General features: G+C 48.7%; 13 protein-coding genes and 2 non-coding genes across 96 annotated transcripts in view; 8 read left to right on the forward strand and 7 right to left on the reverse strand.

Moving 5' to 3' along the window:
• The window catches only part of ABCC10 (ATP binding cassette subfamily C member 10), a 21,021-nt gene extending 20,212 nt beyond the window's left edge, over positions 1–809 (forward strand). For both annotated transcript variants that reach the window (XM_081518817.1, XM_081518819.1), the window contains 2 exons: positions 1–65; positions 386–809. The exon at positions 1–65 is cut by the window's left edge and continues 48 nt beyond it. In XM_081518817.1, the coding sequence (XP_081374943.1) occupies positions 1–65; positions 386–539 (219 nt within the window). In that variant the 3' untranslated portion in view covers positions 540–809. The remainder of the gene's footprint in view (positions 66–385) is intronic.
• Positions 737–6,369, reverse strand: DLK2 (delta like non-canonical Notch ligand 2). 16 transcript variants are annotated; one of them, XM_081518832.1, is made up of 7 exons: positions 6,082–6,143; positions 4,831–4,961; positions 4,490–4,553; positions 3,050–3,180; positions 2,318–2,462; positions 1,559–1,658; positions 737–1,468 (listed from the first exon to the last, which is right to left on the reverse strand). In XM_081518832.1, exons 2-7 carry the CDS (start codon positions 4,904–4,906, stop codon positions 923–925), a joined length of 1,062 nt encoding a protein of 353 aa, XP_081374958.1. In that variant the 5' UTR covers positions 4,907–4,961; positions 6,082–6,143; the 3' UTR covers positions 737–922. The 16 variants fall into 16 exon arrangements, with proteins under 16 accessions (XP_081374958.1, XP_081374960.1, XP_081374957.1 ...); XM_081518834.1 differs by lacking the exon at positions 6,082–6,143 and adding an exon at positions 5,809–5,962 and having other exon boundaries at positions 3,068–3,180; XM_081518831.1 differs by lacking the exon at positions 6,082–6,143 and adding an exon at positions 5,809–5,962.
• Positions 6,370–19,496: 13,127 nt separating this feature from the next.
• On the forward strand, positions 19,497–43,599 carry TJAP1 (tight junction associated protein 1). 17 transcript variants are annotated; one of them, XM_081518874.1, is made up of 13 exons: positions 19,497–19,538; positions 20,048–20,143; positions 29,094–29,223; positions 33,379–33,462; positions 36,317–36,414; positions 37,088–37,210; positions 38,769–38,797; positions 39,494–39,655; positions 39,863–39,929; positions 40,160–40,189; positions 40,958–41,065; positions 41,158–41,241; positions 41,853–43,599. In XM_081518874.1, the coding sequence occupies exons 6-13, from the start codon at positions 37,112–37,114 to the stop codon at positions 42,951–42,953; spliced, it is 1,680 nt and encodes a 559-aa protein (XP_081375000.1). In that variant the 5' UTR covers positions 19,497–19,538; positions 20,048–20,143; positions 29,094–29,223; positions 33,379–33,462; positions 36,317–36,414; positions 37,088–37,111; the 3' UTR covers positions 42,954–43,599. The 17 variants fall into 17 exon arrangements, with proteins under 17 accessions (XP_081375000.1, XP_081374998.1, XP_081374999.1 ...); XM_081518872.1 differs by lacking the exon at positions 33,379–33,462 and having other exon boundaries at positions 37,085–37,210; XM_081518873.1 differs by lacking the exon at positions 33,379–33,462.
• A 440-nt stretch (positions 43,600–44,039) lies between these two features.
• Positions 44,040–47,468, reverse strand: LRRC73 (leucine rich repeat containing 73). Its single transcript, XM_081518891.1, has 6 exons — positions 46,595–47,468; positions 45,816–45,976; positions 45,342–45,464; positions 44,856–44,956; positions 44,493–44,715; positions 44,040–44,362 (listed from the first exon to the last, which is right to left on the reverse strand). The coding sequence occupies exons 1-6, from the start codon at positions 46,864–46,866 to the stop codon at positions 44,292–44,294; spliced, it is 951 nt and encodes a 316-aa protein (XP_081375017.1). The 5' UTR covers positions 46,867–47,468; the 3' UTR covers positions 44,040–44,291.
• A 1,617-nt stretch (positions 47,469–49,085) lies between these two features.
• YIPF3 (Yip1 domain family member 3) lies at positions 49,086–54,640 on the reverse strand. The gene is made up of 9 exons (XM_081518890.1): positions 54,416–54,640; positions 53,613–53,810; positions 53,313–53,419; positions 50,770–50,815; positions 50,537–50,629; positions 50,247–50,378; positions 49,947–50,060; positions 49,656–49,779; positions 49,086–49,557 (listed from the first exon to the last, which is right to left on the reverse strand). The coding sequence occupies exons 1-9, from the start codon at positions 54,494–54,496 to the stop codon at positions 49,409–49,411; spliced, it is 1,044 nt and encodes a 347-aa protein (XP_081375016.1). The 5' UTR covers positions 54,497–54,640; the 3' UTR covers positions 49,086–49,408.
• Positions 54,641–54,787: 147 nt separating this feature from the next.
• Positions 54,788–61,596, forward strand: POLR1C (RNA polymerase I and III subunit C). The gene is made up of 9 exons (XM_081518889.1): positions 54,788–54,877; positions 54,997–55,068; positions 59,493–59,600; positions 59,813–59,945; positions 60,232–60,351; positions 60,437–60,589; positions 60,744–60,893; positions 61,010–61,126; positions 61,240–61,596. The coding sequence occupies exons 1-9, from the start codon at positions 54,809–54,811 to the stop codon at positions 61,356–61,358; spliced, it is 1,041 nt and encodes a 346-aa protein (XP_081375015.1). The 5' UTR covers positions 54,788–54,808; the 3' UTR covers positions 61,359–61,596.
• XPO5 (exportin 5) lies at positions 61,477–104,953 on the reverse strand. Of its 6 annotated transcripts, none has more exons than XR_014061853.1 (32): positions 104,670–104,953; positions 103,206–103,327; positions 102,113–102,185; positions 100,928–101,065; positions 100,537–100,719; positions 98,338–98,364; positions 97,626–97,811; positions 96,885–96,961; positions 92,250–92,349; positions 91,064–91,147; positions 90,315–90,440; positions 89,244–89,334; positions 87,596–87,724; positions 86,105–86,223; positions 85,000–85,155; positions 83,614–83,655; positions 83,196–83,285; positions 80,125–80,324; positions 79,383–79,482; positions 78,069–78,250; positions 71,473–71,573; positions 69,628–69,724; positions 68,844–68,980; positions 68,231–68,328; positions 67,377–67,423; positions 66,635–66,695; positions 65,922–65,984; positions 65,018–65,100; positions 64,478–64,585; positions 64,207–64,344; positions 63,895–64,059; positions 61,477–63,746 (listed from the first exon to the last, which is right to left on the reverse strand). XR_014061853.1 is itself a non-coding variant. In XM_081518838.1 (32 exons), exons 1-32 carry the CDS (start codon positions 104,772–104,774, stop codon positions 63,612–63,614), a joined length of 3,600 nt encoding a protein of 1,199 aa, XP_081374964.1. In that variant the 5' UTR covers positions 104,775–104,953; the 3' UTR covers positions 63,585–63,611. The 6 variants fall into 6 exon arrangements, 4 of the variants coding, with proteins under 4 accessions (XP_081374967.1, XP_081374964.1, XP_081374963.1 ...); XR_014061852.1 differs by having other exon boundaries at positions 68,231–68,314; positions 68,830–68,980; XM_081518838.1 differs by having other exon boundaries at positions 63,585–63,746; positions 66,598–66,695.
• A 107-nt stretch (positions 104,954–105,060) lies between these two features.
• POLH (DNA polymerase eta) lies at positions 105,061–132,837 on the forward strand. 18 transcript variants are annotated; one of them, XM_081518845.1, is made up of 12 exons: positions 105,061–105,349; positions 107,539–107,662; positions 108,304–108,444; positions 108,963–109,097; positions 110,567–110,784; positions 120,426–120,595; positions 122,420–122,523; positions 123,693–123,812; positions 124,411–124,534; positions 125,271–125,336; positions 129,152–129,321; positions 130,996–132,837. In XM_081518845.1, exons 3-12 carry the CDS (start codon positions 108,308–108,310, stop codon positions 131,879–131,881), a joined length of 2,130 nt encoding a protein of 709 aa, XP_081374971.1. In that variant the 5' UTR covers positions 105,061–105,349; positions 107,539–107,662; positions 108,304–108,307; the 3' UTR covers positions 131,882–132,837. The 18 variants fall into 18 exon arrangements, with proteins under 18 accessions (XP_081374971.1, XP_081374975.1, XP_081374970.1 ...); XM_081518849.1 differs by having other exon boundaries at positions 108,304–108,440; XM_081518844.1 differs by having other exon boundaries at positions 107,539–107,651.
• A 2,733-nt stretch (positions 132,838–135,570) lies between these two features.
• GTPBP2 (GTP binding protein 2) lies at positions 135,571–144,425 on the reverse strand. 7 transcript variants are annotated; one of them, XM_081518863.1, is made up of 13 exons: positions 144,361–144,425; positions 143,806–143,929; positions 140,451–140,477; positions 139,983–140,167; positions 139,580–139,688; positions 138,919–139,116; positions 138,445–138,619; positions 138,090–138,309; positions 137,554–137,689; positions 137,376–137,434; positions 136,655–136,826; positions 136,048–136,212; positions 135,571–135,818 (listed from the first exon to the last, which is right to left on the reverse strand). In XM_081518863.1, exons 2-13 carry the CDS (start codon positions 143,845–143,847, stop codon positions 135,642–135,644), a joined length of 1,665 nt encoding a protein of 554 aa, XP_081374989.1. In that variant the 5' UTR covers positions 143,848–143,929; positions 144,361–144,425; the 3' UTR covers positions 135,571–135,641. The 7 variants fall into 7 exon arrangements, with proteins under 7 accessions (XP_081374989.1, XP_081374990.1, XP_081374988.1 ...); XM_081518864.1 differs by lacking the exons at positions 143,806–143,929; positions 144,361–144,425 and adding an exon at positions 142,896–143,079; XM_081518862.1 differs by lacking the exons at positions 143,806–143,929; positions 144,361–144,425 and adding an exon at positions 142,293–143,079.
• On the forward strand, positions 142,590–152,188 carry MAD2L1BP (MAD2L1 binding protein). 6 transcript variants are annotated; one of them, XR_014061855.1, is made up of 4 exons: positions 142,590–143,060; positions 147,661–147,926; positions 150,146–150,751; positions 151,924–152,188. XR_014061855.1 is itself a non-coding variant. In XM_081518896.1 (3 exons), exons 1-3 carry the CDS (start codon positions 142,955–142,957, stop codon positions 150,656–150,658), a joined length of 885 nt encoding a protein of 294 aa, XP_081375022.1. In that variant the 5' UTR covers positions 142,596–142,954; the 3' UTR covers positions 150,659–152,188. The 6 variants fall into 6 exon arrangements, 4 of the variants coding, with proteins under 4 accessions (XP_081375022.1, XP_081375018.1, XP_081375019.1 ...); XR_014061854.1 differs by lacking the exon at positions 142,590–143,060 and adding an exon at positions 146,962–147,043; XM_081518896.1 differs by having other exon boundaries at positions 142,596–143,060; positions 150,146–152,188.
• Positions 144,887–144,958, forward strand: TRNAC-ACA (transfer RNA cysteine (anticodon ACA)). Its single transcript has one exon. It is a non-coding gene; the product is annotated as a tRNA-Cys (tRNA).
• A 1,424-nt stretch (positions 152,189–153,612) lies between the features above and the next one.
• Positions 153,613–190,728, forward strand: RSPH9 (radial spoke head component 9). Of its 9 annotated transcripts, none has more exons than XR_014061859.1 (9): positions 153,613–153,854; positions 157,155–157,320; positions 159,327–159,456; positions 159,873–160,019; positions 173,650–173,731; positions 174,536–174,593; positions 176,417–176,527; positions 176,654–176,726; positions 190,445–190,728. XR_014061859.1 is itself a non-coding variant. In XM_081518898.1 (5 exons), exons 1-5 carry the CDS (start codon positions 153,628–153,630, stop codon positions 166,717–166,719), a joined length of 831 nt encoding a protein of 276 aa, XP_081375024.1. In that variant the 5' UTR covers positions 153,613–153,627; the 3' UTR covers positions 166,720–166,780. The 9 variants fall into 9 exon arrangements, 3 of the variants coding, with proteins under 3 accessions (XP_081375024.1, XP_081375025.1, XP_081375023.1); XR_014061860.1 differs by lacking the exon at positions 190,445–190,728 and adding an exon at positions 180,620–180,796; XR_014061857.1 differs by lacking the exon at positions 176,417–176,527.
• On the reverse strand, positions 159,856–183,317 carry MRPS18A (mitochondrial ribosomal protein S18A). Of its 9 annotated transcripts, none has more exons than XM_081518904.1 (7): positions 183,196–183,317; positions 175,683–175,714; positions 173,177–173,284; positions 170,652–170,775; positions 170,365–170,434; positions 167,517–167,583; positions 159,856–160,425 (listed from the first exon to the last, which is right to left on the reverse strand). In XM_081518904.1, the coding sequence occupies exons 1-7, from the start codon at positions 183,305–183,307 to the stop codon at positions 160,372–160,374; spliced, it is 567 nt and encodes a 188-aa protein (XP_081375030.1). In that variant the 5' UTR covers positions 183,308–183,317; the 3' UTR covers positions 159,856–160,371. The 9 variants fall into 9 exon arrangements, 7 of the variants coding, with proteins under 7 accessions (XP_081375030.1, XP_081375026.1, XP_081375029.1 ...); XM_081518900.1 differs by having other exon boundaries at positions 159,856–160,439; XM_081518903.1 differs by having other exon boundaries at positions 159,856–160,721.
• On the reverse strand, positions 188,121–188,193 carry TRNAS-GGA (transfer RNA serine (anticodon GGA)). The gene has a single exon. It is a non-coding gene; the product is annotated as a tRNA-Ser (tRNA).
• Positions 190,729–268,000: 77,272 nt separating the features above from the next.
• The window catches only part of VEGFA (vascular endothelial growth factor A), a 16,112-nt gene continuing 5,895 nt past the window's right edge, over positions 268,001–278,217 (forward strand). The window contains 5 exon segments of the mRNA XM_081517986.1: positions 268,001–269,126; positions 272,113–272,161; positions 275,353–275,549; positions 276,364–276,440; positions 276,764–276,793. Coding sequence (XP_081374112.1) covers positions 269,061–269,126; positions 272,113–272,161; positions 275,353–275,549; positions 276,364–276,440; positions 276,764–276,793 — 419 coding nt within the window. The 5' untranslated portion in view covers positions 268,001–269,060.

Raw genomic sequence — 278,217 nt, forward strand, 5'->3', positions numbered from 1 at the left:
CAGCTGCTCCAGCAAACCATCACCAAACGATTTGCCAAGAAGACAGTGCTGACCATCGCCCACAGGTGTGTAGGCATCCAGAGTGAGAATCTAAATCAGGGGTGTCATGGACCCAGAGCCTCGCTTCCTTTCAGGGACCCCGGGAGTCAGGGCTCTGGAAATTCCACCCCCTGTGAATCTCAGCTCCTCATTCTCTAGGCTCCCACCAGTCCCCTTATATCACTCGGTCTCAGGGAACGTGCAGCCCCTCCCCTAGCACAGAGCCCGGGGGCTGAAGTCTGTGGGGCAGGCGGGTACTATCCAGCGGGGAAGAGGAGGGAAAGGAGGTCAGCCTTCTCTAGGGTGCGGGCCTCCATCCCCGCGCTGAGCACCCCCTCCCATGCAGGCTCAACACGATCCTGAACTCCGACCGGGTGCTGGTGCTGCACGCGGGGAGGGTGGCAGAGCTGGGCTCCCCTGCCGCCCTGCGCAGCCAGCCCCACTCGCTGTTCCAGCAGCTGCTGCAGAGCAGCCCGCAGGGGGCGCGCTCCTCCCCGTGAGGGCCCGGGCCCCCCCACTGCCGAAAGTTTCCACTCCTCTGTGTCTCTACCTCTCCCTCACCTCCACAGAGGGGAAAGGGTGCCCTGGGCTCCTCTTCACAAGGCAGAGTCCCATGGCTTCCCCAGAGGCAGGCCTCTGCTCTGGCCCTCTGGCATCTGGGACTCTAGGCGGACTTTTTCTGGCAAAGGAGCCCACGTGCATGTCCATAGTTTTATTTGATAAAATTCCCATTTTACATTCTGTGTATTAAAAAAATAATATTTGTGGTATGAGGCTGAGGTCCCTCAGTGTGTGTACCCCAGCTGAGGGGTGGCGAGAAAGGACCACTCCAGTCCAAGTGCCCTAGGAGGTGAAGGAGGGGCCCACAAAGCCCCCACCTCCATCACAGAGCGGTGGTCTTCCCAGGCTCAGGGGGCAGGTCAGGCGGCAGAGGGAACCCTGCTGGCAGCATGCTAACCTGACATTCCTGGTCCTGGCGTGCTGGGGCATAGTGTGGGGCAGGGTAGCAGCAGGGTCCAGGGGGGCAGAAACCCCGGCGCCAGGCCCTCAGGGTCAGCAACACCGTGGACAGGACCAGGACGGCAGTGATGGCCCCAAATACCACCACGGCCACCAGGCTGGGCTCGCCCAGCCCGGCCTCTTGCCGCCGCACCACCTCCTTCACGGAGATGCGCAGCAGGCCGGCGCCCGCGCTGTGAGGGATGGGCCCCGTGGCAGGTACCAGCACAGCCAAGGTGGGCCCTGGGGGGGTGTCCGCTGTGGTGGCAGGACCCGGGACGGGTAAGACTAGCTCACAGGTCTTGCCACCGTAGCCGCTGGGGCAGAGACAGTCAAAGTCGTGGACCCGGTCCCGACAGCGGGCCCCTCTCTGGCAGGGGCGGCTGGCACAGTCGTCCAGATTGATGGTGCAGAAGCGCCCAGCGAAGCCCTTGGGGCAGAGGCAGGAGAAGCGGTTGATGCCATCCAGGCATGTGGCGCCGTTAGCACAAGGCCGCATCAGACAGTCGTCCACATTTACCTCGCAGCGGGCACCCACGAAGCCTGCCAGGCAGCGGCAGGTGAAGTTGAGGGCAAAGCCCTGGTTGTCCTGGCACTGCCCGCCATTCCGGCACGGGGAGCTGGTGGGGGAGGTGGGGAGGGTGTTTTATCAACTGCCACCTGCAGGGTAGACCAGGTCGACATCTAGATCCCTGCTACTACCAGCCCTCGCTAGCTCTGTCCCCTTGAGCCACTCTCTCTGAGCATCAAATGCCTCCTTTAAAAATGGGATCAGAGCAGTACCCGGCTTCCCAGGTTGTGAGGGTTAAATGAGATAATCAAGGTCAAGCAGGTAACAGAGGGCCTGGCCCAGAGACAAGGCCAAGGCAAGTGTACTGTTCGCGTCTCAGACTCAGACCTGAGGCAGGAATGAGGACAGACTGTCTCCTCATTCACCATGAGGCCTAGGCTGCCGCATGGGACAACTTCAGGGGCTGCACACCAGCTTTCCTGGGAGGATGAGGGGGGTCCTAGGCCCATAGCCTCCCTAACCAGGGAAGTCACACAGTGATGTGTTATACCTCCAGCCCCTGTCAATTTTTGTCGTTGGAAAAATGGTTCAGATGGTATCAAAAAAGCTGAGAAGCCCTTGGGATACTCCAGCAGACTGGGGTTTTATCCTTGAGCGTCCCCATGTGGGACTTTAGACCCTCAGCCCTAACACTGCCCCCCCTCCCCCCTCCACAGTCCTCTCTCCTCCGTCGCCAGATTCTCACCTAACCGGGGGGCCAGAACTCACCCTGCCTGCTCACAGGGTCCGGCCTTGCGCTCACAATCACGCCCGTGGAATCCTGGTGGGCACACACAGTGGTACTCACCGCCCCCGTCATACACACACTGGCCTCCGTTCCGGCAGGGGGACTGCATGGTACAGATGTGTTCATCTGCAGAGGAGACCGGGAGGGCTCTGGGACAGCCCCTCGCGCGTGGCACCCAGACCTGCCCAGGCCCCACCCAGAGCTCTGTGGGGGTGGCTCATACTACAGTCCCAACCTGGGCGGGAAACAACACTGAATTTGGAGTCAGCCTAGCCCTAGCCCTGTCAGTCTGCCTTTGGGTAAATTGTATCTCATTTGTGGATCTCAGTTTCCTCATCTGCGATATGAGGACAGTTTCCCGCAGGTGTCTTTCTTACCATAGAGGGTTGTGTTGAGGACTATTTCAGATAACAGGTAGGTATAAAGTCTACAACTATAAAATACTACGGCCTTCCCTTGTGGCTCAGCTGGTAAAGAATCCGCCTGCAATTGTGGGAGACCTGGGTTCGATCCCTGGGTTGGGAAGATCCCCTGGAGATGGGAAAGGCTACCCACTCCAGTATTCTGACCTGGAGAATTCCATGGACTGTATATAAAATACTACATATTTGAGGATTTGAGCCAGACACAATTGGATAAATAAATAAGGATGGATGTTTCTCCCAAGACACATGGGGCCCCCAGTGCAACAGCTACCCTCTCTACTCCCCTACCTTTGTCACAGAACTTGCCTGCCCAGCCATTGTGACAGATGCACTGCCAGGGCTGGTGGCAGGTACCGTGCTGGCAGCCGGGCATCCTCACACAGCGCTCACAGTGCAGCCCCTCCCAGCCTGGGTCACACCTGAGCGGGGGAAGCACAGGGTCAGGGCTCTGGGTAGAAGGAGGTGAAGACAGGGAGGAGGCAAGCTCAGAGCTTCCAGGAAACAGGAGACAAACATGACAGCCCCTAAGGGAAAGCAGGCCTATCCCGATGGATATAGAGCTGCACAGGGTCACCAGATACATATATCAGGCCACCAGGCACCAGCATTGGAGTTCTGGTTCTGCGCTCTGTCTAACCTTTCCAAGTCTCAGTTTTCTCATCTGTAACCTGGGGTGACACCTGGCAGGGATGTGTTGAGGAAGAAATTAAGATGAGGGACTTCCCTTGTGGTCCAGTGGTTAAGATTCCACCTGCCAATGAAGGGGACAAAGGTTCAATCCCTGGCCCAGGACGATCCCACATGATGAGGAGCAACTAAGTGCATATGCCGCAAACTGAGCCCGCGCATCCTAGAGCCCGTGCTCCCCAGCAAGAGAAGACACCTCAAAGAGAAGCCTGAGGACCGCAATGAAGAGTAGCCCCCACTTGAGGCAACTAGAGAAAGTCCATGTGCAGCGTGAAGGCCCAGCACAGCCAACAACAACAAAAAATAAAATAATTTTAAAAAATAAAAGACATTACAATGATGTCTGTTAAATGCCCCAGCACCATTTCTGGCATATCTGAGGTGCTTAGAAACATTTATGAAAGAAGAGTGACCTTGAAAAGTCATCAGGACTATCTTCCCACCCTGACTCCAGAGCAAGGCCTGCTTCAGAGAGTCCCCAACACCCCCAGCCCCTCCAGCAGCTTGCCCTGTCAGCTCATGTTTTTACGTCCAGACACACTTTCCTCCTGCTGCAGAATTTACCCGACCCCTACCCCGTGTCAGTTACTTAAATTCATCAAAGAAAGACCCCCTTGAACAAGTGCATCTCCCCAGCAACCCTGGCAAAGCCTTTCTTTTCCAGGCTAAACCAATTCTCCTGTCTTATCTTTATCTCCTCCCCCTTGCTTCATGGCTCCCACTCTCCACACTCCCTTAAGCTTCAGGTCTTTCTCCTGGTATCTCCACGAGGAAGATTTTAGAGTTCCTGGATCAGTCTTGAGAGAGTAAAGTGGGGAGCCGTAGTTAAAAGAAGCAAAGGAGAGGCAAGGCAAAGGGGGAAGGGGAAGGGACGGGCATGGTGCTGGGCTGCCCATCTGCCCTGTGTGCCACGGACTTGAGGGGATGGGGAGGGCCCTAGACGTTCTGGGTCAAGCCTGGGGCTTGACTCGGTTGTGGGTATGGAGGCCTGGGAAATGCGGAGCAAAGGGTTTGGGAGCACCGTGCTCCATGGAGAGGTACCTGCAGGAGCCGTCAGGCGCGCAGCAGCCGTGAGCCAGGTCACAGTGGGAGCTGCAGTCATCGCCTGCAAGAGATTGATGTGTAGGAGTGAGCGCGGGGTCAGGGTTCGGCTGCCTGAGATGCCGGGCCAGGGAAAGGACGCAGGGTCCCGGTAACTGGAGGGGCCCAGCTCTAGGGCAAGGTAGAACAGAGACTAATCGCATTCCAAAGGGAAGTCCTGGGTGTCGCCAAGCCCGCGGTCGGACCGGCTTGCAGTGCCATCTCTGGCCGGCAGAGGGCAACGTGCGAGAGAAGGACGGCCGGACAGGGCCGCGACCACAGCCCCCCGGGGGAGCGCTCACCTCGGGCAGGCTTTACGGGTGCCCCCAGGATGCACAACAGGCACACGAGATGTAGGCAGCCGCAGCCGCTGGGCATGGTCAGCGGCGGCCCCGGGACGGACAGACGGATGGATCGCCGGACGTGCGGACACCTGTGGGATGGCATGGGCTGAGAGGCGGCCGGACGTGGCGATAGCGGCAAGGATCCCGGTTCGGTTCCGAGTGACAGGAGCCCAGGGGGAGAGGGGCGTCCAGACGGGGGAAAAAAGAAGGGGAAGTGGTGCAGCGGGAGGGCGGGGGCGAGGAAGGTGTGAGCAGGCGAGGGGATTGGAGACAGAAACGCGGAGCCGGCTACGTGGGAAGGAGGTGAAGGATGGGCAGCGCGAGCGAGGTCCGGACGCGGGAAGCGCCGGGGCTGGGAACGCAATCGGGACGGAGGGGCGCTGAGATACCGCCGAGAGGCGACACGGGGACCCAGCAGCGCGCAGTCTCTGCCCCCGCCACTGACTCCCCACGTCCCCCTCCTGTCTCCGCCGCGCTGGGCTCGGCCGCGGCGCGGGGCCTCGGATACCCAGCTCGCCCCCAGCCCGGCTCGTCCCGCGGTCCTCACCTCGGGCTGGGAGGCTGCGCGCCTCGGGGCGCAGAGCGAGGCGGGATCCGACGGACTCCGCCGAAGGGCCGGACCGGGGCGCGGGGCCGCCCCTAGCGGGTCGCGGGACCGGGCGCCCAGGCGGCTGCCATGCGAGCCGAGCGCTGGGGAATCTGGGCCTCGAGGCGACCCCGAGCGGCTGCGGCGGCTCCTCGCACGCGCTCAGGCCGCCTGCCAGGGGCGGCGTGTGCCGGCGGAGCCCGCCTCCCCCCTCCGCTCCCAGGCTGCCGCCGCCGGCCCGCCCCCAACCCGCCCGCGCCCGGCGCCCCCACCCCCAGCGGTGACCCCTTCCTCTGGGCCTCGCACTCCCCGGGGCCCCAGCCCTCGGCAGTCACCCGACCTCTCCGAACCTCGCCCTCTCCGCTGAAAGGAGGAAATTACTGGAGGCTAAATGGGAGCCGACTGTAAAGGGTCGGCCAAGTGTGCGCAGCCGTTATTCTCCATCTCGCATCTCCGCCTTCGCGACCAGAGCAGCTCACCCCGCGCCCCACCTCTGCTCTCTCCAGTCCGCCGCCCATCACGCCTCTCAGATAAATCTTGCGCACGCTCAGGGCACACTTGACGCTCCCGGCCCTCCTCCTGTCACCAGCCCACGCCTCCTCCATTTGTAAATCCTACATCACCTGCTTAATCTGTCTGCTACTCTCCTCTTCCCCGCCGTCCGCTTCTTTCTCCCCTCGTGGCCATCAACAGCCTTCCAAGGTCGATCCCTGCCTAGGTATGAGCGTGGCCCACTCACCCACCCCTCCACCCCTCCTCCCGCCAGGTCTGTCTTTCCTATCTCTTTGCTTTCCGCTACCACTACTGGGAAGGTTCCGTGCACTGGGAACGCCACCGACTCTGTAAATGTGCAACCCAAGTTCCCTCCTCTGTACCCCGGATCACCTCCATTCTTGACCGCAGGCTGATCGTCGACTGCCCAAACCCAGAGCTAGACTGAGTGTTCTGTAGAAGGAGTGAGGAAGCTCTGTGACTCCAGGCTAACGGCTCAGAGACCTCTGTCCCAGGAAAGGACAGGAAACCGTTTCTCGTTTGCCCAAGGCAAGAGGGCAGAGATCAGGACCACCTGTCCCCATCTCTAGTCCTTCAAATCAAGATTTGATTTCACCATCCGTAAATTCGTGGTAAGAAGTAGTCTCTAGCCCGTGCAGAGTAGCTTTCTACAGACAACCCCCACAGGTCGGAGCCCCTGAACTAATTTTTCTTGCATTCTTCATTGAACGTAGCCACACCCACCCCATCTGCCTAGCCATCTTTCCCGAAACTCTGATCACCTCTTTCCTCCAGAGCTTTCTAAATTTGAGTTGAACAATGCCATAGCTCTGACCATATGTTTTACTTTTTTTTTTTTTTTTACTGAAAAATTGCAAACAACCTATACTGTCCAAAATGATTGTAAACAGATTATGGTATACCAACACACTATGTGACTATTGAAAGTCACCTTTGAGAAGTCTAAAGATTTTTTTTTAAGCTAAGAATAGATTAGGTGGAGGGAAAAAAGTAAGAAACAGAATGTGTCTCAATGTTGGCAGTGATTTTTTTCCCCAGATGATGGAATTACAGGTAATTTTTTCTTATTGATGCTTTTCAACATTTCTCTTTTTCCCACAATGAGCATGTTCAGCTTTCTCTTATTGTAAAAGAAATTCAGTAACGTTAAAGAACTTTTAGAATAAAGCAAAAATTTGGGAAATTCCCTGGCAGTCCAGTGGTTAGGACTCGGCACTTTCATTGTCCTGTCCCCAGTTCAATCCCTGGTTGAGGAACTAAGATTCCACAAGCTTCTCTGTGCATCCAAAAAATAAATGAATAAAATAAAAATTTAAAAATCACCCATGATCCTATCTGCTTCATAAAACCACTGTTGTTGTTTGACTCCTTTTCCTATCCAGCTGTTTTTACCCAGAACCTATAACATTATATCCTGTTTTTTTTTCACTCCACCATATGTTGATAGTTTTCAAAAGCGTACACTATTGATACAATGTATAAAAACACAACTAATGAGGACCTACTGTATAGTACAGGTAACTACTCAGTGCTCTCTGGTGACCTAAATGGAAAGGAAATCCAAAAAAGAGGGAATATATGTATATGTATAGCTGATTCACTTTGCTGTACAGTAGAAACAAACACAACATTTTAAGGCAACTATACTCCAATAAAAATTTTTAAAATAAATTAATTAAAAGCATAATTTTTATGGCTGCATGATAGCCCATTAAATAGATACACCCTAATTTATTTAACCTGGGATTCCCAGGTGGCACAGTGGTAAAGAATCTGCCTGCCAATGCAGGAGGCACAAGAGACACAGGTTCAATCCCTTGGTCAGGAAGATCCCCTGGAGTAGGAAATGGCAACCTGCTCCAGTATTCTTGCCTGGAAAATTCCATGGACAGAGGAGCTTGGTGGGCTACAGTCCCATGAGGTCACAAAGAGTCAGACTCAACTGAGTGACTGAGCACACACAATTTATTTAACCTAGCTTTCATTACTAGGTACTGAGGTTGTATTTACTTTTCACCATTATAAATTCATTCAACAAATATTTACTGAGCACCTATCTGCTACTAGAGAATCCCATGGACAGAGGAGCCTGGCGGGCTACAGTCCATAAGGTCGCAAAGAGTCGGACACAACTGAACGACTTAGCACACAGCACTCATGCAGCTTGTGTGTGCTACTACTCCATGCCAGACACCATCCTAGACACTGAGCTACAGCTCCAGGATAAATAGTAGTGCTACAAATTTTCATATAGTTTTTTTCCATCTTTTAGATTCCTTCCCTAAGATGGAGTCTGAATTGATGAGTTGAATTGATGAGTGACTGAGTCAAAGAATTTGTGAAAAATAAATAGTTGCTTTCCATGAATGAAATTCACTGGCAATCACTGATGAAACAATAAAGATACTTGAAGCTTTGGAAGTTGATGGCATCAGATTGTATCACTTACTACATGTTTTGAAGATTTTAGCACCTGGCATGTCACTCTCTTCACCCTTCCTTCTGCCAAATTCTTGGTGATTTTTTTAAAGATTTTCTTTTATGTGGATCATATTTAAAGTCTTTATTGAATTTGTTATAATACTGCTTCTGTTTTATGTTTTGGTTTTTGGCCTTGAGGCATGTGGGATCTTGGGTCCCTAACCAGGGATCGAGCCTGTACTCCCTGCACTGGAAGACGAAGTCTTAACCACTGGACCACTAGGGAAGTCCCTCTTGGTGATTCTTGATTCAGTACCACATAGACAAATTTTCCAATAAGTGTGATAGTCTGTTTGCAAAGATGGCCACTCCACTTCCTCCTGTCCCACATGACCTTCAGCAATGATTTTGCTCCTCCTCCCAGCAAAAGGTGGAAGCCTATTTCTCAGCCTCTTGAATCTGGACTGGTCTTAGGACTTGTTTTGACTAATAGAATATGGTGGAAGTGACATTGTATGAGTCCCCCGAGTCTGGGTCCCAAAAACAGTTGCAGCTTCTGTTTGCTCCCTTAGAAAACTTCCAACATCTTGTAAAGAAGTTCAGGCTGGCATGCTGGAAGACAAGAAGCCCCATGAAGGAGACCTGAGATGCCCTGGTCAATATCTACAATATAGGAGGTCCTGTTAACTGCCTCAGTCAAGCTTCCAGATGACTCTAGCTCACGAATGAGCCCTGGCAAGACTAATAAGAACTGCTCAGCAGAGTCCAGCCATATTACCAGATAAACAGTGGATGAGCAGTTAAATGGTGGGTGTTTTAAGTCACTCTGTTTTGGGATGTTGTTACTATAGCAATGCTGTTGTTCAGTCGCTCAGTCATGTCCAATTCTTTGTGACCCCCATGGACTGCAGCATGCCAGGCTTCCCTGTCTTTCACCATTTCCCAGAGCTTGCTCAAACTCATGTCCATTGAGTCAGTGATGCCATCCAACCATCTCATCCTCTGTCGTCCCCTTCTCCTCCTGCCTTCAATCTTTCCCAGCATCAGGGTCTTTTCTAATGAGTCGACTCTTCACAACAGGTGGCCAAACTGATAAAACCAGCTTTCCATTTCCTTGGTTTCTTCCTCTCCACCAATGAGAAGGATGTTCCCACCCAAACCTTGTTACTACCGATTGTTTCACACAGTCCATAATTTTAAGTATTACACTTTCCTATAACCAGATCCTCTCTTTTCAGCCCATAGTACCTGGACTCAAACAGGTACTTTTGATACTTAGGTTGTGTCTACTTTTTTTGTCATTATAAATGCATTCAACAGGAATTTCCCTAGTGGTCCAATGGTTAAGAATCCACCTGCCAATGCAGGGAACATGGGTTCAGTCCCTGGTCTAGGAAGATTCCACATGCCCGAAGGGGAACTAAGCCCATGTGCCACAACTACTGAAGACTTCGTGCTCTAGAGCCTGTGCTCTGCAACAAGAGAAGCCACTGCCATGAGAAGTTTGAGCACCACAATGAAGAGTACCCCCACTCGCTGCAACTAGAGAAAGCCCACTCACAGCAACAAAGACCCAGTGCAGCCCCAAATAAATAAATTAATATTTAAAAAATACATGCATTCAACAAATATTGAATTTGGATCTACAGGGATCACTCATAAGGGCTACATTACAACTTTAGTGGGCCCTAGACACTTTGCCTGCGTGGGCCTCTTCCTCCATGAAAGAATATTAAACATTATATTTTATGATTGCCTTGGTATCAAGATACCTGGGTGTTCATTGGAAGGTCTGATGTTGAAGCTGAAACTCCAATACTTTGGCCACCTCATGCGAAGGGTTGACTCATTGGAAAAGACCCTAATGCTGGGTAGGATTGGGGGCGGGAGGAGAAGGGGATGACAGAGAATGAGATGGTTGGATGGCATCACCGACTCGATGGACATGGGTTTGGTTAGACTCCGGGAGTTGGTGATGGACAGAGAGGCCTGGCGTGCTGCAATTCATGGGGTCGCAGAGAGTCGGACACGACTGAGCGACTGAACTGAACTGAACTGGTATCAAGATATATTTAATCCAGGCTGGATTCATTATTATATATTCATTTTTATTATATCCACTTTTTTCTTCTGATTTTACAGAAGAAAAATTAAATTAAAATATTTTGTGGGCCCCTAAAAGTATTGTAGGCCTTTGGCACTGTACCTCCTGTGGATAAGCTGGCCCTGTCTCATCCATTTATCTCACCTTCTTTTCAGCAGCCCCTACCCCCATCACATCCACCCTTTCCTCTTTACCCAGCTTTGACTCCATGATCTATCATGATAATCAGCGCCTTGTGTATACCAACTCCCTGGCCCCTCTCTCCCATCATATTCATCTGGTAAAATCCCACCATGGTACGTTCCACGGCCAACACCCAAGCAGCTGAATGTGGCTGGAAATAACACATATCAAGGCTGTCTGGTGTCATTTAATTTCATATCCTCAAGCACTCTTTGTGCTGAACACTCGTGCTTCTGCTTTTCCCCAGTGCTGTGCACTCTCAGCCTCCTCGACGGTTATTTTTACTTTCTCCTTTCTCCTCCAACCGCCAACCCCTTGGTTCCTCCTCCCCCTGCTGGTGGTCTCGCTTCCAACTTCACAAAGAAAATAGAAGCAGCCTGAAGAGAATTTCCATTTGCTTCCTCCGCCTACCTGCATCTGTCTCCATACACTCGCATCTGTTACCATTGATGCGATGCCAGTTCTCTTACACAGGTGAACCCCTCCCTCCACCTGAGCACTAGTTCCCATCCCTTCTTACCTGTGTCCCTCAGGGGCCCCAGCAATTCTCCTCACCCCTTATGCATCATCAGTCTGCCCTCTGTGAGATCATTTTCATCATGCTGTCTCCCATCTTAAAATAAATGTTGTTGTTCAGTGACCAAGTCATGTCCTACTCTTTTCGACCCCATGGACTGCAGCACTCCAGGCTTCCCTGTCCCTCACCATCTCCTGAAGTTTGGCCAAGTTCACGTCCCTTGAATCGGTGATGCCATCCAGCCACCTCATGCTCTGTCTCCCTCTTTTCCTTCTGTTTTCTATCTTTCCCAGCATCAGGGTCTTTTTCAAAGAGTCAGCAACCTCCCTCCATTTCATATTCTCTTCCAGCTATGTTTTTTGGCTCCTCTTTACTAAAAATTCTTCAAAAACATTTGTCAACACCTGCAGTCTTCACCTCATCTCCTTCATTTTCTCTTGGACCCACTCTTGCCCCACCACTCCACCAGAATTCCCCTTGTCAAGGTTACCGATTCTCTCGCCATTGCCAAACCCAACAGTTGTTACTCAGTCCTCATCTCGGTGGCTCTGTGAGCTGCATTGGACATGGTGGTTCCCCAGGCCTCTAAGGTCGATCTCACGAGCTTTTCTACCTACCGCAATGGCTGCCCCTCCTCAATCTCCTTTGCTTCATCTTTCTAATTTCTTCCACAGCCCCAGGGCTCCATCCTCCGACCTCTTCTCTTTTCCAGCTGCACCCACTCCTTTCATGATCTCATCCAGCCTAATGACTTTAAATACTAGCTGTAAGCTAATGACTCCCAAGTTTATATTTCCAACTTAAGATGTATCCTTGAAATCCAGACTCATGTATCCAGCTGCCTACTCGATCAACATCTCCAGCTGGGATTCTCCAATAGGCGACTCAGAGTTAGCATGTCCAAAGATGGAGTCCTGATTTCAGCCCCAGATGTCTTCCTATGTCAGTCTCACCTGTATCAGTGAATGGCCAAGTGTTTTAGGCTAAAATCCTTGGCATCATACTTAACTCTTCTCTTTCTCTCACATCCCATGTCCTGCAAATCCTGTTGACTCTGCCTTCAACCGAGAATTTGTTCACTTTCCACAATCTGACCTCTAACACTTGGGTCAAGCACCACTATTTACCGCTTGGATGACCGCAACAGCTTCCTAATGGGTCTTCTATTATCATGTAGCAGCGTTGGTGATCCTGATAAAGTGAAAGCCCGCTAAATGCCATGTGGTTTCTAAATTGAATCTTGAAATAGAAAAACAAATCATTAGTGGAAAAACTGGTGAAGTCTGGATAAAGTCTGGAGTTTAGTTTGCACAAAGTACCAGTGCTGGCTTCATAATTTTTAAAAAATAATTTTATTTATTTATTTTGGGCTGTCCTGGGTCTGCATTGCTGCACAGGCTTTTCACTTGTTGCAGCCAGTGGGGGCTATTCTCTAGCTGTGGTGAGCAGGCTTCTCATTGTTGTGACTTCTTTTGTTTCAGAGCACAGGCTGTAGAGGTTGCAGGCTTCAGTAGCTGGGGCACGTGGGCTCAGTAGTTGTGGCTCCTAGGCTCTCGAGCACGGGCTCAATAGCTGTGATGCACAGGCTTAGTTGCCCTGCAGCTTGTGGGATCTTCCGGGACCAGGGATCAAACCCGTGCTTCCTGCACTGGCAGGGGGATTGTTTACCACTGAGCCACTGGGGAAGCCCTGACTTCATAGTTTTGACAAATGTACCACAGTAATGTATAATGTTAATACTAGAATAAACTGGGTGAATGTTATATGGGAACTTGCTTTACAATTGTCCTGTAAATTGAAAATTACTCAAAATAAAAAGTTTGGGGTTTTTTGGTCCTGTCCTGAAGTATGTGGGATCTTAGTTCCCCAACCAGAGATTGAACCCACATCCCCTGCATTGGAAGTGTGGAGTCTTAACCACTGGACTGCCAGGGAAGTCCCCAAAAAGTTTATTTAAAAGGTAGAGGTCAGATTGGCACATCTCTGCTCAAACCCTTCCAGTGGATCCCGTCTGACCTTGCCCCCTACGTTCCCCTTCATTACTCTGCTCCAGCTAAATTGGCCTCTGTGTTGATCTTTGAACACATCAAGCATGTCTCTGCCTCAGGACCTTTGCACTAGCTGTTCCTTCTGCCTGGAATGCTCTTACTCAGATATTTTTGTAGTTTACTCCCTCATTTCATTGAGTCCTCTGTTCAAATTTCATTTTAGTAAAGAGGCCCTAGCCAGTTACACTATAGAATAAGCCCGTTTCTACCCCAGGCATATTTCCATTCCCCTACTTTATTTTTCCCCATAATTCTTATCCCCACCTGGCCTACAATCTATTAGCATATTTATATATTGGCTGGCTCCTTCCACTAGATTATAAACTCTGTAAGGGCGAGGACTTTGATTTTCTTTTTTCTTTTTTGGCTGCACCTTGTGACATGCGGATCTTAGCTCCCCAACCAGGGATCGAACCTGTGCTCCCTGCAGTGGAAGCATGGAGTCCTAACCATTGGACCACCAAGGAAGTCCATCACAGTCCTGCTCTTATCCTTGTGAAAACTGACTGGTATGGGCTATCTGGGCTTTGATTTCTGCTTCACAATACAACTTTGTGGCTACTCTTTGGAAGACTTGGGGAACAGTTAGGCTAAAAACATGATGACTTTGGGGTTCTCCTAAGCCTGCCTGATTAGTGAGTGGCCTGTTTTAGAGGGGTGCCAATAGACATTTGAGGTTCATTTCTGGCTTTGATCCCAGACCCTACCAGTAACTATTGCTTCAGAACACCCCAGTCTTCCAACCTTCTGGATTCCCCACTTTCCTGAGCATTTCCTTTCTGAATACTAGCCAGTCAACCTCTCCTCCAGGGCCCCAACCATGTGGATTCATCTTTCTTGGCCTTCCCACCTATCACCTTGGGGGCACGTCCCCAAATCCCCTTCCTCTCTCCCTAACCTCCTTTCAAACCAAAACTTTTGTATATTACCAACACCAAATGAGGGTGCAGAGACAAGAGAATGGGGAACAAGAGGAGAGCCTCATTTATTTGCACATTCATGGACCCACCCACAGATATTTCTCTTTCTCCCTGTCAGAGCCTAGCATGTGGTCAGGAGCTGGCAAAGGACCCCACACACTCAGTAAGCATCAGTCAAATGTGTGCATGAATTAATGTGAATGAAAACAGATACTGGGCCTTGACCTCAAGCAGCTGACAGTCTAGTAGGGCAGGCACACCCACTCACCACCCACATACTCCATGTAAACAGGGGTCCAGGTGCACCTGTGGGGTTAAGACCTCATGGAGACCCAGGGGTATGCAAGCCTGACCCTTGTCCTCACCAGGTAAGGGACAATCATCTGCCTGCTTGTTTTGTCCTGCCACTGCTTCCCAAAGCCAGTTCTGGCCAGTCCACTGAGTGGGGGCTGCAAGTGGAAGCTGAGTTGGTGCAGGCAGGGAGTCAGGCATGTCTGTGTAGTTGTGTGGTCCCACCCTTCGCTGGGGCTTTCTGCCAGCCTAGGGCCCTGCACAAATCCCCTCCCCCTCTGGTTGTTTCCTGTCTTCCACCCCTACCTCTCCCTCAGAGCAGGAGTGGAGGCAGCTGCTCAAGGCCTGAAAACTAAACCAGCTATTGTACCCCTCCTTTTGGCTTTGTTTGACTGTGGGGGAGGGGGAGGGGGGCCTTATTATGTGCCTCAGGGGCTGGAGTGCCAAGACTCAGGCCCCAGATGCCATGCTTGGGGTATCCAGGATACCTGTTCAGGGAAAGGGAGGAAGCTGGACTAGGGTTGATGCTGACTATGGGCCTTGGGGTTAGTTGAGAAGTGGCAGAGGGGGATGTTTTGCCCGCTGTGCCAGATCTCAGTTGCAACACACAGGACCTTTTCTTGTGCGTGTGAGCTCTTAGTTATGGCATGTGGGATCTGTTCCCTGACCAGGCATTGAACCCGGGCCCCTTGCATTGGGAGCTCAGAGTCTTAGCCACCGGACCACCAGGGAGGTCCCTTTAGCTAATTTTAAGAGTACAGTTACAGTGGCATTAACAGATTGCCAACATTCACCTTGTTTTACAATCACCACTATCCAGCTCCAGAATTTTTCATCTTACCAAACTGAAACTCTATATCCATTAAACACAAACTCCCCACTCCCCATTCCCCAGCACCTGGCAACCACTGTTCTATTTTCTGTCTCTAAGAACCTGAATACTCTAGGCCTCTCATGTAAGTGGATCATGGAGTATTTATCCTTTTGTGACTGGTTTATTATACATATTGCAGTGTCTTCAAGGTGCATCCATGTTGTAGCATGTGTTAGAGTTTCCTTTTTATGGCTGAAAAATATTCCATTGTATGTATATGCTACATTTTGTTAATCCATTTGTCCTTTACAATTGGGTTGCTTCCACCTTTTGGCTGTTGTAATAATCCTGCCATGCATAGCATTATTCTGTATATTGGTACAGAAATATTTGTTTGAGTTCCTGCCTTCATTATCCTTAATAGTTAAGAGGCTTTAAGAATATTAAAGAATGCAAGATCCTAAGTTTCAAGGTCTTTAAAATTACATTTCTTAGACTTACATCAAATTCAACATCCAGAGATAGGAAAAAAGACATTTGAACGTAATAAAAGCTTATCTACCAGGGTGGCAGCTGTGGTATTCTATTAATAGATAGAAGAATTATGAAATGTGTATAACTTAAATCTAGGGAAGCAGACTAAGTTATCAGCTCTTGAGGTTTTGAAAGCATTGTCAGAAAAAACATGTAAATGGAGTTCAGCATGTCTAATCAGGTCACAAACAAGAAGACAGCCTCCTAAACTATTAGTAGATAAAGTCAGTTGCAACTCATATGACTGAATATGGTTTAAGGCCCTGCAAGATAATATAATAGGACTTCCCATGATGGTGGCCCAGGGGCTAAGACCCCATGCCCCCAATGCAGGGGGCCTGGGTTCGAACCTTGGTCAGGGGAGCAGATCCCACATACCCCAGCTAAGAGTTTGCATGCCACAGCGAAGATGGAAGATCTTGCATGCCGCAACTAAGACTCGGTGCAGCCAAATAAATAAACATTTTTTAAAAAGCCACACACATTTGTACATTTGCACATCCACAAAGAGAGGAGTGATGATGTCAACCAGCTCCTTCATAGTAAAAATAATTTTATCTTGCATATGCTAAAAGTTAAAAACTCTGGAGGACTGTGACTTCCTTTCTTTTCAAAGATATGTTTATGTTTACTGCCACTTTCCCTGCTTACAAAATATAAACTTAAATAGTTTTTCAGATTTATTTACACTAAATTTGTTTACCTGACAGTTCATGAACTTTCCTCTCCCTATGGATCCCAAGACAATTTCGGGAAAGGTAGAGAGACGATCTTTCTTTTGTCTTTCTTCCTTCAGGCAGAGTCCTTTCAGAAAATAGTAAAAGTCATTTCAAAATAATCTGTTGTGGTCTCATATTACAACAAATGTCCCATTTTGAAAGTATTGTATGGGTAATTTAAAAATTATTTTTAAAGAAATACTAAAAAAAAAAAAAAGAAATATTTATCTATTTGGCTGTGCTGGGTCTTAGTTGTGGCCTGTGGGATCTTCCATCTTTCCTGTGGCATGCAAACTCTTAGTTGTGGCATGTGGGATTTAGGTCCTTGATCAGGGATCAAACCCGGGCCCCCTGAATTGGGAGCACTGAACCACAAGGAAGTCCCTGTATGGGCAATTTAAAGGGAAACATGCAGAAATGTGGCTTCCCAGGTGGCTTAGTGGTAAAGAATCTACCTGCATTGCAGGAGATGCAGGTTCAAACCCTGGGTCAGGAAGATCCCCTGGAGAAGAAAATGGCAACCCACTCCAGTATTCTTGCCTGGAAAATCCCGTGGACAGAGGAGCCTGGAGAGCTATGGTCCATAGGGTCTCACAGAGTCAGACAAGACTGAGTGACTGAGCACACACACATGCAGAAATGTACAATGATGTGTGGCAAAAACCACCACAATATTGCAAAGTAATTAGCCTGCAATTAAAATAAATTTTTTAAAAAAGAAATGTACAATGATTGGGAACTCTTATTTGAAAAGCTCTGCAAGAACCAATATAATTGATTCATTTAGTATAAGTTTATCAAATTAATAACAATGCAAAGTTGCATGGGATTGAAAAACATAGGATGAGAAATGAAGATGGCTGACCTCTCCTTCCAGGGGCCTGGGAATCTCTGCTGTTTTATTTGTTGTGTTGTTTGAGGAGTGAGTGCTTGAGGCCAGTTCCACTAAGGGACAAACCCGACTCCAAACCCTCGAGCCCAGGGAAAGGGGACACCTCTCCACTCTAAAATGTTGATGAGCTATGGAGGGGAGAAGGACAGGGGAGCAGATGGAATTCCTGGACAATTGTTCCGGCTGTCACCAGAGAAGACAGGCAGGAGGCAGCACGGATAATTTACAGAGGAACAGATGCCTAGGCTCCTCCAGCACCATCTGGCCAAAAGAGGCCTGGGCTTGGGGTGGATATTATCTTTAGATCTGAGTAAACTCCTCAGCCTCTGGCCCATCCTATTTCCTTGACCTAAACTAGAGCTTTCCCAGGAGGGCTCTGCTCCCTGAGGACCTTGCTCCGGAGTTCTACCTGGCTCTCATCCTGCTCCCTCTCTTCCTTCCTGAGTCTGGATTCTGTCTTCACTCCCATACCTGATGTGGCCAAGTCTGGCCTTGGGGACTTGTACCTTCAATTTATGCATTTCTCTATTTTACAGTATTTTCAACCTCTTCTCCCCATCACTACATCCCAAAATTCCTCCATCACTTCTTTCCATGCTATTTATGCATTCCACAAACATTTATTGTGAGGAGTTTCCTGGTGGTCCAGTGGTTAGGACTCCGTAGTTGCAATGTAGGGGGCACAGGTTCGATCCCTGGTCAGGGAATTAAGATTCTGCATGTCATGCAGTGCAGCCAAATAAAATAAATAAAATAGACATTTATTGAGTATCTACTATGCCAGGCATTATTTTACATCCTGGGGATACAGTAATGAATGAGAGAAAGTCCTAGAGCTCTGGAGTTTGCAGTATAGTGGGAGATGATCAACAAAGAAAAACACGTCAGGTAATAGTAAGCAGGGTAAGGGAGAGTGATTAGCAGTAGTAGTGTGGTGTAGTGTTAGTCACTCAATTATGTCTGACTCTTTGCAACCCCATGGACTGTAGCCTGCCAGGCTCCTCTGTCCATGGGATTCTCCAGGCAAGAATACTGGAGTGGGTTGCCATGCTCTTCTCCAGGGGATCTTCCCAACCCACGGATTGAACCCCGGTCTCTTGCATTGCAGGCAGATTCTTTACCATCTGAGCTACAGGGAAGCCCCAAGGGGGGAGTGATTGGGGATGTTGTCTTAGACAGAGTGGCCAGGGAAGGCTTCTCTGAAGTGGTAGAGACACACTCTACCACAAGTGCTCACACATTTGAGCAGCGACACAAATGGGTGGGACTGTCTGGAAGTAGCCCATCACAGGCACAGGGAACAGTAAATCTAAAAGTCCTGAGGCAGATATATGCTTAGCGAATGGGAAATGTTATGCTATTTATTTGCTACACATTTATTGTGAGCCACACACTTGCTAGGGTATGAAGATATAATCAGATTCAGGCTTTGCCCTGAAGGAGCAGCAAGTTTAGCAAGGGACACAAAGTGCAAATAAATAATTACAGCATAGGGTAGCTACAGTGAAGTGTAAGTGGCTAGAGATAACCAGCAAAAGAGCATCAAATCCAATCTAGGAAATTGAGGGAGGCTTCCTGGAGGAGGTGATAATCTGATTTGAGGGCTGAAGGAGGAGCAGGAATTCATAATGCAAGGGGAGGTGAGGACTTGCGATGGGGAACATGAAGTCCCCGGCAGAGGTGGAAGATGAGGCTGGTGAAGGGGCGAAGAAGCCAGGTCTTGCCGATTTCCACGTGACAAGCTGAGAAGCTGCCTTTTACCCTTTGAGTGATGGGGAACCATTGCTACAACTCTCTTTACATTTTTGTGCTGTTTTCCTCCCATTCTTTTTTTGTTTTTCTTTTTGAATACCAGAATCTTTCCCCACCATTCTCGCTATCTCCCTGCTCCTGACACGACACCGCCTTCCTTCTTCTGCAGCCAGCCCACAAAATCCTGCTTTTACAAGATCTGCGGCTTTCCGCCGGGTCCGCGCCCCAGTGCCCCAGTCGGAGGCCACACCCCATGGCCACGCCCCCGATGACGCGCAGCGCCTGGTGCGTGGGGATTCCCGCGGCCGTGGCCACTACCCGGCCTGCCCCGCGGCAAGATGGCGGTCTGAAGGCAGTGGGCAGCGGCAGAAAGTTTGTTGTGGGATTGGATTAGTCGGGCTGGGAGTCTATACTTGTAGGGGATCGTGGAGATGCCAACCGGGAGTTGGGGCGGAGGGAGTAGCTCTGGGGTTCAGAAGAGAAAGTGGAGTGGTGGGAGGTTGGAGGCAGAGAGAAAAATGAGATAGGGATGGAGGGGAGGGGGCCTAGATTCCAGTGGTAGCCTTGGGGGAGGGGATTCCAGGCGGGGAGCCAGAAGTAGGTGTGCAGGGAGGGAGAAGCCGAGTCACGAATTGGAGCCGAACTTCTTAGCCAAGAGTAAAAAGCCCGAAGCGTGGAGTGGAGGCCCTAGCGCAGGCTGGTGGGAGAGGAAGAGGGGTCTTTTCCGTGGAGGAGAAGGGTAGTAGGAAACCAGGGAAGAGAGACCTGAAGGATGCTGGGCAGGTTTGATAAAGAGGGAACTGAAGCCAAACACATGACCCTCTTCTAGACTTAGATCAGCCTTTCCACAGTTCTTATAGCAGCATCTGCCCCAATTTCAGCTGAAGACTCAGGGGCCCCAGGGATTGGAAGAAATCACAGTGCCTGCTTGGAAAGAAGAAGAGGTAGCGACTTGCCCCAGCTCAACCCCAGAGCGGGTAAGGTGGCCTCCGTTGACAGGCTGGCATGCTCCCTGGAAGCAGGATGCATGGGCTCCGAGTGATGCTGAAAATCATTTATTCTGAGAAGGGCGCTCTTCTCTAGAGGCTGCCTTTTGCCTGTGGTCCCTAAGTTAGTCTTCTGCTTAGATCTCACGCTGATTTGTTGAGAGTTGGGTGTAGTACGGAGCCTTGTATGCCTTCACCTGTGCAGGCGAACGTGGGCAAGAGCCTAGAGATCAGACTGAAAATGTTTTAACACATCCCTGTCACAAGCAGTTTCCTTCATGGTCACTGTATTTTCTTTGATCTCCCCATCACATCTTCAGTTTGGTCTCCTGCCCAAAGTGGAGATTTGTGGATGACAGATGGTGGGCAGCCGTAAGAAAACAAACTTCTGGTTGGTGTCCATTAACCATTTAGGCACCTGCTGTCACCGATTCCTGAATTCATTCTTGCCACATGTCTGCCTCTTTTGATCTTTTCTTTTGGTAAGAAGGGCTCATTTATTTGGGCCTGTGTTATTTGGGGATGTAGATTTGGTGCCTAGGTGGGGTCAGAGGAGTGAGGCAGGCAGGTTGGGATTAGGGAGGAGAAACCCAGATCAGTTTATGGTAAGAGGTCAGGCTGACTGGTGAAAAGCTCTGCACATGTTTTTCACATCATTCTGTCCCTGAGACCCCTGGTACTGGAGAGTTGCTTTACAACCTGGAGCAGTGTGATGCAAGGAAAGGCTTGTAGAACTTGCCTTTTTCTCTTGTGGTAGTTTTTTCCTCTTCCTTTATATCTTCCACGTTAAAAAAAAATTTTTTTTTTCCCCTAAGTTTTGGGGACTTCCCTGGTGATGCAGTGGTTAAGATTCTGTGCTTCCAATGCAGGGGTCATGGTTTCGATCCCTGGTCGGGGAACTTAGGTCCCACAGGCTATGTGGTGTGGCAAAAAAAAAAAAAACAGTTTTATTAGCAAAACTAAGCATGGCTTGAGAGCTAGTGGACTTGGGTTTGGAGGAAAGAGGAGAGGTTTGGAGGCACAGAGCACAGTGAATATGGTTCCCACTTCTTTGATGCTCTTTGGTTATGCCTAAGCCAGAGTTAGGAGCATGCTTCTTACTGGAACCTGTTTCAGGGCCAGCATCTGCTCCATGGTTGGATCATCAAGTCTGATTTGATCTAGGACTCCTTACTAGCCATCTTCTGCTCCCTACTCTCAACCCATTCGTGCCCCCAAAAGTCTTACTCCAGGCAGACCAGCCTAAGTCACTGTCACTAGACTAGCTTCAGTACCTTCAGGTATCTGAAGAAGTGGTGTTGTTATTGAGCTATGACTTCATTTCTAGAAGGCTGAAAAACTTCTCTTTCTGAGAACAATTTGTGGATGCCTCTAGGAGATTGTGACCAGCAAGGACAGTGTGGTGAGCCATCATAGAGATTAAGAGCACTGACTCTGGAGCCAGATTGCCTGTCCAAATTTAGACCTTGCCATTTGTGACTCTGTGACCTTTAGATATTGCACAGCTCTCTGCCTCAGCTTTCTCATCAATCGAATGGGGATGGTTGGAGTACCTATCTCATGGAGTTGTGCGAAGGTCAAATAAGTTAGTACATTAGTGTATTTAGAACAGTGCCTGACATTCAGTATATATGTTTGTTGTTATTATGCTAGTCAGATATCAGCCCTAATTTCTGCTTCATGATTGACCTTGGTGTCTTCTCTGTGGCAGACCTGTACTGGTTTGAGCTTCTCTCCTGATGTGAGAAGAGGATAGTATAGATTTTACATATAGTGAGAATATCCTCATTAAGCTATTTAAAGTGATATTAAAATGCCAGTGATTTCCTGTTTGAAACTGTGAAGCTGTAGAATTATCAATTTACCATCAAGTGATGAAGATAATAATAATAGTGCTTACTGAGCACGTTCTGTATGCTTGGCACTTTTGTAAATGCCTTATGTGGATTAGTAGTTTAATACTGTTAGTATCCCCATCTTACAGAAGAGTAAATAGAGGTGCAGCATTGTTAAGTAATTTGCTCAGTATCACCCAGATAGTAAGTGGCAGAGCTGGGATTTGAAGCTAGGCAATCAGGCTTAAGCAGTTGAGCTTTTTTTTTTTTGCTTTTGGTATGAAGTTAACTTTTAAATATGCCTACTGGCAATTTGTGTCTCTTGTTTGCCTGTCATGATGGTTAGATGTGAACACATATTGTAGTAAACATTTTTTTGATTGTTTAAAAAAATGTTTTAGGAGTTGAACTCTTATCTCAGCTCTCCCCTTCCTCTTAAGAGTTAGTAATCCGTGCAGGCACTGGTGGGACTTCCCTGGTGGCTCAGTGGTAAAGAATCTATCTGCAACGGAAGAGACCTGGGTTCGATCCCTGGGTCGGGAAGAACCCTGGAGGAGGGCATGGCAACCCACTCCAGTATTCTTGTCTGGAGAATCCCATGGACAGAGGAGCCTGGCAGGCTACAGTCCATAGGGTCGAAAAAAGTCAGACACGACTCAAGTGACTTAGCACACACACAGGGACTGGTGTGGGAGTGCCCTGTGCCATGTTCACCAAATCTAAACTCTCTTCATGATTCAACTTGGTGACTGCTCTTTGGAAAACTTTGAGCTGGCTGGGGTGAGCAGACAGAATGACATAGAGATTCATTCTTAGCATGCATTGAATGTGTCGGTGTTTGTGTTAGTTAATGTAGATGTAAATATAGGCTCATTTCTGACTATGGTTACTGACATGAACCATTGAAGAAATCATAGTGTTAAACTCATAGACAGTCTATATGCATCTTTTTTTAAAAAACAGCAAACTACAAAAGGGGAAAAACTGTGGTATTAACGTGAGAGGAAGTTGGAAAATAAATGTGCTTCTGCTGAAGCTTGTGTTGTAGAGGAAGGCCCTGGTGCCACGCCCAGGTCTCTTTCCTTTAAGCCAGGCAGGAGGCAGAGTATGTGCAAGGATTGATTGACTGACTTTCCTTTGCCCAGTATTTAAGACTCACCCTTCCCCTCCTTCTGAGTCATGCCCTGTCTATTTAACACACGCCCTCAGGGCCCATCTTTTTCTTTAGTAAATGACTCTTCACTCTGCCATCAGGGCAGGCACACGCCTGGGCTCATGGTGTCGGGGGGCTCAGGACCTAGGACTTGCCCTGTGATGAAATTTTCTGTCTGTTGTAGCATAGCACATGTGATGAGAGCATCTATCAGTCTCTGCTCCCCTCCATCAACAGAGGAGCCACAGGCCTCAGGATGGTGTGCTTTATCTTGACTTGTGCTGCAGTCAGCATGCTGAAACGTGTTATCTTCATAGGATACATGTTTGTGTTTTGGTAGTTCTCTGACTTCCCAGATTCAGGTCACATTTTAACAAACGATTGAACTTCAGGGTGAAGGCTGATGGATTTTGAGCTAGTTCTCCCCTGTTACCATTGTCTTTTTGTTGTTGTCTAAATCAGTTTGTTCTCATAACACCCTGTATTCATTTATTATCTTTGAATTAAATTCCTTCACCTCCTTTTTGCCATCATATTTTCAGTGCCAAGTCCTATGAGTAAACTGGGCCTTCATTTCTCCAGTAGGATTCAGCCTCTTAACAGCTCTTTAAAAAAAAAAAAATTAGTTTTAAATTTTGTTATTAGTTTTGGTTGCACTGGCTCTTTGTTGCTTTGCAAGGGCTTTCTCTAGTTGTGGGGGCAGGGTTACTCTTTGTTTTGGTGCATGGGCTTCTCATTGCAGTGGCTTCTGTTGTTGTGGGACACGGGCTTAGCTGCCCTGTGGCATGTGGAATCTTCTCAGATCAGGGATTGAACCCATGTCCCCTGCATTGGCAGGCAGATTCTTATCCACTGTACCACCAGGGAAGTCCCTTAACAGCTCTTTAAACTTATCTCGTTCTCTAGCTTCTGGGCCTTTGTACACGCTGGTTGTGCTGTCTGAAATGTCTGCATTCCAGACTCCCTTCACCTTCTTTATTGCTTTTGTGGTCCCATTTTAAATGTCGCTTCCTTTGGGATCCCACTGCCCTTTACTGTCCTTCTGTGCTTGCTTCTGTTTTAACACTTGGGCTATATTGTAATTGCCTGCTTATTTGTCTGACTCTCACAAGACTGTAGGTGCCCTGAGAACAGACTCTGTGTCTTACCCACTATTGTATTCTAGCATTTGGGATAGTGCAGGGTGCAAAAGAGGTGCTTCATAATGCTGTGGTGCATATAGAATGAAAGAAATGTGATGGGCAGTCTCTCCCTACTCTATCTTCCATGCTGCTGTAAAAATTAACTTTCTATAAAAAAAAAAAAAATTGTCTCTTCCCTTTAGGCCATGGTTTCTCTCTTGTTTGGGAGAGTCCACAGCCTGGTGTGCCAGAAGGCCCAAACTCGACTCTCTAGCCTGAGTTACTGCCACTGTTTCATCTGTCCTGTGTTTCCTTGCTCCTGAGTTTCCTACTGCTCCGGAACCTTTTCTGAACATTTGTTTACTTTTTTCTTATTTGTGCATTTCACTCTCTGCATCATGTTCACCTCTGTCTCTGAAACTCTGCTCACTTCCTGAGACCCAGCTTCTCTGTCACCCCGGATGAGAAGACTTCTCTGTTTTCCTTTCTTCCTCTTGGTCCCTCCAGCACTTTGAACCTCTGTCCTGACACTTACCATGTTGTTAACCTGTTTACCTGTCTGTCTCTTTCACTGAGCAACAAAAAAAAAAGGTGAGACTGGGGAACAGTGTCCGTGTGCAAGGGAAGTTTGTTGATGCTTCTTCCCATCTGTTATGTTGAAATGACTCCTTCGATGGATTGTGACAAGCATGTGAAATTAGCAGTGACTTTGGTGGATACAGGTGGGGGTGAGTAGGTGGCGGATTTGTTATGTAGTTAAGGCCGGAGATGACTAAATGGGGTGGGTTTTTCTTGTTCTTTTATTAAACTTTTATTTTGTATTGGAGTATGGCCAGTTAAAATATTATGATAGTTTCATGTGAACAGCAAAGGGACTCAGCCATACATGTGCATGTATTGGATGGGGTGTTTGGGGATCCACGTTCCCCAGTGTTTTGTGGGCTGAAAAATGTTGGGTGAAGCTGGTGGGCTAGGCTTTGAGAAAGCCAGACTTCTTGTCCCAGTTTTTTTTTGGGGGGGTGGGCTTCGATGATCTTGTGCCACAGAACAGGCTTATCATAAGCTGCTCAGATGCTCCCCAGAAATGGGGTGGGAGGCCGAGGGTCGCTGTCCATTTTTTGACTTTTTGTTTTCAGTATAGTTGATGGGAATAATTCTTCACCACCAGTTCTGAACAAGCACCAGAGAAGTTTGCTTCCAGAAGTCTAGACCTCTTAATTGTATAATGCCGGGCTGCACTCCAGTGGGAGTTTGCAATCACAGGAAGATTCGTCTGGGTTCTTGAGAGGGCAACCTTTCTGTCTGGTGTTTTAACTCCCTGCCCCAGCCAGATGCCTCTCCTGTTTGTTCTCAGAGCACTCATCAAACCGTGATGCAGGGGGGCTGTTAACCTGTCTCTCCCCACCTAGAGGTCTTTCTTTGAAGCTTCTTAGGGGCAAGGTCATTTAATGAAGGGTGAGCGTTTAGTTAGCCCCTACATAGGAGGTGCTGAGCAGTCCTGTTCCCAATCTAGTCCTTTCTTAGACTAAAGCAGATAAAATCTATCTGGTGAAACTCTTTGAACTCTCAGGAAGGAAGGTCCTGCATAAACAAAAGATGATAGTATTAACAATCGCATTACTAATTATTTTCCAGGGTTGAGTTAATGTGGTTAAATGATCTAGGTGCTTGGCTTCAGCTGTCTCCCTCTTCAGCCTTATATGCTAACCACACATTGCTAAGTCAGCCAAAAGGAGTTAAAAGGGGAACTGAAGTACACACAGGTGTATTTTCTTAATTAGCATCTTCTTAAAAAGGCTTTGGCTGCAGCATCCTATTTGTTATTCATTGAGCTCCTTTTAGTGCCTGCAGTCACCTGCTGGCTTTTCTGTGGTATTGCTGGTCCTACCTTGGTGCTCCACGCTCACAGCCAAGACATCTTGGTACAGCTTTGTTCACATCTTGGTACAGCCTTGTTCACGCCTAGAAGAACCACAGGGATGAAACCAGTAGTTAGAGGTGGATTGAAGGAGTTTTCCCTGGGCTCTGCCCCTCATCGCGTGGTGTGGGGTGCGCACTGCAATGTGGCATGTCTTCCTGATGGCATCTTGGCAGGAGTGATAAGCTTCGTTGTACATTAAGCAGATTTGAGAGGAGATCGGATGAGCCAGCTGGACTGGATTGTGTTGTGTGCTGTTAGGCTTCAGAGGGACTGAGTCTGGTGAGTGTCCGTGAGTAGAAGAGTGAGACTTTCTTTGTTTGGTCTATCTTGTAAGTGCCAGCTGTCTGCTAGGTGACATTTGGGATCTATGAAGGACACCGCCCCCTATTTGTGAAGCGCTTTTATGTTCTCATAGTAAACTGGCAGAGAACTCCCTGAGGGAGGGTACTGCCTTGCGGAGAGTCAGCCTAGTCCCGAAAGCCCTGGGCTTCCAGTAAGCTAACCAGTGGGATGGAACTCTGCACTTATCACCTTGGGTACTGAGCAGTGGCCTCTTTGCCCCTTTCCAGGTAAGCCAGATGGGGAATTCAGTTGCAGATGTCTTTGAGGATCTTTACATCAGGGCAGAATTGTCATCGCTTTCCTTGGCTCCCGGGAGAAGACAGCTTTCCAGGCTTTGCACTGGAATTGGAAATGGAGGGTTCTGTCCCTGTGTGTCTGTGGCCTCGGGCAAGTCTCTTGTCCTCTGTGTCACTTCAGAATGGGAGAACTCCACCTGTTCCGTGCGCCTCACTAGGCTACAAGGATCAAAGGAAATACAGCTGAAGGGAAAGCACTTCCGGAAGGGTACAGCACAGTTCAGATGGAATGATTTTGTCCATTTGTCAAGGAACAGTGTGTTTTCATCATAAACATGGTGTATCACCTCATTGAAAATACCAACCATATAGAAAAATATACAAAATTAAAAATAAAGTAAAAAGACCTTCCCTTTCTTCCCCCACTGCTCCTGTCTAAGCCCTTTTCCAAAGACAGGGAATACTGTTAACCATTCATCATGTATCCTTCTAACCATTCTAATGTATTAATACTTCCAGACATTCCCCATCATGTATTGCCTGTAAAATAAACACAACTCAATAGTAATACATATTGTTCTTCAGCTTGTTCTGCGCTCCCGACAATTAACCCGGGGTGGGGTGGGGAGGAGGAATTAGTCCCTGCTGGAGCCTTTGAGGAGCCTGGCCGCAGCCTCCCTGCCAGCTTGGTATGTTCCTGGGGGGCTGGCTGGCTCCTTGGGAGGGTTGGAGCAGCTTTCCCGGAGGTTCTTGCCGCAGCAGACACCCTGCGTATCTCTGAGGGATTGTCTTTTATGCTGGGATGAAATTTTCTAGTAGGAGTGCCCTAGAGTGGGAGTCAGGATGGGTGCGGGCGTGATGTGGGCACCTATGCCCCTGGTTCACATGTGTCTCTCTCCTTCACTCTTCTTTCATCTCTGGCTGGAAAGGGAGGAGACTTACCTGATTTCTCAACCCCTGCTGTCTGAAACCTTGGATTAACCAGGTCACTTGCTGCTCCCCATTTGAAAAACAAACCAGACCCACTGGTGCGTGTTTATTTATTTGTGTGTCTGTGTCAAGGATTCCAGAAGGTAGTCTGCCCATAGACACGCTTCCTTGCCAGTCCAGGGAAGAGGTCAGAGCCCACAGGAAGAGTTGGCGTCTTCTCTGCTAGATGGCTAGCTCACCCTTCCTGGTCATGCCTTGGCCTTTTGACCTCCAGGGCTGTCAGAGCAAGGTGGGGAGCCCAGCAAAGGGGCAGTTGGGAAGCCTGTTGGAGGCTTCTCTTGTTTGTGCTCATTGTTGGCCTGGGCTCAGGAGAAGCCAGGTGTATGTGTGGGGCCAGGGTGGTCTCTTTTCCCCTTCCTAGCCCGAGTCATCTCATCATCAAACTGAATGAGGGTCGTTCTGCTTTTTCCCTGCCAGCCCTTCTCCATGAATCACAGGCAGTATTTGCTGATATCTGTGCTATAACTTTCCTGTCCTACCTCCCCAGGGGTCACATCTTGGCCAGGGCAGGGGGTCTCTGGGACTCCACTGCTGTGGCACATTTGCCTTGAGATCTCCAAGCCAAGGTGTGTCACTTTCCCTGGTGATTCTGGAGGCTTCAGGGAAGAGTGTTCCCTGGGCTAGCTGTGTGAGAACCTTAGCCTTTCTGGGCTTTGTCATTGTGAGGGTGTGGGAGAGTCCCTGTCAGGGTCTGGGGAGCCTGACTGTGGCCTAGCCCTTACCCTTGCCCCGTGGGTTCCTTTGGGGCCAGCTCCCTGGGAAATGCCATCCCCTGGCCCTTTCTGAAGCTGAAAGGTGGCAGTGTGTCACCCGTTCCCTGGGCTGGCGTGGCTCTGGGCCCAGGCACACACTGCCCCATTGTGCTGTGCTTTCCATGCAGCTCTTGTTGCAACCTCCGGTCCCCGGGCCAGTTTTCTCCCAGCGCCTTTCCTCGGAGCCCGTGGGAGGGGGTGGGGTGGGCTCTGCTGGCACAGGCTTGGGTGAGGTGGCAGCTGCAGCTGTGGTGGCTTTGTTCTTAGAAGCAGCTTTCAGGGCTGTGGTCCAGCCTGGCAGCGGTGTTCTGGGAATAGGTGAGACAGGAGAGCTGCCACCTGGTAGCAGTGCCACCTTCAACGGTGATGCTCTCATTCTGTTGACAGCCAGAGAGCCTTGCTCCCTGGGGTCACCAGCTGGGCTCACTGCTTTGCAGAGCAGGTGCTGTAGTTCCATGTGGCCTGCCTTCCAGAGGGGAGAGGCCCCAGAGGGTCTGGCGGTAAGTCCGGAGGAGCGTCCCTGTCAGGAGAGGGCAGTGTGTACCCTCGGGCATCCTGCAGCCTGGCATTCCTTCTGCTCTCTCTTTGCAGCTCCGGAGTTGGGCTGCTCACAGACCAAGCTGTCTGTTTGTATGGAGTGCCTGGAGGGCGTCTGCCACGAGTCTGTTGCTAACGGTGCTAACCAGGAGAGCTGGCTGGTTGGGGAGAAGACACTAACCCTGTGAGTCTGACCCGGGCCAGCTAACCCACTCTGAAGGTGCCTCCAGCCATGCCTCTCTTCTTCCTTCCTGCCCCTGGCCGCCTCCCCTTTGCTTACACCATGCCATGCCCTCTGCTCGCTTGTCCTTACCACTGGGTTCCCTCGGTTTGCCCAGTCTCCTTGCCATAGGTGGGTCTGTGCACAGGCACCTGTCTACCTGCCAGCCGGCTGCTGGACTCTGCCCCTTCTTCCCTCAGTCAGTACTGTGCCTCTCAGTTCTCCCTTAAAACAGAACAGCATGTCTCTTTAATCTGCTTTTAGCACCATGGAGTTTGAGAACATCCCTCAGTTACCATGCTGTTGGTTTCATGCCTCAGAGACAGATGGAAGGAGAGTAGGAAGGGAATTTTCTGCTAGACTGGATAGTTTCCTCCCTTTATCAAGAGGGGAAGATGATGGAAATTCCCTTGGCAGTCCAGTGGTTAGGACTCAGTGCTTTCACTGCCGAGAGCCTGGGTTCAGTCCCTGGTCAGGGAACTAAGATCCCTCGTGGGCATGGCCAGAAGAAAAAAGAAGATGATGTCCCCCATTATTCTTATCCCAGGGTAAGATTTGAAACTGCAGGTTCTTCTTGGGGACTGGGAGGTTGAGGAAAACCTTGGCCTGGCTGTGAGAAATGGCCTGGGCAGAGGAGTAAAGCTATGTCTGAAAGCTGGAGCCCAGAACCGGATACCCATCTGAGATGTAGCTCCAGTTGGCGACCGTTGCTCTGGGAGGTGGAGTGGGAGGAGTTAGTCCCCCCACCGCCTTCTGTGTCTGGAACTTCAGGTGGACTTTAACCGAAAAGAGCTGGGAAGGGCACCTTAGCCAGAGGGGGCAGGACCTCGCTTTGGACTCCACAGTGGGCCTGAGAGAGGCGTTGGCCTCAGCTTGCCATGGAGAAGCTCCCAAGCTCCCTCCTCCCTCCAGGCTTGGAAAGGAGAAGGGGGGTCCAGAGTTTGCAGGAAGGCTGACCACGTGGGGCTCCCTGGTGGTCTGCACAGGTAACTGTAGACAGACCCTGTCTGCTGCCTCTGGGGGCAGTGCCCGGCGAGGGGGCGCAGAGTGTGGTGCGCTGGATGGGGGACCTGAGACCTGGAGGCTCTCTAAGCTGCTTCTGTTTCTCTTGAGCCAGGAGGCAGAGGGCAGGAAGCTGCCAGCGCCCACGGGGTGGGAGTGTGTAAACGAGAGAGGGTGTAGGAGCTCTGTGGATGGTGTGGACCCTGAATAGGGAGTTAGCAAGCTGGAGGGAAAGGTTGAGGGCAAGAGGAGAAGGGGACAACAGAGGATGAGATGGTTGGATGGCATCACCGACTCAATGGACATGAGTTTGAGCAAACTCTGGGAGATGGTGAAGGACAGGGAAGCCTGGTGTGCTGCAGTCCATGGGGTTGCAAAGAGTCGGACACGACTGAGCGACTGAGCAGCAGCACCCTGGAGGGGCCTCTGGCTTGGTTCTGACCAGGAGAGCAGAAGGGGTGAGGAGTGGAGGGTTGGTTCTTCCTGAGGGGAGGGCATGGGGACGAAGGTCAAGTGCTGCTTCTGATCTGGGGACTTTTGAGCCCTCCCTTTGGGTGGGGGTTGGTTTGCTTGGATCATCATCATTAGTAGTCTTCAACCCCTTTGTTTCTGTCAAGTGTTGGCTTGAACAAGAGGCCAGGTGGATAGACTGGAGGTGTTTGCTCTGGTGGGGAGCCAGGTAAGCTCTCACAGGTCACCAGCACTAGTTCTGAGACCTCAGGATGACTCTGGGGAAGAATATTCCCACCCACTCTGGTTTTTAAATACCTGTAGTCTGTTCTGCTTAGAGTGGGCAGGGGGCCAGGTTAAGGCCGCAGGCAGCATATCCCTAAAGGGTGAGGTTGTGCTTTTCCAGAGGGGTGGCAGGCCTGCCTGGGGGAGGGGCAGTGGGGCTGGTCTGGGCACAGACTGGCATCTTCCAGCCTTGTCATCGGCCCAGAGGAGAGCCTGCCCGGGCCCCACCCGTGTTCTGCTGGCTGCCTGCCTGCCACGCGCCCAGGATCGCTCAGGGCTTTGCTCGGGTATCTCGGGAACAGCTGCGCCGGAAACTGGGGGCCGGCGCTGGGAGGACTGAACCCAGGCTGCTTCAGTAGCCTCGACTCTCCGTGCGGCTGCTCGCTGCCAGTCAAGGGGGAGAGGAGCCATCCTGATTAGGGGTGGGCGTGGGAGGGGTCCTTATGGGCAGGCTCCGAACCCCCTGCTGGCTCACCTGGTTAGGGGGCTGGCCCTTGCAAGGTGGAGCTTTGTGTTTCTTGGTCCTTAGTTGGAGCCAGAGCCCGGATTTCAGAGGCCTGAGAAGCAGTTGGACTTGCACTGTAGGAGTGTGTCTTGCCCCCCACCCCACTCCACCCTGTGAGGCGCAGCTTCCTCCAGGCCTACGGGGTTCAGAGACCACTTCACAGCTGAGGACCATTCCCACAGGGGAGGCGCTTGTCCCTGTGGTCACATGCTCCTGTTTAGTGGTTCACCGGGGCTTTAGAAGGGCCCATATTTGGTTTTATTATTAATTTATATCCTGCTGGGGTAGGGCAGCATACAACACAGCTGGGGTATTCTGAAAAGGGGCCAGCTTTCCTTTCATTTTAAAAACAGCAGTGATTGCTACCTTCCATTTGACTTTCTTTGCTTGAATTATGAAAGAAGAGCTTTAGTTAATGATTTTTGTGATGTGTGTGCCTTCCCTGATTCAGAAGATTGGGTTCATTGGCCCCTCAGGGTCCTTCACTTGCTTGGTTTCAGTGACAGCTGGGGCCAGAGACATCAGTAAGTACGGAAATGCTGAGCCCAGATAAACTGCTGGGGTCATCGTTTCTTAAAGAGAATGTGGGCGATGGACGTAGCGGAGGCAGGTGGTTTCTTTGGGTAGGCAGCTGAACTGGGTAGGGGGCAGGGGTGTAGTACAGAACTTGGGGGCTAGAAGAGACCTGGGGGGTGGGGGAGGGCAGAGTTTGAGCCACACCCATTTTGGATTCAGTCGTCTCCCTCCGCTGGGCCAGTGTTGAGGGGGTAACCTCTGAGTCCTGAGCAGAGAGAAAGCTGGATGCTGGGAGCTCCCTTCCTCTCCTGCACCTTTGACTTTGCCCTGGGCCTTGGGCAGACCCACAGAAGGGACGACAGAGGGAAGAGGGTGTCCTTGGCTCTTGGAATCGAACCTTTCACTGTTGCCTCTGTGGGTGTTTGCAGGGAGGAGGAGAAAGGATAGCAGTTTGGAGAGAATCAGATTCTGAAGAGGGCTGCTCCTCATCCTGCTCTGTCTCCAGCAGCGTCATGACTGACCTCGGTGGGGGCCCCTGGTCACATGTGCACACGCTCCATGTCCACAAAGGGGAGCGAGTCGAGAGAGGAGCTCGGCAGATTTTTTGTCCTTTGACTTACAGGACACTGCTCAGCCGGCTCCTGGCATATATTGCTCCTTATATCTGTCTCTGATACACACTCTGCTCAGCTGTTCAGTGGGTTCAGAGCACAGGTTCACTGTGCGTGCCGAGTCCCATTTCTAATGAAAGTAGACTTTGTTCTCTGGAGGCAGCTAATCGTGCCCGTGGGCTGTAATCAGGGAGAAGGTATTTAATACAGGGCAGGCGGCAACAGGGGCCTGCGCAGACTGGCAGATTGCAACATGGCAATTACAAGGCTATCACCCCCTCCCTCCGCCCAGCAGATACAGGTTGAGTCCTCTGAACTGCTCCTGAGTAAGTGAAGAATGAATACTATGTGGGAGAGGAAGGAGGAGGCGGGGTTAGGTGGGGTGGGGGCTGTGAGGAGAGCTGCTTTCCTTTCTCACCTCGCCTCCATGACACGGATGGGGTGTCTCCCTCAACAGTGCCTGTGGGTGCAGCCCTGAGAGCCCCAGGCCAGGTCAGCCGGGGGGATTGACTCAGGTCTCAGCCTTTCTCCCAGAACGGCTTCCCTCATAGCTCAGTTGGTAAAGAATCTGCCTGCAATGCAGGAGACCCCGGTTTGATTCCCCGGTTTGGTTGGGAAGATCCCCTGGAGAAGGGATAGCGTACCCACTCCAGTATTCTGGCCTAGAGAATGCCACGGACTGTATAGTCCATGGGGGTCGCAAAGAGTCAGACACTGACTGAGCGGCTTTCACTTTCACTTTTCTCCCAGCTCACGGCTGTTGTCATATGAACCCAGCCTGAGATGTGGTAGCCCACGTCCTGAGTCCTCTGCTTCTAGTTCCTTGAAGCTCAGGTAGATTGTGGTGAGGGGTGGGAGTGGGATTCTTCCTCATCAATTTCTAGACTTTCTAGAAGACCCTTCTCGTGGAGGTGCCCTTAGCCAGTGCAGCATCCAGAGGCTAAGAGACCTCAAGGGCTGTCTGCCCGCTCCTCATGGCCTGAGTCCCATTTGGACTTGTCTGGCCTTCCCTGGGGGCCTCTTTTTCTTGATGTGGGATTAGGAGTCGACCTCGGGTTGAAACACTCCAAAGCAGCTTGGAGATCTTTGGGTGAAGGCTCTGTGGCCGGGGAGGCGGCCTCTAGGAGCTGGGTCTTCCTGGAGGGGCCGCTCTGCTGCTTTGTAACCTGCCCCTCCTCTTCTCCCAGCTGTGACCCTGCTGCCCAGCTGCTGTTTCCGTGTTCTCCAGTAGGCCTGGCATCGCGCTCACCCCTGGGGCTGACCTTCCCTGCAGTGCCAGTGGCTGCCAGGCCCGTGTGTGCCTGTTCAGTGCTGGAAGTGGGGTCCCCTCCAGGCTGGATCTGGGGCCCTTAGCAGACCTCAGGAGTTGGAACCAGGGCCCCACCGTGCACTGGAATTTAGGGATGTGGGGCCGGGAGTGGCACAGAGTCTTCCTCATGGACTTGTGTGGGGATCACTGCCGCTCCCTGGTGGACTGTCCTCCCTAGCAGGGTGTGGTCTTCTGCTTCCCCAGTCGGGAGTCATGTTCCTCCCTGTGACTCCGATATGTATGAAGAGAGCGGGCTCTGGCTGGGGGAGAGAACCTCCCAAAACCACTGTCATTCATCTGAGAGTCCTAGCCTGTACTGTGACCCGTCTCATTGCTAGCCACATCCACGCTATCTGTCCCTTCAGCAGGCCAGATTATCTGGCCTTGAAAGCCCCAGGAATATGTGCCATGGGGCCGTGAGGTTGAGACGGGGCAGCATGCACTCGTAGGACACGTGACAGCTTGAGCTGGGGCAGCAGGACATGGAGTGAGGCCACTGCGTCTCCTCACGGGAAGAATGATTAGATGCCTGGGCACGTCGGTGTCCTCTGCTCACCGCCCAGACCAGTGTCCCAGGGCCTGGAGGACAGTGTGGGCGCTGGCAGGAATAGGGGAGAAAAGAGGCTGAGGATAGACAGGCTGTATATAGGGGCCTGAAAGCAGAAGGGGCTACTCGGCTGGGGAGCAGATAGGGAGGGGAGCAGGGACCTGGCTTCTCTGTGGAGAAGGAGTGGGGAGGCAGAGGCCAGCTCTGGAGCTCCTCTGGACTTCATGGGCGCTCCTGGCTACCAGTATCTCCCACTCCTGTGGTCTGGCTCTTTGTCTTTTTCTAACATATACACCCCACCACCCACTTAGACCCCCTGAGAATCAGAACCCAGGTGCCCAGGCTGGCTTGGCACTTTTTGGGCCTGTTCCCCGGGCCAGAGGAGCTTCCACCCAGGGCCCCACTGAAGGGGTAGCCGCAGGGAACTGTGGGGGTGACTTGTTTGCTCCCCCGCACCTCAGGAATGTACTGTCCCTTCAGGCCTGCCCGGATTCCTGTACAGGGAGTCAGCCCGACACAGCCTGCTGCGTGTGCCCTGTGGGGACACGCTCTACCTCGCCATCAAAGGGCTGGAGGTTGGCGGCTCGTGCCTGCTGCCACACCCCAGAACCCCATGCCAGAGGCCAGGCTGCCCAGACAGAGGGGGCAGCCACTCTTTTCCCACCCTCTCCACCCCCTCACCGTGCCTCCTGCCTCAGGCCCTGTTGGAATGTGACAGGAGTTGTGGCCAGGGCATGTCCTGACAGTGGGAACACATGCTTTAGCCCGCAAGGCTTCCCTCAGCCCCCAGCTCTGGTGAGGTGGATGGTGGAGGCAGAATTGTTGATGCCTGGAAGGCCACCTGAGGTTGCTGCCTCCGCTGGTCCCTGTGGTGGCTGCTGCCCCCGTGCTGCAGCCCAGCTCATTACAGGTGGGGGAGAGGTCGGAACCCCAAGAACTTGGAGGGGACCTCACAGGCCACTCATTCCAGCCACCTCTGTGCAGATGAGAGACAAGCTTATCCAGTGAGGCAGGGACTTACCCAGGGCCACATCGTGTGTCAGAAGCAGCACTGAGCCTGGAAGCCAGGTGTCTCAGCTCCCAGCCTGGGGCTTCCTACACAGGCTTTCCCAGCCCGGGCACTGTCAACACTGTGTGCCAATAGTTCCTTGTCGTGGGAGACTGCACTGTGCTTTATAGGATGTTTAACAGCATGCCTGGCCTCTACGCACTAGATGCCAGTACCACCCACCCCTGGTGTGACAAGCAAAAATGCCTTCAGATATTTGCCAGATACCAGGGGCGGGGAAAGGAGGGGGCCAGGAAGACCAAAATCACTCTGGTTGAGAACCGTCATTGCTCTAAAATGCTGCCTTTTCCAGTTTTCTCTCCTGGACCTACCCCTCCTCCTCGCACAGTCTGTTCACCACTGTTGTCCATAGAACTAGTGTTTGGGCTCCTCTGGAATCATTGCTTGGAGCTTTTTCTTTTTTTCCCCAGCATCTTCTTGGGCCTCTCCTAGGCTTTTTCCTGGTGTTTTCTTCTGCAAGCCATGTCTCCCAAATCTCTGAGTTGTTTCTAGACTCTGAGAGGCCCTGGAGATGAACAGGACAGATATGGGGTAGGATAGGGACAAGACAGGACCAGGCCTGTTCTGGAATCAGGCATGTGGTAAGCCAAGACCATGGTCACACAGATATAGCTGTCTTCCTGGGCCTGTGACACCGTTCATGGGGAGCCCAGTGCTTCCACTCCTGTCCAGCCTCCACGGCTCTCCTGCCCAGCTCTCCTGGGGGCACTGACAGACAGGCGCTGACACCTGGTTTCTGTTTTCTTCCCGTCTCCGGTTTCAGGAGCTGTTGGCCAGAGGAAGTGGCCGGGCCGTGGGATGCGGAGAGCTGCAGGCTGACTCTCGGACAGCGGAACAGAGAGTGCTGCCGACAGACAGACGGTATGTTCGTGATGAGGCCTACGCCCCCACTGGGCTCCCTCCTGGGGAGGCTGGCAGGTGAGGGGGCAGCAGGTGGCCCCTCTTGGTGGGGGATGGTGAAGAGAATGGTGGAGGCCAGAGAGGCTTGACCTTCAGGGCCCCCAAACCTGGTGATGCCGCGCCCCGAGGGGTCCAGGCTGGGCGTACATCTCAAGCCCTTACTTTCTGCTTACAATTTGCTTTAAAGCTAACATTAGTCGAGAATCTGAGTTCCAGCTTCTGTTGTTGGTGCTTTCCATAATCATTACAACAACTCTATGAAATTGGTGCCATTCTCAACCCGGTTTAGAATTGAGGAAACTGGTGTTTGGAGAGTCGCTCTTCCCTCTGAGGCGGCCCGCTCATGCCCGCAGGGGCCAGGGGTGGGTCACTCCTCTAGCCCAACCCACGCTCCCTGCGCGCAGGCCCTGGGCCCTGCCTTTCCCCTCATGTGTTCCCACTGGCCCTGGACCCCTCTCCTGTTCACCATTGACCCACAGGCAGTGACACACCAGAGTTTAGCACTTCAAATGACCCTGGGAGTGGCCCAGGCCTGTCTGCCTGCCTGGTGGCTCCTATGTGTCCTCTTTTTCCCTCAGTTCAGAGGCCTCTTGCCACGTCTCTGAGCCTCCTCTCTCCTTATTTCCCTCAGCAGGTTGAAGAGCTCTTGCCTCCCAGAATGACCAGTGCAGCCCCTGCTAAGAAACCCTATCGTAAGGCACCACCCGAGCATCGTGAGCTGCGACTGGAAAGTCCTGGCTCCCGGCTCGAGCAGGAGGTCAGCAAGAGCAGTCCCCCTGCCCCAGCTGGCAGCTGCAGGTTCCTGAGGCGGGGCCTGGCTGTCCTGAGGGGCCATCTGGTTCCCCCAGTTGGGGTGAGGGTGTGGCGTTGTTGGTACCCGCTTGGGCTCTCAGCTGCCGCCATGCTCGTGGGGGGCCATGCAGACTAATGGGGGATGGCTGTGACACGTCCACATGTCCAGGAGCCCCAGAGTCTGCAGCTCAGCCTAAGTGATCTGTGCAGTATTATTCTTGGTGTGAGAGGCCACGCACCCAACAGAAGTGTCTGACCTGCCCGGAGCCTGGGACTCTGGTCCTCCCCTGGTGGAGCAGAGCTGTTCAACCTGCAGCCCCTCTGGGCGCCTTTAGGAAGCTCCAGCTGCTTGCCCTCAGCTTAGCTGTTCTTCACTGTCCCTGAAAGGCTGACCTTCGTCCATCTTTGCTTTGTTTTACTGACATTTATCAAATATGTGCTCCGGGCTAGGAACCTCATTAGATTCTTAGGAGGCCTTCTTCAGGCAACTGCCAAACATTCTCCAGATCGGTTTTCCTCCCTTGTTAAGCTCCTTCAGGAGGAGAGTTTATTCTCCTTGATACTGTGTCGCTACCCTGTTGAAGTTCATGGAGCACATTTAGAGAACTTGAGAGATGGCCAGCATGTGCCAAGCGCCCAAGGCAGAAGTGCCATCCATGACTTGCCCATTTTCAGTTCAGGAAACATTAAAAGACCAGATATTGTGCGAGGTGCCGCCCTCTGGGCACTCCTCCAGTTTTGTAGATGTGGTCTCTAGGGTTCAGCAAGATTCATGTAACCAGTCCAGGTGTCAGTGGCTCCCAAGTCCATAGTCTGGGTCACACACCTCATTGTCCTGTCTGTGATGAGCGTCCTGAAGCTGTGAGGCCAATCAAATGCCACTCGACATTTCCCAACCCCATAGGGCTGGCTCTGCCTTGTGGTTGGCTGAGTTCTGGCCCTTGTGCTCGTGACCTGCATGGGGGCTTGAGGGGGATGCTGCAGGAGGGAGAAAGCAGCACGAGACGCTTCACTCCTCTCTGTCTCGGTTACCCCAGAGGCTCTCTTGCACTTGTGCCTCCTGAGCCTCTGTGAGGGCCTGATGCTGCCCAGGGGGGCCAGAGGGCTTTATCAGAGCTCAGGACCCTACTCCATCCCACCTGGCTTTGTCACTTCTCTGGAAAGTCTTCAGCCTTGCCTGCAGGGTCTGATAGGAGCCCAGTGAACAGCTGAGAGGTTCTCTAGCCCAGGGAGAGGTGGCATGGGTACCAGGACTCATTTGTGGTTGGCTCTAGGATTCAGAGGGTTTGGAGCTGGTGTGGGGAAGGGGAAGGATTGGAGTCTGGGTGGCATGGGCGAGAGTAGTCTCAGCTGGTCCAGAAGTTACTAGATGGCTTCCATCTCTGTGAGGCCCTGCAGCCCACTTGTGCCAGACATGTCTGCTGCAGACATGACCCTCTCTGGGGCTGTTTGGAGGAGGCAGGAGCGAGCCGGAGGCAAGTGTTCCAGAGCGGAGCCTCACGCTTCTGGTCTTTTGTGCACAGGAGCCGCTGACTGACGCAGAGAGGATGAAGTGAGTACCTGCTGCCCAAGAGCCTTCCCTGCCTCAGCTCTGTTCCCTTGGCCCCAGGCTATTGGGCTTTTCCTTGGATTAGGTAGAGGTAAAGGTTGGGGAATTTTAGGGACTCTGGAAGGCAGCTTGAAGTTTTGGATATTCCTTCTGGAAAAAGATTTGTTTCATGAGAACTTGGCATCAGAGAGGTGAATGGCTCTGAGGGGCCTGCTCTTGCCAGAGTCCTTCCCCGGCTCCTGGCCGTCCTGTGCCACCTGTCTGCTCACAGCCCCTTTCCGTCAGCTCTGTGAGGCCTCTGGAGAGCAGGGCCCTCCTGGGCTGGGTTTCCATGAGTTGAATAATGGAGCAGCTTGACTGTGCAGTGGAGAAACTGGAGCTGGGGGCTGGCTGGCTTGGGCTGTAACCAGAGACAGATGGCAACTGTGGCCCCTGCAATTCTGTCTTCTCCAGTGAGGGGGGCCGACTGTCCCCCTCCATCCCCTCTGCCTCCCCGACCCTCCAGGCCAAGCTGTGTTCTCAGGGCCAACAGGCCTATGGGATACACTTGCCCGGACTCAGGCTAAGTCTCAGGGAGTCCCCTGCCCGCAGCTGCCTGTCCTCCTGTCACCCCTACTTCCTTCCTGAATCCAGCCTGGGACTCCAGGGTGGCCCTTCCAACTCTGATGCCCCTCTGCCCTTTACCCCTCATCCTCCCAGGCTTTTGCAGCAGGAAAACGAGGAGCTTCGCCGGCGCCTGGCCTCGGCTACCAGGCGTACTGAGGCCCTGGAGCGCGAGCTGGAGATCGGGCAGGACTGCCTGGAGCTGGAGTTGGGCCAGAGCCGGGAGGAGCTGGACAAGTTTAAGGACAAGTTCCGCAGGTGTGGGACCAAGGGCTGGGACATGCACGCGTGCATCTACCCATTCACAGGGGGTTGTTAGCCAGGAGTGGCCTCAGAGGTGATCCAATTCTGATGTGAAAACTGAAGTTCTGGGAGGGGCACCTGCTCAAGATCCCACATCAAGGGGCTGAGCAGGGTCTGAAGAACGGCGTCTTGACCTGGGGGTCTGCCTTGTGTTCTCTACAGGCTGCAGAACAGCTACACAGCTTCCCAGAGGACCAACCAGGAGCTGGAGGACAAGCTGCACACGCTGGTAATCTGTCCAGGAGAGCAGCTTGGCTGGCGCTGCACTCACGCACAGCATGGGGCTGGGACTCGCCAGGGGGCCCCAGTCCTGCCCTGGGCTTGGGAGGGGGTGGCCGTGGTGGGGAGGGGCCCACCATGTGCTATGCGAGTCAGGATTGTCTTAACGCTCACACTGTTTCTCTTCTCTCCTCGTCTTTCCCTCATGCTGCCACCGTTGCTGCTGTACTCTTCTCTCAGGCCTCTCTTAGCCACAGCTGGATTTTTGCAGTTGCGTCTGAGTTTGTGTGTTTTCTCCCTTGTCCTTGCCTCCTCCTCGGCTGAGATCTGGGATGGCTGGGGCCTGGCCCTTGCCCTCTGCCCACTCCTCTCCTCTTCCTCATGGGAGGCCTGGTCAGCAGTCAGTGCCTCACTCCCGGGGGAACAGCTGGGGAGCCTGTTCTTGGCTTGGGCAGAGGTACTGATTGATGTCACCACTGAACACTCACAGCCTCTCAGCTGCAGTGGCTGCCAGCCCTGGCCACTTGGAGGAAGGGGGCCTGTGGATCCAGTCCCTGAGCTGAAGATCAGAAGACTGCAGCTCCTTCCCTACTCAACTAGATAATCTCACAGGCGCCCTCAGTTGCCACCCAGCCCTGCTCCGTGCCCAGCCTCCTCCCCCCACCCAATAGCCTGATCCTGGAAACAGCTACATGCAGCATAGGCCTGAGCCCCTGGGTTGGCAGTTCTTGCCTCTCAGAGTAGAAGCTCCCTCCCCTGGTGTGTCGAGCCCTTTGAGCGCCCTCCAAGGCTGGGCAGCTCTTAGACTGCTCTGCTCTGGGCACGGGCAGCTGTCAGTCATGCTCAGAAAGCCCCTGCCCTACAGCCAGCCTGCACTGCAGAAGTGTCCGGTCTCCTTCTGTCTGTCTGTCATCTGTCTCTACTCCATGTGCCTTGGCTGCCCTAGCACTTGTGGCTTCCTGTGTCTCTGGGCTGGGAGGAGGGGAGGAGGGGCTGGCTGGGGCCTGGGCTGGGTTCACTGGGAGTCTTGTGCCCCAGATCAAGAAGGCTGAGATGGACAGGAAGACGCTGGACTGGGAGATTGTGGAGCTGACCAACAAGCTGCTGGACGCCAAGAACACCATCAACAAGCTGGAGGAGCTCAATGTACGGGCATCTGGGGGCCTCCCTGCCTGTGCCACTGTGTCCCCACCCTGCTCCCCGGGCGGGGCCAGGCTCTGAACCAAGTCTGTCTGCAGGAGCGGTACCGGCTGGACTGCAACCTGGCCGTGCAGCTGCTCAAGTGCAACAAGTCCCACTTCCGTAACCACAAGTTTGCTGATGTGAGTAGCGTGCCCGTCCACCCTTTCTAGGACCCCTCCAGCTCCAGTTTCTATGCCTGTCCATCCTGTCCTTGCGCCTCTGGCTCCCCTGTTTCTGCTTTGCCTTCCCCTCGCCTCCCTGTTTCCCCTCAAGCCAGGCAGCTCAGCCTCTGGTTGGTGTCCTGCATGCTCTCAAGGGCCCATCACTAGGGGCAGGGTGAGGACTGGCCCTGTGGGTATTTCTGGAACAGAGACGGGGAGAGGGTCTCAGTTACCAGATCTGAGGCAGGAAGGAGAGGGGATGCCAGAAGTATGGGCCATAAGATAATTGAGAGAGCCCCTTGCTCCAAGGGGAAGCTCTGGCCTAGGGCTGACAGGGTCGACAGAAGGAATGGGCTTTAGCACCAGTTCTGGGGTCAGATCCTGGCTGTGTTGATCAAAAGCTTCAAGTCATTTCACTGCAAAATGAGGATATACCTCAGTGTGCTGTGAGAACAGGTGATAGCAAAGTGCCCAGCACACTGTGAGGAGGGAGCCTTGGACATGGCAGCCTTTATTTTTGCCCTGAAGCAAGCTGTCTTCGGCTGGAATCCTTCACGTCTCTTTTTCCTTCTCTCGTTCCTGTACCCCAGCTGCCCTGTGAGCTACAGGACATGGTTCGGAAACACCTGCACAGTGGTCAGGAGGCTGCCAGCCCGGGGCCTGCCCCCAGCCTGGCCCCTGGGGCTGTGGTGCCCACCTCGGTCATTGCCCGCGTGCTTGAGAAGCCGGAGTCTCTCCTGCTCAATTCGGCCCAGTCGGGCAGTGCCGGGCACCCCTTGGCTGAGGATGTCTTCGTGCATGTGGATATGAGCGGGGGTGACCCGGGTGACTCAGCTAGCCCCCAAGCCCCGAGCAGCCCCAGCCCCCAACCCAATGGGGAGTGCCACTCCCTGGGCACCGTGTGGGGCTCCCCGGAGGAGGAGCTGCCCCTGCCGGCCTTTGAGAAACTGAGCCCCTACCCAACCCCATCTCCGCCACACCCACTGTATCCTGGCCGCAGAGTGATCGAGTTCTCTGAGGATAAGGTGCGGATCCCCCGCAATAGCCCTCTGCCCAACTGCACATATGCCACCCGCCAGGCCATCTCCCTGAGCCTGGTGGAGGAGGGCAGTGAGCGGGCCCGCCCTAGCTCGGTGCCTAGCAGCCCTGCCTCGGCCCAGGCCTCCCCCCAGCACCAGCCCCGCCCCACCCCGCCGGCGCTCAGTGCCCCGGCCAGCTCTGCCAGCTCCGAGGAGGACCTGCTGGCGAGCTGGCAGCGGGCGTTTGTGGACCGCGCTCCGCCCCCGGCTGCTGTGGCCCAGCGCACAGCCTTTGGCCGGGATGCCCTCCCTGAGCTGCAGCGCCACTTCGCCCTTGGGCCTGCTGGCGGAGATGAAGAGGTGCAGGCACCGTCGTCCCCACCTGGTGAAAGCGGGCTTCTGCTGCTGCCTGAAGCTGACCCTGGCTCTCCCAGGGAGGAGGACGAGGAAGAGCTGAATCTGCCCATCAGCCCGGAGGAGGAGCGCCAGAGCCTGCTGCCCAGTGATTCTGGCACTGAGGAGGGACCCGGCACGCCTCGCGCTGAGGGCAGGGTGTGGGCACTGCCCAGCTCCAGCCGCCCCCAGCGTAGCCCCAAGAGGATGGGGGTGCACCACCTGCACCGCAAGGACAGCCTGACCCAGGCCCAGGAGCAGGGCACCCTGCTCCACTAGGGCCCGGCTTGCCTTCCTGCCACTGCGGCACTGGGACTGCAGCTCAGGGTCTCCACCCAGCCCAAGCCCTTGACCTCTGCTCCCTGCGCGAACAGGGTCAGGCCACACCAGGCCTTTCAGCTGCATTGACTGTAACTGGTACCAGCTGGCCTTGTGGTTTTTCCCTCATGGAATATTTATTCTCCAATGGTAATGTGCAGCTGGGGCTCATGACCTTTCTTCCAGTCAGCCCAACTCGGTCTGTTCTGGGGAGCTGAGGCGTTTATTACATCAGTGTTTATCCTCCATCCTCCTTTCATAGCCACCAGTTTTTTTTTTCCCCCAGAGTGGAGGGGGTCATTGGGATTATTAACCTCTAAGTTCTAATTTTTGACCTGTTTCCCTCCAATCCTCTGCACGAGCTGTTGCCTTCAAGGGGCCTAGCACAGCAGGCCCTCCAGGTGCGGGAGAGGACTGACTCAGGGCTCCTCAGATGTTTCCTCCTCCCTCTGGAAGGGAGTAGAGGGTGGGATTTAGGGGCCTTAAACTGGGCTCTAGGTGAAGCCTGGCCCCACTCCCAACCTTGGCTCTAGACTGTTACTCCCAGCATTGGGAAATTTTCACATTGGTAACTATTTTAAAATTAAAGAAAACTATTTTACTGGAATGGCCTCATTTGTATTAATGACCTTCCTTCTACCAGTCTTCTCCCCATTCTTGAGTGTCCCTAGTCCTAGTCTTTGCTCCTGACTCCCCCTACCTTCACTCGGCTTGGGGCTTCCTTGGGCACAGAGCATCAGGCAGTGGGAGAGAGTGTCCCTCAATTAACCTTGGCAGGGCTCCTGAGTCTCCTTGGGGTAGGGTCCAGCCAAGTTTTGGGGGCGCTTTACCTCACTTATGATCCTTACAGGGCCTGTGTAAGGTGTCACCCCAAAAACCCAGGTTCTAGAAGTCAGAGACCCGAGCCAGACCTGTTTGAGACATTTGAGGCCAGTGGATACTACCTGGGGCTTGGGCCATAGGCCAGCACTGCCACCTAGTGATGTCTAGAGGTATTTCCAGTTCCTCCCCTACTGCCACCCCCAGTGACCAGAGCCACACACCAGGTTACAGAGTTCATAAAATCTCTTCCGAGCCAGCGGGCTGCAGCCAGAGCTGCCAACAAGTCCAGAGGCATTGCCTTGGGTTCCATTGCCCCCGAGGATTTTGTTGAGTCACAGCCTCCAGAGCCTCCCACCACACCGCCAGGAGCTGCCAGAGCCCCAGGCACCAACCCCATCCCCAAGCCCCAGGGTCTGACCCTGACATCTGGGGCAAAGTGCTGGAGACACAAATGTGATGATGCACAGAAACGGAGAGTCACATCTCAGTCTCAGCCAACAGACTGTCCCCTAGTCCTGATGTCATTAGCACCATCTGAGAGCTGGGATCTGTGGAAAGGCGGAGAGGTGTTCAGACCACCATGCATCCTTCCTCTGGGGACCACAAACAGAAGTGGCCTGTTTCCCACACCCCGTCTCCCTGGTCTCAAGCCTCTGATCAACCCCTGGGGGCTCTTACCACTGGGGCCCGTCCAGGAGCTGCTGCCCCTCTGGTGGGCAGCAGGCTCCCGTGCTCGCTCTCGTTCCTGGGTGTCGCCGGGCCCTCCTGCCACCTCCTCCTCCTCCTCCCCCTCAGAGAGGAGGTCACAGATCTGCTGCTGCAGCTCCGGGCTAATGCTGTTCTCGGCCAACACCAGGCTCCGCAGAGCTGTAGGGTAATTTTCTACCATGTCCAGCAGGGTCTGCGGTGGGGAAGAATATGGAAAAGGATGAATGCAGTTAAGGCGGCTCCTCCGACTCCAAGCTGCCACCCCTTCGGTATGTCCACGGGATGTATGTTGAGGCTAACCTCAACCCCTGGTCCAACGTGAAGACTTCTCACCTGAGCTGACTGGTTGGTGAGCCCTGTGCCCTCCAAGTCTAGGACCTCTAAGGTGCGGCTGGAGGCCACAGCTACAGCCAGCATCCCTGCCACGTGGTCACCTGGGGAGACAGCACACACACACCCTCACCTGCAGTCATTTGCGGGCCTGCTAACTCTTCCCCACAGCCTCCCCATCACCCTAAACACCTGAGATTCCACCCCAGGCCAGGAAAGGCTGGCAATTGGTAGATGGCCAGGAGGGGAGCATTGTGACTGGCCACTGAATGGATGAAGCCAGCCAGGCCCCGGGGGTGGTGATGGACGCTCTGATCTAACTGTTGGTCATCTGGTCCTCCACACCGGTGGCTCCTGTACTTCCATCCACAACCCCCTTTTCCTTTCCTTCTCCAGTGTGGTGGTTACCATGGCAACTGATGATCCCAGGTTCTTGGAGGTGGGGTGAGGGGGGTGGTGAGAATCAAAAGGGACTTTTGTGAGCCTCACCCAGGGGGTTGTAGTCCAGATTGAGGACGCGGACCTGGGAGCTGTGGGCCACTGCAATGGCGAGGCGGCTCCAGCCCTTAGGGGTGATGCCGGGGTTAGCGCTCAGTGTCAGCTCCTTCAAGCCTGGGCAGCGTCATAGTGAGAAGCCAGGATGGGGAAGGTCAGGCCTTTCTCCAATCCCTTCCCGACCTGGGGCTCTTTGGGGTGTCCCTACTGACTGAGAGCCAGGCCACCCCCTCCACAGAGCTTCAGGGACATTAGAGCCACATGCCCTTCCTGCCCGCTGTAGCCTGGATTCCTGTGTCTCCATCCTGCTCAGCCCCAACCCTTCCTCCTTGAGAGGATCTGAAAAACATTCTCACCCACACAGTCAGACCCCTCTTCTCTGGGCCAGGCCCCCTCCCCTCTGCACTTAGTTTTTCGCTTTTCATCAAGGCCACATCAGCCCTTGCCCTCAGCAGGGCGCCTGCTCACCAGACTTGGCCCCATCAGGCGGGAGGAGGCCACATATGAGGTTGATGGCTTCATCACCCAGCATGCAGTCCCCCAGGTCCAGTGCCACGAGGGCAGGGTGGAGGGCCAGGGCTGGATTCAACAAGGCCAGCCCTGCGTCTGTCAGAGGGCTCCCATGCAGGCTAGGGGGTAAGAGCAGAGAGCAAAGGTTATTGCCATCATCAGCCCTGTCTGTAGGGGAAAGGTGCAGCCTCCCTGAGGGTGAGCCCTAGAGGGGAGGAGGACACTCGGTCACAGCACATGGAAGAGGCCCTGGGAAGGAAGAAAGTTCTAGATTCTGAAAGAATGCAGTTAGAAGAGCAATGTTGTTTCTTTTCAGGGGCAGGGACTAGGCTCCAGATCAGAACACAGAGAAGGGGCGTGTGGGGTGGTACTTTGGACAGAATGTATGGGTAGGGATCTAGTCCTCAGGGGAGGATTCCTTCTTTGGGAATGGGCCAGCTGCCCTGGAGAAGCCTTTGGGGTGATCGGGTTGGGAGGTACGAGGACCCTGCCAGGAAGCGGGTGGGTACCCTATCTCACTTGGGGTGGGGCTGGTGTTCACAGTCTGGAGATGAGGCAGGAGCTTGGAGGGTGTGGTGGAGGTATGGTCAGAGAGAAGAGGTGCGTGAATAAGGGGTGAGAAGGTAGGTCAAGTGCAAAGACAGGTACAAGGAGGTGTGGGAAGGAACAGGAGGTGGCAAGAGGAGTGGGAGGAGGGGTATGGTGCCCAGGATCCCCTTTCGAGAGAGCACACTCACAAGAGGGACTGGATAGAGCGGTTGGTCCTCAGCGCCTCCGCCAGCTGCTTGATGCGGCTGGGGCTGGACACGACGCCCAGGTTAAGGTTGAGCTGCGCCAGGGACGTGGCCCCTGCCAGGGCCCGGCAGATTCGGCCGAAGTCGCGGTCGCAGAGACGGCAGCCGCGCAGTGAGAGCAGGCGCACGGCGTTGTCGCGCAGGCCGCGGCAGATGTCCCGCACTTCGGCGCCTGACAGCGGCTCCCCCGAAATCTGGATGGAGCTGGGCAGCATCGTACCCACAGCTGGGCCGCCGGGGCCGGGGCCCGGGCCGTGGCCGAGGTTGGCGGGGCCGCGGGCGGGGTCGGGGCTGGGGTCGGGGCCCGGGCTGGGGTCGCGGACGCAGAGGGGGTAGCGGGGGCGGCAGAGGGGCAGGAGGCGGCGGCGGCAGCGGGGGTGGCGGCGGCGGCGGCGGCGACGGCGGCGGAGAGGAGCGCCGGGGCCGGGGCCGGCCGGGATTGGGGAGCCGCCGAGGTCGCCGGCCGGGCTGGGACCGCACGGCGCTGGAGCTGGGACGGACCGTGCGGTCCGTGTCTGGGCGACGGGCCGGGGGGCGCGTTCCGGGGACGGGCAGGCGCTGCTCCGCGCTGGTTCTCGTCCCTCGCGGTTGTGGCGGCGGCTCAGGGACCTCAGCTTAGGACGCGCGGAACCAGTCTCCCCTCGGAGGTCGCATCTGCTCTCTCCCTTCCTCCAGCCCCGCTCCCCCTACCGCCTCGCAGGGAGACCCCGAGGCGGGCAGGCCGGCGGGCCGGCAGGCGGGCAGCGGGCGGCGGGCTGCAGCTCCGGCTGAAGCTGCTGAGCCGGAGCGGGCGGCGGGTTCCCATGGCAACGACTGCGTCACCACCGCTCGCCCCGCCCCCTGCCCGGCCTAGGCCACGCGGGCCCGCGAGGTTTGCGCACACCCGGCGTTCAGGTGGGGACGCCCTTCCCCTGGGTGTGGGGCCATTCGACAGGTGGAGAGTAGGTAGGCGGGTGGAAACCTGGGTCGGGCAGGGGATGGGGAGGGGAGAATAGAGGCACGTCACGTGGAGATGGCGTTTGGGACTATTAGTGTACTGGGTCCTTTTGCTCATTTTTTCGTCGTGCCTTCGCCCGGATCCAAGGCACGCCTCTCTCCCCGTCGCCTATCGGCTCCACCATCCAGTTTCGAGGTCCCTAGGGCTCTTTAATTTGCGCCTCGCCCCGCCCGCGCGAGGAGAGGCGCCGCCTGCGTGGAGATTCCAGCCGCGTGCCCCTTGCCATGATGGCTGCGTCGCAGCGGCGGCTCCCGGGGTCCCGTCCCAGCTGAGACGGCCTGAGTTGACAGGCCCAGTGGAACCTCAAAGGGTCCTTGGAGCAGGTGAGCCGCAGGTAGATGCAAGGTGCTGGTGCAGCTCCTTTTCCAGGTGATCAGGGCGCTGCTGATGCCCCGACGTTCTCAGTACCCCTGGAGACTGGAGTGGCCAAAATGAAAGGGATGCCAGGATGGCGGCCTGGAGTAGTTTTGCGGCCATGGATGGTGGCTGGAGCTTTCAGTAAGGGCACACAGCTTAACACAGGCAGTGCACTTACAACTTGGTCCACTGGTAAGTATAGGGACCTTCCCATACAGTCATAATAGGGCAAACCCTAAGCATGTGTTTCTTAGTTCCCTTATTAGAAAGGAGAAATGCTGACCCAGATTTACTAGGGTAATGAATTTTTACAAAATGAATCATACAAAGTAGTGAAGGGAGGCCAACGATCCTGTTCCTTCCATTAACCACCCTAAGTAACTCCTTAGGTGGAACAGATTAAACGGCTAGTGGAGGTGCATGTGCTGTGCTTGGGATGGTTATTGCTTTTAAGAAACACTGAGAGAACTGAAGAAAGCTTTGTTGCTCTGGCCCCAGTATAACCAGAGCAAAGCCAACTTTGACTTCAGATGTGAGCTTCCACAGGGAGATTATCCTTACACAAAGACCCAAGTGCTGAAGGACCTTGTTATGACATGGGGTTGCATCTGGAAAGTTGTGTACAATCGTCACTGCTCCATAGGCATCCCAAGAGTGAGACGGAGCCCAGAGTCAAGTTGGGTGCACTGTTCCATCAGATTCATGGTTCTTGAGCTAAGGCCTCCGTGATGCTGCATGGATTCTAACTCCCTCTGCCTCGGGGACAGGCAGTCTTCAATGTAGTCAATCTACTCTGGACTGTCCCACTTTATTATTAATATTTTTGGCTATGCCATGTGGCCTGTGGGATCTTAGTTCCCTGACCAGGGACTGAACCCATGCCCCCTGGAGTGGAAGTGCAGAGTCTTAACCACTGGTCTGCTAGGGGAAGTCCCTGGGCTGTCTGACTTTCATTCTGTTTGCATAGGGGTATACTTAAGGGAGGAACATGTGACATGACCACCACTGACAGAACAGGGAAGTGCACAGGAAGTAGGATGCCAGGGAGGACCACTGGAATGGGTAGCTGCAGTCCCAGACTTCAATCAATATTTTAATTACCAAGTCTATATTTAGCAAGACAATGTGGGAGAGATAAAGAGGAAGGAAGGGGTAGGTGGTGAGTGGGCCTCCAAGGAGCTGACCCACTTTCTGCACTGGCTGCAGAGCCCTGCAGTCCTGGCCAGGAGTTCCTAGCCTTGTGCCCCCAGAAGCCCGACAGGCATCGAGGAGATACTTAAGTGGCTACAGCTCTGTGGCAGCTGCAGATCCCATCAAAGAGACACATGTCATCAGTACTGTCCTTTAATCTTCCTCTGCTTCACCGCTGGGGGAAAGGGGCCGGCCAGGGATTTCAGGTGGGGTCAGTGTGACTGCAGGGTCACGGCGACAGCCCTGGCTGTGGCGTTGAGCACGGTGGTGGGAAGCCTGGCAGCAGGGAGTGCGGCGGGGATGTCTCTGGGGACCCTCTGTATGGGTGGGATGTTGGGGCCCTCCAGCGTGTCCAGGATCCCTGAAAGGAGGAGGATGGAAAGTGAGCGAGGGTTGGCAGGGCCCTGCCCTAGGCAGCTGTCCTTCCCCTCCCCGCAGCCAGGCCCTCCTGTCACTTACCCTCTACCACCTTGTGGTAGGCAAAATGCAGGTAGAGCAGGAAGAGCATGTGCAGGGTAGCCAGGGTGCCACAGAGGAGCAGCCGCTGTGTGGGACCCACGGTCCGTGACACCAACACGGCCACCTTGGGAAACAGGAATACAGCTCAGAGGCCTGCTCCAAGCGAGTGGTGTGAGGAAGCCACTCTTACCCAGAGCAGAAACTCTCTGTGGGATTGCACTTGAGCTTTGAGCTGTTTTCCCAACTCCCTGGTAGGGCAGCCCACCCCTAGAAACCTCCTGCCCAGCTTACCATGCGCAGGGTGGACAACCCACCCACCAGCAGCCAGAAGAGGTAGAAGAGGGCATGGAGGTGGATGTTATAGGTGATGAACAGGACAATGCAGTGTCCGAAGAGGCCGTAGCCCTAGGAAGGAGGATGGTGGAGAGGAAAGTCGCTCAGACTGAGCTGGCCTCGTGGGGACCTTGAAAAATAAATGGTCCACTGGCCAACTCACCCCATTCCAGGCCCTGGGGCCCTAGGACAGGTGCAGACCAGAGCCTGGTTACTCTTTTAGCTCACACTTGCCCAACACTGTGCTGGACTCCTTACCAGCAGTGCCAGCATCTGGAGCATGGTGATCTGCGCGTTGCACAGGTAGGCGAGGAAGTAAATGAAGGACGAGACGCCTAGCCAGTAGCCGAAGCAGGTGCCAATGGCTGTGCCCATCAGGGTGCCCTCCCGCTGTTGGGTGAAGGCTCTAATTAGTCCTGTGAGGCCTCTGGTCTCAGTCTCACCCAAGGCCTCCTCTCTCAGGGGCTGCTTCTATCCACCATGTCTCTGTGGGCAGCTTTCAACTCATTTCAGTCACCGCCACCCCCAAGGTCCTCTGTCCTGCTTACGATAATGGTGTCAGACGTCTTCATCCCATGGAGGAGGATGGCCACCAGCGTGAAGACAAGCATGAGAGGTCCGTAGAGCTCACCTGCAATTTTCTGTCAATATACCAACTCATTCAGGCTGGGGGGTACAATGGCTCTTCTGTTGATGTCTTCCGGGGCTTCGCCTGGTGGCCCCACCCTCTGCCCCAGTTCCTCCCCCGGCACTTCCAGACATGCTACGTCCCCCTACTCACCTGAGGGAAGCTGACCATCTTGATAGGGATCATGGATTCCAGGAGCCTGGGAGGGGAGAGGAGAGAGGAGAGCAGGTAAGAGCAGACACGGCACTAGGCTAAGAGGTTCTGGAAAGCCTGAATCTTACTCATCTCGCTAACTGAAGAGAACATGCTAGATGGGAAGGAAAAAGAGGGTAGTAAAGACAGATGGTCGAGGAAATCACTACCCTGCGCCGACAATGCTTCCAGGAAAAACAGCCCTGACGCTGTGCCGACTGATGCAGCAGCAACATGGAGAATCCAGAGAGCCCCCTGGGCCTTTGGGAGGGCTTGGCCATTTACCTATGTGACCTGTTCCCCTTTAAAAGACACGCAAACCTCAGCAGAGATGTAAAGATAAACCCCCGGGAAATGATTAGAAGGAAAGTTGTCACTTGAGAGAACCAGGGTGCCCCCTGCCTCTTCCTACTTATCATCCCTCCAGATACCACTGAGCATTTTCTTGAGAAATATATTTGAAGTGGTATTAAAATTCCAGGCAAGACAAACAGAAGTACCAAAAACTCCCCCACTTCTTAAGTGAGTAGCTCCTAATAGTACCTTAGATCTTGACTGGATTTTACTTCTGAGAAAGCTACCCTGTCCAACCCTCCAGCCAACCCTGGGTCAGGGGTCCCGCCTGGGTGTGTCCCTTGACGGCAAATGAGTGCTTGAGGGCTGCCCTTGAGGGTAAGGCATTCCATCTTGTGTCTAAGGCTCCCAGACACAACTACACTGCTTGATGCACAGCCAAAGCTTAGTAAATACTTGCTAAGTGGTAGTGGGTATTTGATAAGTACTATTCTCCAAGCCAGGCTTCAGCAATACGTGAACTGTGAACTTCCAGATGTCCAAGCTGGTTTTAGAAAAGGCAGAGGAACCAGAGATCAAATTGCCAACATCTGCTGGATCATCGAAAAAGCAAGCGAGTTCCAGAAAAACATCTATTTCTGCTTTATTGACTATGCCAAAGCCTTTGACTGTGTGGATCACAATAAACTGTGGAAAATTCTGAAAGAGATGGGAATATCAGACCACCCAACCTGCCTTTTGAGAAACCTGTATGCAGGTCAGGAAGCAACAGTTAGAACTAGACATGGAACAACAGACTGGTTCCAAATAGGAAAAGGAGTATGTCAAGGCTGTATATTGTCACCCTGCTTATTTAACTTATATGCAGAGTACATCATGAGAAACGCTGGGCTGGAGGAAGCACAAGCTGGAATCAAGATTGCCAGGAGAAATATCAATAACCTCAGATATGCAGATGATACCACCCTTATGGCAGAAAGTGAAGAGGAACTAAAAAGCCTCTTGATGAAAGTGAGAGAGGAGAGTGAAAAAGTTGGCTTAAAGCTCAACATTCAGAAAACTAAGATCATGGCATCTGGTCCCATCACTTCATGGCAAATAAATGGGAAAACAGTGGAAACAGTGTCAGATTTTATTTTTTTGGGCTCCAAAATCACTGCAGATGGTGACTGCAGCCATGAAATTAAAAGACGCTTACTCCTTGGAAGGAAGGTTATGGCCAACCTAGATAGCATATTAAAAAGCAGAGACGTTACTTTGTCAACAAAGGTCCGTCTAGTCAAGGCTATGGTTTTTCCAGTAGTCATGTATGGATGTGAGAGTTGGACTGTGAAGAAAGCTCAGCACCGAAGAATTGATGCTTTTGAACTGTGGTGCTGGAGAAGACTCCTGAGAGTCCCTTCGACTGCAAGGAGAACCAACCAGTCCATCCTAAAGGAGATCAGCCCTGGGTGTTCACTGGAAGGACTGATACTGAAACTGAAACTCCAATACTTTGGCCACCTCATGGGAAGAGTTGACTCACTGGAAAAGACCCTGATGCTGGGAAGGATTGGGGGCAGGAGGAGAAGGGGATGACAGAGGATGAGATGGTTGGATGGCATCACCGACTCGACGGACATGAGTTTGGGTAAACTCCGGGAGTTGGTGATGGACAGGGAGGCCTGGTGTGCTGTGATTCATGGGGTCTCAAAGAATCGGACACAACTGAGCTACTGAACTGAACTGAGTTGAATTAAAGGTTGAACAAAGAACCAAGCCAAGGTTAAATCCAGTTCTTAAGTCATTCAACAACTATGTACTGATTTTCAGATTCAGAGACTGTTCTGGTCCTGAGAATAGAAAAGTAAACAAAACAGAGCCTGCTTCTGAGGAAGTCTTTGGAAAGAGAGACCCAGGAATAAGGAAGTACAGCACTGCTGAAATGTTACCTGTTAGAAGTGCAGGGCCCTAGTGGAGCACCAGGAAAGGACAAACTGGGGACGGGGAGCAAAGGAAGTGACATTTGAGCCAAGCTTTGAGGGAAGGTGAGTAGTTTATTAGACGGAGAAGAGGAGGAAGGCAGTGTGTTATCACCATGCCCTGTTCCATGATAAGAGGTATGGGGTGGCTGGGTCATGACGAGGGCAGTCTAAGGGTCTGATGTCTAGTTGTAGTTTGGATGAAGGACTAGGTGTTAGGAGGGCAGTTTCTGTCAAGAGGATCCTCACCTGCTTCGCACCTGGGCCGGCTCCACATCAAAGTAGGGTCTCAGGATGTCGATGTTGGCATACAAGCTGAAGGCTCTGGAGGCTTGTCTCTTCCCTGCCTGCCACATCTATAGCAAGGAAGATGGGTGGGGTGGAAGGGTACTGTCAAACTCTTGGCTCTATGCTCTGTTACTTATTTTTTATCTGATTTCAACATGGTTTGAAGTGGACAACCTGGGGTGAACTTCACCAACACCAACTCCAGAACCAGAGGCCTCCTGGGTATACTTTTCCACATGTCAGGGAGCCAATTTTGCTTACCTGATCAGCCACCTGCCGGCTCAGCTGTCCCTTAAAGCCCTTCATCCCCAGAAACTCCCCATCCTCTTCTTCAGCGGCAGCTGCATCAGCATCCACTTCTTCCTCACGCAGGCGCTGATGCAGCTCACCCATATCCTCGAAGCTGGAGCCTGAGGTATCATCCATGTTCTCCATGTCAATCACTGCTGAGCCCCCACCCTGTGAAGACAACAGATCCTAGAGTACAGGACCTTTCTGCTTTATCCAGTTAAGTCCTCCTCTGTTCACCACAAGGTTTGGGGCTAGGGGATAGGACTTGAAATCACCACAGATCATGCCACTTTCTTCCCCTCATTTGGTCTCAGAACCCCTGGTTGTTTGGTTCTCTGTTCGTCTGGGGAACCTAGTCCCTGTCTTCCATACACGGCTTTTTCCTACCTTCCCTACCAAGGCCCCAAAGGGCTGCAAAGTGCCCATTTCCTTTATCTCTCCCAACCCCAAAACAAGGCTATGCGCACCAAGTGTGGCTTTGGCTAGTGAATCCCATCCACCCCAAGGCCACTCCCGCCTCCCGCTATGCCTGACTCCGACTGACTTTCTTTAACTTGTGGAAAGCAAGAGCAACTGGGCTCAGATACCTAAGGCCCCCTGGCTGGAGTAACAATCTGGACCTTTAAGATCAGCACTAGTCCCACTGCCTTTCTTGTGCACGAAGACTCAAAGAAGAGAAATAGTGTTGCAAATAGACCAGACTTCCAGGCTCTGAGGGAGAGTCCCCACGACACTTCAGGACGGCTACCGGCCCTGGGGCTGCGGGCCATTACCTGGATGTTTTCTTCGAACCCTCCCCATTCCGAGCCGGCCCCGTTTCGGGCGCCGCCAGCCGGCGCCGCCGGAGTTGCCATGTCCCTCGAGGGCTCCCGTCGCTGAAGCCCGCGCTTCTCCCGCGCGCGGAGGAGGAGTGGGAGAGACGTAGGCCTGAGAGAGGGACAGGTCTAGGGACGAGAAAGAAAGGTACGAGGGGCCGGAACGCAAAAAAAAAGAAACCCGGATGTTTGGCTCAGCCTGACTTCCGGTAGCTGGGGACGTGGACGGAGGCAAGGCACAGTCTCGCGATATTTAAGATTCTAGGAGGTGGTGCGTTGCTACGGAAACGGAGGCGGATGACTAGTGCGCACGCATCAGTTAGGTACTCTGGTCACGTGGAGGAGTTGAAGATGGCGGCGGCCCAGGCTGTGGAGGAAATGAGGACTCGCGTGGTTCTAGGGGAGTTCGGGGTTCGCAATGTAAGTCTTGCGGCCTTCAGCTCGGGAGCAGAGTGAATCAGGAATGAGCTGGGGTCAGAGTGGGGACGGGCTTGGCCTCGCTGCCCCTTCGCGGACATTCTCGTCTCTCTTTGCTCTAGGTTCATACCACTGACTTTCCCGGTAACTATTCCGGCTACGATGATGCCTGGGACCAGGACCGCTTTGAGAAGGTAGGTGGAGCTGGAACTGTGGGATCGGACTTTGTGATATGAGCAACCTGTGCTTTAGAAGCTGTCCTTGTAATTTCCAAGGCGCAGCAGAAAAGGGCAGCTTGCAGCAAGCAGCAGAGGGCGGTAGCTGGAAGCAGGTTCTTAGTTTCCCCCACCGGGAGTCCTAACCACGACCACAGAACCAGCAGTTAGGGCTAGAGTCCCTAGTCCTTGTCTGCTTAGTCAAGAACGAATTCAGGCGAGGAGGCAGAAGGTACAGAGTAAAGTACGAAGTCTGTTGAAAAGAAAAGTACATGTAGAAAGGCACACGGGCAGGACCCTCCTATGGGGTGCACACTCACCCCTTAGCCAAGATGGATCTGGACGTGAAAGCTTTTGGGAAGAGAAGACTCATTATGGCCTGGAATTACCCTCTGACTTTTGACCCCAAGTAACCTTTCTGCAGTTGTGATGTACCTTCCTTATCCTAAAAAGGGGGAAGCGGAGATCCCTTAATCCTTGCTCAGACGAGGGATTTTGCCTTGCTCTGACGAGGGATTTTGCCTTGCTCTGTCCTTATTTCTTCAAGATGTTTACAAGAGACAAAGACTGTCTGTTGACTCTGTTTCTGTTTTTTCTTCCGTTTTCGGAGGGCAAACAGGAGGCTGATAGTAAATTCCTCAACTGGAGCCCGTCTATCTCCTACCACACTTGTGATGTGGGACAGGCTAAATTAAAGGTCCAGGTTCTTATTCTACTTGTCCAAAAGAATTTGGACAGGGAGTGTAAAAAAAAGTCACACACAGAAATTGAGGTGTAGAGAGAACAACGAAGCAATTTGTTAAGGAGAAAGGAAAGTAGGCACTCACAGAATGTGGGTGTCCACACGAGTGAGGAGCCCACCTGAGGGTCTTTCTAGCCCCCCTCCTTTATTTTAATTCCTTGAATGGGTGCAGGTTTCTTTGTTGTTGTTGTTCAGTTTCTCAGTGGTGTCTGACTCTTTGTGACCCCAGGGACTGCAGCACGCCAAGCTTCCCTGTCCTTCAGTATCTCCCGTAGTTTGCTCAAACTCATGTCCGTTGAGTCAGTGATACCATCCAACCATCTCATCCTCTGTCACCCCCTTCTCCTCTTACCCTCAGTCTTTCCCAGCATCACTCGTTTGCAGTGAGTCAGCTCTTGGCATTATGTGGCCAAAGTATTGGAGCTTCAGCTTCAGCCTCAGTCCTTCAATGAATATTCAGGGTTGATTTCTTTTAGGATTGACTGGTTTGATCATTTGATCTCCTTGTTGTCTAAGGGACTCTCAAGAGTTTTCTCCAGCACCACAATTTGAAGGCATCAGTTCTTTGGCACTCACCCTTCTCTCACATCCTTGCACGACTACTGGAAAAACCATAGCTGTGACTATATGGACCTTTGTCAGCAAAGTGATGTCTCTGCTTTTTAATATGCTGTCTAGCTTTGTCATAGCTTTTCTTCCAAAGAGCAAGTGTCTTTCAAGGCTGCAGTCACCATTCGCAGTGACTTTGGAGCCCAAGAAAATGAAGTCTGTCACTGTTTCCATTTTTTCCCCCATTTGTTTGTTATGAAATGATGGGATCAAATGCCATGATCTTAGTTTTTTGAATGTTGAGTTTTAAGCCAGCTTTTTCACTCTCTGCTTTCACCTTCATCAAGTGGCTCTTTAGTTCCTCTTCAGTTTCTGTGGTTAAGATGGTGTCACCTACACATCTGAGGTTGTTGATATTTCTCCAGGCAATTTTGACTGCAGCTTGTGCTTCATCCAGTGCTCTGCATATAAGTTAAATAAGCAGGGTGACAATACACAGCCTTGACATACTCCTTCCCCAATTTTGAACCAGTCTGTTGTTCCATCTGCAGTTCTGACTATTGCTTCTTGATCTGCATACAGGTTTTTCAGGAGGCAGGTAATGTGGTCTGGTGTTTCTCATCTCTTTAATTTTTCAGTTGTGATCCACACAGTCAAAGGCTTTAGCTTAGTCATTGAAGCAGAAGTAAATGTTTTTCTGGACTTCCTTGCTTTTTTTATGATCCAGAGGATGTTGGCAATTTGATCTCTGGTTCCTCTGCCTTTTCTAAATCCAGCTTGAACATCTGGAAGTTCTCGGTTCACATACTGTTGAAGCCTAGCTTGGGGAATTTTAAGCATAATCTTGCTAGCATGTGAAATGAGTGCAGTTGTGGGGTAGTTTGGACATTCTTTGGTATTGTTCTTTTTTGGGATTGGAATGAAAACTGACCTTTTCCAGTCCTGTGGTCACTGCTTAGTTTTCCAAATTTGCTGGCATATTGAGTGCTGCACTTTAACAGCATCATCTTTTAGGATTTTAAATAGTTCAACTGGAATTCCATCACCTCCACCAGCTTTGTTCATAGTAATGCTTCCTAAGGCCCACTTGACTTCTTTGGTTAGGGATGGTCTATTTATTGTTGGGAGGATGGGTGGGATCTTGATCACACTTGGTTATAACAGCTTCTCTTGTGCATCTGTCTCCTAAAGCCACCACACTAAGAGCCTTTTTCCCCTTAATTTTCCCTTAGAGTGAAGCACAAGGTGTGGAAGGTTGTATAGAAGCCTGGGCCTCCTCATTGCGCATGCTTGGCCAAGCTCTGTTGGGTTTCTAAGTCAGGGTTTCCTATACAGGTGTCACAAAGTTTAATCAAGGTTTAATTCCTATTCCTAATGCCATTCCTCCATGCTTCATCATCTCATTCAGTGCAAAACAAGGAGAGGTGGCTTTGCCTTTTGCCTAATGTCTGTGTATGATGAGGCTAACATAAACAAATAACTCTAGTGTAATGCAGTAAAGGCAGCTGAAAGCAAAAAGGGATGATGGGAGTGGGGTGGAGGTCGGGATTGTTTTGGAGGGGAGTATCCCACACAGACACTTAATCCAGAATGGGAATGGGGAGCAGAGGTATGGAAGATTTCCTGAAGGAGATGACATCTAAGTTCAGCCTTGAACAAGGAGCCGAGGCTGAGGAGTGTCCAAGCAGTTCAGTGATAGGCAAGATTGTAGGCACCAGAGGTGATAGGGAGCTCTGGAAGAATTCTTAAGCAAGTATGATCATATCTGCAAGCTTAGAGGTAGAGAGAGAATGGATTTGAGGCTTGTCCTGTGGGGTGTGCACAATTTGTGACAGTTGCATAGGGAAGTTGAGGCTGAAGGCAGAAATGAAGATTGTGATGATGAAAATAGAGCACAGGGGAGACGAAAGGTAAATTTGGTGGTTGTTTGGATATAGGCTGTTAGCAGGGAGTGTAAAATTACTCCTCTGATGGGTGGTGGTCATTTAGTGATGAGAAATCATTCTAGGGAAGGGGAATGTTAAGGCGTTCAGCTTCCTGTGAGTGAAGTCCAGCAAACTGTTTATATATATATATATATATATATATATATACACACACATATAAAAGAGTTGTTCATATAGATAATTGCTGAAACCACGAGCAGGATTGAGGTCACCCCGGAGAGAGACAAAAACTTGGGAAACAGTAACATTTATATGGTAGGTAGAAGACGCTAGGAGTCGGACATGACTGAGCGACTTCCCTTTCACTTTTCACTTTCATGCATTGGAGAAGGAAATGGCAACCCACTCCAGTGTTCTTGCCTGGAGAATCCCAGGGATGGTAGAGCCTGGTGGGCTTCTGTCTGTGGGGTCGCACAGAGTCGGACATGACTGAAGCGACTTAGCAGCAGAAGACTGTGAATTTAGAAGGATTGATCAGACGAGGAGGAGAAGATTGGCGCTCTGAAATCAAGGCAGCCGAATTTGGAAACAGGCTTCTCTCAACAATGCCAGGTGTAGCAGAGGTGTATAGTAAGATAAAAGTTGAGTAGTGTCAAATGGGTGAGCAGTATATGAGCCTGTTCTTAGTAACATAGCCTCTGTGAATGTGGCTGGAAGCCATATTGCAGAGGGTTTTATTTATTTTTTTACTTTTTAAGGAATTTGTAAGAAAACTTTATTTTTGGTTGTGCTTGGTCTTTGATTAATGTGCCTGGGCTTTCTCTAGTTGCAGTGAGCGGGGGCTGCTCTCTAGCTGCAGTGGGAAGGCTTCTTATTGCAGGGGCTTCTCTTGCTGTGGAGCATGGGCTCTAGAGTGCTGGCTCAGTAGTTGTGGTTCATGGGCTTAGTTGCTCCATGGTGCGTGGGATCTTCCTGGACCAGGGATCGAACCTATGTGCCTGCTACATCAACCACTGGACCACCAGGGAAGTCCCTGCAGAGGGTTTTAAATGAAGGGAAGATAAAAAATGAAAGTTTTTCCAAAATTTAATGAAGGATTGGGGGAGAAAGTGAGGTCTAATGAGGGACATCTGGGCAAAGGGAGGTTTTTGAGGGGAATATCAGGTGAGGGAGGTATTGAGTATACAGAGAACAGGCTTCATTTAGTGTTTCTCCTGTCCGTTTAGAATTTCCGCGTGGATGTGGTACACATGGATGAAAACTCGTTGGAGTTTGACATGGTGGGAATCGACGCAGCCATTGCCAATGCGTTTCGGCGCATTCTGTTAGCTGAGGTATTGGTGGGCACAGTGGCAAAGGTGGGGTTGTGGGGGGGACCTCACTTGGAGAATTGTCTCAAGCGGTGTTCTTGCAGTGTTGCCGACCATTCCTCCTGCTCATTCTTTGCAAACTTTTCATCAAGTGTTCTAGGATGAGGTCTCTCTCTCCCTGTATCTGGAGACGGGGGAGTTGATGGGGGGACTGCAGGGTCTCTCCCCTTGGGCAGGTGCCGACCATGGCTGTGGAGAAGGTCCTGGTGTACAACAACACGTCCATCGTCCAGGATGAGATCCTCGCCCACCGCCTGGGCCTCATCCCCATTCATGCCGACCCCCGTCTTTTTGAATATCGGAACCAAGGTGAGGGTTTGAAAAAATGAATTTGGGGAAAAGGGGGGCCGTGCTCCTCTGAAGGGGATTCTGGAATCAGACTGCCTGTGTTTGAATCCTCTATTATCTACCTTGGGACCCTAGTCCCGTTACCAATGTTGGGGTGCATCTGTGCTCTTCTCTGTGAGAACACTTGCCCTCGCCCTTCCTGTTTGCCCAGAGAATGAGAGAGATGTATGGCAGGCAGTCGGCGTAGTGCCCGGTGCTGATGTCCCCATTAGCTCTGTAAGAGCCCCCACCTTCTCCCTCTGTGCAGGAGATGAAGAAGGCACGGAGATAGATACCCTGCAGTTTCGGCTGCAGGTCAGGTGCACTCGGAACCCCCACGCTGCTAAAGACTCCTCTGACCCCAATGAGCTCTATGTCAACCACAAAGGTGAGCACCGGGGGAGAGGAAGAGGGCTCGCTCCTTGGTGGGCGCTAGTTTTAGGGACTTGGGTGTGATGTGCTTCCTCCCACAGTGTACACCAGGCACATGACATGGGTGCCCCTGGGGAACCAGGCTGACCTCTTCCCGGAGGGCACCATCCGCCCGGTACACGACGACATCCTCATTGCTCAGCTGCGGCCTGGTCAGGAGATTGACCTGCTCATGCACTGTGTCAAGGGCATTGGTGAGACCTTTTGATTACCCTGTCGGTGAGATATGACCAAGGAACTCGGCTGAGATGTTCCCCACAGGCAGAAGGCCGATGGACCTTTGCTCAGTAGCTTAGGGAATGTGAAGAAGGGTCTCCTCCCAGGCTCTGAGTGCCCTCTTTCCTCCAGGCAAAGATCATGCCAAGTTTTCACCTGTGGCAACAGCCAGTTACAGGCTCCTGCCAGCCATTACCCTGCTGGAGCCTGTGGAAGGGGAGGCGGCGGAAGAGCTGAGCCGCTGCTTCTCACCTGGTGTTATTGAGGTGCAGGAAGTCCAAGGTACGGGATTTGGGATGCTGCGTAAGCCCAGCCCTTAAGTGTATTTCCTTTGAAGGTAGCAGAGAGAAATTCAAGCTGTGGGCTCATGTATTTATAATATGGTTTGTTTTCATTAGGTAAAAAGGTGGCCAGAGTTGCCAATCCCCGGCTAGATACCTTCAGCAGGGAAGTCTTCCGGAATGAGAAGCTGAAGAAGGTTGTACGGCTTGCACGTGTTCGAGACCATTATATCTGTGAGTTTCACGTTGAGGGTGGGGCGGCGGTGGTTCTCTGGTGCCGCAGTTTCCTGGAGGTCAGATGTGGAATCGAGCAGAATGTGTAAGGCACGTTTCTCTCTGCTCCCCAGTTTCTGTTGAGTCCACAGGGGTGTTGCCACCAGACGTGCTGGTGAGTGAAGCCATCAAGGTGCTGATGGGCAAGTGCCGGCGGTTCTTGGACGAACTGGATGCGGTTCAGATGGACTAAGGCTGCGCTGGACTTGGTATGGCCGGCATCGGAGATTCCTGAGGCAAGCTGGAGACTAGGTTCTCCCCTGCCCCCACAGGACTGCTACAGAGAGCCCAGAGAGACTCGGGGGCCTGGGTTTCCTGGGGACAATTCCAGCTTTATTTTCAGTCAATACATTTTGTTAAATGTGCCACAAAGTGTGACTTTTATGCCTTTGTAAGGCCTTGGTGTAAATAAATTCACATCCAGACAAAAACCCTTTTCTTCAGTTTCCATCCAGAAACAGGGGGCCCCACCTCAGAAGAATCTGGCATTATTTAGCAGTTAGGAATTCTGGGCTCAGATGTGACTGCAGGTCAGGGCCAAGTATGTCTGAAGCCCCGTGAGAATGCCAAATGGGGGGAAAATACTGTGTGCTGCTCACCTATTTCCTGGATATGAGGATGTTCCTGAGAGAAAAGAGGGTGTGCCATGGCAGTCAAGTCACAGGCAGGAAGAACAGTTCTCTTTGGACAGCCCCTCGGGGTCAGGTCTAGTGGCCACCAGTGACACTCCGAGAGGACGCGAGGACTACCTGGTCTCCGTGTCAGGGAGAGAAATCCTCTAGCTGGCATGCTGTTCTTAGTTCAGAGGGCCTAATGGAGCAGGTCTACTAGTCAGTTGCCCCTGTCCAGCCCCCTTGGCAAGATGCTCGTGAGGAACCGCGACCCTGGAGTGTGTCACTGGTTTGAAAAAGGCAGATGGGGCCCTTTCTGTATGAAACTGAGATTTTTACTGACATGCAGATGTGCTTCAGTTAAATGTTTCTACAAAAAGGTTATATAAACAATAGAAAACTTCTAGCATGAAGTCACTGGATGTTAAAAATATTACAACACAATAAATACAACTATACCCTCCACAGCCCCACCACAAAGAGTAGGCAGCTGATAAATCTGGAGGGAAACATGCGGAGATGGCCTTCACAGTGGACAGGAAGCCCAAAGCACCACCCAGGAAGAGGGGACCCAGCCTGTGCCACAGAGGGTGCCACACGGACTCCCGAGTCTCTCCAGCTTCACCTCTTCCTGCCCCCGCCTGGCCTGCGGCCACACCAGCTAAGAGCTGCAGCTTCAGTCCATGCTGTCTCACTTGCTCTCACTGAAAAGCCTGGTCAGTGGACTGGATTGATGCCAGGCCTCTGTGGGGAGCACGTGAACACTGAAAATGGTTTCCGTGTAGATTAACTTGATTCCCACACCCACGTCCCCTCTGCTTATAGGGCCATCCAGTGATGTCTAGAACAGACTGGAGACTCACAATATAGGCTCTGATGGGAAGGCATGTTTTTTTCTTCTGGAAATGGCCCGAGGGAAGTGACCAGGACCCGAAAGACCATGAGATTTTTGAAGGCACCTGGACTCAGCTAGTCCTAGGAGAGACCAGTGGCTTAGCTAGCTGCTTGTCACAGATACAGCCTAGTTGGTCTGGATTTATCCTTAAATGCCAGTGACATCACATGACACTAGGTAGGGTACTGTGGCTCTTGTGTCTGAGTGGACCCTGGGGGCTGGGAAAACAACACTTGAGTTCATGGCGGGACAAACTGAGCTCTAAGGGATGTTAGCACTATAGACCCTGGCCCAGCCCTGGTCCCTGAAGGTACTAATGTTTGATACTGTACCAGAGCTTAGCAGTGGCTCATACCACGGATCCCCTCAGGTGACCAGATTCTTGCTCAAAACAAAGTGGGAACTGGCCAAATTCAGTTCAGCACCTGACCCAAATATGCCCCTGGAGAATGGGGAAAGTTCTTGTCAGCCCAGCAGCAAGGGGGCTCAGTGGAACACTCAATGACCCAGGAGAAACTCTGGCACAAGTAGTTCAGGGCTGAGCCCTCGCCACAAGCCTGGCTGGTCACAGCGTTGGGTGTAGCGCCCGTAGTTACCACTCTGCACAGGTGTATGGCTGCCTGGGCATGGGAGGGCTTGGGGAGAAGGGCCCCTCTGCTCTAGCTTTTCTCTCTGGGAAAAGGCAAAACTCCAAAGAGGATGGGAGATACCTGGGAAATCTAGACAGAATGGTGTAAGCCCTGACTCCCGCTCTTGATACTTGAGCACAATGACTTCCGGCCCTAAACAGGGCCTGCTCTCTCCAGCTCCAGCCCTGGATCTCTCTCCAGGCTGACGACGGTGGAAAGTGAGGTGGCAGTGGAGAGGGGCCTAGAGATCAGCTACACAGGGGAAGAAGAGATGACAATAAAGGTCGAGGAAGGATGCGCAACAGCTTGATTTAGGGTTCAAAGATGGTGGCCAGGCCGCCCTCCTCGTCCAGCGCTTCTGTTTCTGGCATTGGCTTTGGTTTTTTGAAAAGTGAGGGAAGATTCTTAATGTGAACTTCTTTCCGGAATTGCTCGCCCAGGGGTTTCTGTGGAAGACAAAGAGAAAGAACTAATGCTGGGGCTCGAGTAGTGGGTTATTCTAAGGATTATCTTACCAAAATGGGCATGACCACAGCTGGTTTCTGAGGCGACTGCAAAGGTGGTTGGGAGTACTATGGAAAATGCGAGACCTACCCCAATGCACCCAGCAATGAGGCGCTTGAATTGGTCCTTCCGGCGCTTGTCAGCCACTTTCTGCAGAGAGGGGTTCAACAGCTTGCAGTCAAACTGGTCCAGACAGTCCTTCTGAATTTCCGGAATCTGCTCCATCACAGCTCTTATCTCCAGGTACCTGGGCCGCTGAGAAGTAGGGATAAACCCACTCAATGGCATGGTCTGGGCCCTGCCACACCCACGTCTCAGAGGCAGCACAAGGCCCAAGTGACTGGAAGCGGCCTGTGAGGGATCAAGCTGCAGCCATCCTGCCCGCAGGCTTTCTCCACTCACCAGTGCCTCATATATCTGGAAGGCCAGGTGGACCAGGGAAGCCATGCAGCCGTCGTGCTGCCCATGTGTCTGTAAGCCCTTCAGCACGCTGGTGAACAGCCATGTAACAGCATCTGCGAGCAGTGTCCCTGACAGCACCTGGGGAGACAGCTATGCTCAGGGCCGAAGGGAGACTCTCTGAAGGCCCCAGCACCCCAGTTCGTCCAACTGATTCAATCCCCATGACCCCAGCATTTCATAAGGGGTGAGAAGGAGGGATGAGGAACCATACTTGTTTGAGCAGAGGCCAGCAGAGCTGTGTGGTCGTCCTCTGGCAGGACAGAGTGTCCTTCCAGGCCAGGGAGTTGAAGGCCGTAATTAACAGGGCTGTACAAACATCCTAAGGGAAAAGGATGAAGGGATACAATGAGAACTCAAGCACAATGTTCTCTGTATTATGCATCAGGAGCTAGCATTTCAATAGGTAAGCAAGAAAATGATAAAAGCAGCTACTGAAGAGATGTGAGTTTATTTCTGCTATGTCTTATCAGGCCATCAAAAACAGGAACCAACCAGTATAGAAAAGAAAACCTGTGCAGGAAAGAGACAGAACCCAGGCTCGGGGAAGCTGAACACTGGGGCCTGGTGGCGATGTGCCTGGGTGTTTATCTGAGCCTTGACCCACGCCAGCATGGGAACACCAGGGCCTTGTGCCTTTCCCATATGAAGAAATATTACCAAAATACCCTCCTGATGGTACCAGAAAGTGAGTAAAGTGGATGCGGGCTATGCAGCAGGGCAAGGAGAGAACCTCACCTGCCCCTCCACCCACCTCATGCTTCATCAGGCATTTCCCCAGGTCTGTAAGCTCCGCCATGGCCGAGGGGGCTACCTCCGTGGCCATCATCTCTTCATCTGTAAGCAGAGAGCAGAATGTTAAGGTTCATCCTTTCAGAACACAGGCTGTCCTTTCTGACAGAAGCCTGGAGTAAAGTGGAGTGAGGATCCTGGGCTGACTGGTGGTTATAGGTACTGGGACAGCCCGTTAGGCTCATGAGAGGGTATAGAAGCCCTGGCCCATGGCAGATACATCTAACTGTATACTTGCAAGACAATTTTTTTCTGGACAGTTACATAAAAAGCCACAAATGCTGAGGCTCTTTTATCATTGAATCAATACTTAAGCACCCACTGCAGCAGACACTGATTTACTTACTGGGGATATAATAGGAATAGGACAAAATCCCTTCCTTGTTGACAGTTAAGTTCTAGTGAGGGAGAGATGTAAGTGATAAAATATAAGTAAAACATGATGTCAGGTAGTGATCAGTGCTGGTCAGACAGAGCAGAGGAGGAGATCAGAGGCTGGCGTTGCTGTTTTTGATAAGATAGTTGAAGACACCCCTCGGAGGTGACATCTGAACAGAGACCTGAATAAAAGCAACAATATACTGGGATGGTCCAGCATATAGCTGGGAGAACAATAATTCTGGATAGACTGATCCAGAATCTGGATAGAGCGATCACCAAGTGCAGAGGCTCTTTGGGGGGATGGTGCTGGGAGAACACAGCAAGGGGCCAGTACGGGAAAGCTACATGTACGTGTACAAAGTCTCCTCCACACCAGCCTGCTAGGAACATGGTTTCTATGGGAACTGACCTGGTTACAGAAGTAACCATATTTAGGAGTAGGAGCTTAACGGCTGACCTCCAAGGGCTGCAACAGCCTCACTTACCATCTCCATCTGCAGGGGGAGCAGTAGTATGGTCAGCACCTTTCTTTGAAACACAGCACACGGCTAAAGCAAGAAAGCAGGGTTACTGGGCTGATTATCACCAGACAACAGCCATCTCAGGCCAATGGATCCCAAACTGTCTCTGGGCAGGTGAGGACAGGGGAAGGTAGAGGACTGTCCAGGCACAAAGTCAGCTTCACCAACAGAAACCAAAGCATTTGACCAGACTGTGTTCTGGTCCCTCTTCAAGTTCAATCAACTGGAGGGAAATTACAAAATGACCTAAGAGTAACTGGGAGTGGAGGTCTCATAGGTATAATTGGTCTACTTTGGATGTCAAACAAATGAACCAAAAAATAAAAAAGAAATACAGCCACCTTCATGTCCAAGAATTAAGCTTCCCCATTTGACAAAGCTAGGAAGTTACTCCTGTTATTAATCCAAATTCCTCCTGCTATTTGAACCATTTCTTCATGTATTGGCCTTAGTATGAACAACTACAATTCAGTTCACAATTCATAACGTGTCTTTAAGTTGACTTAAGGGTTACCTAGTTTCTATTTAGTTCATTATTTCTTATCAGTCTGTCAGTGTTGCTGCAAACATGTTAGGTGAGTGACGAGCTGTTTTTCCAGAAAAAGGCTTGTCTTCTACCCCTGGTTCCCATGCCACTTACTGATCAGGTCCATGACTTCTCGGGTTAACATCCTCACCAGTTGTTCCTCCAGCATCTCTTGAGACTCTGGGTTTTCATCTGTTGTCTCATCTTCTCCACTGCAGAAAACCACGGACACAAAGTCTCATGGGAATGCAAAAGAAGCAGTGACCCTAGCCAGGCCCTCTGTGCCTACTTCCTTCTCCCAACTTCCCTGGTCTACATTCCACTCGGACGTTAGGAATGGGCAGCAGTGGACTTACCTGGTGGTCCAGTGGTTAAGAATCCACCTGCCAACCCAGGGGACATGGGTTCGCTCCCTGGTCTGGGAAGACCCCACATGCCACAGGGCAACTAAGCCCATGTGTCACAACTACTAAGCCTACACACCCTAGAGCCCATGCTCCACAAGAGAAGCCACTGCAATGAGAAGCCCATGCACCGTAACAAAGGGTGACCCCTGCTCTCCACACTGCAAAAAGCCTGTATGCAGCAGCAGTGATCACTGAGGGGCATTGTTATAATACTGCGACTATCGAGTTGGCTTGAGGGGACTAGATCAAAATCCTAAGTGGTAAGAATGTCTCAGCATTTACCTAAGGCAGCTGAAGGTACCCCCGACGAAAGCTTGAGCCGAGTCTGCCTGTCACAGAAAGGCCATCTACCATTTCGGCTGAGCATGACTATAACCCACTATTCTAGCCCTGGGATGGTAGCATCCTTCCTACCCCATGGCTGCCTTCTCTCACCCCAAACCTGGCTGCCAGCTCATCTATCAAGGAGAAGAGATACTCCCTTACCAAAGCAGGCTCCTCTGGTTGATGACTTGCCATTTTTGGGAAAGCCTCTGGGAAAACAAAACAGAAATAAGCGCTACACTGAGAGGAAGGCTGGAAAAGATAATATCTAAGGGCCACTTTGTGGTTAGAATTAGCTGAGGATGAGTCCAGGTAACAACTGCAGAGCCTTAGGAAATCCCACAAGGTTAAAAAACCAGGTATGGTTTCTGTAACCTCTCCCAAGGTGGCTCAGTGGTAAAGAATCCATCTGACAATGCAGGAAACACATTTGATACCCAGTCTGGGAAGATCCCCTGGAGAAGGAAATGGCAGCCCACTCCAGTATTCTTGCCTGGAAAATCCCATGGACAGAGGAGCCTGGCGGGCTACAGTACATGGGGTTGAAGAGTGTTAGACATGACTCAGCAATGGGAACAACATCCTCTCCCAAACCCGAGGCAAGGGCAGCATATCAAACATTTCTTTGCTTGGCAAAGATCAAAAGCATTTTAGAATTCCTGAGTCTCTTCTGGACACACCTAATTCTCTGCCCAGCTGGTCTCCCTGCTTAATTCCAGAGTTGGGGAAATAGAACTCCGAGGCACACTCCGCTGACCACCTCTCCTCAGTTAACAGGAGGACAGGAGCAGAACCCGAGTCTGCATGTGCTCGGTGGGCAACGGAACCAGTTTAGTTCTTGGGTGAGCTGCTCTATCCAGTGCAGGGTCGGGGTGGGGGGTAGGGTGGGGCGGATGTGCAGCTGTCCTGGCAGGGCGAGGAGACAACACTTCTGGGAGCTCTTAGCTTGTGAGACTCACAAGAGGCCACTCACTCTAAGAGGTCTCTGTGCTACCCTTTCCTGACTGATCTCTTACCACATGGAGGTAGGTGAAAAGAGGTCCAAGGATGGGAGACACCAGGGCTTCATAGTGCTCCGGGGGACAGAAGAGCACCAGAGGCTTCACAAAGACCCATGCCGCGGCAGGTTAAGGAGCGTCAGCGTACGAGTGCACACCCTGTTGTTCTAAAGCGCCGCTCCCCCGTGAGGCTGGAACTACAGTAAGCTCTCCTTCACCACTCTCCTTATATTGTAACTCCAGGGAAGAAGGACACTCCCCAAAACAAACAAACAAAAACAAAGAATCTGAATGAAAATGCAGTATGAGAGTGTGTCTCCAAAGAGAGGTACTTGACAAAGTACAGAAAAGGGCTAAAAGCTTCATCTTCCATCTTTCCAAGAAGTGGGAGGGTAAAGATACCCATCTCTAAGGAGAAAGAGCTTTTGAGACCCCCTGAACTGCTTTCAGGTTTTCGCTGCTGTTTACCTCAATCTTCTTGTCTTCTTAATGTAGTTACTGTATACTGAATAGAAATGACTCCATCTGTTTCACGCAGCTCAGGTCTGTGAACCTCCCCTAGTGCCTGTGAACTGTTCCTGTCTTAACCTTCTGGCCCTTTGGGGGTTTTCCGGGACTTTCGAAAGGATATGAAGCATGGGTCTGAGTCGGTAGTCAGGAATATTGTTCAAGTTGACAAAGGCAGAGCTGAGGAGCTGGGTGGCCAGGTGCTCCACAGTGTAGAAGTCCTGCTGCATGGAAGGGCCTGCCTTCCCGAGGATATGGAAACTGCAAGGGAAAATCATAGACAACGTCAAATCCATGATCTGTCACCACCGTCCCTGACTCCCCTGGGAATTTCTTGTCTACCAGAAGACTTCTCAGCTAGAAAAGCAATTAATTGTAGTTCCTTCTTAAGAGAACTTCAGTTTAATAAGCATACTTTGAAGATGTGGACTTAATCTTCTATCAGAAGTGAAAATACCAGCCCCCACCACTTTTAAGGAAACTTGTTGACAGCAGACCAGTTACCCCCCGCCCCTGATGCCATAACCAGGACCCCAGGACACCAAATACAGCCGGCCGCCTTCCAGTATCCCATGAAAAGTGGGCTATGAGTAGTGAGGGGTCTGAGAACATGCATCCCGATCACTGTATCTTCTACTCTGATCTCATCATTATATGCACTGGAAATAGACAAGGTGGGCATTAAAATATCAAGTCACAGCTAGGATTAAAGGCACATGTGACAATTAAAAAAAAGAAAAAGGAGGAAATCAGCTTGTTCATTTTGATTTGACACTAGAATCATCAGTCAAATTCTGTCCTAACATTACCTGTACACTAGAATGCTGGATCAGATGTAAAACCCAAGGCCATTCCTATACAGTGCATGTCTAGGAGAAGAATATGAAACGGCAGCATTGGTCCCTTACCAGTTTTCATAGAGGGTGCAGAAGAAACGCTGCATTCTTTCCAAGACCGTTTTGTAGACAGGAGAGTCATTCAGTTCCAGGAGAGGCTGAGGTAATCCTACAGACAAAGATGGGTCAGGAACCTGCTGCTCCACTGCAGCAGTGGTAGGGCTCTCAACCTACCAGCACCCTCCTGCAGGCAGAGGTGGTTTGGGGAGTGGGGGGTGGGGTGGGGTGCGATAAATGCAAAGCAGCTGACCAAGTCTTCTCCCAGCAGGAGACGCTAACAGCTTCCCTGAAGGGACTGCTACACTGCCTTTGCAGGGAAAGGTGAAAGCCATTTCAGTGTCCAGGTCTGAGGACTCCAACTTTTGCCTGGGTTTCTCCGGATGGAACTTGTACCGAAACACACAATGACAGCCCCAAATGATCTCTCCATAAAGCACTGGGAATGTACCCCTTCCCTTTTAAGTCACAGAATCTCTTTTTCAAGCACAATTTTATGCAAATTGCCGAGATGTATAGCAGATCAAAATGAAGCCCATTTATCTCAGTATAACAGCTGCTGTCAAAGATCTGTACTTCTAATCAGAGGCAATTTTGTTTCCAGCCTTGCTTCTGGTTGGCAGCTGCCAGAGGGAATTGTTTACCCATTCTACTATGTTTTGGTTGGTCATACATTTCTACAGCATGAGTTCCTGGCTTAATTTGAATAACTGAAGGGGGATGGGAGAGGAATAGGTGGTGAAATAAAACCTACTTTTTATAATAATAGTAAGACATTTCTTGGATGTTCTATCTTTACTGGTGTCTGAAACAGGGAGCTTAAGTAGTGCTGCCAAAGGAAATGGCCCAGGGTCATTTAGGTCAAGACAGATGGGCCCTGGAAAGGGAAACTGACAATCTTCTTGTCATTAAGTCATAGCTGAGGCATGCTCATTAGATTGCTTAATCATGGCCAGGCCCAGGCAGAGGTGATAGCTGGGGCAAGAAGCACTGAGGGGGCTGTGATGGAGAGCCAGCCTGAACTTTCAGAGACCAGCACACAGTTCAGACACCTCTGTTGTCTCCAGCTCCGCTTCTAACCAATCACCCTGCTCTCTGTGCTCCAGCCACATGAGTCGCCTCCTCTTCCCGGGATATACTGAGGCTTCTGCCTCATGCCTGGGGATCTGGCATCTGCCACTCTTGTCTGCTTAGAATGCTCAGCATCTCCTTTTGCCCCCCAGTCTGGTTGGTTCCTGTGCATCCTAAGTCTCCACTCAGAGGCAATCTTGTGACTCCTCTCCACGACTGGGTTGGGTCTTCCAGTAAACCCTCTCTCCCAGTCACTTTCCTACACAGCACGTATCACGATTATGATTTTAAAGTTATTTGCTAATGGGAAATATGAGTTAAAGCAAAGGTCTGATAAAGGCAAAGCTTGAGAAACTTGACTTAGAAACTACTCCTTTAAAAATTTAATAATAAATATAATATTTTACTGATTAAAGCTATTTAAGCTTAATTGTTTGATTACTTTCCCCCTTCCCCCTGCACAAAAGACAGGAACGTAAGCTAATATCCTTCAGGTCAAAAAACCATGGTTTATTTACAATCTAAATGCTCTAACATGTACCACCAGCTGGTAGCTAAAGTGGAGGAGGGGTTAACGTGGGATGTGTATGCTTCTGGAGACCTCTGCATGCTAAGATAATGAAGTGAACACGTTTGTTTCAAGAGACCCCGCGGGAATTCCATATGTGCAGTTCTGAACAAACTAGTGGTCAAGGCACTGCCAGGTGGGGCAAAAGAGACACAAGGCACAATGCCCTGCATTAGGATAAGGTGAGCGTCAAGAAAAAAAAAAAAGGTTAGATTTCTTACCCAAAATAGCAGATTTTTCCACTTCAAGCATATCCAGAGCCCTTGTGAAAGGTTCTGCCATTTTGGCTAGCATTTCTGGTGCATATAATGTATTGTGAGTTCTGAAAAAATAAGAATGCTGTGTGAACTTTCTTAGCTTGCTGGCAGAAGGAAAGAGTGGATTTCACCTTATAATTCAATGATATTTCCACACAGACATCTTCCTGTCAGCACTATTCCTGGCAGGAGAATTTACATGTTTCCCTGGAGAAGGGGTTAGACTTGAAGCTATTAAGTTTATTTGTATGGTATACAACACCTAACAGCAATCAACCACAACAACCGAATTCTGAGAGAGCTGGACAACATCTCAGTCTAAAGCTGGAAAGCAAAATTCTTTCAAATCTGAGACAGTGCCTGGGCACTCTGTTTTCTGACTGCCAGTGACTAAGGATGAAATGTCAGAGGCGTTGTGCTGCAGGAACACAGGCAGGAACAGACAGCAGGTAGTAATATACCCCCATTTTTAGGACTTTTTTGTCTCTGATCCAGCAGGGTGGACCCAACAATGTTCTGACAGTTGTTTAGCCTCCGAGAGGCACATCTACAATTCCTAACGTGAGCATTTCTTCCTCACCAAAAATGACTCGCTTGAATAGTTATCAGCTTTGTTAAGCGTATGGACCTGATCTGCCTTTCTTCCACATCAATGGCACCCCTGAACATGATAGCCAGAGAGCATAGCTAGCTATTTTTCTTTTAAAGGTTAAAAAAATTTCAAGTGTACAGAAAATTCTAGAATATAAAATGGACAGGCAGATTAAATATTTAAGATGAACACTGAGGGACTTCCCTGGGGGTCCAGTGGTTAGGAATCCGTTGTGCGTTGCAGAGGACTCGGGTTCGATCCCTGGTTGGGGAACTAATCCCATATGTGATGGAGCAACTTAGCCCGAGCGTGACTAGTCTGTGCGCTGCAACCGAGAATCTACAGGCTGCGACTAGGACCCGACACAGCCAAATAGATCGATAAATAGCTTTTAAAAAGATGGACACGGATTGGATTATTTTAGACCATGCTTATTTTTTGAAAACCTTCAATAACTTTTAGAACAACCTAACCATGTGCATTCATCACTACACTCCTTTAAACTGCGTTTCTGTGACTGGCTTATTCCACTTAGCATAAAGTCAAGGTCTACCCATACTGTAGCATGTTGCAAAAACTCCCTCCTTTTTAAGGCTGAATGATATTCCGTTGTACAGATCACATTTTGCTTATCTAGTCATCCACTGATGAACACTCTGGTTGCTTCCATGTTTTACATAGCTATTGTGAGTAATGCTGCTATGAACATGGGTGTATAAATAGTTCTTTAAGACCCACTTTTAATTCTTTTGAGTATATACCTTGAGCTGGAATTGCTGCTTAATATGGTAATTCTGTTTTCAATTTTCAATTGTTTAATTAAATTTTTTTTGGGGGGTGTGTGCTGCACTGCAGGATCTTAGTTCTCTGATCAGGGATTGAAACTGGGCCCCCTGCAGTGGAAGCAGAGAGTCTTAACCAGCAGACCACCAGGGAGTCCCACTATTTTTAATTTTTGAGGAACTGCCAAGCTGTTTTCCACAGCAGCTGTACTATTTTACATTCCTACCAACAGTGTATAAGAGTCCCAATTTCTCCACATCCTTCCTAACACTTATTTTCTGATTTTTGGATAGTTGCCATCCTAATGGGTGTGAGGTTTCTTTATTTTAGTTTTGATTTGCATTTCCCTAATGACTAAAGACATTCAGCATCTTTTCATAGCCATATTGGCCATTTGTATGTCTTCTTTAGAGACATGTCTATTTAATCCTTTTGTGCATTTTGATGAGATTATCTGTTTCTATATGTCTACCCTTTGACAGAAGATGAGATGGTTGGATGACATCACCGACTCAATGGAAATGGGTTTGGGTGGACTCTGGGAGTTGGTGATGGACAGGGACACTTGGCGTGTTGCGTTTCATGGGGTCACAGAGAGTGGGACACGACTGAACTGAACTGAACTGAACTGACCCTTCTCAGTGGGTTTCTCAGGTGGCTCAATGGTAAAGAATAGGCCTGCCAAGCAGGAGATGCGGGTTAAATCTCTGTATTGGGAAGATCCCCTGGAGAAGGAAATGGCAACCCACTCCAGTATTCTTGCCTGGAAAATCCCATGGACAGGGGAGCCTGGCGGGCTACAGTCCATAGCATCACAAAGAGTCAGCCAGACACAACGTAGTGACTAACATCACTATCCTTCTCAGTTACAAACTATTTTGACTTCTCTAGCTCTGCAATAAGTTTTGAAATTGAGACATCTGGGTCTCTCAATTTGGTGCTTCTTTTTCAAAACTGTTTTGGCTTTTGGGGGCTCTTTGCAATTCCATATGAATCTGAGGATCAGCTTTCTGCAAAACAAAACATTGTTGGAAATTTGTTTGTTTGCCGCTCAGCCTGGGGGACCTTATTTCCCTGACCAGAGATCAAACCTGTGCCCCCTGCAGTAGAGGGGGTGCAGTCCTCACCACTGGACTGCCAGGGAATCCCCACTGCTGGAATTTCAATAGGGATTGCATTCAACATTCAGATTGCTTTGGGTAATATTCCATCTTAATGAACTTGAGTCTTCCAATCCATGAATACAGGAGGCCTTTTCCTTTAGGTCATCTTTAATTCCAGGAATGGTTTTTAGTTTTCAGAATACGTCTTTCATATATATCCCTTGGTTAAATTTATTCCTAGATACTTTATTCTTCCTAATGCTATTACAAATGTAATTACGTTCTTAATTTCCTTTGGGGATCACTCATTGCTGGTGTATAAAAACACAACTGATTTTTGTATGTTGATCTTGTATTCTATAACTTTGCTGAATTTATTTATTAGCAGTAGTAGTTTTTGGTTTTTTTGGTGCTTTTTTGGGGGATCTTCCATGAAATGGGAGGATCATCATTTGTGCATAGAGATAGTTTTGCTTCTTTTCTAATTTGGACACCTTTATTTCTATTTCTTATCTAATTGCTGTGTATGGGACTTCTAGTACACAATGTTCAACAACAGTGGTGAAAGTGCATATCCTTCTCATGTTCCTGATGACAGAGGAAAAGCTTTATATCTTTCACTGAGTATTAATGTAAGCTATGGATTTTTTATAAAAATCATTTTCATGTTGATAAAGTTTCCTTCTAGTCCTAGTTTGCTGTTGCAAAACAAGACTGTTGAGAGGGTGTTGGATTTTGTCAAATGCCTTTTCTGTGTCAATTAAGATGATCACCTGGGTCGCCCCCTTTTTCTATTAATATGGTATACTATGCTGATATATTTTTTTAAATTGAACGACTACTCACTAAGGAGGTGGTACCACGGTCACGGCACTTCTCACATGCAGTGGAAGAAGGACTCAGTACATACTGCTCTGGTATCTCTGACTCCAGATCAGGCGTTCATAAGTAGGGTGTCCAACGAGCCCTAGTAATATTCAGATTCCTAAAATATCGCCTTTCCTGACACATTTGCAAGTTAGAGTACTACGCTTCCACTATCAAGAGGAACTAGTTATTGCTTGGCAAAGAAAAAGACAAGCAAGTGATAAAAGTTTTAAGTTGTGCATGATCTGTAACTTATCTGAAACATTCTTATTATCATCAGCTAAGAATGTAACCATCATACACACAGGTCTATATTATTCAGCCACATTAGAGGAGAAAATCTTGCTCTCTGTAACATGATGGACCTTGAGGGCATTATGTACATGAAATACATCAGACACTGAAAGACAAATACAGTATGATCTTACATATGGAATCAAAAAACCCAAACTCATAGAAATAGAACCAGTTTGATGGCTGCCAGATGAAGAAATGGGGGTGAGGAAAATGGGTGAAGGTGGTCAGAGGTACACACTTCCATTAAAAAGATAAGTATGTTCTGGAGAGGTAATATATACAACACAGTGACTATAGTTAACAATACTGTATTATGCGTTTGAAAGAGAGATCTTAAACAAGAGATCACAGGGGAAAAAAATGTGCAACTATGTGAGGTGATGATGGCAACTAAATCTACTGTGGTAACATTTCAAAATGTATACATATATCAAACAAACAAAAAAGTATAATCACTAGGCTAACCAAGGCTTCCCACATACAAAGATTTCAATAAAACATCTCAAATATATGGAAACAACGTAACAAACTTCAAGTTTATCAGAAAAGTTGTTATTCTAATAGATAGCGAATGATAATGAACCTTTTGAGAACCAGAGAATTCTATCCCCCATATCTATCTTCCATCCAACCTACGAAGAACAACACTGTCTGGTGGAAATAAAATGTAAGCCACGTAAGCCATTTAAAATTTGAAAAGTGAAAAGAAACAGGTTAAATTAATTATATTGTTATTTAACCTGACACATAAAAAGATCATCATTTCAGTGTTAGCAATATAAAAATTAATGAGGTATTTTAAACTTTTTGTACTAAATTTTTGAAATGTGGTGTGTATTTCACACCTACAGTTTATCTCAATTCAGACAAGCCATATTTTAAGTGCTCAGTTGCCAGCTATGTGGCTAATGGCTACCACACTAGACAGCGCAGCTCTAATACCTTCGATTATCAGTTGATAAGGAATTAAAACAGGAATTTTATAACAAGGAGTTAATATAGAAACTGGCAGAAATGTAAATTAGTACAACTTTTGAAAACTATTTGATTCAATCTATGAAAGGTGAAAATACACACACCTTATAAACCAGGAACTCCATTCCTATATGTAGGATTCTATTCCTACCCAACACAAAAAGACATTTGTAAGAAGAACATTAATAGTACCACTCTTTGTAATAAAAAAAAAAAATGCTGGAAACTACCCAAAAGTCCATCAGCACTAAGTGGATCAATGAGTTAGAGCATATTCACACAATGGAGGGCCACACCAACCACGAAAATGAACAAGCCGCAACTACATGCAGTAACACAGATGACCCCACAAACATTAACACTAAGCAAGAGAAGCCAAGACACAAAAGACTGCATGCTTCCGACTCCATTGATTAAAGCTCCCCAAACCAGATAAAGTGTTAGTTAGAAGTCGGAACAGTGGTCACCCTCGAGGGGCAGGTAAGGACTGAGAGGTAAGGCTGTTTATTGATGTAGGTGCTGATTACACGGAGGTGTCCACTTTGTCAAAATTCATCTGCCTGCACTCACAATTCATGTCCTTTTCTTATGTGTATCTGTGCCCTTAACATTATACTTCAAGATAAAGTTTGTAATAAATCAGGCAAAACTTTTAACAGCTCCAGCTGCACACTTCTCAAGGAATCTAACTACTTCGTAACTATAGTCAATATTTTTCAAAATACCTTCTGACTGACTTTGGGATTTTCCAAAAGGATTGAACTCTCTGACAACTGTCTTGTCTCCTTGCCCGACCAGCGGTGCACCGTTTTCAGGTCTAGGTTCCTACCACAGGGACTCTGGCCACAGGCCTAAAACGTCAGTGAGTCTCTTGCCGCCTGACCTCATCACTTTCTCATTTCTCTAAGCCATGGAAGATCCTTCTGGTCTTAAAAACATACACATGGTAACAAACCTTTCCTTGACTAAATATTCTACTACCCTCTCAACATGCAAGCCACACTTCTTTGAAATCTCTTTTCTCCTTTTGAGATCAGAACAAAATATTGTCTATTTCCACAGACATGTCCACAATGACAACTTGTTCAGACACCTTGGATTCTGTTGCCAGCAGAGCATCCCTGAGACATGAGTAATTTAGTCTGCCCAGTTGCCATGATGGTGGTCTTACACCACAGAGTAAGAGGTCAAAACGCAGTGGAACAGAGCTCTCACCTGAACTCAAACACTATAAGATGTAAAAAGCAATCAAATTTTGCTTTGGTCAGTAAGAACTGCTTCTCTCCAGAAGCTCTCTTGCACTGCAGAGACTATCTATTCCTGGATCATCAAACATGTATCGAGTAATCAGTAAGTCTAGATTTAGTGTGTCTGGGGTGAAGCCCTAATTCTACATTTTAACCAAGCTCTCAGGTGACTGCTGATGCTGCTGGTCTGAGGACTCAACTTTGAGAAATAAAAACCTAGGACCCTGCCGGGGAAGAGATGCCATGCCTTCCTTTGGCGTGTTTGGTCCATTTGAGAGCATAGTCACTACTAATAAATCCAGATGAGCTCATTTGAACATCTAACCCAGAAAAGCACCACCACAGAAAGCAACTGCCCTGCTCCCAATGAACAATTTCCCTAGCAGCAACATTTCAGACTAAAGAAAACTTAGTAGCGAATGAAGTTTAAAGAAGTAACAGAACTCAGGGGACACTCAAAATGAGAAAAGCCATTTTGAGATTAGCACCCATGGATGTGTTCACTTGTAATGCAGGACTTAAGACACGGGACAGCCGATGTTATTTTTAAAAAGAAGAGCCCGTCTAGAAAGAACCAAGACCTAATCTCTCATTTATCACCAAATGGTCTGAAGAAATATAAACAAATTAAGCTTTGGAGATTTGTCAGGTAAAATGTCTTAAATACAACAGAGAAAAACCCTTAGTCTGACTCACCTTATAAGGGCAAGCAAATTGTCAAGAAGCTTCAGGATCTGTTCTGTGCAGGGGTTACGGAATATTGGGTTCCCAGTGGGCGTATAAGCCACCACAAATCCCCCAGCTTTGGCCTCTTCTAGGTCAGTGGGCCAGCAAGTTCGTTTCATAACACCCAAGATGCTATAAACACAAAAGCTCATCTATAGAAAAACAGAACAGGAGAAGTAAACATAAAAGGGGAAGAAAAGACCACAGTGCTATTAGATCTTTGCAAGATTATGGTGAAAGTGATACAAAAGTTGGAGAGAAGGAAAAGACGCTCCCCACCCCCCACCCCTGCCATTCTTGTTTCTTTCATTAAGGTCAAGTCCAAAAGGGACCCATTCAATGCCATCTTCAAGACCAGTGGTAGGTTCCAGAAGCGTTCCTTTCATGAGGATGTCCTAGAGGCTGTGACCCTCCTGCAGGACCCAATCAAAGGTGGCTTGGACATGCTTCAGACGAGACTGGGCATGTTCAGGGTGGAATGGTGGTAGACTGGACATGCTTCAAAACAGTGTTTACCCTAACAACATTTCATATTGGTTTTGAGTTGGTCTTGCACCCTCCAGTTTAGGCCTTCATAGGTGTGCCTTAATCCTCACTCATAGTACTTTCTACCAACTGACAACTTGCCAGGTTAATTAATAAGACTTTTTGCCATAATGGAGCCAGGAACAATGCTCATTTGAATAGCAAAGAACTGGAAAATCTCAGGTTTGCAAGTCAGGCCACCATTTAGGACTTTATGCTGTGTTGTGTTTCTGTGCTCAGTCATGTCCAATTCTTTGCAACCCCATGGACTATAGCCCGCCAGGCTTCTCTGTCCAAAGAACTTTTCAGGCAAGAATACTGGAATGGGTTTCCATTTCCTTCTCCAAGGGATCTTCCCGACCCAAGGACCAAACTTGTGTCTCCTGCACTGGCAGGCAGATTCTGTACCACTGTACCACCTGGGAAGCCCAGGACTTTACATGCCAGAGAGTAAAGGCAGGGAGAACCCACCCTGCTGATGAAGTTCTGACCTGCTTCCTCATTACACCTTTAGTCCTCTGAGTTACTTAGATATCCTTAAAATCAAAATAATGGCTTCATAAAAAGACTACCAGCTCTGCTGTGAGAACTAACTCAGGAATTTAAGAACAAAGAAAAGAAAGGAGACACTCAAGGAAGTGGAGGCTCCCAGATTTTTCACTTGTATACAAAAAATCTCCACAAACCTGGATGAATAACAATACCCTACTTCTATCCAAGGATAACACACCTTCCCATTCCCGGGAGAAGCTTACTTACTCGTGCTCGGTTTAAGCCACAGGGATCCTCCAGGCCCGGGTCACAGTTTTTCCGATCAGCACCCACATAGGCAATAAAAGCATCAACATCTGAGAGCACTCTACAGGGTGGAAGGGGAAAGACAAGTTACACCATGATTTTAACCAAGGACAGTTACTTCCTCAAGAGATATTAAGCTGTGATATTACTTGAACCCCAAAGAGTAGTTGTTACAGTGACAGGAGTCTAATCATATTCATTGTCAGCTGTCATAAGAGGACTTATTAAACTTCTCTTCCCCCTTCTAAATGTTACTGGTGACACTTTAAGAATCAAAGAGGATGCAAACTTGAAAATGCTATGTGGGCAGAGGGGTATCGGTGCAGCTCCTACTCGCATGGCCCCCACCAGCTGTTCCCACTTCTTTACATGTGCTGGGGCTGTAGTCTGACACCACAGCAGACCTCCCTCTGTGGCCTCCTGCCCCACCCTATCTGTCTTTATTCATTTCTTCTCTGTTCCTCTGCCTCTGCAGAGCAAGGTGGTATTTTCAGCACTTCACTCCAAGAATGCCTTTAGACACCTTCAGGTGTCACTGAGAGCAAGGAGGATAAACAAGCCACATTCTCAGGCCGCTGACACACATCAAAGCGTACTGCTGCCATGACGCCTCCATATCCTTATGCCCCGACCCAGGCCCAGCTCTTGGAAGAGCTTGGGTGCTCACATGCAGTGAAGGTCAAGAGCAAAGGCTCTCCTCTACCTGTGCATGTTTTCAGAAAGCCAGATGCTGGCTACGGGTGCCATCAGCTCCTCGAGGAACACCTTCTGACGCTCGTAGTTCTTGAACTGGTTGCTGATGAGAACCAGGGCTTCCATGAGGGCACATTTCTCCATCTGTGTCAGGAGCAGCTCGTTGGAGAGGAGCTGCTTCACATGGTTGTATAGCATGTCAAAACTGGGCTGTGTATCACAGAGAGAAAAACCCAGAGGTGGTGAAGGTCTGATCTTCAGGGAGTGTGGGTCACTCAAGGAAGGTAAAATGAGGACGAAGACATTCCCAGAATAGTCAGGCCAATGAGACTGTCACTTGATAACTTAATTACAACACTCTTCTTTTGCCTCAACAGGCAAGGCAATTTAGGCTTGAGCATTTGAGGAACTGCGTTTTCCTTGTCTATAACTATGAAAACCATCTGTCTTTTTTTTTTCCATATTAACTTTTATAGTATCTTTATGGACAAAGAAAAAGGAAAAATATACCCATTTGAATGCAGAGTTCCAAAGAATAGCAAGGAGAGATAAGAAAGCCTTCCTCAGTGATCAATGCAAAGAAACAGAGGAAAACAATAGAATGGGAAAGACTAGAGATCTCTTCAAGAAAATTAGAGATGACGAGGGAACATTTCACGCAAAGATGGGCTCAATAAAGGACAGAAATGGTATGGACCTAACAGAAGCAGAAGATATTAAGAAGAGGTGGCAAGAATACACAGAAAAACTGTACAAAAAAGACTTTCACGACCCAGATAATCATGATGGTGTGATCACTCACCTAGAACCAGACATCTTGGAATGTGAAGTCCAGTGGGCCTTACAAAGCATCACTATGAACAAAGCTAATGGAGGTGATGGAACTCCAGTTGAGCTATTTCAAATCCTGAAAGATGATGCTTTGACAGTGCTGCACTCAATATGCCAGCAAATTTGGAAAACTCAGCAGTGGCCACAGGACTAGAAAAGGTCAGTTTTCATTCCAATCCCAAAGAAAGGCAATGCCAGAGAATGCTCGAACTACTGCACAGTTGCACTCATCTCACTTGCTAGTAAAGTAATGCTCAAAATTCTCCAAGCCAGGCTTCAACAATACATGAACTGTGAACTTCCAGATGTTCAAGCTGGTTTTAGAAAAGGCAGAGGAACCAGAGATCAAATTGCCAACATCCGCTGGATCATCGAAAAAGCAAGAGAGTTCCAGAAAAACATCTATTTCTGCATTATTGACTATGCCAAAGCCTTTGACTGTGTGGATCACAATAAACTGTGGAAAATTCTGAAAGAGACAGGAATACCAGACCGCCTGATCTGCCTCTTGAGAAACCTGTATGCAGGTCAGGAAGCAACAGTTAGTAGTGGACATGGAACAACAGACTGGTTCCAAATAGGAAACGGAGTATTTCAAGGCTGTATATTGTAACCCTGCTTATTTAACTTACATGCAGAGTACATCATGAGAAACGCTGGGCTGGAAGAAACACAAGCTGGAATCAAGATTGCTGGAAGAAATATCAATAACCTCAGATATGCAGATGACACCACCCTTATGGCAGAAGGTGAAGAAGAACTAAAGAGCCTCTTGATGAAAGTGAAAGAGGAGAGTGAAAAAGTTGGCTTAAAGCTCAACATTCAGAAAACTAAGATCATGGCATCTGGTCCCATCACTTCATGGCAAATAGATGGGGAAACAGTGGAAACAGGGAGAGACTTTATTTTTTGGGGCTCCAAAATCACTACAGATGGTGATTGCAGCCATGAAATTAAAAGATGCTTACTCCTTGGAAGGAAAGTTATGACCAACCTAGATAGCATATTAAAAAGCATATTAAAAAGCAAAGACGTTACTTTGTCAACAAAGGTCTGTCTAGTCAAGGCTATGGTTTTTCCAGTAGTTGTGTATGGATGTGAGAATTGGACTATAAAGAAAGCTGAGCACTGAAGAATTGATGCTTTTGAACTGTGGTGTTGGAGAAGACTCTTGAGAGTCCCTTGGACTGCAAGGAGATCCAACCAGTCCATCCTAAAGGATATCAGTCCTGGGTGTTCATTGGAAGGACTGATGTTGAAGCTGAAACTCCAATACTTTGGCCACCTGATGCGAAGAGTTGCTTCATCTGAAAAGACCTTGATGCTGGGAAAGATTGAAGGCAGGAGGAGAAGGGGACGACAAAGGATGAGATGGTTGGATGGCATCACCAACTCAATGGACATGAGTTTGGGTAAACTCCGGGAGTTGGTGATGGACAGGGAGGCCTGGCGTGCTGCAGTTCGTGGGGTCATAAGGAGTCGGACACAAGTAAATAACTGAACTATGGGCAAAGATCAGTTTGTTTTATATATATACATATTTATATACTTTATAAGTACATAAAGCAAATAAAAAGGTGGGGGGAGAGGGAAAGAAAGAGATAGACATAACCACGGTGTATTCAGAGAAGAAATTTTTGGTTAATTGTTATCTGAAGTAGTGCCAAACTTCTTAAGAGAAACCCTCCGAAAAAGGTTAGGGTTTGCACCTGGCGTCTCTCAAGACTTGCATATTACTTGACAGTGATGGTTAAGAACATCACATACTATAGTCAAGAGGTGTACAATGACAGGGACACTCCCATATGGAAGACAACTATTCATTTTGAAATAATGTTTGCATATTTAACTCCACTAAGGAGAGGGGCCCTCCCAGGTGGTGCAGTGGTAAAGAATCTGCCTGCCATGCAGTAGACGTGGGTTCAATCCCTGGGTCGGGAAGATGCCCTGGAGAAGGAAATGGCAACCCACTCCAGTATTCTTGCCTGGGAAATCCCATGGACAGAGGAGCCTGGTGGTCTATAGTCCACACAGTTGCAAAGTGTTGGACACAACTCAGTGACTAAACATCACCACCACCACAAGCAAGAGAGGAAGACGACACCAACCCCAGAACATGTATACTAATACTTTTTCTTAGCAAAACTAAAGTTCCTAGTTTTCCTCTTACGTGAGGTATAATTAGGGTTGGATTAAATATATGCAAACTGGGCATGTCTCAGTGGCTCCTTGACCAGAGTCAGGGCTTACCAACACGAGCTGGGGGTAGTCACGACACATCTTGATGATGGAGGAACACGCGTGTCTCCTCACATTCCTCACCGCCCGGGTCCTGGGAGCCTGGGAAGAGATATTCAATCAACTTAGAGCCACTTTAAATATGATTTACAGAGGCTGCAGAGAATCATGTTAAGTGTCTCCTTCAGAGGCGGACATACCTTTCACAGCTACAGGAGCATAATGAAGTGACCATCTACACTCACCATGAATGAACCCGCACGTTAACTGCCTGCCCTAGAGTGTGTCTAGTGCCCAACACTGCATCACATGACTGTCTTCTGCCTTTATTTACCCTTTTTGCTTACAGAAAAAAGCTAGACCAAGTGTTGGGTATTTACATTTTTGTTCTTAAGAAGTTATAATTTGTGGGTTGAATGAATGGTCTTACCTTACTTTCTTCAACAATTTCAAAAGTGACAGATGAAAACAGCTAAGGGAAAGAAAAAAGGTCATTCATCAGTACCAGATGCATAAAGTATTTTAAAATAATAGTTACAAAATTTTCAACAAAATCCCCAAAGTGTGAGTAATAAGGCAGCAAAAGGGTTTTCAACTGGCTTTACAAAGTTTCAGGTGTTCCCTTCCTCACATAACTGGAAGAGGCTCGATAGTTGTAATTTTACCATCAAACATTTTACAAATAACAAGTTCACAGAACCCCAGAACAATCCAGGCCATCACCCAAACACTCAGCCAGGGTAACATCGCTCCACTTCTTATTAAAAGTTGAGTGGTCTACTCTCCCTGAATCCATTTCACAACTTCCCACTTAATCCAGTGTGGTGGAACTGCTGCCCTAGTCACTGTAATGGAGTAATACTCTAACAAAGGTCTGATCGAGGAACTCAGTGGACATTTTCCACATCTTAGAGAATTTTCATAGCAACAAATGAGTCTGTTTTGAAGTCTAAAGTTCTCCTGGACTTGGTAACACATTTTCTCTCTGGTTATCCCTTTCTTCTTCTTTGAGGGCTCCTCCCTCAATGATGGTGATCACCAGGATTCTCTGCTTAAGCCCATGTCCAGCTCCACATCCATCTCCTTTGCTAAGGCTTTGTCTCCACTGTGGAGGAGGGCATGGCAACATGCTCCAATATTCTTGCCTGGAGAAGCCCCATGTACAGAGGAGCCTGATGGGCTGCAGTCCATGGGGTCGCAAAGAGTCAGACACAATTGAGTGACTAAGCACACACACTATACTGGTGGCATTTCTATCACGGCTATGCCTTAATTTTATCTCATTAATTTGCTGAGTCTAGACTTAATCTCAGATAGCCAATTCAGTGTGACACATCTCCACCTAGAAACTGTATGTACACTTCAAACGTAGTCTTGCAAAACAGAGCTCACCCCTTCTTCTCCTTACTCCTACCCTCCTCCTGGGCCAATACTCTCACTCAGGTGGGACTCCAACTCTCACTAATCACCTAAACTGGACCCTGGAAACTTCCCTCTTACAAATCTCCGCCCAACCTGCCAGCACACATTGACACCTCCTCCTTCAGGTACTCTTCCATTGCTCAGTGTATACGTCTACTAACTGCAATGCCACGGAGGTACCACACCTGTCTATATGTGTTTTCTCTCCAGAGAGGTGCTTATGGACAAGGCTTTCCTCCTAGCATGGTTCTTGCTCCACCGTAAGTACAGAGTAAAGATTTGATAATTGAATAAACAACTGTTTATTAGCTTATCTCATATATTTATACAAAGTTACAAAAAATAATTAGCTTAGAAATTCCAAAATAAAGTTTACAAAGGAGGGGGAGTTTACCTTAGAGAAGACCTGGGGCAGGAACTCTGGTCTGTAGGTGACAAATGGAAACAGTGCTGAGACGTTAGTGAGGACACAGGACAGGATGAGGGGATCCTTGGTGTCAAAGTTCAGGACCATCTGCAATAGCTCTACTCCATCATTAACAGGAATTTCCTGTGATGCAGACATTAAAAGGAGGTTGCCAGAACTGAAAACTGCTTCTGTTAAATTTCCTTCAGACTCTATAATTATGGCAGCCAAATATGGTTTTATATACTGCTTCTTAACCCTTAAAACAATCTAAGCATTACCCCATGTTATTAAAATTTTCATAAATGATGTCACCATTACTAGGGCTGCAGCATCACCCACTACTGGAAACTGAACAAACTCAGAATGCCATCATTTCTAACTGAAGTGATGTAAAAGCAGATGAAGTCAATGATCCTAACATCTATTTGTTAACATGCCATTTATTTGAAAAAGCAATAAATCTCACTTATTGTCAAGGGACTCAGATTCTTCTGACACCTAACCTAATGCACTAAGATGATTACCCCCTAAACAAGTGATCCAGTTATTTTAATCTAATTAACAGTTAATACAGTATATGCTGTTATCCAGATAATTACATAATTACCTTTAACAATATAAGAGATGGGTGATAGGTGACATGAAGTATAGAAAAGCAAGATCTACTTAATCAGATTACTTAGCAAAGAGGGACACAGATCAGCCATCATGAATATTCTGGCCGATCTGCCATAAACTGAAAAGGTAATTACCATAAATCCTAATGGTAATGATCTCTCCAGATTTTCTGATTCAAGGTTTCCATCACTGTCCTCCCTGTAATCGTTATCCTGCTTGTGGTTCACTGTACTATCAGGCTCATCCTATTATGTAAAAATGAATACTAAACCCTGCAGGGCTTAGAGTCAGAGAGACCTACCTGGGTCCCAACTCTGCTATTTATTAACTATTTGACCTTGAATGTTATTCACCTTCTCTGAATCTCAGTTTCCTCTTCTGTGAGATGCACATTCACACATTTTCCTATCTCCCTACCAGCTTTAAAAAGATCAAAATTATTATGCAACCAGCATGGGAAACAAGCACTTACTTCTTTGTCCAGCGTTCGAAACATCTGGTTGATCACACTTTCCAAAAAAAACGTCATGGCTTCCCACTGCACAAATGAAGGTGAGAATATGGAGCAGAGGCTGCTTTCTCCAGTTCCAGCTGTGGGAGAACAGGATTTTAAAGACACACAAACACAAATACTATAGGATCACAGAAGACACCGAGCCAGTGGGGCCTCAGAAACCACTAGGTAATTTCACAGTTGAAGGAACAGGATAATCTAACCCTGCTCAGCCAGGGAAGAGAAAACAATGAAAAGCAGAAAGGGGTCCTTATCCTGCCTCCACCTTTAAAAACGAGCTATCTGGATTCACCTCTGTGAGCCTTGTCTGCAAAACCAGTTTGACTATTGAATGAGAATACACACGTAATCATCAAAACCAGTGCCTGGCCAATTAGACAATTGAGAAATATTAATTTCCCCTTCCTTCCCCTTTATAATCTGTCCATGGCAATCTAAATAAAGACATTTAAGACCATAAAGAATCCCTCCAACAAGGAACTGACATGAAGATACAAAACGCTGCTTCACATCCAACAGTCTCATGACAACTACAAGGGCTGCGTGCAGAGAATGGTGCCACCCTCCAAATTTACAAGTATCATTGAAGCACATCACTCAAACAGCAAGGCACAGGCCAAAGGAATCACAAATTACTTTTGTTGCTACTTACTGTATAGTGCTCCCATTTACTAGCTTCATCTTGGTACACAACCTATTTGGGCCTCCATCAATATTCAAGCTACTAATAGATACCAGGGACCTTCAGAATAAATTGTGAATACACAAAACTGAATGTCAAGTAACTAGTGTACTTGCTAACTGATCATAGTGTGGAGCTTTTCCAAGGCAGTGACTTAAACCCTTCCCTTAAAATCCTCTCACCTGCCCATGCATTCATAAGATGACAGACATAAGATACAAAGAAGTTACCTGGCCTACGCTTTTGGGTAGAGGGAGCTTATTTTGATTTTACATAAAGTGACATTTCCCAAAGACGTGGAGGGGAGCTGAGCAATATGGGAAACCCCTGCACTGCTCCTGCTGTATATAAGAAGCCATTCTTTTCCAGTTTAAGAGAAATGCTATGCAAGAATTTGGTTGAAAAGCTTTAAAAAGTTAGGTTGAGACATATAATTTGTTAAGATGGTGCCTGAGGTGAAGTAGTAAAATAAACAATAAATAACTGGTTGACTCTGTTAGAAAAGAAAAATGAAGGCTACACTGATACGGTCATGGTTTTACCCTAATTAAAACAGAATTAAAATCTGGCATTACATCTGTCGTCTCTGCCTGTGTTTTCCAATGAAAAGGCTCCCTCTCTAGGATGGAAGTGGGCAGTGAGCAAAGCTATTTCTGAACACTACTATCATAATGTATTGATATGGAGCTCAGAGGTTTATTTCTATGCACAGTTTTGATGAAATTCTTCACCAATGTTCAGGGGGGAAAAAACAAAAAAATTCTTACAGTTCATGGAGCCAGGGTCAATAGAAGTTGAGAGCTGATACTTCAGCCACTCCCCAGCCATCTGGAAGCTAGTCTTGGGATCCAAACGACATGCTAACCTTATTACCTCTCCTTGTTGGGCCCGAGAGGCTGCCAAAGAGAAAGACATGAATCAAGGATCAGCGTATCGTTGATATTTAGGCAATGTTTATTTATTTATCCACCCCAAGAGAAAAATATTCCAAAAGATTCTGTTTTGAAGAAAGAATCTAACAAATGTTCACTAAAGCTTTGTTAACAAATCTAGAAATTTTCCAAAATAAATTCTAAGAAGCCATCACACCAGCTAAATCCTCTAAGCGGCAAACCAAACAGAAACTCCCCTTTCTGCTGGAATTAAAAGATCAAGTTGGTACAGACGTAAAATGGTATGGCTGCTGAAGAAAATGGTCTGGCAATTCTGCAAAACATTAAACATGGGATTACCATATGATCTAGTAATTCCCTTCCTAGGCATATACCCTAGAAAAATAAAAATACACATTAACTTAAAAACTTGTACAAATGTCACAACATGATTCTTAAAGCCAAGAAGTGAAAACAACTCAAGTATCTATCAACCTATCAACAGATGAGTAAAATGTGTTATATTCATACAATGAAATATTATTGGCAATAAAAGAAATGATAAATATTACATGATAAAAGTACTGATAAACATTACAACATAGATTATTAAAATATTACACTAAGAGAAAGACAGCAGCTATCAAGACAATACACTGTATGATTCCATTTATATCAGATGTTCAGAATATGTTAAATAAAGAAAAGTAAATGAGTAGTTTTCCAGAGGGATAAGAGGGTTGGGAGATGACTGCTAATGGTTACAGGGTTTCGTGAGATCAAAAAATGTCTTAACATGGACTGTGGTTGTAAAACTTTGAAAATACACAAAAAAACCTCCACTGCATTGTATACTATAAACAGGTGAACTGTACGATAAATGAATTATCTCAGAAAAGTTGTTATTGAAAAAAGCTGGGGGGAGGGGGTGTGGAACCAAGCTATAGAAAACCTAGAACAGAATTAGGAATCATGCGCTTTTCTTTTCTTTTTTACAAAAAGAGACCTACAAAGTAACATGGTATTTAATTCTAATATATTTAAAAACTCAAAGTGCCTTACACATGGCTACCATCTCTCAACATCAATGTCCAAAGGCAGTGTGCATGTGCGTGTTTTAAGAGAGGACACCAAGCCTGGAATGAGTGCAATCCCAGCGCCCTCTGCAATGTGCAACTGGAGATTCAGCACACTGCTGTCCACACTTGGGGAGGGGGCACTTCCCAGGTGGCTAAGCGGTCAAGAATCCACCTGCCAAGCAGGAGACAGGGGTTCGATCCCTGGGTCAGGGAAGATCCCCTGGAGAAGGAAATGGCAACCCACTCCAGTATTCTTGCCTGGGAAATCCCACGGACAGAGGAGCCTGGCGGGCCACAGTCCACGTGGTCTCAAGAGTCAGACACACGATTTGGTGACTAAACAACAATGACAACAACATCCAGACGTGGGGCTCTATAATATAGAACCCCAGCTCATGCACCATGCCTCAACGCTAGATGCCATGCTGAGACTGCTGGGAGAAATTTCAGGCCAGTTCACTCACAGTTGAAGAAAGCATTGAAGTCCTCATCGCTATCAAAATCAAATCGAGAGTATTCACAGCTAGGGCTGTCAGTTTTAGAAGGAAAGCCCATCTGGAAAGAGAAAGATAATTGGGGGAGGGAATGAAAATGGACCCACTGAAAGAGTCTTCAATTTCAGGAGCTCAGACACCTTTTATTTAAGAACAGCTAAGGGTTTACATGAATTAAGGGTTTATGATAAATAACTGCTTCTGGTCTACATCAAGTCCACAATTTGCTCCCAGCTGGAACAGTCCTGGGAGTTGCAGAAAGAGAACATTTTTATTTGATACTCTCTTCCAAGTTCCTCATGGAAAATTAAATTCTGAAATCAGTTTAAGGTCTTTGAGTATAAAGACGTCTCAAAATAAAGTGCTAATACAGCAAACAATAAGTAGAATTAAGACTATTTGTCTTCTTAAACGTTGAACCCTGGGAATAAGCATGGGACTTTGTATGTTTCATTCAAAAAGTACCGAAGACCACGACGGCAGAGATCTAGAACACGGTGTGCTATGCGAATCCTTTGAGGAAATAAGAGAATCCTTGAATGGGTCCCATTCTCTGATTTTATAAATCAAGAATAAGTATCGGTCAGTTGCCAAGAGCCTTGAGGAGACCTCCGAGTATTCATAAGCAACTCTCGACTGAGGTAGTGAGCAATCCGCTTCCACTCTCCCTTTCCTCTCATTCACGTTCCTGACTCTCATGTGGCCTTCAGAAAGTCAGATATTAACTTCCTCTTGGCATCTCCCTGACTCCACCTTCCGTTCTGCTTTTAGCTTCTGAAAGGCAATGATCACATTTTATGGTCATAGTCACTGCTCTCATCCTATCACTTCTTTTTCCTAGCACTTAGCTCAACACTTGGCACATAAGTGCTTGCAAATATGAAAGAGGAGACATAGTAATGAGTTCTTTCTTTTTAAGGAATAAAAGACTAATATGCCTAAGGAAAGGATCTCAGTGACCAACACAGGGCTGTCAATGGTGCCATCTAAGTCTTAAGATGTGTATTCACCTACATTCCACTTTAGGGTCCCACTGCATACCTTGACCAAGTTAGTCATAGAAGCACGCAGATATTTTGGTATTATTGCTAATAGTAAAGGGTCTCGGGATAGGATCTCGTGTCGAAAGAGGGCTCCCCAAGTCATCTGAGTTGAAGAACGCAAAAACTAAAGGAAAAAAAGAAAAATACTCGGTTTAAGGATTTAAGTTTTATACAGCCAAGACTATTACTTAGCTCAGCAATTATCCACTATAGTTTTCCATGGAAATAAAGCTCTGTAATAATTTGACTGAAACTGCCCATACTGGAGTACATCAGCAATGACTGGTCACTATGGACCATACAGTAAAAGTCAGACGGACTGTGGGTCACATGCAATACCCAGACAATGAGCTGAAACTCTACCACTTTCTTTTATGCAAGAAAGCATACAGACACCTCAGGATGATACAAGGAAAATCTTGGATTGGATGAAATTAATTTTATAATAACAATTAATCAGACTTTTTTATTTAAAGTATGTTTAGTAGCAAATTACCTGAGAAACCACCTCATATCTGACTGAGCATTATCAGAATGATATTACCTGAGGGGGTAATTGCTGATCTAGACTGCAATAGCTAACTTGGGAAGAAGATGCAGCAATTCTCTTAATGAAATGCCACTAGAGTAATTCCCCAGGATCTTGACAGTCACATTTTATACGTGAGCTGCTCATTATTTCAGGTCATAGCACTTGATTTTAATTTACTAACTAAAATTTTGATTAGTTATCTCCATAAAGTTTACCTGACTTGGATGAGTTGTGAAAGCAAGAAAAGATTCCAGGTATTTTCCAAAGTTTGCTGGTATTTCTACATCAGAATCCACACCCTGTAGGACAAAAAGGCCGCTATGTTAATAATGCTGATGGGGAGGTCAGGGTGGAGAGTGGAGTAAGACAACTTATATCCTCAAAACTGAAAGTTTTGAAAGGACTTTATTATACTTCCTTGTGGCCTAAGGAAGACCTCATTTCAAGGCCAAAAACTCAGAAAAGCTGCTTTACCTCAATCATCACTAAAATCTATTCTGTGAGCAAACAGTAAAACAAAAGAGCATTCATGGACTTCCTGGTGGTTCAGTGGTTAAGAATCCACCTGCCAGTGCAGGGGACAGGTTCAACCTCTCGTCCAGGAAGATTCTACATGCCTCGGGGCAACTAAACCCCGTGCACCACAACTACTGAGCCCACTTGCCTGGAGCCTACGTTCTGCAACAAGAGGAACCACCGCCGTGAAGAGCAGCCCTGCTCATCACAACTACCCTTGCACAGCAATGAAGACTCAGCACAGCCACAAGTAAATGAATACAAATTTTTTTCTTAAAAAAATATTCATTTCAGAAATCAACTATTTCTTCGGACCTGGTCTAGTCACATTTCTGTGACTCAACCTATTAAATAATCCTTCGATGGTACACATCTTATGCCTGAAGTTCTATCCCCTCAAGCCATTCAAGCCACCAAAAAAAGGCACTGACATCAAGTACAAAAGTGTGTACTAACATTCTATCTTTTAACATGTTATTTTCAGGTCAATCAGACTAAATATTTTTTTTTAATGATTAAATAATATATCCTTTAATTTGGGAAAAGCGTTCTTTATCCGAATCCATGTTTCATGACCTAAAAGGACTTTAAAGGGTAAGGCATCAGGTAGACTGAAGTTTTACAAGTACCAAAATGAAGAGAAGCAACACTGATTTTATGGAATAACAGATGTGAAAGTTTACTATAGGTATTAATAACTGACATTAAATAAATTTATATCATTCAAATTCAATTAAGATAATTTAATCTACAGAATTATAAGAAATAATCTGTAGGGCAATGTTCCCTCAGGCTAAAGTCAAGGGCATGTGTTACCCTTTACACAAATACAACTTTCTAAATCCTCTCCTCAGATGGCCCTGAAACTCTCCAGAAAGTGCTCACCAACAATGCACACAGCTGATTGCCCAGAGCACGCAACACCTGACAGAGTCTCTTCAGGAAGACATAGTGTTTTTCAACTAAGCCTCCTCCATCAGCAGTCCTGTAAGACGAGAAAACAGTGCAATCAGCAGCACATCAAGAGCACCAAAGATAGTCCCCTGGAATGGACTGCATGTGGTCTGTGCTCCAATATTCAAATTTCAGGTGATTGTTACTGTTGAAAAGAAAAAACAAAAAAAAAAATCAACCCCCACACCTCCAACCAAACACTGAAAGATCGATGAGGAAGAGGGTTCAATGCAATCTCATCCTTTAACAGGCACCCTAATTTGGGGTATTATATGGTAGTGGGGTATTTTGGAATAGTAATGTAAACTCGAAGCATGACTCCACAGAACAATGCATATATGTATAAGAAACTGCATGAAAAGACAGTGATACCTAGGAAGGACTTGGATCCCTAGGGGAGCATGTAGTAATTCCTTAAAATTACTGACAAAATCAAAAGGACTCTAATCAAGAGAATGAGGGACTTCCCTGGTGCTACAGTAGACGGGAATCCACCTGCCAATGCAGAGGATAAAGGTTCAATCCCTGGTCTGGGAAGATTCCACGTGCCACAAAGCAACAAGAGAAACCACTGCAATGAGAAGCCTGTGCATTGCAATGAAGAGTAGCCCCTGCTTGCCACAACCAGAGAAAGCCCACACACAGCAATGAAGGTCCAAGTACAGCCAAGAATAAATAAATAATGTATAATTATTAAAGAGAGAATGAAAAGATAAGTGATAGACTGGAAGAAAATATTTACAAAACACACATTTGATAAAGACTATTATACAATATACACAAGAACTCTTCAAACCCAGTAAGAAAAAAAATCTGATTAAAAAATGGGTCAACAGACACCTGATCAAAGAAGATACTCAGATGGGAAATAAACATAACATATGAAAAGAAGCTCCCCATCAAATTGCTATCAGGGAATTGCAAATACAAAAACGAGACAGCACTACACACCTATCAGAATGGCCAAAATTTGTAACTGTGAGAACACCAAATGCTGGGGAGGATAAAGAGCAACAGGAACTCTCATTCATTGCTGGTGGGAATGCAAAATAGTTCAGCTACTTTGGAAGATAGTTTGACAATTTCTCATAAAATTAAACATACTCTTACCATATGATTCAGTAATCACACTCCTTGGTAACTACCCAAAGGAGCTGAAAACATCTCTATACAAAAATCTACATATAGATATTCACAGAAGCCTTATTCATAACTGCAAAAACTTGGAAGCGACCAAGAAGCTCTTCAGTAGGAGAATAGATAAACTTTGGTACATCCACACAATAGAATATTATTCAGTGGTAAAAAGGAATAAGCTGACAAGTCATCAAAGACATGGAGGAACTCTAAATACATGATCCCGAGTGAAAAAAACAACTTGCAAAGGCAACACACAAGATTTTTGAGAGTCCCTTGGACTGCAAGGAGATCAAATCAGTCAATCCTAAAGGAAATCAACCCCGAATATACGTTGGACGGCCTGATGCTGAAGCTGAAACTCCAATACTTGGGCCACCTGGTGCAAAGAGCTGACTCATTAGAAAAGACCCAGATGCTGGGAAAGACTGAAGGCAGGAGGAAAAGGGGACGACAGAGGATAAGATGGTTGGATGGCATCAATGACTCAACGGACATAAGTTGGAGCAAGCTCTGGGAGTTGGTAAAGGACAGGGAAGCCTGGTGTGCTGCAGTCCATGGGGTCGCAAAGAGTCAGACATGACTCAGCGACTGAACAACAATACAACATCCTAGAAAAGGCAAAATTATGGAGAAAGTAAAAAGATCAGTGGTTGCCAGGGATTTGGGTGGGAGAGGGAAGAACAGGCAGAGCATAGAAGATTTTAAGGGCAGTGAAGAAACTCTGTAGGATACTATAATTATAACGCTGAAACCCACAGCATGTACCCATAAAAGGTAGAACATAATATATGTAACATAATGTATAACACATTGTGTGTCATTTTAAGTTCCTCATCCGTTGTAATATCCATCAGATCATAGAATAAGAGAGTTCCAGAAAAACATCTACTTCTGCTTTATTGACTACGCCAGAGCCCTTGACTGTGTGGATCACAAGAAACCATGGAAAATTCCTCAAGAGATGGGAATACCAGACTACCTTACCTGCCTCCTGAGAAACCTGTATGCAGGTCAAGAAGCAACAGTTAGAACCGGACATGGAACAAACAGACTGGTTCCAAATTGGGAAAGGAGTACATCAAGGCTATATATTGTCACCTTGCTTATTTAACTTATATGCAGAGTACATCAAGTGAAATGTTGGGCTGGATGAAGCATAAGCTGGAGTCAAGACTACCGGGAAAAATATCAATAACCTCAGAAATGCAGATGACACCACCCTTATGGCAGAAAGCAAAGAGGAACTAAAGAGCTTCTTGATGAAGGTGAAAGAGGAGAGTGAAAAAGCTGGCTTAAAACTCAACATTCAGAAAACTAAGATCATGGCATCCGGTCCCATCACTTCATGGTAAATAGATGGGGAAACAATGGAAACAGTGATAGATTTTATTTTCTTGGGCTCCAAAATCACTGCAGATGGTGACTGCAGCCATGAAAATTAAAAGACGCTTGCTCCTCAGAAGAAAAGCTATGACCAACCTAGACAGCATATTAAAAAGCAGGACATTACTTTGCCGACAAAGGTCCATCTAATCCAAGCTATGTATGGATGTGAGAGTTGGACTATAAAGCAATCTGAGCGCTGAAGAATTGATGCTTTTGAACTGTGGTGTTGAAGAAGACTCTTGAGAGTCCCTTGGACTGCAAGGAGATCCAACCAGTCAATCCTGAAGGAAATCAGTCCTGAATATTCATTTCAAGGACTGATGCTGAAGCTTAAACTCCAATACTTTGGCCACCTGATGCGAAGAACTGAATCATTTGAAAAGACCCTGATGCTAGGAAAGACTGAGGGCAGGAGGAGAAGGGGACAACAGAGGATGAGACAGTTGGGTGGCATCACTGACTCAATGGACGAGTTTGAGCAAGCTCCAGGAGTTGGTGATGGACAGGGAAGCCTGGTGTGCTGCAATCCATGGGGTTGCAAAGAGTTGGACATGACTGAAAGACTGAACTGAAGTTCATCAACTCTTAACAAATGTATCACTGCTGTGGGGGGAGGTCTATAATGGAGAGGCTGTGCATGTATGGGGGCAGGGAGTATACGGGAAATCTCTGTACCTTCCCCTGAAGTTTTCTGTGAACCTTAAACTGCTCAAAAGACATAAAATCTTTTTTTAAAAGACTGTATTGAAAACATTAACTTGGTGTCTCATTTCTCCAAGTCATTTAGTTCAGATGAATAATCACTTAGGTGCTATTTTAGAGTGCAAATATCTCTTTAAATTAAAATGAGAATTCTTATTTAATGGCAAAACCTGACCTAAAATGATGTAGCACAATTCACACTAACAAGAATTAATCAGGACTGGTGTGGACAGCAGCCACGGAGGCAGTACACTATAACACAAGAAGCATGGGCTTCGGGGTAAGTAAGACCTTGGTGCTAGTGATGCTGAAAGGCAGTGTGGCGCCATGGTTTCTGCTGCTGGCTCTGAAGTCTGACCATCTGGTGTGAATTACAGCTTTACTAACCAGTACCAGTGGCACTAATGGAAATGGGATACTTCAGTGGGAATGTCATAATCTTTAGGGAACTAAGAAATGAGACTTGGAAACAGTAACTAAAGTGGCCACCCAAAAGACACATTACTCATTCAATTAACAAGCCTCCTTAAAAACAGACCTGTAGTATCCATAGGAAAGAAAGCCATCATAAAATCTGTGTAGAATGGACAGTGAGAGAGTTCAAGTAATACATATGTGTCTTGCATCTACCTTTTCATTTGTCCTTGGCACCAAAAATGAAGAGTATGGAAGAAAAGTGGGTGTTTTGCCAGTTTCAACTACTTATAATACACAGTTCTATCTGAATCCTGGGTGAGAAACACATATCAGGAAATGCTTTTATATTTTCCAGAGCAATTAGAAGAAAATAAGCACAAACCATTATTCCAGGACCTAGAATGTGTTTACAGGTTGATGGAATATGAGTGGGTGCTAAATCAACAGCCACAACTTATTTCCAGCAGAAAGTCTTCAAAAAGGTGAAACAGTCCCTTTAAGAGTGCATGATTTTTTTTTATTAAAAACACAGGGAATTCCTGGTGGTCCCATGATTAAGAATCGGCCTTCCAATGCAGGGGACATGGGTTCCATTCCTGGTTGAGGAACTAAGAACCCACATACAACTAAGCCTGCGTACCTTGACTAGAGAGCCCACATACATTGCAGCTAGAGAAGCCTGCACGCTGCAATGAAGACACAGCATAGCCAACACACACACACACAGACACAGACACACACCCACAGCAAAATAAACCATAAGAACTTCACACTGTCCTCAGAATAAAGCTCAAACTTAAAATAAAAACCAAAAAAACAGTTAACTGACTGCCAACAGTCAGACAGGAACTTTGGATATATCCAAATAAGATACAAAAATGACAAAGAAATTAGAAATCACATAGCAAAGTAGACACTCACTGTGCAGCGGAGAGAATATAATGCATGGCAACATCTCCAAATAAGACCATCAAGGGCTTCCGGTCTTCCAACTTGCCCTAGACCCAATTTTAGGGAAACACAGGTAATACAAACTATGTTACTAAAGACTTCTAAGTACTAACAACTTCTATGCCTATACAATCAAATATATTGACTTCCTAATTTTCACATAGCCCTGGGGCTAACTGAACACTGGAAAAAGGTCAACTCTTTAAATTGACATCTGGATAAGACACATTTTAAAATGTGTTGGTACTCCAATTAAATAAATGAATAAAAATTAAATATGCTGGGTAATAATGATGATATGAAAGCAAATTACATCTAAACATAACATTCTTGATGGAGAAAAGTCATGATCTCATTTGTTAGCCAAATTAGCTATAAAGTCAGTTCAGTCACCTTCTATGATTCTTTGACATAATACTATGTGAGTTTTAACATGACACTTATATAGTTTTTTAAATGTGAAGCACCAAAACCCACAAATGTTTCAAGACCCATGTAGCCCTACACATCTCTGTATATCCTGCCAGTGGATTCCTAGAATACCGGCAAACTGTTGTCCAAAAGGTTGGAGACAGGTAGGTTGGTGTCAAGTAAAACAAACAAAACAAAACACTCAAACCTTTAAATGTCTTTCACCACAACATGGAATGGAACACACATATGCATCCCTCAGAGGCTGAGGATCAAAGTCAGCCTAAAGTGGTAACTTACTTTCCTGCTGACCGCGATGAGAAGACACTCAGCTGCTCCCAGCTGAAGTTCCTGTTCGTTCAGGAGCAGGCACAGCACCTCCAGGAGTTTGCAGTTCTCAGCAGTAATGTGGCTCATGGGCACCCAGTCAATGTAGCCTGCCAGCGTGTTCAGTGCCGCAACTCCTACTCGACAGTTTGCTTGGGCCTGCATGAAAAGAAGTAACTTTTAACCATCAAGTCCTCGCTCACAGATAAGAAAGCTGTGGTTACACCCAACCTCCTTCTGTTTTCTAATTCTAAACAGAAAACGATGAAAAAAAAGTGCTTGTGCAACAGTCATTGATAGGCAACTCAAAGGTTTTTTTCTGATACACAATCACTTCTCAAACAACGGCACCTCAATGTCCGTCAGTAAGACCACATTGGCGTGTGTGATCATTTTAGGTCCTTCAAGAAATCTATAGATATTATAATTTTAACTCCCTTCCACCACAGCTCAGTGATCAAATAAACCAAGGCTGAGGGAATTCCCTGGCGATCCAGTGGTTAAGACTCTGTGGGTTCACTGCTGAGGGCATGGGCTCGATCCCTGGTAGGGGAACTGAAGCTCCTAACAGCCGCACAGCGTGGCAAAAGCAGAACAAAACAAAACAAGGCTGAGGCCACCCTCCACCAGGTGTGTGCATCCTCGTACCCAAAAGCCTCCTTCCAGCTCCACAGAGAGCTCTTACCTTTGACTCCTGAGAATTGTCTGCCTTCTGAAAGAAAAGAAGTATAAGGATCTAATGTTTTTAATGAACAAAAGGCTGTGTAATAACTTTCCACCCCCATAATCTAGGCCCTCAAACAATGATTTTCAAATAGACTCAACTTTGGAACAGAAGACAACTTTACTAAGAACACATAACTGATATTCTCCAGAGGAGGACAGGTTATTTTAGTTTTAGTAATACGACAGAAGGTTAATATTTAAAGAGCTTACATAAATTTATTAGAACATTAAGATCCAAAAAGAGTTTCAGAGCGCGGTTTACAAAGAAATACAACTAACAAATGAACAATGCAAGCAGGCTCAACACTGCTATTGATGAAAAGAAACAGTCAAAATTCAAGTATTAACAATTTTTCCATATTAAAATAGAGACAAATTATAACTGGCAAAGGTAAACTGAAATAATGTTAGTGGAAAAAAGCAAGAAGTAAAATTAAAATGAGTACAATTTATGACCATGTACATATGGACATATCTGTAGGAAAACCACACACACAAAGAATATTAAATGCTAAATAGACCAAAATAATGTCTGTTCAGTAAATTAAACAATTTATAATTTTATAAGCAGGAGTAGCAACTCCTAAAGTACTTGAAAACTTACCACCATTAGCACCACAAAGGATTTTTTATAATTCTTTTTTTTTCAACTTTCAAAAGGTATTTTTCTAACAAAGAACAAGTATTAAGCCTTCACCAGTGGTGATCAAGGAGGGGTGTTAATGGTACCGAGAGGAGTAGAACCCTTTCACCAGTAACTACTGATGCTGCCCAAGAAGGAAAAGGGATCCAGGCAACAACAGCCCAGTCCAGTCTTGACCCTCTACTCCAACAAGCCTGCATTCCCATTCGGATCCTATTCTTCTGCCCCTGGGACCAGTGCAGGAGCCAGGGGATAGGACAGGGAGAGTAAGCCTACACATCCCATCCTCGTTTACCATTCAGCCTACTGCCCACGGAAGGGGAAAGGATGGAAGCAGAGAAGGAACTACGAGCAAACTAAGAAGTTGCAGGTACAAGAAACGTCCCTTGGTGTGCTCTGGTCCTGGAAGCCTGGTTGAACAGATGGAGAAAACAGGAACTGAGGCTAAAGAAAAACATCAGTGGATGCTTTTCTAACTTGTGTCACCAATCAATCCTGCTCTAGCATGTTGGTTAGATGTCTAGGGCATCGAAGCATTCATAATTTGTTCGTTTCTTTTAGGGATTAAATCTCCTAGGGGAAAATAAAAAGAATACCTCTTTCACCCTCAATATACATGGGTATTTTTTCAATTAAAATACTTTGATATTTTCTTTTGAAAAATCCTGGAGAGGTATTCTGGGGGAAAGTCCATTCTTGTAAAAAGGATGGGGCTTGAATTCCCCACAATCATTAATCGGGATCTTCAATAATTACTCTCTGAAACTTGGTTTCTTCAACCGTAATATGGAGACAATAGTTTTTGACTTAGGGTTGTTTTGAGGATTAAATAATGCGTAAAGCATGAAAAAGTATACAGCATAATATTAGGTACTCATTGTTATCTCCTTACCCTGACAGCTAACAATACTTTGTCTTATCATTTGTGTTAGTATTCTCGAGCTCTCAAAATAAACTTAAGGAAGCTGCTGAGGGCAGAAAAAATAATGAATCTTAATGAACACTATTTGTGTGAAATAAACATGTATGAGGATTCTAGGTTAGGGTTCTGAAACCTCAATCCTATTGACATTTTGGGTCAGATAACTCTTTATTGTGGAAAACTGTTCTGGGCACTACAGGATGTCCAGCAGCATGCCTGGCCTCCACCCACTAGATGTCAGTAGCAACCCCTAGGTGTGACAACCTAGATGGCAAAATTGCCCTCCCACTGAGAACTGCTGTACTAAATTTTAAAAAATTAAGCTTCATTTTTACACTATCTCAGGAATTTTCTTACTAAAAAGGGAATTATTTTTTCTAATATGTTTGGAACTCATTGAATCGAACCTCCTAGAAAATTAATTCCAGTTTTTCCTGTCATCTTTCTGTTTTGCTTATAAAATAGCCTTTCCTTTTACTGAGATGAACACCCTAGTTCCTTGCTGGAGGATTGACTTCAAAACACACACAAACCAACTCATATCAGAAAATAGAACTTGGCGAAAGGTGGGGGGTATAATCGGTATCCCTTACCACTTGCTGGTACTTGTTTACATTTTCTTGAAGTGTGTTAAGGAGAAAACTGAAGATTCTTTCCATGTTCTGGGTTAACGTTTGCTGGATATCCCTTCGTCTTTGAGGGGGTAGTGTCTGAAAGGTCACTACATCCTCTGCCAGCCGCAAAAGAATGAACATCACCAATTCAGTCTGTGTTTCCTACACCAATAGAAAGAAGGTAGTTAAATATGTTTTTGTTTTTTAAATTGGGGTATGTATAGTTGATTTACAATATTGTGAAAACATGTTTTGCATTATAAATATGACCAAAGGCTCTTTTCTGCTGACAGGACAGACAAACAAACCAGAAAAACTCGGAAGAGCAAACAAAAACAAAACCCTGAATTGACACAGCTGTACTGCATACCCCTTGTTTGGAAAGAGTGTCCAATTCTACTAGCATGTCAGGCCAGTGCTGTGGCCACTCCCGCTTGATCATTTCTACTACAATTCGAGACAGAACATCTTTAATATGGTTCTCCTCTTCCAAAATGTTCAGTGTTCCCTGCAAAAGAAAAGTGACATCAAGAGGTTTGCAAGACTGAATTCAAGGGGAAAAACTGGGCTGTAAGAGTGTAGAAAACTTAGGAGCAGGCCTACTTTCAAATTAAACAAATCAACCTGTTCTCCATGTCTGAGTCATCTGTCCTGCATTCTCTCTAATCATTCTTCCCTCTTAAAGCTTAACAGAGGGATGCATCAGCTAATAAAATGGCCTGTCACACGGAGCAAGGAAGACATCACTGTTCTTCTTTACAAACTGAAGAGATTTTCATATTGATTGTTTCATTTTGTATGAGGGCCAGAGTAGAAGAGTATGGAAATAAAGAATACAGTGAAAGGCTGATAAAGCAACTGAATATTTTCCTAATAGTTCTAGCTTTAGAAGACATAGGAAAACCATTATTGGGACTCTCTTCTCAAGTCTGGTATCAAGTTTAATGGATTAAGATTTCTATCACATCTCCCCAGAACTAACAAAATGTAAATCCTAGCTAGCTAAGTTAATAATTTTGAAGGGAATTTTTTTTTTTCTATCAAAGACACTAGACTTTGGGGATGAAAAGGGGCATGAATTCCCCTTTTCATGTCCTTTATAAAAAAGAACATAAAGGCTGTGGATTCTAAATGTGTTTAAAGTTACATTCTAACTCCCCAAACAAACTCATTTAGCCTATGTTTTTATTGCTAGTGACATAAAATAATTCACTTTAAAATAAAGGGAAACAAACAGCAAAGTGCAATCTAATTTAGAACTGGTTAATCTAAGACACTTATTCATTTGTTAAAAATGTTTACCATCGCTACCCTGTTTTCATGATTTTAAAAATAGAAGTCAACACATAAAGGATTAATTGAACTGAGTAAATGGGATGAACTGTGATGTCTAGTGATGGTGGTTCTTTTTAACTTGAAGGTAACATTTAATATTATATAAAGTTGTTTGACCTATGTAGAACCAGTGAATTTTTACACAAATGCTACATTGGAAAAGTCACACTTTGTCTAAACTACCTCATAAATGCAAGTCTTCTAATCAACCATTCCTTACATTTGCGATCAGCTCCATGACACTGTTCTTCAGATAGACCTTCTCCAATCGAGACATGTTGTTCCAACGAAACCTGGCCACCAAAATGCATAAAGTCAACAGAACGACATTAGAAGCCTTCTCTTCAGAAGAGATTAGCTTTGATTCCTATGTTAAAATTATGCTGGTGATTTTATTCAGAAATTATACTCTGGATTTTGTATCCTTCAAAAAATGGACAGAAACAGTCCACATTTAATCAAAATGCTAAAAGCAAAAAAAGAGTTTAATATAGACAGTGACTCATTAATTAGAATCCAGGTAGGATTTGTGCACAGATGAGCTTTCCCCCTTGATTTTATTGACAGACCATAAGCAAATACACACCTGGGACAACTACAACTATGTAGCTGGTTTTCAGAAACTAGAATCTGATAGGACTAACTCCCTTTCTATACTTGCTTTGTTCAGTCACTAAGTTGTATCTGACTCTTTATGACCCCATGGACTGCAGCACATCAGGTTTCCCTGTCCTTCACCTCCTGGAGTTTGCTCAAATTCATGTCCATTGAGTCAGTGATGCCATCTAACCATCTTAGACTTAGAAGGTAATAACAGCACAATTTCAGAAAAACTGTGAGTAAATCTTAGAAGCTGATGGATTCTTCAGATAGGCAGTAGGGGCAGGAGACTCAAATTAGAATGGATTTTTAGTTATTCTCATATAATCCTGCTTAGAATCCTGCCATGCACAGTCAAAACTTGAGGAAAAAGAAAAAAAATTAAAGGCAGTGTCTTTCTGGTGTCTAATCAGATATTTACCTACACACTGCATTATTCTAAAAAGACTCTGAGGTCAGTGGGCATATATTAGGAGCTCAATAAATGCTAGCTAAGTGACTGTGAGCTAATATTTGCAGAGTGCTTAGTATGTACCATGCACTTTACACGGATGAAGAAACTAGGGAAAGGTTAAGTTCTGAATGAGAGCTCCCGTGAGGCTGTGATGACCTCTAGGAAACATTCCTTTCTGCCTGGGGATTGCTCTTTTCTACTCACCTAAAGACTATCTCTAAGAGTTATATAAGAAATAAAGATTTGCTCTCTCACATACTTGACAACGTGTTCCAGGATCTGAAGGCCAAAATGTCTGACGATGGCAATTTGTGTTTTCTCAGCCAACCGCAAACCACAGGGGACACAGACAGGGCACTTTTCTTTAAACTCCTCACAAAACTGAAAAAAAAAAAAGCTAGTGTTTCCCTTAGGAGCCAGGAGAAAGCAGGACTAGGAAAAAAACAAAACTCCAACCTGAGCTACTGTTTTAAGTGGCAACATTTAGATAAATATTATATAAAGGATTATTTTCACTTTGATAGTTCCAGATTTCCCATGCAATGGCCAATTAGTGCTGGAAAAAATAATGTGACCTAAATGAGTAAAAAACTGTTATATAAACCCCTGAAGCACATAGGGGTGAAATGACAATTACTAGGACTAAAAACCTCTGGTTGGGGGAGGAATAAAGCAAATGTGGAAAAGTCTTTACAACTGTTGAGTTTAGGTAATAGGTATACACAAGATCATTACAGCATTCTACTTATGCTATTTCACAGTAAAACAACAAACAGAACCCAAATATTTCTGATTCCAAATCCTATGGCATACATCTATACATTGTAAAACTTCTTCCAAGTGATGCTCACTCTACTTTATGAAGTTATGTTTCTTAAAACACACACAGTACTGTTCCAGCGGTCATTTCTCGTTGCCCACATACATTGTTTGATGGGGGAATAAACTCAGATCTTATTAGCATTCCCATTTGTTTTGTATTAGCTTTCCCAATTTACACAAGAATCAGTCTCAGTAGCAGAGAATCTAGCAGTCAAGAAAACTACTTTCAGGAAACCAAAAAGCCCTTGCTAAAATGCAAAGTAAGTGGTAGAAGTTCACCTTTGCGCAAAATAGTCTAAGAATATCACACAGTAAAAAACAGGGGGTGGGGGGATGAGAATTAAGCCAGAAATACCCAAGACACATAAGTGGGTTAGGGAGAAGTGTAGGGATGTAAGTAAAAGGGCAGTAGAGAGGCTGGAGCTCGGTTAGGGCGAGTCAGGAAGAGTGTGTCAGCAGGGAAACGTTTAGTGTAGGGAGACTATAAAGAATGTGGCCGATATTGGGGACGGGTTGGACACGTGCTCCACGGGAAGGAGATGGGATGCAGGAATGTGGGGGTTAGGGGAATAAAGTGGGTTCAGCTGGCTGTGGAGGGGATCGTGGTGCGGAGAAGAGTAAACAGAAGCGGGGAGAGGGGGAGGAGAGGGCAGTGGGGAGAAGAGATGGCCACAGTGAGGCAGGGACCAGAGCGTCCCGGGAAAAGGGTAGGCGCGGCGAGCAAAGAAGGCGGGGAGTGGGAAGAGGCGCGGAGAGCTGCAAGGGGGAGGGCCCCCCAGGGTTGGAGACCGAGGTCCAGGGGCCGCGTGGGCGGGAGACGGCCAGCGTCGTGGGCTGCGCCGGGACGGCTGAGGCTAGGGGAGGGTCTCGGGGCAGGCCCGGGTCGCCAGAACTCAGATACCTTGAGGGCTTCTAGCCGGTAACGCTGGGTGGAGCTGGGGTCCATCATGATCGTCACCGCTTTCACCAGCTGCTCGCACAGCGCGTTCACTCGATCCATCGCCATGAGTAGTGCCACGCACCACAAGCGCGCAGCACCACAGTCCTGGGAGCACGAGGCACGGACGGCTCGGTTGGCGGGACCACACGCTGGTACCGGGCCGCGGCGGGGCGGTGAGGAGCAGAAGGAGGAGCGTGAGCCGCCGAAGATCCAGCCGGGAAAGAGCCGGCGCTGCGCACGCGCCCGACGCGCCAGTGCGCATGCGCCCGCGGAAGTGGCGGCTCCCTATGACGGTTGCTCCTTGGTGGGCGGAGCGAGAGACTTTGGGGCCGCGGTACGCAGGCGCGTCAACGGTCCCCGGCGGCGCGCGCGCTGTGTGAGTGTCAGGAAGGCTGTGTGCCGGTCGCGCTGGCCAAGGCTGGACCCGCCCGACTGTGCTGGCAGCTGCCTAGGCGAGGGCCGTTTGCGACCCTCGGTTCTTTTCTCCGTCGTTCCGGGGAACAAATCTGTCTCGAAACCGACTGATCCGTTCCCAAAAAGGGGACAGATATTCAAGACCGCTTTAACGTCCTTCCAGTGGACACCTAGCCCAGTCTCGGCGGCGTCCGCGGGTGGAGGTTTTGCCAAGTGTCGTCACATTGGTAAGAGAATTTAGAACCGTTCGGTATCTCTGTTTTTAGACTTTTCATGTTGCCTTGGCTATTGGTTGTATAATATAGCAGTGACTGAGGACAACACTGGACCGAAATTAGAATGAAGTAGAAATCCTTGCTTACAGAAAAGGCCCTCGTATTGCCTTTTAAGAGAATTTTCCTTGTGGGGAAAAATGGTAGCTCTTAAACTTCCCTCTTCACTTGTACTTGTTTTCCTTGGCTGTGTTATCACCTGATAGGCACTAAATGTGTTTTGTACAGATCTTGGTAAATCGAGATCGTTAAAGATGAGGAATTGCAAATACCGAAGGTTTGTACAGTTTTGGTCATTTGAGGTGTAGCCTAATCCTTACTAGGGTTAGGAGAATCCCATGGATGGAGGAGCCTGATGGGCTACAGTCCATGGTGTCAAAAGAGTTGGACACGACCGAGCGACTTCACTTTCACTTTCTAATCCTTATTCCCAAAGGAAGGTTTTAATATAGAGAGTGTTTCACTTTTTATCTTTAAAAAGCTGTTGCTCTCTCCAGCAAAATAGGTAAACTGAAAACTAAGACAGTTAAAATCTAAATATCCGTTTTTGGTGTTTGAATATTTAGGAAATGTTTGCTCTACTTAAATCACTGCTCCTTGTTCCTACTCCATTTCTAGTATTTGTATCTAATATGGTACTTAGGGGTGTGTGTGAGACAATGCATTTACTATTTTTAATTCTATGTAAATCTGTGTGTGTGTGAGACAATGCATTTACTATTTTTTAATCCAATAATAATCTGTTTGAAGATTACATAAAAGCCACTTCAGGGCAAAGTGATTTCTGGTATGTTATGGTTTACAGTATTACATTCTGCCTGTTTTTGGTGAGTGGAATTTGTAAGGAATTAATGCCTTGACTACTCTGATTTTTTGAAGTCATCATTTTCCCCCCCTCAATCTTCCATCTTTGTAGTAGCATGACACTTTTTTCAAGGTGAATGTTAATTTTTGACACTTAAAAAAAAAAAATACAGTTGAGTGCTTACTCAACTGTAAAACCTGTGTTCTCTCACATTTAAATCATGAATTACTGGTATCTCCACAAATATCTTGTTTACGTTAGGTCAGTGGTTTCCAATCTTTGCTGCGCATTAGAGAGGACTTTTAAAAATTGCGAAGCCCAGGTCACACCCATACTGATTAAGTTAGATGTCTGGTAGTAGAAGCCAGAAATCAATAGTGTTTAAAGGTTCCTAGGTTATTCCAATCTGTAGCAAAGCCACTGCTTTCGTTGACTAAAGCCTTTCAGATTTCTAATAATGTTAAATGAAAACATTAGCCTCTATCAACTGTTTCTAAGGTTTGTTCTTTCAATCTAGCATCCATACCTTTACGTTTGTCTGTCTACAAATAGTGTGTAGTATTTTCTTTTCTTTTTTTTATTTTCTTTTTGTCTTCAAAAGTTGAACATCAACAGATAGAAAATCAGTATTAGAGCACTACAAAGTAATTGTTACAGGCCAGATCCACTGATGGGTGCTCAGAAGTTCAAAATTTGAAGAGAAACGGGATATTTGCATAGTCTCAAAGTATCTCTTCTAAGAAAGGGAAAAATAGTAACTTTACAGTGAGAAACCTAGCAAACACTGTCACTATTCAATGATATGTTTACCATCACTAGTATTAAGACATAGTGACATCATGTACCTCCAAACATGATACATGACCGGAGAAAAGCAGAACACTTCCACAATGTTCTTGCCTGGAATGCATAACCTCAGTCTTACCAAGACAAAACATCAGAGCTTCCCTGATGGCTCAGTTGTAAGGAAGCTACCTGCCAATGCAGGAAACCCAGGTTTGATCCCTGACCCAGGAAGATCCCACATGGCCTCAGAGCAATTAGGCTGGTGCTCTAAAGCCCAGGAGTCGCAGCTTCTAAAGTCCATGCACCTAAAGGCTGTTCTCTGCAACAAGAGAAGCCACTGAAGTGCAAAGCCTGCGCATTGCAACTAGACAGTAGCTCCCACTCACAACAGCTAGAGAAAAGTGCAAGCAACAATGAAGACCTAGCACAGCCAAAAATAAATAAAATTATTTTTTTAAAGAATTTATTTAAAAAAAAGAGGGAGAATGTCAGACAAACCTAAATTGAGAGATGTTCTCAAAGCAACTGAGTAGTTCCCTTTGAAACTGTCAAGGTCATGAGAAACATGAAGTGGCACTAATTGGAGAAGACTAAGAGATGTGATGACTAAGACTGGATCCTAAGCTGGATTCTGGAACCAAAAATGGACAACAATGGGAGCAACTGGTAAAATTCAAGTAAAGTTTGTAGTGTGAATATTATACTACTGTTCATTTTTTAGTTTTGATACTTGTGCTGTGTAAAATGTAGCATTAGGGGAAACTGGGTATGGGAGAACCCTACTATGTTTGCAACTTTTCTAAGTCTAAAAGCTTTTCAAAATAAAGTTTTAAAATTCACATGAATGCTTTGATATTATATATTATTTTGTGCTTCTCTTTACCCTAAACTTATATTTGAAATTTGTCTGTCCATTAGATTAACTGTTGGCTTTATCCCACCATTGATGTACACTGTAATTTGCATTTGTACATGCAATTTGCATTGATGTACATGTAATTTGCATTTCCTTATGCCTAATGACATTGAGCCCATTTTCATGTGCCTGTAGACTATCTGAATATCTTTTGTAAAGTGTTCAGTTCTTTGGGGGGAAATGGGTATTTTTTTTTATAAAGCTTTTAATATCATTATCCTTCTAAAGTTGTATCAATTTGTTATTCTCCTGCCAGCAGTATATGAAAATGCCTGTTTCATTCTTGTTAGTTCCCATGCTCCCATGCTTATGGTAATTCGACAGTGAAAGAATGGAAATACAGTTTTCTTTGGTGATTTAGATTCAATCCTTTCCAACTGTTCATAATATATTGTCTTACAGAAAAATGACTAATGGAAGAGACCGAGTAGTTGCTCTAGTGGACATGGACTGTTTTTTTGTTCAAGTGGAACAGCGGCAAAATCCTCATTTGAGGAATAAACCTTGCGCAGTTGTACAGTACACATCATGGAAGGGTGGTGGGTATGTATCATAGTTATTCTTATAACCCTGAACTACTGTTTTAATCTCTGAGAATACATGGCACTATGCTAGGTCCTATTTTTGAGAGTTCTGAACTGCTGTATTTGAGAATAAACAGTAGTATCAATGGGACTTCCCTGGCAGTCCAGAGGTTAAGACTTCACTCCAGGGGGTATGGGTTCAATCCCTGGTCAGGGAACTAAGATCCCATATACTATGGTGTGGCCAAAAAGTTTTAAAAAAATAGTAGTAGCATCAGTGGCCAAAAAGTTTCTACTATTATGTTTATAACCAGGTTGTCATGTGAAATTTTATAATCATGTGAAATTTTATGATCACATGAAATTTTTATCATCATGTAATATTTTTGTTCCATGGCCAAAAAGTTAAGGGAAAAAAATAGCATCTGTGATCGAAAAGTTTCTGTTATGTTTATAACCTATTCATCATGCTAAATTTTAATTACTTTTGCTTATGATCATGTAATGTTTTTGCTCCCCTTTTTTTCCTAACCTTAGAATAGTTGCAGTAAGTTATGAAGCTCGTGCATTTGGGGTCACTAGAAACATGTGGGCAGAAGATGCTAAGAAGTTATGTCCAGATCTTCTTCTGGCACAAATTCGTGAGCTCCATGGAAAAGCTAACCTCACCAAGTAAGAAGAGAAGATGGTTTAAGGGGAGTGGAGGAGTTGGAAGCATTTCATGAGGCTAGGAACTGAGGTTTTCTAATTTGTTTTGTGTAAATGACATCTGAAAAGGTTCCCTTCAGTCAGCCAACTTTTCAGTGTGAAATGAAAACAGATTTTAATATTGTGTTTTAGGAACAGTTGAGAATCATTATTACCTATAATAATATCTACCCTTAATACCTTTTCAGTTCCTTAAATGTTTACAAATTGGTTATTGTAATTAAAACTTAATACCAGCTCCCATGTTCTCAAGCCAAAAGTCTGAAGTGTTTGAAGTTATTAACTTGATTGTGAAACTTAAAAGAGTTTTCCCAGAGAAAGTTGAGTCAGATTCACATTCTAGTGCAATATCTAGAATTATTTGCCAGAATTGAACAGATTCAAAGGTGCTGACCTTCTCTGTTTTGAACTGAGCTCTCTCCCCCCAGATTTTAGAAAGTTAGCCTCAGAATAGAAGACATTAGTATAGGCATAGCCAAGTTAGAGGTAGATACAAGCCCCCACCATTATAATAATCCTAATAGCTAGTGTATATTGAATATATGTCATATGCCAGGCACTGTGTGAAATCTTTCATTGGCAGTGTCTCTTAAATCTCATATCGTTATAAGGTAAGTTCTAGTATTATCCACCCCACCCCCTCCCCACTCATTCCTATACACACACACACACACACACACACACACAGATGAGGGGCAAGTTTAAAGAGGTTAAATAATTTAAGTTCACACAGCTAAGAAGTAGAAGACTGAGGATTCAACTTTTTTTTTCAGATCCCCACATTCTCACAGTACACTATACTGTGTGTGGTGGTGTGTGTAGGGATCATGCTTTGACTTGGGACTTGAGATATTCCTGAATTCACCTATCAGAAGTCTAAAAGTGGAGTGTCATAGCCAACCTCACATTGGAATTATTGCCAGAAAAGAAGACAGATTTAACTGAAGATTAATACTGTTACTCGAAAGTAGAATTAATTTAGCTAATGGACATATGTTACATTGCATTGAATAGAATATTATGCTGGCTGGGAAAGACAGTGTCATGTCCCAGAAATATAGTTGACTTCAGAGTGTGATTTTGAAAAGCCACGTGCCACCAACTTTATACTGGATCATTTATTTTACCCTTAAAATCTTCATCAAGTAACCAACAAAGGCAGTTTTAAAAAATTTAGGAATATGTTTATAGACGAGAAAGTTATTAAGACCTGGATAATTTAAAATTATTTTAATAGTTAACTTGAGATGCCACATTATAAAAATAAAAATATGATTTGCAGAAACATATATATACACTAAGTTTTTTCAAGTATTTGTAAAAATACCTTGGAATAATTTACTCAAGTCTATGAAGGAACACCAGCTACTGCAAAAGAGCGTCCTTTCCTTGGTCTGTATGTATGTGAGTATACTATGCTATCATGCTCTTAGGTACCGGGAAGCCAGTATGGAAGTGATGGAGGTAATGTCTCGTTTTGCTGTAATGGAACGTGGCAGCATTGATGAGGCTTATCTAGACCTGACCAGTGCTGTGCAAGAAAGACTACAAAAGCTTCAAAATCAGCCTATTTCAGCAGACTTGTTGCCAACCACCTGCATTGAAGGGTTTCCCCAAGGGCCTACAACAACAGAAGGGACTGTTGAGAAAGGTACTTCCATAGCATCAGTATTGCTTCTGCTTCCTGCCTTTGGAACCTGCTTTGCTTGGTCACACTGCTCCTTCTTGGATTCAGTGAAAGGAAACGTAACCTACAACGTGAATGAATCTCAAGGACTCACATGGAAGGATATACAAATTCTCTTATCTTTCTGGTATATGGATATTGAGAAGCTGTGAAATCTGTAAAATCAAGTTTCTCCTTAAGCATAACTAGGGCAGGTTAAAGTTATCAGTAGAAGGCTGACTGAGCACTTCCATTATTTGTAGGTTAATTTATATTATTATAACTTGGTTCATAAGAAGGGTGAGCTTTTTTAAGGGGACCTCAAAAACAGGGAATTGAGTTACTCACAAGATGATGTCATCGGTGAGCTACTCAAGGCCTCTCATTTTATTTGATTTATTTTACTCCTTTTCCCCTTCATAGTGATTCCCCTCACTCCCTTCCTACCCCACAAACCCTCTGGCACTCACTGACATAGATCTTAAATATGTATATGTCTTTACAAATTGTACAGTGTTGCTTTGTATGTGTGCTTTTAATTATTTTTGTTTCTTTAGTTATTTTATTTGATAATTTGTTATCATTTTTCATTTATTTTTTTAAAGTGTAGTCAATTTACTATTAGTTTCAGGTGTACAACATAGTGATTCAATATTTTTATAGATTATATTCCATTTAAAGTTATAAAATAATGACTGTATTTCCCTGTGCTGTATCATTTATTTATTTTATACACAATAGTTTGCAACTCTGAAGCCTCTACCCCTAACTTGCCTCTTCCCCTTCCCTTTCCTCATGGTAACCACTAGTTTGTTCTCTATATCTGTGAGTCTGTTTCAGTTTTGTTGATTCATTTGTTTATATTTTAGATTCCACATATAAGTGATAACATACAGTATTTGTCTTTCTCTGACTTAATGTGTCCTTTTAAAACTTGTGCTAGAGTTTTAAAAGCACACATTATATAAGTGAAAAGATGTTCAACACCAATAATTAGTAGAGAAATGCAAATCAAAAATACAATGAGGTATCACCTTACACTGGTCAGAAGGGCCATCATCCAAAAAATCTCCAAATAAAAATGCTGGAGAGGGGAGGGAGGTGGGTGGGGGGTTCGGGAAGGGGAACACATGTAAACCCATGGCTGATTCTTGTCAATGTATGGCAAAAACTATTACAATATTGTAAAGTAATTAGCCCCCAACTAAAATAAATAAATTTATAAAAAAAAAAAAAATGCTGGAGAGGATGTGGAAAAAAGGGAACCCTTGTACACTGTTGGTGGGAATGTAAATTGGTACAGCCACTATGGAAAACAGTATGGAGGTTCCTTAAAAAACTAAAAACAGAACTACCATATAACCCGTCAATCCCACTTCTGGGGTATATACCCAGAGAAAACTAATTCAAAAAGATACATGCACCCTAGCATTCATTGCAGCACTATTTACAGTAGCCAGGACATGGAAGCAACTTAAATGCCCATCAATAGAGGAATGGATAAAGAAGATGTGGTACATATATATACAATGGAGTATTACTCAGCCATAAAAAAAACAAAATAATGCCGTTTGTCACAGCATAGATGGACCTAGAGATTGTCATACTGAGTGAAGTAAGTCAGACAGACAAATACATGATATGTGAAATTTTAAAAAAATTGATTTTTTTGTGTGTGAAATTAAAAAAAAGGGTACAAATGAACTTATCTACAAAACAGAAGTAGAGTCACAGATGTAGAAAACAAACTTGTGGTTACCAGGGGATAAGGAAGGGAGGAATAAACTGGGAGATTGTAACTGACATATACACTACTATATATAAAATAGATGACAAGAACGTGCTGTGTAGCACTGGGAACTCTACTCAGTACTCTGTTATGGCCTATATGGAAAAAAAAAATCTAAAAAAAAGAGAGTGGATATAGGTATTGGTACATGTATAACTGATTCACTGTGCTGTATACCTGAAACTAATACAACTTTGTAAATCACCTATACGCCAATAAAATTTTTTTAAAAAGATGCAGTTGATAAACCTGCATTAATTTGCTGTGAAACAATGTTAAAGAACAATGCTTCTTAATTACAAGATAGTGTTATGGTATTATAGATCTCATTCTTTTTAATTTTCTTTCATTGTTGGTTTTATAGATCTATCCATGTAGCTGTATTTATGTGTAATTGATTGCTTTTTAAAAAATTATTTATTTTTTGGGGGGGTGCTGGGTCTTCATTGCTGCACGGGCTTTTCTCTAGTTGCAGCGAGTGGGGGCTGCTCTCTAGTTGTGCACGAGCTTCTCAGTGAAGAAGCTTCTCCTGTTGTGGAGAATGGGCTCTAGGGTGCACAGGCTTCAGTAGTTGGGGCATGTGAGCTCAGTAGTTGCGGCTTCCTGGCTCCAGAGCACAGGCTTAGTAGTTGTGGCGCATGGGGTTAGTTGCTCTGCAGCATGTGGGATCTTCCTGGACCAGGGATCAAACCCGTGTCCCCTGCATTGGCAGGCAGATTCTTGGCCACTGAGCCACCAGGGAAGCCCAATTGATTGCTTTTAATTGCAGCATAATTTATGGTATGGATCTACTATGTTTACAGACCCTTCTGTTTATACGATGAATGTCCTTATTAATCTTCTTTTGGACCTATGCAAGAGTTTCTCTGAGTATTTTCAGGAGTGGACTGCTAGATCATAGCGTATACACATACACTTAGTTTCACTAAATATTGCCAAATTGGTTTCCAGAATTGCTGTAACAATTTGCCTGACCCCTGACAGTACACAAGAGTTCCCATTTCCTCCCTATCCTCACCAACAATTGGTATTATCTAATATTTTTAAATGTAATGGCTATAAAGGTGTACTTTATATTTTGGGGCTTGTTTTAACTTACATTTCTCTATTTACTAATTGAAGTTGAGCTTTTTTTCATATACTTGTTAGCCAGTTGAGTTTCTACTTTTATGAGTTTGCTTATTTATAATCACCCAATTTTCCATTGGATTTCCTGCCCTTTTTTGTTGGGGGAGAAGTCTTCTGTATCCTAATTGTTGGTTCCTTGTCTGTTTTTGACACCTCAAACATCTTTTCCCAGGTCTGTCATCCATTAACTTTATTTATACTGTACTTTGTTGAACAAGTTCTTTTAGTCCTTCCATTTTTAACCTTATGGTTTGTGCATTTTAAATCTCATTTTAGCCATTCATTTCTACCAGATGTTCCTAAAGACATTTTTCTACATTTTCTTCAATTTGCCTTATAGCTTATTTTTAGGTATTTCAATTATTTGGAGTTTACCATTTTATTTGATTTAAAGTAGGGAGCCACCTTAATTATTATTCTTACAGTGAGTTTTCCCAACAGTTATTTATTAATAATCCACTTTTCTCAACTTCTTATGTATCAGTGAGTCTGTTTCTATAATAGCTTATTAGTGTCTCCTTTTGCTTCAGAAACACATTATTTTTATTAGTTTGTGGTATGTTATAATATTTGATAAGGATTCCCCTCGACTTTTGTTTTTCAAAACTGTCTTGGCTATTTATGGGCCTTTATTGTTTGATATATATTTTAGAATGCATTAGTTGAATTCCTCAAGAAATTCTGGAAGTTACATTGAATTCACATTTTTATTTTATTTTTTAAAAATATTTATTTGTTTATTTAGCTGCACTGGGTCTTAGTTGCGACATGTACGATCTAGTTCCCTGACCAGGGATCAAACCTGGGTCCCCTGAATTGGGAGCTCAGAGTCTTAGCCACTGGACCACCTGGGAAGCCCCTGAATTCACATTTTTAGAAAGGATAGTATCTTAGTGTCAAATTATCCCATCTATAAACATTTCACCAGCTTTTTAGGTCTTCATTTATGTACCTTTTAGTGATTTTTATTTATTTTTTAAAATGCATTTTGTTGAAATGGAATTTTTAAAAATTTTTGGCCATGCTGGGTCTTCATTACTGTGTGGGCTTTCTTTAGTTGCAGCCAGTGGGGGCTACTCTACAAGTTGCGGTACACAGGCTTCTTATTGCGGTAGCTTCTCTTGTTACAGAGCACAGGATCTAAGACGTCCGCACGCCTTCAGTAGCTGTGGCTCCTAGACTCTAGAGCACAGGCTCAGTAGTTGTGGCGCATGGGCCTAGCTGCTTCTGACCAACCAGGGATTGAACCTGTGTCTCCCACAGTGGCAGGTGGATTCTTCACCACTGAGCTACCAGGGAAGCCCTGTGGAAGTATAGTTGATTTACAATGTGTTAATTTCAGCCATACGGCAAAGTAATTCTTTAAGACATATATATATAATTATTTTTCATATGTTTCCATCATAGTTTATCACAGGATATTGATAAAGTTCTCTGTGCTATACAGAAGGACCGTGTTGTTTATCCATTCCATGTATTGTAATAGTTTGTATCTGCTAATTGCAAACTCCCAATCCATCCCTCCCCCCTGCCCTTGGCAACCACAGGTCTGTTCTCTGTTTCTAAACTTTGATATAATATACATAAAGTGTGTAAACGTAAGTGTACATTTGACTGATTTTCACAAAGTAAACCCACTTGTATAAACAGAACCCAGATCAAAAAACATCAGAACTCTAGAAGCCACATTTGCTTGCCCTCCCAGTCATTCTCTGTCCCTCTCCCCTCTCTCCTATATAACAACTGTCCTGATTTCTATTTAACTTATTTTTTAAGTTTATAAAATTGAAATTATGCAGTATATACTTGAGTCTGGCTTCATTCACTCAATATTGTCTTTGTGAGATTCATCCATTCTGTTGTATATAGTTGGGTTTGTGTAGTATTACATTGTATGAATATACCACAATTTACCCATGGATATTTTGTGTGTGTGTGTGTTTTGTTTTTTTTTTCCCAGTTTTGGACCACTAAGAGTTGCTATGAACATTTTTGTAAATATCTTTTGGTGGATAAACATATGCATTCTGTTGAGCATGTGACTGACGTGCCCAAATACTGGGTTTGCCTGTATTCAGCTTTAGTTTGTCTATACTCAATGTTAGTTGATACCCCCAAAAGTTTTCCAGAATGGTTGTACTGATTTATAATTCCACTAGCAGTGTATGAGAGTTCTAGTTGTGCCACATCTTTATCAACCCTTGCTTTTTTCTCTTTTGTGTTTTAACCATTTTGATGATTGTGATATCATATATGGTGATATCATGTTATGGTTTTAGTTTGCATGTTCCTGGTGTTAATGAAATTGAGCACCTTTTTGTAAGTGATGACCATTCTTTCATGAAGTGTCGGTTTAAGCACTTGCCCATTTTTCTTGATTGTCTTATCTCATTCATCTATAGGACTTCTTTATGTATGCTGGATGTGAATCATTATCAAATATATATATTGCAACATCTTATGGTTTGTGGCTTTTCTCTTTTAAAAAATTTTTTGGCCATGCCAAGTGACATGCAGGATCTTAGTTCCCTGCCCAGGGATTGAATCTGTGCCCCCTGTAGGGAAAGCCCAGAATCTTAACTACTGGACTGCCAGGGAAGTCTCGAGATTTTTCTTCTTTTTTTGAGGAAGACCTGTATTGCTATGAACTTCCTTCTTGGGACTCCTTTTGCTGTATCTCAGATTTTGTGTGGTTGTGTTTTGTTTTTATAATACTTAAAATAATCTGTTTAAGTTTTTTTTTTTTTTTTTGAAGACTGTATGCCCTTTTGAAAACCTGTTGAAAGCCATGGACCCTTGCTTGTCTCAGAAAAATAGATACCTACATATAAGACAATTTTGCATGCAGTTTTCAGGAGATTTGCAGACCCTCTCAAAACCTACATAGTTCAGAATAAGAACTATTTATTACACATTACATTGGTTTTGTGAGGGGCAACTCATTGTTGAAGAGCTCTCTGGTGAAGATGATGGTACATACCTTTGTTTGTGGTCAAATGTTACTTCAACTCAAATGGTTGTTCTATACCTATCTTTATTACGTTTTTCTATAAAATGCCAGTGTTTTAAAGAAGTCTTATTTCTGTATGAGGAAATAAAAGGTATTTGTATATGAAGGAACAAGTTGCTTTATTGTGTCTAGTTTAAATATTAAGCTTCCAGATGCAGTGATAACATCTTATTATTTAGAGTGTTCAGAATAATACAATGTCTAGGAAATGATTTATGGTGATATTTCATATCATACTCCTGAGTCTTCATATGATGTGTGCAGCCAGAAAAAATCTGATAACAGAAATTAGCTGATCTAAGTGTATATATTCTCCCAGAAATTATTTTTCATGAATGTGACATATATTACAAAGCTAGGAAAAGAATCCAGGTATCTGTGATGTTTTGATACTAAAGTTCCCATTCAACTTTACCATCCTGCCTCTTAATGGGTCCTATTCACTGATTTGCAACTTTGGGTTTTCTGTTTCTGAAATAGTTGTGTGTGTGTGAAGTTTAAGTAGTATGATTACTTAAAAATAATACTCAAAAATTGCCAGAGTGAAAACTTTCCCTTTGGGGGGCCTCTTTGTTTTTTTTAATTTATTTATTTTTTTACTTTACACGCGGCCTCTTTGTAACTCGTTTGTGTTAGCTAAAGAACTTCTTTGTTTTCTCCTTTGCTTCCTCTTAATTCATTTCTTTCTAAGCAAATATTGAACATGTGAATGTGTAACAAGAAACAGTTGTGTAGTTGTATTAATACAAAAAAATTATAAATCAACTGTCAGGGACTTCCCTGGCAGTCCAATGGTTAACACTCCACGCTTACACTGCAGGGGCCATGGGTTCTATCCCCTGGCCCACATGCTGCCCAGCTCAGCCAAAAACAAAAAGGAGATAAAAATAAATTAATATTTAAAAACTTTAAAAAAATCAGCTCCCAAAGTTGAGAGCTATAGGAGTTGGGATAGACTCCTTGCAGGCTTTGAAGAAGGAAGCTGCCATATTGCAAGAGGGCCTTTGGAGAAGCCCCCATGTCTATGCTCTGAGAGGTGCCCTCTGCTGACAGCCAGCAAGAAAGGAGGACCTCAGTCCTGCAGCCACAAGATGATAAATTCTGTGAACAACCAGAGGGAGCTTGAAAGTGAAAGTGTTAGTTGCTCAGTCACGTCCAACTTTTTGCGACCCCATGAACTGTAGCCCTCCAGGCTCCTCTGTCCACGGAATTCTCCAGGCCAGAATACTGGCCTGGGTAGCCATTCCCTCCTCCAGGACATCTTCCCGACCCAGGGATCGAACCGGTCTCCTGCATTGTAGGCAGATTCTTTACCATCTGAGCCACCAGAGCTTGGAAGGCACTAATCAGCTCATGGCACAGAAGAAGGTACACCAGTTATCAGTAGAGGGACTTCTCTTTTGTATTAATAGTTATGAATCCTAGAGTTGTGGACCATAGCTAGAGTTTATCAGTTTAATCCTGAAGTTCTGGCACAAATTACCAGTGCTCACTCTTATGACAGTTCTAGTCAACACTGTACTAGAAGTTCAAGATGATGCAGTCAGTACAGAAGAAGAAATAAAAGATGTGAAGGAAGAAGGAAATAGACATGGCCATGTTTATAGAAAATCCTAAGGAATCTCCCTTCCCCTGCCCCCACTAAAAGAACCTAGAATAATTGAGTTTAGCAGGGTTTCAGGGGACAAAGTCAATGTGCAAAAATTTATAATATTTCTATATATTAAAATCTAAAATGGGAAGTTGAAATTTAAAAAGCAATGGCATTTGCAATAGCATTAAAACCATGAAATTATTAGAAATATATCTAACAATATATGTGGAAAAAACAGTTCAACATATATGCAGGTCAAGCCCCAAGCTGACCTACAGATTCAATGCATTTTCACCAAAATCCCAGCAGGATTTTATAGAAATTGACAAATTGATTCTAAAATATATATGGAAATGCAAAGGATATGGAATAGTCAAACAATTTTAGAAAAAACTAATTTGTAAAACTTAACACTACCTGATTTTAAGAGCTAACTATAAATTTATGGGTACTTCCTAGTGATCCAGTGGTTGAGACTTTGTGCTTCCACAGCAGGGGGTATGGGTTTGATCCCTGGTGTGGCCAAAAACAAAAGTTAAGGTGGCACAGGCAAGAATGGAAGAAATATGAATAAAATAGGGTGAGTAGCAATGGATATGTGAAATATGCTGAAGTGGCCTTGGTAACTAGATAACTACAATTGTGTTAGTTGCTCAGTCGTGTCTGATTCTTTGCGACCCCATGGACTGCAGTCCACCAGGCTCCTCTGTCCTTGGGATTCTCCAGGCAAGAACACTGGAGTGGGTTGCCATTTCCTTCTCCATAGATAACTACAATGAAGGGGAGTAAAAGAAAAGCAGTATTAGATTTTAAACCTTTAAGAGAAACAGGAAGTTGTTTGGGGAAGAGAACCTTTGGGGAGGAAGATATAAAGATTGATTTTAGTAGCAATTTGTTTGATACTTTAATGAAAAATTCAAGAGGACTTTTTTTGTAGGGAGGTAGAAATAAGGGATTAAAGTTTAAGAATTTGGGGAAGGAGCTTAAGATTTGCAGGTACTCAGCATAAGCAAATTGAAGTGTAAGCCAGTACCAGTTCACGGAGAGAAAAGGTATCTACACAGAGAAGAATGCTGCTCAGTATCCACAGTTAGGGCATTAGAGGAGGAAGACAGGCTAGCAAAGGAGAGAAACAGCAGTTGGAAAATAGTTGGAAAGTACTTCCTTCTATATGCTCATCTTCCTCCTCATCTCATATGTATGAACCTTCACTCTACCTCTTCAAGATACTCTGTATTTTCTTGCCTTGTTCATAGCTCATTTGTGTGTGTGTGTGCTCAGTCGTGTCCGACTCTTTGCAACCCTTTGGACTGCAGCCTGCCAGGCTTCTCTGTCCGTGAGATTTTTCAGGCAAGAATATTGGAGTGAGTTGCCATTTTGTCCTCCAGAGGATCTTCCCGACTCAGGGACCAAACCCACATTTCCCACATCTCCTGCGTCTCCTGCATTGCAGGCAGATTCTTTAACACTGAGCCATCAGGGAAGTCCTCACTTCAGCCTCTTTAAACCAGCGTGTATATTTCTTAACTTTCTTGTTATGTAATGCTTTTAAAATGCTTTTCCAAAACTGACTAGTCCTAAATTGGATAATAAGATATTTTCAAGGCCCTAAGTACAAAGCTACATCTAATTAAAATACTTTTTCAAGAGAATAAATCTTCTAGCAGCTCTGATTAGATTTAAGCTATTCAACTGGAATCAGCCTCTAAAAATACAGAAATGCGAACTTAAGTTTATACTGAAATGTGAGATAATTCTGAATAATTTCTAATTGAGTAACTTAATAGAATTCTTGGTGGCATGCAAGGGAAATTGGAGGAAGAGAGTTCAAAACTGGAGAGAGAAAACAGAAGTGCTTTAAAATCATTGCTCATAAAAGACAATCCAAAATATTTGTTGGTTATTGGACCTTATAAGGTTCAGCCTAGGCTGGAAATTAAGGCTGCTGGACTTGGTATGAGAAATTGATCTCTGTTGTGATACTGAGTAGTCTTCTAAAAACATATGTAAAGTACCTGAAATCTAAGCATTTCTGCATTAGATAACAATTAAATAAAACCCTGATTTTAAAAAAATATCTACCTGTGACCTCTCAACTTTTTCAGAGGAAAGGCGAAAACAAGGCTTATTGCAATGGCTTGATTCTCTTCAGACTGAAAGCACTAGCTCTCCAGACCTACAGCTCACTATGGGAGCAGTGATTGTGGAAGAAATGCGAGCAGCCATCGAGAGGCAGACTGGTTTTCAGTGTTCTGCAGGGATTTCACACAATAAGGTGAAGACTAATAGTAGATTTCAAAGAAACGTAGATATATCTATAGTTAAACACAGGGATAGAAACAAACACAAACTTAAAAAAACAGCAACAATAAAACATAGTCGGGATAGATATGAGTGGGGCATTTTTTTAAAGATTTTTTTGATGTGGACTATTTAATAGTCTTTATTGAATATCTTATAATATTGTTTCTGTTTTATGTTTTGCTTTTTTTGACTTTGAGGCGTGTAGGATCTTAGCTCCCTGACCAGGGATCAAACCCACATCCCCTGTGTTGGAAGGAGAAGTCATAACCACTGGACCTCCAGGGGAAGTCCCTGAGTGGGGCATTTAAACCATTACACGTTTGAAATGGGTTCCTCTTTAAACTTCACATTGAAGACAAAAACTTAAGTAATTCTTCAACATGAGAATTGACAGTGCACATGTACTTTCCTAAGAAACAGGCTGAAAATTTTGCTGGAAATGGTTATTTACATAGTTGTAGCCACAATATTTCCTTAATGATTGAACTATCCAAAGAAAGGAGGAGGCAGGAATTCCTTGGTGATCCAGTGGTTAGAACTTGGCACTTCACTGTCCAGGGCCTGGGTTCAATCCCTGGTTGGGGGAACTAAGATCCTACAAGCCAGGCAGCGTGGCCAAAAAAAAAAAGAGAGGCTAGTCTTTTTATTTTATATATGAACCTATTCCTTTTCTTTTCACTTGCTGAATATTCTAGTAGTATCTCACTTCTTCTGTGGTGTTACCTAGGTATTCTCTGCTTTTTTCTATTCTTTCTAATTAAAGTACAATTTGGCCTTGGGATCTTCATCCCCTTTGGTCTAGGCTTAGTCACTGGGTGGTAGCTGATTTTCCCTGGTTACTACCTTCTCTCCCTTTCTCAAGAAGAGGAAACTTGGGCACTGTGCGGTTTTGTGGGAACTTAGTTCCCTGACCAGGAATTGAACCCAGGCCCCCAGCAGTGAAAGCACTGAGTCTAAAACAATGAGTCTTAACCACTGGACCACCAGGGAATTTCCAAGAAGAGGAAAGTTGCCAAATTACCCAGTAGAGTTTTGGGAGGTTTTTTCCTGGTTAGGTGGAGGGAGAGGAAACAAAAATCTCAGTGTAGTAATTTAAACTAAATATGACCTTGTAGAAGTTTCAGAGAATCTCTCCCATGAATGTGAAGTGATTATATTTTTTCCTACCAATTATAATTTGTGAAATGATACCACTGAAGTACCTTATTCTTTGAAAAGACTTCTCATGGGTGTTTTTCATTTTGAAGTCTTATTTAGTATAAGAAGATGTTTGCTAATGGATGATGACTTTGAGCCCAGTCTTTCTCACACATACTAAATGATGGGGTAATCTGTATTAAACTGGGACTTAAAATGGACTGACCATTAATCAAGAAATGTCTATAAGTGGGGTAGGGCAAAATGAGTTTGTTTTAGCATTTTCATATGGACACACTAAGAAATGCCTCTTAAGTCTCTTCTGTAGCTTCTTTGTTCTTTACCCTCTTGAAGTAGGAGAACCTTAGGGAACAGATGAGGGTGGAAAAAAACTACTAAAGGAAAACTGAGAATGGAAGATGTGGGAAGAACAATGAGGATAATGACAGTGGGTCATGTTTTCCACTGTGGATGTTGTTGAACACCCAGGTTTGGAGATGTCTCGAGTTTATGGTTCTGTTTTTGTTTTTAATGTGGAAACCACTAGTTACAGCCCTTAAGCTGTGCCTTGTGTGTGAATGTGGGTATGTGTGTATATGAATATTCACCGTGTGTGGGTGTTGACAGTAATGAGGTTTTTACGCTTTCCATGCTCTAGGTTCTGGCAAAACTGGCCTGTGGATTAAACAAGCCCAACCGGCAGACTCTGGTCTCACACGGGTCAGTCTCACAACTCTTCAACCAAGTGCCTATTAGCAAAATGTAAGTATTCAGGGAGCACCTGAGATTTCACTCCTCTATCTACTTGAAGGCTCTCTCTGGTTGTAGTTTCTTCTGTTCCTTAAGAATTGGAGCCAAGGAAAACAGGTACCATGGAGACAGGAGGGAGATGACACAAAAAATTTTGCAAACACACTGAGATTTCTTTTCTTAATGAACCTTCAATTCCAGATTATCTGTGGAAGATACTTAATCCTGAATTTTAAAAAATGAACTGATTTTTAGCCATATGTTTAACTTCCTTCTAGGTTTTTTATTAAAACCTATTACTAAATAACAAATAGGAATTTTAATTCTTTCCTTTTTTCTAATATCGTAGCAAGCCATTCAGGGCTACTGAATTGTTCCCAAATGAAATTAATAACTAGGCTCTGCATACCAATTGTGTGTCCTTGACAAGGGCTTATAATACTGTTGAAGGGACAAGATATAACTGTTCAAAGCAATAGTGAAAGTTCCATAATCAAGACTGTATGGAACTGCTATATGAATTGTACAGGGAGTCACCAAAGTTCATAAAAGTCATCTGAGAAGGACTTATAAAAAGGGCATGGGATTTTGTTTTCAAATTTGGCACAATTTGGAGTCAGATGAGAATATAAGAGAAATACCAATTTGGAGAATGTTTTGAACACAAAAAGCGAGAGAGTATAAGGTATTTTCAGTGAACGGGACATGACCTAGGACCATATTGAGGAAAATAAGTAATGGAAAAAGTACTGAACAGATAGGTTAAGGACAGATTATTAGACATCACAAAGGCAAGGCTGAAGAATTACTATATTCTTAAATACAAAAGGTTTAAGCTATTGAAGGGGTTTGTTTTGGGAGGTGGAATTTGAATCCATAAATGGGACAGTAGATCCTATAATTGAAAATTTTATATAGTTGATTTGATAACCACTTAATGACTTTACCCTTGTGTATATGCTGTGGTTACTCTTCTTCCTAGTCCCTAACTCCCAGAGTATTGAATTCCCAGTCATCTAGTCTTATCCTAGAAAATCAATAATTTACAGGACCAATGTGTGTTGTCATTTCCCTGAATATTCTAGAGACTTGCTTACACAGACAAAATGTTTTGTATCTACTGGTAACTAGATATTGATAATGTTACTTACATATGTATTGTCTTTTGTTGTTGTTGTTAGCCGTAAACTTGGAGGAAAACTAGGGGCCTCTGTCATTGAAATCCTGGGGATAGAATACATGGGAGAGCTGACCCAGTTCTCTGAATCCCAGCTCCAGAGTCATTTTGGGGAGAGGAACGGGTAAGCGATTCCCGATACTGTTCAGTCATAACTTTTATGTATATGCTAAATTCAAATGTAGACAAAAGCATCAGGTAAAATCTAGACCTATTAGGTTAACATTCACTCCTTGAGGTAACTGCATTGATCCTTTTGCTTTAAAATATTAGATCACTACAGCCTATCAGTCTAGTTTTTTTTTTTTTCATGTACCTACTAATTAACTAGGTTGGTAGAAGGAACTCTTACTTTGAAGCTTGGTTATATATGTGTACAACATATACGTGTGCTAAGATGCTGTTATTCCTTTAAGATCCTTGTATTTAGGCTTAGTTTGTAAGTACCAAAAAAGCTTGGGGATGTGAAATCCTGTAGCTTGGTTGGTACTTTTCCAAAAATATAAATGATGACCTTAGAAAGCATAATCAGTATTCTTCTCCTGAGCAGTTTGTCGTACTGGAATTCATGGGGAAGAGCAAAGATTCTGCGATGTACTTAATTTTGAATAGATTTTTCCTTTTTCATGAAAGGGCTAAAAGGTTTAGTATTATATAGGTACTTTGTTTTAACAGGAATAGTCATTTGCTTTCACCTTAAACTTTTGTGTTGGTTTTATTAGATCTTGGCTATATACCATGTGCCGGGGGATTGAACATGATCCAGTTAAACCCAGGCCAATAACCAAAACCATTGGCTGCGGCAAGAACTTCCCAGGAAAAACAGCTCTGTTTACTCGGGATCAGGTGGGTAGACATTCCTGACTAACATTGTCTCTTTTAAGGGAACTGGTGGGTAGGTTTTGGTAGCTGTGGAAACTTCGATGGAACCTTTATGCTGTAAAATATGCAGGAAACAGAAGGGGTTTTGTGTTGAAAACTGATGAGTTTCACTTGGGATTTTTTTTTTTTCCTTTCTTCTTCATCTAAAAAGAAATAGAATGGAACTGATTGAAGTTTGAAATGGAATTACTCATTTTTTGGTAGATGAAAATTTAGGAAGCCGGGATATTGTGCCTCAAGTTTGTGTCTTTTTTCTCAGAGCTGGAACATGCCTGAAGTTCACCTGAAAGCATGCCAGCAAGAAAAGAAAGTGAAAACTCTTAGATTAGGGCAGGTCAGAGTTCTGAAGATTTCTATCATCTGGTGATCCTTATGGGGGAGACTTTGTTGCACATTTCTATTTTGGGGAGAACTGAACAAAACGACCATTTGTGTGTGCTAAGTCAGTTCAGTCATGTCTGACTCTTTGCGACCCTATGGACTGTAGCCGGCCAGGCTCCTCTGTCCAAGGGATTCTCCAGGCAAAAATACTGGAGAGGGTTGCCATGCCTCCAGTATCTTCCCAACCCAGGGATCAAACCCATGTCTCTTACGTCTCCTGCATTGGCAAGCGGGTTCTTTACCACTAGCGCCACCTGAGAGTTCTGTAATAAACCTAGAATCTTTAAATGAAAGATTAAAATCTCAATACTTTTTTTAGGTACAATGGTGGCTTTTGCAATTATCCCAGGAACTAGAGGAGAGACTCACCAAGGACCGAAATGCTGTAAGATTTTCTTTATTGCTTGGGTGAGCTTTGGGATATAAATATCAGTATGGAGTAGAAAGAAAATACAAAAAGATACCAGCTAGAAAATGTTAAGAAATCTTTTATCTTTTCCCATAAAACTGCTGTAAAACTCAATATGATTTTCAAAAACCTAGATCTGTGAACTACTGACTACTAGATCTGTGAAGACCTGACTACTCCTGTCTCCCTCATTACCATTTGCTTTTACATTTTTGTATATTATCTAAATCCTACTGCAACTCTGAATATACAGTGGATCTTCATCAGAGTACAGAACTATTAAGCAGGACATTTAGGGATCGGACTGTAAATTATTCAGCTTTAACACAGTCCACGTGACAAAGAAGTATTCAGTTTTAGAGACAGTCTTAAGGCAAAGATTAAACATATGATTAGTTTATCTTCTCTAAGAAAAAAAAAAACTGTTGATACATATATATTTACACACCATAAAATTCACCCATTTACAGTATAAAGTTCAGTAGTTTTTGTATATTTCGGAGTTCAACTATTCCATAATCAATTTAAGGATATTTCCATAACCCAAAAAGAAATCCTGTACCCACTAATTGTTATTCCATAAGCCCCAGGCAATTCCAGTCTGCTTTCTGTGTGAATCGATTTACTATTCTGGTCATTTCATATCTGTGCAATCATCTTATATGTGGCCTTTTGTGACTGGCTTGAAATCTCTAACATGTTTTCAAGGTTTACTCACATTGTAGCATCTATCAGTCCTTTATTCCTTTTTATGACAATAATATTCTACTGAATGGGTGTATCACATTTTATTTATCAGTTCATCAGTGAATGGATATTTGAGTTGTTTCCACTTTTTGGCTATTGTAAGTTAATGTTGCTGTGAACATTCATGTACAGATTTCTGTGTAGACATGTTTTCACTTCCCTTGTATATATACCTAGGAGTAGAATACTGAGTCACATGGTAACTCGGTGTTAGCACATCAGGCTGTCGCTGCACCATTTTATTCTCCCAGCAATGTAAGAGGCTTCTAATTTCTCTATATCTTTGTTGTTTAGTCACTAGGTATAAAGTGGTTTTCAGGTGCATATTGACTCTTTTCTGATTTTATTTGGAGAAATACCTGTTGAGATCCTTTGCCCATTTTTGAAATGAGTTGTCTCTTTGTATTGAGTTTTAAAACTTATGTGTTCTGGATACAAATCCCTTGTCAAATATATAATGTACAAATATTTTCTCCCATTCTGTGGATTTTCATTTTCCTGATGGTATTGCTTGATGTGTCCTCTCCTATTGAAATATCAACTCTATACTGTCAGGAATCATCTGTAATTAACTGTCTGCCCCTTTTTAGCGGAAGTGGTGGTAAATGTTTGTTCTTTGGTTGTTTTTGTTTAGTCACTAAGTCATGTCCGACTTTGCAACACACGGACTGTAACATGCCAGGCTCCTCTGTCCTCCACTACCTCCCAGAGTTTGCTCAAATTCATCTCCATTGAGTCAGTGATGCTACCTAACCATCTCATCCTCTGCCACCTCTCCTTTTTCCCTTCAAGCTTTTCCAGCATCAGGGTCTTTTCCAATGAGTCAGCTCTTTGTGTCAGGTGGCCAAAGTATTAGAGCTTCAGCTTTAGCATCAGTACTTCCAATGAATATTCAGGATTGATTTCCTTTAGGATTGACTGGTTTGATCTCCTTGTTGTCCAAGGGACTCTCAAGAGTCTTCTCCAGCACCACAATTCAAAAGTATCAATTCGGAACACATGTAAACCCATGGCTGATTCATGTCAATGTATGGCAAAAACTATTACAATACTGTAAAGTAATTAGCCCCCAACTAAAATAAATAAATTTATTTTTAAAAAAAGTATCAATTCTTCAGTGCTTAGCCTTCTTTACGGTCCAGCTCTCACATCCCTGCATGACTACTGGAAAAACCATAGCCTTGACTATACAGATCTTTGTTGGCAAAGTCATGTCTCTGCTTTTTAATATGCTGTCTAGGTTGGTCATAACTTTCCTTCCAGGAAGTAAGCATCTTTGAATTTCACGGCAGCAGTCACCATCTGCAGTGATTTTGGAGCCCAAGAAAATAAAATCTATCACTGCTTCCACTTTTTCCCCATCTTTTTGCCATGAAGTGATGGGACCAGATGCCATGATTTTAGTTTTTTGAATGTTGAGTTTTAAGCCAGCTTTTTCACTCTCCTCTTTCACCCTCATCAAGAGGCTCTTTAGTTCCTCTTCACTTTCTGCCATTAGAGTGGTATCATCTGCATATGTTGTTGATATTTCTCCCGGCAATCTTGATTCCAGCTTGTGCTTCATCCAACCTGGCATTTCACATGATGTACTTTGCATAGAAGTTAAATAAGCAGGGTGACAATATACAGCCTTGATGTACTCCTTCCCCATGTCTGGTTCTAACTGTTGCTTCTTGACCTGCATACAGATTTCACAGGAGGCAGGTAAGGTGGTCTGGTATTCCCATTTCTGGAAGAATTTTCCACAGTTTGTTGTGATCTACACAGTCTCAGCTTTAGCGTAGTCAGTGAAGCAGAAGTAGATGTTTTTTCTGGAATTCCCTTGCTTTCTCTGATCTAACAAAGGTTGGCAATTTGGTCTTTGTTCTTCGGTAGGTAACATAAAATAGGTTGTGCTATGGGGCTATTTGATGTTGCCCACTAGGTGTCGCTCCGTTCTCATCTCTTTATCCTCTGATAGTCTGACAGCATGTCCTGTCATCTCCCCCTCACATACTCCACTAACAGCCTCCACTCTGCTGGCCTCTTCCCCATTTATTTAACACACCAAGTAAATTTCCCCTTCACTTCCTCCCTAGTTCTCTATCATATCAGCAGCCTCCGTCACTCTCTGCCTTACTCTGCTTTTTTCCACTGTACTTTGTAGTCATTTCTATCATAAGGCTACTTGTTTATTATATGTAGCTCCTACTACAAGATAAGATCCTCCAGAGCCTGGACTTTATTTTATTCTCTCCTTTATCTCTAGATAGTGCCTGATACAGTTATAGTTAACTGGTTTTAGTCAACAAGGACTTCTTTGTAGTTGCGAATTTGTATTCTCTCGAGATATATACAAACCTGAATAAGCTGTATTTAAAAAATGCACAAAAATACAGAATGTATTTTTACCTAAAAATTAGTTGCTACTCTTGGTTTATTTGTCTTAAGTATATTTCTTCTCACTGGAATCTTTTGATTTTGAGGGGTCCCTGTGTATACTTGTCATCTTATTGCCTCTTGGCCTTACTTTCTTAGTTTGCTTAGCATCAACAGGATTCATATACTTCGATTTCACTGAAAAGTGAGTCAGTGATCTTGCTTTCTAGTGGCAAGCTCACTACCTGTGTCTCTTCTATAGATGGGCTGTAAGGAGGTGCTAGGAGAAACTTCTCCTCTTCTTGAGCATGAGAGCATCAGAGAGGTTAAGAAGAGATCCACTACTCAATCCTGACCCCCTTTCAATGACTTACGTGAACTCTTCCTTCAGTCACAGAATATAGTACTGTAGATCTTTGTATAATCTTTCTGCATGGATACCACAAAAGAACATTTAGGAGAAACCATTTTCATTTATTCTGTCAAAATATCCTAGATATTCTAATACTCCATCACCCAAATTATGTCTTCTCCAGTTACTTATACTCAAAAACAGCACAAATATTTTAAAAATTAAACCCTATTTCCAAACCATTCTGCCACCCTGATTCTTTTCTCTCACACAGTATTAAAATCCAGCTGCTCAAGGTAACTTTAGTCCTGTCTCAATCCTCTTACACCCACAGAATGACAGGGTGGCCACTCAGCTGGTCGTGAGCATGCGTGTACAAGGAGACAGGCGTTTCACCAGCTTACGCCGCTGCTGTGCCCTCACCCACTATGATGCTCACAAGATGAGCCATGATGCATTTGCTACCATCAGGAACTGTAACACTTCAGGAACCCAGACTGAATGGTGAGTTTCCTTCTAGCTCATCTTCATTTGAGACTCATACCCTGTCTTTATTTAAAATTAGTGAGTATATAAGCTTTCCAGTTAGGGTAGGTTCTTTGTAGCAGGACCTGTTACAGAGAGGGGTGGTCATGCGTCCAGGGAGAGAACACAGTAGAAATACCAGAAGCATGGTGCAGCCTCTTTGTCTACATTTGGTGCCTTGCAGTGCCCAGGGGTAGGTTTGAGAGGCAGACTGAACCAATACTACCCTTTCTGATGCTTATTTGTTATAGTCAGGGCAACGACCAGTTGTACCTGGGAGTGCAGAACTCCAAGTTTCAGAGAACTTCTCTCTCAACTGTCTGATTAGTGTATTTTAAAATCATCCTTTTTAATAATGAAAATGACCTGTATTCACCAGTAATCTCTATCTCACATCCCAACTCAGTTACAAGCTCCACTGGTGTAATACCAAATGTCATAATAAATTTCACTTCAGCTGGCCATTAAAAATAATCAGCTGTATATGAGAGTGTGTTCACTTACTGTTCAGATAATGATTTTTAGTATTGGAATCCTATCATTATTTAACATAGCCTCTTAAATTGTAAAAGTATTCCAAATTCACAAGGTAAATATATTAATAATATGTGAGAAAGATAAACTGGTTGTTCATTATAGATCTACATTAGAAATTATAAAAAGAAATCTTAGTTAGCCATCTTAAGTTATTGCTTATCTGAACATATTACTCTCTAAAATTAGAGTCTTTGTAATACTTAAAAGACTTACTTACTTGAAGAATACTTACTTCTTGGTATACTTGTTATTTACAAAGACTTTAAAAAGAAGTAAATTATTCTAAGTAAAGAATGAAGACTGTATTTATTTTCAAATATTGAGTGATTTTACTGAATCAAATGATAATTGTGATATTATGTTCACATTAAACCTTATAAACTGACAGATTTTAACAAATTTCACCAACAGTATAAAATATTATATTGGCAGGGAAGCGTAATAGTATCTAAGACTGTCCCAAAGCATGAAAGAGAATAGTGAGATACTGTCATAATAATCTTAAAATAGCTTTACTCTTTACCTCATCGAGGGACTAAATCTGTTTATAAAAGCACATTTTCATCTTCTGAAATTCAACTTATGTGAAAATTTATTTGGGTTACGAGACAGGAGGAACTATGACAGAAATTTCATCCTCTAGATAAATTCCCGAGTTGAAAATCTATCAGAGTTCAGGTTCTGTTTAAAAACAGAAGAATGCATAGAGCATTTTTTTTCAAGTCTTTCCAGTCTAAATATTTAAAACTTTTTTGTAGCTCTAGATGGTGTCTTGCCTCAACCCTGAATTTCAGCAGCTGTGCAGCAGTATCATGAAAACAGTAAACCCATCTGTCAGGGGAGCCAACTTACACATCCAACTTGCTAGGTGTTGACCAAAGCTAGTGGTTCTCAGGGTGTGGTCCTAGACTGCAGCATCAGCATCACCTGAGAACTTGTTAGAATGGCAGATTCTCCACCCATCCCAGGTCTGCTGAATCTGTATTAACCCAATATACCCCAAAGTTTGAGAACCACTGCAGTGATAATTTCCTTTTGTGGCAGAACCACAGTCCCAGTCATTTAGAAACTTAATCTGTGACCTGCTGCTAATCTATTCTTTCACTTTCTATACAGGTCCCCTCCCCTTATAATGCTTTACCTCTGTGCTACCAAATTCTGTTCCTCTACCCCTTCACCTGGCCCAGACATCACCACCTTCTTGAGCAGTGACCCAAGCTCTCTGCCAAAAGTGCCAATCACCAGTTCAGAAGCCAAGACCCAGGGAAGTGGCCCAGCGGTGACAACCCCTAAGAAGGCAACCACTTCTCTGGAAACATTCTTCCAGAAAGCTGCAGAAAAGCAGAAAGTCAAAGAAGCTTCACTTTCTTCTCCTACTGCGACTACACAGGCCCCCATGAGCAATTCACCATCCAAGCCCTCATTACCTTTTCAAAGCAGTCATACTACAGGAACCGAGCCCTTCTTTATGCAGAAAACTCTGCTTCTAAAGCAGAAGCAGCTCACTAATCCTTCAGTTTTCTTCCCGCCACAGTCCAGTCCTAACGAGTTACCAAACTGTTTTCCAACAGAGAATTCAGATTGTGCCCCTGACTGTGAAAAGATGTTGAAGCTAGGATCCCCCAAAACACCTCCCACAGAGATGGATTTGGCCCAGAACAGCCTCAGCAGCCTTGCTTCTTTAACTTCCACATCTGCTCTGGAGGTGGCTCAGAAGGCAACTATGACCTCCAGTCTTCTGGCTGCTGAGGACCAAGTGCCCTGCGAGAAGTGTGGCTCTCTGGTACCTGTGTGGGACATGCCCGAACACTCAGACTATCACTTTGCATTAGAGTTACAGAACTCCTTTTTGCAGCCCCACTCCTCAAACCTGCAGGTTGTTCCTGCCAGTTCTCCTCAAAGCAAAAGAAATCCCAAGAGCCCTCTGGCCTCCAGTAATAAACGGCCCAGGCCTGAGGGCATGCAGACGCTGGAATCCTTTTTTAAGCCATTAACACACTAGTGCTGCCCTCAGGCTTGCTGCAGGGTGTTAATATTTAATCTGTAATCTGGGAGGTGGGAGTATGTTCACTTCTCAAGGAGACTTATAACTTCATGAAATTTTTAATAAGAAAAACAATCCAGATCTTGAATTAAGGCTCCCATCTCTTTACAGGCATGGATTCAAATCCTATTGCTGATAAGGATGTAAAAACTCATCTTTCAGATCATAACTGTTTTGAGTTTTTAATTGTTAGTCTTTAGGGAAGCAGTGTCAGTTTAGAATGGCTGAGCCTTGGAGCCTAAGAGATCTGGTTCCAAACCTGGCTTTGCCTCTTGGAGTATGTCCTTGAGCAAGTCACCTTGTCCAGGACCTTGTTACTCCCAGTGCGATTTTGAGGAGCAGCAGCAACACAAGGGAACATGTTAAACATAATCTCAGCCTTATCCCCACCCCTGCTGAATTTGTGTATTAATGAACTTGAGAAATGAATTTGATCTAGAAGATAATAACTGTCCTCTGGGCAATGTCATTTCCTTAGACCCTAAATACACATTTAAGAGGGAAGTGCTTGAGCCTTCAGGGTCACTGCCCTGTTCAGCTCTTTCCTATTGAGTGTGAATATTTATTTAGCTTAGGGTTTTAAATGAATTATTGTAGCTTTTTGCACTTGTCTGTTTCTATTACTATATACTTACTCTGCCTATGTGTAGAAAGTCAGCTGTGGCTTTTCTGACGTGGGACATGTTGATTACAGAGAAGCCAACTGAAGGTGAACTGAGTGATGGGGGCATAAGGTACATGCACTCAAACCAGTGCTTTTAGGCTTATTTTAGCTTATTTATAAATTGGGGACCTGTAGTTTGAAGGGGGAACATTTGAAAACCACTGTGTCTAGCCAATTAGTTCTTCCTCCAAAATTACTTTCCACTTTTGTGGCAGTTAAGTATCTAATAAAAGACAGTACTTACCTTGTACATGGCTCTTCCTTACTAGATCTGTAGATTTCTTAAAGGCAAGACTTCTTCACAGAGACTTACTTCCCTGGTGGTCCAGTGGCTAAGACTCCCATGCTCCCAATGCAGGGGGCCCAGGGTTCAATCCCTGGTCAGGGAACTAGATCCCACATGCTGCAACTAAAGATCCCAATGCTGCAATGAAGACCCAGTGCAACCAAACATTTAAAATGGAAAAAAAATGAAAAAAGAATTCTTCACAGTGCTTTGCACACAATAAGTGCTTGATATTTACTGGATGAATATATAGAGTGAAAATTTTAGGATTAGAGGAACTAACACTAAAAATGTACAGACTACTTATACACTTGTTCATCCTTCTCAGCGCTGTATCAATGCAGAGTGCCTCACCAGTTTGTGGAGATGTCTCAGTATCATTTTCTAAAACCTCCTTTCTTAATCTGGGGAGAAGTTTGAAAAGAAATCTCCTTTGGGTGCTGTACAGATCAAGTTGAACAAATTGTTAACACTTCAGTAGACAGGAAGAAGTCATACAAAAAAGCACTGTGGTAGAAACTTTGGTTCCAATGGCCTTCTAGAGGCCAGGAGCAGTCCTGGGGGTAGGGGAGAGGGAGCACTAGTGAAGAACCAGCAAGGCCACACCGGAAGCACACCTTGGTTTCTTGGGGAGGCCAGCCCTACCCCCACATACTGGCGAGGAGCCCGTGGAAGGGACAGCAGACAGATGTGCAAAAGCCAGTGTTGGGCAAGAGCTGTAGTACCTTCATGCTGACTGCAGCCTTCCCTCATAGTGGTTTATGAGCAGCTATACAGAAGGAAGTAAAGGGTTCTTGGTTCCCAACACCAGTAGGAAGTTCTTCAACCACAGACTTCTTAGTAGCCAGTTAAACCAGTGATATTTAAAAAGCAGCCAAGGGACTGTGCCTCCCCTGTAGGGGGTGCAGATTTGATCCCTGGTGTTAGGGAACAGATGCTTCATGCTGTGCATTGTGGCCAAAATGGGCAGCTAAGCCTGAATGGTAGGGAGGCTCACTTTAATACTCTGAAGGCAGAATACCCCTGGGACCATAGGCCACATTTATTCTTAAATTTCTTTTGCAAGGATCAGTACTGCAAACGTAGTCCGTTTTTTGCATTGGACTTTAACCTCGAGCCATATTTCTCCACCCATAGAATGTGGCAGTCAGGTACTCGGAACACAAACAAGAAGAAGACAGGTTTCAGTGGGTAGACTTCAGCTCCAAAAAGTCAGTTTAGACTATATCACGAACCTCACTTCACTTTGCATTGCTAGGAAAAGAGTGAGGATCAGATTGCCATGTCTCTCAAGTTCTACCCATCACTACATAGCTGGCACGCTTATCTCCAAATCTCTGACAGGGCAGTCATCAGCCGCCTCACGTGACTCTGTGACCACGAGCGAGTGGCCAACTCAAGTATAGGGTGGGTACCTGTCTTAACTGGAAAGGTGACAGTTTCGCTTTCTATTCTGCTCAAAGAACTATGCAAACCAAACCAGAATACTTGAGTCACAGCGCTGGAACACTGACCGCAAGTGGGGGAGAGGAAAGGACGCAGGGTGAACGAGAGGCCAGATGGGTTCTTTCCCCCCCATCAGGGCTTAGCAGTGTAAGGGTTTCGCTTTTCTCTGATCCTCAAGAGGAATTCAGCTCTGGAAGATGAGCCTGGGGCTTAAACATAAGCACGGTGTGTTCAATAAAACATTTTTATTCTGTACAATATATATATATGTATTTAAATATATATGTGTGTCTGTATATATATATATATGCAGAGAAACCTCAACCAAATCCCTGAGTCCATGGGAACCCAGGACACTAACAAAGGGAAAGGAGGGAATTCATGCCCTAAAGAGTAGGAAATATGGCAACATCTTTCCCTTTCCTCCAGGTTCCCTGCAACAGAGGGAAAGGGATGCTCGCTGCAAACTACTAAAACAAGAGAGGACTTACACGGAGCCAGAGGGGAGATGAGGGTGTGGGACGAGGAGCTATGGTTGGGGGAAGTAAAACATCCTGGTTGATCCAGTGTTAAAATCAACAGATCACTGCAGAGGCGGGGACAAGACTTATTGACATGCAGCTGACCTTCGGTTGGCCAAGTCTTAGCTTGGCGGCCCCACACCTGGGCCAGCACAACAAATAGCACCTGTGGGGCCTTTGAGAGGAGAAACCTGGGACGTGGCCCTTGAGTGAAGAAGGGAAGGGGGAGAAAGCTGAAGAGCTGACCTTGTGTCTCGGCACAGGGCGGGAGCTCTGCCTTCACTGTCCCTGTGCCTTTTCTTCAGACCCTAAGCCACCGGATGGCCCAGAGCAGAGGTCTTTTGTCCACAGTCAAGTAGAGGTGGGCAACTTACATGGCCTTGAGAAGAGGTATAGAAAAAGGAGAGCTTTCGAGGACCACCCCCAGCAGTTGTGACAATTCCTGACGTGCAGGGACCACACCGGTGGGTCATGCCCAGTCCTGACAGTGGGGCCAGTATGGCAGTGGTCAGCTCCCTCCAGTAGACAGGCCGCAGGGTTGCCAGGCTTGATGAGCCAACCAGGTGAACACTAGGCTGCTGAGCACTGCCCTGAATTCTCCTGTCTTCTCCCTCACGACTGACTGCCCGCCCTGGTCATACCTAGATTGGCATGTCTCCAGAAAAGGTAGCAGGGAGCAGGCAGTGAAGAGCGCCCCTCTCTAGCCTACTAACACACAGAGCCGCCAACGTGGGGGGCAGCATGGCCGGAAGTCACCTTTTGTATTGTAGGGACAGCAGAAGAGCTGTGCCCGCTTGGAGTTCAGAAGCCCATGTTGGCCTGGGCCTCTCCTGCTGCAATGGCTTGCACATCGGTGACATGGCCGATGCCCTTGGTGACACCCTCCCGGAACAGCAGCTTGGCGCCCACCTTCAGGTACTCTGGGTGTTTCAGGAAGCGGAAACGTACCACTGCCTTCTCCCCTGTCCGCAACTTGTCCTGCAGCAGATATACGGTCACTGGCCCTGGACCATGCCTCTTGTCTCTACTAGCCTTGGCCCTCCACCCTCAAGGGTTGAGCAGGCATCTACCCATCCCGAGTGGGGCTTTGTCCCCTTTGAGGGATAAGGGAGGTCTCTGAGTCTGGGGATAGGCTTCCCTCCTTTCTGGACGCAGGAGAATTCTGACTGTTCCCTGGGAAAACAGGGGCATGGCTGGGTCCCCTCACCTTGGCATGGATCTTCTCCACCACTGCTGTCTGGCGTACGTTGCCCACGTGTACTGTCACCTGGAAGCCTCGCCGGAAGGTGGTGGCATGGAACAGCAGGACTATCTCTGCCTCGAACACTGAGCAGATGGTGGGATTCATCTCTGGGCTCACCATCACCATGCCCTGGGGAGGCAGAGCCCTCGGACTCAGGAAGGGCAGACCTCACATTAGTCTCTCCTCCCCAGCCACCCTCACACCCTTTACAGATACCTCTTCCTCTAGGACTTCAAACACAAAGACCTCAGAAGACTGAAAACCCTACTGAGAACCCTTCTCTTTAAGGAGCCCTCCCTTACCCACCTTCTGTGTCCTCTAACCCTTCTAATGCTTGATATTTTCAGAGTCCTGGACACTAGGGTTCTGACACAATGATTCACATTTAGTGATCTGTGCTTTATGAGTACCCTAAGCCTTCTCCATACACGGACAGTGTGTGACCACCTTCTTGGGTTAGAGACCATGATCCCTCTGAGTTCCCCTGAAGCACCTTTGGTGCTTCTTCAAGTAGCTAGCCTCCCAGGCACTTCTCTTTGTGTTTTCTCTCCAACCCACCCTTCCACCTCACCTTGCGAAGGAGAGCTCTGTCAAAGTCCCCGAGGGCCAGCGTAGCGGCCTGACCAGCTCGCAGCACACGACAGGCAGAGCGGTTGCGTTGGATGCTGCAAACTCTGAGCTCCAGGAAGCAGCCGTCGTCCGTGGGGCCCACCACCAGCTGGTCCCCCTCACGGCAAATCCCACTGCAGCCCAGAGGGCAGGAGGCACAGCGTCAGCCTAAGCTCCCCACCTACTTCTCTACTAGGTCATTCCCTTCTGAGTCCCTCAGGTGGAGGAGAGAGACCCCAAATTGTGACTCGAAGCTAAGGGAGATGATTGTCTTGCCCCAGTCCAGACTGAAGGCTCACACCAGCAGAGCCTGGCAGACAGGGACCTGCTGGCTTAACACTGAACACCTGATTCCTGAAAGAGCAATCATGCCCTTGGGCAGAGTCTCAGGGGACCTCGTTTCCCTGGTGGCAATGAAGTCAGCTGAATGCACTCTAGGTGTCTTCATGGGGTCAAGACCCACACTTCCCCCTGCAGGGGCCTGAAGGGTCCTAAGAAGTGGCAAGTTTCTTCCCTTAAAAGCCAATTTATGAGCTTTCTCCAGCTCCTCTGATGGCGAAAGCCTTATCTACAAACAACCACGTCTGTTCACCGCCTGAGTCGCCTGTGAGCTATGATGTTTTCAAGTCCTTGGGTGTGTGAGGGTTGAGTAGGGTAGATAACAAGCAAGAAAGGCAATTCACCTGGAAAGTGTCCCTCCAACAACTGTGCCCACCTCTGGTACCGTGTAGATTTCATCCACCTGAAGCCAAAGAAGATTCTATCAAGGGCTGGCAGCTCCAAAACCTCAAAACAGACTCCGGGCTCGGGATTAGTCCCTCCTAGTTCCCTGGCTGACCGCCTGTCCAGATGGCCAATTACCTGGAACTCCGTCAGCTGCTGCATGAGCTCCTCCTGCTCTTTGCTATTGGTGAGTGGCGGCAAAATATTCAGAAAGACTTTGAGCAGGTCCAGGCTCTCTCCAGACACGCTGGACAGTGTGAAGATAGGGGTGATGCTGTAGAGGGAGGCAGGGAACGGGCAGATGAAAGTTCCAATAGGAGGCAGAGGCTGGAGCCCCTACATGGAAAGGCAAGCCTCTCTCGGGGTGGACAGGGGCTCCCCTCTCCTATCTGCTAACCATCTCAGGAGCTTGGGGCCTCTCTCTATGAGCCTGGCACGTGAGACCCATCCCAGAGCCCAGGGAGATGGCAAACACTCTGGTGTCTGGCACAGCACTTTGCCTCCAGGCTCCTAGGGGTCCAGCCTTCAGCAAAGACTCCCTCCCACAATCTCAACCTGAAAAACCACAGAACTGAGCTGGAACTGGTCTGGTCTGTAGGGAAGGGGATGGGTACCCCATGCTCCGGGGCCCTGTGGCAGCCTTCCCTGAGGATTCTGGAGTGAGAAAGCCTTACTTGGGGGACTGGGCAAACTGCTGTGCAGCAGTGACGGCATCGTCCTCAGAGGTGACCAGCATGGGAACCTTGTGGCAGCCAGGCTGCTTGAGGACCCGCTCTAGCTGGCGTACTGTCCTCTCCACGGTGGTCTTGGCACACAGGTCCACCTTGCTGACCACGATGAAGAAGGGCACTTTCAGGGCCAGCGCCAGCCCCAGGTGTTCCCGTGTGGTGCCAGCTGCTCAGAGAAGGCAGGCCGGAGAGTCAGGATGCGGCAAGAGGGAGAGAGCAAGAGGAGAGGTGGTCTGGCTCCCAGATGTGTGGGGGCCCGGGGGAGGAGAGTGAGCCCCGCCCCTGGGCCGATGCCTCTTACCGATCCCAGTGTTTGCACTGACGAGGAGCAGGGCGCAGTCGGGGCAGTAGGAGGTGAGGCCGAAGATGGTGGTGTGCAGGTACTTGTGGTGGCCTGCCAGGTCGATGAAGGTGATCATCTTGGAGCTGCTCTCACAGATCTCTTCTGCCGTCCGTGAGTCACTGTAATTCACCACCTGGCCCAGAGCCCCGGGCTCTCAGTGCCCCCCGCCAGCCTCCCCAACCCTTCAAGAGTTGCCAGGACCTAAACCAGTCCCTGAGTAGCCCTGCCTCTTAACCCTGAGCCCCACTGAGGATTTAGTTCAGTTGATTCCCTGTTTGTTTTCTAAGGAGGTCACAGTGGGTTCAGTGCCCTCAGGGCCTTCATCTACACTACTCCACAAAGTCTCCACACTCTGCCCTCACATTCTGTCCTTCACCACTACCATCCCATCCTCAGAGTCTGGTCCCACTGGGTCCCGTTGATTGCATGCACCTCTCCCTTGCTGTTAAAGCCCAGGATCTCGAAGCTGATGCTGGAGGTTCGGCCGGACTGAATCTCATGCAGGTGGCGGAAAAGGTTGAGCCGAGCCCGGCCCCGCCCATTGTCCAGCTCTCCCTGGGTCAGGACTCCAAGCAGAGTTGACTTTCCTGAGTCCACATTCCCCAGGACGGCCACTCGGAGGTCCAGGAACTGTGGATGAATTGTCAGAGGTTAGGTTCCAACCCCTCAACTCTGTCCACTGAAAGGTCAAAAGCAGCAGCAGGGACTTCCCTGGCGGTGCGGTGGATAAGAATCTGCCTGCCAATGCAGGAGCCATGGGTTTGATCCCTGGTCCAGAAAGACTGCACATGCTGTGGAGCAACTAAGCCTAGGAGCCACAACTACTGTAGCCTGTGCACCTAGAGCCGGTGCTCCGCAACGAGAGAAGCCACCAGAATGAGAAGCCCATGCTCCACAATGAAGAGTAGCCCCCACTCACCAACTAGAGAAAGCCGGTGCACCCCAACAAAGACCCAGCCCAACCAAAAAAACAAAAGGCATAAAGCAGTCTCTGGGGACCAAATCTCAGCGTCCCAGTCCAGGGAAGAGTCTGCCACCATAGGACCTTCCCAGGGAGCAGGGGTGTGAGAAACAGGGAGGGGTGGGGACCCACCTGTTGGTTGTCAGGAACCTTTCGTACCAGCACCTCGGTGATCTTCCGGGGTGTGTCACTATCATAGTCCACTTCTCGCTCCCGGAGAACAGTGATGTCTGCCCCGACCCTGTCACAGCAAGGCCACAGCTGCCACATCTCACCTGTACTCCCCATCCCCCTGGACCAATGGCCTTCTCATACCTCCCCCAGAGCTCCGAACACCTTACTCCACTTCCTATCCGCCTCCAATCTGTCCTCCATCCACAGCTCCCTTGACACAAATGAACCTTAAGTCAAGGGGCAAAAAAGCCTGGATCCAGGGCAGAGGATCCCAAAAAACTAACCCTCCCCACTTCAGCCCTTTGTCCAGAGAAGGCGAGTCCTGGGGATTTAGGGAAAGGAGGACCAAAGGGAAGCATACTTCTCTGCCATCCGGTGAAGGGTCTTGAGGGAAGCCCGCATCTCCTCCTCAGCCAGCCCCACCAGCAGCCCATTGTCCTCTACCCCAATCTGGTAGACGGCCTCACCACGGCCCTCCTGGAGCCGCCACTTCATCTGTGTCACCAGGTGCTCAAAACGATACTGGGATGGATTCACCAGCTTCAGCTTAGGGCAGGTGAAGTATCATGAGAAGGAAAAGTCAGAGATGCTCCTCCTGAATCCACAGGTTCCCCATCTGTCCTGCTGCAAGGACCAGGGCCTTCCCTTCCCTCTTAACCACCCTCATCCCTGACCTCCTCGGACAGCGAGTCCTCTTCCAAGAGAATGAGGTACAGAGCCCTTACTCTGAACCACATCTTTAAATGACTATAGAGCATAAAGTTAGAAGGGCTGGAAAGAAATCATCCCACACCTAGAACAACCTGTCCCTCCCCAGCCCAAGACTCACTTTATATTCGATGTTTCCATCTTCAGCCTGAAAAGAAACAGGGAGCTGTTACCACACACTGTCCAGACCTAACCCTTACTTCCCCGATTCCCACTGGGGTTCAGGCAGCTAACTTAAGAGAGCAGGAAGCTTGAACCGCACTTGTTTAGGCAGGTGTCTGTCAAAGGTCATGGCAGACCAGCTCTGTACTCAGTTCCAGGGTGACCTCTCTGAAGGAAAGGCCTCCAAGAACACAGGCAGTCATCCATCTAAGTCAGGAATGGAACCTTGAGTCCCTCTTTTTCAGATCACTGGCAGCATGCTCTTCTTAGATGCAAGATCACCCTCTCTTCTTTCTCTAGGGCCTTAAATTGCTGTCCCCATGTCTGTGTCTTCTCCATGTCCAGGCTGTGGAGGCCGTTCTTTGCCACTGGTCTGAGAGACACCATTTCCTTCCTGCCCACCCCTCTCAGCTGATGACACCAAGAGTAAGAGGTTGCAAGATGTTTTGGAGCAGTGCCAGAGGGTGAGCTCAGCACTGGTCACTACAAACCCAATGAGAGAGGAGACAGGTGAAGGAGAGACAAGTCTCCAAAGTTGGGGTTGAGATGAAGAAACTCAGAAAAGATAATGAAGGAGACAGATACTACCAACCAGACGACTGTGTCTTTCCCCCTCTGTTCCCTAACCCCACGCCCCAGCTGAGGTGAAATCTTGAATCCACCACACCACCACCTCCTCTTCCCTATATCAGGTGACCCAACACAGAAGTATCCCATTGCCTGAGCCTTCCCCTCTCAGGTGCAAAAGGCTATGAGATTTGCCTGTTCTGCCAGTCCTGTATTTCTGCACTCCTCCTTCCTGGTCATTTCATTTTTCTTCTCCCCTTCCTGTCATCCATTCCATCCCTTCAAGGCCCTTTGACTCTCAGGCTCTTACAGGTCTTCACCCATAATCGCATGGGAGTGTAAAGGAGATCTTTCCCCATCAACAGAGACCTTCCTTTTTATCATTTTGCTGGAGATGAAGAATTAGAATGGGTGGCTTCAGAATACTGATACAAGGAGGATGATCTAGGCTAACATTTCTCAAAGTGTGGTCCCAGGACCAGCAGCATTCGCATCACCTGGGAACTTGTAAGAAATGCGGATTATCAGGGACACCTTTGACCTACTGAATCAGAAATTCTAGGGGTGGAGCAGCAATCCAGGTGATTCTCTAACGTGCTCAAGGTTGACAACCACTGGATGAGGCTCTTCCCCTGTGTCCTCCTTTTCTATAGAGGGACAAAGTAGCAATTATTGTCTGCCTTAGGAAACAGCTGGAGCAGGAAGGTGGAGGTTGTCCACACTTCCTTGCAGGACAGGCAAAGGGCAGGAGGACTTAGCCTGAGTGTTTTCTGCTTGTGTTTGTGTGTGTGGAGAGAGAGGGAACATATTGCTCTTTTCCCGGTACTCCTCTCCTCCCTGGAACAAGTTTAGAAAACTCTAACTCCTCATATCCCAGGATGCAGTCTCCCTTCCTTCAGTTGCACAGGAAAAGGGCTGGGACATTCTACTCTGCTCTTCCCAAGGGATGCGGGTGGGATCGCCTTTCCCCACTTCACCTAGAGTTACTTAGATCAGAGTGGGGAAGATTACCGCTCCCCCTCAACTCTTCCTCCCCAGGGTCCTGACACAGGAAAGGAGGCCCAGTCTTTCTGTCCCTCCTCCCTGGGGTCCTTGGGCCGGAAAAAACGGTTCTCCTCTTCTCGGGGGTCTATGACACCGGAAGCGGGTACTACTTCTCTCTGTCCCGCCTTCCTAGAGTCCCGGGACCGGAAGGAGTGGTTACCTCTGACCCCGCCACTTCTCAGGTGCTCACCTCGGGGGGCAGGTACGGGGGGTTGTTGGCTTTGCTCCCTCTGTTCCTTCCGTTCTTTTTCTTCCCCTTCGGGCCACCGCAGCTGCTGCTGCCGCCGGCGCCCCTAGCCTTGAGGGTTCCGCCCACGGCCGGGCCCCCTCCGGGCCGGCAGCAGCCGCCGAACAGCTCCGATACCCGCGAGTCCATCCGCCGCTACCGCCAGCCCCCCGCCCGGCCCCTCCCCCCCGCCACCACCACCGGCGCCGGCACAGCCGCCGCCGCCGCCGCGCCTACTGCCACGGCCGAGTTGGGCCAGCCAGAGGAGAGCGGGGTGGGGCCCTGCGCAGGCCACGCCCCCGCCTCCCCCGGCCTCCGGGTCGCGTCAGAAACAGCCGCGGAGCACCATGGGATATAGAGTCCTCAAGCCTAGGAGCTCCCTGGAAAGAGCTTGCCGCAGCCCTACAACTCCCAGGAGGCATCGCGGCGCAAGGGGCCGCGGGGTGGCTTCGGGGCGTAGGCAAGGAGCGCGGCTTTGCGCGCAAAGGCCTAAGGGAGCTGTAGCCTGGTTTCAGTCTCCCAGAGCTGAGCGGGTCTTTTCCAGGGGCGTGGAGGCGAGGGGCTTACATAGAATCTAGCCTTGTAGGCGCTTCTGGATTTGGCCCGTTAACGCGATCCCAGACAACATGTTTTGGAACCGGAGAGCTGAAGAATTCAGGGCGACTTGTCCCTCCAGCCTACTGGCTCCGCCCATGCCTCAGTTTCTCCCTCGACGGCATGCGTGCCTTCTGGGTGAGTCAGGACCAATGCCAGGGCAGAGGCGGATGGTGGTTAGCTTAATTATGGCTTTTATTGTTACGATGATTATGCCACCTTTACACAGTAGTCACTGCTTTATTACCGGGCTAACACCCTCCGGGTGGTGGTTTTAGCAGCCCGAGACACCGCGGTGGCCCCGACACGAGGCCGGAATCCATAAACTAGCCCTGCCCTGCAGCGAGTGCCCGCAGCGAGTATTACCCCTCCCCTTTGTTTTGAAGCAGAACCAATCCGGCAGAACTGAGTTTGGTTTTAAAACAGCCAGGGGTGTAGGAGGGGCCTGGCCCCTACTTGGGCGGGGCTGGGGCTCGGGTTACGTCAACCGCTGCGAGGGCGGGGGAAGTTGCCTGGAATAGAAACTTGGCCAAGGGCCCAGGGGATTGCTGACTTCTGACTTTCTTGCCAAGCTGTCATCTATCTCTCTTGCTCTTTAGGGCTCTTGCAGTCAGCAAAGAGTAAACACATTCAGTGACATAAACCAGTGTACAACACACTAGAAAGGCAGAGTGGAGAAGCAGTTGGTGTTGCTGAGCTGGGAGTCAGGACGCCAGAGTTCAGTTCCCAGCCCCGTGGCTGTCTCGTGACTCACCACTCACCCATTGTACGTCCATTTCCCCTCTCTTCACAAACAGCGAGATCCTCAAACGCAGCCCAGAAATAAAACAACCCTTCCCTGCAGACCTCAGTTTTCCTTGGAAAACTAGCATCAGTGGCTTACCTCTGGTGATCCTTGCAGAGGTTCAGACCTGCTGGAGTCCATGGCTTCCCCCCCAGGACCACAAGGAGGAAGGCAGGTTACTGATCAGGTAGATGCTGTCCACATGGCATAACTCCCCAAACCGCTGAAAGCACAAACCAAAATCTGCAAAAGGGCTTAGCAGACCTGACCAATTATGGGGCCTTAACTGGTTGAAAGCACCTGTGACTTCTCTATCCTGTTCAGCTAAAGGAAGGTTATGGTGCAGACAGCCAGGGACACAACCCCACCAGGAAAACTGCTACTTAGGGGCAGTGAGACAGCTGAAAAAAGGTGAGGATTGGAAGCGAGAGCTAAGACTATTCCTCCAACATTATCACCACCACCACCACCACCACGGGGCTCTCTTGATAACCAGGGTCTGCTGCAGTCACCTGATAGCACTTGTGCTCTCATCATCACAGATCTTTCAGCTGTCCCACACACAGTTTCACTTCATTCTTTCCAATTCCCTTCTTTTAAGAGATGGGGTGGGATAGCCCATTCTGATATCCATTCTTATACAACCTGGCTTACCGCAGACAGGAGTGAAGGCTGGCAGAGGAGTAGGAGGAGCAAGGGTGTCTGCCCAGGAGGAGATCAGGGTCCTGGGAGATGGAAGGTGATATATGTGTTTAGTTTCCTGGAGGGGTTGCTTATGAGGTGCTTATGAGGTGGTTGCCTGTGGGGTAAATAATGGATGTATACACGCAGACTTTTTTCCTGGTACATAATTAGTCATTCATTCTTTGTGTAGAGTACCTTTACATACATTTTAAAGTCAGATTTAGCAATATTTTTCTTTATATTTTCTTGCTTTTGTGTCATGTCTAGGCCAACCCCACTCCTAAATTATGAATTATTCTCCAGTATTGTCTTCTAGGAGTTTTGAGGTTTATTTCTATGCTTATATGTTTAATTGATTTGGAGTATATCTTTATGTAGAATGTGTAATGGAAACTAATTCTTTTTCCCCTCCTAAATGGATAGGGAGTTGTTTCAAATTATTTGCTTTTAAGAGTCAGCCTCATCATTGCTAAGACCTATATATATATTGAGGACTTCCCTGGTGGCTCAGATGGTAAAGCGTCTGCCTACAATGCAGGAGACCCGGGTTCAATCCCTGGGTTGGGAAGATCTCCTGGAGAAGGAAATGGCAACCCACTCCAGTATTCCTGCCTGGAAAATCCCATGGACGGAAGAGCCTGTTAGGCTACAGTCCATGGGGTCGCAAAGAGTCGGGCACGACTGAGTGACTTTACTATCTATATATTGATACATGAATCTGTTTCTTGACTCTCTTCCATTTTGTTTATTCCTAAGCCAATACCACAGTATCTTAATCATTATGCTTTTTATGGAATGTTTTGATCACTGGTCCCTGTTTCCTGAAACACACTTGTTCTCTTGGTCTCTATCACCTAACACTTGTCTATTTTTATTACTACTTCCCTGGCTACTCCTCATTCTCCTCCACAGACTCTTTTTCTTTCTGCTCATCCCCAAACATTAGTGGCTTCAGGATCCTTGCTCATTTTCATTGTATACAACCTCCCTGGATGATTATCCACTCCAATGCTGATGACTTTCAAATACATATTTCTGCTTCTCATGGTGTTCCTAAATTATCTTTTCACTGTCCAATGGAACAGCAAACTCAACCTATCAAAAACAGAACTCATCTTTTCTCCTTACCCATACCCAATAAAACTGGCCTTCCTCTGGTGTTCCCTCCTTCATTGAATGGCACAACTGGACATAGAGTTGCCGAAGTAAAAAGTCTGCTTCTTTTTTTTTTGCTTATCTTCTGGACAGTGTCTCACTCTCCCTCCTCTTCCTGGGATCAACCACTTTACTCGTTGGACCTCCTAAATATCTATAGGGTTCACCCAGTTCTCTCCACCCCACTGTGACTACCCTAGTTCAGGCCTCTCTCACCATGTATTTGGGTAATTCCAGTTGCTAGCTCTGACTGGTATCTTTGCCTCCTCCTGTATCCTCTCTGTAATCTAATCTCCACACTGCAGCCAGTGTAGAGGTTAAATTTTTCAGTATAAAATGTAAATATAACCATGTCACTCCCCTACTTAAACATTTCAAACGTTCCTCCATCCCCTTACAGGAACAAGTTCAAACTCTTTAAAATGGCTTAGAAAGCCTTCCTTACTATGATCTGGCTCCTGTTTGTCTACCACAGCCTTAATACTTCATAAGCCAAACTCTTTTTATTTTTGAATTGAGAATGCTCTTGTATCTCAGGGTCTTGTTAAAAAACAAAATTCAGCTGAAGATTTGAAGATCTAATTGGCTTTATTTAACAATTCATGAATCAGGAAGCATCTCATCGAGTAAATACAAAGGCACTCTGAGAGGCTGTACAAAATGCAAGACTTTTATAGAAATGGAGGCAGAATAATGAGATTATTAGCAAAAGAAAGGGGAGTTCCATTTAGGGGGAATATTGGCGGACTTATCTTGCAGATTACCTCACTAGCGCTGAAATACCAGACTGGTTAGTTTAAAATTCCACTCCAGGAGAAACTGAAACTCCTACTAGATTAGGAAATGAGTCTTGGTGAGATTTAGCAGAAGTGAATCCATTTGGAGCTTGTTTGTTTTTAACAGTCTCCAGGACCACCAGGCCCTCCTCTTTACTTTTACTCATCTTAAAAATCAATTTCCTCTTGGACCACCCCTCACTCCCACCTCCTCTGGGTTAGGCGCTCCTGTTCTCCGCGTCCACTGCCCTTGTACACCTTACTGTATAATTCATCACACTGCATTGAATCTATAGGCACTGAACCCCTTGAGGACCCCTCCAGTCGCTGGCTTCTTCGCCGCAGAGACTCCAGCACCTAGGACAGGGCCTGACAGGAAGTAGGTGCGTAGCGAACAGAGGACGCAGCAAAGAATGGATGAGGGCGACCGGGTGTCCTCGGAAGGTAGCGCCAAGTAGTTGAGAACCCGCGGTTTCTCTGTGGGAGGAGGGCTCGACGGACTCGCCAAAGGGTGTTAAGGAGGGCTCAGCTACGCTCCTTAACCGGGCTCAATTCCCCACTCAGCGGAGCCTCTGCCACTTCCGGGCCAGCGGAACAGGAAGTGGAGGCGCGGGCTTCCCATGAAGCACCGCGGGGCGCCTATTCAAACCGAACGGAGAACGGGAAGGAGGTCGTGATGGCGGCCCCGGAGCCGGAAGTGCAGTCCCAGGCCGCAGTCCCTGGTAAGGTAGTGAGTCCAGAGCTCGAGGAGTTTGTTTCCTCCCTGCCACGGCTCCTTCCAGTCATTTAGCCCGTAATCGTTTCACTGATCCGTGTTCCTTGTCCCCATTTCCCGTCGTCCCTCCCAGCTCTGACTCGGCCCCTTTGACTGCATCGCCCCCGCGACCCTGGATTCCATTGGTTCACCCCCCTTTTTCTTCGCTACGTGTCTGGGCCCTGCTTGACGCCAATTTCTCTCAACTCATTTTCCCATATCAGGGCCTCTGCTTTCTGAGTAGATCTCCAGTCGCTGTCTCCAAAATTCCCGCCACCCGGTGCCCCCAAATCCTGCAGTCTCTTACTTAGGCAACTGGGATCTGGAACCTGCGGGCGGCCGCCCAGAGGGGAGTTTGCGGAGGGAATCCGCCTGTGTAGGCGTGTGGTCTCAGCTGTGGTGGCTGATGTCGCCACAAGGGATGGGAAAACTGACTTTGGCCTCTTAACTTTTTCTCATCCAAGTTTAATCAGGCCGGACCCTGCTTATCTTTGGAGAACAGAGGAGATCGGGCTTCAGGGTGGTGTGTCCATAGACCTTTTAAGTTTTTCGTTTTTTTCTCTTGTCCCTCTGTGCACCTACTAGATTTGGAGTGGTGTGAGAAGTCGGAGGAAACTCAGGACCCCCAGATAGAACTACTTGAGACCACCTCCACCCAGGAACCTCCCAACCCTTTGGAGCCCTTCCGTCCCAGAGACTGCATGGTGCCAGTGGTGTTTCCTGGGCCTGTGAGCCAGGAAGGCTGCTGTCGCTTTACTTGTGAACTTCTTAAACATATCATGTACCAACGCCAGCAACTACCTTTGCCCTACGAACAGCTTAAGCACTTCTACCGAAAACCTTTTCCCCAGGTAGGCCCAAGCTTTGGGAGAAAATTGGTGAGTGAACTTTGTGGCTATTAGTTGGTGGCAGGTAAAAAGGGTAGTCAAAGGAACCTTCACACGTGTCAGCATAAGCAGCTGTAAAGGATGTTTCGGCCCTATGGCTTCAGTCCTTTCCCACTCTAGCTGGATAGTCAAAGCCTTCCTGCTTTTTCTCTTGTTTTCTTTTTCTGAAACTCCTATTGTGTGTTACAGTTGGACTTCATGAACTGATCCTCTAATTTTAGTGTCTTCTCTCCAAGTCCTCATTTCTTTGTTTCTGTTATATTTTTCTTCCTTGAGTTTATATTCTTACACTTAAAGTAATGTTTTGGCAGTAACAGTCCTAAGAACTTTTTCTTAAAATTTTTATTTTTTAAATTTATTTTGACTGTGCTGGGTCTTAGTTGCAACCTGCAAGCAAGATCTAGTTCTGTCCCTGAACAGGGATGGAACCTGGACCCCTGCATTGGGAGCTCAGTCTTGCCCACTGGACCACCAGGGAAGTCCCACATGTTCCTTCGTAATTACATCCTGTGGTTTCCTGTCTGTATGAACTTTTCTTACTTGTGGGTATTAATTACTGTGTTTTTTAAGTTTTCCTCTGTCCCTTGCACTGTCTCTGTTTCTTCCAGATTCCTTTCCTATTTATTTGTTTTGGCCTCTTTCACAGTAGAGGCTTTTATTTGGTGTCTGAATATTTAAGAATAAGTCACTGAAAGTTCTCTGTGCGTGGCTGGCCCTGTGAGCTAGCTGATAGACTTAAAGGACATTGGGTGGGAATGCAATGGTAATGATAATGGGAAAGAGGATTATTTGCTCTAATAAAGGTGATTTTGGAGTTATCTTCCAGTTAAACATGGTAAATTGAACACGTTTATTTGTGCTCCCATCTGATACACTACTCAATGAGAGAAGAAAGAAGGAAGGAAAGAGAGAAAGAACACTTCCAAAACATTGTGTTTGGGTGGGGGAAACTGGCAGGCTATCTAAGGGTCCTGGGCTTCCCAGGTGGCACTAGTGGTAAAGAATCTGCCTGCCAATGCAGGAGACATAGGAGATGCAGGTTTGATCCCTGAGTTGGGAAGATCCCCTGGAGTGGAATGGCAACCCACTCCAGTATTCTTGCCTGGAGCATCCCATGGACAGGGGAGCCTGGCAGGCCACAGTCCATAGGGTCACAAAGAGTCGGACATGACTGAAGTGACTTAGCACGCACGCACGCTGAGGGTCCTTGCACAGGTGTTCACTCAGTCCCCATGTGTTCACTTTTGTGTTCTGTGGTGCTTAAGTGAACAACTCCTGGGCCTTTTATGGGCTTCTTCAGTGTGGTTTTGCTTCTCAGGGGAGTCCTCTCTGACAGCAAATGGTATTCAGCTCTCTTGAGCGCTTTCTGCTTTCTCTCTTCCAAAAATTTGTTGTTGTCTTTAGCCCCTGTCGTCTATTTTTTAGTTACTTTTGCCACTGGGAGTCCTCTTTCTCTCCCCTCCCTCCCTTCCTGATTCCCTCTCCTCTTTTCTTCTTCCCTTCCACCCACTCTTTCATTTCCTTCCTTCCTCCCTTCCTTCCATCAGTTTGCCATGTTTTTTTTTTTTAATTTATTTTTTATTGAAGGATAATTGTTATACAGAATTTTGCTGTTTTCTGTCAAACCTCAACATGAATGCCATGTTAAACTGGAGGATGAACTCCAGAATTCATTAGATCAAATAATCCTTGGTGGGTTTTTTTTTTTTTTTGGCTGAATAGTTGCCAAGCACAGGCTCTCTAGTTGCCCTGTGGCTTATGGGAATCTTAGTTTCCTAAGCAGGAATCAAGCTCTCGTCCTGTGCGTTGGAATGTGGATTCTTAACCACTGGACCACCAGGGAAGTCCCCAGTCCTCAGTCTTGTTATTATTTTCAGCACAGCAAAAACTTACTACCTGCCATGCTACCACATGAGTATTTTAGTATTTTAGTTGCTAATTTCTGGGTGCCCTCCTGCTTCAGAACACTGTCTTTGCTATTCTGAGTGTGGAAGAATTATGAGTTTGTACAAAGAATCTATTTTCCTTTTTGATACATTTCCCTGTGATAAAACCCAGGGTCTTGAGTGTGGCGGTTCACTGAACTGGAGCTTCAGTCCTGTGAGTCTGCTCCGTCCCGGCAGGGTTCTTCAAAGGGCATTAGCTTTCGTCTACCTTGCCGTCACCATTCTTTGTCCTCACAGGCAGAGGACGCGGTGAAGAAGAAACCTCGGGCCACTGCCGAGGTGAGCAGCAGGAAATGCCAGCAAGCCCTGGCAGAACTGGAGAGTGTCCTCAGCCACCTGGAGGGACTCTTTGCCCGGACCCTAGTCCCTCGAGTGCTGATCCTCCTTGGGGGCAATGCCCTCAGCCCCAAGGAGTTCTACGAGCTTGACTTGTCCCGATTAGCCCCCAACAGCATGGACCCGAGCCTTAGCACGGCAGCTTGTCTGCGCCGCCTATTCCGAGCCATTTTCCTGGCTGATGCCTTCAGTGAGCTGCAGGTCCCTCCTCTTATGGGCACCATCGTCATGGCACAGGGTCACCGCGACTGTGGAGAAGATTGGTTTCGACCCAAGCTCAACTACAGAGTGCCCAGCCGGGGCCACAAGCTGACTGTGACTTTGTCCTGTGGCCGACCCGTCATCCCAGCTACAACCTGGGAGGATTACATTTGGTTCCAGGCACCGGTGACACTGAAAGGCTTCCACGAATGAATGGGAATGCTCATCATGAACACAGTGGCTAAATTATCTTTCCCCTGGTGGCACCATGTCACCCATCTCCTGCTTGGAGCTAGTTAATTTCTGGTGAGAGGAAGGTTCTGTCTTTCTGGCTGCCTGCCCCCCTTAGACTTTCTGGTAGACTGATGGTATGGCTGGAGTTGTAATAATCATTATTGAACAAGCATCTCTTTGAATCACAGGCTGATTTTCCCAGAGGGTGCTGGGTCAGGTGTTTCTTCAGGGGGCTGGAAGCAAACATGGGCCCATAGACAGGCTCCCCTCCCCGCCCCCGCCCCCCCCAACCCCCAGGGTAGGGGAGGTGACCCTTTTTAGCTTTTTGCTGTGGCTTTTCAGAATTTTTAACAGGGACATAATATGGGTGTGACTTGTGGACTTAAATGTATTATAAAATGAATGGATTCATATTAAATTTTCCTGAAACATTTTTGGCTTAAAGAGGCTTGAGGCTAGAGTAATCTTCTCCCTTGGTCTCTTAGGCTTCAGCCTTCCATGATTTCTTTTTTTTCTAATAGTTCTTTCTCTTCATTATTCCTGGGCCAATATGGGAAGTTAAATGACTTGGCCAAGGTTCTTTAACAGAGTTGGGACTAAGAGTCCTCATCAGCTAACTCCTAGCCTGATGTTCTTTGCTTGCCACATGTTGGTTTTTGTGACCCTTAGAGTATGTGTACCCAAAGCAGAGGTCACACAGCGGGAGGGACCTGAGAAAAAACCAAGAGAGTCTTTGCAAGGCCTGATTGAACCATAGGCTAAGACACCAGGTCTGCCCTGTAGAGTTACTTCCGTGTGGCCAAATGTCCCTTCTGGAATTCTGCCCTGCTGTCTCCATTGCAGTTGTATGGTGGCTGCTGGCAGTTACTGTTGGCAGTATTGTCCTCATGCCATCCCTGCCCTCCTGCCTGTGGCCATTCCTCCTCAGCTCCATCTGTGGCTTGGCTATCCTGATCCTTACTGTTATCCTCTCCAGCTTCATGCTGTCCTGACCACTGAGCACTGATGCTCTTTGTCCCTGAGAACATCTGCTTATTTCTTGGAAGCAAGTTGAAGGCAGAATCCTCACCCTGCTGGTGTTGGAGATAGGTGTGTGGTGTGTGTGTGTGTGTGTACAATATATACTATTTTTTATACTTTAAGAAAACATGAAAAATAGTTTATATTTTATAGTAGGTTTTAAGCACTTTACATACATTATCTAATAACCTTACAGATTTCATATTATCGTCTGTCTTATATAGATGAGGCTTGGGGAGACTGAATAACTTCATAAGTGTTGAAACCTGGATTCAGACCCAGTCCAGCTGACTCCAGAGGCTGAGTGCTTTACACTGTACTGTACATTCTGTGTGATTTTACTTTGAGATGATTAAACAGGGTTTACCTTGCTGAATTTGGTAGCATTGGAAAGCTGTAGGACTTCATCTCTGGCTTCAGATTGTGTGTCCTGACGTGGAACCTGCCACTTACTGGTGCTAAGTAAATACGGAATCAATGCAAACAAAAGGTTTGAGTTCTTTTCTGTGCTGTGTCCACTTGAAGCATATTCTGCCCGCTGGGACTCTCCACTGTTTTTGTGTCTGATAGTACCTTACAGAAGAGGAACAGGGCCATATCTCCCACTTGGAAAGGGACAGGCTGAGGGGTCAGCTTAAAGGAAGAATTTTGAAGAAGGGAGTTATAAACTTGAGATGGGAGACATTAAGGCAAGTCTGATCCCACAAGTCCTACTTTAAAAAACCTTCACAGTGTCTAGACAATCAAAGTTAATTATCCAGGTAATTTAGACACTTCTTGGCTTGGCATTAGGGCCCAGGTCATTCTGATTTCATGAATCCTCTCCAAAGGAATCCAGAAATTAAAAGATCAGTTAATTTTATCAATAAATACCATCTCCTTTCCTGACAACAAGCCTGCTGAGGCATCTGTTTATCACTTTCAACCTTGGCTGGGCGCTCCAGAGATGCATATGAAGAAATCGTATCTAGCCCAGGGAGTGAAGAGCCCCAGCTTCAGTGGTTCTGGCCTTTCATCTGTTGCTACCATTTGAACCTAAAAGCAATAGGTGGGGGACCTGAGGTAGGTAAATGTAGGTGGTAGGGAATGTGTAGCTGTTGATGTTGTATATGAAAATGTTGATGGGGAAGTGTAGTCTGTAAACTCTCACATTTTGTAACCCTCTTTGCACCCTCTTTTCCCAGGGTGTGGCCCTATATGGTGCCCCATTGCCTAGCCAGCCCCTCCCTACCCCCACACACTGGAGTTCTAACCATTGGACCTCTGGGGAACCCCCACTCCCCCTTCTAGGTCTTTGTTTGCCAGTTAGCTGAAACTATCCTACGAAAGGGAAAAATAAAGAGCCATCTGTGAAGACTGAAGACTGTGGAATAGATGGACCCCTCTGTAAGACCTGGTTCTGGAGGGGATTGATTGTCTTGGGAATCTTAGAGCCAAGAGGATCTTAAATTCTTAGGAAATTCTGAGGCCAAGAAAGGACACGACTGGAGTGAAATAATATAGCTAGTCTTACTGTTGTTTTTCTTCCCAAGCCCCCATTGCGTATGTTATACAATGAGGACTCAATAAATGTTGACTGAGTGGAGGGGCTTTAGAAGAAGCAAAATAGCCCTGGAATTGGGCTAAGTTGGAACCTCCAACCTACCACTGTATCCTTCTTATTCTGGGGTAAAACCATGCCGTTGCCGTGACAACTGAACACCTCCCATCACCCAGTAGGGAAAGGAAGCAGGAGGGAGCAAGTGTATACCTAGGCTTTTCGGAAGGCAAGAAGGAGTGGCTGGCGGGAGGCCCCCAGAAGGCTAGCCTGCAAAAGGTCAGGTGGGTAAAATCCTGCTTCCGGTAGGGTGGAGGGGCGGAGCTTTGGGTCTCCATGGACACGGCTTCTCCTAGCAACCTGGCGGGCGTTAAGCAGAGCCGCCTGCGCGATGGACGCGGAAAGCCTCCTGCTGTCACTGGAGCTGGCGTCGGGCAGTGGGCAGGGCCTTAGCCCAGACCGTCGGGCCTCGCTGCTCACTTCTCTTATGCTGGTTAAACGTGACTACCGCTTCGATCGGGTCCTCTTCTGGGGCCGCATCCTCGGCCTCGTCGCCGATTACTACATCGCTCAGGGCGTGAGCGAGGACCAGCTCGCACCGCGCAAGACCCTGTACAGGTGGAGAGGGCGCCCCGGCTGCCCAAGGCCGCAGGGGGATACTGAGGGGAGGGCTACCGGGCGGGTGGGAGGTAGGACCTAAAGGGGCGGATTCCAGAAAGCGAGGGGGTGAGATCTGAGAGAGCAGCCCCGGGAGGACACCTGGGGAGGGGCGCCAGAGAAACTTAGAGGCTGATGGTTTAATAATAGAAGCAGGGCAAGAACGGAGGGGGGGCAAGGTGAAAACTTCCGGAAAATGAAAACCCGGAGTAGAAGGTGGACGTGGCTTTCCAAAGAGAAACTTTTGGAGAAGGGTCCAAACTAAAGTTTGGGTCAGAAGACTTGAGGGGTAGTAGGGAGCTGTTTGGAAATGGGTCCCTTCAGCATTCGGGGTGGAGGTGTTGGCTCATAGGAGGCACTCCAGAAGTAGTGAACGAATGTTGAATGGAAGAGAAGGGATTTAAAACTGAGGAAATTTTCCTGGACACTGCCATTTAGGACCATCCAGCCTCTTTTTGACTACCCCGTTGATGGGGAGCTCCCCATCTTACAAGCGTTCTGATCAGGCCGAAGAAAGTTGGAGATTTCATTTATCTATCCATGCAGCAATCCAACATTGATTGAATGTTTTCCGTGCTAGACCTGGGGTTAAAAAGATGGCTAAGACTCTTCCTATCTCCAAGTTATACACACCCAGCAATTACAGCAAAGCATCTGAAAACTAAGACAGAGGTGTACATGAAGGGGAGGCAGGGTGGGACATTCTCCTGGAGAGCATCTTTTTTTTTGCCTTCAAGATCTCAGCTTTAAGATCTTATTTATTTCTTTTGCATTTTTTGGTAAATTATTTAATCAGAGGCTAATTACTTTACAATAGTGTAGTGGTTTTTGCCATACATTCACATCAATCAGCCATAGGTGTACATGTGTCCCCCATCCTGAACCGCCCTCCCCATCCCATCCCTCCGGGTCGTCCCAGTGCACCGGCCCTGAGCGCCCTGTCTCAGGCATCGAACCTGGACTGGCGATCTATTTCACATATGGTAGTATACATGTTTCAGTGCTATTCGGAGAGCAATTTTTAGTAGATAAGATTACTGAGATCTGAGAGATGACCTGGAGTTCTCCAGGAAGGAGTGGGGGAAAGGCATGCCAGTCAGAGGAAACAACTGTAAACTTGCTGGCTGGAGCTGGCTTGGGGTGTTTGGGAGAACAGAGGGTAGGCAACCAGGACAGTGGCAGCCTAGGGTGTTAATGTTGAACTTGATGGAAAGGCCAGGAGATTTGAACTTTGTCCATAGGCTATGCAGAGCCACTGAGGACCTTCAATCAAGAAGAGCCTGCTCGGACCTGAGTGGGCAGAAGGGTCTGGAAGTGGGCAAGTGTTTGGATGTCTATTGCAGACTGAAAGGAGGAAGGAATGGAGGGGCAGGGTTGCAAAGATTTAAGTGGTAGAAGTGGCAGGACTAAATGGGGAAAGGTGAAGAGGAGGTCAAGATTGACCCTTCCTTCTAGCTTAGGCAGCTGGGTAAGGGCTGGTGCCACACACTGGGAAAGAATTCAAGAGGTACTAGGGAAGGCCTAGTGAATTTGGTGTCAGGTGCCCGTGCGGCAGAGTGGAAGGAAGCATATTAAAGTACAGATCTGGAGTCCAAAAGAAAAATTTGGACTGAAGATAGAGATTTGAACCTCACTGTATTCCAATAAGTTTTTATTTCTCCAGCACCTAGCATGTGCCAGGCATTGATCTAGACATGGGGAATTCAGTGCTAAAGTCCTTGTCTTCATGGAGTTTACATTTTAGTGTGTGTGTAGGGGGGGAGGGAAGACAGACAATAAACACACACACATATACTGCATACACTTAGCATTGGTGCTAAGTGCTAAGGGAGACACAGAATACAGGATGGGGTACTATTATAAATAGGGTGGTCCAGGATGGCCTCTCTCAGGAGGTAACATTTGAGAAGAGACCTGAGGCAACTGAGTGAGCTATGTGTTTCTCTGAGGGAAAAGCATTCCAGGCAAGTGCAAAGGTCCTGAGGCAGATGTGTGCTTAGTGTACTTGTGGGATCCTGTAGAGGCTAGTGTGGCTAGAGAGGAGTGAGTGAGGGGGACCACTGCACAACATGAGGTCGGAGAGGCTGAGACAATCCTGCAGGACCCTGTGAGTACTTGGCTCAGTAAGAAGTCACTGGGAGAGTCTGCGCAGAGTCACGGTCTGGCTTAGGTTTTCCCAGTTGGGTGGGGACAAGACCAAAGCGAGAGCAGGTACAGACATTGGGGAGACCAGTTAGGAAGCTGCTGTGATATTGGGCGGAGTATGTGGTGGCCTGGATGAGGGTGGAAGCAGTGGAGGTGGTGAGAGGTGACTGGATTCTGGGTATCCACTAGGGAGTAGCTGGTGTTCTGGGAGTCAGGTAGGTGAGAGTGTGGAGACAAAAGAGGGGTGAGAATAGATCCTCGGAAACACTTAAGGCACTGGAGAAGGGGGAGGGGAGATGACAAAGGAAGCAGACATGGAAATGCACTTGTTGGCTTGTGGGTCCCATGGATGGCCTTCTTGAGAGCAGTTTCTTGGGAAGCCAGGGGTGGAATCATGGTGCAGTGGTCAGAGCGAAAGCGGGGTGGGGAGGAAGGGCTCTGGCAGGGCAAAATGCTCTTGATTACGGTCCAGAGTTGGGGAAGAGCAGGGAGAGGCAGGAAAGGGGCATATCCCAGAGGGGCATGGATTTGAGGACTGTTAGTTTTATAAAGCTGGGGCATCTTCATGTTGTGAAGGAGCCAGTGGAGAGTGAAGGGGGAAAACAGAGCAGGCTGGGGACATATGCGCTGGGTGGATGAGGGAGGAGTGGGCGGACAACCCTCCTGGCAGGACGTGAGAAAGAAGTGAGTGGGCTGGCGATGCCCCTGAAGCTCTCAGAGGAGGAGAGCTCCCGGAGCCTGGGCCAGGAAAAGAAGTGTTGGGGAGATGGCTATGTGTCAGCTCAGCAGCCAGGCTGACATGAATGTGGGGCCCTCTGGAGCAGAGGGATCTGAAATTAAGGCAAGTTCAGCTTCCAGAAACTCATCTGCGGTCTCACGATCCAGCTATGTAGGAAGATGCTCTTGGAATCTTGGCAGACTGAAGCTTTTAAGAAATTAAGTTGTATGTCATCACATATGGGGTGGGGTACACCACAGGCTCTTGCAGCTTCTAAGGGGAAAGGTGTGACTCCCAACAGCCTTCCTTGGGCCTCAGCCCCTCGGGAGAAGGGGCAGGGGCAGGAAGCTGGAATGAGAGGGGAGTTAGAATTGGGGTCATGTGGATGTTGTTGGCAGCCTGAACTGCATGGAGTGGAGCCTCCTGCCCCCCGCCACAGAGGAGATGGAGATGCAGACATCTGTGGTGAAGGGTCGCTTCATGGGGGACCCCTCCCATGAGTACGAACACACTGAGCTGCAGAAGGTGAACGAGGGTGAGAAGGTCTTTGAAGAAGAAGTAGTGGTGAGTGAAGACGAGAGGAGGAGGGCCTGAACACAAGGGGCTGGGCCGGTGGACACTGTGGTGGCGGCAAGCACGGTCATCATCACAGCCACTGGGGCCATGGGGCCTGGAGCGCTGGGTGTGCTCGGCCCTGGGCCTCCATGCTGGCCCCCTTGCTCCATCCTCGTGGTCCTGGGAGGCTGGTGCATTGCCTCCAGGAGGTGGAGAGGAGGAAACCTCTGTTAAGTCACCTGCCCGGGGTCACATCACTCCTGAGTGATGACAGGGTAGCAAGGGGATAGGCAGCTCTGGGGAGAGCTGGGTTATGGGGCCAGGGCTAGGAAGAAGCAGTCTGTGCATTGCTCTGGGGTCAGGGGCTGTGCACAGGTGCTTATATTTTTGTATAATTTGTATTTTACTAGATAACACATTCGGGCTTCCCAGGTGGCACTAGTGGTAAAGAACATGCCTGCCAATGCAAGAGACATAAGAGACACGGGTTCGATCCCTGGGTTGGGAAGATCCTCTGGAGAAGGGCATGGTAACCCACTCCACTATTCTTGCCTTGGAAATCCCATGGACAGAGGAGCCTGGCGGGCTACAGTTGATAGGGTTGCAAAGAGTCAACATGACTGAAGAGACTTAGCACACACACATGCAGATAATACATTCACTTGAAACTGTTAGCAGCGATTACTTTTAGGAGGTGGCATTATGAGTAGTTTTAATTTTCTTAGGTATATTATAAAATACCTCCATATTACCCAGATATTCTACAGTGAGCATGACAGCTTTTATATTTTAAAACAGCAAAATAAGCAACATTAAAATATGGGATTGCATGGTTGGAAAATAACCCAATTTCCAAAACTAGACAAACCTGTGATTCAAAATCCAACCTTTGCACTTGAGCCGGGGTGAGGCCAAATGTCTGGGTCTAGGTCTGTGATGCTTCAGCTGCAACCCCCTGCCTGCCGGACAAACTCAACCTCCTCTGTTTTTTCTTCTGTAGAATTGAGACTTGTGCAGGTTAAATGAGGGGCCATTTTTTTTTGGCCTCACCACGAGGGTTGCGGGATCTTAGTTCCCTAACCAGGGATTGAACTCGTGTCCCCTGCATCGGAAGTGCAGAATCTTAACCACTAGACTGCCAGGGAATTCCCAAGGTGATGTATTTAAAGCACCCGGCCTAGACACTTATTAGTTTCCATCTCCTCCTTTATAAACAATTCCAATCAGCAGCCCACAGGAAATATGTGGCTGAGTGACTCTGGGGTCTCCCAGCGACCCTTTCCCTGTCAAGTGCTGTGTTCTCCCAAACATCTCTGTGAAGTCCTTTTGTTTGGGTTGGGGTTGCCCTTGATATTGATTCTGACCAAATTTCATCTGTGTAAACATGTTATAGTATGGGGTGATGCTTGAGAAATGATGTTAAGTCAAACAGCAGGACAAGAAACTATATAAACTGTAACTCTAATTTTCCTTTGAATACAGGCATAGGAAAAAAAGAATAGAAAGGATTATACCAATATGTTATCAGCGATTACCTTTAGGAGGTGGGATTATGAATGGCTTTAATTTTCTTAGGTATATTGTAAAATACTTCTATATCACCCAGATATTCTACAGTCAGCATGATGGCTTTTATATTTTAAAAAGGCAAAATAAGTAACATTACAATATGATGACAGAATGGTTTGTTTCTGGACCGGTATATAAAACACTGTTAATGGTGTCTGCTCCCAGTGAGGGCAACTGGGGGACCAGGAATGAGGTGAGTCACTGCTTTTTATTATTTTTTTTTTTAAAGTTTTAAATATTGTACTCACCACCAGTACATATTACCAATTTAAGACAGGACAGGAGGGAGGGAAGGCAGGCAAGGGCTTCACTCATGGTGAATTTCCATGCACTTGGCATCTCTGCGTGATGACCCAGGTCAGTTGGACATGCAGAGGGCCCTTGCACCAGGCGTGACTGACTGGGCACATCACCCCAGCGGGATAACTTGTCTCCTATCTCCTCAGGTCCAGATCAAGGAAGAGACACGCTTGGTGTCCATTATTGACCAGATCGACAAGGCTGTGGCTGTCATCCCCCGAGGCGCCCTCTTTAAGACCCCTTTTGGACCTGTCAATGTCAATCGGACCTTTGAAGGTAAGTTCTCTTCCTGAGCCCAGTCAGACACATGTCTGGGAGTCCAGGGGAATCTACCTGTTTTCTGAGAAGGAATAACTGTGGCCACATCACTTGGGAGGACCGCCGAATGGCCAGTTACTGGACCCTGACTCTTTTATGCCTGAGGTTGAGAGAGCATCTGGCCACCTGGGTTCGGGGCTGTGTGGGGCTGGGCTCCCCACCTTTTCCCATGCTCCTCCTCCGTAGTCTGTTCTCGCTGCAGGGTCCGAGCCGAGTTCTGGCTGAGAGAACTCTGGTCCCTTTACGCCCTTCAATTCCCTGTCAGTAGCTGACTGAATCCTCTGCAAGCCCCTCCATGTGGTCTCCAGTCAGAGAGGAACGGGACTGTGGGGCTTGGGGATGACCATCCCTTCCTACCTGCCGCCCCTTTGTAGGACTGTCCTTGTCCGAAGCCAAGAAGCTGAGTTCTTACTTCCACTTCAGGGAGCCTGTTGAGCTAAAGAACAAGACCTTGCTGGAGAAGGCTGAGCTCGACCCGTCCCTAGACTTCATGGACTCCTTGGAGCATGACATCCCCAAAGGTAACAGCCTGTTACTTGGAGAACATTGGATCCACCCCCAGGTCAGAACAGTGGGCCATGCCACCTGCCATTCCCTCTTAAGAGTGGGACCCACGGCCTGGGTGGGAACTGGGAGTTCAATATGAGGCCTTGAGTAGGGGGCTCCTCCAGGGCCCAATACAGGGCTCAGCTCCTAGTAGAGAGTTGGTAAATGTTTGCAGACAAAAGGATTGTCTTCCGGGTGCTTCCACAGACAGGAAGTCTCTCTTGATTTTCGTATCAATCTTGAATGAAGGCAAGTTGGGAATTTCCCCCCACCAAAACATCCCTGAAAATACTAGCCATATATACATCTTCACGGTTGATTTCGGGGTTAGATCCAGTGCTTGGCACACAGCTCGTGCTCAGGGAGTAGGTGCCGATTGACCTGTAGAGGACCACCTGCTAAGGAAATGAGTTCTGTACATCTGTCTCCTGCTAAGTGTGCTTTCAAATCATAAAACAGACAACTTTAGAGGCCTTCTTGGTGGGGGTCAGAGACCCCGTTTCCTCCCTGGGCTCCACCAGTAGAGATGAGCACATCCTTGGAAAATGCTCTTGCCAGGCTCTGCATCCCAGGACAGGTGCCAGGCTCTGGGCATTCAGGGGCTACACCCAAGGCACTGCTTCGGCACCCCTGCTTTTTTCCCTCCCCATGCTTGGCGTTCTGAGAGCTGGAGGGATCTGTTGATGATGGCAAAGACAATGATACTAGGAACTACTCATAAAGGCAACAACACTTCTTACTGTGTGCCAGGCACTGTACCCAGTCTTTCCCGTGCCTCATTTTTTTCCTTAGTTCATTTTAATCTTCACAGCTGATCTGTGAGTTAGATACTATTATATCATTATCCCCATTTTACAGATGAAAAAACGGAGGCTCAGAGAGTTAAATCCAAGGACACAATATGTATTAAAGCGTTAGACTCCAAGGCTCTGGCCTTAACTGTGGTGTCAAGTAGATTGTATTTTCAGTGGATGACGGGAATCGCAGGACAGCAGTCACCCCCATCACTAGGGGGAAACGTTTCTGAGGAGCGATGAGCAACCCAGCTGGGCTGGAACTCAAGAGAAGGGGCGGGACAGCAGTAGTGGTTAAACACAAGGGCTCTGGAACCAGAAAGCCTGTGTTGGAATCCTGAATCTGCTGTGTCCTACCTGGTCACCCCAGACAAGTCCCTCAATTTCCTTGTGCCTCAATTTTTAAAAGGGGGAAATTGATATTTTCTACCTCATTGGGTTGTTATGAAAATTAAATGAAATAATAACACATATACAAAACATTTATGATAGTGCTTAAGACATTAAGGATGCAAGTAAAAATCAATAAGTATTAGTGATACTGTTTTCAGTAGCAAAAAGGCCTTACAGGGGGGTTGGGCAGGCTAGGGAGGGCCTAGAGGGCCAAAGGGTAGAGGGTTTAGTTGCTCAGCTGTGTCTGGACTGTGCCCCGCCAGGCTCCTCTGTCCATGGGATTTCCCAGGCAAGGATACTGGAGTGGGTTGCCATTTCCTTCTCCAGGGGATCTTCCTGACCCAGGGATCGAACTCACATCTCCTGCATTGCAGGGAGATTCTTTACCACTGAGCCACCTGGGAAGCCCTAGGAGTAGACCAAGGCAGTAGGAGCTGCTGGTGGCTTGTAGGCAGATCTGCGATAACAAGGCAGTGGCGCATGAACGGATGCAGAGGGGCAAGCCAGGGCTCTGGAGGCAGTTTTGGGGCTACTGCAGTGCCCCGGGGGCCGGGCCATGGGTCACAGGTGGCTAAGGGCTGCCAGCAAAGAGTGGCTATGCTGGCCTCTACCACACGGGGGCACCAGAGTCAAGCCTCCCTGACCATAGACTGGGGGTCCCGGACCGGCAGGGAGATGGTTATAGAGGGTGAGAATTTCTTAACCATCAGACACACTTTCCAGATTCCCATTACCTCCTCCGACTCTGTGCTCCCCACCTGACTAGGGGCTGGAGGGGACTGCACATCCCTGTTGGTAAAGGGAGTTAGGAACACTGTGGTGGTGGGACCCAGTGCCAGGGCCTGCGTGGTCGACTGAGAAAAGTCCTCTTAGCGCCCCTAGTCTGGGGGCAGCAGCCCCTCCCTGACTCAGAGCGTGAATGGAAAGCTCTGCCCAGTGAGGACTTCTCAGCCGTGGCAGCAGGGAGCCCAGGGCCAGCGGATGAGGCTCCTCTTCAGAGCGCTGGGTGACTGGGGGTGGGGGGCAGGGGTGACACAAGAGGGCCTCCCCCTCACCCCGGAGCCTAGACTTCTTGCACTAACAGCGGGCCTCAGGGCTGAGAGATCGACTGATGATTCGACACCCCAGTTCCTCCCAAAACACTGCCTTGTCCTTAGTGCTGGAGCCTTAGGAGTGAAGGGCTCCTGGTGTCTCCTGTGTGTGGGGGCTGGAGGGGAGAGATGCTCCTGGCCTGACTTTGGGAAACTCCACAGTTCTGGGCCTCCAGCTCCCCTCCTCCCAGAGCCACCACCAGAAAGCCTGCAGGAAGTCTGGCCGGGCTTTACTCAGGATGGTTTGGTGGGGCCTGCAGTGTGGCGGTGAAAGTGTGGCTGGCTGGGGGAGAGAAGACACTCTGACTCTGCTCCCAGTCTACCTGCCATATCTGGCCCTGAAAGAGCAGAAGGAGCTGCTGGGAGGCTGCCCCACCAGGCAGACAGCAGCCGGAATGGCCGGGCAGCTAAGTGAAGCAAAGTCCCAATGAAGAGTTCCCTGGGGCACCAGCACAGGCGGGAAGGATGGGATCTGGGAGCTGTTTCCTGCCCAGGTAGGATCAGCTTCCTTTCTGGGTGTGAGGCAACTGTTGAGGGGAACCCTGTGTCACCTGTGAGCAGGAATGGGTCAGGCAGTCCCTGGGACTCCTGCTCTCTGTGGCCATGTGGGTTGGCCAGGTGCTCAGCAGCTGGTCCCTGGACCACTCTTGGCTGGAGAGACGATGGAGGGATGTTGCCTGGAGCCACTTGTGGCCTCCCAAACTGTCCCACTGTGCCGTGGGGTCTGTGGAGTTCTGTGGGAGTAGGGTTTTGGGGGCAGAAGCATCCTTCTGGCACAGGGCAACAGCCAAGAGTTCACTGAGCTTGGGCTGCTGCTAGGTGAGACATGGAGCATTAAGTCAGGATGCCAGATTTCTGGGCAGTACTCTGCTGTTCAATGCTCCTTAACCTTCTATGCTGTCAGCAAACAGTCACTGAGCAGCTAGTATGTCCAAGGGACCAGAGATGCTGCTGGGAACAAAACACCATCCGTGCCTCACAGGTGTTTGGGAAGATCAAATGAAACAGGGGATGGGAAGTGGCAATGTAAAACAGCAGGTGCTGCATAGGTGTCCTGGGAAGCACAGCACTCGGGTGGAGGGCAGAGCACCTCTCTCTGGGCTGGAGCAGAGAGATCTCAGGGACTGCCGGATACAAAGCAGCAAGGGCTCCAGCACAACGCCCAGAGTAGGCAGCAGAGGGCAGCAAGGGGCCTGCCTGCCTGGAAAGCAGCCTTTAGTAAGTGATGGCTGGGAAGAGGTGAGGGACAGGGGAGACAGCACTGGAGTGGGTGGGCAACGCAGGGTCTGGGATCAGCCCTCTCTCAAGGGGGTATGCAGGTGGTGCCTCCCTTCCAGTCCAGTGGAGGCTGAGGTGACAGGTGCTTGGCCTTCTGCACCAAGGGGCTTGGTCTTGCCCATCAGTAAGACTGGGCACTCTTCCGCATGTCCCCGCCCCCACCCCTCCCATGTGCTGTGGCTCTGGTGTCGGGGAGTGGTTGCTCTGAGAAGGGGCCTGTGGCCATTTTTGTGTGTGAGACAAGTTGTGCGGTGCTGGTCTGAGGGGATTTAAAAACCATCTGCCGCCCCTGGACAGCCCTGAACTCCAGCCTGGTCCACTCTCCTCCTCCAACTTAATCTCAGAACTTGGCTGCCTTTCTTCCTGGAGGGCAGGGGAATGTAACTATGATGAGCATCTCCCAGCCTGAGCTTCCCACACTGGCAAGGTGAGACTCTCAAGGCCCAGGAAACCCAGGAGGACTTCCTGCTCACGCAGGAGGACCCATTCCTGGTTTACCAGCTTATATCCCACCACATCCTCAGAAAAGAGAGCTTGTGGAGAAGAATGGCTGCCAGGGGGCTGGAGGGGGAGGTCTGGGGAGACCTGGGAGACAGCATGGGCTGCGAACACCAGGGCTGCAGGAAGCTGATTCCCCCAGAGTCCCAGTGGTGGTGGCTGGCTGGGCCCAGCCTTGCCAGCAGCTGCAGTAATAAAAGTGGGTGAAGGTGACAGCGAGAGCCTGGTTTCCCAGGTAGATGCTACGTGACTCCTGGCATGTGGAGAGTATGTGTTTCCTGGGCGACAAGCTGAGCCAGGGACAGGGAAAGGACAGAAGTGTGACGGGAATGCGGGGGGGCGGGGGGAGAAAGTAGCGTCATTGGCTGGCCAGCCCCACACACACCACTTCTGTACTCTGCCAGCAACCTGGGCCTGCACGGCGCAGACCCTAAACCCTGGTGGGGGCACCGTGTTTCTCCTTGCTCTTGCTTGGCCAGTGCAGGGGGAGCCCCCGATGAGCCTGGCCCCTCCCTCACCCACTAAAAGCAAGAGGTGGCCAAGCCCTAGGTGGGCAGGCTGGTACCCGGGAAGCCAGGACCCAGTCCTTGCCCAGGGTGTGCCAAAGTGCTGGTGACAGGGAACTGCTGTGTGTGTCTGGTTAGGGGACTCTAGTTCTTTCTCCAGGGCAGCATTTGGCCCAGGGTTGGGGGGTGGCGGGGCTGTAAGCTGCCTTCTCCGGGTGGTCAGAGCCTGACCAATTTCAGTTCCAGGGGGCTGTGGCTGTGGACTCCTGGAGCAGAGAGGGACTCCCCAGATGCTGCTGCAGGGACTGGCATGGGGAGCTGACAGGGGTTACCTTCCGGGGGTCTGTGTTCTGGCCAGAAACTGCATACGGTGTACTGGGAACACTTTGTTCTGTTACATCCCCTTTCCCGTTACCCCTAGGCCATCTGTTTTCTGGAATGAATGACTAGGAGGGCAACAGGTTAAGGCTCCTCAGGCTTACGGGGTGGAAGATCTCAGGGATCCAGAGAAGCAAGCTGCAGGAGCTGAGGGAGATACTCCCCACTTCTCTGACCACCCCCACCCCCCCAGGCAGTGCCCCAGCCAGAGCTCTGGGAACCCAGGGACACTCTTCTTTCTCGATGCTATCTGGCTGGCACTGAGGGGGCCTGGAGAAGTGGGGTCAAGGCTACATTGTGGCTTCTGGTTTATCACCTCACTCTTCTGGTTTATCACCTGTACTTGGTGCAGGCCACCGCACAGTGCTGAGGTGGCCCCTGCGTGGGCACCCCCCCAAGCAGTTCAGGGCCGGCAGACTACATACACTCCGAAAATTCTAGCTTTGACCTGGGCAGGTGCTGGAGCCCTGAGACAGGCTGAGCTGCCATCAGGGCTAAGGGTGCCTGGTGGTCAGGTCTCCTGGATTCAGGGTGGCCTCTGGTGGGTGGGGCCTGAGCTCCAAGGCTGCTGGGTGTGGAGTGACCAGGGTGGGCCATGGTTGGAGGCAGCCTGGGGGCAGCGGCGCAGCAGGAGCCAGGCAGCCGGGCTGGGCTGGCAGCTGATGAAGGCCTCGGCGCAGTTCTCAGTGCATCACTGGCTGGTCCAGCACCAAAACCTTCAAAGCATTTGCCTTTCTGGCAGGGGCTGGGGCAGAGCTGAGGCTGGGCTGGGAGAGGCCTCGGCGCAGGGGAATAGAAGCTCCAGATCTGCATCCAGGGGCGATTTTCCCAGGCTCCTTCCTCCCACACAGCAGCTCCCTCCCTTGGTTCTGGAGCTGGATCAGGCCCTTCCCGCCAAGTCCTCGTGGCTGCACAACTCAGCCCGAGGCTGGGCTGCTCCCATCTGGGGAGCAAAAACCAGGGCAGAACCCAGGACAGACAAAGGCTCATTAGCTGCGGCCCAAGTCCCCTCCCACCAAGGATGGCTCTCAGTCTACTGGCTGCCAGAAAAGGGCTATTGAGCTGGAGGCCTGAAAAGGCCACACTTTTATGTGAGCCTGGGCAGGTCTCATCCATCTCAGAGTGAAGTTGCTGGGCCTGGAGCAAAATTTTGCAAGAGAGGTGAAGCACACCAGGGCGGCAGGCCACCAGCGAGCCCCTGAGTACAGTGAAGAGAGGAGCCTGGCGTCTCCCCGGCCTAGCCCCAGCCCTGCTCTGCCTGTGCATGGGTGACCCAGCTTCCTTCCCCATGGAACCTGTCACTGGACTTGCTGACAGGAACAAAACGGACTGCTTTGAGTTCCACCTCTTTTCATTTCCTTCGTCCTCCCTCTGGAAGTGGCTTTAATGAGCAGTGAAATGGCTCAAAGGCAATCAAGAGGAGTAAAGCGCCGGGATCATTAAACTGTCTTCCCCTTTCCCAGTGGAACCTTAACACTCAGGCCTGGCTGCCTGGAGCTGAAGTTTCCGCACCCCCGGCCGGGCTCTGCCTCCACAATGCCCAGGCCTTGCCCTCTGCCGCCTCTCCCCCTGCCAGGGTCCTGGAGTGTCCAGATGGAGAGGGGCAATGCCCTGGTGGTGCTGCGCAGCCTGCTCTGGCCCGGCCTCACCTTCTACCACGCTCCGTGCACCAAGAACTACGGCTACATCTACGTGGGCACTGGCGAGAAGAACCTAGACCTGCCCTTCATGCTGTAGGCGGGCTGCCCGGAGGGTGTGCAGAGTCTGAACAGTATTTTCATAAAGGCAGTGAATCTGGTCGGTCTGTTCTATGCTGCTGCTCCCCCCCACCTCCACCTCCATCTGGTGTCCGGGCTAAGGAGAGGCCCAGCTCTAAATAGAGCAAGTGGCAGAGGGCTGGAATGTGCTAACGAGAGAGAATGGTGGGAGGAAACGGCATGGGGGAGAAGGTGACAGCCAGGAGGCCTCTGAGGAGGGCAGCTTCTTGGACTCAGAAGAGAGCTGCACGTAGGCTGGGCAGCCTAACAAAAAGCCAATGGCTGTCAACAGGAAGGGAACCTGTGTGGCCATGAGCTCCGCTCGGTGCAGCCACATGGCCCACCAGAGACCAGGGACTCAATGCGCAGTGACTGGCCAGAAATGGGCTGAGCCCCCCGCGCTTCCCAAGCAGTAAGCACACACCCAGCGGGTGAGCACAAGCCTGGTTTATAATATTCCTTTGGACAAAGGGCTGGTGCCCCAGCCCTGAGCCCAGGCCAGTCGTGAGACCACCGCAGCTGCCCAGGGTCGCCTGCCCCGTCTGCCCCCAGCTCCCAGCACCACGGTAGTGCAGGTCCCAGGCACTGGAGTGGACCTGCCTCCCCCTGTGCCATCTGCATTGGAGGAGCCAGGCCACCCTGGTGGGATGGGGCGGGAGCGCAGGACGAGCTCAGGCTCTCAGGAGGCCCTGCTCTCAGTCAGTGATACAGCACCAAAGGCCTGCCCGTGTAGGAGATGTTTTCCTTCAGGAGGGGGGACCCCACGGCCATGCGCACCTTGTTCCAGCGGTGGCCTTTGTTGTAGATAGGCTTGGCGGAGCGGGGAGACCAGCGGGTCAGGTACCTGTGGAGGGAGGGTGGGAGGCGGCCATGAGGGCTGGCAGCCCAGGATGCGGCAGAGACCACCGGCATGGGCCCCTTAGGCCGAAGCTGCGCTTGGTCAACCAAACACTTTCACCAGTTTTCCTTTCTTGAGAAGGGGCTTTTCCTGGGAGCAACTGCTCAGTGTGCTGTAAACAGATGGGCTGGGCTCTGGCGGCTGCAGGCGTGTGTGGCCATGTGCTCCCTTGTCTTTATGAGTTGCCAGTGTGTGTGCATGTGTATCTGTTGGGGGAGGAGGCAGAGGAAGAGGCCACTCAGAGAGCAGATCGGCCCTCTCTGGCCCAGTGGTGGGGAGAGGAGAGGCTGATGTAAGGGCCTGGAGGAATCCCTCCCTCTCCCCCACTTGGCTCACTCCACCACCCCAGCCCTCAGGGAACAAGCCTGGGCAGCCGTAACTGGCGGTGGACCCCTGACCCCTGACCCTCAAGCAGGCCGTGATGGGAGCCAAGGGTTAGGGCCCGTGGGTGCAGACGTAGCCTAGGAAGGTTCATGTAATACAAGCGGGGATGGGGAAAGATGGCTGCCGCCCATAGTCCTCTGGCCTCCTTTGGGGATGGCAGGGCCCTGACAGTTCCGGGAAAAGTGGCTCATGCCGGCTAGGACTGTGGTTTACTCTGTTCAGAACGAAATTTGGATCCTACCCAGAGGCCCACCCTTCGTCATGAAAGCTCAGCCTGGGCAAAGGCCAGGATCCTCCCCTGCTTCCACACTAGGTTAGGGCTCAACCCAGTGCCTCTAGAGATCCTCCCATGAGAAGTTTTAATTAAAAAAATGAATAACCATGGCTGAAAATTTTTAGAGAAGAGTGAAAACGTGACTGCTAATGTATACATTTCAACTGAGCTCCCCTGGACCTCTATCTTCTGAGTTCTGAGAGGAAGTAAAAGCTGTAGGACTACACGCCACGTGTGAGGTAGGCAGGCAAGAGGGCTTCCGACGACCACTGGGTGGCTGTCAGCCCCCAAGCAGGGAGGTCTCTGTGCGGTGAGCTGGCCCCACAACCGCCTTTGCTGTGGCTGGTGGTGCTGGGACCTGGCAGGGCCCTGTGTTGGTGTCTCCCTGGGTTCAGAGGGAGTGGGTTGAAGAGGTGGGATGTGGAAGCAGGTTCCTTGGGATTGAAGATCCAGAGGCACACCAGGCTCTCCAGAGTTGCTGCCCCATTGCACCCCTCCACCCACCCTTGTCCCTCCCACCCTGGAGAGACCCAGGGAAGCTGGGCTTCAGCTGTCCCTGGGCCTGATGCCTGTGCCACAAGGAGCAGGCAGCTGCTGTGGAGGGGCTGGGGCCTCCAGTCAGCTCTCTGGGACCACTTCAGCTCTAAGAACCAAGGCTCCCTGCTAATCGAGCTCCTTCCTCCTACCTCTCTGGTAGGGGTGGGGAAGGAGATGGCACGGCTCCTCAGGGCCCGGCAGAGCCTGAGCAGCTCAAGGACCGCTGGATGAGATCGTCAAGTCCCTAGTTGTAGCTGGGACTCCCTCTCCTCCCCAGGAGGGCCTTTTGCAACCCCACGAGACCCTACACGCCATCAATCCTGCATCACGTTAATGGACACTGGATATATGGGAGGGAGCCTGGCTTTGCTTCAGAGGGCTGAGGGCAGGATGGATTGTGTCCTCAGGCCTGCTGCTGTCTCTTAACAAGTTGGAGTGGGGGTGGGCTCAACTCCCAAATGGTCCGAAGCATATTTGGGAAAGACAAGAGGAGGTTAATATGTCCTGTTCCCCCAGGGCTGCTGGCAGATGGCCCAGCTGGCAGCGTGGGAGGTGCAGGTGGAGATGGGCAAGGGGCCAGGGTGCTAGCAAGGAGTCAGTGAAGACCCAGCTCTGGGCCTGCACCCCCAGGCCAGCAATCTAGAGCTGGTATCTGCCTGGCCTTCCATCCTCCATTCGTGGGTTCTGTTGGGGATCAGCCTAGGTTTGCTGGGTGGGGGATCTTGCTTTGCTCTACCCAAAGAGCGCAGTTCTAGTGGCATTAGGACAGGCTGAAGGAGAGAGGGCCGTTGGTAGGGGAGAACAAGAAATACCAACATCAATTTTACAGACCTGGATCTACTCTCAATAAGAGAGTATCGTAGTTCTAGGAGTATGTAGTGTGGTAATGTCAGAGACAGCTGTTTGAGTGTTAAGACAGGAACCTGTTCCTACACCAGAGGGGGCCACTCTGCTCAGGCTGAAAGGCAGATTGATTGATTCTAGGATCTAAAGGCCTTTTTCTCCTCTTCCATAAAACCTCAGGATCTCATGGGATGCCATATGCAGCTGAGCAGGTTGTTAACTGCACAACTCTAGGGAGAACACTCACAATCTAGGCTACATGGATGCTGCCTTCAAGTTTTGCAGTATATGATCTGACAGCTCTATACGGTGGCCCTACCCCAGAGAGCTCTCTCATTTCTATTTCTAAAGTCTCATTTTGCCCTTTAATAACCCCAGTGCTATTACTGAAAGTTTGGAGAACTGCTCTGACATTCCTATAGCAACCCAGTATGATGTCATAAACAGAGGATTAGCACATTCTAATGCCCAACCAGCAGATCTTCTTACCCTTGTTACCCCTGGGCTAAGTGCCCTGCTGGGGAGGGACAAGGAAAGAAGCTGAGGCTGGCAGAGGGAGAGTAACAGAGGCGTGCACAGTGGTGGGACTGATGGAGTGGCGTTCAGGCTGGAAGGGACGGAGCACTCCAGCTTTCCTGAGCTGCAGGATGAGCTCCAGAAGCTGGCCTCCCCAGCCCAGGTCTGTGTACCTGTTGAGTCGGGGTTTGGTCTTTGGAACAAATCCTTCAGGAAGCTTGGGCCTGTGATTTGGGAGCAGACCTAAATGGAGGGAAAAGCATTTAAGAGGATGGTCTCTGCACTCCCTTTGCAGCTCTGGGGGGCTGAACAGAAAGCCCAAGGGAGTGGGAGGCTGGCATTGGAGGGCGAGTATAATGCAGTCTCTGGACACGCACTGCTCTTTCAGCAAGGGCTAGAAGGTGTGGAAGGTGTAATGGTGCCCATAGCCCCCTGCCCCCTCAGCCCAAGGGCCCTTTACCAGCTCGGTGAGCCATCTTCACACACTCCTCAATCTTGCGGTGCTCTTCCTGGCACAGCCCGGTGATTCTCCGGGGCAGCATGCCCCCATGTGGCCGGATGAACTGACTGAGCAACAGAACATCCTAGTGGAAACGGAAAACAGGAGAGAAGGATCATGTGGACGAGTGCTGGCTGCCAGGGAGCCAGGGCCAAGTGGCCTGCAGTATAGGCTGTTGTAGCTGGCACTGTAAGGGGCTGATGCCACCCTGAGAAGCAACCTGAGACCACTCCCTCCACACAGAGCTCTGCACTCAGGCCCGCTGCCTCCACCGCAACAAGTTCAATCCCAACTTAGCAAGATTTCCTGGCCCCGTTACCAACACCAAGAGTTCTCAGCTCCTCTACGAGACAGTCTTCTGACAGACTTGGTGAGAGAAGGGGAACTTGTCAAGAAGGTTAACAAGCTATCATGCACCCACAGTATCTCTCCTGGTGATGAAGAGTGTGTTATCCTCTTTGGGCGACGTAGCAGGTATGTTATATATTTCCACACAAGAGGGAATACCTGTACAATTTCTGCCCCCAAAGTCTACACACCACAGCCCCCAGAGTCTACACACCACAGCCCAAAAGACTTGCAGAGAGCCCCTCCACCTTCTGCCGCGCCCTCTGAACGAAGCGCCAGGTAGCAACAAGCTGAGGAGAATGAGGTCAAGTTGTGAAGTTAAATCCCACATCTTCTACGCCCCCTGTGCCCAGAAGTGAATGGATTCTTCAGCTGCCTTTGAACTATCAGACTGCTTTGGATGAGTCAAGGAAATAACGATAAACAAAGCCAGCATCCAAAGAGACCAAGTCCCCTCCCAACTCTCACAGGATGGCAGGGGTTAAAGAAAAAGTCTCCCACCCCACCCCCAGGGGCCTGACATGCCTGTCTCCATAGTCCTGGTCCTCAAACAGATTCGCTGTCCTGGCAGGCGCCTCGCTGTATAACTGTAGATTTGCTTTAATCACTAGTCAGCTCCTGGGGGACCCAGGCCCCCAATTCCCACCCCTGTAATCCTCAGAATCTGATGAAAAGAACTTGGACTGGATTATCTGGGGATAATACACTGGGCTCACAGCCCCAGTGGTGCCCCCACTGCAGGCTGCCAAGGAGGCTGACAGCTCTGTGAAGCTCAGAGTGGCGCTGTCCTGAGCAAAAAGGGGTGAAAAGGAAAACAACTTCTCTAGCCTTTACCTTGGAGGGGATTGGATTTCTTCTGCTTGATAAACAGAGCCAAGTCCATTTCCTAGAAACGGCTGGTAGGAAGAGTGCCCTGCAGTGGTCAGGCAGGTGTGGGTTCCCCTCCCCATCCACAGCTGGGATTCTAGGTATGGCCAGGACTCTACTAACTTCCATGTCACAAGAAGCTGACAGCACTGCCTGTGGCCTGTAAGTTCCCTGTTACTCCAGGTGGCCATCAGCAAAAGGGCAGGGATAGGGTGAAAGAATACCTCCATCCCCCACCCTGGGGTGGCGAGAGGCCAAGGCTCCCAGCCCAGGAGATTAGTTGGGTTGTTCTGTTCAGATCCCATGGGCATGTGGCCTTTCTTGCTCTCACCACCTGACCAGGATCTCTGCCCTTAGTCATCCCATTCCACAGAGGCGCACAGGGACAATGTGCAGGTCAAACTGGCCCAAAGCCTGAATCACCTGAAACCTAAAAATAGGGTGCTTAATGTCACCAGCAGAACTCTGAAGGACAAGTATGTATTTCTCCAGGGCTGTGTCCATCCCCCAGCCCGCCCCATCTCCAGACACGATGCAGAACAGCAGCTGGCACTGGTGGCTCTGCCTGGGTTTTGTACCCCAGACTACATCCCGGCTCTAATACTTACTAGCTGTGTGATCTGAGGCAAGTGCATTAACTTTGCCATGCCTCAAATTGCCTCATCTGCAAAACAAGGATGAAAACAGTACCTACTTCACTGGGATATTGTGAAAACAAAGTGAATTATGCCCCACAGGTGCTTAACACACAGAGCAGCACCTACTGTTGTGTGCTCTCATCATCTCTCCGTGGAATGACAGCTCTAGAAGAGCTACAGCAAACAGGGGTCCCTGTGGCTCCAGTATGGGAAGAGAGTGACGTGTCCTCAGAGCACAGTGAGGACTCTCAAGACACGCCCTCATTATATAAGGAGGAAAACCAAACCCGGACTCTGATTCCACCCCTCGGGAACACAGCCCTACGAGACTGGGCTCCAGGGCCCTGGAGGTATGAGCTGCCAGCAACCAGACCAGGAACTGAGTCAGGGACTCTCCGCCCTGGCGGCACATTAGAATCACCTGGGGAGCTTTAAAAAATAATGACGGCCAGGCTCCATCCCAGGCCAGCGGAATCATCTAGGCATGGGGTCTGAGCATTTTTAAAGCTCCCCCGGGACTCTCATGTATGGCCAGCATTGAGAGCCACTGGACACAATGCTTCTGTCTTGGTGGCTCCGTGAGATGCTTGGTAAGCCCGCGGGGAACGTGAGCTCTGAGATGTGCAGACTCACCTCATAGTTATACTTGTGCTTCAGGTTCCAGCGGCAGATGGGGCACTGGCCGGAGGGATTGGGGGGATTTGGACTTTCCTTGGGAGTCCCTGTGATTTGGCCTTCAATCTAGGAGGCAGAGAAAGAGAGCTGATGAGGGGGAGAGTTGTGTGCAGACCCCGATCCTTGAGCAACCCCCCAAAGCTAGTGAGGTTTCCTCTCTAGGGGCCTCCGGGGAGCAGCTAATGGGCCTCTCTGCCTGAACACAGCTGCTGGACACTGGGCCTCAAGTGGCCACAGAGCTGGGTTTGGTGACCTGTGAGGGTAATAGAAACAGAACTTAATGCTGGTGGCAAGAGAAGAGGCATGTCGTAACTGCTGAGTGCTAGCTTTCCATCCTCAAAAAGACAAAAACTCCAGAACTTTATGCTTCCCTCTCCCTGCTTTGGGAAAAAGTAATCCATGCACATGGTAAAAAGTTTCAAACTACACAGGTATGTGGAGTCCAAAGGAAGTCTCACCCCTTATCCCGCATATCCTTCTTAACAGAAACTGCAGTTTCCAGCTCTGACAGAGGTAAGTCTATACCAGCGGTTCTCAACCAGGAATGATTTGGCCTCCCAGGGGACACTGGACAATGAAACATTTCTGATCGTCACCACGGGGCTGGGGGTGGGCTGGGGTGGGGACGGGTCCCTAGCCCCTAGCAGGGAAACTGCTAATAAGCATCCTATGACAGATAGGACAGGCCCCCACAGCAGAGAATCAGCCCGTCTAAAACGCCAACAGTGCTAGGCTGAGAAACCTGGTCTAGGCCTACACGAGCAGACAACTATATGCACACCCCTCCTCCCCTCTAAAAACACAGAGAGGGGGATACAGTCCCCTGGCTGCCTCCCCTTAGCACTCTGGATGCCACCTTTCACACCCCACTCGGGCCACATGTGAAGTGACCTCCGCCATGGCTGCTGTGAGAGACTTGACACAGCCTTGGAGAGACTAAGAGTGATAAACCAGTGACCTGGGCGTCATCTCCAATTGCAGGAGGGGGAGGTTAGACAGCCTTGCTGCTTGAGGCCACGGATTATGAGAGTGAGGCTGGGGCAGGTCTAAGAGGCTTTGGGGGGAAGCAACTCTCCCAGGGGAGAAGTGGCAAAAGAGCTGGCTGTGCAGGGTGCTGTTACTGCCTTTCCAGCAATGCCACCCAGCGATACCCGAAATGGAGCCAAGCGCTCGGGAAAATGGGCAGGGGTATGGAAGGTCTCAGGAGGGGGTCAAGGTGGGTCTGGGCAGGGAGAGCTAACATTTACACACTCCCCACTCCAGGTCTGGCTCTGTACTGATAATTGTCCATATGGATCATCTCATTTAACTTCACAGCCTCGTGAGGGCGGATTCATGATCTTATTTTACTGATGAAGAAGTGAGACTCTGGACAGTGAGTAATACCCAAAGTCAGTCATGGCACTGCCTCTCCGGGCATGGCTGGGCTCCCCCCCAGCCAAGGGCTCTCATGGGACCACATGCCTGTGTTTGTCCCACAAATAGCAAATTCATGCCCCACAGGAAAAACACTCTGCACACGCAGAAACCCGTTGAGTTTCTCTCCACCAGCATGGAGTTTACAGGGTGAATGCTTCTTTTGTTTTTGGATAAGGGAACTATTCTTAAAGGGATGGGAGTCCCTAGAAAGAACTGTCTTAAGGTCTTAACCTCAAGTACAAAGGTTGAGGGGGAGCCTTCTGGAGAAGACCCAAGAGGGAACCCTAAGGGCTTGTCCTGGGGATAAGAAGGCCTTGGGGAGGGCTGCGCGTGGCTAGCTGCCAGAGGGTTAAATCCCTGGTTGACATGGAAGCCACAGAGGCTTCTGGGAACTCTGTGGAGTGGTTGAGGATTTCTTGGGAGGCACAGAAGGCCATGTGAAAACAACGTTGTCTTTTAGGGATTATAGGATAATCTAGGCCCCATGACTCCCTGAGGAAGGGAGGTGAGATGGGCCCAGTGAGGGGGTGGGGTGGGGGAGGAGTAGAGGGAGTGAAAACCCGTCTAGCTTTCTCACCAACAGATGAGCCAGCGCGCCAGCTATGAGCCCAGGGCCGAGAAAGTGTCACCTTCTCACTGCCTCACTGAAGGAGTAGCTTAGTCATTCTAGGCAGAAAGGAAAGAGATAGATCCAGGCTCCTGGTCCGGGGTCAACTTACTCTCTCTAGCCTTGCCATTACCTTAGTTTCCCCTTTGGAAAACTGACTTATCGCCCGCCAAAAAACATAGCAGCAAATACTTTTGAGCCCGTGTCATACAAAAGGCCACTTTAATCAATTAACAGATGCCTCAGTCCAGCACAGCAACTGTTCCTGATTAACCACACTCCCGCACACGGGTTGAAAGTAGTAGATACGGGATTTATGCTCATGGAGGGAGCAGATCCTGAAGCCAGTCCAGCTGGGGCTCCCATCCTCTCTTAGAGCAGCAGCCAGCAGCTCCAAATGGTACAGAGGTTAGAAGCGGCCAGCTCGACAATACTTACTATAGTCGTCTTCCCTTCTTGGATCTCCACCACTACAGAGATAAAGGGGAAAAATTAGGTCAGCCATTTAATAAGGAACAGGGAGTTTTAAATAATAGCTCAAACCTTACACACGAAGCAAAATGGAGCGCTCTGTCTGCACTCTCCCATGGCCCCCCCGTGAAGTGTGCAGGGTTCACCTCCCCGTGCCCAGGCTCTGTGCCTGCAGGCTGTGCAGGCTCAGTCGCTCAGTCGTGTCTGACTCTTTGCAACCCCATGGACTATTGCCCGCCAGGCTCCTCTATCCATGGGGATTCTCCAGGCAAGAATACTGGAGTGGGTTGCCATTTCTCCTCCAGGGGATCTTCCCAATGCAGGGATTGAACCCATGTCTCCTGTGGCTCCTGCACTGCAGGCAGATTCTTTACTGCTGAGCCACTGGGGAAGCTGGTAATGTAAGGGCTCCTGCAAAGCAGGAGACCTCAGTTTGATTCCTGGGTTGGGAAGATCTGCTGGAGAAGGGATAGGCTACCCACTCCAGTATTCTTGGGCTTTCCTGGTGGCTCAGCTGGTAAAGAATCTGCCTGCAATGTGGGAGACCAGAGTTCGATCCCTGGGTTGGGAAGATCCCCTAGAGAAGGGAAGAGCTACTGGCTCCAGTATTCTGGCCTGGAGAATTCCATGGACTGTATAGTCCATGGGGTTGCAAAGAGTCAGACATGACTGAGCGACTTGCACTTTCACTTTTCCTGCAGGCTGAGTGGGGGGCAAATCCAGATGCCCATATCGTATCACCTCTCTGAGATTAAGGGTCTTCACACTGTTTCTGCCTTTCTAAGCCAAGATTTATCTTGGTTCCATTCAAGGTACTTGGCAAGATCTTGCCCTACTGTGGCTAGCAATCATGGCCTAAGAGCTGAGGGGTTGGGGGTGGACAGAGGCCATAAAAAGACCTTCAAAAGTACCCATTGTATGTGTTCTTTCATGAAAAGAAATCAGACAAATGTGATTCCTGACCTTGACCAGTCTGCAATCTAAGATGCAGCACCCGGGGCCCCACAATGGGTAAGTAACCGATCAGTTCACTCTGAGAACATCTTGAGAGCCTTGTGTTAAACCTGTACAAAGGCAGCTATCTCCTCTCCCTGCAGGGATGCATTTTGTTATCCACACTGGAGAGGAAGGAGTGACAGGAATGAGGGGCCTGTAGTTACAGGGTTGGGGTCGGGGCAGAATTTCAAAGAGAGGACTGCAGAGCCATCCTGAGAGGGATTCCCTCAGCTCTTCATCTATTTAGGAGTGAGGCAGTCAGAAAGAACCCGCGGGCAAAACAATTTCATTGCATGCATGTCAGGCTGTACTTATGTCCTCTTATTTAACCAGGATGCAGAAAGACAACTTCAACAATATCCTAAGGGAGAACCAAGCTCATAACCCACATTTGGCAAATAAAATCAAACAGAAGGTTCTTGGAGATTCTCCCATGGTCACCCAGTTTCCTTAGAAAGAGAGAAGCCGTGGCTTTTAGCAGAGGAACTGGCACACTGCAGATGCTCCATAAATGCTAGGGAGCAAAATAATGGTCGTGATGCCCTTCTGATGCTAATTATTGTAATAGAAAATGTGAGTGCACACAGCTATAGCTAGGCTGCAAACTGTCTCCCCAAATTCTAAAACCATATTTTAACAGCAGCTTGGCTACCGCAATTAGTTCTACTCAGCTCCAGTCAAGGAAAGAAGCAGTACAGATTAGAAAGAACCTAAGGTTAACTTTGTGAATCTAATGAAAGTTAAGGACCTTGCCCTAGAAACACGTCCGTCGGTGTACACACAATTAGACATGGATTAGAGGAAGCTCACAGACCCCTGCAGCTATGTACCTAAATGGTAAGACATGGTTTTCCCTCAGTGGTGGCAGGAGGTGATTTTCTAAAGTTTCTAAAATAAACATGTATTGCTTTTGCAATAAAAAATAGGCAGTAAAAACAGAGAGGCTAAGAAAAAAAAAAAGGGAGGCAACTTGAACCCACCCCGGAGGCCCACGGCAGCATCTGTGATCACTGAGCTCTGTGACCGACACCAATTTGACCCAGACTGCCTGGAACTATCCCCCATTCGTTTTCTGGGCATGGCCATTCATAAAGACCCATTACTCCAAACAACCAACCTGAGAGCCCCTCAACTGTGACTCCATGCACACAAGGGAGTGACAACTGGCCAGAAAGCCCCTGAGGCTTTCTCCAGAGAACACTATAGTTACTAATCAACTCAAAGTCAAACTAAGCTTCTCTCCCTAAGAGAAAATGCGTCACGCACGGATCTACTTGTTCCAGAGACCAGCCTAAACGGGATGTGGGTGAGACTCAACCTGGTACTCATTCTGGAGGCCAGCACATCTGCAGGGGGATGGTCACGGCACTGCGTCAGCTTACAAGAGCATCAGGGCGGAAGGGCCGAGCCCTAGCCCAGCTGGGCACCAGGAAAACTGCAAATTTGCAAAAACTAAGTTGGAAGAGGGACGGAGGATGACCCAGTCTGAGCAACAGCAGGTGAGGGGGGCAGCACAGGTTTTTAAGAATCCCGATAGGAAACAAAAGGAGAGACCTACTCCGGAATCACTTGAGTCGGTGTGAGAACAGCGCCCTGAAGTGAAGCGGACCAACATATGCTTCCCCTCTCCGTGGAGGCACTTGGGTCCTAACCATGAGGTAAACAAGTCTAGCAAAACACACATCACTCCCGGCAAAGAACCAAACCCTGAAGTCATCCCACTGGCCTCTGGAAGAGAGATCAAAGTCCATGGCAAGCTCCACTGTTCATAAGCTCCCCACACAGCAACTCTGAGCCAGTGAATCATCTCACTATAAGTTAGCGGGTAAAACAATAGGCAGATGCTTATCTCATAGAGATGATTTGTCAAACGAGGAGGAATGACTTGAGAACTCATACGGAACTGAGACTGATCAGGGCGGTGTCTCAGTGCAGGGGCAGAGGGCCCACTGGAGCCTGAAGAGGCCCTAGTAGATTTCAGGCCTCTCAAAACAGAGATAGGAATCAAAATAGTATTGCTTTTCAGCATGCATACAAAAACATGTCAAAACCAAACAAAACCTGAGATCCATTTTGTCCCTGGCCTCCTCTCCATTCAAGAGAAGTGGGGGTGGTTAAGAAAAGCTGGACTAACAGGAGACCATTAGTCACTAACTGAAAACTTGTTTAGAAAAAGATGGAATTGCCCTTATGTTCTGAGATGTGGCTGGATCAAGTAAACTAAAGCAGTTTTCTAAACCAAGATTAAGGGCCAAGATCTTACACATCAAATAATCTGTGCCACAGGAGGCAAGGCATTTGCTGAGCAACCGTGGAGTGTACGACTGGGCTCCACCCACCATGGAGAGCTCCCCCCTAAGAGGAGACACAGTCTTTGCCCTAGAGGAGAAAAGAGAACTAAACCAAGCATGGGAACTTCACTCTAATAAAGTCCATGCCTCATAAAGAGGTCCTTTGAGTACTTCAGTAAATACTCGCCTAGGATGGAGTCCAAGATAACTGAATTGTAAGCCTAGAGCAAACAGCATCTCGGTGAGATTGCAGTGAGGCAAAAAGACCTTGATGGCCACACAAACAGACACAGAGAACTGCGGCAGGATAAAGGCCCAACTGTTTAGTAAAGGAGGAAGTGAGGGGAGATGAATGACAAGGGCTGGAGGGAACTACTGCAGGAAGTGCCCAGAGGACCGATGCCCTTCTTAGAAAGACTCCATGGAAATCAAGTCCCAAGCAAAGCACAAGGGGATGGAGTAACTGAATGGCAAGGTGGCTACAGGGCAGCACCAACAATCTTACGTAGCACGCTTGGCAAGTGTGGCCATTGACTACTTTTCTCAAACTCCTTCCTCCCTCAAGCACTGCTCCCTTCTGTTCATCTTTAACTCTGCCACAAAAGTTTCCTGACTCTCTCATCACCTACCCCTTCCTTTTCCCTTGGATCTGAGGGAACTTCCCTCTGCACTATCCTTCAAACAAGGAGTCTCACTGCTACACAAAAATCTCTTTCCACTGGTTACTCTGGACCATGTCTTTTGAATTCTTTAAAGCCCCCAACTCGCTCACTTCTATCTCAAAGCTTTTAGTCACAGGGCTGTCCGTCCTGCAAGTCACATCCTTGTCTGAAATGCTAGGTCCTCCAGAAAGCTCCCTTAGCTAACTGGAAAAGAAGAAAAACATTCCCTTCAGCCTTTACTCGTTTCAACACACTCTGCTCTGAGGATCTACCAGATCATTAGTGTTCATTTAGAAAGTCATATGTGTTTATTACTCTTGTTTTAAATGCTTTCCTTCACAAGAGCTCTAAGAGAGACAGGCAGGAACAAGGTCTAATCTCTGCTAGGTCTGACGGTGTCAATCATGCAATCAATTCCAGTAAGTTAACCGACAAGAGCTTTTAGGGAAGGGAGGGAGCCACGGGGAAGCCCTGCCGTGGAGTACCAAGGTGGTGTCACTGGTGGAGAGGGAAGACTGCTGGCCCTACTTCTGACTCCAGCACTTATTAGCTGTGTGATGCTGGGCACAGCTACTGAACACCTCTGGACCGGATTTCTTCATTTGTACCGGAGTGGGTTGCCATTGCCTTCTCCCCTTCATTTGTAAAAATGCCAGTAATATTCACCTTTAAAGGTTGTTGAGAAGACTGAAAAATGTATGTGGAAAACCTGGCAGAGTGCTTGCAGCAGGCACTTAGTAAACCACAATTTTCATTTTTTGCCTTCCCTTAAGTTTTGCTTCTTCCATAATCATCTTTTTTGGTTCTGTATGTCCCTCTGGTCAAAAATCAGACCAGGCTTTCTCAACAGCAGCAGAATTGGTATTTCAGGCCAGGTGGTTCTTTGTTGTGGGGGGCTGTCCTGTGCACGGGAAGATGCTTAGCAGCATCCCTTGCTTCTACCACCACACACCAGGAGCACCAGCCGTGACGACCAAAAATGTCTCTGGACATTGCCAAGTGTTCCTGAGAGAACAAACTGCTCTCGACTGAGAATCACTGCTTCATACAGAGAGCTTCTACAGGCAGGAGCAGTAGTGCTGAGTGCCCACGAACTCTGACTAAAATTAAAGAGTACTATTGTATCAGAAAAGTAGAAGTGCTTGAATGTTTTCAGCAAGATGCCAGCTCCCTCTCTGTGACTTTAAAATTCTATGTATACAATATTATTCCTCAAATATACCAGCCAGGACCAGTCAAAATTAGCTATATGTGTAATTCTTTAAGCTTTACACATAATGGATAGAATATTAAGAGAAAGTTGTTGGTGCTGTTTTTAATTTAAAGGCTTTGGAGATAGGTGGTTCTCAAGAAAAGTATAAAATAAGCTAATGCCTTCAAGTAAGATCACATCAATTCAATTATTTGGCTTTTGGGTCTGACAGTAACACAGAGAAGCTACCAGGTATTCATGGTGAGGAAGACTTCAAATATTCATCTCATCATACAGCCATCTCTCCAACTGAAAAATTCAAATCTCAAATATTCTTTTGTAAAAAAACAAAACTATTCCTTTTGCCTATCCTCTGGGAACATGGCAAAGAACTGTTTTCAACTTTTAATTTCATAAGGGATATGTGCATTGTAGTTGTTAATGTTTGACACTTGGTAGATGCCATCAAAAATGTTATAGGCATGGAATTCCCTGGTGGCCCAGTATTTAGGACTCTGCTTTCACTGCAAGGAATCCAAGTTTTATCCCTGGTTGGGGAACTAAGATCCCACAAGCCAAGTGGCATGGCCAAAAAAAAAAAAAGTTATGGGTATCTGCCTATTTTGCAGCATAGGCACACATGAAACAACCTTCCAAGCCCTTTTTACCATCAGCATGATCTCTTTGGTGTCTTTCTTTATCAATGCATTAGTTCATCTAATGCTAAGGAGGCAGTATCTGGGTTTTGCTTTTCTTTCTAGCAAATATTCCATCTTCTCTTCATAGCTAAATTCTTCAAACACCTAGTTCCATTTCTTCATTAATTATCTCTTTAATTTTCCCAAACTGGGTTAAATATCTGCTATTCTACGAAAAACTTACAAAAGACTTTTTTTCTGAGACAAATCCAATGCTCCCTTTGTCAGGCTCTTTTTTTTTTTTTTTGGAATTTTATGCTTCCCCTGGCAAAATGATCACTATTTTCCCCTGGATACATCTCGGCTTTAGTTAAAGGTTATGCTACTCCAGATCTCAAACACACACACACACACAAAACCACTTCTTTGTACATCACTCATCCTTTCCTGCTTCCAGTAGTGCACAAAGGAAGGTTATGTACTGAAAAGACCTTTTCATTTTCCATCCTTTTATGAGCCTATTAAAGACACAACCCCTTTAGGAAAACTTCCAATTCAGTTTGCTGCTTCCAGTAACCGGATCTCTCTGAACATGTGTTTAGTCACTAAGTCATGTCCGTCTCTTTTAGGACCCCATGGGCTGTAGCCCACCAGGCTCCTCTGTGAATAGGATTTTTCAGGCAAGAATACTGGAGAGAGTTGCCATTTCCTTCTCCAGGGAATCTTCCCAGACCCAGGGATCAAACCCGTGTCTCCTGCATTGCAGGATTCTTCACCCGCTGAGACATCAAGGAAGTCCCAAATACCTAATACCTAAATTGTATTCATTGGAGAGTATTGCATCATCTCATTAGAACCTAACTTCTCAGGAACCCCTTGACAGTTTGAAGTATCCACTTCGCCTTCAGTAAGCTCTCAGTTCAACGTCACGCTGCCTTTCCAGACTTAATGAAAAGCAAAACCACCATCCAGGATATGCCTGTTTCAGCTGTTCAATGGCCTTTCCACCTTAGCTTCCACTTCTTAGACTAAGGGCTTGGGCAGTGAAAGCTGCCATCAGATTATAGCACGAGAAACCGGAAAAGGAGGCCCAGGGGAGGGGATCCAGCTGACCTTCCCTGATCGTGCAGTAATTCTTTAGTGAAAGAGGCGGCGGTTCGAAGAATATGGAACAGAGAATTAACATACAGTGCCTGCGTGCGTTGGGTGATAAGTCGCTTCAGTCGTGTCCGACTCTTTGTGACCCTATGGACTGTAGCCTGCCAGGCTCCTCTGTCCATAGAATTCTCCAGGCAAGAGTACTGAAGTGAATTGTCATACCTTCCTCCAGGGGATCTTCCCGATCCAGGGATCGAATCCATGTTTCTTATGTCTCTTGCATTGCCAGGCCCTTAACAAAAACTTTTCTGAACCCTGGGACAGGTTTCTATTCTGCTCCTAAATAAGCAAGGCTTTCTCTCCGATCTTCATCCCCCTCGCCCCCCTCCCCGCCACCACCCATGAAGACACTCACGATGGGTGAGAGAGCAAGGTAATAGCATCAGGGTCTGGAAGAAAACTGCTAGCATTCCCGGAGCGCAAACATCTCCGACGTTTCAGAATCGCGCGAAGGAAAGGGAGGGAGAGGCTCGTGGAGGCAGAAAGAAGCAGCCTTCGTTTCTTCTCTTCAACTTTAGGAGGTCACCAGGACCCAGCACTCACCTTCCCTGAACCCGCGGGCTGGTGGCCGAGCCCAGCTGGTCACGGTCTGGCCTGTCAGCAGCCCTCTGAGAAGCCGTCCGCAGCCGGACACCAGCACATTGAGGGCCGCCATCTTGAAAACCAACGCTGACCTCTGTGCACTTCCGCTTCCGGAACGGCGCGCGCGCGCAGCCGCAGTAGTTGGCAGGAAGTGTGCGTCTTGTGAGCGTACAGCTCTGTTACTCTTGTCAGTTAACTTCGATTTCCTCACCTCTCCAGCTTTGAGCAAAGCAGAGTTAATGTGTGAAGCCTGTGTTTCACTCTGAGAGGCTGAGGAGGTCTTTAGCTCCTAACTGCCAGTCTTCGAAGTCTCCAGGGTCGCTTTCGTTCCCTGACGGACTTCTTCGGTAAAATTACATGCACTATCCTTATTTCTTTAAAACTTTTTCTTTATAAGTGAGATGTGGATTTTCAGCTTCTTGAGGCTGCGCCTGAGTCTGTACCAGAGAAGTCGAAATGGTTAGGACAATGATTCTGGAACATCAGGTATCCCGCAGATCTGGAATAGAATTAATACTCGCGTCCCAACTCCACCCCACCCCCGCCCCACGGTCCCCAGGCTGCGCTCCCCTCACCAAAGGGTCTTTCATTCTGGTAACTTGACGCTGACCTTTTGCCCCAGGGCCTTTGCACAGCTACTTGCTCTGCCTGCTCTGTGGCTACTGGTAAACTTACTTCTCAGGGCTCAGCTCAAACTTCACTTCCACATTAGTCTTCCTTAACCTCCCTGTCACTGGTTCTCAGCACCAGATATCTCTCCATCTTAGTTGTTTTCTTAGTTAAGTCGTGTCCGACTATTTTGACAACGTGGACTGTGGTCTGCCAGGTTACTCTGTCCATGGGATCGCCCAGGCAAGAATACTGGAATGGGTTGCCGTTTCCTTCTCCAGGGGACCTTCCCAGACTGGGGGTTGACAGGCGGATTCTTTACCACCGAGCCACCAGGGAAGCCCCCCTCCATCTTAGTACCCTGTTCAATTACGGTTTTGTATCCGTTTGTGTAATATGTGTCTCCCCACCAAACTGTAAGCTCCATGAAGGCAAGAACATTGGTTTTGTTGTTGTTGACTCTCATGTCTCCAGCATTTAGTACAGTGCTTGACACATAATGAGTGCAATATATATTTGTTGAGTGAATAAGTAGGACCTATTTTCTATGGCTTTTGTGAAGATTAGATGAGATAAAACATAAGTGCTCAATAACCGTAATTTATTAATAAGGCAGTTACTGAGATGACAGTGTGCTAGGTATTTTTCACAAGTTTGACATACTTGTCTAATAACGAAACTTATAGTAACAAAAACAAAGCACAACTGCTCAGTTTTCTATCTTTTGGATTTGCAGGATGAACAGAATATTCCTCTAGAGCTATATAAGAAAGGAAAGCCATTCACACCTCAGTTCTTCCACATGGTGGTTAGGATATTATTTTCCACACTTGCAGGGGGATTTTCTAGTTATCCTAGTCTGATTCATACATGGGGAAATAAGGCTTATTAAAAGGCAGAGCACATTCTCTGATGAGAGGAGGGAAGGAGTCAGTCTTCCAGTTGGGACTGTCACATTGGTGGACTAAGACGATGCAGAGCAGCTGCTGTATAGGGTACCTGAGTGGTATCAACTAAGAGGAAAGAAGGGAAAATGTGGTACTGGGTTTCCTTAAAACGTCACATTCAGCAAAGACAGGTCCTGGGAAGGGGGAACTTGAGAGAATGGTCAATCTAGGACATGAGACAGACACATGGATTAGGAGTGGAGCAGAGAGTTTGGTGGTGTGTATGTCTAGGTGTTCTAGCCAGAGCAGGAAGTCCTCAGCCATCCTGGTAACTTCTACTTTCCTTCTGTACCGATGACCTTGAGCCCTTCCTGCTTGTACCACACCCCGTGTTTCTTTACGAGTCCCCAGCTTCTGGGGATCAACTGGGACCAAGACAGTCACAGAGCCCCATCCAGGGTTTGTTTTGGACACAGTGATTCAAAAGATTTGAATGTTAACCCTCTCTTTGTTATCATATCCTAATTTAATCAAAGTTTATTTAAAAAATAAACTTATATTTTATACAATAAGTAACATATGATCATTGTAAAAACAATGAAACAATGAAGAGAAAATAAATAGCCATAATACAGACATAAGCATTATTTGCATTCAGCAAAATGAAGTAATACTGTGTGTTTTCTTTGTCTTGTAATGTCTCTTTTTTTGATTAATCTTTGGCTGCACTGGGTCTCTGTTTCTTTTTGAGTGGGCTATTCTCTAGTTTCAGTGAGTGGGGTCTAATCTTTATTGTGGTATGAGGGCTTCTCATTGTGGTGGCTTCTCTTGTTGTGAAGCACAGGCTCTAAGCACATAGGCTCAGCAGTTTTGGCACATGGGCTTAGTTGCTCCTTGGCATATGGAATCTTCCCAGAGTAGAAATCAAACCTGTGTCCCCTATATTGGCAGGCAGATTGTTATCCACTGCACCACCATGGAAGTCCATATTTATTTATTTCACTGTGCTGGGTCTTAGTTGCAGTATGTGGAATCTAGTTCCCTGACCAAGGATTGAACCCAGGCCTCCTGCATTGGGAGCACAAAGTCTTAACTACTAGACCACCAGGGGAATCCCTTGTTTTTTTCTGAATCCATTTGTGATTAGTCTCTACATGAAAAAAGAATTTCGTGAGACCAGATTTTTCTAAGAGACTGCTGCTGCTGCTGCTAAGTCGCTTCAGTCGTGTCCGACTCTGTGCGACCCCATAGACGGCAGCCCACCAGGCTCCCCCGTCCCTGGGATTCTCCAGGCAAGAACACTGGAGTGGGTTGCCATTTCCTTCTCCAATGCATGGAAGTGAAAAGTGAAAGTGAAGTCTCTCAGTCGTGTCCGACTCTTCGCAACCCCATGGACTGCAGCCTACCAGGCTCCTCCATCCATGGGATTTTCCAGGCAAGAGTAAGCCTTTACCTAAAAAAAGTTGTTATTGAAGACAGTATACAAGTTATCAGTGTACAACTGATCAATTTCCCCAAAGGGAACACATTACCCACACCAACAAGTAGAACATTACTAGCACTCCCCTAGTGTCCCCTTCCAGACACTACCCCACTACCCCCTCCAAGGTAATCATTATCCTGACTTTTTTTTTTTTTTTTTTAGATTTATTGTTTTATTTTTGGCTGTGCTGGTTCGTTGTGGTACGCGGGCTTCTCATTGCTGCAGCTTCTCTTGTTGTGGAGCATAGGCTTTAGGGAGTGTGGGCTTCAGTAGTTGCTGCGCAGCATGTGGGATCTTTCCGGACCAGGGATCGAACCCATGTCCCCTGCATTGGCAGACAGATTCTTCGTCACTGAACCACCAGGGAAGCTCCTATCCTGACTTTTAACACCATAAATTTTTTTCCCCTGCATTTGAACTTTATAGAAATTGCATCTCATGTAGCATGTACTCTTTTCCATCTCCTTGTATCTGCTCACCAACGTCAGGTTTGTGAGATTCACCCACATTTTTATTATACTTTGTCGTCATCATTCATTCTCATTGCATATAATGTTCCATTGTGATTATACTACAATTTACTTATCCTTTCTTTTGTTGATAGGATTTAGATAATTTACAGTTGGGACTGTTACAAATAGTGCTGTGATATACATTCTTCTATATGATTTTTGGTGACTACAAGAGCAAACTTCTCTTCAGAATATATCTAGGAGTGGAACTGTTGGCTTATAGGGTATGGGAATACTCAGCTTAAGTAGATTCTGTCAAACAGTTTTTTAAATTAAACTAAATTTTTAAATTTTTGGCTGTGCTGGTTCTTTGTTGCTTTGCAAGGGGTTTCTCTAGTTGGTGGCGAGCAGGGGAACTCTTTGTTGAGGTGCGCAGGCTTCTCATTGGGGTGGCTCCTCTTGTTGCAGAGCACAGGCTCTAGGCACATGGACTTCAGTAATTGTGGCAAATAGACTCAGTAGCTGAGGTTCAAGGGCTCAGTAGTTGTGGCCCATGGGCTTAGTTTTTCTGTGGCATGTGGAATCTTCCCTGACCAGGGATTAAACCCATGTCTCCTGCACTGACAGGTGGATTCTTACCCACTGCATCACCAGGGAAGTCCAAACAGTTTTCCATAGTAGTTTTCCTGATTATGGTTGTTCCACATCCTGATCAGTATTTGATTTTTTTTTTGTACTTTTCATCTTGGCCATTATGGTGAGTACAGAGTAGGTTCTCATTGCGTATTTAATTTACATTTCTCTAATGCCTAAATGAGGATGAGTCATTTTTCATATATTTACAAGCCATCTAGATATCCTGTTTGATTAAGTGTCTGTTCGAGTCTTTGGCCCATTTTATGTTGGGTTGTCTTTCTTGTTGATTTGCAGAAGTTCTTTATATACTCTGGATACTTGTCCTTTGTTGGATGTATGTATAGCAAATGTCATCTCCCTCTCTGTGGGTTGCCTTTTCATTCTTTTACATTGAAGTTGGCCCTTGAACAAGGTAGGGGTTAGGCACCAATCTCCATGCAGTTTAGAATCCGAGTATAATTTGTAGTTGGACCTCTGTATACAGGCTTCCTCTTATATGAGGTTTGTTCATAATCACTGTTCCATATCCATGGAACCAACCAATCAAGGATTGAGTGGTACTATAGTATTTACTATTGAAAAAATCTGCATGTGAATGGACCTATGCAATTAAAACCCATCTTGTTAAGGGTCAACTGTTTTTAAAAAATAATAATTTTATTTATTTATTGCTGTGCTGGGTCTTTGATGCTCTGTGTCGACTCTCTAGTTGCAGCCAGGGAGGGCTACTCTGTAATTGCAGGCGGATTCTTTACCAGCTGAGCCACAAGGGAAGCCCAAGAATACTGGAGTGGATAGCCTATCGCTTCTCCAGGGGATCTTCCTGACCCAGGAATCGAACTGGGGTCTCCTGCATTCCAGGCAGATTCTTTACCAACTGAGCTATCAGGGAAGCCCAGTTGCAGTGCTCAGGCTTCTCATTGTGGTGGCTTTTCTTGCTGTGGAGCATGACCTCAAGGGCATGCAGGCTTCCATATCTGCGGCACATGGGCTCGATAGTTGTGGCTCCCAGGCTCTAGAACACAGGCTTAATAGTTGTGGTGCATGGGCTTAGTTGCTCCACATGTGGGATCTTTCTGGACGAGGGATTGAACCTGTGTCTCCTGCAATGGCAGGTGGATTCTTTACCACTGAGCCACCTGGGAAGCCCCAGTTGTGTGTGTTTGTGTGTATATATAAATATATATATATATACACACATACACACCAACTGTATATTTTTTGATAAGCAGTGTTTTTAATTTTAACATCATATAATTTATCAGGTTTCTTTCCTTTGTTATTGGCTTGTTTGGTTTTTATTCAGATTTTTTCCTCATCAAGGTCATGAAGATATTCTCCTATGTTGTCTTCCACTTTCACATTGGGTCTTAAACTCATCTGGAATTCTTTTATTATGTGGTCTGAGATTGGGATTAAGATTCATTTTTTTTCCCCCATGGTGATATTTAACTGACCCAGCATCATTTATCAAAAATATTGTAATTTCCCCCACTGCATTTTATCTGATATAGATCTATTTTTGTAATCTCTGTTTGGTCTCTTTTTCTGTTTTTCATTGTCTGGAAGTGCCATTACTTGCTTAATCAACCCTCAATTACTAGGCATTTAGGTTGCTTTTCTTTCTGCCTGGTGCTGGGTCTTAGTTGTGGCACAGAGGATTTTGTTGCTGCGTGCTGGCTCTCAGCTGCAACATACAGGATCTAGTTCCCTGACCAGAGATGGAACCCAGGCCCCCTGCATTGGGAGCGAGGAGTCTTAACCACTGAACCACTAGGTTGCATTTAATTCAAACATATTTTTGAAGACCTCTCTCCCTACTCCAAAAATAGCATCTCTTTTTTCATTAGTGAGTCTTACATACCTTGTTCCCAGTTGAGTAGGTTGTGGCTTTTGTCACTATTGTTTTTTCAAGTACAGCTGTACTGTGGGATATAATGGAGTCAAGGCCCTTCTCTGGGGGGCTGTAAAATGGTAGCTGCCACTCAATGGGAGGTCCTTTCAAGAGTCAGAGGGCTGTTGGTAGATTCACTCTCATGCACGGGAAGGAACTATTTCCAGCTGCAATAGCAACCCTGGAACAGGCCGCCAAGATGCTACACTGTGTGCGCATGTATGAGAGAAAGGAGGCCGATGAACAACTGCTTATCCTGACACAATCTTCTGTCCACCTCCTCTTCCCAGGAACCCAGCCCCCTTGCTTTCACCCCATTTTCCAAGGAAATCCTCCTTCTTTCCTCTGGGGTCCTTCTTGGACCCTAGATCTTAAACCTGGAGAGAACTTAAGTCCCAAGTAAACTGTCCTAATGAAGACGTTCAGGGAAACATTCATAACAGAGGAACCCAGGAAAATGTTCATTTCGCCAAGAAAAACTTGCAGCAGAGATGATCGATCTGGTTGGTCTCAGTGACTTGCTGCTGGCCAACAGGACAGCCGGCTCAGGTCAGAGCAAGAGCAAGCGTTAGGAAGCCCTGGGTGGGTCAGCCTGTCTATGGCTTCGGGGCTGAGGAAGCCCTGGTCCCAGCTGTGGCTGAGCGTGCTTGCTCTTTCAGCCTTCCTCCCACCTCGCCCAGGAAGAGGGGGTCAGAGCCAAGAGCCACACAGATGTTTGCTGTGAAGAAGCAGCAGCTGCAAAAAGCCTCAGGAAAGTGGAGAGAGCTGACAGGGTAGACAACAGTGGGAGGGGGCCGTGCTAGCAGCTAGGAGAAAGGGCTGGCAGAGCGAGGGACAAGGGACGGTCCTGTTTGCTTTTTCCTAATTAATGTGGTTTCCTTACAAATCCCCCCGCTGATTCCAGCTGGTCAACTCAAACCATAACAACACGTGGCCTGCCCGGGCCAGGAGCTGAGGCTGCTGGCCTCCCAACAAGGGTCTGGTTTCCTCTGCGGCCGCTGCCCCTCCTTCCCAACTGGCTTTGTGCAGATGAGGGAAGGGACAGCACCCTAGTCAGGGCTAGGGGTGGCAACCAGGGAGTGCTGGCTTTCAGCTCGCCTGGCTGCTCACCTCGGTTTCCTATGACCTTTAAAGAAAGGGCACTTCTCTGCTTGTTTGGGCTTCTGCTTCCAAACAGGTATGGGTGGCGGTGGATGGGGAGACCTTGGACAAAGAACCTCTTGCTCACTGATGGCCTCTCTACCTACAGGTGTGCCCTGACTGACGCAATGGCCCTGGGAACCGTCGGGGTGTGTTCCCGCTCATTCAGTGTTTTCCAGTGTTCTTTCATTTCCTCACTGGGACTTTACTGTGTCCAAGTTATTCATCTCATCCCCTTATTCCTTCTTGGATTCACTTTGCCAGCAAGTCTCAGCTGAGCAGCTACTATGTACCTTTTGTGAACAAATGATTACATGCCTCAGGGGAACACTTGCCAAGGATAAAAGTTCTTGTCTGATAAACATGTTGTAATAAACTAGATGATTGACCTGGGCTTATTTGCTTTCTCTTCCTTCCCCCATCTTCCCTGCAAAAATTCTTAAAAAAATAAAATAAAACACACATTCAGGAAATGTCATAAAACTTGACTGTGCCGTATAATAGATTAATTGTAAAGCAAAACTGGTTTATTTCCATGCTAGATCACTTGGGCATGCTGCTACCCTGATATGGATAGGGGGAGAAATCCAAGAGAAGTTGGATTAGTGGGAAGCAGCTTTCAGGGCCTTCAGCACCCTAGAACCTTTCCGGAAAATGAGACCAGAGGAAGGCAACCCCAAAATAGAACTGCCAGAGGAGGGAGAGCGGGCCTGCAGTGCCCTTCGTGTTCACTCTCCAGGCCTGGGCCAGGAGCCCTGCCAAGCGAGTATCTCCTGGTCTGGACCCCCAGCACTTGGCTGGCATTCGCCTTACTCCATCTTCAGCCAGTGGTGGGGGCCAGTGAGACCCACTCCACTCAGTTGCCACCCAAACCAAGCAAGCCCTGGCTATGACTGGGTGTTTCTGCAGTGGGCTGGATGCTCTACCAGAAAAGGACTTCATGTCCCTGTCCAGCTGAGAAACTCATCAGATTTCTTTCTCCCGGTGCCTCAATTCAGTTCTTGTATAAGGGGAAGGCTTTTAACCATTTAGAACACTTTGGAATTATTGGCACATTTTTGCTGATGGGTATAAAATGACACCTAAGAAGATGCTGTCCGCTGTATGCACTGGGAATGACTACAAAAGCAAAAGGAAGGAGCTGCAGGCTGAAAACCAGGCTCTCCTCTAACCAATGGGCAACCTGAAGTCAGATACTCATGCTCTCTGGACCTCAGTTTCTCCGTCTGTGAGGAGTCTTGTCTGGTTCTAGGATTCTAGTTCTGTGAACACTTCTATCTTTGTAACCCACAGTGGTAGAGTTCAGTCTTCAGTCCTCACCCCTCTCTCTGCTCTCTTTTAGCGTCTCAGCCACTTTCACCCTTGGCTTTCACCTTGAGGCCGATCAGTCCAAAATCCACAACAGTGCTTTTTTTAAAAAAATCTTTTGGGCCATGTCAGGGATCGAACTGTTGTCCTCTGCATTGGAAGGGAGGAATCTTAACCACTGGACTGCCAGTGAAGTCCCCACAGCAGCCCACCTTTGAGCTCCAACCTCTGTCTCCAACTGCCTACAGAAATTTCTATTTGGTTCTTCTGAAGGAGCTTAAATATGCACCCGCTCTAAGCAAGGCCATCTCACGCTTAGTCACTAAGTTATGTCTGACTCTTTGTGACCCTGTGGACTGCAGCCCGCCAGGCTCCTCTGTCTATGGGATTTTCCAGGCAAGAATACTGGAGTGGGTTGCCATTTCCTTCTCCAGGGGATCTTCTTGACTCAGGGGTTGAACCTGCATCTCCTGCATCTCCTGCATTGGTAGGCAGATTCTTCACCACTGAGCCACCTGGGAAGCCCAAGGCCACCACAGCCTTTCTCATAAATGCCATCAGGGCTGTTGGTCTCCCTGTGGCTCAGATAGTCACCAATGACTGCCTTCATCCAATTTCCAACGTTTTCATAATTTTCATGAATTTCAAAGTTGTCTCATGATTTCCTCCTCTTCCTTATCATTTAAATTTCCACCATTTGCTAATACCTCAATTTGCTCATCCGTTTCCCCATCTCCAGTCTACTCTGCTGTCTCTGTCTGATTTTCCTAAACACCCCAATCAGTTTCCTACTCGATAATATCTCATCGCCCACAGCTGCTGCCTGAATTTGCATTTTTAAGGAATTCCTGGAAGATGAAAGTCTGAAAACTGCGGACTAAGGGGAATAGAATCCCAGCTCTGAGGCTTGACATGAGGGACCTTCTGTGATATGCCTCCCCTCCCCTCCTCACTCTTCATCCCTCTCCTCCCGCACAGACTCTCAAAACCTACCTCTGCTCAGGACTTCTCTGGTGGTCCGGTGGCTTCGACTCCTTACGTCCACTGCAGGGGGCATGGGGTTCGATTCCTGGTTGGGGAACTAGATCCCACATGCTGAAACTAAGGAAGAGATCCCGGGACTTCCCTGGTCCCAGGTGGGAAATCTGCCTTCCAATGCAGGGGACTCAGGTTCCATCCCTGGTTGCGGAGCTAGGATCCCACTTGCTGTGGGGCAACTAAGCTCCAGGCCACAATCAGACAGAAGCTGGCCAAAGATCCCTCATGTCACAACTAAGATCCAGAGCAGCCAAATAAATAATAAATATTTTTTAAAAAATCCACCCCTGCTCATCTTCCTTCCCTTGTCCACCCCATCATGTTCCTCTTTGGGGCTACCCTCCCTCCCCTTCTAGTCAGAATCCCCACCTCTTTCAAAGCCTGTCCCACCCCTCACCTCCTTTGTCAGGACTTCCTCCATTTGATCTTTCTGCATTCTCTCTCATCCTTTCCTTCCTGCCGCTCCAGTGTTTGTCTGACTTCTACCTCTGACTCCTTAGATACGTGCTATTCCACATTAGATAGGACTCTCTGAGTTGTAAGTGACAGTCATCTGGTTTGAAGAAGGACATTTCCTACCTTTTATCGTCATCTTTCTAGATTTTTTTTTTTAACCTCACAGCTTGTGGGATTTTAGCTCCCTGACCACGGATGGAGGTCCTCGGCAGTGTGAGCCTGGAGTCCTTGCCACTGGACCACTAGGGAATTCCCCATTTGCTACCTCTTAGAACCACCCCTGGGTGGAGAGGGTTCAGTGGGGCCTCGGGACACCTGGAGCCAGAGACTCAACCACCACAAGGCTCTTCCCCTCCTGCTCTTGTCTCTGTTTCTCTCTGCACTTTGCCTTAATTCTCTCGTCGTTCTCTCCTTGAGAGGCTGCCAGTGGTTCCCAGCCTTGAGGCAAGGATTGAGTCACTAAGATTGGCAGGCCCCTGTAGAACTGTATGGAGAAACTGCAGGAGAGGCAAAAAGGAGTTTCCCCAAAGAAGGGAAAGAGAAAGGGAAAGTACTAGACAGAAAGACCAACACATGGTCACCACTGTGTTAGTTAGAAGTCAGGTCAGCTACACATGGCAGAAAACCCCAAATAGCAGTGACTATTAGATGATAAGATGGCCAAAGACTCTGAAACCAAGCTGCTCCTAGCTGGTTTCTCTGCCACCTCTTAGTCCTGGATGATGGCTTGAGCTCCAGCCTTTCTGCCTGTATGATCTAGGGAACAGAAAGGAGAAAGAAACAAAGAATGATTTGGGAATTCCTTGATGGTCCAGTGGTTAAGACTCCAGCTCTCACTGCTGAGAGCCTAGGATCAATACCCTGGTGGGGGGACTAAGATCCCATGAGCTGTGCAGTATGGCCAAAAATAAATAAATATTTTTTTAAAAAAAGGATAGTCCAACTTCCTGCCATCCTTGAAAGTCACCTTCTGAAAGTTGTACATGCTTTAGCTTACATCCCTTATATTGCCAGAAATAAGTTCTATGGCTATAGCTGAATGGGCTTCTGGGAAATAACTTAATTCTGAGCAGCCATGTGCACAACTAAGAGTCAGGAGTGCTGTTAAACACAAAGGAAGGAGAGGATGGATGTCAGAAGACAGTGGATGTGCTATGACCCTAATCCATCAGGGGCTTTGAGGGGGCATTTCCTGCTAATGGGGTGCCCTTTTCTACACTATGGCATTTAAATGGTTGAAAGACAATCCTGGCACCCAAGTCTGTTTGGTCTGATCACCACTCTTAAGTTCCATTTTTCTCTCCTAAGTTCTAGACCCTAGCGTTCTGGTGTGCAGCTGGGGCTGGTCCGTGTCCTCCTTAAAATAAGATGCTCTAAGCTGGACCCAGTGTCCCAGATGTTGTGTGACCAGTACAAGATACAACTGAGCTCTTGGTGCCCCCATTTCAACACCCTACATCTGTTAAGGTCCCCAGATTGAGACAGAAAGTACTTGGCCCCAGCGGCTTGCTGTCCTCTAACCTCACGCTCATCCTGGTGTGACACCTCACTCCATAATTTGCTCCTCCGCAGATTGACCCCAAAGCAGGAGGGGCTTCCCAAGCATCTATGCCAATGCCGTCTTGCTCTTGCGAAGCCTTCATTTAACGTCTTAACTATCAGTTGGTGGATCTGCTTTCCCCTCCGACTTCTGCCAGGGTCAGAAGCCGTCCCCTCTCCATCCTCTATGTCCCCCATGGAGCAGTCTGTTTTTTGCCTTCCTTTGGGTAAGTGTATTTTCTTAAATAAAATGCAAGATCTCTCAGAACAATCGAAACCCACACCCTGCATTCAGAGTATGTCACAGATTGGGTTCCTGAGCAGTGGACTCGGAGGCAGAGGTTAGTATGCGGTGGGTGTTCTAGGAGTTCTTGGTTGTTCTGCTAAAGGGAAGGAAGGGAGGTCAGACAGAAAAAGGAGTCAGGCTGCAGTGGGGCTCAGTGAGCTGCCCCTTCCTCTCACAAGGAGTTCCAATGCTGGGGTGATCCTTCAGGGTGACTCCAGCTGGGACAGGAGGGCCAGATCTTTATATCCTCATGATAGTCAGCCATCAGAGGTGAGTAGTCTCCGCAGAGGTTGGCAGCTCAAGTCTTTCTGCCTGCAGCACTCTCAGCAGCTGGAAAAATCCGCCCTTTATTCCTGAAGTGGGGACTGGACAATGCCTCATGGAGTCCGTCACTGAGTGGGAGACCTATGGGCTTGGAGTTGCCACTGATCAGGTGGGTCATTTGGGGCCAGCCCATTCATCTCTCTGAGCCTCAGTTTCTCCTCTTGTAAAAACTGATGTCTGGGGAATCACCAGGTGTGATGGGCGGAGAGTGAGTGGATACGGGAGCAGCTCTATTCAAAGGCTTGATTTGAATCCAGAGGCCATCCTCAGGTCCTCCCATAAACTCCCAATCTTATCTTTGTTGCTGTGGACATTATCAGAGGGCATAATCACTTGGGTCCTAGGCCAGGGATGGGCATCTAGGTCAGAAGGGGGCAACTTTAGGGACCAACTGGCAGGAGCCCCTGGGGAGCTCTACTGTTTGGAATGGTCTCATGAGAGGTAGGCAAAAGCCACAAAGTAGTTGTCAGAGACTGAACGCTTGCGTGTCCCCCCCATCCCAAATTTATAGGTTGGAATCTTAACCCCCAATGTGATTGTATGAGAAGGGAAAGTCTTTAGGAGCCGATTAGACTTAGATGAGTCCTGAGGGTGAATCCCTAGTGATGGGATTAGCAGCCTCATAAGAAGAGGAGACATCAGAACTTTCTCTCTGCCTTGTGGGGCTACTGTGAGAATGGGGCTGTCTGCACACCAGGAAGTGGACCCTCATCAAGAATCATATCTGGTGGTTGGCATCTGGATCTTGGCCTGCCCAGCCTTCCGAGCCATGAGAATGAAATGTCTGGTTTTTAAGCCGTTCAGTCTGTGGTAGTTTGTCACAGCAGTCCATGCTGAGTAGGATACTGGGAGTGGGAGGTGGGGAGGAAGACAACTGAGAAATCCGGGGGTTCATGGCTTATAGGCAAGTCACCTGGCTCTCAGGACTGGGCCCACCACTGGCCATGGCATCTGGGGCATGCCCCTGGGCTGCTCTGGACTCCAGTGACCTCGTGTGTGTGTGTGTTCAGTCTCTGTAGTCCTGTCTGGCTTTTTGTGACCCCCATGGACTGCAGCCCACCAGGCTCCTCTGTCCATAGAGTTCTCCAGGCAAGAATACTGGAGTGAATTGCCATTCCCTCCTCCAGGGGATCTTCCTAACCCGGGGATTGAACTCGTGTCTCTGTGTCTCCTGCATTGCAGGTGGATTCTTTATCACTCAGCCACCAGAGAAGCCCCCAGTGACCTCACTGGAAACTGAGAGGTGGGGTGTGAGTCTCTGAGGTCATCTCTGACTTGATGAGCTGAGGTACATCGTTTGCACTTCCGTCCTGGGGTTATGATGGGTAGGGGAGAGGCTGGGAGCCAGAGAGCTAAACTTTCTTCTCTTTTCCTTCACGCTGGCCCTGTTGTCCCTACAGAAGCCACTGCCGGCCCCTCAGGAAGCCTGCCCTTGTGTAGAGGGGGCTGGGGTGGTGGTTGGAAGGTGCTGTGGGCAGTGAGAAAAACTGCAGGGCCAGAATGGGCAGTTACAACGGCGCCTCCGCACTGTCCTTCCTGGCTGGTGGCAGCCTCCGGATGAACTTTGGGTCCGACAGTTTCTGGGTGAATTGATTAAAGTCAAGGGTATTAATAATAGAAGAATGTAAACTAGATTTTATCAGTGACACAGATCTCATGACCATGTGGTATGTGCTCTTGTGTGTGTGCATGCTGGGAGGGCGGAGACGTCTGTCAAGTTGGGAAAAATGCCACCTTTTCTTTGGCTCCATTTCCTTTTGACCCCTGAGAAGATTTCCGTTCTGTTTATCACCACAAGCTACCAGGGCTTGGAAGGTGAGAACGCAGGAGAGGCAGTGAAGCCAGCCTTTCTGCTCAGCCCTGGGGGTGTTGGAAGGCACCCCGGGCACAGATTGAGGGCGGATGTCTTCTCTGCTTTCTCCTTTCTAGCCCATCTGACCTTTCACAGGGACCTATGTCCTCGCGACCTTCCTCTCTGAGAAGCTGCACGTGGGCTTGAGTGGAGACCAGGGGACGGATGGGATGCTTTTAGAGGGGTCCTTCCAGGCCAGGTTGGTCCTCAGTTCTCCATGGAGACCATACCACAAGCCCTTGCCCCTGAAGACCTGTGCATGCCACCCGCCTCAGGCCTGCAAGCTCCCAGAGCTGAGGGTCTCTGACTGGTGGCAGCAGTCCTGGGAGGCTGGAAAGGGCAAGCAGAGGGAGTTCTTCTTTCTGGAAGGACCTCCCAGTTCCAGAGTGGTCTAGTGGCTTGCCTAAAGTGACACAGAAAGTTAGAGATAAAGTCTGAGTCAATCAAGTGACCTGACATCTAGAAAAAGAGGTGCTGTATTTGCTCCTTCTGGCTGAGAGGTAGGAGGGGCTGGTAAAAAATCTTTTTGGCTGGTCAGGTAGTCCTGGGTGGTAGAATATTCCTTGTGATCCTCTCCATGGTGTCTACTGCTAAGAAGTGGCTACTTTGCACCCTACCCCCTGCAATCTGCCCAAGGAGCTGGTAAGGGGGAGAGAGCAGAATCCAGGAAGGAAGGAGGGAGAGGCCAGAAGGGGGAGGCAGAAAGGGAGGAAAGGGCTTGGGGACAGAGGGAGCTGGAGAATGAGCAAACAAACAGTGTCCTGGAAAACAACTTGTTTCCCCTTTCCAGGCTCCCTGCCTGCCTCACTGGAGGCGGTGATTTAGGATAACCAGCCATAATTTGATTACATTCTCTTCCAGCTTCGCAGGATAAACAAGGATCTCCTGTGGAAGGAAGGGACACGCTGCCTAGGCTCTGGCACACTCCCCAGAGCCTGAATAGGGGTTCCCCCTCCTCCTGGGTGCGCCTGAAACGCATAGTTGAGCGGCTTCATCCCCCTCCCCCATTTTCTACCAGGGTTTACATTCTCCGTATGTCTCCTGCCCCTCCTCCCCTTCTTCCTCTTGGTCTGCCCCAGTAAGGTCCTCATCCTGAAGCCTGCATACCGTGTAAATATTTAAACCCATCTATTATTTCCTGTTTATTAGCAGTGTAAATCCTGGGTTCATTCATTGTGCATCTGTCTCCCGGTACCATCTTAGAAGAAAAGGCCTGAAGGCAGGGCCGTGTGTCCACCCTTCCCTGGGAACAGCCTTGCTCAGGCCTGTGGTCAGTTGTATCACCGATTCTTTAAAAATGTGCTTTTACTTTTTCCACATTTAAAATTTGTGGTCAAATATGCATAATATAAAATTTATCACCCTAACCATTTTTTTTTTACGTGTGCAGCTTAGGTGTGTACAGTACATTTGTAATATACCACTGTCAGCACTGTCCATCTCCAAAACTCTCTTCATCTGTGGATGAAATTCTGTACCCATGAAGCACTAATTGCCCTCTCCTCTCTCTCCGCAGCCCCTGGCAACCATCATTCTGTTGGGTTGGCCAAAAAGTTCATTCAACTTTAAGTACAAATAAAAGACGCCTTTTTCATTTTCACTTAGAACTGTATTGAACAATGTATTCATTAACTTGAACCAACTTTTTGGCCAGGCCAATACTTTCTGTCTCTCTGAATTTGACTATTCCAAGTATCTCATATAAGTAGAATCATACACCATTTGTCTTTTCGTGACTGGCTTATTTCACTTAGCATACCATCCTCAAGGTGTGTCCATATTGTAGCATATTGCAGAATTTTCTTCCTTGTTAAGGCTGAGTGATATTCTTTTGTATGTATACACCACATTTTGCTTAGCCATTCTTCTCTCGACAGACACTTGGGTTGCTTCCATGTTTGAGCTGTTGTGAATAAGACTGCTTTGAACATGGGTGTACAAATTAGCAGAGAAGGCAATGGCACCCCACTCCAGTACTCTTGCCTGGAAAATCCCATGGACGGAGGAGCCTGGTAGGGTGCAGTCAGTCCATGGGGTCGCGAAGAGTCGGACACGACTGAGCGACTTCACTTTCACTTTTCACTTTCGTGCACTGGAGAAGGAAATGGCAACCGACTCCAGTATCCTTGCCTGGAGAATCCCAGGGATGGGGGAGCCTGGTGGGCTGCCGTCTATGGGGTCTCACAGAGTCGGGCGCAACTGAAGCGACCTAGCAGCAGCGACTTAGCAGCAGCAGCAGCAGCACAAATTAGCTTTTTAAAAAAATAATAAAAGGCTACCTATTATTGATTGCTTACCATGTGCTTGGGACAGCATAGACATAATGGCTTAATTGTCATAGGTACCTCCCAGGTGGCAACAATTCTCTCCATGAGGCTCTGGAAAGCCAAGTAATTTTACCCAAGGCGAGGAAAGAGGAGAGTAGGACCATCATCTGTGTGTGCTCCAGCCATGACCCTTCACTGCACTGTGTTGATGATGGACTTGAAAAAGGAGGCCCAGGGTATGTTACCCACCCTGCACCCCCAGAAAGGACTGACACTTTCCCTGAGTCTCTGCTCAGTTTGAGAATCCATCCTCCAGTTCACAGGATTCAGTCAGGCCCGTTTCTCCCTCCGAGCTGCGCCTTAGCATCCACTGTAGGGATTTAAAGCAGACGGCCCCTAGGCATCAGGCTTTATTTTTTTTTTCTGGCTGTGCTGCAGTGTCTCTGCAGGATCTTAGTGCCCTGACCAGGGATTGAACCTGGGTCCACGGCAGTGAAAGAGCCAAATCCTAACCACTGGACGGCCAGGGACGTCCCCAGGTATCAGTCCTGTTTTTTTAAATTTTAATACTTTTTGAGGTATAATTGACATGTAACACTATATTAGTTTTGAGTGTACAACATGATGATTTGATATTTGTATATATTGTGAAATGAGGAGCCACAATATGTCTAGTTAACATCCATCTCCACAGAAAGTGACAAATAATTTTTTTCCTCTAATGAAGACTTTTAAGATCTGCTGTCTTAGCGACCTTCAAATACCCAGCCATCAGTCTTTGAAATAACCTCCCCAAGTGCTTCTCAGTGTCCCCAGGGTTGAGAAGCACCAGGTTAGGAAAGAAGAAGAAGGATAGACACTCCCACCCACTTCAGCCCCTCAGGCTTCCCCTGTGTCCCCAGCCCCAAGGGCCATGAATACCCCAAGTCCAGTGGCTCAGAACCCCGGGCTGCCTCTTGCCCTGCCTCTAGAAGTTCTGTGTAGCGAGTATGCCTCGTGCACAGGATGGCCGGATACAGGGCCCCGCGGGGGCCCGGAATGGACCCATCAAGCCCAGCCAGACTCCAGAATAAAAACAGCTGCTGACAGTCCACAGGCTGCTGGCGTTTTTGTCACCTCCCTGGGGGTGAAGACAGTGAAGTGAAGAGCAGGGGTCAGTTCATCATTAGCAGGGTGGGGAATGGAGGGAGTGGGGTATACAGGGGCCCCATAGGGCAGGTCCAGGGACATCATCTTCTCTACCCGCAGGCTGTAGCACATCTCCCTTTGGTGTCCCTGAGGCAAGCCCCACCCAACCCCGCCTCTCCCTGAGCTCCCGTTAAATCCAGGGTGGTGTCTGGCCCAAAGGATTTCTGGGTGGGGCTCTGCCCTAGGGTGTCCAGCCTCAGGGGCTGCTTGGTGGGGGCACATTGGGGTGAGCAGACTCTTGCAGCCTGCCCTGGATCTCTTCTTCTGAGCCAGCCTTGAGCCAAGACCTCCAAGGTCCCTCTGGGAGTAGCAGTTGGCCGGCTTGGTTCCCACAGCCACATGGAAGATGGGGGCAGGGGCACAGCAGAAGGAGATCTGCCTTGGGCACTGAAAGACTTGGGTCTGGCCACTACTGAGCTTCATAACCTTGGGCGGTCACATCTCAGCATCTCTATCTGCATTATAAAGGGTCTGGCCCAGATCCCTGCTTCTCAAACTCACTGCGTGTTGGAATCCTTTGGCAGAGCCTTAAAAACTACCCTTAACTGGATTTCATCCTCAGAGATGCTGCTGATCTAATTGGTATGGGCTGTGGCCTGAGCACTGGGACTTTTACAAGGTCCTTAGTCAGTGTTAGTCGCTCAGTTGTGTCTGACTCTTTGCAACCCTGTGGACTGTAGCCCGCCAGGCTCCTCTTACAAGGTCCATGGAGGATTCTAATTTACCCTCAAGTTTGAGAACCACTGTTCTAGATAACTTCTTCCTGACTATGGTCCCATTATGATATCCATAGAGTGAAGTGAAGTATTAATCGTTCAGTCGTGTTTCCGACTCCTTGCGACCCCTTGGACTATAGCCTGCCAGGATCCTCTGTCCATGGGATTCTCCAGGCAAGAACACTGAAGTGGGATACTTCTCCAGGGGAGAATACTTCTCCAGGGGATCTTCCCCACCCAGGGATTGAACCCGGGTCTCCTGAATTGCAGGTGTATTCTTTACCTTCTGAGCCACCAGGGAAGCAGGATATTTGTTCTATGTATTTGTTCTATGTCACCAGAGGTGACCACAGAGGGGACTCCAGCTGCCCACCTGTCTGGCTGTCCCTAAGGACTGCATGGCTCCACACCTCTGTGTCAGCAAGAAGTGCTTGCATCTTTCCAGCTGAAGTTTATTGCCTCATTGGTCCTGCATTGTAGGAAATTCATGTTTTTGTGCTGAGGTCCCAGGCAGTTTACAAAGTTACAGGTTACACATGAGGTATCTTCTTGGTGCATCAATTTCCTAGAAGATATTAGGAGAAAAATTATGATTCACCTTGTAAGTAACTTAAGACATTAAAAAATATACACTAACAGATATATATGGCTGTATCCTGGAGTAGAATGCAAAGCTCACACATGTTTGTAGCTAAAAGATCAGACGTCAAAGAAATTTGACCATTGTGTCCGGAGGCATGGGCCTGCCATACTCCTGACTTGGATGACAGTTGGAAGAAAACACTGGAGAAACCTTGAGTCAATCTATGCCGGCGAGGAGAAGCATTAACTCCTGATAGTTCAGGAAGGCTACCTGGAGGAGGCAGCATTTCAGGGAGCTTCTTGGAGAGAGGGGAGGAAGAAAGGAACAGGTTGGAAGAAGGGCATGGCTGGAGCTCTGGAGAGCCTGCAGTAGGAATATAAGCTCAGACAATGTCTTTCTTGCCCTTGGCTTATGAATTTGAGAAAGTCCCCAAAGATCCCTCCAATACACTCCACTACCCTAGTCCACACCCTTGAGGCCAGATCACTGGCCCTTAGCCTGCCTGCCTGGAGCAGCTGGCGCAAGATTGCAACACCAAAGCCCTTGTCCTGGCTTTAGAGGCTGCTGCTGAGTCACTATCGCAGAGGTAGCCGCTGACCACCCAGGCAGGAGAGCAGCCCAGTTGCCCCAGTGTTCTGCCATTTCCTCCAGCCTATAGGCTCTGGTGTTCCAGCCTTAGGGGCTTCCCTGGTGGCTCAGATGGTAAAGTGTCTGCCTGCAATTCGGGAGACCCAGGTTAGATCCCTGGGTTGGGAAGATTCGCTGGAGAAAAAAATGGCAACCCACTCCAGTACTCTTGGCTGCAAAATCCCATGGATGGAGGAGTCTGGTAGGCTACAGTCCATGGGGTCGCAAAGAGTCAGACATGACTGAGTGACTTCACTTTACTTCCAGCCTTGGCACTGTAAGGTCGGCAACAGGCTTGGGGAAGGAGAAATTCTCTCCCTGGTTCTCCTGTAAAGTCTGTTTGGCAGACTGCCCTTCACCCTTCTCACCCCCTCCCCCTCCCCAGTGGCTGCCAAGAGATTGGGTACAGAGCAGAGAGACCACGGGAGGGGCACTCTGCCCAGTGGTGAGGGTGCCGAGGGCCTGAGCCCTGGGTCCTCTGTTCTGTAGCCTGGCTATCAGAGAGGGGATCATGAGCCTCAGATGCCACCAGCTTCTTGGCAGAGGGGCTGCTCTTTCTCCTTGGTAACTGGGCCAATGATGCCCTGGGGGCACTGAGCATCCTCTCCAGGCAGGAGGACTGACCTTTGCTTCTGTTCATCCCACCCCAGGGAGGTAGCACGGAGTACTTGTTGACTACATGGACTATTTATAAATTTGTTATTTATCCACCATTGCATACTAAGTCGGAGAAGGAAATGGCAACCCACTCCAGTACTCTTGCCTGGAAAATCCTATGGACAGAGGAGCCTGGTAGGCTGCAGTCCATGGATTCGCTAAGGGTCGGACACGACTGAGCGACTTCACTTTTCACTTTCATGCATTGGAGAAGGAAATGGCAACCCACTCCAGTGTTCTTGCCTGGAGAATCACAGGGACGGGGGAGCCTGGTGGGCTGCTGTCTGTGGGGTCGCACAGAGTCGGACACGACTGAAGTGACTTAGCAGCAGCAGCAGCATACTAAGTGTCCAGACAGTGCCTGGCACGTAGTGGGTGTTCAGTAAGTATTTATAGTATAAATAAAAGGAGCCTGACTCTGGATTTGAATGCTCTTGGTAGATACTGTGGGACTTGCTTCATTCTGTAAAATGATGACAGTCAAAGAACCTACTTCCTAGGACTGACATATATACAACCTTGAGACAGCCCCCAGTATATGCTAAGGACTCAATAAGTGTTTGCTGTCATCTTAAATCTCTCACTTTATTTTCCAGTTTCTCCTGCCCCATGAAAGGCTCTCTTTGTTCTCCTCTGAGCCACTGCTGGAGATATAGTCGATAGCAATGGGGACCAGCTGGGCCTGGCATTTTCCACCTTTGGGGCCTAGGACAGCATCCAGACCAGCCATGTGTGGGACCCTCTTCTTTTCTCTGCCCTTCACATGCCTCCGAAATGTGGTTCGAACACACGTCGACGGAGTCTTGCTTGGTGTGAAGGGCAGGAGGGGCCCACAGACCATGAGGTTGACAGTCCCCCTTCAGATCACTTTTTCTCCCTGACAGAACGATCTTTCTAAGCCAGAAAGAAGACCCTGTCACGCCCTTGCTTACGGTCCCTCCAGGGTTCTCTGTCCCTGGCAGCATAAGCCCAGGACTCTGCATGGGCCTGAGCAGCTCCCAGCCCTCTGCTCCCCCCGCCTCTCCGCCTTGTCTCTAGCTGTTAGTCTTGGGCTCCACAAGCCGGTCACCCCAGACGACCTACCCTCCCCAGCTGGCCCGCAGGCTCCCACAATATAAAGCATATGCTCTCCCGAGAGAGACTGGCCTGGCCGCCACACAAATGAGAGGGCCTCAGCGCTGCCTGGAAAGCCCATCCCCTCCCCTGCTCCCCCGACCTCATTTATTATTTTCTTTCAAGGTTCAGCTCAAACATTAACTCCTTTAAGTAGCCTTGACTGACTCCGGCATCCATCACACATTTCCTTCTCAGCATCTAACTGATGAGGGCGTGTGCTTCTTTTGAATGAGGCACCTAAACGCCACCAGTTTCCCCCACTGGATGGGTAACTTCTTCATTTTTTTTTTCTGAAGTTCTTTATTTTATTTTATTTTGGCCACGTAGCATGCGGGATCTTAGTTGCCCGACCAGGGATGGAACCCACGCCCCCTGCAGTGGAAGGGTGGAGTCTTAACCACCGGCCTGCCTGGGAAGTCCCTGGATGGGCAACTTCTTTGTGGGCCAGCGTCCTTGGTGCCTAACTTGGGACTTTCAGCATGGCGAGCCCAGGGAAAACTTGTGGGAGGAGAATGAATGGATTTCTTGGGGTGTGTAATTACTGGTACACATCAAAGCTGAGAGGGGCTGTACCACGGGAGGGTGTGGGGCCCTGCTGATGGGCTGGGACTCATTTGGGAGCATGGGTAGTTGGTGGAAGGGTCAGGCCACTCTGGGCTGGGGTTGGCAGTCTGGGAGCTGGCAGGCCCAGGCTTCTTGTCTCCTGCCTGCTTCCTGGAAGCCTTGTTGGGGCCTCTGTCTGCCAGGCAGGGATATGGGGTCAGATGGATATTTGTCTCTTTTCAGGAGCTGTGGTGCTCTCACTTTTAACCTCTGGCATGGGTGGCTGCTCCAAGCAGTAGCCACTGAGTGACCTCCAGACATAGACTTCTGCCCTTAGGGCTCTCAGCACAGGTGTGGATCAGAAGGGGGTGAACACCTTGGAAGGTGATATTATCCAGCCCCTGGCCTCCACGCAGGCCTAGACTGAGAGTGGTCTTCCCTTCACTGGAAAAACTTCTGCAGAGGGAGATTCTATAAGACTTTTCCTCCACCTCTCAACCCCACGCTCTTGCTGGGCTGAGCCTTTCCATCTCATTTGTGTGGTGGCCAGGCCAGCCTCTCTCTGGAGAACATAAAAATTGTGGTTATTTATTTATCCTAATGATTTTTAAAATTGTATTCATTAATAACCATTTATAATGTCTCTGCATGCGTGCTCAGATGCTTCAGTCACGTCTGACTCTTTTGCAATCCCATGGATTGCAGCCCGCCAGGCTCCTCTGTCCATGGGATTTCCCAGGCAAGAATACCAGAGTGGGTTGCCATGCCCTCCTCCAGGGGATCTTCTTGACCCAGGGATTGAACCTGTGTCTCCTGCATTGCAGGTGGGTTCTTTACTGCTGAGCCACCTGGAAAGCCCTTATCATGTTTCTACTATAGCTAATTTTTATTGAATATTTATAGAGTGCTGGATACATGGATTTTCTGGCTTTTGTTGTTGTTTATTTTTTGGCTGCATAGTGAGGCATTTGGGATCTTTGTTCCTTGACTAGAGGTTGAACCTATGTCTCCTGTAGTGGAAGCGTGGAGTTGTAACCACTGGACCACCAGGGAAGCCTCGAGACAATTTAAATAGTTGGGGACATATGCTCTGGGTTCAGATGGTGTTCAAATCCCAACTGTGCCATTTGTTAGCTGTGATGTTGGGCACGTTCCTTCATCTCTCCGTGCCTCAGTTTCCTTATCTGTACAATGGGGATAATACAGGGTTGTTGGTAGTTGGTAATGTTGTGGTGAAGATTAAGTGATTTAATGCATGAAAAGCTTTTAGAGGAGCACCTGGCACATAGTAAAATGCTCAATTCACATAAGCTGTGCTTATTACACAGCTGCTGTCTTCCTGTTCCAGATCTGGCCCGTATTGCACCCTCCCTGTTTGTTGTTCACGTCCACACACTTACCTCACCAGACTAATTCAGACATTTCCTTGCTGTGCTCTCTGTGTGAGGTCTGAGTCGTCCTGTGCCAGGCATTGATGGAGGGACAGATGTGTTAAGTTGGAGTTCCTGCCCTTAGGATGCTGTGAATCCCCTGGACACATGAGGCTGGAGACAGAGGATGAATAAGACAGGTTTCTGCCCCCAAGAAACTCACAGTCCAGATGGGAGGCTGGTGTGGAAACAGACCTGGCAGAAAAATGAAAGAGCCATTGAATATAGAAGCTACAGACACTTTTTCTGCTTTCTAGGAATGTACTATGTTTCATCTTGAGGAAGTGGTTCTTTTGTGGGGAAAATACAGCAATGGGACCTTTGGGTGAGACAGGCCTGGCCTTGAATAGGTGAAGATGAGGTCAAGAGGGAGAGTTCTGCATGTTATCAGATGCTGAGGAAAGTGGCTTCACAGAGGCAACTGAGCAGAGGTTCAGTGGGTGAGGACCAGCAAAGACATCTCTAGGTCGAATGAAATCTCATCTTTTTTATTTTTTATTTTACTTTTTAAATTTGGGCTGTGGCTTGCAGCTTACAGGATCTCAGTTCCCCAACCAGGGATTGAATCTGGGCCATAGCAGTGAAAGCACAGAATCCTAACCGCCAGACCACCAGGGAACTTCCAATGAAGTGTCATCTGGATTTAAAAAACTTATTTTTCCTTGGTAGGTAATACATTTGCATATTTCAAAATTTTAAGTGTATGAAGGTGTAAATTATAATGAGTGTGCCTTTGCCCCTGCCCTCCGTCACTAAGCTTACCACCAGGTTCACATAACTGCCGGGTGATGAGCTGGGAATCAAAACCTAGGAGTCTGGAGCTTCCGGTCTGGAGTCTATGCTCTGAACCTCCCCTTGTTCCCTGGTCACAGGTTGGGGGGCAGAGCCGAGAGGCAGTCACACAGCAGGTTGATGGCAGAACCTAGGGGGCTAGAAGCCAGGACCGCACTGAAGACCCTTCCGCTAGCACGTTGCCTCAGTTTGCCTGATGAGCCCAGAGTGGGGCAGGGTGGTATGGGAGAAGGGTCAGCAGGCATGTGGTTCTGAGACGGTGGTTTGTTCTGGGCAGTGGTGGTGGGGACAGCCTGGTGCCTGGAGACATGCTAAGCACTTGCCGTTACAGGTTGACCTGAGCTGTGCCCCAAAGACCCCTGCTGTGGACTCAAGAGATATGTCTGACTCTTAGTGCCTAAAGGAGATCAGTCCTGGGTGTTCATTGGAAGGACTGATGTTGAAGCTGAAACTCCAATACTTTGGCCACCTCATGCCAAGAGTTGACTTGTTGGAAAAGACCCTAATGCTGGGAAGGATTGGGGGCAGGAGGAGAAGGGAACGACAGAGGATGAGATGGTTGGATGGCATCACCGACTTGATGGACATGGGTTTGGGTTAACTCCAGGAGTTGGTGATGGACAGGGAGGCCTGGCGTGCTTCGATTCATGGGGTCGCAAAGAGTTGGACATGACTGAGCGACTAAACTGAACTGAACTAGTGCTCTTTCAACTGTGGTTTGTCCACTTGGTGGCTTTCCTGTGACCCATACTAACGCCTTGCCCTGTCCTCAAGCCCACCAGGTAACTCTCTCTCTCCCCAGCTGTCATCAGTAGTGTCATTTTACCACATAAGCAGGATTCATTGTGTTTTGGGGGTGGGGGACATTTAAAAAATTTATTTTGACATGTGCACACTGCTATATTTATTTATTATTTATTTATTTTCAGCTGTGCTGAGTGTTCGTTGCTGCACACGGGCTTTCTCTGCTTGTGGAGAGCTGGGGATACTCTCTAGCTGTAGTGCACAGGCCTCTCATTGTGGTGGCTTCTCTTGTTGCAGAGCCCAGGATCCACGTGCGAGGGATTTCAGTAGTTGCAGCACAGGGGTGTGTTAGTTGTGGCACGCAGGCTTAGTTGCTCCGCAGCATGTGAAATCCTCCTGGACCAGGGATCGAACCCTTGTCCCTTGCATTGGCAGGCAGATTCTTACCCACTGCGCCACCAGGGAAGTCCGGTCGGGGGCAGTTACTCAAAGAAACAAAGAAACCACACGCAGGTGAGAACTGTATATGGTGAGGACTCCATAAATGCTCTTGGTGGTTCCCTGTCGAGGTCTGATGAAAGTGATTTGGGGATCAAGGGTGATGGCTTCGAGACTCTCTGACCTCTTCCCGGATGGGGCATTTTCAACAACTGTCCCAGTTAGGCTGGGGAGCGTCCCACCTTGCTGCTCCTCACACCCCTTCTCCCCTCCCTCAGTCACAGCCCTGGCATCTGTCTGCTGCAGCATTGAGCCCACTGGTGAGTCTGTCTCAGAGAGATCAACTCTCCTCCTGCTGAAGACAGTGGGCAGGGCAATGTCCTCCCTGCCCCCACCACAGCCTGCCATGGCTCCGCTCCTGTTGGCCTCACCCAGGCACTGTGAGCACCTTGAGAGCATCTCAGCCTCCCAGCCTCTGACACAGTGCCTGACACTAGGTGTGCGCTACGTGAGTGCTAAATCGCTTCAGTATTGTCCGACTCTTTGCTACCCTGTGGACGGTAGCCCACCAGGTTCGCCTGTCCACGGAATTTTCCAGGCAATAATACTGGAGAGGGTTGCCATGCCCTCCTCCAGGGGATCTTCCCAACCCCAGGAATTGAACCCACGTCTCCTGCATTGGCAGGTAGGTTCTTTACCACTCGAGCCACCTGGGAAGCCCCTCATTAAAGCCCATGGGACCAAGGAGTGAGCCCACCAGCCTGCCAGTCTGTCTTGAGGAACTCTGTATCCGCCTAGCTTCTCTAAGTCTGGCCCTAGCAGAGTATCCCCTTCCTTCTCTCCAGCCTGCTTTTTTTTTTAAAGCCGCTTTCTTGAGGTGTAATTCACATACCACACAATTCACCCACTTAAAGTGAGGATTCGATGGTTTAGTCTAGTCGCAGAGTTGTGTAACCATCCCCACAAGCAGTTTTAGAACATTTCCATCACTAGCCCACCCATCTTTTGGCTGCACCCATCCCTTAGCTTTCAAACACCCACAGTTTTCCTCAACTTAAAAGAAAAAAAGCCTCCCTTGACCCTGCTCTGCACTCTCTGGCCATTGTGCAATATGTTTCCCTCTTTCCGTGACTAAGCTTCTTGAATGAGCGGTTCACACCCACTGCCTTCATTTTCTCAGATTCAATAAACATTTTTTAAAAAGCCTCTATGAAGTACTATGCCAGAAGTTTTCATATGCATCATCTCATTTAATCCTCATAAGCATTTTGTGAGCTGGGAATTATTATCTCTATTTTAGACGTGAGAAGTCCAAGGAAAATGGCTTGCCCTAGGGGTTTGGCCAGGATCTGATTCCAGGGTCGTGTGAATCCAGAGTGGGTGCTCTGCTCTACCGCCTGCCATTAAGGCCAGCTGCACAGTCCAGCTGCTAACCTTCTTACTCATCACGTGGTCTGGGTGTCTGTACCTCCCAACACCCCTCTGATGACCTTGCTGCACCAATCAGATTGATGACCTTCATGCCAGTACTGTCTCTTCTTCCAGCCTTAGTTCAAGCTCTTCCTTCCACCTGGCATCCTTTTCCTTCTTATTTTATATCTTGGAAAATCTGATAATCCTTTTTTTTTTTTTTCCCTTCTTAGATCTGGCTCAGCTCTACTCTCTCCTTGGGAATGCCCTATATTTTTGGTTGAGCCTAGGAGAAGGGGTTGACAGAGGATGAGTTGGTTGAATGGCATCACCAGCTCAATGGACATGAGTTTGAGCAAACTCCAGAAGACAGTGAAGGACAGGGAAACCTGGCATGCTGCAGTCCATGGGGTCGCAGAGTCGGACACGACTGAGCGACTGAACAACAAGAGCCTGCTTTTGAGGGCTATGACTTGCTTTGTTCATTATCTAACAGCTTGGTGTTCTTACTGAAATGGTTGTGAGTGTAGTTTTAAATTTCCTGGGACTCTGAAACTACATTGGTATACTGCAACCCACACTTTGCTGTATTATTATTATTATCATTTTAAAGTACCTCATCAGGTACAAGATCAGCTGGCACTTTAAAAAAGTAATTTTTATAATTTTTTTTGCTATATCACTTTCATGTACTGCAGGGCATGGGGGAGTTTCCTTCCCCAATCAAGGATTGAACCCATACCTCCTGCAGTGGAAGTGTGGAGTCTTAACCACTGGACCACCAGGGAAGTCCCACCTTGCTGTATTATGATGGAACAGGTGCTCAGTAAGTGTTTTAGAAGAAAGGAAAGAAGGAGAGAATAAAGGGAGGGAGGGATAGAGGAAAGGAGGGAAGAGGGAGGCTTTGGGGGTGATATGATGGTAGTGACAGAGGGGTAACCCAGAAGATATGCATGGAAAGGTGTTTTCAATCATGGAATCTACATTAAAGGGCAAAATAAAACTGGTGTCCTAGCGAGAGTCCTCACATATGTTATGTGCTCAGTGATTACTGTTTGTGTTAATTTCAATGACCTCTGCCCTGACCCCATTCCTGGAGATGGTACTTGTGCCCTCCTCTGGGTAAGGAGTCTTCCAAGCAGGGACCATGTCTGTCCCTGATCACTTTCCTGGACTTAGCACAGGGCTTGACACATGGCTGCTGCTGCTAAGTCGCTTCAGTCATGTCTGACTCTGTGCGACCCCATAGACGGCAGCCCACCAGGCTCCTCCGTCCATGGGATTTTCCAGGCAAGAGTACTGGAGTGGCGTGCCATTGCCTTCTCTGTGACACATGGCAGACCTCCAAAAATGCTTAGCAAAAAAGTAGATTTACCTGTTGCTCACCTGAATCCCTCAAGATGTGTTCCATAGGTGTCTTCAGGATATGTACCAGCTCAGCCACCTCATTCAAGAAATACTAATTAAGTACCAACTGTGTGCCCAGCATAGCTCTAGGCACTTGGGATTTGACAGTGAACAAACAGATATGTTTGCCTGCCCCCATGGAACTGGCACTCTAGTGGTTGAGAGAGATGACAAAGAAGAAAACACAAAAACTGGTAAATTTTAGGGTATATTAGAGACTGATAGGGACTTTGGAAATTAAGAGTTGAATAGGATAAGGGGAGAGGATTGAGAGTGTTGATAGAAGGTTGGTTACAGAGGTATATTGTTGGGTCAGAGTAGGCTAACTGAGTGATGAGATTTAGGATCAAAACCTGAAGGAGGTAAGGATATTTGGGGGGGAAGAATTCAAGGCAAAGAAAACAGCAGAAGCAAAGGCCCTGAGGCAGGAAAGTGTTTGAGGCCAGTGTGGCTGGAGCAGAGGGAAGGGGAGGGTGATAGGAGGGGAGGGAGGGAGCAGAGTGCTGGAAGCCACTGTGAGCCCCTGGCTCTTACTCCAGGTGGCAAGTAACACTGGTGTGTGTTGAACAGAGGACGGATGAGGTTGGCTTGAAAAGGGTCGACTCTAACTCTGGTGACTGTGTAGAGAGTAGACTGGAGGGTCCAAGAGCAGAAGGAGGGAGATCTGTGAGAGGCCTCTGAAGTAAACCAGGAGAGAGGGGAAGGGAGCTTGGTGGTTGGGAGTCATAGGGCTTGAATATATTTTGAGGGTAGAGCCAACAGGACTTCCTGATGACTGAAGGTGAGATGTAGGGAAGTGTCGATGGTGGCACTGAGCCATTCGTTGGAAGGAAGGAGTTGCTATTAGCTGTGGTGGGGAAGTTATGAGTGAAGTGCCTTTGGAGGGAAAGATCAGGGGTTTGGTTTGGACATGTTGAGTTTGAGCCCCTAGTGGGCACCTAGGGGGCGCTGATGCATAGGCAGTTGATTACTCAGGTCTAGAATCCTGGGCTCTGGCTGGACTGGAGTCTGCTCTTTACCACCTGTGCAAGGCTGCTGCCAGGTACAGCGGGTGCTGGTCCCATAGACCAGGCCTGCACAGCGTGTGGGGTGGCCCTGTTTATGAGGCTTGGTTTCCTCATTTGCAAGATTGGTATAAATAATACACATTTGGGGGGTTGCTGTGTGAGGTCAAATGAGATAGACAACATAAAGCACTTAACACAGTGCCTGGCACAAAAGAAGCACTAGAATGGTTGTGAAAAAATCACAAGGAGCCAACCTGGATTGACTCCTGTGGAAAGAAAAGTGAAAGTGTTAGCTGTTCAGTCGTGTCCGACTCTGCGGGACCCTATGGACTGTAGCCCACCAGGCTCCTCTGTCTGTGGAATTCTCCAGGCAAGAACAGTGGAGTGGGTAGCCACTCCCTTCTCCAGCAGATCTTCCCAACCCAGGGATCAAACCCTGGGTCTCCTGCATTGCAGGCAGACTGTTTACCATGTGAGCCACCAGGGAAGCCCTGGCTCCTGGCGACCAGTCTTCAAATGGGTTAAGGGGGTGTGGAAAAGGGGTGGGGAGAGAAAAGGCTAAGAATGAGGTCAGAGCCCAGGGGTGGGGGTGGGGGGATGTGATTTCATTGTTCCAGGGGGACTGGAGCTTGTCGACCAGCAGGAAGGGGTGGGTGTAGGGCCATCCAACTGCAGGTGCTCGGATCAGTTTCTTGGCTTGGGACTGAGCAGCTCTGAGTGTCCCAGCCAGGATGACGACAGGCAGGGCCGGCTGTGCGATGGCCTGGGGACACTGCCCTTATGCAGCAGCACCCACAGGAGATATTAACTAGTCCTTGGCTTTTTCAAGCTCACATCTTTTAAGAGGAGAATCCAGGATTTCCTTGGCTTTTCTTCCAGGCACAGTATATGGCTTGGTGTGTGGCAAGGGTTTAATGACAGCATGTGTCTTTCTCTCCATATCTATAGAATGGTGGCGAAGAAACCATAGTTTATAGAATTTCTGTGATGATGACATGTCGCATCTTTGCAGTGGTGGTGATATTTAACCCTCAGGATAACTGAGTCTCAGAGATGTTCAATAATCTCCCCACGGTCACATTTACTATGGGATAGAGGGAGATTTGGGGGCAGTCTCCCTGGGCAGGAGGTCTTCAGCAAGTTTAGAAAGTGAGGAGGGCAGAACTGGGCAGAGTGCAGGGAGGGTCAGGCTCCATCTGGGCAGGGCATGGCTTTCATAGTGGGTCCAGCCAAGCAGGGGCAGTGGGTGAACTGGATAAAGGCACTAGTGAGTGAGACCCCAGAAGTGGGGCAGGGTTTGGAGTGAGGGGAAGGCATCCCGTGCAGTTTCCTGCAGTTCTTAGAGAGGAGGGAGGCAGTGATCTTGGGTGTAAACCAAACCAGGGAACCCTCTGGCAAGGGTGGTGTCATCCTGCCATTGCACAGCTGGGGCTGCTTAGGCCTGGTGAGGGTAAGGACCTTGCTCAAAAGTCACACGGACCAACAGTGATGAAGCCAGGACTGTGACCCAGCTCTGCTCAACCACAAAGGCTGCCCTCTGTCCGCTACATGATGTGGTTGCTGTCGTGACCCCCAGGCAACAGGGGGATAGACAGTATCAGATGACTTTTTGCAGATTTCTTCCAGCAGAAACATTCTCTCCATCTCTGTCCCCGGTCTCCCTCCACACTCTCCCCTGCCTCCTCCCTCTCTTTCCTCCTCATTACTCAACCCCTAGTAACCCCGAGGGCAGGCAGACTGTCTGCACGGTTGAGGGAGGAGGAGACTAGCTCTTCTGGGTGATGCACACACACCCTCTGCAGCCTGCCCACCTCCCGCCCACCTCACCCACACAGTGGGGAGGACCCCCTCCCCCACCGCCCCCTCTGCAGGCATCCATGGCTGAGGGGTCTTTCTCAGAATTAGCCACCAAGAACAGCTGGAGCAGGGTGGGGGAGGTGGGAGAAGGGATGCAGGCTAACAGCTTCCAGATGTGCCAGGGCACGAGAGAGCTGAAGGAGCCTCCGGTCCAGTGGTCTCCTGCTGTGGCTGGGAGGCTGGGAGGAGCTGGCCTCTGTGTCCCCGACTTCAGGACTGCCAAGGCAGCTGGGCAGATCCTACTCAAGAGCTTCATGCAAATCCATGTGAGCAGGGCAAGGAAGACTTCTGTGCTGCACCTGCAGGGAAAACCCCTGTGGCCCATCTGCTTACTATGCCTTAAAAATTTTTTTTTAAATTAACATCCAACTGTTACTTTATTTTGTTTTTAGGCTGCACCATGCGGTATGCGGGATCTTAGTTCTCTGACCAGGGATTGAACCCATGGCTCCTGCATTGTGAGCTCAGAGTCTTAACCACTGAGCCACCAGGGAAATCCCTGATTATTACTTTATTTATATCACTAAGCTTAAATGACATGGAAGAGACAAATGAGCGGTTCTATCCTATTTCGGGAAAAGTTTCCAATCAACGCTGGTTATGTGGTGACAGGTAACTAGGAATGGTGACATCTTTGGGTCAAGACTGATGATGAAGCATGGGCTCTGGTGCTGTGGTTCCTCTCCAGCAAGACTCTGGAGATGACGCCCAACGCCAGCCACATGAACATGGAGCCTCTAGGGCTGCTCCCAAATTTGCATCTCTTCCCTAAAGCTAACAAATCCAGTAAAATAACTGAGTCTCTAAAAAATTTTTTAAAATGAAGCCCAAATAAGATTAAAACTATACTCTTGATACACTTTCCCTTCCAAAATTTACATGAGCACACTTTTTCTCTAATAATATTAATCCTGATACTATCGACCTTGGCTACACTGCCAGTGGTGGAGGCAGAGATCAGGAGATGAATTCAAAGTACTTGGAATCGAATCCCCATCCAGCCATTTACCAGCTAGGGAACCCAAGGAACACTGCTCAGCTCTCTTGGCCATGCAATGGTTTCTGTTTCATGAAGCTATTATTAGAGCTGAATAAGTTAATCTATGCAAAACACTTAACCTGGTGCCTGGCGTGTAGTACATTTTTACCATTCAGAAAACACCTACTTTGTTTCAGAAGCTGTGCCATTTTACCCTTGCAACCTGGAAATTAACTATGAGTACTCCCATTTTTATGAGCAGAAATTGAGGATCAGAGAGGCTGAATTTCTTGTCCAGGGTCACATGGGTCAACATGAACCCAGACCTATTAGACCCTAAAATCCTGGCTCATTATACTGGGCCCCTCCCTGGTTTCTGTTGTTGTTATTACTATTTTTCCATTAGTAGTGAAAGGTTCCAAGACCTATTAGGGGCTGGGGTGCATCATTTTCAATTCAGCTCATCTAAAGAGAGGACCACGTCAGAAAAATGGGCAACAGCTCGGGGGTTCAGAGGGGCCCTGCGGGGAGAAGCCAAGGGCCCTAGAGGGGCACTAAGAATGGGAGATTTCAGGGATGTGGGAGGAGCAGGTTGGGGAGGGGGATGGGAGGCTGGGGACAGGGGATCCAGAGGTTGGAAGGAGTCCAGGTTGTCCCGAGGTGCCCTCAGAGTGCCCCCAGCCCCCTGAGCGAAGCCCCTGGGTCTGCTGACCGCTCTTTCTCCTGGTGTGTGTTTCTTGCTTTGCCAGTGCTGCTCCACTTCTGCACGTCTTTTCTTCAGCCGGGGCGGGGTGGTGGAGGGTCTCCAGAATTCCCCTTTGTGGGATGGAGGGGACAGGAGGAGGAGGACCAAGAGCGAGGGGGCTGGAGCCAGCCAGCAAGGAGGCCCGCCATTGGCCCAGCTCCCAGGGCCTGGGCCCGAAGAGGGAGCTGCCTGCCCCTCGCTGTTCCCTCCCCCTGCCCCCCAGGGCTCCTTGGCTGCTGAGCCTGCCAGCTGGGCCCCCGCCAAGCCAAACAGCTGCCAGGGGGAGAGGAAGAAGCATTTCCGAGCAGAGAGGCCCCTGTGGGCTCCAACTCAAGCCTAGAATCCCCCTTTCTCAATGCCAAGTGAAAAGGAGAGTCTGTGCACATGCAAACAGGCATGCATGCATGGCACCAGGGAGCCCGACCCAGGGCTGAGGGCCTGGCAGGCAGGGTGTCTGGGCGCTGGCCTGGGAGGTATAGGAGGACTGGGGCCACAATCCTGCCAAGTGGGAGAGGGGTTGGGGAGGGGTGCAGTGATTTAATACCCCCCACCCCCCTAAATCTATATCTACCTGAGACCTCACTGTGTGACTTTTTTGGAAATAGGGTCTTTGCAGATGTCATTAAGGTAAAGATTGAGATGAGATCATGCTGGATTAGGCTGGGCCCTAAATCCAATGAGAGTGTTCTTAGAAGCAGAAATGAACATACAGAAACCCCTGGGAGGTTTGTATGTGAAGATGTGAGAGAGAAGGGAGAAGAAGGCCACGAGCAGATGCACGTGAAGCCAGAAGCAGAGATGGGAGCCCGGAGCCAGGGAAGGCCTTAAGCCGCTGGGACCTGGAGGAGACGAGGCAGGACTCCCTGCTACAGCCTTTGGAGGGAGCCTGACCCTGCTGACACCTTGCCTTCAGACTCTGGCCTTCAGACTTCTGGCCTCCGGAATGGCAACATAACACATATCTGTTGTGTTAAGCCACCAAGTTTGTGGTAATTTGTAATGGCAGTTTTAGAAAATGGATAAAAGGAGGCATACGGCAAAGGGGTTGGTGGGGCCAGGGGTTGATAAGAAAGTCATGTAAAGCGTAATGAAAAATGAAAAAGATCTGTTATTCATCATACTCCTCTCCTGCGCCAGGCACTTTTAAAGATACTTATCTCATTCTTCACAGGGACCCTGCCGGGAAGAATTGATTCCCACTCTATAGAGAGATTCAGACCTAAGTTTGTTCCATGAAGTTGGGATTCCAGTATCGGATCCTCCATCTCTGAAGGCTGGCCTCTTCCCACCTTCTCTCAAGGGAAGCTCTGCAGTTTCTGGGCCAGAGGATACGTGCTTCAAGTCAGAGGGAAGGTCTTCCAGGGCCCTGGAGGGGAACACGCCATGCCTCACCGGGGAACTGGGCGAGGGATCATTACCTCATTGCTCTGAGGCCCTCTGTGACTAAATGTCCTGGATACTCTTTACTCACCACTGTCCCTGGAGTCCTCGGGGACACGTCTGAGGGTCTAGTTGCATCCCCACCTTTAGGGAGGAAAGGGAGACACCCCTATTCACCTCTTGCCTGCTGCTTCAGCCACCATTGCTACCTCCACTGTCATCACCTCCCAGCAACGCCACCACTTCTGCTGTCACTGCCAGGCCTCTGTCACCACCACCGTCACCTCTGCCTCCACGAGCACTGTCACCATGACCACCATCAACACCAGCTCCATCACCACCACCACCACCACTGAGACTGCTAGGATGACTGCAACAGCCACGTCCACATCCTCACCTCCATCACCTCCCCCCACCCCTTCCACCATCACCAGCATGATGGCCGTCACTATGTGACTAACCGGAGAGGTCAGGGCAGGAAGGGGACTCGGGAGGCTTCTTGTGCCGGGACAGCTGAGCAGAACCTAGCAGAGGAGGGCTTTGGTATACTTGGTATGTATCTGGCTGACAGATGGGATTGGTAGTGGAGGGCACCCGAAATTCAACCTTGTAGGGAGGGGAGGTAAGCCTGCCTGGCTGCTGTAAATCCCGAGTGGGACAGGCTGTCTTCACGGGCGTGGGTTCAGGTGGGTGGAGGTTATTTGAGCGCCACATCCCGGCCCTGCCTGGCTCGTGCTCATCTCGAGGGGATGTGGATTTTGGCGGGTCCCTGGCTCCCGGCCACCTGCCTGGCCTGGCTGTGGCAGTGAGGTCATGAGAGTGGCGGTGCCCAGAGTCCTGGGGAGGTGGGGTGGGAAGGAGGGCCCGCCCTAGCTGGGAGAGCAAGGCCTCTCTCCTCAGGCTGACCCTACCAGAAATGATGAGGTAAGCCTCTTTCTGATTTTTTAAACATAGATTTAAAAAATTATTTTAATTAAAAAAATTATTTTTAATTATTACTTGATTTTTGGCTGTGCTGTTTCTTCGGTGCTGCAGGTAGTCTTTCTCTAGTTGTGGCGACTGCGGACTACTCTCTAGTCGCAGTGCGTGGGCTTTTTATTACGGTGGCTTCACCTGTTGCAGAGCCCAGGCTCCAGGCACAAGGGCTTCAGTAGTTGCAGCTCATAGACTCTAGAGCTCGGGCTCAGTATTGCGGCATTATAGGCTTAGTTGCCTCACAGCGTGTGGAGTCTTCCCAGACCAAGGATTGAACCTGCGTCCCCCGCACTGGAAGGTGGACTCTTAGCCACTGGACCACCAGGGGACTCTGATGTAAGCAGTCTTGACACTGCATTCCTCCAGACTCCCCTCCCCTCTGCCTGCCCCTCAGTGGCTCTGGGTGCTGTGGGTGCTCTCTGTCATGGGCTCGGAGTTTCTCTTCCCGAGGAGACACCTGGCTAGTCACCTGGTTCAGTCACCTGGGGAAATAGAGGGACCAGAAGGCTCTGTTCTGGGGGCAGGGGGAGAACTGCCTATTGGAGAGAGTTATCTCATTTCTCCACTCAGCTGGGCAGCCCCTCCTGCCATCTTAGGCCAAATGTGTATGGTGGTCAGGGAGGACGGCAGAATGTTCCAGAAGTTCAGGTCACAGCTGCTCCCCTCACCTCCTGTCTGCAGGCCTAGCCAACCTCAACTGCCTTTAAGGACGGGGCTGGCCAGTTCTGGGAACAGCCTCTCAATCCTTCCAAGCCCCTAAACTGCCCAAATGCCTGGCTAATCCCACCGTCTAGGATCACACTTGAGAGCTTCTGGAAGTGGGAAACAATACTATCGGGGGATGTGTTTATCTCTGCATCAGGCGTGAGAGCCGGGCAGACAGGCTGGCGACTGGGGAGGCCGAGGGGCCACCGAATCCCAGAGACCGAGGAGTGGAGGGCGGGGTGGGTGAGAGCGTCAGGAAGGGCCCAGGCTCTCCCCACACCCTGGGAAGTGGGTGTGATAGGAGCTGCCTGCGGCTTGCTCCTGCAAATCACTCCTCAGGGGAAGGCCTTTTGCTGGGTTGGGAAAGACTCTGGCAAGACGAGGAGAACGTTTGATGATGATTCAGTAGCGATAGCCAGTGTTCACTGAGTGCCTGCTATGTATCAGGCCCTTTCCAAGCTCCTGATATATGTTCTGACTGAGTTCCCCCACATCACTGTAAGATGAGTACAATCACTGCTATATCCGTATTTTACAGATAGCGTCCTCTGTGACTGGGGGCAAACCCTTGCTCTCTGGCCTCAGTTTCCTCATCTGCTCTTTGCAGGCATCAGACCCAACCTGCTGCTCCCCGAAGGTTTTTCCAGGTGACCTTTGGAGTCAAGCTACCTGCTTGGAACGTCTCCTGTTTCTGGGGCCTCCCTGGGATCAGCCTGGTCCCTGGCAGTGGCTAGGGGTGGAGAGAAGACACTGGCCTGGAAGGCCCCTGTGTGGCTCTTATGTGGCCCCGTGGCAGTGCCCCTTGGATTGTGCTCTGTCAAGAAGGGCAGGGGCATCACAGATCAGAGACAATAGCCGAATGTGCTTGTTCACTCACACACCCTGTCTGGGTGTGGGTGTGGGGGTGAGGAGGGTCTGCTGGGATCCAGTTCCCACCAACCCTGGATTCCCACTGGCCTCCCCTGACTGTGCTCCCTTCCCGTCAAAGGCAGTGGTGGGGACTGGGCAGACCCTTAGCTGTCACTCCCTTTCCATCTCATGCTCGCCCCCAGCCCTCAGAGCATCCAGTGGGCAGCATCTCAAATTATCCTCTTCACCCCTCCCTACCACATACCCCAGAGCCTTTCTATTTATCCTGTAGATACTTACTAAGTCCCCACTCTGTGCCAGGTACCCTTCCAGGTGTAGGAGGAAAGGGATGGATAAAGCTTGATCCTTGCCCTAAGGAGGTCACAGCCTAGTGGGGTTTAATCCCAAACCAGCCCCCCATCCCTTACCCTCCATATTTCACCTCTTGGACACATCCTCATGTCTTTGGGAGATCACCGAAGGTGGAGGACAGAGGTGGAGAGGGGGATTCTCTGGAGTCTGGAGGTCAGAGAAAATCTGGGGCACCAGAGCAAGCACCAAGAACTGGAGACAATAGACTCTGGAGGGGCACACCTGGCCTGTGGACCCCTTTTTTCTCATGGCCACTTGGGCTGATACCTGATGGGAAGATGCTGGTGAGTGCCATCTTCCTCCTTGCTGGAGGAGACTCCCAGCTAGATATTAGCCTGTTTGCTGAGCTGGAATTCTGAGACCCATTGAGGCTAACTTAGTGAGGCTGAAGAATCTTGTCTTTATGCTAGATGGCCATGGCCTTAGCAACAGATCAGCAGTTCTACTATTAATACTAAAGAAGAAGAGATGGACACAAGGTCTTAGCTGGGTGAGAGACAGGGGCAATGAAGACTGGAGAGAGTGCTGGAGAGAGGGACTGGTGTGTGTGGAGGCCCTCAGGCAGACAGGGCATTGAGAATGACTCAGTGACTCCCAGCTTCTGGACTGATCAGCTGAGTGATGGCTGCATTTGCTGAGCTGAGGGACCCTGAAGAAGGAGCATTGTTTTTTTTTCCTTCCAAACATTTATCTTAAAACATTTATTTATGGCTGCACTGGGTCTTGGTTGCTGCTCACGGGCTTTTTCTAGTTGTGGAGAGCTAGGGCTACTCTCTAGCTGTAGTGTGCAGGCTTCTCTTGTTGCAGAGCTCAGTAGTTGTGACGCATGGGCCTAGCTACCCCATGGCATGTGGGATTTTAGTTTCTTAACCAGGGACAGAACCCATGTCCCCTGCACTGGAAGGCAGATTGTTAACCACTGGACCTTGAGGGAAGTCTGAAGGAACAGGTGTGTGGATCAGCACAAGTTCAGTGTTGGACCAGTTGAGTTGAAGGGCCTATGAACCATCTATGTGGTGAGGCTCCTGGAGATACAGATCTGGCTTCAGGAGACAGGCCTGGGTTGGAGGTCTATATTGGAAATTGTAGGCTTGTCACTTGGGGCTTCCCAGGTGGTACTAGTGGTAAAGAACCTGCCCGATGATGCAGGAGACACAAGAGATGTGGGTTCCATCCCTGGGTTGGGAAAATCCCCTGGAGTAGGAAATGGCAACCCATTCCATATTTTTGTCTGGAAAATTCCACGGACAGAGGAACCTGGTGGGCCACAGTCCATGGGGCTGCAAAGTCAGACATGAGTGAGCACACACACACACAAAGGCATGTTAGTGGCAACTGCAGTCATCACGGGAGGGAGTGAGAAGGCCCAGGGAGCAGTTAAAAGTGAGAAGAGAGACCACCAAAGGCACAGCCCTGAGAACCCTGGGAAGACATTCACCCTCATTTTGTGGCCTCCTGGTCCCTATTTCCCTTTGGGGATGGTCTCTCTACCATCTTGTAGGGTGATATATCAGATAATTGCCTCTCATTCTAGAGTTTTAGAAGGATTCCTAGAGACCTGTCCTGTCAGACCCTCCCTTGCACCTGCGTGGGACAGCCGAGCAGTGGCCTTGTGAGCTGGGTTCAGCTGACCAGACTCTACCTTGGGACTGGGTATCTTGAGTGTCCTAACACTAGCATGAAAGAGGCCTTTGGAATTCAGCCAAGTAATTTATGTCTCATTTCCAGTCTCCCAGTCCAACCCCTGAGCTACTTCCTCAATATTTTTCTAATAATTGCTATTGGGGGGGGGGACCTTATAAATGCCAGAGTTGGTTTCTGTTACTCACAAATAAAGAGGAGCCGGCAAAGGAAAATGAGCTGGATGGGACTTCAGAGAGGCCAGAGAAAAACTAGGGGAGTGGAGTTTCATAAAAAATAAGCAAAAGAGTATATATATCTTGAAGGAAGGAGTAGCCAGTGGTGTCAATTTTTATTAAAAAAAATGTCCAGTATGTTTAAATAAGCATAGGAGGAACAGGCAAGAAGGAGACACAGCTGTTAACAATGATTAACAATAGGGGGGAGGCTCAGATAGATCTCTGTTTTAAAGGAAGGAACCTAACTCATACTTGCTCAAGACAAGAACAACAAAGAAGTCACTTATTGGCTTATGGTCACTGAAGAGTCCAAAGGTGGACCTGTCTTTGGCACAGCAGGAATAATGTCATCAGGACTGGTCTCTGCTCCCCTGCATTGGTTTCCTTCTCAGGCAACTTCTGACAGATGCACATCCAGTTAGCAACTCCAGAGCAGACAACTATTAATATTCTCCTTCCCAGGGGCTTCAGTAAAATCCCAGCATTGGCTCTATTGGCCTGGTTTGGTTCATATGTGACTTCCTGAACCAATTAGGACATGTTGGCACTTGAGTGGCCAAGCCTGAATCACATGTCTCCCCCTGGAGATGGGGGTGGAGATGAGTCATCTCCATCTAAGTTACTTCTATCGAGGGCCCAGAAGAAATCTAGACATGATGATCAGAAGAAGGAGTGGGTCCTGGGCAGGGAAATCAAAATCTGTAGCCCAATTTACCAAGAGGAAGGGTATAAGAACTGGTTAGATTTGGGTTCCTTGGGCCATCCCTGGAGGTCAAGGGCCAAGGCCCCTGGAGGCACATTTCCCTAAAGCAATGGGTACTGGGCAGACCTGGAACATGAAGGTGGTCCTGCTGGTGGGGAGACGTGAGAATAATAAAATAGCTTAATGGATAAGTGAAGTCAGAGACCTGGATTTGAATCCAGGCTCTGCAGTTTGCTACCTTTTTACTTGTCAGTTTCATTTCTGAAAACTGGGTTAATGTCTGAGGTAGAAATAGTGCCTACTTCTTAGGATTCTTATGAAACTCAAAGGGAATAATCTACATAAAGGTTTAGCTGTGTTCCTGGAAGATGGTGAGTGCTCAGTGAATGTCTGCCATTATTACAGTGTTCTTAGGGGTGCACTATGCCCTCGAGAGGGAGGCAGGCAGTCTTTGAAGCCCCCTTCCTTGTGCCATCAGAGTCTCCCCAGTTCAGGCCCCAGAATTCACTCACGCACTCTATCACAGCCCAGCCAGATCCCAGCCCCAGGGATGGGGAGATGAGTGGAGTCCTGGTGGCAGGGTATAGTCAGAGTACACCCCGACAGGGCTGGGTGGAGGCCCTGGGGGAGATGCTGGAGGGTCAGCGACGGGGGAGGAGAAGGTGGGTGAGGAGGGTGAGGTAGACCAGGAAGGCCAGGAGTAAGGGGAGGGGTGATTTTGGGCAGAACCAGCAGGGGTCACTGCAGATCTAAGTAACCTCAGGGAGGTGGCTGGGCCACCGAAGGGCCCTCTCACATTACTACCTGCCTTCGTAATCATCGTAATCATTGCCGGGATGCGGGGCTCTGGCCAGCTCTGGGCAGAGGGGTTGGGGTTTGACTCATGTAGTTGAGTCCACCCTCGTGCCCTCCAGGGCCTGCCATCTCTCCTCCCACGGCAGCCCTTCACGGTTGGGTGTGTGCCTGGCTTTCCGCCTCGCTGGACCCTGAGTTCCCAGAGTACCTAGAAAGTGGCTCTGGAGATGCTTCCCTATAGAGAGCTCTGCGTCCAAATGTGTTTCCTCATCTCTCTCCTCCTCCCAGAAGGTCTCTGCCCATACTAGCAGGTTGGAGGCTCAGAGAGGTCCTGCGGGCAGGAAAACGTGTCAGACTTTGTTCAGCCCGGGTTTCTGATGCTGATTCCAGCCCTTTCACCACATGGCACGCTTAGGGAAACACTGGTTTCAGGCACCGTCCTGGGCGGAGGGTAAACGCCGCAGGGAAGGTTAAGCCCATCCCCCCTTCTATCGCAAAGTATTAATAATATGCAACCGTATGTTTGTTATAGAGAAAGGAAAAAAAATACAAGTTCAAGGAAGAAAATTACCTCCCTCATCTCCTGATCCTTAGAGTCACTTCAAAAAGCTCTGGCCACTGCCCTCCCTCTTCCCGGGGAGGAGGTGACATGGGGTTCCCCTCAAGGCACACCCACTTCTATTGAGGGGGAAGCCCTATCCGGAGACGGGCCCTTTTAGCGGTCATCGCATCCAACCCTCTGTCTCCACCCTGCATAATTCCTGCCTCCCTTTCTCAGAGACGTTCCTAGGGGGAAGGAGGAGGTGGTGGGGTTTCAGAGGGTGCTGAATGGCATCGAGGGAGGGAGTCTCTGGTTCATGAGGGTGGAAAGAGATCTTCCTTTCTAGGTGGGGAGACAGGCTCTGAGGGGACGTGGCTTACAGGGGTTTCGCCGTGAGCCGGTGGTGGCGCCCGCAGAGCCCTGGCTCCCGGCCGGGTGTCCTCCCCACCGCTCCCCCAACTGCTCTCTACGCCAGAGCTTGTAGAGGGGCCTGTGCCCTCCCTGCACGGCTGCGGTTTCCTCTGTGGGGCTGTCGGGCCACCCGGGGTGTGTGGGTGCCGGGGGCGCGCACCACGGTTGTGTAACAGGCTCTGGGCTGTGTGCACGCGCTCGGTAACCTGATGCAACAGGGAAGTTGCGGTCCCGTGAGCTGGGGTGTGGGCGCTTGGCTCCTGGCCCAAACCACAAGGAGTATTTGGCTTGCGGCTGCGGAGGCCGGGCATGGGGGGTCGCAGACTTGTCTACGTCAGGGCTTGTCCGTCCCTGGGGTGCCCACATCCTGGTCTCTGTGGGCACAAGGCTTGAAATGAGGCTGCCGGGTCAGCTGATGCTACGGGTGTTGGGGGCGGGGGGGGGGGGTGGTTGGTGCGGAGAGGAGGGCCTTGCTCCATCCTCATCCTGTTTGCCAGGATGCCTATTGTGGTGGGGGTGGGGCAGGTGGGGCTTTCTCCTCTGGTTCCATCCCTTCCTGGTTGTAATTACGCGCCCCCTCCCCCAATCCTGGAGCCCTCACCTCAGTTCGTGTCTCACTCCCTCCGCCCTCCTGAGTCTCCCAGCTCCACTGGCCACCCCCCGCCCCCCATAGTCTTTTCTAAAGACTCCTGGCTCCCTTTGAGGAGAAGCAGAATGGAGGAAAATAAAAAGAACAGCCGCTTGCTGGGCAGGCCAGGTTTTAACTGCCACTGCCATTTCTGAACTGAGTGACCAAGAATGGTCTGTATTCTCCCTCCGCCCTTGTGCGCTCCTCTGAAAGATGGGATGCTGGAAGAGAGCCTAGGATCTAGGGAGGGACTCCAGGGATGGAGATTGCCCTTTCATTCACTCTCCCGTGGATTGAGCATCTGGGTACCCTCGCCCTCTGCATCTGCATCAGCAGAAGAAGCAGTGGGCGCTTTGGAGAGCCAAGGGCCTTGGAACGGCTCTGGCCTTGAAAGCAGACACTATGTCCCCTGCCCTGTGCCTCAGTGGACACCTGTGAGCCCTGCCTCCTCTCTAGTCCGAGGGGGAGGGGAGGCACGTGCGAGTCTTCTGTCCCACCCCACCCACTCTAGCTCCTTAGAGAAGCAGCATCCTTAGGGGTGGCCCGTGGGGTGCAGGACTCAGGTGGGGGTGGGGGAGGAGGAAGAAGAGCTTCTGTGTTCAGTGTCCTCACCTCTGTCCCTGGCTGGGTCACACCTGGCCCCCTGGGGCTCCTCCCCAGTGCTCTCAGGATGCCTTACCTCTATATCACTCTTTCCTACACTGACTGCCAGTGTTTTGATAACCCGTTTATGCATATGTTTTTTAAAAATAGGTAACTTACAGTGCTTATTGTGTGCTAGGCCTCACATATGTTAATTCATTTCTTCCTCACAGCAGAGTTAGGTGTAATTGTTATCTCAGAGAAGGCAAGTGCCCTGCTAAGATTCAAATAGCTTGTGCTGTTCACCCTCAATCACTACCATATTAATCTGTTTTACTTTCTTTAACCTTTGATCATGGGTCATTGCCTATCTATGTGTTGGTTGCCCACTGTCTGTCTCTCTCTCTAGTTGGTAAGCTCCATGAGGGCAGGCACTTCATCTTTCTTGTCCATGGTCCCAAAGTCTTAACTGGTGCTTGATGCATGGAAGATGTTCAGTAAATATTCCTGGAAAGAAGGAGCCTCTGAGGGACTCAGTGGAGATGCCTTGAGGGTGTACTCTTTGGTTATTCATTTCGGTTTTCTGTACTGACCAGTACAGGGCCTGGCCTAGACAGGGTGCTCAGTAAGCAGTTTGCTAAATAAATAAATGAATGAATGGACGAATGAATGAAAGAAAGAAAGTCCAAAGGATTCAGTTGTTGCGTCTCTCCCCTCCAGACTCCAAGAACTAGTGGAAGATCTTCAGCCACAGGAAACATGGGAGAAGAGTGTATTCTTCCTGGATCTCTGTTTTGGTTTCTTTCTGTGATTTTGTGTGTGGGCACAGACTGGGTACACAGGGGAAAAGTATGAGAAAAAGACTGAAAACTAAACAACCCCTGGGAAAAGACTCCTGGAATAATTGCTTTGTGTCCAGAGACAGGAGGAGATATAAACAGAGTGTATGTGTGTGGCCCAGAGGATGCTCCTAGTAAGTGATGAATAAATGAGGGAGTGGGTGAGTGAGGGAGTGAGTAAGTTGAATTGACTACACGGTGAACTTCTTCTTTTTTTTTTAATAAATTTGTTTATTTTAGTTGGGGGCTAATTACTTTACAATATTGTAGTGGTTTTTGCCATACATTGACATGAGTCAGCCATGGGTTTACATGTGTTCCCCTTCCTGGACCCCCCTCCCACCTCCCTCCTCATCCCATCCCTCTGGGTCATCCCATTGCCCCAGCACTGAGCATTTGTCTCATGCATCGAACATGGAATGGTGTTCTGTTTCACATATGATAATATACATGTTTCAATGCTATTCTCCCAGAACGTCCCACGCTCACCTTCTCCCTCAAAGTCCATAAGACTGTTCTATGCATCTGTGTCTCTTATTCTGTCCCGCATATAGGGTTATCGTTACCATCTTTCAAATTCCATATATATGCATTGGTATACTGTATTGGTGTTTTTCTTTCTGGCTTACTTCACTCTGTATAATGGGCTCCAGTTTCATCCATCTCAGTAGAACCGATTCAAATGTATTTTTTTTAATGGCTGAGTAATATTCCATTGTGTATATGTACCACAGCTTCCTTATCCATTCGTCTGCTGATGGACATCTAGGTTGCTTCCATGTCCTGGCTATTGTAAACAGTGCTGTGATGAACATTGGGGTACACGTGTCTCTTTCAATTCTGGTTTCCTCGGTGCGACTACATGGTGAACTTCTTGAAGGCAGGCCCAGGCTGTAATTTTCTTTGTAGCCCTAGCCCTCAGTATGGGCCCAAAGTTTGGTGCATGTTTGTTGAATGAATGAATAAATGTTAGCACCAACAAACATGGAAAGGAACAGAAATGGTGGGTGCTGCAAAGAGGCCCAGAGCCCTAGTGCAAGAGACCACAGATGCAGATTCCAACCTCTGGGTCTTTTTCACAGGAGTCAGGGTTTGAGAAGTAAGGAAGAGGCCTGGTGGATGCCAGGAGTCTGGCTCCACTTACTCTCCCCCTCCATTCATTCTTTTTAGGTGATCTGCCTGGGATACTATGTAGATCCTAGTGATAATTAGAAAAAGTAATCAGAGCATCTATTTACTGAGCACTTACAATGTGCCAGGCTCTAGGTTCTTTAAGTAATTGAATTCTTTCAGCAACCATATGAGGAAGTGTACTATTTCCCCCATTCTATAGAGCAGGAGACTGAGGCATAGTAAATGTAAAATTCGTACAAGTAGAAAGTAAACACACAGTCATTGCTCACGCTCTGTTGGGGGATAGCAGAGTTTCCCTCTATGTGGCTATAAATGAGTGAGTGAATAAATAAATGTTAGCACCAGGGAGTATGGGTCTTGATCTGGTTGCAGTACCTCTCCAGGCCTCAGTTTCTTCATCTGTAGAATGGGAATAACATTGTGATGTGTTAGGAGACAGAAGTCAGAGGATTTTGCCAGCTATAGAGGGGCTACAGCGCTCCTTTAATGGGAATTTTCCTCCTCCTCCTTGTGAATCAGCATTATTTTCATTATGATTATGTTAGTGATTATGACTGTGATCATGATCACCCCTGAACCTGGCCTCTTGCCATTAATTAATATGCCAGGCTAGGCTACAGCCCTGGAAACCCTAGTGAAACAGACAAATCCACTTCCCGTTCATGGGTAATTGTTGCCTGATTTGGCCTCCACTTATCTTGTATTTCCATTTTTATTCTTTACTCTCCAAGTCATGACTCACTTTCAGTCTCACCTTCTTTTTCTTTAATTACTGCAACATCTTCCCCAGTGGCCTTTCAGTCTCTGGGCTCTTCCCCATCCCCATTATCTAATTTGCTTAACATGTAAGATCAAAACCTGTTATCTCCTGCCCGTCCCGGTCTTTTTTTTAATGATGTGAGAGGCCCTTGATACTGTGGCCACATTTTCCAGCCACCTACAATGCGCTACAGCTATGCCTTATGGCTGGCAGTTCCTGGAATAGAGGATGGTTTCATGACTCTTCGCTTCTCCTTTGCTATTCCTCTGCCTTGCTAGGACCAAAATCCTTCCCCACTTTGTCTCCACAGTGAATGCCTATGTATTCTTTTTACCCTTCAAAACAAAAAAGGCATCATTGCTTATCCTGGTTATAAAAATGATGCATTCTCACTATATATAATTAAAACAATATAGAATGCACTAGAAAAAAAAAAGAAAATGTTTACTCTTCTTCCCATAGTTCCAACAGTTGGAGAAAACCACCCTCAAAAATGGATAAAACAATTAGACAAAAGATCAGTAAAGAAATAGGGTACCTGAACAATGGCATCACTGACTCGACGGACATGAGTTTGAGCAAACTCCAGGAGTTGGTGATAGACAGGGAGGCCTGGCGTGCTGCAGTCGATGGGATCACAAAGAGTCGGACACGACTGAGTGACTGAACTGACTGATTGAGTAACACTATGAACCAATTAGACATAACAGATACATACAAAACACACCATCTAATAATAGCAGACTACACTTTCTTCTTAAGTGCACAGGGACCTTTCTCTAGGACAGACTGTATCTTAGCCACAAAATGTCTTAATAAATTTTAAAATAATGAAATCATACAAAGGGTCTTCTCTGATCACAGTGAGATGAAACTAGAAATCAATAACAGAAGGAAAACTGAAAAATTCACAAATATGTAGAAATCAAACAATATATTCTTAACCATTGAATCAAAGAAATCATAAGGAAAACTAAAAAATACATTGAGATGAATGAAAATGAAAACCCAACATGCCAAAACTTGTGGGGTGGAGAGAAAACAGTGCTCAGAGAGAAGTTTGTAGCTGTAAATTCCTACATTAAAAAGGAAAGATATCAAATCAATAACCTAAGTGTATACCTTAAAGAACTAGAAAAAGAAGGGCAAAGTAACCTCAAAGCTAACAGAAGGCAAGGCTAATAAATATGAGTATACATAAATGAAGTAGAGAATAGAGAAGCAATACAGGAAATAAACAAAACCAAAAATTCTTTGTGAAGATCCACAAAATAGACAATCTTTAGCTAGATTGACTGATAAAAAAGATAAAGCTCAAATTACTAAAATCAGAAATGAAAGAGAGTACATTACTACCAATCTTACAGAAATAAAAAAGATCATACGTGAATACCACAACAAATAATATGCCAACAAATTGGATAGCTTACATAAAATGAATCAATTCTTAGAAACATGCAAAATTCTAAAACTGACTTAAATAGAAATAGAAAATCTGAATAGATCTATAAAAATAGAAAAGGTTGAATCAGTAATGAAACTCCTACAAAAGGGAATTTTCTCAACATGACAGAAAAGTCAGGGATTGATGGCTTCACTGATGAATTCTACCAGATATGTAAAGAATTAATACCAGTCCTTCTCAAAACCTTCCAAACACTGAAAAGGAGGGAACATTTCCAACTCATTCTATGAGTCCAGCATTACCCTGATATCAAAACCAGACAAAAACACTATAAGAAAAGAAAATTACAGGCTAACATCCCTTAAATGCATAAGTGCAAAAAATCCTCAACAAAATACTAGCAAATTAAACAGTATTTAAACAGTATTTAAAAAGAATTATACACCATGACCAACTGGGACTTACCTCTGAATGCAAGAATGGTTCAATATATGAAAATTAGTCAGTGTAATATACCACATTAAAAGAGTGAAGGAAAAAAAGACATATAATCATCACAATCGATGTGGAAAAAGCATTTGACAAAATACAAAAACTTTCATAATAAAAACTCTCAAGCTAGGCATAGAGGGGACCTTCTTCAACATGACAAAGTCCTGTATGAAAAATACACAGCTAACATCATATTTAATGGTGAAAGACAGAAAGCTTTTCTCCTACAATCAGAAACAAGATTCTACACAGTAATGGAAATCCTAGCTGGAGCAAGTAGGCAAGAAAAAGAAATAAAAGACATTCAGTGAGAATGGAAGAACTAGAATTATCTGTTTGCAGATTTCATAATGTTACCCTACCTTGCACTACATATGAAAGTTACCACGAAATGGATTAGTGATCTAAATTTAAGAGCTGAAACTTTAAAACTCTTAGAAGAAAACAGGAAGAAATCTTCAAGACTTTGGATTTGGCAATGATTTATTTAAAAAAAGAGATTAATTGAACTTCATCAAAGTTAAAAACTTCCACTGAAAAAAAAGCTGTACACTTCAGATGGTTAAAATGGTAAATTTCATATTACGTGTATTTTACCATAATAAAAAAAACCTTAAAGGCAAAAAAAGAAACAACTAACTCCCCCCTAAAAAAAGCCTAAAATAGAAAAAACCCCTTAAATTTCAATTAATATGTTTATTGTATGGTTCTCCCTTTTCCCTTCTAACCCCACCCACAGTGCCCTTCACTGTACCTTGTACACTTTTATTTGCCACTTATAAGGTCATTATTTATTTACAAATTGGTTACAATTTGGCAGTGTCTCCACTGTGAATTCCCTGCAGGCAGTAGCACAGTGTTTAGGACCTCAGTCCCTGGAGACTGAGTTCACATAAGTCTGCCTCTGACCACTATGTGACTGACCACTGGCAAGTTCTTAACCTCTCTGGGCTTCTACATCCTTATCTATAAGGGTGGTGATAGCATCTGTCTTATAGGGCTGTGGTGAGGAGTCAATGAACTCATGCCCCTTAAGGTCTTAAAAAGATGTCCTGCACACAGGAAGACATGCTCAATAAACTTTAGCTCTTATTATGTGGGCCCGGCAAAAGGCAGATGGCTAGATAGTTTGTAAAATGAGTGTTCAGCAACAATCCCTGCTCTCCTCCCTGCCATCCCTGCAGGCTACAGAGATAAAATCTATTTCTGTGTGTATATATTTGAATGATCTAACGTGTGTGTATTCACCCCAGGATACGGAGAGGAGGGAGAACCGCCTTGCCCCTCTTCCCTTGCCTGTCCTCCTGGGCTGGGACAGGAAGATTAGACAAGCTTCCCTCTCGCGTTCCTTGGAGTACTGTCCCCGGTGGTGGCCCTTATCCCTGGCTTTTGCCTATCCTTAAAGCGGGGCCCTGGGTGTGCCAAGGTTGAGGACGGGAAGGGCTCAGATTGGGGGTTAGAGTCAGGCACTGCTGCCATACCAATCAGGGCCCTTTCATCAGCCGGAAACAGCGGCACCCAGCCGCCCCAACAAGTCCGGACGGGGGTTCCCTGCCCCTCCCCAGCCTGTCCCTCTCGCCCCCTCCTTCCCCAGCTGACAGTCACTCTTGCCCTCCCCCCGGATGCGGGGGACAGGCTGGGGCAAGCCAGGGACATACTCAGTTTCCCTTCCCTGCTGCCCCTCCCTGGGGTGATACCCCTCTCCTCCCCTCCCTCCACCCCGTCTGCCGTAAGTCTCCAGGACCCGACTGGGGTAGGGGGCTAGAGAGGTAGTCAGGAGAGGCATCCACAGGAGGCTGACTGTGGTCAGACCTGAACTCCTTGGGCAAGATGCTTTAACTAGAACCCTGGAACAGCAAAGGTGGAGGGGACCCCAGAGCACAGAGTGGGGAAGGCACTAGCCCAGGGTCACACAGTGGCTAAGCCAGTACTAGAACCCAGAGTTTTATTTTTCTTTTTAAAAATTTTTTGGCCCCACCACAAGTCATATGGGCTCTTAGTTCCCTGACCAGGGATGGAACCCATGTCCCCTGCAGTATAAGCACAGAGTGTTAACCACTGGACCGCCAGGGTAGTCCCTTAGAACACAGAGCTTTGGAAGCCCATTTTTCTCTCCCTTATCCTGCAGCCTCAGTTTCCCTGTCTGTATATTGAGGGACCACCTGGAGGTCTCCTGACTCAGACATTGTGGGCCTCTCAGGGTCTTTCCTCTTCGTCTCCTTGTTTCTCCCTGTTGAGGATCCCCAGGTTTGCTGGTGGAGGTGGCTGGGGTGGGGTGAGGGAAGGGGGCTCTTCTTGAAGATTCAGCCTCTGTTTTTGACAAAACCCTGTCTACCGACTATGAGACCAGAGGCTGTTGTATAGGGAGTGTCTGGTTTGCATGGTGGCCAGATTGGTTCTGCTGGGTTCATAGCTCTGTGTTCTGCCCATTGCACTGTCTAGTCTGGAGACTCACAGAGGCCTGATGGCTGATTACTGCCAGGATGTGATTGTCCAAGGCAAGCCCCAGAGGTGGGGAGGGTGTGCATGAATATGGAGATAACATCCTGGGCAGGACCCGTGGGGTTCGGGTGTCAGGATCCCAGAGGAGGTGGGAGGGGAAGACTGACTGAGCCAGTTCAGAGCCAGGCATCTGAGGATCCAGTTCTTCTGATGGTCAGGACCTCGGCTGGACTGTGCAGGGGTCCCACGGGTCAGAGAAATGCTTCTCTTCTCCCTCTGACTTCTGCTTGCTCTGTTTGAACGAGTGAGAGGGCCTCACTAGGATGACAGCTGGTGTCTTCCCTTTTGGCCAGCATCACCAGACAAAGTCGTGGGTGGATGGAGGCAGGGAGGTGGTGGGACCTGCAGTGTGCCCTGGGACCCCCGGGCTCTTCTCCCGGCTCCACCCTCCTTCCGTGGGCCGCATGACTTTAGGTGAGTCACTGGGACTTGGCCTCTCCATGTGGACAAAGGGTCTCTGCCCTGCCCTCTCTCTACCGCAGGTGGGTGTGGGAATCTCCAGGAAAAAGATGGTGTGTCTCTGGGACAAGATGGTCCTTCAGCAGCTACCCATCCCTCACCCCATGGCCTGAGGCAGCTGCAGCCAAAAAAAAAAAAAACAATTGTATTGTCAGCTCATCCTGAGTCAAAAGCTCCATCTACATCTGACACAGCTCAGGGGCCCTGCCCTCAGGGAGCTTACTGTCAGAGCCAGTCAGCCCATACAGGCTGGGGCAGACAGGAGCCCAATTTAAACCTGAGGAGGAGGGGGAAGGGGAGGAGGACCCTTCACAGCCGAAATCTAGGTGCAGTGGCTGCTCAGGTTTGTCTGCCTTATGAAACCTACAAGTCCTTCCTGATGTCCCCAAAGGCAGCCACGTCCTCTGTCCTTCTCTCCTCTCTCTCTCTGCCCTTCCCTCACTGCCTGGTGAATGTCCTCTGTCTTCCAGCAAGCTGGGAGCATCTTGAGGCCCTTGGCCACCGCTGTCCTGAGGCCTAGCGCAGTGTCTGCACGTAGGAGATGCTTATTCCAGGCAGGCAGGGAGTCTGGTGAAATCCAGCCCGCCTCATCCTCCCCTCCATCTCCCCCACTGCTCTGTTCCCTAGACAAAGCCCCCTGGCCTGAGCCTGAATACTGCAGTGATGGGGACTATAACAAGGTCATGGCCAAGTGTGTTTTGGGAGGGGTGTGAGGTCCAGAAGGAGAGAGGGAACGAGCAACATTGTTTCAACCAGACCCTGGGTGCAGGGGAGAAACTCAGAGGAGAGAGATACCCCCTAGGCTAGCTGAGCCCTCTTCCCCACAGTCCTCCTAGCTTGAAGCTATTCAGCCACAGAGGTGAAGTGTCCTCAGACATAGTCATGCTGGAAAACTACCCCCTACATCCTTGCCAGCTCCCTGTCTGGCATGGGGGTTGAGGTCCCAGGACTCTAGGTAAAAAAAAGGCCTGATGCCTGAGGACTTAGAAGATCTGAGAGAGGTCTTGTGGCCAAAAGGGGCGAAGTGAGTTACAGCAGGGGACTAAGGGGTCTTAGAAGGGGCACGTGATGAGGGGGGCGGGGCAGAGAAGGTCTTGGGCCTGAGTGGTGGGGGTGCCTTGGGTATTCTCTTATCCTCACCCCTGCCTTTCACCAGGTAAAATTCAGGATTCCCGGTTAAATTTGAATTTCAGAGTGCTTGGCTCCAGGATTCCCTTTGGCATAAAGAAGAGAGAAGAAATAACAAATAATTTCTTAGTATATTGCATGGGACAGTGAATATCCTGTCTTTCTATTTGCTAAAGCTGTGAGCCTACCCCCACAACCACCATGGGGACACCCATCTCCCCCAGGCTGCCCGGAAGTGGGCTTGGCTCAAGTTCCGGTGGACTGGTCACCCTGTTCCCAGCCAGGCTGGGAAGCCCTGGGATGTGCTGGCTCTGTGTCTGTGGCCACAGGTACAGACAGTGACTGTGGTTGAGCAGCAAGGCTGGGTGTGTGTGTGTGGAATGGAGGAGGGGAACGGAGGAGGGGAACTGAGCCATGGCAGAGCCAGAGACAAGAGAAATTTTTTCTGTGGGTTCCTGTCTCGTTCCCTCCCCAGACTCACCACCACCCAGGGCCTGAGTCACTGGGGGAAGGGGCCAGGACAGACCAAATTTTTCCACTCAGCCCCCAGCCCTGTAACACAGCTCACCTGATCAGCCCCGCCTACCCAGAGGGAAATTCCAGTTCTAAATCCTGTCCGGAATTCTCACTCTGGCCAGCTAACTCCGCACTGGGGGTTGGGGAGCTTCTGGGGTCTGGAGACACCTCTGGGACTCCCTTCTGCATAAAGAAGAGAGAAGCTTGCTGAGGGCACAGCTGGGACAACTTTGGAGCTGGGCATGGGGACAGGAGGGCTGTGAAAACTGAGACTGAGGCCAGGACAATATGTGTGAAGATTTCTCTTGGGGCTTCCCAAGTACAGTGAGCATCAATTTAGACTGTCCCCAGCCCCCCAGTGTGTGTGTGTGTGTGTGTGTGTGTGTGTGTGTGTGCATGCTCTTCTCACCCAACTGCTGGTGGCGGAGGGGCTGTAACTACATAGCTATTGCCGACATAAAGCCCATATTCTTCAGCCCAGTGTTCAAGGCCCTTTGCGTCTAGACCTCAAGGTATCTTTCCATGGTGATCCACTGCTGCTCTCTTTGATGCCCTGGGCTCTCATCCAGGTCCTCAAACTCAAGTGCCTACAGGGGCCAGACAGGTAACTGGGGACAAGGGAAGTGGACTGGACTGAGGGGGGAGGTGTGCTACTCAGCTTCTCAATGGTTGTTGCATTTCTGGAATTTAAGACTACAAGGCCCGCCTTCCTCCACCCCCAATTTCATTGTTTACTTTCTGGCTCTGGCGATGGACTGCACCTTTTTCAAGGACGCTGTGGAGGCCACTGCAGGTGGGCCAGACAGAACATGTCTGAGGCTCAGATGTGGCCCACAGGTGCCAGTTTGCAATCTATCTGGTCCAATTGCACTGTTCGCTGTTTCTTGTATGGGTCCCTCCCACCCCTGTCTTAGCACCTTTGCTTAAGCTGTTCCTCTGGCCTAAAATGCCCGCTGCCATCTCTGGGTGTCCAAATTCTATCCATCCCTCAGAGTCCAGCTCACAGGCCCCGTCCCCCATGAAACTTCTGTTACCCTCGCCTTGCACTTTCTCCATCCTCTGTACGTCTTTTATGAACCACATCACTTCCTGTTTTATGTGAAGTTTATTTATAGTCCTGCTGAATCACCTGTAGAAGTCAGTTCTGTGGTCAGTTAGCCTCTGACTGTCTGGTACAGAGCAGTAGTTCAATAAATAATTGTTGAATGAATGTCAAATGGACGAAGAGAGAAACCCAAACATCCTTTTGAGTCAGAATTGGGCTCAAACTGTGGTTCTGCTCATTTATTAGAACTGTGTGACTTAATGGCATGTTACTTTGTCTGAGCCTCAGTTTCATCACCTATGAAATGGCTATATTAATAGTATCTATATCTGATGGTAGTATGAAGAATAAATATAGTAATGTGTAACAAGAACTGACAAGTGTGCTGAACAAAGCCAATAAATCTAAGCTATTATCATCATTACTATTATTATTCTTATTATGTAGCTCAAATGCCACCTCCTCCATGAAGTCTTCCCTAGTCCTGCAGTTGGAATTAACCTTTCCCTCCATTGAGTTTCTATGGTATTTTGTTTGCCTCGTGTTATGTAGTCTGCATAACTGATTCCTGCATCAGGTTGTCACCTCTTGGAGGGCAGGTCCATGCCTCTTTGATCTCTGTATTTCTCAGCCTTTCATATAGCAGTTACTGAGCATTTTCAAAAGCCAGCACTATGCTAGGGGTTTGGAGATATTTCTGGTGAAAGCTGTGTCCCGTATAGCACCTGGCACTGTTGCTGCTGCTGCTGCTAAGTCGCTTCAGTCGTGTCCAACTCTGTGCGACCCCATAGACGGCAGCCTACCAGGCTCCCCCGTCCCCGGGATTCTCCAGGCAAGAACACTGGAGTGGGTTGCCATTTCCTTCTCCAATGCATGAAAGTGAAAAGTGAAAGTGAAGTCACTCAGCCGTGTCCGACTCTTAGCAACCCCATGGACTGCACCCTACCAGGCTCCTTCGTTCATGGGATTTTCCAGGCAAGAGCACTGGAGTGGGTTGCCATTGCCTTCTCCTACACCTGGCACTGTGCTTAGGTTAATATTCAAGTTCGCAGAGTCCCCCCTTCTTTTTGCTACTCAGTGTCTCCCAGCGTCACTGTAGGGTGGGCTGGAATTGGGTGAGGGGTGGGAGTCCAGCAGAGCCCAAGCTCAGCTGACCACAGAGGGGCAGCTCTCCCCACCGTGTGCTGCCACTAAATAGTGAGCAGGTGGGCATGGGGGTGCCTGGTCTCCCTTCCTGCCTGGTGTCCTCCTCTGTGAACAGGGCAGGGACCAGCTCTATGCCCCAGCCAAGTAGAGATCCCCCACCTTTTGGGTCAGACCCCAGTTCCTACATCCCTGCATCCCCTGAGATGTTCCTGTTTAACCATTCAGCGACCTAAAGACAGACTCCTGGTGTGACTTTCAGCAACTTATTTGGCTTCTCTGAGTCTCAGTTTCTTCATTAAGAGGAATTAGGTGACTTCATACCTTTCTAGGTCTCAGTATTAGCGTAGGTTGGTTGCACTAGGCTGGTGGGTGTGAGCACTGGGCACCAGGTTGATTCCTGGCTCATCCCTAATTTCTGTGGGACCCTGGACTAGCCTTTGGCCCTTTCTGGGTCTGAGGCTCCCAGGCTGTAAGAAAAGCTGATCTTACTGGTCTCCAAGCTCCTCCCATCCCTAAGAGCCTTTGAGATTCTTTCCCCAGAGCCCAGTCCCTGTAAGTGGGCCTTGCCTTCTCCATTCCTGGAGCATGGGGCAATCTGTCCCTGAGAAATGGGGTCTTGATACACTCAGGTCCCAGGGATCCCGGCCCCAGTTCCCCAGGCTTCAGTCTTGGTACCCAGGTACTCAGTCCCTGCCCTAAACCCCCACTTGCTCCCCTTTCACCATCTCCCTTTGCACATGTGGCTGAGGCAGTGGTCACAGTCAGGTCCCTGTGTCTGTGCACCTAACACCCCCACCCTTTTCCCAGAGGTCATTTACTGTGTCCACAGCCCAAGGCCAGGAGGCACAGAGAGAAGGAAGGAGCCTCTGAAACCCACCTGCAAGGGTGCATGGTAGAAGACAGGCAGGAGGCATGGGCTTTGTCCTTAAGCCCCAGCTGTGAGTGGGGATTCTGGGCGTGTGTGGCTCTGGCTGCAGAGGCCTGGCGGGCTGTGGATGGGAGGGTTGGCCATGATTCAGCCTCCCCCATGCACCCCAGCAGGGTCCATCAGTGAGCCTCCAAAGGCAGAGGCATGGGGAGGAGATGCTGAAAGAGGGGGCTTGGGAAACCCAGCACCAAACCCTGGGCTCCCCTCCCCCACCCAGGCCAGGATGAAAGCCCCCCTCCCTAACCCCGGCAGTCCCTGGTCCTCATTAAAGACGCTAATCCTCCAGTGCCGCTGCAGATTCAGAGGCCTCCATCCCCAGGTCTGGAGGGAAGGGGACAAGTAGTGATTTCTCTTCTCTTCACCCTCCCCCACCAACCAGGCTGGGCTTGGGCACCTGACCCAGCAGTCAATGGGCATCTGGGGGCCACTCGCATCCTGGGGATGGAGCTTCGGGGAAGTGGAGGATGGAGAAGATGAGCCTCTGAGGGGAGGAGTCCTGGGAAGAGAGGGAAAGAGGAGGAGGTGGTGGCACTGCTCTGACCAAGTGGGAGAGTCCCTGGCAAGAGACACTTCTCCCTTCCCCTCGCCCCTTGCCTCCCGGAGATCCCCCACTGAGAAGAGCCTGGAGGGTGGGCACGGTCACCCAGTCAGCACCTTTGCTGGTGTAGAGCCAGGTTGCGGTCCCTGGGGCCTCGGTTTCCTCGGCTCTCCAACGGGGCTGGTCCCTTCCTCTCTTGCTTTTCCTCTGATCCGGCCTCAGGGCAGAGGGGAGGGCCAAGGAACACACTTTGGCAGGTAAGCAGAGCAAGGGCTGGAGGAAGCCTGGGCCAGCCTTTGCAATTGGCTCCTGGTTTGGATGGCCTAGTGCCGGCCCGCGTGGTTTCCAGTGGCCCAGAGCTTCCTGGAGATGTGTGGAGCAATCTTCTTCCTCCCCTTTCACCTCCATTCCTTCAGGGATCTGCTGAGATCAGCTTCCCGGGGCTCTTCTTTCTATGCTGCCTAAAAAGAGCTTGGTAGGAAGGTCCAGGATTCTCTGTGCCCACTCATCACGTTCTCCCCCACCATGTCTGAAGGGCCTCCCTAGCTGAGGGTGCCCACTATCATACTCTGCCCTGCCATGTCTGAGGGGCCTCCTTAGCTGGGGGTGCTGGGCTGAGGGCTGCTGGGAGCTCTGGGGAGAGAAGTCAGCCTGTCCTCAGGCAGCCCCCAGGCTGATGAGTCAAGATGAGACCCCAGAAAGCAGCCTTGGAAACCGAGAAACAGGCCCTGACTCTCATTCGCTATTGACTGAAAGGGGCAGGTGGTCAGTTATGTAGACAGACCATGGACGTAATCAACTATATTTCGTCAAAAGCAAGACAAACAAATTACGCACCGTTAAGAAGAAAAGAACACTGCTAATTAAACTCTGACACAGTGCCTTCTTGTTATTGATTGCAGGGCACATCCTGATTTCAAAGATGTTAAAATGTGAAAAATGTGTGTCAGAGAACCAAAAGAAATTTAAAAACATTTCTCTTGGACCCACATTTTTTCCTGCATCAGTTTTGTTTACTTGCAAGGGTTGTTCTGAGGTTTACGAGGTCAGACACATAAAGCAACTGGCATGCAGTAAATGATCACTAAATGTTAATTATTATTGCTGTCATATGTACTCTAATTTTATATGTACATGGAATCCTTTTTGCTAATTTTGTATTGTTGTAGAGGCTGATGTCTCTGAGTAGAGGAGCCAGGAGAGTTGAGGAGGTCGCCTGGAGGAGGCACTAACCCATGGGTGGAATTTGCAGTGTATTTATATAATCTCCACTGAGGCATTAGAAGGAGGCACTTGCCAGTCTCTCAGAAAAGCACCACCCCTGACTCATTACCCCTATCAATCAATCAGTGAATCAATCAGTGAGTCAATCAGTGAATCAATGCCTTCATTAAGACATTTATTGAGCACCTGCACAATGACGGTCACGCTGCTAAGTCCCCCTCCTCCAGCAGCCCCCAAGAGGCCAGCCTGGCCCCTGCCTCTTAGAAGCATCCAGGCCTCAGTTATTCGAACTGGCACATCAAAGGCGGATTGGCCCTGATCCGTCATCAGGGGCTTTTTTCCATGGATCAGCCCAGCTCCACCCTCTCTCTCACCCGAAGCGGGTGGGGTGGGGGAATCTTCATTTCCCAGGCACTTCTAGGCCTTTGTAAAGGCTCTTCTCTCTGCCAGGACAGCCTCAGCCCTATTCTGTGTAAAGCCTCACTCTTTCTGCTTTGTCACAAAGAAGTTTGTTTCAAGCCCCTTCTCTGGGAAGTCTTCTCTGAGAATGCCTGACCCCTGGCTCAGCTTCCTTGCCTTATTTCTTACTAGACTCAGGACAGAGTCTGTACCCTGCGAATCGAACATTCCTGGGGTCCCAGCTTCTCTTTTGCTTCTATTTCCCAGCTCAGGTGGTTGGATGCCAGCTATGCAAGGACAGGGCACCTACTGCCCAAGTTCTCATCTCCCAAACCCATGTGGGGTGCTCACTGGTCCGTTCAGCCCACTGGGCTATGACAGCCTCCCCTGCCACCCTCTACATGTTTCCCACATCCTCAATTCCAGCCTCTTCCCGTGCCCTGCAGCTGATTGGAGTATCCCCCTTGAGCAGGAAAAGCTGTGTGATGAGCTCTTGCGGGGGGAGCCTTGTCTCCCCCCAGCCACAGAACACTGGCTAAGCTCTGTCTCCACCCACTCTCCTACCCAAGCCGGCCCTCGGTTGTTTTTCACGCAAGTGCGGACCCCAGGGGCTGAGGCCTTTCCCACACCCAGGACTGAGCTGTCCCGTCCCCAGCTTTCCAAGAACAGACTCTGTAGAGCGCACATGTTGTGAAATGATCCTGCTGGGCCCTCCGAGGGATGAGGCCATTTATGGGCTGAGTGGGCTGCTGCTGGCTGCCAAGGGTCAGGCCTGGGACCTGCATGTGCCGGGAGCCAGGACTCAGGCCATGCAGCCTTGAGGGGGGCGGCCCACCTCCTCCCTGCTTGCAGCCTTTAGGAGCTGGGAAGCAAGTCTCCAGGCGGCCACCCTGGGCTTGTCTCCCCCACCGGGGCTTCACCAGAGGAGAAGATGGCGGGAAGGAAGTAGACCTTCCAGGCTGAGGGGCAAGACCGGAAATATAATCTGTGGATCCAGTGAAAAGGAAAACACAGGTCCTTTGTTAGACATCAGAGCACTGAGCTGAGCAGGAGGGCCCGACACACATCCTGCTGGAGGTGCCCTCAGGGTCCTGGGGCCGAGCCCCACCTTGTGCTGAGGAGGTGTCCGTGGCCTGAGAGGGGCAGAGCCTTGGCCGCTGCCCCTGAGAACGGAGCCTGGGACCCTGCTCCCTGTCCAGAGCCCGTTCTCAGGACCTCGGAAAGTCTTCTCTCTGTGTCCTGGGCCCTCTCACTCCTCTTGTCGTCCTTGCTCATTTCTGAGCCTCCGGAAATGTTTTCTGTCCCCTAGAATCTCTTCCTCCAGGAAGCCTTCCTTTCCTGTCTAGACCAGTTTTTACCTCCTGATCTTTTCCGTGCTTCTTACCCTTCCCAGGCTCACTCACAGAGCTTTGCCCTTGAACTTCCGAGTCTTTACTTGGATGTTGGTATATGTTAGTGAGAGCACAGCCTCCTCCCTAGAGTCTTTGTGGGGAGTCTCCCTCATCAAACTCTGGGCTTCCTGAGGATGAGCATGGCCTCCCTTCAGACTGGGGGGCTTCCCGGAGTTGGAAGCCTTTCCCGGGGCTTCCGTCAGGCTTGCTTCTGCACATCGGAGGCTCTTCAGACATCGCCCTCAAGAGGGGACTGTGCCCCACGAGATGCCCTGTTGTGTGTGCCTTGCGGGGATCTTCCTTCTCATCCTCCACCACCTTTGCCGTCCTTCCCTGACCAGGGGCAGCAGATTCTGTGAGTGGGGCCGGGTGGGGGAGATGGAGTCGGGGTGAAGGAGGGACTCCTCCCTCCACCCTTCTCCTAGCAGGGCCTCGGAGGACAGTAGGCAGTACAACGTCCTTCCTGTGGCCTCCCCCTTGGGAGCAAGGGAGGAGGACTGGTCTTGAGTTGGGGTAAGTGTCAGGAGCAGCTGCTCAGCTGAGGCCGGTCGCTTGGAGGCAGGGTTTGTGGCATTCGGCTGCAGGAGAAGGGAGGGAATGTGAGGAATATCCTGACTCAGCACTCGCCCCACTTTGTCTGCCTCCCCCCCACCCCGCCCCCCCCAGCCCAGGATAGGCGTTGGGGGAGGACTGATTTGATTGCTGAGAACATGCAGATGGTGGAGGCCTATCTTCCCCTCCCACCCTCATTCCCATTCTGAGTCCCCCTGAGCTGTGTTTGGAGAGGTGGCTGGGGACAGAGTGAAGTCAGGAACACTGCCCCCCCCCAAAGATACTGGAGAGGCGAGGAGGGCAGCTGAGGGAGGGGGACGTGGAGAGGGGTGCCTTTTGACATTGTCATTGCTGTAAATATCAGTGACATGCCAAGGAATGTCCCATACATGGAGAGGTTTACTCCTCTGTGGGGACAAGCTGGGGGACAGGATGAGGGGAGGGCTTGGCTAGGGAGCAATGTGGGGGAGGGGTATTAAGAGTGAGCAGACAGTGGCCAGAGCCCAGGGGGCCAGCCAAGTGGGAGATGGAAGCCACTTTAGTGGATTCTAGATCTTTCCATAACTTGATGATAGTCTTCATTAAGGCAGAGACCATCTCATAACATCTCTTAATCATCTGACAACCCCTCCGCAGGGCTGGACGCATAGTAGGCATTCTGCCCAAGCTTCATCTTGATCATGCTTACATGATTTTTAAAGTGGTCTCATAATATCGGGTTCCCCAAATTAAACTCACACCCATAATCCTGGCTATTTACATTTCTCCCTGTGCCTTCCAGTGTCTTTATAGGTAAAAACTTACGTAAGGCTGACTTATGTAAACTCAGCCTGAGTCAAGCTTTTCCAGCCGCCTTGGCAAGGGAGAGCTGGCTGATGGGGTGTAAACGCGTGTGTCATGCTCTCTGCTCCTTCGTTCTGAAATAACCCTTCACAGGCAAGGTTTCCGTCCTCCCCTGTGTTTACATTGCTGCCAGGCAGATACCTGCTTCGTTTATCTCCTGACTTGACGGGATTCTGACTTATGTAAAAACGGACTTATGTAAGATTTGCCAGAATGCTGATGTGATTGGGGATTGCATGGGTCGGTTGACTTTGGGTTCCAGTCCCCAGCCATCTTGAGCTGGGAAACCCAAATTTAACACCAAAAAACCCTTCAAAACACCCCAGAACTCTCAAGGACAGTTGTTGTAAGATGGGTATCCACCATTTGAGGAAATCTGTGAAGGCAACAATCTACGATGAAGTTAGGAACAATTTGAAATGAAATCGCCTATCATTAATCTCCATAGTGGGCTTCCCTGGTGGCTCAGCAGTAAAGAATCTATCTGCCAAAGCAGGAGATGTGGGTTCAATCCCTGGGTCAGGAATATCCCTTGGAGAAGGAAATGGCAACCCACTCCAGTATTCTTACCTGGGAAATCCCATGGACAGAGGAGCCTAGCAGGCTACAATCCATGGGATCGCGAGAGTTAGACATGACTTTGCCACTAAACCACCACCACAATCTCCATAGAATCTACACATGTTGGAAAGAATAATAGCAAATGTACTCAGGAATCATATTCACTTCACTAAGTGAGCAGAGATGTTCATTGCAGTGTTACTATTTAAAGTGAAAGAACTAGGATCCACTGGGGGACGTTGTCTATAATCTGGGTAGACGATGCCACTATTTAACTGCACTGTGCAGGACAGTGGGGGCAGTGTGGGTGGAAAATGGGAAGGGAAGACATTATAATGTTCACTTGTGAAAATCCAGTGGTCCTTGACAGGAGGAAGGGGAAGGCTGGGTGGCAGGAAGGAGCCATACTGATGGTCTCGTATCTAGGTGCTGGGATTCCATTCTGAGAGCAAATAAGTTAGTGTCTGCCCTTGAAATCTGCCTGAGGGTGGTGGGGAGAGGAGGCAGGCAGCAGGCAGAGCATGCAGACTCCCATGGGCGATGCTAAGCAGAGGCTTCTTATCCTTAGAGAGGAGAATGCTTCTCTGGGTGCGATGGGAGAGAGAACTGGGAGGTTCTTCCCTTGTGCTAGTTGAGATCCTTCTTGCAGTGGTTTCTGACCCATCCTTTCTTCCTTTCTCTCCAGTTTAATTGCTCACTGAGCCCAGGGCAGCTGAGCCTAGATCTTCAAGCTGCAGTTCCAGGGACCCTAATACCCAACCCCCAAATCTGGACCTGTGGTCTGACAAGTCCCAGAAGAGCTGTGGGGATTATGAAGCAGGAGATACAATAATTAGGACCTCCAGGAACCCAGAGCCTGAGCGGAGAAGCTGGGGGCCCACTCTCACCTCCCCTCCTCACTGTGCCCTCCTGCCTCCCCCGCCTCCGGGAGCAGAGAGCCATCAGCCCAAGGCGTCCCTGGGTCTCTGTAGCATCCTCCAGCCGGGTGCTTCTCCCAGAGCAACATGCTGAGAAAGCACTTGTGAGGATGGGGGCAGGGGTGGGGTCAGAGGTCAGGGTGCTTTTTAATTTCTCGTTAGCAATGACAGCTGTAGAACTCAAGCAATTAAGGAGGAAGACTCCTCCAGGATGCCAGAGGCCACCCCCCCACCCCCACCCCCTCCAAGCTGCGCACATCTTCCTCCCTTCCTCCTTCTCCATTACACCCTTCATCCTCCCCGTCCCTCATCCTCCTGGGTCACCCTCATCCCCCCACCCCCACCCTGCACATGCGCACATACATGGAGGCTTCCCTTCTCTAGGTCCAGGAAGCTGTGGACTGCAACTATGGGGAGGCAAGGATTGCATAGGGAACCACTTCTCTGGGCTTTAATAACGGGAACAGGACAGATGGAGCAGGGAGAGTCTGATGGATCAGAAGTTGGCTTCTCCATCACTCACTCCTGGACTTAAACTCTCTTTGGAGTTGGTAATGGGATTGGAGGCATGAAAATGACCAAGATCATAGCAGCCTTCCCTGCACCTCTTGACTGAGTGACCACCTCTCCAACCCAGCCTGACCTTTGGGGGGTGTTGGAGAAGGGTCTCAGGTGGAGAGAATGGGAGGAGCTTTTCTTTTATTCGGTTAAGATCTCTGGACACTTGACATCTCACAGATTTCCTCTCCATCTTCTCACTGGGAATTTCTCCCAGCAGCCTGCTCTGAATCCTGCCCATTACCTACTCTTGTTCTGTTCCCAGCTTGGGGGCGTGGGGAAGAGTATGCGTGTTCAATACTATTCTTTTATTAACATCAGTCCTGCTGCAGGAGTGAGGCTGTGTTTTTGGATGTGGTAGCAAAGCTCTGTATCCCAGTCCAAACATCTCACTCCACCCACCAGCTGATAGTTGAACCCCCACCATTAACATTTGCTTCCTTTAAGGCTATCTCTAAGTCAAATTTCATACACACTTGGGAAGGGAACCCTTTTATTGTGAACAAAATATCTGACAGCTGATAATAGATAAAGCAACAACTGAGGTGGGAGTTGCATGCTAGCCAGGATTCCAAGGCTCAGGGAAGGGTTGGGGATAATAGGTTTATAGAGAAGATAGACACACTTCATAGCTTTCCTTTGCTTCTGATTAAGTCTTTAGACCATGGGAGAATGATAACCCAAACTGGTCTTCTCTGACCTAGAAGAAAAGGAAGCCTCCAAATTCTCATGATCATGACCATTATCATCAATAGCCTCATATAGACATGGCATATCAATGATGCTACAAAGAAACTTAACATATGGCTCTTGCCCTCAAGTTGCTCACAGCCTGGTGTGGGGCACCCAGCTTACCCCAGTGACCAGTGAAGAGCCTCTGAAAGTCTTATAGAAAGGGCTTACATTGCCAAGTGTTATCTTAGGGGTATTAGCCAGGTGGCAGACCAAGGAGGATTTGAGGCAGGGAAGAGGGAATGGTTAAGTTCTTAGGGAGCCCTTGCCCTTATGCAGGTGAGAGCAGAAGAGGCCTCAGTTATGCAGATAGTGGTAAGAACATGAAGTCTGGGACTTACAGAGGGGCATTTTGGAAAATGAATCTCTAGGACCCCAACTATGGGGTGGATGGAAGAGGTAGGAATTGAGTGTGAGTCTAAGGTTCAGAGCCTGGGTACCTGGATGATGGTGGTATTACTGGCAGTGGAAGGGAAGGTCTGGAGGAGCTGTTTGGATGGAAGGTGAGTTCTATTTTAGCATGTTGCATTTGAGGATGTCATTTCCCACAGGAGAGGACAAAACATACACATATAAAGTACAACTTCTTAAAGAACTTGTACACATATCAGTCCTTCACCGTGGTAAATACAAGAAGCTAGACATTTTTCCCCCAAACTTGCCTTTGATGAAAATGTTTTAGTTATTTGTGGAATAGTTCCTGGGCATCCAATGGCACCTGGCCCAGTCTTGTGGAGGGGCATTGGGTTTATGTAGACTGTTGGGTTTATGCCTTCAGGGAGCTTACTATCTAATTGGGGTGGCATAAAACTCATAAAAAGACTACATGTACCTATGGCTTCTCTCATACTGAGTGTATTAGTTGTCTATTGCTCTCTAATAGGCAACCACCAATTTAGTGTTAATACCTTAAAGCAACATCCAATTATTAGCTCACAGCTCTGTAAGTCAGGAGTCTGGCATGGCTGGCTGGGTTCTTTGCTTAGGGTATTGCAAGGTTGAAATCAAGGTGTTGGTTGGACTGAGATTTTATCTGGAGGCTCTAGGGGGAAAATCTACATTCAGCCTCATTCTTATTGTTGGCAGAATTTGGTTCTTTGTCACCATAGGCCTGTGATTCCATTTCCTTGTTGGCTGTCAGCCAGGGATGGTGCTTTCAGCTCCTAAAGGCTGCCCGTATTCCTTGCCATGTGGCCCCCTCCATATTGAAGCCAGCAATGGAACATTAATGCTTCATCCCTTAAATCTCTGACTTCTTTGACCAGCCAAAGAAAGCTCTGCTTTTTTCCCCCATTTTTTTTTATTGTGGTAGATTACACATAAAATTTACTATGTTAAGCATTTATAATTATACAGTTCAGCTGTGTTAAATACATTCACAGTGTTGTGTAAACATCCTCACTGTATGCTTTCAGAATTCTTTCATCTTGTAAAACCAAAACTGTATCCCCATTAAACAATAATTCCTTGTCCTCCCCTCCCCCTGGCCCTTGGCCACTACCATTTTACATTTTGCTTTTATGATTTTTTAAAAAAAATGTTCGCCACACCCCACAGCGTGTGGGACCTTAATTCCCCAACCAGGGATTGAATCTGCACCCCCTGCATTGGAAGGCGGAGTCTTAACCCCCGGACCCTCAGGGAGTCCCTTGCCTGTATGATTTTGACTACTCTAAGTACTACATATACGTGGAATCATATAGTACTTGCCTTTTTGTGACTGGCTTATTTTACTAAGCATAATGTCCTCAAGGTATATCCGTGTTGTAGCATATTAAAGGATTTTGATATCCTGAATGATAGTGCATTGTATATTTATAGCACATTTTGCTTATCCATTCTTCTACTGATGGACACATGGGTTACTTCCATGTTTTAGCTATTGTGAATAATACTGCTATAAACACAGTATACAAATATCTCTTTGAGACCCTGCTTTCAATTCTTTTGGGTACATGCCCAAACATAGAATTTCTAGATCATGTAATAATTCTGTTTTTAATCTCTTGAGGAATCTCCATACTGTGTTCCACAATGACTGTTATTGTTTTATATTCTTCCCAACCATGCATAAGATTCCAATTTCTCTATGTCCTCATGAACACTTATTATTTTCTCTTTTTAAAAAAAATATATTAATTTTTTTAATTGAAGGATAATTGCTTTACAGAATTGTGTTGGTTTCTGCCAAACATTAACATGAATCGGCCGTAGGTATACAAATGTTCCCTCCCTCTTGAACCTCCCTCCCACCTTTTTATGAAATAGCTATCCTAATGGACGTATAGTGGTATCTCACTGTAGTTTTGATTTACATTTCTCTAATGAATTATTGATACTGAGGACCTTTTCATATGCTCATAGGCCATTTGTGTATCTTTGGAGAAATGTCTCTTCAAGTTTTTGCCCATTTTTGAATTGGGCTGTTTTTCATTGTTGAGAAAACTACTTTTAAAAGGTTTGTGTTCAAACTGAGTGAAGTAAGTCAAAGACAAATATCATATGAGAGCGCTTATACATGGAATCTTAAAAAAAATAGGTGCAAACGAACCTATTTACAAAACAGAAATAGAGTCACAGATGTAGAAAACATACTTATGGTTACCAAGGGGTGAGGGAGGGAGACATAAATTGGGAGATTGGGACTGATATATAACGTTTGTTTGTGCTAAGTTGCTGCAGTTGTGTCTGACTCTTTGCAACATTATGGAGCCCACCAGGCTCCTCTGTCCATGGGATTCTCCAGGCAAGAATATAGGAGTGGGTTGCCATACCCTCCTCCAGGGGATCATCCTGACCCAGGGATCGAATCCGCATCTCTTATGTCTCCTGCATTGACAGATGGGTTCTTTACTACTAATGCCACCTGGGGAAGCCTGACGTATATACTCTGTGTGTGTGCTTAGTCGCTCAGTCATGTCCTACTCTTTGTGACCCCATGGACTGTAGCCCGCCAGGCTCCTCTGTCCATGGGGATTCTCCAGGCAAGAATACTGGAGTTGGCTGCCATGCCCTCCTCCAGGCATATACACGCTATTGATACATAAAATAGATAACTAACAAAAACCTACTGTATAGCACTGGAACTCTACTCAATACTCTGTAATGACCTATTATGGGAAAGGATCTAAAAAACAAGTAGATGTATGTATATATGTATATGTGATTCACTTTGCTGTAGAGCAGAAACTAACACAACATTGTAAATCAACTATACTCCAATAAAAATAAAATATAGAAAAAGATTCATGTGACTAGGTCCAGCTCACTGGGACAGCCTCTCATTTCAAGAGTCAACTGTGCCATGTAATAGAACCTAATCGCAGGAGTGAGAGCTGTCCTGGGATTGCACAGAGCGTGTGCACAGCAGGTGAGGAATCCCGGGAGGCCATCCCAGAGTTCTCCCTACCACACTCGGAATTACATACGACGTTTCTACAGCACCAGTTAGACTTCACATGCTCTGACCCCCTAGCTTCCTCTCTCCCCAGCCATTTAGACATTCTCACTTTCCCTCAAAAAGAAGCAAGTTCCAACTTCAGGTACTTCAGGTTTGCTGCTCTCTCAGACATTTTGTGGCCTCCCATATTTCCTCCATGTCTTTGTTCAAAGCCGGCTCTTTGCTGAGCCCGTTTGAAGTAGAAATAGTCCCATTCAGCCCGCTCAGTTTCTATCCTCTCTTGTCTTGCTGTATTTTTCTGCTTAGCATTTGTTACTACCTGACATCTTATACATGTATCTGCCTACTTATGCATCATCGCCTTGTGTCCTTCAATTAGAAGTCAGCTCACTGAGGGCATTAACTTTGTTTCATTTGCTATTCTATCTCCAGCGCCTAGAATAGTGTTCAACACTTTCAGGGACTCAATATTTGTTGTATGAATGATTGGATGTGTTTTCGTACCTCTTGAGAGCTTTTGAAATGGAAATTTTATTCCAGGGCACAAAACAGATGAAAAATTGTTCTTGTATTATTTTTGTTTTAAACATTTTTAAAAAATAATTAATTAATTAATTTGGCAGTGCTGGCTCCTAGCTGCGGCACATGGGCGCTTCCATCTACATTGCAGCAGGTGGGACCTTTCAGCTGCAGCATGCAAACTCTTAGTTGTGGTGTGTGGGATCTAGTTTCCTAACCAGGGAATCCAACTTGGGCTCCATGCATTGGGAGTGTGGAGTGTTAGCCACTGGATTACCAAAGAAGTCCTTGTTTTGCAGTTTAAAAATTTTAATGACTTTAAAAACTTTTATTTTAGTTTTTTCTGCATGTGCTTCACAGTTTCAGGATCTTAGTTCCCTGACCAGGGACTGAACCTGGGTGACGGCAGTGGAAGCATTAAATCTAAACCTCTGGATGATCAGGGAATTCCCGAACTTCAAAAATTTTAACTAGAGCAAATTAAGCACAAAGTAGCAGAAGAAAGGAAATAATAAAGATCAGAGAAAAATTAATGAAGCAGAAAACATTAGAAAAGATTGGAGAAGATCAATGAAACCAAAAACCATTTCTTAAGATCAATGAAATGAATAAACATCTAGTCAGATTGAGCAGAAAAAAAAGAGAAAAGACACAGATTACCAGTATCAAGAATTAAAGGGGTGACTTCACTATAGATTTTACAGACACGTAAAAGATAGTAAGAAAATATTATAAATAGTTTTACTCCAATAATTTCCATAACTTAGATAAAGTAAACAAATTCCTTGAAGACACAAACTATAGAAGTTTACTCAAGAAGAAACAGATAATCTAAATAGACCTACATCAATTTTTTAAAAAATTGGGTTTGTTGTTGAAATCTCTCCCACAAAGAAAACTCCAGGCCCAGATAACTTTACTGATGAACTTTGCCAAACATTTAAGGAAGAAAAAAATACCAATTCTACACAAGTTTGCTAGAAAATTATAAAGGAGGGAAATCTCAACTCATTCTATCATTACTCTGATATCAAAACCAGACAAAGATATTACAAGAATGCAAAGTTATAGACCAGTAACCCTCATGATTGTGGGGATGCAGAAATTATTAACAAAACTTTTGTAAATCAGATTTAACTCTATCTTTGTAGATACGATAACACATCATGGCCAAGTGAGATTTATCCTAGGAATAAAGGTTGGTAACATTAAAAAAGAATCAATATAATTCATTGTACTACCTAATTAAAAAAGAAAAAAAAAAGACCATCTTAATATATATAGAAGAAGCATTTGACAAGATTCAATAACCATTACTGATAAAAGAATTTCAACAAACCAGGAATAGAAAAGAACTTCCGCAACCTGATAAAGAGCCTGTACAAAAAAAACCTGTGACGGTAAAAGATTGAATGTTTTTTCCTCTAAGATCAGGAATAAGACAAGTATGTCTACTCTTACTGCTTCTATTCCACATTGTACCAGAGGTTCTAACAGTGCAATAAGCCAATAAAAATATATACAAGGCATTCCGATGGGAAAGGAAGAAGTAAAATTGTCATTATTTGCTGACAACATGATTTAGTGAGGTTGCAAGATACAAGCTAGATATACAAAAATCAATTGTATTTCTACATATTAGTAATGAACAATTGGAAATTGAAATTTAAAATAATACTTAAAAAAATGATTATTCATTGCACTGGGATCTCAGAAGTTCTTCGGTTCTTTTTTAGAATATGTCATTGATGATGCCTTTCCCTTAGTTTCTCTGTTTCTCCAACTGTTTGGATGTTCTCCTATTATTTGGTTATTATTACCTGATCTGGTCCCCCAATTTTATTGCAGTCATTCAAAATGTTCCATCCTTTTGTTATATTCCCTCCACCTTATAGACATTTCCTCAGCTTTGTTTTCCAAACTTCTACTGAGTTTGTTTTTTATTTTTGCTATGACATGTTTGATTTTTAAGATCTCTCTCATGTTCTCTTTTTAGAAAACACTATTCTATTTTTGTTTCATTTTTGCAATATTTTTTTCCTTATCATGCTCAGGATATACTGATAATGTTATTTTTAAGATTCTTCTTGCTACATAGGCTCAGGTTCCTCCAAGTGGTAGCTTTCCTCAGATGTGCCATAAGCCTTGGTTGTCTGCTTATTTTTAAATATAAGGGTCTCAAAAGATGGTTGGAAGGTCTGTGTGTATGTGTGCGTGACTGTGGCCTGTTGTCTGTGAGCCTCACACTAGGGTAATCTGCTTGGAATATTTTATTTTGAAGCCTCTGATGTGAGTATCCTTGGTCTTTTCTTCCTTTCAGGTTGGTCAGATTTCCCAGAGGTACACCCTCCAGGTTCCATCCTGGAGGACAATGGCTAGTGTTCTGGGAATTCCAGCCGGTAAGAGGACCCAGGTCTCAGCATCCACTACATGAACATTTTCAGTGAGATACTCCTTCCTTCAGTGTTTCCTGGAATTTCCTTGTCAGAGACCTGTTTTCCCCTCACCAGGGAACAGCTTCAATCCTTTGACTGGCTATATTCGGTAGGGGAAGAATCTGAGGATCTGATTGCTTTTAATTAATTAATTAATTAATTAATTGTTTCATTTACTATTTTAAAAAATATTTATTTGACTGTCCTGGGTCGGGTCTTAATTGCGTCAAGCAAACTCCTTAATTGTGGCATTCCGGGTGTAGTTCCCACCAGGGATCAAACCTAGGTCCTCTGCTTTGGGAGCTTGGAGCCTTAACCACTAGAGCACCAGGGAAGTCCCTCTGACTGCTTTTAAAAAACACATTCCCAGTCCACTTATTTACTTATTTACTCAATCCACTTCACGCTCACTTCCCCGGGTAACTGGTGCCACCAATTCCTGAGCCTTTGGGGGATTCTGGGGTATAGGTTAGGTGGTAATGGTTTTCATCACCACCTGTTTCATATTCTTTACTCTTCTTCCACCTGCTTTCTAGCTTCCAGAATTTTGTTGCTGTTCTCTCTTCTCTCATTCTTCCTGTCCTTGTGGGTATATACCTTAAGAAGCAAAATCATGAAAGAAAAATTTAGAAAGCCTTTCACTTTGATTTAGTGGAGTTTTAGGAACGAGCCAAAGTGGATGCAGGTGTTCAGGCTGGCATCTTTTCCTAGAAGTTCCTTTAATCCATTATTAGAGGCTTTTATTATTACCAGTTCCACATAATCATAGGCCATGTACATTCTGCTCAGGAGTTAACTTGTACATTCCAAGAGGGCAGAAATTGTGTCAGTCTGTTTTACCTTAGTATTTCATCCAGGTGTTGGTATGTAAGAAAGTATCAAGAAATATTTACTAAATTTATGAATCAGCAAATGAACAAATGAAGTGCCTTCAGAACCTTTATTCCGTTCAAAATTTTCCTCAATGATATCAGGATTTCATCCTTGGGAACAGAATAGTATGTGGAAATAGCCAAAAGTTATTTAATGCCAAGATGTGTGACCCAGAAGAGTGAGCAAACTGAACAGGTAATAACAAAACCTTTTTTTTTTGGTTCAAGACAAGGTGTGGCACCAAATTAAGAGACTGATTTCCTTGTTTGGTGTACAATGAAGTCTGAGGTCAATTCACAAAAAGAAATAGAGTCTGCAGTGTTTTGAGCAAACTTGATTTTGTTGGCCAAGGTATGTAAAGCTCCATTTTGGGGATATATAGGATTTTGCAGGTAGTCTGGGAGCAAATGGTATACGATCTGGGGCAAGCTGTGTAGGTGGCAGAAGGTTTTGCCTTCCAGGTTGGAAAAAACAAAGTTGGACGGGAAGAGGTCTCACTACCTCTTGGCCATGGGGTTCAAAGATGATTCTAAGTCTTTGGGGGGGGTCTCAGGTGTGACTGACTGGGCAAGGGAGTGCAGAAGGCAGCTTTCTGGGAACACATATCCTAGTAGACAGGAGGGAAGGGGTGCTGGGAGAAGCTGCTTCCCTGTGCTCAGAATGGGGTCAGCAACCGGGAACCTCTACCCTGCTCAAAATGACACCACCATAGCCTGATGTGTTTATAAGCACTCACTCTGTGCCAACCCCTGTGCTCTATTTTCTAAAATATTTATTTATTTATTTGGCTGTATCAGGGCTTAGCTGTGGCGCGCAGGCTCAGTAGTTGTGGAGCGAGGGCATAGTTGCTCCGTGGCGTGTGGGACCTTAGTCTCCTGCATTGACAGGTGGATTCTTAACCACTGGACCGCCAGGCAAGTCCCCCCTGTGCTTTATGTATACATGTCACCTCATTAGGTTCTTGCCATAGTTGTGTGGAGTTGGTAGTGTTACTGTCCCCATTTTCTTTTTTAAAATAGTTTCTTTCTTGCTTTTTTTATTTTTTGGCTGTGCTTGGTCTTCATTGCTGCGAGGGCTTTTCTCTAGTTTTGGAGAGCAGGCTCGGGCTTCTCACTGTGGTGGCTTCTCTTGCTGCCTAGCACAGGCTCCAGGGTGCGTGGGATTCAGTAGTTGCAGCTCCCAGGCCCTAGAGCACAGGCTCAGTGATTGTGGCGCATGCGCACGGGCTCAGCTTTTCTGTGGCACGTGGAGTCCTTGACCAGGGACTGAACCCATGTCTCCCGCATTGCCAGGTGGGCTCTCCACCACTCTGCCCCCAGGGAAGCCCTATCACTATTTTCTAGGTAAGAAAACTGAGTCAGAAGGAGAAGAACGTAGTGTAGACATTCCAAGGTGGCTCAGGCCCGGAACGACAAAAGGAAGATGGTAAAAGAGAACAGAGCCCTATGACCAAATTTTACTGTAACAGCTGGGGGATCCATGGGGGTATGTGTGAAAACCAGTCAGTGAAAGGTTTTCTGATGATTACTCCATGTACTATTTGCTGACTGACCAATGTTACCCATTTAATTATCAAAAAGTTGCTAAATTGATGATCAACAAAGGGAAAGTTAAGTTTCTCCTACAGACAAAATAGAACTAGGATTAACTTGAACATTCTGGTGATGGAGTAATCAAGGTAAGTGATTTTTCTGGGATGAATATTTTTTCAACTTCATTTGCTATTTTTTTTTCTAGAACCCTAGTAAGTAAGGCAAGGCCTGAGGTCTCTGGCCTCTGAACCGTGTGGGATCAGGACCCCCCACTGGACTCTGGTTTGAAACCCTGAAAGCATTTGACTGAAGTTCTGATATCACTTTGCTTTCCTGTTATTTCCTTCTTAGAGTATGAAAAGGAAATTCTGGTTTTCAGTTCATTCTTTTATTCAAGCCATAGTGGTTTGCACTCTTAAGAGTGCAGGTTTTGGGGCCAGACAGTTTAAATCCCAGCCCTGTTGTTTATTTGCGGTTTGACCTTGGGCAAGTTACTTAAACTCCCCAAACTGTAGTTTTACAGTGATAATTTACGGGGATTAATTAGCTCATGTAAAGCACGCAGTAGGAATGCAGTCAAAGGCAGTATTTACCATTATCATCGTCATCATTCACAAAGAGCCTACGCGTGGCTCCCTACACCTACAGGCTTGTATTAGTCCTTGGGCTGGGGTCGGGGAGAATACAGACCACTGAAAAGTGCAGCCCCTCCTGTATAAATGTGCTTGGAGAGAGTTCATACTTGCGCACATACCCCAGAAAGTTAATTGCATTGAACAGCACACTGAGGCTGGCATGAGAGGTATAGACAGTTCATGCTGTAAGAGCTTCGGGGAGACCACTGAACAAAAGTGGTTCCGAAAGTCTTGTTTTAAGGGATGCATTTTCATGACTGATGGAGCATAGACCAGGAGGAAGAAGCAAGCAATGTGCGTGTTTGGGGCTATCAGAAGACTTGTTTGGCTGGAATCGGACCTATACATAGGGTGACAGTGGGAAATAAGGCTGCAAGGTAAGCTGAAGCCATATACACAATCATATTATTGACAATAGGAATAGCAATCACCACTAATTTAGTTTCTACTGTGTGCAAGCCAGGTGCTTATGCTTCATCCTTTGCATATATTTTCTCATTCAATTCTTACTATAACCTTGTGGTATGGGTATTATTATTACAAGTTTTCAAGGAAACAGAACTTTAGAGAGGTTGGGGAACTTGCCCAAGGACCCACAGCTAAAAACTGGCAGACCCACCATCTGGATGCACAAATATACATGCAGAAAGTGACACAGACAGATAGACACAGGGACCTAGGCTCAGTCATCAAACAGCTGTGTCCCTCCTCATCCCCTCCTCTCTCGCTGAGTTGGGGGTTAGCTCTTTCCTTTGAGGGATCCAGTGTGAAAAAGGGATGCTTATGCTCCCCCACCCCACTTCTGCCTCCCATATGCCTGTGGCTTTAGTCCCCAGGACAGGTAGCCCAGAGGGCAGGGCTGGGACTAAGAGGAGGGGAACAAGGGTGCAGAATTTACGGAGGCACTCACGGTCAGGGCCAGCCCTGCACTTGACAATGAGCCCCTCGTTAAGCTATGCCCTTGTTGCCTCACCCTAGTTCTGATCCTGGGGAGGGTGGGGAGCTCTGCAGCTTTGCTCTGTGGGCCAAGAAGCCCCTCGTTATTCCCAGATCAGGGAATAACCAGAAATTCCCAGGGCCCAGGGCCCAGCTCTCCTTTCCGTTCCCAGATGAATAGCAGAATAATCTCAGATTGGTCCCAGATAATCTTTCCTCTGATTATACTCATCCTTCTTCAGCAGCCCCTACAGCCTGCTTGTGCCTGCGTCCTCCGAGCAGTGCCTCTCCCAGACCTGGCCCACACTCTCTTGCCCCTGGATGGTGAGTTTGGCTGCCCAGCCTTCAGCGTGGGCCGCCTTCCCCCAGGGGCAGGGGGATGGGGACGGCTGGTTGGTCCCAGGGGCCTGTGCCCAGGGCCACCGGGGTATGCCCCAAGGGCAGGAAGTCCAGCGCTGCTCTCCCTCGCCCTCTAGAGGCTCAGAGAGGGTGAGGCACGCAGGAGGGGTCCTGGTTGAGGAGGGGGTCCTGGGTTTCCAAGGATGTCCAGAAGGTGTCTGCAGTCAGACAACAGCTTCATCTGAAGCCTGCTGTTGGAAGTGCCCAGTGGTGCTGCGCTGTTGGCTCAGGTAGAAGGGGGTTCAGGGCCCCCCACCCCTGTCTAGGTCAGAGACAGCCAGAGATGGGGCTCCCTAGTCAGCACCCAGCCAGCTCATCAGGATAGCCCTGCTCCACTTCTCACCTTCCCCGTGGGCAGCTTCGAGGGGGCTGGAGCCTGCCTCTGCCAGCCCTGGGGTGCGTGGGGGATACTTGTGTCCCTGTCCTCTGACAACCAGGAATCTCCAGAAGATCCTTACGCCAGGAGTGGAGGTGGGGTGAAGGGTATGTCCTCAGGTGACTTTGTAAGGAGAGACCTGGGAAGATGACAGTGGTGGGGAAATCTTCAACTCCTCCTGCTTGGGTAGAAGAGACAGAGAAGAAGGAAGATGGTGAAGATGTGGAGAAAGCCTGGGAGGGTGGGGCTAGGGTGGACAGAGGCGTGAAATTACTTTAATAAATCTTTCCAGGCTGGAAGATTGGCTGCTAGGGACCTGGGCTTCCAGAGGGGGCTGGATGGCTGACCATCTTCCTTGAAACACACATGAACCGCATCTGTGCTCATCTGCTCACCTGGCCGCCATCCATGTACCCCGGCCTCACTTCAGATTGTTCATTATTTGGCTGAGGTATTTGCAGGGCCCGGCTGCACAGTCTTGCTCAAACTTCTTACCCGGTCCTCATTGCAGCAAAAAAAGAAGATGGATAGAGGGGAAAAAGGGACTTCATGGGTGGTTTTTTAGCCTCCATCCCCTCAGGAGACCAGAGATGCCAGGTTTGGGACACAGGCAGAGGGACTTTGGAATGCGTCTCAGAATTTTCCCACCTGCCTGAGTGCTGGGCCAGGAGGAGAGCGAAGGCAGACCTTCTCCTAGAGCCTGCCCAGCTGCCCTCAGGGGAGAGATGGGCATGACACCCAGAGAAAAGGCAGAGCTGGCCTGAGTGTCCTGCAGTCTTGGGGGAAGGAGGGCCCTTTGGGCTCAGTCTGCCCTGTGGACACCCCCAGCCTTCCCCTCCCTAGTACCTGGGCCCAGGCTGGATGGGTGTCACTCTACTTCTCAAACAGTGGCTCTGGGCTCCCCTGCCCAAACCGCAGTCACAGCGGAGGGGCAGCCTCTGCCCTAGTGAGGTTCTGTTGAGCCTGGAGTAAGGCTGGGGTGCCTGGGCAGGGAGCTCCGGGCTGAGGCTCCCTCTCACCCCCTCCCACCAGAGAAGGGTCTTTCTGTTTCCCACAAACACTTGCTTGGCCACTTGACAGCCTTGTCATTCCATTCCCTGCTGCCCTGCGCTCGGCCCCACCACACCCCTGACAAATTCCTTCTTCCACTTCAGCTCCAAGACTGGAGGCACGGGCACCCCACCCAGCTCCTTTCCTAAAAGGTTGGCGGGGGGTGGGGAGGACAGGAGCTAACACCTTGTCTTCCTCTCATCTTGTCTCTCCCCTCTCTCACTCCCTGGCATTTCACCCAGGCTACCAATCAGCAAGAAGTCTTAAGATAGACCTCCCTCGGCTCTCATCCTATAATTCCCTCTGGAGAAGACGAGTTTGGTAGGCCCCAGCGTGTCTAACTCAGATCCTTCTTGCTGCAGTCCCAGCTATTCTGGTCGATGGCAACAAGCAAACCCCCGATGGCAACAAGGCTGTTGTTCAGATCGTAGACTACAGAGTTGGCCCTTTGCTGTCTCCCACGAATTATGCTCTTGTGATCTTCATGCATGTGTGCATGCTCAGTTGTGTCCGACTCTTTGTGACCCCAGGGACTGTAGCCCACCAGGATCCTCTGTCCATGGGATTTCTCAGGCAGGAATACTGGAGTGGGTTGCCATTTCCTATCCCAGGGGATCTTCCTGACCCAGGAATTGAACCTGCGTCTCTCGCGTCTCCTTCGTTGGCAGGTGGGTTTCTTTCCCACTGCACCACCTGGGAAGCCCTCCTGTGACCTCTAAGAGGTGGTGGAGCCCCTGGTTCTCCCTGCATCTCTTCCAATCTGCCAGGCCACAGGCCTGAGTATCCACAGCTCTCACCCTGACCCCTTCCTCCGCCTCCCCAACACCCCTGGACTGGGAGCCTTAACAGGGTGTCAGAAACCAGTCTGCGTCTTCACTCTACAGAGAAGACGTTGCGGTCAGAGGTGGGCTCCAGGTCACACAGCCAGGCTGTGACAGTATCTGGTTGTGAACTTAGGTGTCCAGACCCCCAGTCGTGGCCCCACACGGGAGGCTCTGAGGAGCTCTGCTCAGGAAGCAGCAGTGCTGATGGCAGGGCCTCAGAGACACTCTTTGTGAGGGACTTTCAAGGTAACTCCTGCGGCGGTGGTACCGAGGGGCCGCTTGGGGGACGCCCGACCTCCCCGCAGCCCCTGTGGGAAGGGCGCCGTGACCCAGATCAGCTTGGCTGGAGCAGCTGCATTTCTGGGAACACTCCTCTCTTCTCTGTGGGGCCCTGTCATGGGCGGTGGTGGTGGCGGTGGTGTGTGTGTGTGTGTGCGTGTGTGTTGGAGCACACATGTGGTTTTTTAGTCCCTGCAGCCTTCAGCCTGGAGATCTGAGGAGCGATGGAGAGGAAGAGACTGGCGGACGCGCAGTGGGGAGAAGGTCATGGAGTGGGGGCTGGGTCAGCTCCCTCAGGGCAGTGGTGCGGGGCTGGGGCAGGGCAGACTCACAGTGCCTACCTCTGTCCTCTCTGAAGGCACAGGTCACACCAGGCGCCTGCTGGAGGGGGTTTGGCTGCCCTCTCTGTGCTTGTTCCTTTCTCTAGGGTTGCCACCCCAATACCCCTGGTGCCTGGTGGACAAAGGTGCTTCCCATCTCCTCAGAGCTGTCCCTTCTACAGGTTGTTCCCTAGTCCCTGGAGGGCAGGGGGGACCTGGGGACATGTGAAGACCATCTTTTCCCCTAGCTAGTCCCCCACTGCCCTGCCTGCTCCCCAACCCCAACAGTGAGTGGGAAGTGGGGAGTGGTCACCTCCCGGGGGGGCTTTCAGAGAAGCTGAGGTTTCTGACAGGCTGGAGGAGCGCTCTGCCAACAGGACTGGTCAGGAAGTCCCCTGGGATGATGGGAGCCAGTAGAAAGGGGTGGGAGAGAAAGAGATGAGGAGGGATGAGATAGTCAAGGGAAGAGAGACCAGAAGGGAAGGAAAATGCTCTGACCATGTGTAACCGTCCTTGATCTGGGCACTTGGGAATCCTGGCTGGGGAACCTGCCCAATCTTCAACCAGGATTGGAACCTGTGAGCGGTGAGGTCTCTGCTACATGGGCTACACTTGTGGATGGAGCGTGCGGGGAGTCGTGCCCTGGTCTTCCCAGGAGCGGAGGAGATATGGAGGTATTCTGACCAGGACCCCAGACAGGCCTCCTTCTCGGCTGGGAACTACACATTCCAGTCTAGGGTTGAGAGGGGACTGGGGCAGGGCAGACGCTCAGCTGGTACAGGCCGGCACGGCCACTGATTGGCAAACAGCTGCTGTTCCAGCCCCTGAGTTCCCCATATGCTTCTCTGGCTACCCTAGTCCCTTCCTTGGTCCTCTGGACCTCCCTACCACCCAGAAAGTGAGGGATTTACACTTGGCTCAGCACCTGCCCCCAGCTCCATGTAAGCTGTGCCTGGGCTGTCATGGGTGTTAACTACTTTGGCCGTCACCCTCAGCTGGGGGGTGGGGGGTGGGGGGGTGGGGGGCTGGGGCCCCAAAGCTGGAGCTGACCAAGGCCAGGTCTTGGGGCTTGGGGAAGCTGGAGTGGGCACAGCAGCCTGCAGTGTGCCCTACTTCACTTTTCCTAATGCTTCCAGCTGTGTTCTGGAAGGAGCTGAGTCTGAACAAGGGGGCTGGCAGATGGGGACATGTGCAAAGAGCCATCTCTCCAGGGGACCCCAGTGGGGCATGGTTCACACAAGCAGCGCCCTCTGGAGGGCACTACCTGGAATGAGGGCATGCTCAGCCCCTCTCTGTGGGAAGGGGGAGCCAACAATGAGCCCTAGGCCCAGAAGCTGACCTGCTTCAGATGCAGAAGGCACCTAGGGCCAGCACCCTTCCTGGGCATTACCTGGCTCTCCAAAGGGCGGAAGTCCCACGTATCCCAAAGGTGCCTGGCTCAGTGCTGGGTCCTGATTAAGTGTTCAAGTGGCCTGTGGAGAGGCGGCCGGGAGGCTGAGCTGTGAGTCAAGAGATGTGGATGACTTCAGATGGCCCTGGGCCTCTTTCAGGTCCTCTGGCCAGTGAAGGGATTTTCATACTTCTTTAGCAGTGGAGCCTTTTTCAAACGAAATCCCAAGTGAAATTCCAATCAATGGAGCAGATGAAACTGAGTGTGCTGTGTCTGCCCACTCCCACACCCGCCCCCAGGCCCCTCCCCACCCACCACCAGGACTCCCAAGGCTTCCAGAAATCAGTCCCATGTCCTCCCGACACAGATACCCCTGGACTAATTGTCTGCTTCACTAATTATCTCGAGGATGTTAGGCCAGGCTGCTCCTGGAAGCTGAGGGGAAGTCTCCTCCACTCCCCATGGCCCACCCTGCACTTCTGGGTCTGGGAAGGCAGGCAGGATGGTGGGGCGACTCCTCTCAGGGGGCCAATCATTAACTGGCTTTATCTTTGTGAACCGTCCCGGGGGGCCTGGGTCATGGGCCAGACTTCCGGTCCAGGACCAGGGGGTCACTGGAGGAGGAGAAGAGGGACCCTTCTTGTTAAGAGGTGGAGGGCACTTGCTTCTTCTTCTTTTTTTCCCCCTAGGATTTCCCTGAAGGAAACTACATTACAGCCAACTCAGTGACTACCTGGTGACACAGTTGCTCCAAAGAAAGGCTAAAGCAGGAACTAAGCCCTAGTCATCTTTGGCAGGCATCATGTGATTTCTTCCTTTTCTTTCTTTCTTTCCTTCCTTTCTTGCCCCCTCCCCCAACAGAAGGATGGGATAAATCCATTTTCCTATTCCTTTCTGTTTGACTTTAGCCTAATGATAGTAGGTTTGCATTCTCTGAGGGTTTGTTCACACATGGCAGTAGGGACAGGAGAAAGGGAAGAGAAGTAACATTACGTGAGACCTACTCTAGGCCAAGAGCCTTGCTCATATTCGCTGTCTCTGTACATCTCCCCATAACCCTGGAAGGTAAGCACGAGGACTCCCATTTTACAGATGAGGAAACTGCGGCTCAGACAGATGCAGTTGCTCGTCCTAAGTCTCATGGCTTGGATGTGGAAAATGAAGACTGAGCCCAGCCTCTCCGGCTTTTTCCACTGCATGTTACACGCGAGGAGGGTGTGGTTGGGGAGCCAGTGCCGGGGTGTTTCACAGTGAGGGTTCGCCAAGCTGGTGTGTCGTTTCAAAAAGGACAGAGGTCTTGGCCTGGCAGGTAAGAGCAGAAGCAGTTCTCTATCTGCTGGGATTCGAGGGGTTTCTTGGACTCACATCTCCCTTCTACCATTCAGTGCTGTGCTCCAGATGTTACCATTCGTGCTAAATTTCTTGGAGTTAAGCCTTGCCCTCCCCAGGAACCTTTAGAAACACACAGATCCCTGGAATATGTGACATTTCGGTATTTTTTTCTTTGGCTGCACTGGGTCTTCATTGCTGCATGCGGGTTTTTCTCTAATTGCGCCGAGTGGGGACTACTCTCTAGGTGCAGTGCCTACACTACCCTCTCATTGCAGTGGCTTCTCTTGTTGCAGAGCACAGGCTCTACAACACAGGCTCAATAGCTGTGGGGCATGGGCTTAGTTGCTCCGCAGCAGGTGGAATCTTCCCAGAGGGACTGAACCCAGGTCTCTTGCGCTGACAGGTGGATTCTTAACCCCTGCACCACCGGGGAAGTCTAAGATACAACGTTTTATATCCGTGATCTCAGTTGGAGTGTTTGATGGAACTGTTACAGAGCCTCAAAGCTTAGGGAGAGGCTTTCACCTAGAAGAAGCCTGAGGTCCAGAAGAGGCGGCTGACTCAGCATGCAGCCTATTCGAGTTTTTTGCCCAGTGCTGTTTCCAGTCTCCACATGTCTGTGGCAGGCAGATGGGAAGGCTCTAGGCACCAGGTGGGGATAGGAAGGGGGGCAGGACTGGAGGAAAGGTCTTTGTGCTTTGAGCTCAGCCCCAGCTGAGTGACCCTGTGCTTGTCACAGGCTGGTGTCCTCTGCCCTCCTCCTGTCACCCCTGGGCAAACAATGGCAGTGCTCGATGTGCAGGCTGGACCTACCTCTAGCGTCTGCTTGTTTGGTTAAATACTGTGGCAGAGACATGCTGTCCCAGAGGGCTGGGGGAAACCAGCGTGGGGCTCTCTTCACCACCCCTCCAGGGAGCGACACTGTCCCCAGGGGCTTTGGCTGGGAATGTTTCTGAAGAAGCCCTAATCCCCTGCTCTGCAAAGTCTCTGTCACCCAGGGGAGAGCTGGGAGAGCTGAGGGAGCTGGCAGCATCCTCCAGACCTCACTTTCCTGCCTGCTCCCTATCCCCACTCTACTCAGCTGGCTAGACTCCTGCTCTTCGGTCAAGACTCTAGTGTCACCTCCTCCAGGAAGCCTTCCTTCACTCCAGAGTGCTCCTTTGGAGAGTTTCTATTTTCGGTGAACTCTTTGGTTCTCCTCCACACAGGAAGCCCCTTCTACATTGTTGTAGCCCCAGGGTCTGGACCAAAACAGGGCTCATGGGCTGAATTTAATATTTGAAAGAGACAGTGTTAGTTGTTCAGTCTTTGTGACCACCAGGCTCTGTCCTTAGGATTTTCTAAGCAAGAATACTGGAGTGGGTTGCTATGCCCTCCTCCAGGCGATCTTCCTGACTCAGGGATCGAGCCCAGGTCTCCTGCATTGCAGGTAGATTCTTTACCATCTGAGCCACCAGGGAAGCCCCAATAATTCTTGTGGAATAAACGTTCTGAGCTTCTTCCTGCCAAAAGTCCTTCTTGATGCCCAATTTGGCCCTTCTGACCACCCTGCTTCAGCACCTTCCTAACTCTCTGTGCCTCTCTCAGGGCCTCTTTCCCATCCTACCTTCTTGGGCTGCTGTCGGTGTGCAGCAACTCCCCAAGGCAGGTGTTTTTACTCTTGTTTTACAGCTGAGGATCAGAGAGGTTGAGTAACTTGCCTGAGGAAAAACAGTTAAAGAGTGGCAGTATCACTTGGCTGCATCTGGATCCAGAGTCCTTGTGCTTTCCACTGCCCTACTTAAGTGGCCCTGTGTCTCCTATATTAGCACAGCCTGGTGCCCAGCAGGCTTTGGGAAAGTCCTGCAGATTGGAACCCAGCTCGGCTCCCAGGCACCCCCCAGGTCGGGAGGGAGAATGCAGTTTTAGAACCTTAGCTGTCACCTCTGCCACCACCTTCTTCCCAGCAGAGGGACTCCCTCCAAGACTGGGTGAGGGTGTGAAAAGGGGCAGCAGGGGGCAGGATGGGGGTCAGACGCTGAGGGGTAGCAAAGATTGGAGTGTCAGGAAGTGAACATGCCTGGGGCTGTTGGGGAGCAGCGATCCAGGGAGAGAGCCTGGTGTTTGGAGATTAGACTGAAGCCTGTGAAGGAGAGGGAGATGGGGCCTGGGGCTGTGTGGGTGGGGGTGCGCCCCCAGAGTGTGACCCTACCCTGTCCCTTCTGCTCCCTCTCCACCTTTTAAAATTTTTATTTTTATTATTACTATTTCTGGCTGTGCTGGGTCTTTGCTGTGGCGCAGGGGCTCTTCGTTGCTGGGTGCGGGTTTTCTCTAGTTAAGGTGAGAGGCTCTTCGTGGTGGTGCATGGGCTTCTCACTGTGGTGGTTTCTCTTGTCGTGAAGCACAGGATCTAGGGCGCAGGGGCTCAGCAGCCTGGGCGCAGGGGTTTGGTTGCCCTGCAGCACGTGGAATCTTAGTTCCTAGAGCAGGGAGCAAACCCGTGCCCCCTGCATCACAAGGCAGATTCTTAACCACGGGACCCCCGGGGAAGTCCCAGTTCCCTCTCCCTCTTGCCTCCCCTTGTCCTGACTGGCTCCTCTTCTTGGGCTTTCTCTGCTCTAATCTTGTTTCCTAAGTGGCTTCATTACCCCAAGTCAGACCTCCAGATCCAGATGGGAATATGACATTGGCACTGGGGAAAGAGGGCTCTCTTCCTTGCTTTTATCGTAAAGACCGAGAGAGAGGTGAGACAGACAGACAGAATAAAGGTAGACCAACCCAGTTCTCTCTCCAATTCAACATATTCTGTTCCTGCCCTTGCGGTGGGTCAGCTCTGTCCTGCTAGGCTCCTGGGACTTGGGGAATGGAGGGAGGAAGAAACCTTTCTTCCATCACAGAGGAACCACACTGAGAAATGTTTAGACAACAGCAAGGCTTAGCGACTCTCTCCCCCACCTCCCTTTGGAGGGGCTTTGGAGGGGTTCTACCTCTTCATCCCTGCAGGGAAGCACCCCCACCCACACAGGGAGAGTGACCCTGAACCTCAGAGGTGTCAGGATCAGCAGGACAAAGTACAACCATTGTGCCTTGGGCCCGATCACTACTCCCTTTGTCTGGGGCTACTGCTGGCTCCTGGCCACCTTTCACACTCTTCTCCACCCACCCCTGCCTTTCTTTCCCCCTCCCCTGGAACACCTTCCCCTTCCTCTTTGGCTTCTTCTGAACTGCTTCACAGCCACAGGCTGAGGCTGTTCTGGCCATGAGGTGGGGTCCTCCGAGTGGGGCTGAGGTCGCCCCTTGAGAGGGTCAGGCCTGACCTCTGTCTGGGCTGCTCTCTGCTCCACGCACCCACCACTCTCCTCCCTGCCATGCTTCTGGGTGACCTTGGGTCCTCTGAGTGGGTCCTCTGGGGAGACAGTCTGCCCTGATATTCCCAGGGTTGAAGCGGCCTGCCAAGGGAGGGTAAGTGGAATCAAGTTTGTTGGAGGGAGTTATGTCCATGGGAGGAGAAGAGGCTGTAGAGATGCGATGTGATCTTATGGATGTTGACTTGTGTTCTTGTTCTGTATGTTTCTGGTCCCCGTTCTTGAAGATGCAGGCGCGTGGGACTCTCAGTTTGATGATAACCCATGGGGTTGAGTCCATGGCAGTGTATTGTGAAAGCTGGTGACACCACACTGGGGGTGGTGTCAATCCTCCTCCCCCGAGTCACCCTCAGGCTGTGGCTCTGAAATGAAGGATGGAGACAGGAGACCCCTCTTCACCCCAGTGAAGGGTGCTCAGAACCCTTCAGGCAAGGCTGCAGTTCCGCTGCCTCATACCTCCGGTTTTCTGGGCAGAGCCCGCAGAGGTTGCTATAGCACACTTTGCTGAATGGGGGATGGTTGACTCAGGTGGGGGAGAGACCTGCGGCTATTAAATGACAACTGATGGCCCTCCCTCCTCGGAGTCCCTCTATCTTCCTCCCCACTTCAGGGTCCTTTATTAAGCCCTCTTCAGGCCTCTCCAGGGACCAAGGGAAGCTGGGATGAGAAGCGATGCAGAGGAGGGGGCCAGGGTGATCCCTGGTGGTAAAGCTGGGAGCCACTGTCCTGGGCTCTGCTGGCCCCAGGGCAGGAATAAGGCAGGAGATCCTTGGTAAGGTGTCCGCATCTTGTGCTCTGGGGTTGCTAGACATGGACCAGGTTGGGCAAGGAGGAAGTTTAGTGACTTCGCTTCCATGACCCACGTGGCTTCTTGGACCATGGAGCTTTGGTGAGGAGGCCTGCCTGGGAGGGGCCCTGAGCCAGCAAATAAACATTTACTAACTGTAAAAAGACCTTGTCCCTGCTGCTGGGGAGCCTGCCAGGTGGTGGAGACGGGACTGGAGGCATGAATGATGGAGAGGGTAGGATAGGGTAGAGGCTGAGCCAGCCCCTCTGCCCATAAGGGCCTTAGGACACCACTCTGGGGAACTGCGGCGCTGAGTGGGTAACCTAGCACCCCCACCAAAGCACAGCACCATGTCCTGAGACCAGGGGCTGGCTGAGTAACCTCCTTGTATCGTTTGGGTCTACTTGAGGGAAGTTGTGCATTCTATTCTCAGCCTAGTTTCCCTTCTCAGCCCAGGCCTTCACAGAGGCTGCATCAGCCCCAGGCAGGCCCTGGCCGGATCTAGATGAATAATGAGACTGGTTAGTCCCTCTCTTCTCACAGGTATCACCCCCGTGCCCTGTGCCCCCTCCCTGGGGGAGACTGGGAGCTGCTGGGTCCAAGCCCAACCAGGACTTTTCCCAGGCTGGTTCCTATATGCAAGGGTGGGGTGGGGGGTCTTGGGGGGCACTTAGGGAAGACATGGGGAGTTGGGGGAGAGCGGGCTTTGAAGAAACAGAGGGGACTTGGGGGAAAGGGAGGAGAGGCTGCTAGCTTCAAGAAGTAGGCAGTGGATCCTGAAGGTCTGGGGGCTGCTGAGGAGAATGCCCCAGTTCTGTTCAGAAGATGAGCTGTGAGCCTGGACTGGGACTGATAGAAGCCTTGGCCTCCGGCCTGGTGGGAGCTCCGGGCAGCTGGCCTACAGACGTTCCTTAGTGCTGGTGAGTAGGTTTGAATCATCACTCAGGCCCTGGCCTCCATCCGCCCCCACCAGCCCCCTGGCCTCAGTTCCCTGGCAACATCTGGGGGAGGGGGGGGTGGAGAAGCAGAAACAAGGGCCTCTGTCTGCCCAGCTGCCTCTCCCTTTGGGCTCTGCCAGACTCCACAGTGCATACGTGGGCTCCAACAGGTCCTCTTCTCTCTGGGCCACTGACTAACCCCAGAACCACACGGCTTCTTGTTCTTAGCCCCACAAACATGGTGCCAAATACTTCTCCCCAGGGGAGCCTCCCTGAACACTTCCCAAAGGACCCCAGTCACCCTGGCCTGTTGGCTGCCGCTAACTCTGATGTCAGCGGGCCAGATGAGGCCCGGAGATGAGCACAGAGTCCAGATGGATACATCATGCCCTGTGTGCCCAGCACTGGGCTCTGTGCACGTGGGACCACTCGAGTCCCAAACGTGCCACTGTTTGAGAGGTCAGAAACGGGAGCAGGGGGTGGGGGGTGGTGTCAGGGGTAATCTCCCTCAACCCTCTTCTTGAGGCCTCTTAAACCTGAGATGGGGTGTGCATACGGTAGTCACTAGGGGGCGCTCAGCCACCGTAGGGAAGCTGGGTGAACTTGGGATGCAGCATCTGCGTGAGAGTGAGGACGCCTGTGACTGTGTGTGTTGGGGGGGCGGGTAGTTGAGAGTGTTTGGTGGGGGGTGGAGAAGCCAGGGGTCACCCCAGGATTCCAACGGATCTGTGTGTCTCTCTTTCCACCCGTCCCTGTCTGACTCCCTCAAACCCCTGCCCCCTCCAATATTCCCAGCATAGAGGAGGGAATAGCTCTGGAGCCCTGACCGCACATAACCTCACTTTCCTGTACCCTCCCCGCAAATACCGCGCGGGCGTGTGTGTCTCCCGGCAAAGGGGGGCCGATAGGTAATGTTCAGGCTGTGCGCCTTGGTGGGGGTCGAGCATTCCCTTCGCTGGGGTGGGTGGGGGCCCGGGCTTCGGTCGGTGTCCCCAGGGGAAGGCAGTGGCCAGAGGCGCGGAGGGGACGGACCCAGGAGCTGAGGCTGGGCCTGGCCCCGCCCCCTGGGCGTGTCGGGGCGGGGCCAGGCCATCTTTTTAGTCGGCTCGTAGCGGTGAGGAGCGCAGAGGCTTGGGGCAGCCGGGCTGCGACGAGGCCGCGGCGTTGGGGGGGCGAGTGGAGCCGGCGGCTGCGGCGCTCGGTCGGGAGACGCATCGAAGAGGCGGACGGACCGGCGGGGTCACCGGCCAGCGGTCTCCGCACTGGAATTTGATATTCATTTATCCAGGGTTTACTCTCCTCCTTTTTTCTGAAACATTTTTTTTTAAACCGTATTCTTTCCTGTTTTAATTTATTTTTGCTTTCCATTCCCCGCTAAATCGGGCCGACCGTTGGGGAGATTGCTCTTTTACTCCCCCCCAAAATCACTTCGGATTCTGGAAACGAGCAGAGAAGAAAGAGGGTAGCAAGAGCTCCAAAGAGAAGTGAAGGAAAAGAGAGAGACCGAGTCAGAGAGCGCGCGCTGGCGAGCGAGACACGAGAGGGACAGGGGCAAAGTGAGTGACCTGTTTTTGGGGGGTGACCGCCAGAGCGCAGCGTGAGCCCTCCCCCTCGGGATCCCGCGTCGGACCAGCAGCGCTGACGGACAGACAGACAGACACCGCCCCCTGCCCCAGCGCCCACCTCCTCCCCGGCCGGCGGCCGACGGTGGACGCGGCGGCGAGCCGCAGGCAGGAGCCGGAGCCCGCGCCCGGAGGCGGGGTGGAGGGGGTCGGGGCTCGCGACGTTGCCCTGAAACTTTTCGTCCAACTTCTGGGCTGTTCTCGTTCCGGAGGAGCCGTGGTCCGCGCCGGGGCAGCCGAGCCGAGCGGCACCGGGAGAAGTGCTCGCTCGGGCCGAGAGGAGCCGCAGTCGGAGGAGGGGGAGGAGGAAGAAGAGAAGGAAGAGGAGAAGGGGCCGCGGTGGCGACTCGGCTCTCGGAAGCCGGGCTCATGGACGGGTGAGGCGACTGTGTGCACAGACAGTGCTCCAGCCGCGCGCGCGCCCCAGGCCCCCGCCCGGGCCTCGGCTCCGGGAGGAAGAGGAGCCCGCCTGGGCGCCGAGGAGAGCGGGCCGCCCCGCAGCCCGAGCCGGAGAGGGAGCGCGAGCCGCGCCGGCCCCGGCCGGGCCTCCGAAACCATGAACTTTTTGCTCTCTTGGGTGCATTGGAGCCTTGCCTTGCTGCTCTACCTTCACCATGCCAAGGTAAGGGCTGGGGACGTGCGTGCGAGCGCGCGCGTGGGGGACTCCGTGCCCCACGCGGGTCCTTGGGCACCGGGCGCGCGGCTTCCCCTCTATCTTCGTAGGTGTAGGGGGAGGGGGCGCGCGCTAGGTGGGAGGGCACCGGGATAGAGTCTCACCGCCCACGCGGGCCCTGCCCACCCACCAGAGTCACCGCACGTACGATCTGGGCCGACCAGCGGAGGGCGGGAGCCGGAGGAGGCGGCTGAGGGGGCTGGGCTTGCGCTGCCGCGGGCGGCTGAAGTTTGCTCCCGGCCGCTGGTCCCCGACTAACTGGAAGTCCGGGCAGCTGGGGCGGGAGCCGGAGCCCTGGCGGGCGGGGGTGGGGGTGCTCGGACCTTGGACCGGGGGAGGGCAGAGAGCGTGGAGGGGGCAGGGGGCAGGGGAGAGATGGGGCTTGCTGTCACTGCCGCTCGATCTCTGCGGCCCTCGCCGCGAGTTGGGGAAAAGTTTTGGGGTAGATTGCTGCTTGGGAGCCCCCCCTCTCCGCCGGGCCACCTGCGCCGCACCAACCCCCGCCCGTCCCAGCTCGCGTCCCGCTCGGTGCCCGCCCTCCCCCGCCCGGCCGGGCGCGCGCGGCGCGGAGCCGATTACATCAGCCCGGGCCTGGCCGGCCGCGTGTTCCCGGAGCCGCGGCGGCCCGAGCGGGGAACCCGGGGCGGCGAGCCGCGCCCCTCCCCCCGCCGGCCCTCCGCGGGAAGGTGACCTCTCGAGGTAGCCTCATGCCGAGTACCCGGAGAACCACCCCTGTTCCTTCCCGCTGTCCCCAGCCCTTAAACCGCTCCTACGAGGCATTTCCTCACGCCCCTTCCCCGTTTCCTTTCCTGCTCGAATAGAAGCCCCTGCCACCCCTTTATTTTTAACTCCCCTCTGCTGAGAAGACCCACGTATCCTCTCTCCGGCCCCAGACTCCGGGGAAAGAAAGATCACTGTCAGGAGTCGGGCTACCCGGGCCCAGCCCGGTGCTTTGTCGGTGCTTTGTCGAGACTCTACCTAAAGTCCCGACTCGGTGACAGTCTGCTTCCCTCCCCTCCCCCATACTTTCCAGTGAGCTGTGCTTTAGCTTTTTGGGGGGCGACCGCAGGGAGGGTTTAAAGGGTGTCCTTATTCCACTTTGCACTTTTTGGGAAAATGGTTTGAAATTTGCTGTGACATGGGCAGTGTGGGACTAGCCCTCCTTGAACCTTTGGAGGGAGCTCCTGCCAGCCTTGCAAACACACTTTGTTCTGGTGAAATGGGCGTTGGAGTAGGAGCAGGTGGTTTTTGGGCACTCTAAACTTGCCCACCCAGCTTGCTTTCCCAAACCACCTGAGGGGTCCTTTTCTGCTCAGAGCGCCCTTGGAGAGAGGCAGAAGGAAGGAAACGGGCTGGGGTCCTTGCTGCCACCAGGAGTTCCTCAGACCCTGGCACAAAGGCCTTGGCTCCAGGCCTCCAAGGGGGGGGAGGGGGAGGAGAGGCCGCCTGGCCACAGTGTGACCTTCAGAGGCCCCCAGAGAAGGGCACCTGGCCCCTCCCCGCCCAGAAATGCCCCTCCCAGTGCCCCCTAGCCTTGGAGGGGGTATGAAGTTTCTGACCCCTTTGCTCTTTGGGGCCCAGGAGGAGTGAAGGGGATAGGCAGAATGTTGGCAGAGGGAAACAGGGGTGCCATGGAAATGGGTAAGGGGCTCAGGCAGAGACCCCTGGGGCATGGGGGTCCCTGAGGGAGCTGCAGTGGCAGGCTGTTCAGCTGGGATCCTGGAAACTGTTATCTGACCTTGGCCCTGGAGGCAAGGCTGGGGGTCTGGGGTGTATTGCAGCGGGGTGTGGGGAGAGAGACAGGCAGGCAGACTCTCTCTCTGCAGAGTCTGCAGTTCTGTGCGCTAGAGTGCTGCTCTGCTGCTCTGGATCTGCCCCAAAGAGGGGCAGGTGGGGTGGGCAGGTGGCCACGACTGGAGACTCTCTGGAAGGGCTGGGAGAAGCCTTAGCCTGCCGGGTGCTGTCAGGTCCACATGGTTGGACTAGTTGACCTTCACAGTTTCTGGGGAGGGAAGGAATGATCTAGTGGGGGTGGGGAGCAACCAGAAGCCTCAGGCTTAGGGAGTGTAGGGGGCCCCCTAGGGGCCGGGCAGTGTTAAGGCATTAAAGGCTTCCCTGGTTGCCTTTGAGGAAGGTGCCCAGCAGGTGAGAGGGTCTCCAGACGCTCTCAGTCTGGGAGGGAGAAGCCAGAGAACGAGATGGGAGTGCGAGCCTCGGGGCTTTGGAGATACATTCAGGTTCTGGGGAGACTGGTTCACAGGGAAAAATGGGGCCCTCCCCTCCCCCAGGGTTTCCTCCCAGGTTTTACTCTGTAGGCAACCTGTGGCTTTACTAAGTATTCCTGAGAACAGAAGCGTTTGGATGGGGGAGGGTGCTTGGTGCCCTTCGGTCCTCTGCACTACCCCCCCACCCCCCAGCACCAGCTCACCCTGGTATTTGTCATGTCAGCAGGAGAAGGTCACCATGTTGTTTTTCTCACCCCCAGTCCTTCCTTCCTGCCCCAGTCCACATTTGTCCTCCTATTTGACCTTAATACTTGCCCATGGCTTTGGACCAGGGAATCAGGGGGGCTGAGAGACTTTACTTGTCCTAGCTCAGCAAGGGGCCGGTGAGAGCTGGCAAAGGGAAATGTGGGGGAGGGGCGGGGACCTGAACAGCATGCTTTCTGGTGTTTTCCTCCTGTGTTCTGAGCCCCCCTCACCCCCACTATCTGGTCAGTCATTATCTTCCCTGACTTCAGAATTGGAGCAGCTCGGAGAGGGGGTGCTTTGTGCTGTAGGGAGCCCCTGGAGGTGCCCTGCTCGGTGCAGAAGCCTGGAGAAGCCAGAGGCTGCAGGCTGGGAGGGGCTCGAGGAGGGAGCAGGGGCGGGTTGGCTGGGCCTGTGCATCCTTGCTCCTGCCCTTGCCCATTCTTCGCTCTTTGTTTTGTCCTCAGTGGTCCCAGGCTGCACCCATGGCAGAAGGAGGGCAGAAACCCCACGAAGGTAAGTGGCCCCCCACCCCGGCCCTCACCCCTGCACATGGATGGGGTTCCCTGATCCCCCAGGGGATGGGTGGGAAGGTCTGTTGGGGCTGGGTTTTGCGGGTAAAGGGGCATAGGAAACTGGGGCCGGTGATCTAGAAAGGATCTAGAAAGGGGATCTAGAAAGGAAAAGGGTGAGTGCCAAGAGGTTAACCCTTCAGTTCCGGGGGACTCGGACCTACTCAGACTGCTGCTAGAAATAGAACTCATGGTCTTTTTCTTCTGCTCTTTCCAGTAAAATTTTATTTGGAGAGGGAGCCATGAGCACAGCCAGGAAGATAAATAGTATCCAAGGATCCCAGGTGTCAAGGGTGGTGTCCCTTGTCCCCCCCCCAACCCCCGCTCCCAGGGGAGGATGAATAGTCCATGTCCCTTCCAACCGGGTCAGGTCCCACCTGTGGGATCTGTGTGGTGGGGGCTGTGACCCTTGCTGTCTTGATTGCTGGCTGTGCTGGAGGTGCCGAGAGTCCAGCCTCGTGGAACCCCCGCCCTGCCGGTGTGCATTCCTCTGGGGGTAGAGAGAGAAAGCCCGACAGCCTCCCCATGCCCTCCTGAGGAGCAGGTTTGGGTGCTTGTGAACTTCCCTCTCGGTCCAGCAGAGGGCTGGCTGTAGCTCCCAGGAGCCCCGCCCCTCTGCCCAGCCCGAGTCTGCCTGCCTGCCTTTTGTTTGCTGCGGTTTGGAGTACGGATCCTCTCATTTCTCCAGGGACGCCTTGGCTCTCCCCAGTACCGAATGTAGCCTCTACTCCCGTGCTCCGCCTCTGAGAAGGAAAGGCCCTGGGGTCTTCCTCCAGGAGAGTTTCCTGAATCAGGTGGCCCAGGTGGTGGCCAGGGCCAGTGTTTACACTCCTCAGGCCCTTGGTGATGCCTGGCTGGTTTTGCCTCCTTCCTCACCTGGAGGGGAGGGGGTCCTTTCCTGGACCCAGGACCTGGCTTCCCTGCTGTGCCACTGACAGTCCCCCCTCCCAGGGTGCACCCAGCCCCCTCAGCTTCCAGTGGTCTCTCTCTGTGGTCTGGGAAAGGCGAGACAAATGGTCTTTGTCTGCTGGGGAAAAGGTTGTCTTCGAGCAATAAGGAAAGCCATGAGCCTGAAGTTGGAGTGTATGTGTGCCCACGTCTGAGAAAAAAGCAGGACAGCTTTCCTTGGAGACAGTGGCTGGGGTGTGATGGGTGCGGTGAGGTTTCCCACTCCACCTCATGGGGCGGTCTCAGGGATCCCAGGGAGCTTTTCCAAGAAATTCCCGCCTTGGATCTTTTTATCCTCAGCTACCAACTGCTGTGACCCAGGCCAGATCATTCTGCTGTCCTGTCCTTGTGGCCCCAAAGTCTTGGCCACCTCTGTTCCCAACCAGGGTGAAGTGTCAGGTCAAGAATTCTTGATTAGTCATCTTCTTCAATATAGACTTGGCTTAGAAAAGGACTTCTTCAGGTCCCTGCTCTGGTTTATACTCTTTTTGATGACACTTGATCCTAACCCTTTTAGCAGTGGAGAGTTCTGTACCCATTGTCTGGATGGGGAAAGCAGAAACCTCAGACTGGTCTGGGAGCCTCTTTTGTTCTCTTTCCTGTTTTCACACTTGTAGCCTCCCCCTCTTCCCCTCAGCTCCTCACATTATTCTTAATCCACTGTATACCCCCACCACCCCGAGGCTCATCTTCCTTCACCCCTCTGGTGAAGGGAGTGAGAGGAGACTTAGCTATGGCCTCTGACGGGGAGGCAGCTAGGGGTATGCACTTCAGATGCCATGGTGGGGTTCCAACCTTGTGTCTCCTGGGCTGAGAAAAGGGCGCTTGTTCTTGGGGCTGGAGTTAGAAGGCAAAACCCTCTAGTTCAGCCTCTTATTTTGGTGTCTTTAGCGATCAGCCCAACCCACTTACACAGATGTGCAGAGCCTCAGGCCCAGAGAGGGAGGAACTGGCCCAAGGTCACACCAAGTCCTGGCCAGGGCCCAGGCTTCCTCGCTAACTGGGTGCTGCTTCTGCCTTTCTGTATCGGGGAAATTCATTTCAGGGACAGGATTGCTCCGTGGTGGTGGTGATGGAGGGGTGATCGGGAGCAGCAGGCCAGGCCGCAATTTGAAGCAGCCACTCGGAGTCCTGACTTCATGTGTTCTCAAGGGCCCCGCCCCTGTGGCCCAGAATCACCCCTTCATGCTCCGGTGCACCCAGGCTCCACGGCCAGCCTGGGAAGTTGTCTTTGCCCTGGTCTCCCTCCAGATGAGCTTCTAGAAGCGCTCTGTGACTGCAGTGGCAGCACCGTTTTTTCCATGATGCAAGCAGTTTGCCCTCCTGGGTGGGGTTATCGGTGGCTGGCAGGGCCAGCGCAGTGTGCCCGCCCACGGCCACCTGCTGATTCCAGGCGGACCCAGCCCCTGGGCCGATGCCCTCTGCCTCCTCAGCCCGTATCTGGGGAGGGGGTCTGGCAGGTGGCAAAGTGCCCCCCAAGGCTCCCCTTCTGTTTCACAGGACATTGGCTTGGGGAGGCTTTGATATTCAGAGCCAACTTTAACTGTGTGACTTAATGGCAATGTGGCCTTCGAGCCAGTTACTCAGCCTCTCTAAGCCTCTAGCTCCCCATTTGTAAAGCCAGGGGGAGGGTGGGTCCTACCAGAACTTTGCAATACCATGGGGGGAGAATTGCCTGGGGTAACATCATGGACTCCTGTACACCGCGCCAGAGCACAGAAGAAGTGCTCTTTAAGTGGCTGTCAGCTAATGGTGCAGCGGTTGCTGTGGGGAGGTGGGAGGGAAATGGAGAGCTGGTTTGCCAAGCTGGCCGTTCCTCCTTTCATGGGAAGCTTAGAGACCCCCGGCATACTCAGACTGCCCTCTGACCTCACAGTTGACCTAGGGATAGGCTTGGCTGTCATGGTGTGAAGCAAGGGGACCTAGTATGGCAGGTTGACTCCCTTGGGACCTGACAACACCATGTAATCTTTAGAATAAACACAGGTCTTCATCAGTGTTGGTGGTGGAAAGCTAGGGAAGGACTTCAACCACGGCCCGAGACACTTAAGTTAGATGTTTGGAAGGCCTTTCCCATGGCGGTTACCTCTCACAGAAAGGAGAGGCCTTGCAGAGCTGGGTGGAGAGAGGGGCCGGCCATCTCTTCTGTGGCCTGCTGGGCTCATGTGTCACCCCCTTTCCACGCAGTGGTGAAGTTCATGGATGTCTACCAGCGCAGCTACTGCCGTCCCATTGAGACCCTGGTGGACATCTTCCAGGAGTACCCAGATGAGATCGAGTTCATCTTCAAACCTTCCTGCGTGCCCCTGATGCGGTGCGGGGGCTGCTGTAATGATGAAAGTCTGGAGTGTGTGCCCACTGAGGAGTTCAACATCACTATGCAGGTGGGCACTGGCAGGGAGCCGGGGTGGGGGTGGTGGGGGGCCCCTTACGCTTTGGCCACAGGTGTTCCCTGGCCCTTTTCTGGGCAGCTCTTAAAGGGAGGAGCTAGGCTTGCCTTGCCCAGCTCCTGCCGCGGAATCAGTCAAGGGGAGATGCAGGCGTCTGACCCTCTTTGGAGAAAAAGATGCTTGCGTTTCTGAGCCCAGCTTTCCAGCAACCCCTGATCATCTCCTCCTCCTTCCTGACCTCTGACCCCTGGGCTCAGGAGGGGGCTGACACCTGTGACAGGAGCCCCTCCCTTCCTCTCTTGGAGGAAGACAGCCCTACCTCCTTGGGGGCTCTGTTTGGGGAGCTGGATGAGTCTGGTCTGTGGGGAGTTTAAAAAGCCAGTCCTTTGGTGCTTCCTGGTGACGGGGCGTGTCTCAGCCTGGACAGGGCTGGAGGGGACTCTGAGACCCCAGGGAGGAGTGGGTGGCTCTTGGGTGGCTCCTGGGGGTACGGTGAGGCCTGGAGGGGATAACAGGAGGGGCGGGATGGGGAGAGGCAAGAACCCAGGACCTGAATTCCCAGCCTGGCCAACCCTGCAGACATGTCTGCCCTCAAGAGAAGCAGGGGCTCCTTGAGGTCAGCAGGGTGGGGGGAGTTGGGGTGGGCCTGAGGCTCTTTCTGATAGAGCCCTTGGTCCCCCTATACTTCCACCACCTTTTCCTGCTCTGTAGAACCCCTGGGGGCTAAGTGGCAAGAGCCATGGGGTTTCCCACCTGGGTATGGCTGGCTGGGTCACTAACTTCTGTGATCTGCTTCCTTTCCCTTCAGATTATGCGGATCAAACCTCACCAAGGCCAGCACATAGGAGAGATGAGCTTCCTACAGCATAACAAATGTGAATGCAGGTGAGGATAGAGTCTTGGAGTTACTCATTCAGTAAACAGCTGCAGGGGCCTTGCTCTGGGCCAGAGTTAAGCGTGTTCCGGAGTTAAGCATGTTAGCCCATTTTCACTCTCCAGCTGTATAACTGTGGGCATTTTGGTTTTATTTTAATGTGCCTCAGTTTCCACATCTGTGAAATGGGCACAATAATAGTATTACATACTGCCTAGCATTGTTATAAGGATTAAATGAGTTGTTATATGTCAAGAGATTAAAACTGTACTGATTGTTACCATCACCATCTGAACTCCTATTTTGTTCTTTTCTCTTTCTCTACCCACTGCAGACCAAAGAAAGATAAAGCAAGGCAAGAAAAGTAAGTGGCCACAATTTTCGCCCTTCTCCCTCTCCTTGACTAGTTGTCTTGGTTTGGGGCTCTTGGCTTCCTCTCTCAGGGGGTAGGGGTCTGATGGGGGGGTCACCTGGGTCTGAGAGTTGGTTTCATGGGGACTCGTGGTGGTAGCAGCGGGATAGAGCAAGCCCTAGGATGACAGCTCTAGAATGACTGACAAAACCCAGCCTGGTGCCTGGAGCTTCCTTTGGAAGAGATGATGCGTCTCCGGGCCATTCCTGGCTGGGATATGCGGTCTTGGTGCGTGTGGGGCCAGCGTGGACGCTGGCTCCCGGGCCTGCTCTAGCCTCCCATCACCCATGGCAGGGAGAGGGAGTGGGTGGCAGAGAGGCCAGCTTTTGTGTGTTAGAGGAAGTGGCCTCTTTCAGTGGCTGCAGTGGTGGTGCAGTTGGACTGGGGGGCCAGCTGGGGTGTTTTCTTGATGCGTGCCCTCCTGTGGCAGTGAGACAGGCCTGAGCCGCTCAGCCCCCTTGGCCAGGGAGAAAGAGGTGAATGTTGGCCATCTTCTGAGGCTTCCAGTTGCTCAGTGTGGAGGGTCAGGTCAGGATAGAGCAGTGGGGGAGAGGTCTGGGGGCCGTGAGCCTTCAGGACAGGGTAAGCAGCTGGCACCGGAGAGAGCCTGCAGGGGAAGAGACTGAGAGAGAGTACCTCCCCCCTCCCCCCACCCACCATCCCGTCTGCCCCTCAACGCTCTGGTGACACTGAAGCCCCTGAGGCCTCGACCCCTTGCCTCTTCCCTAAGCCCCCAGCTTCCAGTATTGCTGTGGCTGCAGAGCAGTGAGTGGGGAGAGCAGGTGCAGAGAGAGAGAATGTGTGAGTGAGTGCAGACCCTCCTCCTTCCAGTATTTTCTCCCTCTCCTCCGTCCCTCCCCACCTCACTTCTCCCCTGTGGTCCCCTGTGGCTGTCCTCCTGAGAGGTATTCTCAGTAGGGGTGTGTAGGGGGGTGTGGGCAGGTGTGGAGAGTGCTGGTTCCCTTGAGGGAGACAGGCTTCAGCCTGGCCCCCCCCCACCTGCCCATTCCCCAAATCCCTGCCTTGCCCACAGGGAGAGTGGGGGGCTCGCCTGGGCTCGGAAGAGAGTCTGGTGAGATGGTGTAGCAGGCTTTGACAGGCTGGGGAGAGAACCTGCTGCCAAGTGCCGCCCAGGCCCCTCCTCCCCACGCCTCCCTAACTCCCACCCCACCCTGCCGCCTGCCTGGGGCTCCCAGGACACCCAGCCCCGCCTCTCGGCCCAGGTTATGGCTGGGCTAGCTGGTGCCTTTCATGTGCCGCCCTTGGTTTTGTGCCAGCTCCAAGATAGCTGCTCCCCCACAACCAGGGTTCACAGAGGCAGGGCCCCTGCAGGGACCCCTCGCCGTTGTACTTGGATGTGAAGGCAGAAGGTGCCT

The sequence above is a fragment of the Giraffa tippelskirchi genome, chromosome 8 (genome assembly GCF_054371585.1).
Source record: "Giraffa tippelskirchi isolate mGirTip1 chromosome 8, T2T-mGirTip1v1.2.pri, whole genome shotgun sequence".
Taxonomy (NCBI): Eukaryota; Metazoa; Chordata; class Mammalia; order Artiodactyla; family Giraffidae; genus Giraffa; species Giraffa tippelskirchi.

What these genes read in the sequence shown, in the direction of transcription:
- DLK2 (XM_081518820.1), bottom strand. Translation starts at nt 4,975, where the DNA reads ATGCCATCCCACAGGTGTCCGCACGTCCGGCGATCCATCCGTCTGTCC. An exon ending in ACCCGTAAAGCCTGCCCGAG is followed by an intron (nt 4,554 to 4,830) that starts GTGAGCGCTCCC and finishes AATCTCTTGCAG; the next exon opens with GCGATGACTGCAGCTCCCAC. An exon ending in GCGCCTGACGGCTCCTGCAG is followed by an intron (nt 3,181 to 4,489) that starts GTACCTCTCCAT and finishes TCCCCCGCTCAG; the next exon opens with GTGTGACCCAGGCTGGGAGG.
- TJAP1 (XM_081518874.1), top strand. Translation starts at nt 37,112, where the DNA reads ATGACCAGTGCAGCCCCTGCTAAGAAACCCTATCGTAAGGCACCACCC. An exon ending in ACTGACGCAGAGAGGATGAA is followed by an intron (nt 38,798 to 39,493) that starts GTGAGTACCTGC and finishes TCATCCTCCCAG; the next exon opens with GCTTTTGCAGCAGGAAAACG. An exon ending in GTAACCACAAGTTTGCTGAT is followed by an intron (nt 41,242 to 41,852) that starts GTGAGTAGCGTG and finishes CCTGTACCCCAG; the next exon opens with CTGCCCTGTGAGCTACAGGA.
- LRRC73 (XM_081518891.1), bottom strand. Translation starts at nt 46,866, where the DNA reads ATGCTGCCCAGCTCCATCCAGATTTCGGGGGAGCCGCTGTCAGGCGCC. An exon ending in GCCTGATGGGGCCAAGTCTG is followed by an intron (nt 45,465 to 45,815) that starts GTGAGCAGGCGC and finishes GACGCTGCCCAG; the next exon opens with GCTTGAAGGAGCTGACACTG. An exon ending in CTCCTGGACGGGCCCCAGTG is followed by an intron (nt 44,363 to 44,492) that starts GTAAGAGCCCCC and finishes GCCTTTCCACAG; the next exon opens with ATCCCAGCTCTCAGATGGTG.
- YIPF3 (XM_081518890.1), bottom strand. Translation starts at nt 54,496, where the DNA reads ATGGCAACTCCGGCGGCGCCGGCTGGCGGCGCCCGAAACGGGGCCGGC. An exon ending in GGTTCGAAGAAAACATCCAG is followed by an intron (nt 53,811 to 54,415) that starts GTAATGGCCCGC and finishes TTGTCTTCACAG; the next exon opens with GGTGGGGGCTCAGCAGTGAT. An exon ending in CTACCACAAGGTGGTAGAGG is followed by an intron (nt 49,558 to 49,655) that starts GTAAGTGACAGG and finishes TCCTCCTTTCAG; the next exon opens with GGATCCTGGACACGCTGGAG.
- POLR1C (XM_081518889.1), top strand. Translation starts at nt 54,809, where the DNA reads ATGGCGGCGGCCCAGGCTGTGGAGGAAATGAGGACTCGCGTGGTTCTA. An exon ending in GGCGCATTCTGTTAGCTGAG is followed by an intron (nt 59,601 to 59,812) that starts GTATTGGTGGGC and finishes CCCCTTGGGCAG; the next exon opens with GTGCCGACCATGGCTGTGGA. An exon ending in TTTTGAATATCGGAACCAAG is followed by an intron (nt 59,946 to 60,231) that starts GTGAGGGTTTGA and finishes CCCTCTGTGCAG; the next exon opens with GAGATGAAGAAGGCACGGAG.
- XPO5 (XM_081518838.1), bottom strand. Translation starts at nt 104,774, where the DNA reads ATGGCGATGGATCGAGTGAACGCGCTGTGCGAGCAGCTGGTGAAAGCG. An exon ending in TAAACAAGTACCAGCAAGTG is followed by an intron (nt 98,365 to 100,536) that starts GTAAGGGATACC and finishes CTTTTCTTTCAG; the next exon opens with AAGGCAGACAATTCTCAGGA. An exon ending in TTCGAACGCTGGACAAAGAA is followed by an intron (nt 85,156 to 86,104) that starts GTAAGTGCTTGT and finishes TCTGCATCACAG; the next exon opens with GAAATTCCTGTTAATGATGG.
- POLH (XM_081518842.1), top strand. Translation starts at nt 105,649, where the DNA reads ATGAGGAATTGCAAATACCGAAG. An exon ending in ACATCATGGAAGGGTGGTGG is followed by an intron (nt 108,445 to 108,962) that starts GTATGTATCATA and finishes TCCTAACCTTAG; the next exon opens with AATAGTTGCAGTAAGTTATG. An exon ending in CTCTGTTTACTCGGGATCAG is followed by an intron (nt 124,535 to 125,270) that starts GTGGGTAGACAT and finishes TACTTTTTTTAG; the next exon opens with GTACAATGGTGGCTTTTGCA.
- GTPBP2 (XM_081518862.1), bottom strand. Translation starts at nt 142,478, where the DNA reads ATGGACTCGCGGGTATCGGAGCTGTTCGGCGGCTGCTGCCGGCCCGGA. An exon ending in ATGGAAACATCGAATATAAA is followed by an intron (nt 140,168 to 140,450) that starts GTGAGTCTTGGG and finishes ACCTGCCCTAAG; the next exon opens with CTGAAGCTGGTGAATCCATC. An exon ending in CAGTGCAAACACTGGGATCG is followed by an intron (nt 138,310 to 138,444) that starts GTAAGAGGCATC and finishes TTCTCTGAGCAG; the next exon opens with CTGGCACCACACGGGAACAC.
- MAD2L1BP (XM_081518892.1), top strand. Translation starts at nt 142,955, where the DNA reads ATGTTTTGGAACCGGAGAGCTGAAGAATTCAGGGCGACTTGTCCCTCC. An exon ending in ACGGCATGCGTGCCTTCTGG is followed by an intron (nt 143,061 to 147,660) that starts GTGAGTCAGGAC and finishes TGCACCTACTAG; the next exon opens with ATTTGGAGTGGTGTGAGAAG. An exon ending in CAAGCTTTGGGAGAAAATTG is followed by an intron (nt 147,954 to 150,145) that starts GTGAGTGAACTT and finishes TTGTCCTCACAG; the next exon opens with GCAGAGGACGCGGTGAAGAA.
- RSPH9 (XM_081518897.1), top strand. Translation starts at nt 153,628, where the DNA reads ATGGACGCGGAAAGCCTCCTGCTGTCACTGGAGCTGGCGTCGGGCAGT. An exon ending in TGTCAATCGGACCTTTGAAG is followed by an intron (nt 159,457 to 159,872) that starts GTAAGTTCTCTT and finishes GCCCCTTTGTAG; the next exon opens with GACTGTCCTTGTCCGAAGCC. An exon ending in GGAGCATGACATCCCCAAAG is followed by an intron (nt 160,020 to 160,902) that starts GTAACAGCCTGT and finishes CCCATTTTACAG; the next exon opens with ATGAAAAAACGGAGGCTCAG.
- MRPS18A (XM_081518900.1), bottom strand. Translation starts at nt 183,307, where the DNA reads ATGGCGGCCCTCAATGTGCTGGTGTCCGGCTGCGGACGGCTTCTCAGA. An exon ending in AAGAAGGGAAGACGACTATA is followed by an intron (nt 173,285 to 175,682) that starts GTAAGTATTGTC and finishes TCTGCCTCCTAG; the next exon opens with ATTGAAGGCCAAATCACAGG. An exon ending in GAAGATGGCTCACCGAGCTG is followed by an intron (nt 170,435 to 170,651) that starts GTAAAGGGCCCT and finishes CCCTCCATTTAG; the next exon opens with GTCTGCTCCCAAATCACAGG.